The sequence below is a fragment of the Periplaneta americana genome, chromosome 8 (genome assembly GCF_040183065.1).
Source record: "Periplaneta americana isolate PAMFEO1 chromosome 8, P.americana_PAMFEO1_priV1, whole genome shotgun sequence".
In the NCBI taxonomy this organism is placed as follows: Eukaryota; Metazoa; Arthropoda; class Insecta; order Blattodea; family Blattidae; genus Periplaneta; species Periplaneta americana.
Window position 1 is genome coordinate 88,186,469 of NC_091124.1, and position 205,202 is coordinate 88,391,670.

The window sequence follows — 205,202 nt, forward strand, 5'->3', positions numbered from 1 at the left end:
ATTAATATTTATTGGTTTCATAGTTAATTATCGCTATAATCTTGAATGAGTGAAGCGATTATAGTAAATTTCAGTTCATTTTGCACAAATAAAAATAATATTAACCTACTTCTTGCAGGTATCTTCCAGTTTATGGTGGAATTTAATATACTTCATTAAAATAATAATTTAACTTTATGCATTTAATATTTCAATAATGGAAGGAAGGTGTTAATATTTCCAAAAGAACACAACGAAAGTGTAACATATTTTGTCGTCTACTAGAAGAGAGATCTGCAATGATGAGGCGATAGTAGCGATCCTAGTGGTGGGCAACTACCTATGTTTGTATTTTTACTACATATTGAGCTTCGTGATTGTATATAGTAGACTGTGGATACACGATAAAAGCGATGAAAAAGAAAAGTACCATTTTCTTCGCTCTTGTCGTTTATATGATCTCTGATTAACATGATATTAATCTGTATAATTACCGGTGGTTGTCGATATATCCGAATATTAATCGATTTATTATTATTTCGGCATATTAAATTAATTATTGTAGATATTGGCAAATTGATCAGTTGTGTATTTATTGGTTATATGTTATGTGATCGCAACAACCAATCACAACAGAACCGAATTTATACTATCTTTGGGATGAGAAACTGGTTTAATATTGTACGTATTTAACTTATATTATCCTTGAACTTAGCAGCTGATATTTCCTATAATTCTTCTTTCATTAAGTGAAAGCATAGAATATCTTCTACTGATAAATAAAAATGTTCGCTTCTCGCGTCCTCGTTACTCCGATATGAACACTTGATTCTTTGATAATACCAAAGCGTCGCTAGATCGTTTCTTTTACCGTTTATCGTTTACGTACCCTTGTGGCCGTGTGCACCATTCTCGATCATCTAGCCCGTTTATCAGCAATCACGGAAACATGGTTAAAGCCTGGTTCAGACGGTGCGTGTTTCTGTGATGGATTCCAAGGTCGCTAGCAGGTTGGGTGCCGTGGTAGCTACGGTGCTGGGCAACGAGCACAGAATGCATTCGTTGGTGCTGGGTTCCGTGGTGGCTGCGATGATGGTTTTCGTTTGAAGTATTACAAACTCTCTGGCTGGATCCCAGTTTGGAAGTTTCAAAATCTGAAATTTCCAGTTTCGGTTAATTTTGAGATATAAACTCAGAACTTTAATGAATCAGTACTGAGATGGAAAACGAAGGTCAGTAGGCCTAATAGAATCATACAATTTCATCAAAGTTACAATTAACTCCGTCTAATGGAGCTCATTGCTTATCCTATAAAAATATAGCTAGAGCTAGTGAAAAATTAGATATGAGAATAAATTTCTAGCTTGAGTGTCAGGAAAAAAGAAGAGAGTCGTTCGAAAAGTAAGAGCTCGTAGATGATAAGGTAAAGGTAAAAATAGCCCCTTACCCGCCATGAAGTTTCTTGTGGGGCAAGGAGGTAGAATTCTATATTTTTTTTATCTCTACACTAGAATGAAGTTATGATCGGACCACTCTCCGTCCATCTTTTTACCACGGGAAAACCCGGTACTAAATTTTATAGGAGGCTAAGTGAACCTCGGGGCCGTTCTAACAGTTTCGGCAACGAGATAATTCCCTCACCAACTGGAATTGAACCCAGGACCTTCCAGTTCGGTAAGACAGAAACAAAAAGTAAAAATATAATGTATTACATCTAAGTGTTACAGACATTAACGAAAAAAAAAAACAGTTATTATCAGTGTCTATATTTGACAATTGTAATACAAGAAACTTTAGGCTTACTCAGTTATAATTCACAAAGTAGTGGTTTGTAAAGCATAACTTATTTATATGATTTTTATACAGTATTTGAAGAAAAAAATTGCAGTAATTTCGAAACAACAAGAAACGAAGAAGCATTTCATTTTACATAGTAAATACTAATCACTTTAAAGTGATAGACCCTACTCTTTCATTGTTCGTCAAGCATTATTATTTACTGTGTCCATTAATGCACAAATGTTGAAGAAAATAGCCTATTATACTCCAAATCAATTACATGCAGTAGGACATTGTGAAGTTTTTACACTGAAATTATTTCTTTGTGTATGTCAATATAAATTAATATTCATATTAATATTAATAAATATAAATTAAGCTTAGAATTTAAATTCACATATAGTTTATTTGAAAACGTTGAGAGCAAGTATCGAAAAGTTGGGAGCGTTACTAAAAAAAATTAAAAGAGTGGTTCACAAGCTATGAAGCGACTATATTCTCTTCATGTCAGATTTAAAGATTTATTAATATAAGTATATTGAATTAATATTGTGACGTGAGATGGAAAATTTGCCATTATATATTTTTACAGAAAATTTTTCCACCTTGCAAATAGTTGTTTTCTTCTCTCCTTACAACCTCAAGAGCCTCACATGTATTCCTTACTATATTCCTGTGTATTCAGCGTAATGCTCTGTAATGTCGCTTCTATATACGACTACTAATTGAACATTAACATTTTCTCCGACAGAACATCGAATAAATTCCTCTTCTCATTCTGTACGAAACGTTCTTTCCTGTTCGTAGAGAGACAGAGGGTTTGTAGAGCGACATGGTACCGACACTGATACCTTCAGTACGTGAGCGAGACAGAGAGCAATGTACAGGAAATTCCCCTTACCAGTATGAATGACTTTGATTACACGATGCAATCACGATACCCAGTTTGTTCACTGCTGATCTACATGAAACAATAACTGCGGTCTCTATGGAGACGATGCATGACAACAATAGCAATGCCGTTGCTATGTTACATACGTTCTGAATACTAAGAAAAATGTTCCGTTCGTTCAGAAGAGCGGTAAAATATTTTTCGCATAACAGAAGACTACTTGATATCGGAGCAACATCAATCGGAGTAGGGTCCCTGATAGGCACAGGATACGGAATATATAAAATCATCACCGGCGAGAAACGCATTAGTCCTCAGGGGCCCTATCCCAAAGACATCCTATTCAAGGATAGGCATAGGCGCCCGAAACTGCGAGAGGAGGACCTGAATTCACCATCTGAGCAAGAAATCAAGGTCACCGACTACTCTAAATATCTACCTCGACAACCAGAGGAAGGACAAGAGCCAGGCCAGAGTGGTCAGGGCGGGCAGTTGGCAGGAGAAGAAACCCCACCGCCAATCTTTATTCCTCATAGCAAGAGAAACACCGGCCACTTTGTTGTTGTGGAGGGGGGTGAATTGAAAAGGGTATACTCGGAAGAACTAGCTCCAGAAATTCCCGAAGAACAGGGCCGAGATGCAAAGAAGGGGAACGATGACCCGTCCTCGCCCCCTCCCTCAGCCCCTCAACAATAAGGTATGATTTTACACTTTCAACTTACAGTATAACTTATATATATATATATATATATATATATATATATATATATATATATATATATATATATATATATATATATATATATACATATGGCATGTATGGCAATAATCGCTGAAATTATGGAACTCAAAGAAAACTATTCCCACGCTGCAAATACTCAGAATCTCCCTGTCCTCGAGACTAACAAAATGAACTCTTATGAAATCTGATAGAACGCCGTGGCAGTTAATGGCAATTCTCTCATTAACATAAATTCAGATCGTGGAGTTACCATACTAACCTGCAAATTACTCCTTTCTTTAAAGAGTACCTTTAAAAATGTACTTTTACTGCAGATGTTGTTTTTATTCGGTGCTTTAGTAAAATGAAAACATCAAGATAATGCGTTGAAGAAAACTGTACCACACCGCAAATCTTCACGATCTTTCTGCTGAAAAGTAAACTGCCCCAACTAGGATTGGTGCACGGGAAGGCCAGGTGCCAGGGTGCCAGATTTGACGTTCGCGTATGTTCTCTGTACAGGTTATCGTCTCCCGCCTTGTCGCTCTGGGTGCCGTGTCCTATGCCGCCGCTCCCGCCGTCTTAGCCGTCCCCATTGGTGTGGCCACCTCCGTGTCCAGCCAGTACCACGCCCAGGACACACTGAGACAGTACAGCTACGGCTACTCCGCCGGCCCATCTGCCAAGACCGAGACCCGCACCGCTGACGGCATCACTCGCGGAGGCTACTCCTACATCGATGGACACGGCCTCGTGCTACGTCTCCTATCCCGTCAACGGCTTCCGAGTGGCTGCCACAAACCTTCCCGTCGGTCCTTCCGCTCCTGCTGCCCCCGTCGCTCCCGTCATCCACGGCGCCCCCGCCGTCGTGGCCGCTCCAGTTCACTACGCCGCCGCCTACGCCATCCCCGCTGTTCACGCTGGAGTGCCCCTCGACACCACCACGAAGTAGCTGCCGTCAAGACCGCCCACTTCGCCGCCACCGCCGTCGTGGCCGCTCCAGCTCACTACGCCGCCGCCTACGCCATCCCCGCTGTTCACGCTGGAGTGCCGCTCGACACCCCCGAAGTAGCTGCCGCCAAGACCGCCCACTTCGCCGCCCACGCCGAGGCTCCTGCTCTGCAGGGCCGCAAGAAGCGTAGAGTTGCCGCTTATGCCGCCCCTGCCGCCGTTGCCACTTATGCCGCTCCCGCTGCCTTCGCCGCCCCCGTCGCCGTTGCCGCTCCCAGCTTCGGCTACCCCAACGTCTCTGCCCACGCTCTCCCGTTGCCGTCGCCGTCGTTGAGCCCGTGAGGAGCTTCGGATACTCAACCGTCTCCGTCCACGCCGACCCCGTCGTCGTTGCCGCCCCCCCTCCCGTCGTCACTGTTACCCACGCAGCTTCTTTCTCGTTGAGTGTGTACATATAGTTATAATAAAATTTATTCTTATTTTGCAGCATTATGTATTACAAAGAAACAAAAATGTAAAAAAAAAGGTATGGAATATACATGCAATAAAATTGTTGTGCTATAAGAGAAAAAGGTTGTACCTTAATTATTATCTCTACCTTCCCATTGTTGGCTTCAAAACTGCATATGCATACATACATACATTCAGTACATGCATATATACATACAGTACATATATATATACAGTACATACATACGTACAGTACATACATACATACATACATACATACATACATACATACATACATACAGTGCATACACATATACATACAGTACATACATACTTACAGTACATAAATACAGTACATACATATATACATACAGTACATACATACAATACATAGGCCTACATACATACATGCATACATATACATACAGTACATACATACATACATACATACATACATACATACATACATACATGCATACACACATACTAGGTGGCATTGGCGGAGGGAGAAGCTGCACACCTGCAACAGAGCACGGGCTGGAGAGAAGATGTACGTGTGCAGGCGAAGGACCACTTAAGTGCAATAGTCACATACACACACACATGGCGGATGAGTGAGTTCGTTATACTGGTGACAGACTACAGTTACAGTCGCGCAACTTCAACCTTTTTTTGCCAACATTGACGACACTAGCGCTCAAGCTGCAGGCAAGGCACTGGTCATAGTGTTGATACAGCCAGCACGTGCTTTAAATGTATGCGAGACGTTATAATAACGTTTTAATCATGAGTCGGAATAAAGGCAATGTGTGCAATGACGAAAATTGCAGTAACAAGTTTAAATCTCCGAATTTGTCGTTCTTCAGATTCCCTAAAGACCAAGAGAAAATCATAACTCAGTCATAACCTATAATCCATGCTGTAGGTAGCCTACGTATTGTGTTCTATAAAACATTTATTAGTTATCAGATACCTATTTGTATGACAGGAAGGAGAGTTTAAACAATAACAAAGCAAATACCTGTTACAGTATATTATTGTTTTCCAGAGATCATGTGTAAATGTGTAACCATTCCGATTTTGGATAATGTATCTACAGTTTTTAATGCAAGTAATTCCATAATTTTTGTAGGCCTATTCGTTTTTTTTTTATATTTTTCAAAAGTTGAATGTTATATTGCATTCAAGTAGGGATTATGGTGTTAATTTTTCAAGAATTCAAGGCGTATTACAATTCTTTTACAAATTATTCATTTCTTGCATAAATCCAGACTATGTCGATAAATTTCTGATGTGTTGGTGTAGATTCATGTGGCAGACGTATTAAGTTCCCAAGAAATAAAAGAGCCTTTTTTAAATCAATGTAAAAAGTATCTTTTCTGTAATAACTTGCATGACTCTTATTGGTGTTTATTTTACATTTCCAGTGATTATTTGAACCGTTCAGAGCAGAAGTGGTGTAAGTCAAAATTAGGTAATGCGGTTTAAAGTAAAAATTCTGTAAAATACAGCGCAAAGTAGCAATTAATATAACCTTCATGCTATTCACTGACTAATAATAGTTTAAATAAACTCAATATTAACTGCTACTTTGCGCTGTAATTTACATAATCATTACTCTTTTTTGACTTACACCACTTCTGCTCTGAAAATAAAATTAGGCCTACATTCTCTGACTTAATTGAAGTTACAATTTTTTCAACAAAATTGTGTGTTCATTTATTTGTTCTCACCTACGTCATATTAACAGTAAGTGCATGTAATTTACGTATTATAGAGTAGGATAAGTTGAAATTAAACTTATGTGTGAAAACTGGAAATGTAATGTAAATTGCGGTAAAATTGCCATAAAAATTTAAACCACAATATGAGCCCTGTTTGTGACTCAAAATAATAAAGGAAATATCGGTTCTTAAGAAATCGAAAAATAATGAACTTCATAAATCAATGTCTGCCATATTGAGGTTCAAATCCTTCCTTTTTTATTTGAAGTTTACTTCAGTGGCCGAGTTTACCCCAATATGCGGTATGAAAAATAGTTAATTTCTCAGGGAAAAGGGAGAGTTCACCATGCGATGTACCCTACAATTTTGAAGCTACTAATTTTGACTCTTCTCACAGGAGATATAGAGTTCCAATGATTCATAAATATATTTAGGAATCAATTGAATTAACCGTCCACGTACGAACAATTATATTATTTCAAACCATGATACATGATCAGGGCCAGGATTCAGTTATAAGGAGCAGAAAGAATTACGTTTATTCCCAGCTTCTGAAACTTGTAGATTAACTGTGTGTGAAATTCTTCAAGGATTCTAAGATAAAATTAATACACTTACTGTAGAGCATAAAAATATAAAATAAATTACGCAAAACCCTTTTTCTAATGTGTTATCATATGTCGTGTGCATACTTTTAACTTGCCTGCCGCTAGAGGGCTACTGTCGCGCCAGCTGTCAAAAAAAAAAAACAATGAACAAACATCAAAAGAAAGTATGAACTTAGGTGTTGTCCAGGATGGAAACAAACATATTCGTGTGTACATAGAGAAAATTCTTTCCTCTATGGTAATTTTGCTGTTGACCAGACGGGATGTAGTGGATCATCCAACGAGTACAGAATGCATTCTGTGCTCGTTGGGGTCACCACACCACATTTTCCGACCGCGATTACTACTGTAGTCTGTCACCAGTATAAGGATTGTGAAACGGGCCCCTGGCATTAGAAAACAACAACAACATATTTCAACTGTCTATGTACGCATAAGTAGTAAGTTTGAGCTTCGTGACTGTATATACTAGACTGTGGTCTGCCTTAAGACTGTATTAGATCACGATTACTGTGGCGCACAGTCTGTTGTTACTAGTAATCAGAGCGCTCAAAGTGGCTAGCAACTACCGCGAGAATTGCAAAAAAGAATGCCTAGCTTCGTGACTGTACTCTGTGTCTTTGTTGTTTGTTATACTCTGTGACTTTTTTTAAATTTGTATTTCCGGTGTTTTGTGTGGCGGACAAATTTGTAACTTGTGTTCGTATGGGACTAACGGTTTTTGCGGTTCATGTCAATTTTATTATGAAGTATTTTATAGTTTTGTAAAATAGTAGTGAATATTTTTATTTGTGAAATTTGAGGTAGTTTGAATAAATATGCTTCATGCCTAAATATGCTGCAGTGTGTGTCGCAGAAGTACGGAATTACTGAATAGTTTTCAGAGTGAAGCACTGAAGGCATAACTATAGCCTATGCCTATTTATTAATGACGGTAAGATAAATTCGCGATGTGTGTTGTTAATGCTATTATTGTTTATTTCGATGTTTAATTGCTAAATATATTTTATACTGTATTTTTTCGTTCAAATATGTGTTCCGTTATGTACATAATTTGCAAAAGATCTTTTGTACTGTTAGCTATTTTTGTTTTTCTTAGCAAGGGATTAATTTTCAATGTTGATTTCGATCTAATTTTAAGGATTACGGGTACTTATTTGTTTTGTAATGTTAATTTGCAATATTGTGGCTTGCGAAGGGCTATACTAACGTCTATAACATTGAATATAATTTTTCACTTGAAAATAATAAATGCCATTGAAACTTTACTAGTTTAAACCTAGTAAATTCCAACCTTGTGCACAGAAAATAAATTATTGGCACTGAAAAGTGCCTATTCGTAAATATAATGATGCGCATTCGACAAACGCAGACAAATCTGCTCTTTTTAGTATTTTAAGACATAATTTGGTAGGTGCAATCCATGTTCTAAAATTTTCCCTTATTTTTAAAAATAATACCTAGTAGGCCTATTATCACATTAAACATGTTGACATTCAAATATGTAAAGTAAAATTGGACTAAGTTAGGCTATACAAAAAAAAATTATTTTATACCACATTTCATTAGTCCTTCAGTACAAAGTTAACGTATAAGTAAAATGGCAATTTTCTGGCATTACAAACTTTCATAATGTTTAAATCGCATTATTAATTCGATAAGAACATATTATATTCATTGCAGTTTTATTTAAGCTGTTATTCGTGATAGTGGATATTTCTCATCATTGTTAGAATCATCTCTTATTGTTATAATACTTCACATCAGTATCACTTTAGCTCTCTCTTTTGTTTCTTTACAAAAATGCAGTTAAGGTACATTTTACATGCACTAACAATGTTGCTTTTTAACTTCCAACTGTATATTTTACAGCCCTTGAAGAGAACCAAATATGGAACATTAATAAATAACATAACTTAAAATTGAATTTTGACGTAGATAGTGTAGGCTACTTTTTTTTTGTTTGTCAACACAGCATTTAATTATATTAATATTATTTAACGTATTTAATGTACCTTCCATTCACAGCAGATTGGGTAAATTTTTACACTAGCTTTACCAAAGGAAGGCGGACAGCAAGAAAGGGCACATTCTTAGACAAATGTGAATATAGGCCTATGGAAGACACATATGAAAAGCCTAAACTAACCTAATCTACTGGTTGTTCAGTTCAAAGTGTGTCATGGCTCGCTGTATGCCATCATGTGGCTAGTCAATGAGCCTAGAGAATTCAATCTTCCTACACTTTCGCAAAGGTGTATTACTTATCTGCCAGAGAGATTGCCTAGCAAGTACGGCGTTCATTCTGAAGAATACTTGCCGATACGTATGGTAACGCCGGTAGTGGCAGGAATGTGAACTGTTTCGAAACATGTACTGAGGTGAGTCTTTTCTTACTGTCGGGATTTGGGGAGAGGGTTAAGACGATTACTTACGTATTTGTTGAAATTAACTTCGACGGTCAACATGGACACGGAGCATTTGATTTGTATTGTGGAATGTTGCCGTAAGCAACTGATGATAAACATCCTGCGTACGACTTGGTCGCGCAAAACACAGTTCGAAAGAGGTTATGGTAGCACACAGACTGTACAGACCGCCATCTGTTTCTACGACATTCAAGTTATACCATACACGTTTTCAAGTTCAGATTGAATGCCTTGATTAATAGGCAACTTCTCTGACACAAAAGCTGAAACTTGCTTCAAATCGCTGACTCATCAACAGTGATGTCATGACACACTTTGAAATGAACACTCAGTATAACTGATGAGTAGGCCTATATGCAAGGCGTATCAAAAGCCTAAACTAACCAAACCTAACCTGTCAGATTCCTGCACCTCTGTTGGCCTCCACGTTCATAGCAACTTTCGATAATTTTTTTTTATAAAATTAGCATCTACACTAAATTCCTTTTTGTTCGTGATATATGTGACTCAACTAAGCTACATTTGTACCTTAATATGGTAATACAATAGTAGAGAAAAACCTCAGATTATGTATATGTTACTTGTTTGTACTACTGAGTTGACAATAGAATATTAATCATGAACAGTACAAGCTTGCATGATATATGATGACAACCTATGTAAAGCAAGGTCAAGAATTTACTGAGTTTGAGCATAGCCGTGTGTGCATGCACAGGTTTGATGGCACGTTTTCTCGACAAAATTTATTCAGAACTCCTTGTTTTGACTTGGGTAATACGCACAAACTAGTAAAATTGAGTGGAAAGCAATAAGTTTCATTTTATCTAGTTAGTACTTAACGACTTCAAGGTACAGTATGTCTTGGGTAAATTTCAATGTACAGTATAGTTGACAGGAGGTGACTGAGGTTGGCGTGTTTGTTTTAATGTTCCTTGTATAGAAGCGTAGTGATATATTAGCAAGTTGGTTTGTCATTTTATCTTGTTCTTTCAGGAAGGCAGGTACATTAGTGTTAGTGTCTGATCATGGTGATTGTGTTTCACTGTTTTACTCTACTGATGTATATTTATGTAAATATTGCGAGTTAAATGTTGTTAGGTTAGGTTAGATTAGAAGATAGCTAAGTGACGTGAGGCCGACGAATATTACAAGGTTAGAGTAGATAGTTAAGTGCTGAAAGACTGAGGTCTGTGACAAGGCTAGGGTCGGTTAGGTGACGGATACCAAAGTGACAGGTAATCGAGGACTGTGACGAGGTTAGGGTGGGTTAGGTGAGGGGGTAGGTACCAAAGTGACAGGTGACCGAGGACTGTGACAAGGTTAAGATGGCTTAGGTTGTAGGATGCTAAAGTGATAGGTGACTGAGGACTGTGACAAAGTTAGGTTGGGTTAGGTGGGGGGATACCAAAGTCACAGGTGACCGAGTATTGTGACAAAGTTAGGGTGGGTTAGATGAGAGGATACCAAAGTGATAGGTGACCGAGGACTGTAACAAAGTTAGAGCGGGTTAGGTGAGGGGATACCAAAGTGACAGGTGATCGAGGACAGTGACAAAGTTAGGGTGGGTTAGGTGAGAGGGGATATTAAAGTGACAGGTGACCGAGGATTGTGACAAGGTTAGAGCGGATAGGTAAGTGCTGGGAGACGAAGGCCTGTGACAAGGCTAGGTTGGGTTAGGTGAGGGGATACCAAAGTGGCAAGTGACCGAGGACTGTGACAAGGTTAGGGTGGGTTAGGTGAGGGGATACCAAAGTGACAGGTGACCGAGGATTGTGACAAGGTTAGAGCGGATAGGTAAGTGCTGGGAGACTAAGGCCTGTGACAAGGCTAGGTTGGGTTAGGTGAGGGGATACCAAAGTGACAAGTGACCGAGGACTGTGACAAGGTTATGGTGGGTTAGATGAGGGGATACCAAAATGACAGGTGACTGAGGACTGTGACAAGCTTAGGGTGGGTTAGACAAAAGAATACCAAAGTGATAGGTGACCGAGGACTGTGACAAGGTTAGGGTGGGTTAGGTGAGGGGATACCAAAGTGACAGGTGACTGAGGATTGTGACAAGCTTAGGGTGGGTTAGACGAGAGAATACCAAAGTGATAGGTGACCGAGGATTGTGATAAAGTTAGGGCTGGTTAGTGAGGGGATACAAAAGTGATAGGTGACCGAGGACTGTGACAAGGTTAGGTGAGAGGGGATACTAAAGTGACAGGTGACCGAGTACTGTGACAAGGTTAGGGTGGGTTAGATGAGAGGGGATACTAAAGTGACAGGTGACCGAGGACTGTGACAAGGTTAGAGTGGATAGGTAAGTGCTGGGAGGCTAAGGTCTGTGACAAGGCTAGGTTGGATTAGGTGAAGGGATACCAAAATGACAAGTGACCGAGGACTTTGACAAGGTTATGGTGGGTTAGATGAGGGGATACCAAAATGACAGGTGACTGAGGACTGTGACAAGCTTAGGGTGGGTTAGACAAAAGAATACCAAAGTGATAGGTGACCGAGGACTGTGATAAAGTTAGGGTGGGTTAGGTGAGGGGATACCAAAGTGACAGGTGACCGAGGACTGTGACAAGGTTAGGGTGGATTAGGTGAGAGGGGATATTAAAGTGACAGGTGACCGAGAACTCTGACAAGGTTAGGGTGGGTTAGGTGATAGGGGATACTAAAGTGACAGGTGATCGAGAACTGTGACAAGGTTAGAGTGGATAGGTAAGTGCTGGGAGACCAAGGTCTGTGGCAAGATTAGGGTGAGTTAGGTGATGGGATATCAAAGTGACAGGTGACCTAGGATTGTGACAATGTTAGAGTGGATTAGATGGAGGTAATGCTAAGTGACATGAAGCCAGGGACTGTGACAAGGTCGGAGTGGGTTAGGTAATGTGTTAGCTATGTGACAGGCGACTGAGAACTCTGACAAGTTTATAGTTATTTATTATTGCTTTCCACTCAGTTTTAGTATTTTGTACATATTCTCCAAGTCAAATCAGGGAGTTCTGAATAATTTTGTTGAGTTTTTAATATTCAACTCTGAAATTGGAAAATTGTTTCAATAGTACTTGTTTATAACCTGTGGGGAAAAAATACTCAGTCTCAATCTTCAAATGATTATGAATAGACTAGGTTTCCTGCACATCAGCCTAAAAGGCTTATTGTGCGTCGCTATTGGAATGGACACTAGCATTGTCTTCCAAAATCTGTTCCTTTGACCAGCAACAGGTACTTGCAAAAATAATTGGAATGTTAAACAAACTGCCCTCTCCTTCAAAAATTGTCTGAAAATGTTTTCAGTGATTGTGGTAAGAAACTTTGAACTTAAAATTTATTACGAAGAAATAATGTTTAGGATAGCCTACTATACACAAATAAAATTTTAACTAGGCTATAACAGTTTTTGTCCATTGTCCTAGAAATTACCAAAGTCGAAATATGAAGTTACTGCTAACACTTAGGCTACAAATCGGGAAAATGCAGTGCCAGAATGTAAACCTGTTCCCATTTTGAACCAGTGATAAAAATAAGATAATTGTGAATAATTTCGAGGGAAAAATTGTTCCGGGGCCGGGTATCGAACCCGGGACCTTTGGTTAAACGTACCAACGCTCTTCCAACTGAGCTACCCGGGAACTCTACCAGACACCGATCCAATTTTTTCCTCTATATCCACAGACCTCAAAGTGGGCTGACAACCGTCAAGCAACCGACATTGAGTGCACACTGACTCTGTGTGACTTAAATTGTGGTTTTCTGTTAACGAACAGTGACGTGTATTATGCAAATCCAGCTTTCAGGTATAACTCCCTATGAAGTTGATTTGAATAATTTCGAGGGAAAAATTGTTCCAGGGCCGGGTATCGAACCCGGGACCTTTGGTTAAACGTACCAACGCTCTTCCAACTGAGCTACCCGGGAACTCTACCAGACACCGATCCAATTTTTCCCTCTTTATCCACAGACCTCAAAGTGGGCTGACAACCGTCAAACAACCAACATTGAGTGCACACTAACTCTGACTTAAATTGTGGTTTTCTGTTAACGAACAGTGTCTGGTAGAGTTCCCGGGTAGCTCAGTTGGAAGAGCGTTGGTACGTTTAACCAAAGGTCCCGGGTTCGATACCCGCCCCTGGAACAATTTTTCCCTCGAAATTATTCAAATCAACTTTACAGGGAGTTATACCTGAAAGCTTGATTTGCAAGATAATTGTGATTCTGAACTGGCAAAATTTATGTTAGGTTAGGTTCAGTTCCGGGGGTCTTTAAGGAGTTTTGAAGGCCTCCTGCACGTCAGCCTAAAAGGCTTATTGTGCGTCCCCATTGGAATGGACACTAGCATTGTCTTCCAAAATCTGTTCCTTTGACTAGCAACAGTATTTCGGCTCCAACATTAGTGTCCATTCCTAAATCTTCCCTTGTTATGGAAAGGGAAAATCTTTTCCTTTCTAGGAATGGACAGTCAAACAGGATATGTGAGGCAGTCTCTTTCTCCTGTTTAGACATTCGACAGATGGGTTCCTCTTTATATAGTCCCACTGTGTGTAGGTGTTTCCTGAAGTGACCATGACCAGTAATTAATGCAACTACGCTTCTCATTCCTCTTCTGTCCAATTTGAGCAGAGCTGAGAAGAGAGAGTTGTTTGGACCTAAGACCAGTTTCTTGGCCAGTTTTTGTCGAGGGTAGGATTGCCACCTAATTTGGTGTCTTCCCTTAATCCATGTCTTAACCAAGGTTTTGGCAGTGGGTAAACTGATTCCAACCACGGGTTCAGGTCCAACAAAGAGTATCTCTCTAAAAACCTATATTTTACAACATATAACAATACATGGTATTCTGTCAGTAAATACAGAATCACAACTGAATTGAACAGATTACAATATCTGTTTGTTCACTTCTAGATAAATAAGATGTAAGTAGCAGTTGCCCTTGCATTCTGGGAAGCTTTCTTGGGGAAGAATGCAGTTGTGTTGACATTATATTCATAACACTTTCCCTTTACTAAGTGTAAATGATAGGGTACGATCTATGGTTGATCTATTCCATCGAAACCCATACTGATATTCTAGTTCTCTTTCTGCAAAATTTTGCAGTCTTCTAGCCAATACTTTAGAGAAGATCTTATATGCTACATTTAACAGGGATATTTCACAGTAATTGCTGCAGACCAGCTTGTCATTCTTTTTGTAAATGGAGCATATCACTGCCACATTTCATTTTTCCAGTATCTCTTCTCTTTCCCATATATCTCGAATCAGATATTTATATGACTACTCAACTCCTCTCCATCATATTTAAAAAGTTCTGTTGGAATTCCATCCTCACCCTGTGCCCTGTTATTCTTCATTAGCTGGATTGCTTGCTCCACCTCCTCCAGAGTCACTTTTGGCACTCTCATCTTTCTCCTCGCCTTCCATTAGGTTATCTCTTTCCTCCATCTGTTCTGGTGTTTCTTCTTCAGTGGCGTTCAGGAGGTCTTCAAAATACTCCACCCATCTTTCCATTATACCACATTCATCTCCTATCTTGTGACCATTTTTATCTTTAGAATATGTTGTTCTCAGTTGGAGCTCTTTCATGATTTCCCTGGTTCCTTGGAACATGGCCCTTGTCTCCATTTTACTCTGCACTTCTCCTTTTTGTTCTAATTTCGCTTTCTCCCGCTGCCTCTTCTTATTTATTACTTTCTTGACCTTTTTTCTTTATTGTTGAAAATTCTTTATGCTCGCTCTTGTAACTTTTTGCTGCAACATCTCCCTTGCCCTATTTCGTCTAGTAACAGCTGCATGACACTCATTGTACCACTCTGTTCTTTTTTCATCTTGTTTAAAGCCCATTGTATCTGTCATTGCCGATTCCAAGGTTTTCTTCAGCATCTTCCACCTCTGTGTTACAGACACATTATCTAATTCTTTCTCCTGCCCTCTAAGAATATCACTGTTTTCCTATATCTTTCCTTCATCTCATTATCACTACTCAGTGCCTGTACATCCAATTTCTTCAAAATCACAGGTCTGCAAATCACACCCCATCACTACAAGTCTATATTAGATTTGAAATTAGAATGAACTTTTGAATTGATGTTATTGGCTGAAGTTTCAACTTTCAACCATAATAAGCTGCTGTTTGGCAATGTTATCCAATTGAATTGGTTAGAGTCAGATAAAATGTTTTCTAACTGGAGTTCCATATATAAAAATACTAGTACTGCAGAACTATAAAATATCACCTTTGAACTTATTTTCATCACGCTGACCCATGATAATGTTAATAAGCTTACTCATTAATGATTTAGCTTTTACAGGAATGTAGCATTGCAGTTTCCTTTCCTCCAATTTTTCTTTCAGTTCATTTGCACAGATAGTTCCTTCAGTTTTTAATACCGTCTTATGGAACAACTGCACTGTTACATACAGAAACCACATGTACACTGGTGCAGTAGTGTCTTTAAAGAAGTTTTTCATAACTGTAGGAGATTGTTCTTGTAATATGAAGTAAGGACATTATTCTTGTGACATGAAGTAAGATTTGAGTCCATCAAAAACATTTTGAACTCTTTCCAATGCTGGTTGCATACACAAGAATTTGGTTTTACTGTGAGAAAGCACTTTCTTGCACTATACAGCAGTGAATTCACAAAATTCTTTCAATTGTGTAACTCTTACCGTGGAAGTACTTAAATAACTTCATTAAAATTAACTCAAAATCAATAGGGTAACTTATCTGATTACCGGTATGTCTATAAGCAGTTGTTTGCAATGTGAGCTCCACAATCAACTCCAGCAAGTTCCCTATTTGATTCTGATTGCAGTTTTGTATGTATATTATTCTTTCCTCCTCTACAAACACCGCCTAAGTTGGAATTTACATTGTCTGCACCACAGTAACACACAATCTTACTTGATAGGTTTTTTTTAATTACATCCATTAGGTATTTACTACCATGTTTTGTGGGTCCCTATCACCACGGCATGGCGCGTCCTCAGGTTGCGGATAGAGGAGACGGCCTCCATATATGGAGGGTAGCTGCGAATATATTGAATAAGCAGTCGTGGACAGCCAATAAGGGGTGGTCCTCCAGCTTGGGGGTTGGGCGAAGGGCTAACAACCCATCACCGTAAAAAGCAGCTTGTTACGAAACCAAACAATAAGCCTTGAAATGGGACTGATTCTCTGGCACAACCACAGCAAAGGAATAAGGTTATGAATCTTGCTCAGGATAGGGACCGGGCGTATATGAGGGCGGCAATGAACCTCCGGGTTCCTTAAAAGCCATAAGTAAGGTATTTACTAAGGAGTTCCTATGTTCCACCAGTCACTTCACCAAATTCAATTGATTTCATGTGAACCACAGTCTGGTCTGAAACATCTTATTGTTATTGGAACAAGTTTTAATAATTCATTCCTTTTAGAACAATTCATAGAAACAGATACAAATTGAGTGTCGGAAACTTGTTTATTTATCAACTGAGTTGTGAAGGTTTCAGTAACATTGATAATCAATGCTTCCATTTTCATTCTAGCAACATAAACTTAGGATCATACATTTTAAAATAATTTTGAAGTACAATTGGAAGTCTTGAAACTTAGAGCATGTATAGCAGTGTGATATGCGGACGTTAATTCCTTAACAGATAATTTGTCATTAGTTACAGTTCACTTTTTTTTTAATGCATTTAAAGCTTCAGATTCACTGATGTTTCTCTCAGCTGTCTTATTTATTTTTTTTAATTCAAATGATCTTGAATATTTCCACGTCCTTTATGTTGCATTGAAAATTCTCCTTGGCATTTTTTACACCTCACTTTATCTGTTCCATTCACAGTAACCAAATATGGAAATTCTTCCTTCAAATCTTTATTAAACAAATCCTTTTTTTTTTTTTTCTTTCGACTTTTCGACTGTTACCATTACACATAAACCGAATAATGACACAGGTACATAGCATGAACTGACCTCGACCTCGAACATCAAAATGGTACATCAGTACAGGTATAGTGAGTACATTTACTTGTACCAGTGTGCAGTGGTGAAATAAAAATGTGGGGATGTAACATGCACGGTGCACATGAGAATGATGCAATCAGTGATTCATACTATGCTTCAAAGGCTCTATGCATCTGACAAGGGATGTCCAAACATTTCACTTATAAGGACTCTCAGTTTTCAAAGAGAATTGAGGACAAATTGATACTTTAATCTGCCCCTGAACCCCTGGACATGATGCAAAATCATCTTAACAGTCTGGGATGAACGAGAACTTATGGTAGCCCTATGTATACATGAAGTTTTACTGTAATTACTTCACATTTAGCACATTTCTGTTCATACATGAACAAGATTAAGTTTCCTTTTTTTATTGTGAGATGGCCTGTCACCAGGATTCATAATTCAAAATTATAAATTTCACTAAATAAAGTTTAATGTTGCTCGACATCTCTTTACTAAATCTATTTGGTTCCATTACTTTGTATTTATATATAACTCTCAGAAAGAAGGTCTGGATTATGTGATCAGAATTTATTTCTCAAGATAGCAGCCAAGATATTTCATTATGCCCTACAAGATAAAAATTATAATAAATTTAATTTCATATGTCTAGCAGCATGCTTTTTGTTCAGCAAATGTAATGACGTGATGACATAGAAAATGTTCGAAACAGAAGTGTACTGACAGCTGATTGTTGAATGTTGAATGAACAAATGAACCAAGCCACCTTGCAATTGCAATATACCAGTATGGAAAACAATGGACATGTGTATAAGAAACTGGATAATTTCCTACTTTCTACATCTTCCTTGTTAAATCTTCTTTTATTACTAAAGTAGAATGTAAAGAGCAAATACCTACAAGAATTGTTTCTTAAAGACATTTATATATATATATTTAAATTTTGTTGTGATTTTACGTTAATTACGCGAGTTTTTTGTGTCGTGTAGAAAACATTTTTTTACATGTAAAGTTCCAACCCTGTGTATAACCAAAGCATGTAGATACAGTATGCAGAATTGTCAGCTTCTGAGGGACTATAATGGGATTGGTGGAAAGGAACTGACAGATACATGGAAAAAACGAACAATGTCATAATCAAGAGTGATGTCATTATCTAATTAAATATATTACAAACTTCAGGGTTGTTTTTATTAAAACTGGTAAAGGAGTATTATCACCACGGATACAGGCATCCTTTCCTTCATTTTCAGTTGGAACAGCAATAAATTTTGCAGTAATATACTCAATTAGATCATTATCTCACCCTTAACAGAAATGTGACATTGATTTTTTTCTCTTGTATCCTTAAACTGTGAAAAGTTGCATCTGCGTAAATGAAGTAGATGTCAAACTTGTCTCTCCCAACATAAATATGAAGATGCACTTGGTAGCATTAAGCATGTCATTGATAAAGATTTGCTTTGTGTAGTGTGGTTGTTTGGGATGAAGGTACAAGTCAATTCAGTCCACTGGATTACAAACTTAAGTGTACTCACTCACAAGATCAATGGCCAAGAACTTTTGTTGTGACAATAACACTGTGGCATGTTTGATTTTCTTTTTTGGTTTTATAATTATTTTACGTTTATAATATACTCTAAATTGAATATTAATAGAGAAAAATTCTACTATACTAAAATGCAAACCTCTCGCATATGAGAATCAATAGCAGATTGCTGTGAGAAAGTAATATCAATTGCTATCCTATCCAAGTGAGAGAGACAGAGAGGGAGAGCAAAATTCATTTCCTATTGTGTTGTCACATGAACAGTGCACTACAATCTGTATCTTTAAAATAATTGTACACAGGGAACAGTTTGAGCTGAATTTATTATTTTTTTGGAGGAGGAGGTCATACTTAGAAATTAATTCTCTTCATATCTGGCAAGCTAATGAATTTCAGAATAAAATAAGTCCAAGGCCCAATTGTTTCTCTTGGTAGATATACTCCTTGCCTAGACAATTCTGTTTCGCGGAAGATATGAAGTCATTGAAGATCATATGCAAGAATTTTGTCACAAAGTATAGTCCTTTTTAAACTACAGAAGTAGTTCAAAGAGTCTGTACACTTATGACAACCTTCCATAAATCTTAATAATTTCTCAGTCAAATTCATTCCATAGAAGAGCAAAGGAAGTATATAAAGGCACTCAGAATTAGGCTATTGGATATTCCACCATGTTCTGGAACTTGAAACTCATATAAAGGTAAATTTGTACACTACTAGAGGGAGAGGAGAAAGAGCTAATGGAAATTGCTAGGAAAGAAGCATATTATGAATATTTCTAGCAGAATGAAAAGAATTGCGAACATTCAAGAGGTCTTATTTATCTAATGCATTTTGTTCCAAATAAAGTGAAATGTTCAATGTATGAACCATACAAATTGCAACTATGTTGTTGTTTAATTAACTGTATGAAGCTCACAAGTGATACCAAAAGCACCACTTATGAAGCAACTAGGTAAGGAGATAATGGGGTAGGTTGACCAGTTCCTTCCCCCCTCCATTGCATACATCACTGATTAGGTACATGTTACACTAATCAGACTCAGATGCATACAAACAATTGTTCTTCCTCTGACACATATTGTCAAGTGAGATGTAATGCCTGGTAATAGAGTTACATATCAGCCAGAAACTCTGAGGATCATTGCAACTATAATAGACGGAAATAATTTTTTTCACCATTGGCAGCAGGAATATCACGAATTGGCTGGATTAAATTTGTGTTCTTTTAGTTCACTAAAATGAAGTTTAAATGAGATGCTGTTCGTGAATAGTGACACTGTTTTATCAGTTGAGAGATTGACTTTTGTATTTTTTTATTATTTTATTTGTATAATGTTTAACATAATTTTCTCGATTTCTCCTCCCATAAGAATCTTAGTGGTGATGGTTAACACAACTTTTTTTTTTTAAATTGCTTTTGTACACAGTTTAATTGGAGTTTTATGGGCGTGTAATAAATCAGAAGTAGAAGCGTCTCTATATAACATACATATACGATGGTTTCAGAATTAATTATATTTCATTCAATCTTTAATTCATTCTCATCTCACTGTCACTCATTACCAATAAACATTTTGTTATTGTCTTTTCTTTGTTCTATTAAGTGGGTTTGGAAAGATCTGTCAGATAGCTGCAGTTTTAAATAATACCATCACTTATTCTGAGCAAACTAAGGTTGGTATGCTATATTTTTCAGATGTCAGAGAGTGCTGTTACAGTACAGGTTGCTCTTCGCATCCGTCCTCTTGTTGAGACAGAAATAGCCAGAGGCTGTCAACAATGCCTTGATACAGTTCCTAATGAGCCCCAAGTTCAGGTGCGAGGCACTGATCGGGCTTTCACCTATAATTTTGTGTTTGGTCCAAAAGACGACCAGTTGTGTATATATAATTCTGCTGTGAAGGATTTAGTCTCTAGGTTATTTAAAGGTAAGTGTAAGTTCGTCTTCAATTGTTAGTTATCCTTTGTATATTAGTGCTTCTACATATTATTTGGCTTCCTGGCAAGTATTAAACCTTCAGCATGCATTAGATTCCCGCTTGGGCTGATTACCTGCTTTGGTTTTTTTGAGGTTTTCTCCAACCCATAAGGCGAATATGAGATAATCTATGGTGAATACTTGACCACATCTCACCAAATACCATCTCGCTATCACCAATCCCATCGATGCTAAATAACCCACTAGTTGATACAATATCGTTAAATAACCAATGGAAAAAACTTTTTGTGTTAAGTACTTTGTTTTCAGTAATGTTTACTATACTAGAATTAACGAATGTTTGTACTGTACTTCTGGCAGTTAACATTATGAGTGAGGTGAGGGCACGTTGCCATAGCAATGCGCAATCAGTCCGTTCCCCTCTCACCCTGCTGCCACCAACCTTCTACAAGTATGCGAAGCGTTGCCAGTTCAACAAAATGTATGCGTGTGTTTTATGAATTGGTTGGTTAGTTATTTTATGTGTGTGTGTGTGTTTTTATCGTATCATCATATCCTCATAGAAATCGAGAATTGCTGTGTGAATGTTGTCTGGTAGTTGGTTTTTCGACTTATGTTCCTCTGTTTTCTTCATTATTAAGCCTTCCTTCCGTGCTAAATTAACAATGAGTTCTTTTCGTTTGGTTGGAAAATTGGGCAGTGTTTCAACTCGTTTTCTGCATTTTCTATAATCCTGTCTGCTTTTAAATCCATTTTTAGGCATCGCGATGTCAGTTCTTCTCAATTTGTCTCTCATCCTCTGATCTCATTTATGCTTTTTGTTCTTTGCTTTAAATTGTTCTCTTCCACTTTTAGTTTTTCTGAATGCAGCTCTTTTCTTCCTAATTCTGACTTTCTCTTCTTCTGTCCATTCTTCATATCAGTCCTACTCTATATATTGCCTAAATTGACATTGTCTTTGTGCTGATGATTTTGCCATACCAGAAACAAATCTTGTTTAATACACTGATATAGACTTAGCCTTAACAGCAACTACACGCATTCACCTTCACCAGTGTCTCGCTTATTACTGACCAAGCAGGAGAATCAAAGGAAAACGTGTCGTTATGTACTGACATTTTTGTCATGGCATTTGTACACAGAAAAACTTACTTTAGAGAAAAATGGTAAATATTTTTTTGTTTGTATTACAATGTAGATTTTGAATCTGAAAGGAATTTTTATTCCATTTCTTATTATGCTGTTTACGAAAGTATTTACATGTTGGGCGTTATGTACTGACCAGACTTGCAGAGAATAATTACATGCCATTATAGATGACTTAACCGTATCTAAAAATTACACTGCATCATCCTTTTTGTTGAGGAAGTACCAAAGTGTGACATGGAAAAAATTAATTGTATAAAATGAAATATTTACTCAGTGAAATCTCTCTTTGAAAAGTGCCGGTTCCACTACAATTTCAATACGATATTTAATTCTGCAGCTTTTGATTTATGATATGTACGTTCATGACGTTCTTTTCCAAATTTTCTTATAGAATAAGACACTTGAGACTTTAAGAACACATTTAATAAATTAATAACAAACAATCCCACTATAGTTTCAATTTTTATCACTTAAGTTGACATATTCATGGAACCACTCAGATATCTACAGTATGGCTACTTAGTCATTGTATTCAATGAGGACGGCAAATATATGAATATATATGTATATGTCAAATGTTAACCATTTTCATAAACTGCTGTCGAAAATGGGCATAAAGTCATTTAAATATGTGCTCCTGCATATATGACTTGTATGTCTTAAAATGCAGGTAGTAGCTATTGATGATATGAAGGAGAAGAGTTATGGCTGGCATCGTAGATCATGTCCCAGTATAGCTCAGATGGAAAGAGCATGCAGAACTGAGAGGTCCCGGGTTCAATTCCTGGTGCCAGGACGAATTTTTCTCAAATTAATAGATATCTACAGTATGGCTACTTATAGTCATTGTATTCAATGAGGATGGCGATACTTCATGTATGAATATACAGGGTGTATCAAAAATACGTGTACAAACTTCAGGCATGGGTTCCTTACACCAAAAGAAGGAAAAAAGTTCATATGAACATATGTCCCATAATCCTTTGTTTCCCCGTTAGGAACTGTTCAACACATTGGTACACTCACAATGTGCCAACACACAAAACTCATAACCAATGCTCGAAATGTCCTCCTCTTGCTTCTAGACATGCATGCACTCGTCGAATCATGGACTGTCGCACCCTTTCAAATACTCCGGGATGATGTCGAATGATTTCGCAGGCTTCCATGACACGTCGATGAAGAGTTTCTTGATCCAGGATGTCTGCTCCATAAACCAATTGTTTAAGGTGCCCCCAAAGATAAAAATCCAAAGGATTGAGGTCGGGAGAACGTGCTGGCCATTGAACTGGTTCTCCTCTGCCTATCCATCTGTCATGGTAGACACCAGTCAGTGTATCTCGAACAAGGCGACTAAAATGTGCTGGAGCCCCATCATGCATGAACCACATGTTTTGTCTTATGTTCAGAGGCACATCTTCGTGCAGTAATTCTGGAAGAGTGTTTTGGATAAAGTCCCTGTAGATAGCACCCGTAAGACGTGCTGGTAGAACATATGGACCTACCAGACAGTCACCTACAATTCCAGCCCACTCATTAATCCTAAATTGTTGGTGATGTCTAGCCTGAAATACAGCACGAGGATTACGGTCTGCCAATACGTGTTCATTGTGGAAATTGGTAATTCCATCTCTCCCAAACGTTGCCTCGTCTGTAAACAAAATGATGAGACAAACAATGGATTGGCTATTTGTGCTAGAAACCATCGGCAGAAATTCTCCCGTGGTGGATAGTCGGCAGGCGAAAGGCCCTGCACACGTTGCATATGATACGGATACAAGAGCTGCTCCATGCTGTACCAGTTGCCACAGCCAATTGTCTTGTACTGATACCTGGATCGTCTTCGACACAGTGTAAAATGTCTTCTTCGAGGTTCGGCTTACGAAGAACTCTTGGTCTTCCTCGATCACCAGTCTGTGGTGCAACAGTTCCTGTCTCAGGAATTGCTACGATACACAGCAACAAAGGTTTGATGATTCGGTTGTCTTCGGTCTGGAAACGCCATCTGATACAGCCGTACAGCCTCGCGTCCATTACCATTCGCGCGACCATACATAAAAATGATGTCAGCCTGCTCACGAAATGACTATCGTCCTGCCATGGTTGAACGAAACACGTTAACTCACTCCACGTTCACAATTGCAACGTTGAAGACAGACTAATGACAAATGACACATGTAAACAAGTATCCATGGCAACACTTCGCCATCTGCAGTCCATTTCTGATACGAGTCACAGCCTTCTATGAATGAGTGCATAAAGAAATGAAGTTTTGAGGTTGGACCTCGAAGGCCGTTGAACGCAAACTTTTAGTAATAAATGAATAACGGGAAAACAAAGGATTATGGGACATATGTTCATATGAACTTTTTTCCTTCTTTTGGTGTAAGGAACCCATGCCTGAAGTTTGTACACGTATTTTTGATACACCCTGTATATGTATATTACTCCATATGTGTTTGATGGGATTTAAATCAAGGCTCCACTCTGGCCACTCTATTTTGGCAATTCCCACTTCCTCGAGATAAGCAGTTAGGTTAGCCTTAACGCAGTGTGTGGACAAGCGTTGTGCATCAATTGAAATTAATCTCCAATAAAGGTGCGTATGGCATGATATGCTCAAAAAGGATCTCTTCAATGTAGCAGTCAGCATTTAGACTTCCATTCCTCTCAAAAGCCAACTCTGTTCGACCTTCCCTGAAAATACTGGCTCATACCATTATGGAGCCTCCATTGAATGTTGTTCTCTTGGAGAAAGCGCACACTGCATAACACTCTCTATTTCGCCCCTAGTCTCTCTATGCCGTCTGATGATCTCAGGGAGAATCTGGACTTGTCGGGGAACAGTACTCTCCCCCATTCCCTCATTGTCCATTCTGCATGTTCTCGGGTAAATTGAAGCCAGACTGCTCGATGATCTGGGGTCATTGCTGGAGCTATTGTAGGTCGTCATGACTTTAGAGTTACTTCCTGAAGACTTCTGCGATCTACACACTTATGTTGACCCCTGTTGCGTTCTGAACTCGATTTCGGACTTGCACCGTCATTGTATGATGATTTCGCAAAATCTGCAGCACTATAAATCGATTGTCACAGGCAGTAGTTTTGCGTTTTCGGCCAGATTCAGGCTTTCTCTACAGTAATTTTGTGTTTCTCTGAACCTTTTTATGTCATCCCTAACTGTTGAGTATGGCGCACCTATGGTAGCAGCAGCTTATCTCAAACTGCGACCATCGTTAATTAGTGCAATAGCTTTTACAACATCTTCAGCTCTCAGCAGCATTCTGGCAAATGAATTCAATGTCGAATTTACAAAATAAATATTCGTCAACAACGTTCCTCACAGAAAAACATAAGAGAAGTGATAAAACAATGAAAACATATTGATATATGGCAAAGATTACGATCAAGAAAGTGAACAGCTTTTTAGGCTCCTTAGATGAATTGTAACTAATCCATGTATATTTCCTCTAAAACAACTTCAAAAGTTCTAATTCATGTGCCAAAATATCCTTAAATGTAATGTTATTACACTACAACAATGCTCTTTTTACTGTAATGTAGCAATTCAACCTCAAATGTTATTTTTTTACAATATTTACAAGTGAGCGTTTCTTTCTTCTTCTTCTTCTTCTTCTTCTTCTTCTTCTTTTTTTTGCACCTCAGTGTAGTTTAGCATCTGCAATTGTAGGCATTTGAGCAGGTACCTTGTCATGATGAAAGAACACTTTCATCTTGGCCATACACGACTTTTTTTCTCGAATTTTCTCTTGTCCCCTTTGCTAGATAGGCAATCATGATATCCACTTAGTAACCCAGATCACGGACACCATGACTTTTCCAGCTGATTGAACAACTTTTGATTTATTTGGAGGTGGAGAATTACTTTGCTTCCATTGTTTCGACTGTTGTTTTGACTGTCAAATGTAGCAGTGGATGCAGACTTCATCAGTGATCACAAACTGCCTAAAAAATTGAACATATTTTTCTCGATTCAAGCCAGACAATCCCTCGAAATTTTACTTTGTATGTGCTGTTGTTCCGATGTTAACAAATGCGGAACCCTTCTTGTGGAGACCTTGGACATGTCCAAGCCATTGACTACCTAAGGTATGGTGCACACATTCAGTTGAGATACACATAACCTCTCTAATTCCCTGCATTTTCAGTCAGCGGTCATTCAACACCACATCATGGATTTTCTCTATGATTTCTTTACTTGTTCGTGTTACTGGATGTCCACTGCAGGTGTCATCTTCCACACTCTCTCTCGATCATGTTTAAATAGTGCTGCTCATTTTTTCACAGTTGAAAACACTGAAGCAGATTCCCCAGTGTAGCATCCATGTCCACTTTAATTTCTGTTAGACACGTTCTCTTTTTTACGAAATATTTAATGACAACGCAAAGCTCGATATTTTCCACTTTTGCCAATCTGTTTGGCGTACTAACTTCAATATTAAAGTATACAAAAATGCAGTCAACAGAGAATTATTATTTTTCGTGCTTGAATTAATGTAAAATTGTCACTAACAATGGTGGCATTGTTGACACCTTTTCAATGCCATCTACTATATATGTCAGACCATGAACTTTTCAAACACACCTCGTACTGAGTGTCTTGAAAGATGTTTTGGAGTTTGATTTAATGTGACTAATCGATATTTTGCTTTGTTTGTTATGAAAGGCAAGTCAAACGTAAGGAACTGGGAACTGGCACTCATTCTGTCTCTTGGCACTAGTCTGGCAAATAGTTGTCAGCTCTAGTGTGCATAATGTTTTTGCATATCATGACACCAGTGGGTGACAAGTGATTTTTTGCATAACCAGTTATTTATTTAAGGAAATGGAGAGAATTTTACCTGAATTTCAGGGAATTTGCTCGAAATATTCTCCATTACACTCTATACACATTGTGCAGCGAAGTATGAAGTTCTGGGACACTTGCTGGAGCTCATCCTCACTAATATTGTGTATTAACCTTTATAACTTTTTAATACAGTAAAAAGTAAAACCTGCCTACAAGGAACACATTGCTCTGGTAATTATTTTCCTTTTTCATAGGTTTCTAGTAATGTTGTACTAAGAATAATACTGTATAATACTCGTCATAGGAACATAATGAAGGAATAATTTGCAATCAAAATCTATACATAAATTGGTTAATTTAATTTTCGTATTTCATTTACATGAGTGCAGTCTTTCTCCTAATTCCTTTGTCTCCACATTTCTTTTAAAGTGCACTGTCGCAACTTTTCACTAGGTAGCTCTCTGTGATCTCCTTTGGGTCTTGCATCAGTTTCATGAGTTCCAGAACATTCCTGAAAATCACTTGTAGATGATAGCACTTCTGTATAGCTGTATATGTTTAACTCCCTTTTATCGCCTTTATTGCCATCTGTTTCGTCCATAACTTGATTTACTGTGCTATTTTCACTAGCAATATAGGATGCACTTTGTCTTCCTTCATGACGAGTTTATAATCAAAATTCACATCTTCGGCATCAGTTGACAGTTTTCCTTGTCCACAGAGTTAGGAAATTTCCTTTAAATTTTTCCCTGTAATATCTTGGGGTCTTTGTTGACACTTGTGCAGTGAAACCAGCTTTAACGAATTTTCTTTTTAGTCTGATGGATTGAGTTAACAGCTTAATAATCTCAGAAATGCTGGAATAGGTACTAACTTTAGCAATAAGTGATTGTAGAATGAAAAAGATTTCATTGTGTAAATCACTTCTTGGTTCGTCAGTTGCATAATTGAAATTGTGTTAAGAGGGAAATAGGCTAGATTTATGCTAGACAAATCAACCCTTGAGTGACAAGTAGGTTTATCCAAGAACAGTATCACCTTACCACCTTGATTTTTCATTCTTGCGTTCTGGCGAGAACAGAACAGACGAGAGAGAGTATTTTAATTGTTTGTATGTAATTCAGAGATCAAGTTGATAAATTGTGCATATTCTATTGAAAATAAAGCTCATAATTTATTAAACTGCAGAAAAATAAAGAAACGGGTGTATCTGTAAACACTAGACAAATCTAAACTGTCTTTTAATCTTCATACTAGATCATACACATCTCTATAAAATGTGAGAAACTTCAGAAAAAGAAAATTAAAATGCACATTAAATGAAGTTAGATGTGCACACTTGTGCATAAGATGTGTGCACTTTATTATATGCTGCTTTAAAAAATTAGCCAACAAATTTTTGTATTTTTACAGGTATTTTGTGATATTACCATATGCAATAACATCATGTCTATTTAGAAAACAACATTTTGTTTACATCTTTATTACAGTCTAAGGAAACCAGACAGTAATCTATCCATGTCTAAAACCAATATCATTTAATTTGATTTTCTTCGTGCAACAACATATTTGAGGCTATGTTCATTGTTGTGGTTTTATTGAGGTGTTATAAAGGAATCACAAAATGGTTGATATTAGTGAAGTTGAAGAGCTGTCTCTCTTATTCAACAGGGATGGTCTTGTCATCAGATTGCTGATGACCAGAGACCGGAACTTTGACAGAATGCCTTTTTAAATGTGTTAAATCTATCTTCATTTTGAAAGTAAATCTATATGAATCTACCTTTGTGATTGAAACGTCACAGTTTTATGTTGCCCTTTTCTGCCTTTTTATAATATAAATGCCTAATTTACAAAATAAATGCGTTTTTTGCCTTTATTTGATCATTTATCTAATATTTAATAATTTATTATTAAAAATTGCCTACAGGTATATTTTAATTTATTTCTATAACCGCTACAATGAAAGTGACTTCACCGAATGTATATTATTGTCTTTCAGTCAGTTCATATTCTCTTTGCAACAATGAGTGCTGCCGTGCAAAAATGTATAACAGTAAGCTTTTTAATTATCGCTTGTTTATTTGACAAGGCAGCAATGAGAGTGAGTCTAACATTATTTTTAACGATTATTTTTCTTTCAGTTTTCATTGCAACGTTGTTGTAGCTAGCAGCAAGATGCCGAAATTCAGTGTTCCTTTACGCAGTAAATTGCAAAGTTACGTTAATACTTTTGGATCTGACGTATTTTGTACTTACATGCAAAATATGTGAGCAGTCAGTGAACTACGAAAAGAAATATTTCATATTGCAACATTTCAGTACAACCAAACACAAAAATGCACTTTCCCAGCTGTCAGCCACCATCCTCAGGCATTCTGTGGCGATCTCATTCTTCCATCTATTCCTTTGTCTTCTCTGAGATTTTTTCTTTTGAAAGTGTTTGAATATATCTTGTTTTACACTTCCTGATGTTTGAAGGTGATAATGTAATGTGAGACCATTTTATTCTGACTCACGTTAGGAAATTCTTCAGGACCAAATTGGGATTAGATTTGGATCAGGGAACATTATTCTTTCTCCCTCTACATCTTCCCTACCTCTTCCCCTCCACCTCTCCCCCTCCCCTCCCTCCTTTCCAACATATAGAAATGTTTTGGCTGTGGACTCTGGTCCTTGGTTATTAAAGTGTAGAGTTACCTAATTCTAAAAATTTATTCTTCAGATTTTGCAAAAATAATGAGTTCTTACAAGGAAAGTGTCACACCCTTCATGCCGAAACTTGCCTTAATTGTGACATAACTGGTGTGGTACGAGAAGACCACGTGAAAAATATTAGCTGCCTGTTTCTACTGCAATGCCCTGAAATAAACCTCAGAATTATGCATATAAGCAATAGGGAAGTGGATACTAGTCACGACAGGTTGGAATGGACAGCCCATTCTGTGTGCAAGCCAATGGAGCTGTGCCAACTAGCAGTGAACAGAAGCACGTGAGTCAAGGTCAGTAATACAAGCGGACGACTACAGGGTTAATGTATCCTGTACAAAGTTGAGGGTGGTATAAGAAAGTAGAACTGTCACAATGAGTTCCACGGAACAAGACATAAACTTGAGTTTGTCATGAGTTATTTCCGTAATAATGGTGTTTCATCTTCAGGAAACATAAATGCGAAATAAAAGAAATGACCCAGTTCATTATTGAACTGATTCAAAATAGTTGTACAATTGTGGACCCATATGAGGAAACAATTCGCGATGTATGTGGAGGAAGTGATACCGATAGCAAGACTCTTGCTCCTGCCACAGGTAATGTTGCAGGCCTGAGTTCGATATTCGAGTCAAACAGTGAATCCCCATAAGCCAGTGATACAAATAGCTAGTCCCCATGCAAATAGTCCAGTTCAAGTTATGTCGCAAGGCCTGTAAAAAATGTAAATGTAGGTGTCAGCTGTGCAATTGTGTCTGAATGAAGGTGATAAAAAAAACGCCATTCAGTATCATACATTCGCAGGAACTTTTGTCTCATTACATCAGGGCGACAACTGTATTTATGGAAGAAACAGGTGGAAAATATATCGACACATTCCATAGAACATAAGAAACTTACGTATGAAAAATTATTTGCATGTTTTAAACATGCTAGAAGAGGAAAGCAAAATCTCAATGACGAAAACCTGCAACTGTGGGCCTTGGAAATTTCCCAAGGGCTTGTCATCAAAAATAAGGATTTCTGTGCATCTCACTCTTGGATAAGTCGTTTTAAGATAAGGTATAAGATTAGGAGCAGGAAAGTAACAAAATTCATATCCCGTTCCCATATTCACGATGACACAAACGAGAATAAGGCTGCAGAGGCATTTCTGGAGATTGCCAGAGCACGTTTTATGTACTACACAACCTCCTCTATCTACAACACAGGCCAAAGTGGATTTGAACGCGAATTGCGATCTAAACGGACTCTGTCATTTGTTGGGAAGAGATACACAATAGCTCAATCAGTCAGTGCACTGACATATTCATACACTGTCATGTCCACAATAATTATGGATGGCTCTTTGTTGCCGAAATTATTTATCATACTACAGGCGCAACAGGAACGTTTGGTCCAATAGTGTCCAAAAGGATGTTTCAAGCTGATAACATCATTGTCACTGCCAAGAAATCAGGTAAAATGGGAAAGAAAGAGTTGAAGCAATGGTGTGAAGTCTTCTTGCCATTCCCTGACGAAAACTGTATTCTGCTGTTTGACTCATGGACCACGTACAGTGACACAACTCGTATTGAAGTTACTCCTCCTGGCAAGACCATTGAACTGCTCCAGATTTCTCCTGGTACTACGGGAAAAATCCAGCCACTTGATAAGTTCTTCTTCTGGCAATGGAAAGCCCTTTACAGCCGCTTACCTGAAAAAATAGTGACTCGTGAAGATATTCACGCCGAAGTTTTATTTGCATGGTGCCGAAAACAATTGTTTTCAACATTCAATCGATACCAGTCACTTCAGTTTCTTGTTTATACTTCTTTGATAAGATAGGACGCGAGAGAATTTACTCCATTTCACACATGCACTCCACTCCGCTCGCCAGTGAGACAGGAATGTCCAGCTGCACTATGTTATCGTCTGACCACAGAAGGATTCCAGCTTCGATTTCGGGTCTTTGCAGTGAAAACAGGCAGCTAATGTTTTGCACGTGGCCTTCTCATAGTACATCTGTTATGTCACCAAAGTTTCCAGGTAAGTTTCGGCATGCAGGGTGTGATACTTCCCTTGTTAGTATTCTTATACTGAAAGGTTAAAAATTTCTACTTGTGAGAAAATCTCTTTCTACTTACTTACAAATGGCTTTTAAGGAACCCAAAGGTTCATTCCCGCCCTCACATAAGCCCACCATTGGTCCCTATCCTGTGTAAGACCAATCCAGTCTCCATCATATCCAATTTTGTTCATGCAGTAATTGAATTGAAATATGTGAGCAAATTTTCAGAACTGTTTAATAAAATGTCATTTTAACTAAAAATGCTTTATAGTTTTTATTAACTACTGGTTAATACATACATTTTACAGTTTAATATGTTTATTTTTATATTTATAATTTTAATAATTTTAGGATACAATGTGACAGTTCTGGCTTATGGACAAACTGGATCAGGAAAAACTTACTCTATGGGAACTACTTTTACTGGAGATGAAAATATGGGTGTTATACCACGCTCAATAAGTGATATATTTGAAAAAGTGAAAGAAATGGAAAATTGGGAATTCAAGATTACAGTATCTTTCATGGAGGTATGTATACATTAACAATTCTCCAAAGAGGTGGCTGGGACCTGGAAATGCGATATTTTAATGAAACCCAAATTAGTTTTAAAAGATATTTGGATTGTACATTGAACTTCACAATGTTAGATCTACCTCTGTCATGAAAAAAAAAGAGGAGAATGAAGATGCTATTCATTGGGATTGCTAAATGTGATCAAATACATATGCAGTGTATAAACATTTTATGATTTAAAAAAGGCTAAATCTTTCTTTACCTCCTCTTGTCCTTAGTCACCCCTATCTGAAAACTAAGAAGTTCAACTTTCGAAACATTTAGTTGTGTATGAACCTCAGTCTATACCTCATCTTAATAATCCATCATGCATTCACCATCATTTAGAATACACATAAGTTGGTAGGTTTGATGAATAGACTCAATCAAATTTAGGAGCATAAGCATAATCATGTGTATAAAAAAAGTTTCCTTTTATGTACATATATCTATATTGAAGAGTCATTATGCCTAAAATAGTATATTACATACCATTCCAAGAAATGTGAGACTTCCCTGGTCGAGAATGCAGTTTGGGTAACAGAGGCCCAGAGTCTCAGTTTCCAAACATTCGAGATAAGTCCGTTACAGTTTGCAGTTAGTGAATAACTTTTTTTAATACTTGAAAAAACGTAAAAAGTAATAATAAATCAAAATTGCTTTTTTAAATTTTGCCATAGATTCATTAATTCAAGTAATACATGACTTAGTTGCTATGTTACTTGTTTATGTGTCGGAATTTAATGTTTGAATGTTTAATGGTTATGAAGCAGTAACATTTGACTAAAATATTGTAAAAATGAGTGAGCTTGGTATTGAAGAAGATGCAAATATAGCTTGTCCATCACTTTTACTGGAAAAATCAAAGGAAAGGTGTGAAGTAGCTTACAATGTTTTTCGAAAGCGATGTTTAGATAAAAACGTTAATATTCATACTAGTGAGATTATGTTATTGGCAAATTTTCTTGAGAAATCTAAAAACATATATTTCCAGCAAGCTTATGGTGCTATTATTCAATGTTACTATCAACTATCTCTTTAAATTGAATCGGTTCTTAATGTTAACATGTCAAATTGCACATTTTACTTTACAATCAATAAGTAATCAATGCATTTGTAGATTTTGCTAAAAATCCATGAATAATTCAAGGTTTGGTTGTTAGATTACTATTCTCCTGGGTGCTATGTCATTTTCAACTCATACTGGAAGTATTTCAGATCTGTCAAACTAGTAGGTACTGTAAGTCAGTGGTTCCCAAACTTTTTAAAATTTAATTAAATTAATTTAATCATTAGATTAATATAGATATAAATTTAATATGCCTTAATTATTTATATTCTGTACATATTTAACACTGACATTATGTCTACAACCATACATTAATTACCATGCATAGCCATGAGTTCATAAACATGCAGTAGTATTTATAAACTGCGTGTATATTTTCAGTAATTACATGCATAATTACAAAAAAAACTTCAAATTGCTAATGTGAAGAATGGTGTTGTATCCTCGTCTCACAAATTTCATTCAAGTTGGGGGAGATGGAAGAAAGTTGAATTCTCATATCTGATGTGGCATCTAGGCGATGATGGAATTTTGATTTTGTTGCTGCATATTGTGAAAATCCCACTTTGCAGAGATATGTTGTTGGAAATGGGACGAGTTTCACCACTGCACATTTATAAATTTCCGAATATTCCTGAAGTAGGCTACACCAGAATTTGGTGACAGGAAGTTCACTAAATATCTGTTTCATCATATTTTTGTTTTTTTTTTTTTTTTTTTGGTTGATTCACCCATTTCTAAATTAGCAGCACTGGGGTGTGATAGATGACAATGTGACTGACTGGTTTCTGAATTTGTAGAACTGTCATTTTGATTGTCTTTTATTAGCCACCAATTCATTGAGATAACACTGTGTAGTATGAAAATTATTTGTAATGTTAAATTAAAATTATTATGTTCGGAATCAAAAGCATATGGTTCTTAACACACAGTTTAACACGAACACCACATAGGATGCTCATACTGAACTAATAAAAACTGACTTCACAATAAAAGTAGCAGAAGCAGAACGCTTGCACAACAATGGAAGAAATTCGTTTCTTTTAAAAATACGTGTCAAAATTTATTGCTGACTAAATCATATTGTCAATCAAATTTATTTTACAATTAAGATATTAAGTCTTCGAGCACTTACAAAAACTTATTCTTACACTGTTGGTCTCGAGAGAAAAAACTGCAAACATTCACACTCATTAATAACTCGCCACTCTCGCCAAGCAGACAAAAATTTTCAATAGAATTGACTACCTTAAGTGAAAAAGGGAAGTCGTGTTTTTACAGCTCGAAGATCGGCTTTTGCAAGGGTGAGATCTAGTCATCTACCTTTGGCGAGTCCACACCTGTGGAGTAACGGTCAGCGCATCTGGCTGCGAAACCAGGTGGCCCGGCTTCGAATCCCGGTCGGGGCAAGTTACCTGGTTGAGGTTTTTTCCGGGGTTTTCCCTCAACCCAATACGAGCAAATGCTGGGTAACTTTCGGTGCTGGACCCCGGACTCATTTCACCGGCATTATCACCTTCATATCATTCAGACGCTAAATAACCTAGATGTTGATACAGCATCGTAAAATAACCCAATAAAATAAACCTTTGGCGATATACTAACTTTCACAAGAACAGTCATGTACAGTACTATACAATTGTATCGAGAAAAACAGTAGTATTATAGGCTATGTTATTTATTTCAAATTGCCAACCGCAGATCCCCTTATAAGTGTTGGCAGATCCCTAGGGATCCATGGAGCCTTTGGGAACTGCTGCTGTAAGTATTTCAGACCTGTTCAAGAATTGTTGCCATGGCAATTAAGAAATGAATTGTAAATTTTACTTTCACTGCCAAATACAATGTTAAAAATAATTAACTTACATGTCAAGCTTCAGTTGATGTACTATCAGGAAACCTGACAACACAACCGTTTTAAAAATTCCTCTTCGTTTTTTGTGTGTGTGTGTGTGTGCGTGCGTGCGTGCGTGCGCGTGTGCGCGTACATGCATGCTCTGCATTGTGCTATTCCTAGACAGCATACATGCAAAGTGTGTGGTATTTCTAGCCTTTAAACAAGGTGCATTAGTGACAAAGAATCTTTTTCAAGCATGTGCCTGCATGTATGTAGGAAGGTCTCTAGACTCCTTGTCAAAGGATACAATATACCTCTGCATGACATCTCTGCTATACAGTACACTGTATTTGTCACTGTCCAGTCTTTCTACAAGAAAGTTACAGTGAATGCTGTGTGCATGTTATAATGTTAAAAAAAATGCTTTTAAGATAATGAGTCGACTGTAGACTATAAGATTACACTACAAATGACAGTACTGACGAAAGGCAGCACTGCTACTTACAGACCTGTTACTAAATCTACGTATTACTCTGTGAAAAGATTTATTAAATCTTCATACTTAGACTTCAACAAAATTTGATAACACAATCTCAAGGGAAAAAATGGAACTCTCCGCATCATAATCCACGCAAATCGTCTGTAGCTGCCCAAGCACCTGCATATAATTGGAATATATCAGTCTCCTAACTGCTCATTGTGCAATTCAAATCAAGAAATGGATTCGGAACACCTCAAAATGTGTGCTTCATTGGCCGACCATGATAATATCTTTGAAAATATTGGAGTGGAAGAGGTCAAATGACTTTATTATCAAATGCCTGGCATTAGAAAACAACAACAAATGGCAGTTATTTTTGTCAACTGCAATAAACAAATTGTGTGTGAGAAAAAGTTTAGTCATGATAAAATTCAACACCAATCAACATCTTGCAGCTAAATAGAAACAAAGCTCCTCAAAGCAAACATTATTGCCACAACAAACTCCCTTTTCTTTTGAAAAAAATGTATTTTTCAGTGCTCGCTGCTACACATTAATTGCAGAAACTATACCATGGAATATACTTAGCAATCAACTCATTCCGGAATTTCCTAGATAAATGTTGCAGTTGTCATCCCAGATGAATCAACTCTGAGGAAAAACTATCTGGAGGACTCTTACAGTTCAGCTGTAGAATTATATAAATCCAAGATAATTTGAAATGCTTCACTTGTGGAGTGTGGTAGATGAAACAGTGAAGGGGAGATCCTGATGCACGTAATTAAATATTTATTACATAAATAATGTTCGAGATGTGAAGATTAATATTACCATAGTAAAATACAGTATTACTGTATTGCCATAAAAAAATATGTTGGCATTTATAGCTTGAAAATTCTTTACATTCATCAGATGTCCCCTTCAATATAATTTAATTTGTACAGTGCTGTCGCATCACACACTATTCGAAGAACATGAAAAGATCCCAACCGCTGATTGCTTCATGCTTCTTCAAGGCTGCGATGTCTGAGATGTTAGTAATAGAAGACATGTGTGCTTGTGTACTTCTTTTAAATACGTTTGAAGTGCGTGTTTAGACAATTGAAATGCCGGCTGAAAAGTTTACTCCGCAACAGTGAATATTATGTACGAAACTTATATCAAAACACATTCATACTGACAAGTGTGTAGGCAATTTGAAGAGAAATTCCTCGATATTCGACCTCCAAATAGAGATACAGTTCGAAACCTTGTTATTAGATTAAGAGAAACGAGATTGCTGAACTCTTAAAATTTATAGGCCAAAACAAAAGGTTTTAACAGAAGCAAAACTTGATGATATTGGTTCATCACTTGAACCTTCTCCTAATAAGTCTTTGTCTTGTTGCACAAGGAGTATGTGTATCAAAAACATCAGCCCATATGGCTACTAAACTTTTAAAATTGAAACCTTATAGAGTTACTGTAGTCCAAGACTTACGACTGCATGACAATGAAAGTAGAGTGAATTTCTGTAATTGGGTTTTACAAAACATTGTTGACAGTATTGCTGATCCACATTTAATCAGTTTCTCTGATGGAGGCATGGTTTCATTTACGTGTTTTGTATGTTCACAGAACAATAGATTCTGGAGCACTGAAAATCCGCTATTAATTCACTAAGTTCCCCTGCATGATGAAAAGATTGGTGTGTGGTGTGCTGTAACAGCAAATTGAGTAATAATACTGATATTTTTTTAAGATATTTTCGCCCATGTTCTTGTCCGCATGGTGAGACATTATGCAATGTCAGGCATCACAAAATCAGGTCCGCAATCATTCAAGCTCTTCACAACAAGGGATATACCACCTATGAAGAAATCCATGGTCTATCGGAAACAGCAAGCTGTCAGCGTGTTGATATATTAGCCTTTAACAACACAACAGACTATATAATAGATCCTACTATCCGCTTTGAATTGAATACAACTCAACTGGAAGATGTCAACAATGAGATTGATCAAATTTATGGTCCAATTGTTCGTTATTATTTAAATATCTATAAGTTAAAAACTATTGAAATTACTGGATTATTAGTGGGTGCTAGAGGCACAATTACAAAAAAATGTATTCATTTCTGCAAAGAGTTCAATCTTGAATCCTCTTTGGCCAAAACTGTTTCTTTGACAGCTCTAAAATATTCAATCTATCTTCTCAGAAATCACATATGTAAAGTAAATTAATAACACAACAATAATAATAATATTTTTCACGGAAAAATTATAAAATTGTATGTTTTTACTAATACTTCTATATTTAATATACTTGTCCTTCAGAGCAACCCCTATTTTAGGGGATGTTTGTTTAAATAAATAAAAGCATAGTTATCGTATGGGAAATACTTGCACAGTTTTTTAACAATTATCTGATAATGAGAGACAACATACATATTTTCAACAAGATTCTGCCACAGTCCATACTTCAAATGCTTCTTTGAATGCTATAATCTAATTGACAACCAATATCACTCATTCCGAAAAGTTCTAAAGCTTGTTGGAACAAGGACCTGGGAGTTCAGAATCAATTCTAAACCGTGTTGAAACAAACCTTATATAAGAATAGAAATTAGAAGGATAACAAAAGAACTTTTGTGTGGGAATTCAAATTTCATGAAAAGATGTCAGTAATGTCTGAATGCTAATGGATACCACTTTCAGCAACTACTGTAACACAGGTTAGTGAAATAAAATGAGGATTGTATGCATGTCATTAATTAATTGAAGTATATGAGTGCAATATGCCGATGGATCTAAAATGCCACGTTTTACCTGACGCTTTACAGGCTTGCTCCTGCCCGCATTCTTTAGATCAAGTGTGATGCGGCCGCACTGTATTTGCTGTATTGCATATTATAGCAACAACAGTTAAAATCTTATTGGATATGAAAATGTTAAGTCAGCCACTCTGTATAACATTATAGAATGTTTTACTTTAGCTATATGATCACAATAATTGTATTAATATCAAATTAGTAATAGTATGATTCTTTCCTCTATTTATTTATTTGTTTGTTTTTCTATTCATTTATTTATTTAAAGTATATATGGCTTTTGACGAAATTTTATAGATACCTTATTTATGTTTATCATTAATACTAATTAGAAGTTTGGAAGAATACCTTCTGGAATGCTTTTAAAAGATGATAAATGCACATGCATTCCATTAATAAAGTATAGCTCGATTCAGAGTTAATGGCCCCTGTCCTTGTTGTTTGGCTAGTGAGCGAGCTGTGTGCTGCGTCATAAGAAGAAAATTTAATCATACATGTGCATAAGAGGGGAAGAGGAAACAGGAAGAATGAAAATAATATCTATGCTCGAAGCTGAGGGACACTCATGTCAAGAAAATATGTCATCATGACATTGTTTAGTCAAAAAACTTAGTGGTTCGTAACGGGACGTGTGGAAGAATATTGTGTTTTAAAACGGAGTGTACCGCTGCATGATAAGAAGGAAGTGTTAGGTTTTATGACTGCGCTGCCTGACCTGTGTGACGCAGCCCGCCAGTAGTGATGAGTAACTTGCTCTTAGTCTATCTGCTTTTTGCAGGGGCCAAAATCCCTAAATCAAGCTGTAAGTGTTGGTAGCTGAAAGATTACTTGCATTGATTTGAAGACTTATATTTGAAAATAATCTGGTGATTTTCGTTTGTAGTGATCCTTAAATTTGGTATCTAAAATATAGAATATTGCTATGTTTGTTTTTATATATCAATTTAATGAACCTATACAAGTAAGGTACATTATACTTCAAGGACAATATTTTCAATTTTGTAGCTTTATCAAGAACAACTCTTTGATCTTCTGGCAACCAACAAATGTGTAGTTGACATTCGAGAAGATGGCAAGGGAATACGGATTCCTGGCCTGACAGAAGTTCCTGTGACTTGTCCAGAAGATACTACAAGATGTCTTTTACAGGTAGAATGTTTGTTTTTGTCACTCTATGAATAAGAAATGTTTTTGGTGTTTCAAGTCTGCTTTGAGATTTTGTTAGAAATAACTTGCTCTCAGTAGAGTGATTTCTGGCATGGTCTCTCTTCATGTCTTTGTGTAGAGAGAAACTCCAAAATGTTGAGTAGCTGCCCCTTTTTAAACGGTAACCATTAAAAGGTTCAGCCTACTGATATGTCAATAAAAAAATTCAATTTCTTAATTAAAGAGTTTTTTGTTTTTCTGAATATTAATTTTTATTATTTATAATTTATATATTTGTTCAAAGTGGTTATAAATTACAAGAGCAGCTATCTCTAATGGGGTAATTTTTTATTATTCATTTATATGATTGTACAAATGATAATTTACTATATGTAATGAATCTCTCAAAACACTGTATTATTTCTTCCAAAGATGAAATATTTAACACGTTGACTGCCACTTGACGTATATATACGTGCTGTGAGACGTATATACGCTTCAAGCGGCAGTCAACGTGTTAAACCTAAGCGCAAGAATGTAGTAATACAAAATGTTGTAGTAGCTACTACCACATGCTCCAATTAATATCCCAGTTACTTCCCAATTTTGAATGTCTTACTTTTCACAAAAATAGGGAATAAATGACTCATAATGTCTTTGCTTTTCCTTTTTTACTTCTGTTTTATTGGTATCCTTCTCGAATCTCACAGTTGGGTCCAAAATGTATCCAAACATCTCCTTTCTATAGATCGCAACAATATCTGCTCATTTTATGGAACTGTCCGATGATATGCAATGCACCTCTTCAAATACTTCAAAGCTGTTTAATTTCCTGAGCGATTCAGCAATATTGTTTCTCACTTTATGATAATTATTTCGCAGCAAATCATTTTTCTTGCAGAAATCAAGAACAATGGGTAAGGATCATAATATTCATGTTCTCTCATAACTTTTTTTATCATAACATAAAATGTTCCGTATGAGATTCGAAACAAGACATATTGATTAAAGTCGCTCTTACTAGTGACAAAAAATATATAAGTAAAATAAAAAAACTCGAAGTACTATCAAGAAGAATATATGAATATATCAGGTCATTGCCCATTGTGCAACTCAAACCAAGAAATGGATTCGGAACACCTCAAAATCTGTGCTTCATTGGCTGGTCATGATAATATCTTTGAAAAATATTGGAGTGCAAGAGGTCAAATGACTTTATTGTCAAACGCCTGGCATTAGAAAACAACAACATATATAAAGTCATTTTTTTATAGATCAGCTATGGTTCTATATAATACCACTTGCAATGCATCAGGTGTTGGATATTTTATCTATGTTACTGGGAAAAAAAAAAGTTTCATTTCATTCAATTCCAAGTAAAACAAGTTCTAAACTGTCAGTATGCCACTGTTTATCATTAACTGAATAAAAAAATCTATATTTACTTACTGTCAAGCCTGCATTATTTCTTCTACCTTGTTAATCTCCTGAGTATTATTTTGGAAGGTTATAGTTATTTATAATATTAAAATAGCTCTCATAACAAAGAAGATTGCTGGTAATTGAATTTCAATGAATTTCTAGCTCTTCATTAAAATAGCTAACGAAGTAGTAGAGGAATTAACCTATCACTAAACCATGCTCCAGTCATCACAGCAAGCAGTATCTTTAGAAGAATATTACAGTAGCTGTCATACTTTCACAAGAAAATTAATTATACAAGGTGAATTTCTAGCTGTTCATTAAAAATAGGCATAATATTAGAGGAATTACAAACACTGAACTATGATTTAGCCATCACAGCTAGCAATTAATGTCTTTAGAAGAATGCGCATTGGTGATATAAATATTTTAAAATTGGGAAGTGAGATTCCAAAATTAAAGATTTTGGCAACACACCAACTGTACTCACATTGAATATATATTATTGTATAATACTTGTATGTATGTACCCTATATAATGCTCACTATTTGACAATGAAATCATTTTCCTTCTTGCATTCCAATTATTTATTTGGAAACAATATCTGTGTGATATTCAAAGCTGCTCAGGATTTTAGATGTTCCAAATCCTTATTCTCTCCCCCTCCCTATAGTGGGGACAGCTTGGCAATGATGACAATCCAATTTTATGCAAGTAACTACTCAAACAGTCGTGGCCAATGATAAGGCAATATGTAGCAACTGCTACTTTTCGTGATAGTTCTGGAATTGTGTTAGGGTTGTGAATTTTATTTATCCCTTTGAGATCCTTGTACTTTACTTTTTATGGGCGTGATTTGTTTGAACTTTTCTTTTATGATGCATTTTATTGATTCGTATGGAAACTTCTATATTTTTTTAGTTGGTTTGAATAGTTTCCCCCCCTGCCCCAAATATCACCTTTCTCATTCCTTTCCACTCCAATATGTTATGATATTTACTGCAATGTAACATTTTTATCCAGTTTATTAATTTGTTGGATTATTTTGTGAATTTCGTTAATTTTTTTGTTTTTGAGTTCCATGCTATTGCTTGAATTGTTGCATTATAATCAGATAGCATTATGATGTTTTTACAATTGTGTAGCCAAGGCAATATGTTTTGTATAGCTGTGTAAATAGCATCTCTCTCTCCATTGAAGTTTGTGATGTACTGTAAACAGAAATAATATATAAATCGATAAAATATTATTTGGTCATTGTAAAAAAGTACAAAAAATATTTTAAAATGTTTACAGTGCCTGTTTTTACTCCACACCATAGGTTCAGTCAACTATGATTAATATCGAAATTGTTTGTATCATTATTTCATTTCCGAACAGCCTGTTAGATATTACTGAACAGACCCAATTATTTCACTGTCAAAGAGAGGGTAATATTGTAGTACAGAATGCGCATTCATGAATGAATTAATAGAAAACCTCTTTGTTTGAGCAAGGATGTTGTTGTTTTCTAATGCCAGGCGTTTGACAATAAAGTCATTTGACCTCTTGCACTCCAATATTTTTCAAAGATATTATCATGGCCAGGCACTGAAGCACAGATTTTGAGTTGAGCAAGGATGTAAATATAGGTTATAAGGTAAGTAAAACAAAATTTGAATATTTAGAAATAATTTATATTAATTTGTAATTTAATGTAAATAATGCATATCCTAATGAAGAATTAAGAAGAATTACTACATTTTTATGCATTTTCTGTACAAAAAAAAATCTTTCTCTTACAAGTTTAATTTCCAAAATCTTCCAAATGGACTGCCTTTCCTGGAAGAATATTAGCACTTTTCAGTCTTTTTGCGCTTTGAGGCAACTAAGCCAGGAGATAATGGGGTAGGGTGGCCAGTTCCTTTCCCCCTACTTAGAGGGTGTATTTGTATATTTGAGGTTGTTCTAATAGACTGCATTAGAAACATTTGACTGTGCCCGGTGTAAATAACTTAATATGTACTGTATATATCCATAAAAACAAAATAATTTATATTCCTGATTAGCTTTTTATAACATGGTTGCTTTGTGAATCTATGATCTTGGTTCTTGACTCATATTGCTTCATTCTTCTTCAGGGTTCAGCATGTAGAGCTACAGGAGCAACTGCCATGAATGCACAGTCAAGTCGCAGTCATGCAATTTTTACAATTACAATACATCAACAAAAGCGTAACATGGAGGAGTGAGTTTATCTACATTATTGATACACATTCAACTTAGGATAGGTTCCAGTCCATAGCCATTTCTCTACCAACTGAACTATCTGTCATCTGATTAGTAATGAAACAATAAGAATAGAAATCATAATTCGACATTCACTAAAGCTCAACTGTAAATATAAATGTATAGCAATTGAAGACTCCACTGCAAGAATGATGGATGTCATTTGGAATACATTTTGCAGGAGATGCAATTGAAAGTTTGAAATGCTTAGTGCTCAAAGCTTAACTGTGATTTTTCGATCATTACTGGACAATGACTATCAGTGTTAATGTCATATAACTCTCTATGTACATTCTATATGTCTTAAGCTATGCATTGACAGTCTTGGTTCATTTTCGACAAGAAAGTGACATCCATCATTCTTGCAATGGACTCTTCAATTATTATTATTTACTATTATTATTATTATTACTATTAATTATTAGTATTGTTACTATTAATTATTACTAGTATTTATTATTATTAGAATTATTATTAATTGTATTTTTTATTGTGTTTATTATTACTTGTCATTATTGAGTGTAATTAGTTACCATTGGCACCGGGTATTTACACATTTGCAGTGTGAATAAATGCATACAATAATGATAGCATACATTTTAGTCTATGCTGTTCTGAATTTATTTCCATCATTGGAATAGGACACTCTTGGATTCCTTTTCGAAGTCTAGAAATCAGGCCAGCACAAAAATAAAGAAAGAAGGAAAGCAAAAAGTTGCTGTGTTGGACCAGATAGTCGGACTGCTGCTTGACGAAAGCAGAGAGATATGGAACTGTCTTGTCCAACACTGAAGAAGCACTGGTGAAAAACTTAGCTTTTTCATCGTTAATTTGAGAGATTTCTTCTCTTTCCTCAGAAAGTGTTTCCCAGTCTCTTCCCCACATCTAGTGACACTTTTAAGAAAGAAATGGCTTCTTTCTTCAGCTGCCCTTCCAGTCATGAAAATATCAGTGCAGAGATGTGACTTGCTGCTATGGTTACCTTTCTATCTTCCATGATTGGGCCAAATCTTTTTCCTGCAACCCCTTCATTAAGGCTTTTGCCAGAGGCCAGCATTATGACAAGGAACTTTCATTGGCTTTGTTGGAAAGTTTCTGCAGCAAACATTTGATGTTAAGGAAGCTAATATCCTTCATACATATTTCTTTCAGCCTACAATACGTTCAGTGCCATTGCAACAGATTTCATGGCCTGAAATTAAAATTTATAGACATCATAAATGTATAACTTGGAAAATTGATTGGTCTGAAAGATGTTTGTCTATATTTTATAAAAGCATGAATGGAATGGAGTGTAAGGGAGGGGAGCACTATGGCCTAGCACTGCTGTTATTATCTATTGCGCTAACCCTCAAGTTAGGCGCATTCCCACACCAGCTGACCGCACTAAGTTTTGCTGTGTACCCAGATTTCGAGCAGACAACCCTCCTCAACAACCCTAGGTCATCCCCCTCTGTGTGTCACAAGCCGGTGATCAGGGAATGCTATGGAATGATGATGAAATGAAGAAATGGTGATGGAATGATGTGGATTCCTAATATGGGGAAAAATGGGAAACGAGAAAAAAACCCAACTGCCCCACAAGTGTCATGCATTTTTCATTTTTTTCAATGAAAAATCCCAGACCTGACCAGGATTCGAACCCAGGCCATCTGCGAGATGGGCTGGGGTCTGACCACTCAGCCATCGCAGGGATTCATATAAGCATTGAAATACATTTAAATCTTACCGTAATATACTTTTGTCGCAGAATAACTTGAACTTCCTGAGTGGGGCAGAGGGAAAGAAGTGCGTCAGGGGTGGAGTCAACGGAGCAGTATGCACATGCTCCGTGTCATAATGCCTTGTCAAAAAATATAGAGCTCTGTATTTTCTTCACTGCATACCCATAGCTTTATAACATTGAAGATAGAGCAGCAACCACAGTGTACTGATTATGATGAAATTACACCACCATGTAGAAAAAGTAACCCTGTTATCCACAATGAAGAAAGGAAAATTATTGCATAATTAAGTGTTGTGAGGAGGAAATTTAAATAAATGTTTGCATGTATTTCCACTATAAGGCATAAAACATATTTTTGTTAATACGAGTATTTAAGAATTCAAAATTAAATAGGAAGCAAACATGAAAGCATTCATAAGACCTAATTCAACCACTGCACTACTCAGGTCTCTATAGCGTAGTGGTAAAGTAAAAAGGCCATGGTGGAATTGGACCCAGGTTCGAACCTAGATCAACTAGTTCTTTTCTTTTAATCTATTTGATAATTAATTTACATTATTTTAGATGCGTTATTTTATTTTAACCCGAAATAAAGGGGATCTTACTACATAAAATATTTAATAATATATCCGAATTCGTACTAGTCTAGATATTGATTAGTCTACGATTTTTTATTATTATTATTATATCATCATTCTAAATTATTCTGTTGTACCATTTTTTTCTAATATGTACCAGTATTTTATTTATGCTGTTTCAAACAGAGTTAACATAAAATTCAATGTTTATCATAAACAGCTGACTGTCTGGGTGTGTGCATTTCAGAGTGTTATAGCTGTCATGAACGTCGATCATAATACTCAAACTCTGAACGTTCGATAGAAATTCAACGTAAGGACAGAAGCAACATAACATAACAAATTAATGTTGATCGTAATCCCAGCCTTATAGTTCTGTGAATTCGGTCAACATGTCATTCGGGATACAATCGAAAAATTCTATTTGGTTAAGGAAGTAGTAGTACCAATGATTAGGTAGATGATTCCAGTTTTGGAGTAGAGAATTAAGTGATGAGTTATTCAACTCATGGGAGTTGTGTTAAAGAGGTGCCAAGGATAGAGGAAGTTCCTCATTGAAAGACTGACATTGTGAACTGGTGCACAAGATACATTGTTTGTATGAAACAGTTTAAGACAGCAGAACAAAACTATATTTTATATGGTGAAACATGGATTGACAGCAATATTACGTTTCATAAATGCTGACAGAATGAAGATGATGTAGAAGGTGTAACAGCATGGAGAAGTGCATAGAGCAGACTGATTTTGTACAGTTGTCAGAAAAAAAAAGTGGCCGCACTCGTGAACAGCAAATATTTTCTGAGTCCACTTTGGATAACGGTGATGTTACATGATGCAAGCGCGTATAGAAGCAGTTTCAGATCTGTGATGTTTAAGCAGGAGTCATTCACATCTGTCTCGTAGAGCAGCAGTAGTGTGTTCTCTTAATGATTCGAAGGTTGTGAGTTCGAGCCTTGTTCATGTTATTTTATTTTTTTATTCTTTAGCGATATAAATAATATTCAAGTTATCATTTATATTCTGTTACCGTTCTTTAGTGATATAAATAATAATCAACTTATTTATATTCTGTTATTGTTCTTTAGCGTTATAAATAATATTCAAGTTATAATTTAATTTTATTATCGTTCTTTAGCGATATAAATAATATTCAAGTTATCATTTATATTCTGTTATTGTTCTTTAGTGATATAAATAATATTAAAGTTATCAGTTATACTCTGTTATCATTCTTAGGGTCGGTTTCACCAACCTTCAGTAAATCAGTTCAAATGAAACATTAACTACTGAACATTAAAATATTGAATGATTCACTAAAATGTGGTCCACACCTGGAGTAATGGTCAGCGCGTCTGGCCGTGAAACCAGGTGGCCCAGGTTCGATTCCTGGTTGGGGCAAGTTACCTGGTTGAGGTTTTTTCCAGGGTTTTCCCTCAACCCAAGCTGAGCAAATGCTGGGTAACTTTCGGTGCTGGATCCTGGACTCATTTCACCTGCATTATCACCTTCATCTCATTCAGACGCTAAATAACCTAAGCTGTTGATAAAGCGTTGTAAGCTAACCTACTAAAATAAAAAAAAAAAAACTAAAATGCGAGCTTCTCACCAACCAAATTTTCTTAACATTTAATGAACAGTAAGCTCATTATGGATAAATAAGTGTGATCTATGAATTTTTCATAACTATATCAGAACATCTTTCTATGAAACCACAGTCTACTATATCGCAAATCGTGTACAATATTAGAAAAAAGTTTTGTTGTGTCTCTTGTTAGTGGAAATGTTGAAATTTTGACTGTGATTTACAAGAGTGCGTTTATATGTGCGCTGTCTCTGTAGACTTCAAACCGAGCAACTATATACAGGGTGATTCAGACCACCCGTAACAGTCATTTATTTCGGAAACTAGTGCATGAAAATTTTCAAGACAAAAATATTTATAACTAAACCACATGTGAACTTTCACTTAAGCTTGATTTCATCAATCAGCTCTAACAGGAAGTAGGGTCAGTGGCGTATCACTTTAAAATTTCAAATGGGAGTCGGGGTCAAATAAGGTATCATTTGATAGAGCTCTTCAAAACAAACAACTTTCATAGGAAATGTTTTTATTAATTCCTACTCTTTCAATGAGAAAACATTCGAAAAGACAATGGGTGATTCGGACCACCCGTAAGTCATTTATTTCGGAAACTAGTGCATGAAAATTTTCGAGATAAAAATATTTATAACTAAACCACATGTGAACTTTCACTAAAACTTGATTTCATCAATCAGCTCTAACAGGAAGTAGGGTCAGTGGCGTATCACTTTAAAATTTCGAATGGGTGTCGGGTCAAATAGGGTACCATTTGATAGAGTTTCTCAAAACAAACAGCTTTCGTAGGAAACGTTTTTATTAATTCCTACTCTGCCAGTCACTTGACCACGCCGAAGCATTAGGAGTCACTGACAGTGTTAGAAGAAGAGTACAGATGTGTGCTGCTCAGAACGGCAGACAGTTTAAAAATTTATAAAAAAATAATGGATTTGTCAAGCCTTTCAGTAACATGTCAACATTAATTGTCTTGTTTACATTTTCGTCTTGTAACATTTCTCAATATTGATGACATTGTCTTTTTGTATGTTTTCTCATTCAAAGAGTAGGAATTGATAAAAACGTTTCCTATGAAAGTTGTTTGTTTTGAAGAGCTCTATCAAATGGTACCTTATTTGACCCAGACTCCCATTTGAAATTTTAAAGTAATACGCCACTGTCCCTACTTCCTGTTAGAGCTGATTGATGAAATCAAGCTCGTGAAAGTTCACATGTGGTTTTGTTATAAATATTTTTGTCTCGAAAATTTTCATGCACTAGTTTCTGAAATAAATGACTGTTACGGGTGGTCTGAATCACCGTGTATGTTTCATTGCGCTGAGCTAAAATCTGAAAATCGATAAATATGTCACATACTCTTGGTTTCACAAGTAAAGAATCTTTGTTGCAGGGTTGGGTTCAGGAAGCCATAAATCTGACTGACACGCTCCTCCAATTAGTGAAACCATGGACAAAGATACCGCCAGGAGACTGCCGAGAATGCTGTGTTGTGAATTTTCCATTTTTGAAAGAATATCCCTGCCACTGCATTACGGTTTCAGTTGTGTCTTAGCGCGTTGTGGTTCTCAGTGAATTTACAATGTTTAATTTATTTCGACTGTGGATAAACTATAATAGTGAAGTGCCTCCACAGCCACAACCAGGGCCTTCTTCTGAAGTGACGCCGTCTAAACGTAAGAGGTGTAATAAATCGCCAATAGGAAAGGGGACGAAGTTACGAAAACAAAGTATACTTATAGTACAAAATTTTAAGAAATTTATTAGAAGAATAATTCAAAATGGTGGAGTTTTTAAAAGGAGGAATATTAATCACTTGGTGAAAGAGGCTACAGGTCTTAGTTTAAGCAGTATAAAGAGAATATCATATATTGAAGATCCATCTACGTATCACATTCTGGAAAAAAAAGTAAGAAAGGGAAACTGTCCTTTTGAAAAAAATCGATGATTTTACACATGATCTTGTGCGACGAACAGTGTACGAGTGCTACAAGAGCGGAATGTCACCGACAGTAGAGTCTGTAACGCATACTATGTGGGAGAAAACTAGTGGCACTGACTACGAATTTCCTTATGGGGAAAAGTACTGTTCGTAGATTACTCCGAAGTATGAGGTTTTTACATAAGACAGTGCAAAGAAAACCAACTAGAGATGAAGCCAGTAACATCATTGCCTGGAGGTACTCGTATCTCGAACAGATAAGAGTTGCATTTACAAGGCTACAATGATATATATCTAGATGAAACCTGGTACGACAGTCACAATATGTTGCGTGAAAAACTGAACAGACTACTCCGAAAAGTGTGTACTACCGATATCAGGTGCAAAGGATGACAGAATTGTTATTGTGCACTGTGGGGGACGTTTCGGTTTCATAGATGGTGCTCTAGCTGTTACTCACAAGAAAATGGCAGATTCGCCTGCAGATTATCATGGCACAAAAAAACTTTACAGTTTTCAAAGAGTGGTTCGAAAATAGTGTCCTGAAAATGCTACAGGAGCCCTCTGTAATAGTATGTGACAATGCATCTTATCACAATTTTCAGTGTGTGTAGCAAATAACTTAAGTTATAATAGAATTAGAATCTAATCTTGTTTACTAAATTAGTTAGGCTTAGCCTACAGCATATAAAGTAGACTGAATATAAATATTTCAATCCACGATGGCACAACAGATATTGTTTACTTTTCTTAATCTAATGACAGACATGCTAACCACTCGATGATCGGTGATGACCTGTTGTTATAGTAGTAGTAACAACAATAATAATAATAGTATTATTATTATTATTATTATTATTATTATTATTATTATTATTATTATTATGCAACTGATTTAATTTGTTCGTAAATACATTGTACATTGAAAGAATCCAACCAGTTGCAAAAGAAAATACATTTAAAGAGTCCAGCCAAGAGCAAACGTGGCAACAGCTGAAAGTTTTAGCAAGACAACTTCTCCTAACTGGCCTGTCAATCACTGTCATCTGTGTAGAAGTGGTGTGAGGCCAGGATTCTTTACTTGTGGACCCGAGAGTAGAAGTTATTGCCGGAACAACCATGATGGCTGTAATGAAATAAAAACAAATGACTCCGTCTATTTAAGGCGGCCTTGACGTTTATCAATATTAATATACAGAGAATGTTTGTGTGTTTGTATGAAGTAATCTCAGAAGGTAATTAACCGATTTGGATAATTCCTTCACTATTTGAAATTTGTAGTTTCTCTAGATGGCTGTAATGCTACATATGAGGACTGAGGTAAGATGAAAATAGATCTTTACGCACAAAAACTTGATATTCTGTCGAAATATTGTATAACTTGATTATTGCAACTTTATTTGGTCCACATAAAATACTCTAATTTTATACACTTAAGTTTATTTTTGTCCACAGAACATAATAGTATTTTTAAGAGTTTTGTCGTAAAGATGAGTATTTTTACTGAACCAAAAATACTGCACATAATAAATAAGCATTTTACCTTGAGCTCACTGGAGCTGAAAAAGTGTCACGAAATGACGTTCCTGCGCTCATAATTTACCCATATTCGTTTCCTGTGTTTCTTAAAATAATATTTATGTCACATTCATTTTCATTTTCTATATCTACATAAGCAATGATGCACAACCAAGCGAGTTGGCTCAGGCAGTAGAATTTGAGACTCGCATTCTGGAGGTCACGGGTTCAAACTCTGTGGCCGACCAATCTGACTGGAGTTTTTCATGGTTTCCCTTAGTCATAAAGGCAAATGTCAGATTGGAAATTTACATACCTTGATTCATCGCCTGAATTACAGATACGATAAAATTAATATCTATAATCAGTTACGTGAACACAAACCATCTACAACACACTACAGAAACAGGAACTCACCAAGAGTAAAAATGGCCTGGTATATCCACACATTCTAAACACGCGATAGGACCACATATGTTATAGCGTGTATAAATAAACTTAAAAAAAAAAATGCAGAGTGAGGTTAACATAAAAATTATCTTCGTACACAATTCACTCCATATTGACATTAATTTGGAGTGATTTATTAAAGGATGCATTCAAGATTAATTTAAAAAAAGGTTAAACGAATTATCCTTGCACTAGAAACGGATTTCTCTGTACCAAATGATCATATTTTAATTATTTGCAAGTAATAACAATTAAGAAACATGTTAAAGGAATTATTCTTGCAGGAAATGAGTGCTCTCTAGACCAAAATGATCGTATTTTAATTATTTAAATACAATTTCAATTAAGTAACATATTAAATGATTTATCCTTCTATCAAACACGGATGTTCCCTGGACCAAATGTTCTATTTTAATTACATTATTATTTCTGACAATTGCAGCGAAGCACATGGGTATGGCTAGTTAATATATGTTGTTGTTGTTGTTTTCTAATGCCAGGCGTTTGACAAATTCATTTGACCTCTTGCACTCCAATATTTTTCAAAGATATTATCATGGCCCAGATGAAGCACAGATTTTGAGGTGTTCCGAATCCATTTCTTGGTTTGAGTTGCACAATGGGCAGTTAGGGGACTGATATATTCCAATTCTATGCAGGTGTTTGGCCAAACAATCATGGCCAGTTGCCAGTCTAAATGCAGCTACAGACGATTTTCGTGGTAAATCGGGAATTAACTGTGGATTTTGATGCAGAGAGTTCCATTTTTTCCCTTGAGATTGTGTTATCAAATTTCGTTTGTTGAAGTGCTAGTTAATATATAAAATGTATTCATTGGCATCCTAGTAGATACACCACCACATTTAATCAAAGAAAATAATGCCATAAATATACAAGAAGAAAAAGAAATCAAATAGAAATAGATACTGTAAATAAATAACAAAATAACCACATATGACTAAAATAAAAATATTTACAGAAGGCTATAATTGGTACAGCTGGGACTTAGGCCTGCAATTACAAAGAGTAGAGTAAATTCAGCCCTTTTTCCTCACTTTCTGTCAGAACAAATGAAAATGTCTGTAGAACTGGGTTCTACTAGTGAAGTACATTTTTTTTTAATTGGGTATTTTATGACACTTTATCAACTGCTGTGGTTATATAGCATCTGAGTGAGATGAAGGTGATAATACCAGCGAGATAAGTCCAGAGTTCAGTGCCGGAAGTTACCCAGCATTTGCTCTTAATGGGTTGAGGAAAAGCCCCAGAAAAAAACTCAGTCAGATAACTGTCCCAACCAGAATTTGAAACTGGGCCCGCTCGTTTCACGGTCAGACATACTAACTGTTACTCCACAACAGTGGACTCTGTAGATGTTATTAAGAGTTTGGTATTTTAACTAGACATATATTTGTTGCTAATAGTGTATGCCCACCATTCAGAGTTGCTTTTTGGAGTTATTCCATTTCGTCTGTGGATTTAATATTGCATCCAGATAAGTGAGTTCATTACCAAAGCAGTACTGCTTAGGAACCATTTTCTTCCTTCTTTAGTTTTATGCCTTTTTTAAATACAGTGACCTTTGTTTTCTTTACATTTATTCTTAATGTCCATTGTTACAATATTCTTCAATAGCATTTAGTGATTTCTGCAATTCCATTACTGTTATTGCACCATACATAAAATCATCAGCATACTATAATTCCGGTATACTTATGTTACAAATTAATTGTACGTTCAAGTTACTTTTATTAATGTGTGTTGTGATTCTGTGTTAACTGAATCCTTCACTTCGAATTGTAATTTATTAATTCTTCTCTCTTTTTCTTTATTTCCAGGAATACATCTATGACAGCAAAGTTTCATCTTGTGGATCTTGCTGGGTCTGAGAGATCAAAGAAAACTAAAGCTACAGGGGAGAGATTTAGAGAAGGTGTTAATATTAATAGAGGACTCTTAGCTTTAGGAAATGTAATTTCTGCATTGGGCGATGAAGGTCATCAGAAGAGTTATATCTCTTATCGAGATAGCAAACTTACAAGATTACTTCAAGGTAAACAGTTTAGAATTTCATCTCTGTTTAGGAGTTAAAATTATATTCGTTTCGTTATTAAACATATTATTTTATTACCATCTTCGGGAGGGGGGAGGGGGTGCGGTCTTTTTGGGGGGGGGGAAGTATAAGTATCAGGTATTTTTATTTTTATTTGCAGGGAGAAATTAATTTTATATATATTTTTTCATAGAATGTGAAATGTGAATGTAGTTATACTCAGGCTCTTGTGCATTACCTGTTGATCTGTTAATTAGAATGTAATAATAGGTTTCATTATATGCAGTATATGATGGCCTAACTATTTGTATTTATACATGGTGTATTTATCTGGAGATGGACACAGAATAGGACTCGTGTGTTAATTCTGGATTACTAACTGTAAACAAGCAGTCTCTTTTTTTTGTTACTGTTACTGAAAATCCAAGTGAACATGAACTTTTTAAAACTCTCTCTTTGTATGATACCACACTCTAGTATATTCAGTCACGATGCTCAATACTTACTAAATATGCATCTATAGATAGTTGCTAACCACCAGGATCGCTACTATCGCCTTGTCACAGACCCTTACCCTAGCAGACGATAAAATGTATTGTACTTTCGATATCGTGTTCTTTTGAATCAATTAACACCTTCCTTCCACTATTGAAATATGAAATACATAAGGTTTATATACTATTTTCATAAAGTATATATTATATTTTATAAACTCACCTTCCTGGAGTTCACACCTGTGGAGTAACAGTCAGCGCATCTGGCCGCGAAACCAGGTGGCCCGGGTTCGAATCCCGGTCGGGGCAAGTTATGTGGTTGAGGTTTTTTCCAGGGTTTTCCCTCAACCCAGTACGAGCAAATGCTGGGTAACTTTCGGTGCTGGACCCCGGACTCATTTCACCAGCATTATCACCTTCATTTCATTCAGACGCTAAATAACCTAGATGTTGATACAGTGTCGTAAAATAACCCTTCCTGGATCTTTCCGAAGAAGGATAACTCTGACCTCTTTTTCTTAAAATTTATAGTGCTACAAACGTCTCCTTGTCCCATATTATTATTATTATTATTATTATTATTATTATTATTATTATTATTATTATTATTGTATTTTATCCATTTACAGTTATTACAACGGATAACGAACATTTCACACTTTACACAACTTTTCACAACAATGCGAAATATGGCACAGTCAATACCTTTTCGATCTAGACCAGGCCGTAATGTATGTTTGGGTTTTCTATTCCAGTTTATGGAGCTCAGCGAAATATTATATTATAATTTTATTGCGTATCATTGCTAATTTTTATTTAGTGTAATGTGTCCATAAGTTCAGTTTACTTCTTGTTGCATAATATGTTGCAGAAATAATTACAAAACTGTGTTATTTTAATGTGAAGAGAATTTTACATGTTCACATAATCTGTTCGCATAAACCATTTTAAGTTTAAATAGAAGCTATTTTGAGGTTTAATAAAAAATAATTTATATTGTGATTTTCATTTAGCACATCTATCTTCCTTAATTGTAGACAGAAAATTTACCATACCACTTCTATGAAATTGGTGTACGTACGATTGTGTTACTTCGTCTCTTAGATAGTAGATAAATACAATAATTCAGTACTCAATTGTAATATTTAAATACAGACAAACTGAATGAGCGGGGTATCATACATGACATTATGTTTAATTGTAATTTATAATTGCGAATATAGGAATATAAGTTAAATATAGTAAACATAACCAAAATTTCCATATGACATAACATGCATATGTAATGGCATGGCCTTGGAGACCATTAAAATTGGACAGAAAGGGACAACTGGTACAGTGAACATAACCTATAATTTCAACATATCTAAATATCTGTGCGGTGCAACTGAAAATTATTGAATCGTATATAAATGAATGTACAAGAATTTCGCAATATTTAATCGAAATAAAGGCAGGTATTACACATATGAACAATGTAATTTTCACACCAAAAATAATATTACACCTTAACTCGCAAGTGAATTATGTCTGAAGTGTCTCATAATTATTGTTTTAAATTTTATTAATGCAATTACACTACGTTTTAGAAAAATATATGTTCCTCTTGGAACCTTACTCTTTATGCTTTCCAATAATTTATATGGTTGAAACGCCGCCCTTCGTGATCGGGTTAATTGAGTCACATGGTCTGCTTCACAACCTGTCTTAGATCACAATGGCAGTGGCACAGCCTATTGTTCCTAGTACTCACAGCGCTCCAAGCGGCTAGCAATTATCGCGAGAAATGAAAAAAAATCATCCCAAGCTTCGTGACTGTATATTCTAGACTGATGATACTTTGAGAAATGAGCATTGTGGAGAAGATATCACAGAAAATTTCATAGAAAATATTTGACTTGCATAATACCAAGTAATATGTGATATACTTGGCACTTAGCAGCTGCGTTCTGAAAGTTTCTTCTTGAAGTATATTTCTTATTGTGTCATCTTGATTTCTGGATTTTAAGTGTTTGCAGTGTTGATGTGTTTAATATCTGATTTTTTCTCACAACACTCACTGAGAGTCACACAACTTTGATTAATGTTCTATATTCACATTCATTTCTGAAATCTGCAATAATTTTGGTCTTATGTGCATCTGTTCTAGATCCATTTATAATGTATTCAGAAAGAATACCATATTGGTAAGTTGCAAATTCCTCTTCAAGTCTGTCATGTTCACCATCATTAACCAAATTTGGCAATCTTTGAATGATATATCCAAGATATGAACATGGATAAATATATAATAGGATGCGAAACTGCAGTCAGCACCATCTGGATTTGGGGGTTTGAAATAAGGTGATCAGCGCCCAACGTCGTAGGTGGTGAATATTAGAACTACGTGTCGGGTACATTACCGAGAGTTCTCTATTTATCCGTTCAAGATATTGCTGTACGGGAGAGTCGAAGATGAAGATGGCTGACTGAAACTTGTTAATAAGTGAACATAAAGTGATACGTGTGTGTATAAGCAGTGTATGTTAAACAGTGATGTTTATGGACGTTGTAAAAATAGTGTTGTTGAATGTATTGTAAAGTAATAGTAATATAATAAATTGAACTATCTAAGTAGTTCTTGCAGACTTTTCCATACCCAAAGAATACAGTCCCAATTATCTAACCTTTTGCTTTATTTTTTGTCTCTGTCTGGTTATATTTTAATTGGGTAGTGTAAAATATATCGTCTCTTTTATCTTCCTGTTGGCTCCGGTAAGAATTTTCAGTAGAAGATGGTGTGAGGAATAAAAATGTAAATGTTTTATTTTAAATTGGGTTAGTTTTGAATACCGATGAGGGTGGGAGGGAATACTTTCTGCACAGTTTAACGTTTTCGTCACCAGGTGCGCTGCTAAATGCATGGAGTAATTACTCTTTTCGCTACTTGGTGCGCTGCTAGATGTAATAACGTCCCTCCCAGAAATAGATGGCAGCAAGATCAATTTCTACAACAGCGCCTCTAGTATGTGTTACGGGAAACTCATTAAGTTTCGCATCCTATTATATATTTATCCATGATATGAATATGAACATATATATATATATATATATATATAATTAACAGAACTATAACTACAGTATATATTCTTCCTTTCATCTTCAAGATATTATTCATTTTTGAGTGATAGCTGGTGGAAACCATAGAAATTGAAGTGTGTCCAAATGTTCTCTACTTTCTTGGCAACTGCAGATGAGACTTGACTCTTTTTCGGCCCTTTGCTTTCTTCTCTTTTAAAAGTATTGTGACTTTTAATTCACACAACAATGTTACTTTATTGACAACAATAATGGCTTTCTGTTTCTGAATTTAAACACTCCCGTCAACAATGGGTATTTCACTCCACACAGCAACACAGTATTCGTTATTGCACTCCACAGACGACAATGACAATTCACTTGGATTATTGAGAACAACAATGCACTGCTAATCTCAACTAATGTTCACAAAGCACTATTTACAAAACGAAACTGTCGGTTCTCAGTTCACAGTTCGTTTGACTTGGCTAGTTCTTCTGGCTCATTCACTCAAGTTCACAGTATATTGAATTCAAGACTTCCAGAGACAGTCCACTGAACTTCGAACTCAAGGCTTCCAACTGCGTTGCTTCCGCCTGGATGCTCACTGTTGCTTCACAAACTCAAGTCGAACCCCGATCTCGAAGGCTGCTTCACAAAAACTGACTGGTTTGCTGTCCAAACTATACTGGCTCCACTCTGTTGTGCCACTCTTCTATTTATTGCTACGTTATACATTCTCGACGTTTCTGTTCTGGACGATTCGTTTTCGGGAATAATCTGTCATGCTGCTTCTTCTCCACCTTCACCTCGTGCCGCAGTTAGTTTTCTCCTTCCCTCCGAACCCTGCACAGCGCTCCGTGGAGCTCGTCTCCCGCGTGCCCTCCCTTCTGCCAGACGCGCGCTCGAATCCCGAGACAAAGAGAAGTTTCTAGCAGGGTTGCCACAGTATTATGCACGAAGAAATAATGATGCATTACATCCTTATATCTTAGGATAGTTCTAAAGTTGAGATTTTCTGCTGGTCCGAAGATTTCTTCATATCTTGTACTTGTTTTAAGTCTTGCCTGTACACTCAACTCAGCCATTTATTATGTTGTCTCACTTTCGATACTTATAAAAACACCTCTGTAATTCAGCCCACAGTAAATTAAAGTTAAGGCAATGAAATGTGGCACGAGTTCCATCTGTTACCAATTGTAATGCCCTCACCCCTTAACCTTGAATTAACTTTGTGTCTCGTGACAAGGAAGGAGAATCTGAAAACTCTTCCATTATGTGGTAAGTTAAAAATAAATAAAACTCGTAACTATACTTCAAGTTTTAAAGTGATTGCGTTTCGGTGAAAAAAAATATATATATATATATATATATATATATATATATATATATACATACATACATACATGATAATTCTTCATCTTTAACATCTATTTTGTGTGTGTGTGTGTGTGTGTGTGTGTGTGTGTGTGTGTGTGTGCATTTTTTTTCTGCCGAAAAGCTTGTGTGAAACATTGAGATTAATTTATTAACATTTCTAGCATTTGCTGTAAAACTGTAATGCATATCTCTTTGAGAATAACACCATTTCGCAATTATTTGTAAACAGTTTATATTTTGACTTTTTACAGATTCTCTTGGTGGAAACTCAATTACATTGATGATAGCCTGTGTCAGCCCAGCTGATTATAATTTAGAAGAAACATTAAGTACATTACGTTATGCTGATCGAGCAAGAAGGATAAGGAACAAACCTATTGTAAATCAAGATCCTAGGCTGGCAGAGATTGCTAAACTAAAGCAGCAAAATCAGGAACTGCGCTTGGAGCTGTTAGCTAGAGGTGGTAGTGGTGATTGTCCAGCAGAACACAAGCGTCTTGAAGATGATGTTGCAAATCTTGTTACCAAGAATCGCAAACTTACTGAAGAATTAAATAATGCTTTAAGTGCAAGTACAAACTTGTTTGAGCGCGCTCTCTTGGCAGAAGTTGCTAGAGATCGTATGAAAGTTAAGCTTTGTGAATTGCAAGCTGAATATGGGCAAGCAATGGACAGTTTAAGTCAAACAGTAGATCAAGAAAATTGTCCAGCAACATTCTTAGAGCAGTTGAAAAATCTTCGAGACCTGCAGTTGAAAATACAAGAGCTACAGGTAAAGGGGGCTCTGTGGAACCTACTTACAAAAATATGTTAAATATCGTCGTCATTCCTGCAATAACTCCTATGTGCAAAATATAAAATATTTCAGTAAGAAGAAGAAAACACATTTATTCATTCTATGGTAGGGGTACATAGGAGATTGTGAATTCTTACATTTTCGAAAGAAAGAAATATAATTACATATAGGAGATTTTATTATTTGCTGTATCTCTATTTAAGTTATCAATCTTCTTAATGTATCCAGCTGTTTGCTGCCAACATAAAGTCCACTGTAGTCTATTCAGTTGACTATTTAAATTATTTAATAGAGCAAAAATCTGAAAATCGATAACTATGTCACATAGGAGTTATTGGATAAATTCACACTTGCATGCAAAACCACACAGAAATAATTGCATAAATGCTAGTACTTCTTCAGTAACCATTTTACACAAATGAATCCTGGTCTCTTAGTAAACAAGATGAGGGAGTAAGTTCCTGGGTAGCTCAGTTGGAAGAGCATTGGTACATTTAGCCAAACATTCTGGGTTTGATACCTGGGTCCGAAACAATTTTTCTCTTGAAATTATTCAAATCAGCTTCACAGAGAGCTATACCTGAAAGCTTGATTTGCATAATACACGTCACTGTTCATTAACAGAAACCCACATTTTAAGTCACACAGAGTTTGTGTGCACTCACTGTTGGATGCTTGATAGTTTGTCAGCTCACTTTGAGGTATGTGGAGATAAAGAGGAAAAATTGAGTTGGTGTTGGGTTGAGTTCCTGGGTAGCTCAGTCGGGAGAGCATTGGTGCGTTTAACCAAAGGTTCTGGGTTCGATACCCGGCCTGGAACAATTTTTCCCATGAAATTATTCAAATCACATTCACAGGGAGCTATATCTGAAAGCTAGATTTGCAAGATGAGAAAAGGATGTAGTCTGAAGTGGTTACACTGCACCAATTAAGGTCATGGGACAAGTGGTATTTTCATATTTTCTCTTAATGCAAAATGAAAGGTAATAAAAGAAATTAGAGAAATCATGTTTGCAGATTAAACGATGACAGTCTGACAAAACATACCTTAACCCATAACTGCATAAAGTTATTAATGACTTCAAAAATGCGTTTCTGAGTTAAGCTTTCTAGTTGGTGACTTAAGAATGCTTTATTAGCAGTTTTAACTTTATTTATTTTCTGGGATAAAAATTAAGGACCATCCCATAAATAGGACACTATGCATAATGGTCAGTGATACAGAAGTTGATTAGAATAACTCCTTTTTGTAGTTCAAAAAGTATTTATTATGCAGCAGATACATATACATTGTAGAATCAGTAGTTTAACTGTCCCTCTCACACAAGCCTTTGCATTGTATAACACTATTTTGTGTGGTAAGAGTAGAAACATTAAGGGGAGTCCAATTTGACACTTCCTGCAGATGAGCTTTGCTTTCCCTGTACAATTAGCACACCTTCACTGAGTTTAATTTTCAACTAGCCAGTGGTGTTGGCCATCAAATCTTATGTCTCCTGATGGACTGGGAGCAATTTTTCCTTGGTGGGAACTCATCCCATGCCTTTTCAGTACTGTAAGAGCCAGGACATGGCGAAAATTGAGGAGTGGTTCTGGAGAGTTTTGAGGCTTCATTTTTCTGTACAGAAGCCAAGCATTTAATAATAATAATAATAATAATTTATTTTAATAATAATAACGATAATAATAATTTATTTTAATAAATGACACTCGGGAGGAAATTAAACGCAGAATAAATATGGGAAATGCGTGTTATTATTCGGTTGAGAAGCTCTTATCATCCAGTCTGCTGTCCAAAAATCTGAAAGTTAGAATTTATAAAACAGTTATATTACCGGTTCTTCTGTATGGTTGTGAAACTTGGACTCTCACTCTGAGAGAGGAACATAGGTTCAGGGTGTTTGAGAATAAGGTGCTTAGGAAAATATTTGGGGCTAAGCGGGATGAAGTTACAGGAGAATGGAGAAAGTTACACAACACAGAACTGCACGCATTGTATTCTTCACCTGACATAATTAGGAACATTAAATCCAGACGTTTGAGATGGGCAGGGCATGTAGCACGTATGGGCGAATCCAGAAATGCATATAGAGTGTTAGTTGGGAGACCGGAGGGAAAAAGACCTTTAGGGAGGCCGAGACGTAGATGGGAGGATAATATTAAAATGGATTTGAGGGAGGTGGGGTATGATGATAGAGACTGGATTAATCTTGCTCAGGATAGAGACCGCTGGCGGGCTTATGTGAGGGCGGCAATGAACCTTCGGGTTCCTTAAAAGCCATTTGTAAGTAAGTAAGTAAATAATAATAATAATTATTATGACTTATTTACTATTTACTATGGCAACATCAAGAAAATAAGCGAAGATGGACCACCAGTCTGTTGTTGTCGCTGCCGCTGTTGCTAACATTGGTACTGCCAATGCTGATGCTGCTGTTTCTGCTGCTAGCGCTGGTGCTGCTATTGCTGCTGCTAGAGCTGGTGCTGATGGTGGTGGTAGTAGTAGTACTTGTAGTTCTAGTAGTACAGTGGACTTCTAGCCTGGAATTACATTCGCTGTCTTGGATATATATATATATATATATATACACACACACATACATAATTTGAACTGGTAATGGAAATTACGGGAAAACTTCTGAATGGATTTTAATGACTGACCTGTCATTTTGAATCTTGGCATCCATGGATTTTCAGAAAAAATAGTAACTTTCAGTGAAGTGTTAGTTTTCCTACTTAATTTTCCTATTTTCCAAAATCCATCTGTCAGTTTTGTGAACTAATTGCATTTCAACTTAAAACACACACTACAATAGGCTATTACCTGCAGGATTGCTGACATATTTAGAGCTCAAATTCAAGACTTACTAAAAATAATTTACAGGTCTTATTCTGCGGTGTGTAATTTTCTGAGTACAGCTGTGTATTGGATATTAAAATCTACAAATTTGAGATGGTTTGATGACATTACCATTAGAAATGAAATATTATTATAGTTAATGCCATGATGTGACTATTTTTCATTAATTATGCATATCAATGCTATATTGATATGAAAGTGAAACTTTTGGTGTTATGTAAGTAGATGTAGAGAATATCTTAAATTAGTTCTTCATTTCTATAATTTACTGAGTGGCGGCTATATACAGGGTGTTTCCGGGCTGGTGTTACAAACTTTCACGGATGATGGGGAAGGGCACACGTATCAATTTGAGATAAGGAACCCTGGTCTAGAAATGACTGAGTCGAAAGTTATAAGCAAAAATAGTTGTGTGGAAATGGAATTGCAATTTCGCACCACTTGCCCTCCATCCCTTAACCTTTGGAACAGTTGTGGAAAGATTGTATGGGCCGGATGTCTATGTGGGTACTTGGCCCGATACAATCTGTTAGCTTGTCTACTGTTCCCATTGGCTCATCCGTATTCGAAAATCAGGTCTGCATATTCCGCTCTCGTGTACTCCTCCATTTCACTATTACTGATCGACTGGACACTGCAATTTGTACACATACACTCCTGTCTACAGATGTGCATATCAGGACTGACCATGTCCATTACACATTACACTATCTGCATTGCTTTAGTGTAATTTCCTGTCCCCACTCCTCAGACAGCACACTGAATGGAATACTGTAAGTAGACAACATAAACGTCAGATGAATACAGTATGTGTAAGATGTACAGATAAATACACATGAAGAAGGTGTTCAGAGGAATAAAATTATTTCATTTCCACACTACTATTTTTGCTTGTAACTTTTCACTCAGTCATTTCCGGATGAGGGTTCCTTATCTCAAATTGATACATGTGCCCTTCCCCATCATCCCTGAAAGTTTGTAACACTAGCCCAGAAACACCCTGTGTGTGTGTGTATATATATGTATATATATATATATATATATATATATATATATATATGTATATATAATGTAACTACAAAACTTACGTTAGAAAATAATATTGTTATTAAAAATCAAATACTGTATTCTTACAGTTATTAATCAAGTGGGGTTGGTCTTTTTCATATACTTAATGTCGGTATGGTGTAGGTATTTATATTCGTCATTCTCTTCAGTATTGGCTTGAGAGAGTGCAAAAATTACAGTTCCTAAGGAGACCAAAAAGTATTACTTACTGATAAAATAAGAAGCCTACAAAATTATGTAGTCTCCCGATCATTTCAGCGAGATCTCTTAGCAGGATAAAATGATTTTACCCTCTACATGCAGCAGCTATACCAAGATGCTATGTCTATTGTTCGAAAGCATAGCAAACCTGATATTTTTTTTAACTTTCACCTACAATCCACAATGACCTGAAATAGCTATTGCTTTACTCCCATATGAAAAATCCACTGATCGTCCTAACATTGTTACTTGCGTTTTCGCGTTGAAGGTGGATAGGTTCAAGAAAAAGTATTTGGCATTAAAAAAAACCATTCAGAAGGAGTATGTTTCATTATTACGGAAGAAATAACTTTCAAAATGTGTGGTACATTAAAATAAATCTGAAAAATTTTTATTTGAACGTCTAATGAACTTAGTTTGCAGCATTTGCTGCACAAGCCACTAGTTTTCATATATTAACTTCCTTCTCTTCGGACAACAATAACTTGTGCGAGAAACCCCAGCTTCATTTTTGTGTAATGTGCTTCCAAAATCATTTGTTGCAGCTTTTATATTAGAAGACTTTGACATACTTTCATCAACAATGTCGTCTTAATTATCATTACATATTTTTTGCAGTTAACGTCTTTAGCCATTAATAACAGACACATTTTGGTGCCAATTGTTCTGTAAAAGAAAAGTCAGTTTGTAACGATATGCTTGGCCTACAGATATGGCAGAGTACTCAGGCTGTAAGATGGTGTCTCAGTCAGAGGGAGTCTTGCAGTGGAATTCGAAACAGTAATATGAAACAGACATTAATGACACAATGTATACTTACCTGCATGCCAACTTTAATTAATGATGCTTTTAATTTCTTAAGATTTTCAACATTGAATTTTTTGCGTTTCCTTCAATAATGTCTTGACTTCCTCTGTGAACAGTTTTTGTGTGTTGAAAGTGAGGGTCCAGAAACAGTTAATTTCTTTACAGATATCATAAGAATTGTTACCCACTCAATAGATGGAAAAACCTTACTTCCAAGTAGATAAACTTATGTAGTTTGGGGGAAGATAACAGATAATTATTGTGTATGTGATTAATTACTGCAAAATGCTTTCTCACTGCTCTTTTTGAACTCACTCTTACTTCCCCAATATTTGTCCTACAAGCAAACTGGGAAAAGATTGACAAAGTTTCACCACAGCAAAAGTTTATGTACACTAGGGACAGTCTACGTTAAATTCCCTATGTTGACTTGCTGACTAGCAGAAACCCGGTAATGCTAGTGACTCCAAACAGCAAGTGACTGATTCTAATACTTTTCCCCAAATAATGTATGTAAACGTATTATTGTAATATTCGTGACATTAAGATTGCATGTTGTTTCATGCACTAGAAGTGGTTACTCGGAAATAAATACATCCCAGGGTCGTTTCATAAGTCATGGCAACTGTGTTATATTAGCTGATAAAGCTGCAGCAATAAAAATCCACTATTTGCATTTGAGGGTCACTGGAATGTGGTTCCCAAAGCTAGCATCAAATGGGGCCCAGACACAAGAGCCAACGGGGTAGGAGGCAATTGAAAGATGTGTAAATAGAAATCATTGTTTTATTATATACAAAAGGAAACTAAGTAAATAACACACAGCTAACACCCTTCAAAATAGTCTCCCAGGGCTTCCACACATTTTGCTAATGATGAGGGAGGCATTGAATGCCATCAGCTCTGTGTGATTCATCATTGTGTACTACGTGTAACTGAAACACTGTTAAGATATCCTCGTTATTTGCAGAGTATTTTCCACGCAGCAGTGTCTTCAGTTGCGGAATGAGATCAAAGGTGCATGGATTGAGATTGGGCGAGTAGGGAGGATGTTCTAAGATGTCGGCCTTGTTAGCGCAGTTGGTATAGCGCCTGCCTTCTATGCCTGAGGTTGTGGGTTCGATCCCGGCCAGGTCGATGGTATTTAAATGTGCTTAAATGCAACCGGTTCATATCAGTAGATTTACTGGCATGTAAAAGAACTCCTGCGAGACAAAATTCCGGCACAACAACGACGCTGATATAACCTTAGCAGTTGCGAGCGTAGTTAAATAAAACATAGCATTTTTTTTTTCTAAGACCTCCATCCCCCCACCACTGTGAAAGGTCTTTGACACGAGCTGCAGTGTGGACTGTAGCATTATCATGGAGGATTATGGCGTTTCCAGCAGTACTAGATGTTTCCTCTGAATAGTATGACGCAGATAGTACAGCAGCTCTGTAATACTGGGCATTGACAGTGTGGCCCTTACGAACTGAATGACACTCCAGAACACCTTGGTTGTCATATACCAAAATGATCATGACCTTCGTGAGTGACAGATTCTGGCAAAACTTGTCTCTTAGTGGTGAAGCAGGATGATGCCATTCATTTGCTTCAGTTCACATTTGTACTCTTGTGCCTACTTCTGCAACTCTGTTAACTAATATGCACACATCTGCGACTCCTCACGTAAAATGCGTAACACTGTCGGCATAGAAATACTTGTATGTGTGGATAATTCCTGCATAGTCCAATTCCTGTCCTTTGTTAAGACTCGTCTCCACTAATAAACATTTAACAACAACATGTTAAATGTTAAACTGCTTACTGTTAACACCCCAACATGTTGATTAAACATGTTAATGCTAATTTCATGTAACACTTTGTCCACACTGTTAAACATGTTAAACTTCACTTTCCTTGCACAGTCCACCATAAACAGTCTATGATATTTTAATGTAGGTAGTGTCTTGTTTTCAAACCTTGGACAATGGACTCAGATGAAGATGGTTTGGCTTTTGTAATTGCCTTTGTTGCTTGTTACAAGGCCTTGAAAAGGAAGACATGAGAATGTGGATGCGGCAATATCTCAGTAAAAGATACAATGCAGAAGACATTCTAAACGAGCTTAAAGTTGAAGATCGATTTGGATTCAAAAACTTTCTGAGAATGTCAGAACATGATTTTAAATAATGTAATGCTGCAAAAATTATTTTCTGTCATATCAAAGGAAGACACACAATTAAGAGCAGCCATTTCACCTCATTTAAAAAAATTACAGCGCTATTTATTGACTGTCATAGGAGGTATGACATGATAAATGTTAAAGGAGCGACTAATATGTGATTCTTTCCGAAGTTTTACGAATGTTAGTGGCATAGCCAGACTAATTATTTTGGGTGAGCCAGATATGCAAGGTTTAGAAAGTACCTGACTGATCTCCTGACAATGCCACTGCCATCAACTCTCTTGAAACTCATTCTCGGAAGTCTTATATAATAACATGCAAAATTATGATAAACAATCATGCAAGGCATATCTATACAAACTCTTCATAAGTTGAACTTGAGCTGTCAAGATTTCCTAGAAACGAATCTGTCGATCGCTGATGATAGGTCCTTCAACAAATCCCAACTTTTCTCCCTCTCAATGAATAGAATTGCTAGATTACAAAGCCTTGTGTTTGACATGATTGTCGAATTTTTCTTCGTTTCAGATCTTTGAAAATTTTTATATCATTGCTTTAATGAAGGACGAACATTTACTAATATCCATTTTTGGATACTGAGGTGCTTCTGACAATGAATTTGCAAGAGCAAGAATATCGTCTAAACATATCAAATAAAATAAGGTGTCAAATTTTTCTAGCTGATGTAACAATTCAGTAACCTCCACAGCTTCCTCCTTTTTATCGCTGTCAGACAATTTTTTAGGCTCAACCCAACACAGTTAAATTGGCTCTTGAAGAAATGAACGCATTTTTTACTTCTTACCTTAATGCTATCGACTGTAACTATTGCTCTGGATCGATGGTTTAGTTTTAATGTTGAGTATTTTCCATAAAAAAACGCAAATATTCGCATATTTTTTGGGTGGGCCTGGGCCCACCCGCTGGCTACACTACTGAATGTTAACATACATCACCAAATACAACCATTACTGACATCAACATAGCATTAACGTTTAGCGTACCACGAGGAAGCGAAAACTCTATTGTATTCTCGAGAACAGTTAAATAATAATAATTTTGTCCACACCTGTGGAGTAACGGCTAGTGCGTCTGGCTGCAAAACCAGGTGGCCCGGGTTCGATTCCCGGTCGGGACAAGTCATCTGGTTAAGGTTTTTTTCTGGGGTTTTCCCCTAACCCAATATGAGGAAATGCTGGGTAACTTTCGGTGTTGGACCCCGGACTCATTTCACTGGCATTATCACCTTCATCCCATTCAGACGCTAAATAACCAAAGATGTTGATAAAGTGTCTTAAAATAACCTACTAAAAAAAATAAAATAATAATTTCAGGTCCACACCTGTGGAGTAACAGTCAGCGCGTCTGGCCGCGAAACCAGGTGGCCCGGGTTCGAATCCCGGTCGGGGCAAGTTACCTGGTTGAGGTTTTTTTCCGGGGTTTTCCCTCAACCCAATATGAGCAAAATGCTGGGTAACTTTCGGTGCTGGACCCCGGACTCATTTCACCGGCATTATCACCTTCATATCATTCAGACGCTAAATAACCTAGATATTGATAAAGCGTCGTAAAATAACCCAATAAAATAAAAAATAAAAAAATAATAATTTCAGTTCTCTAAAACAATCGGCTTTCTTTGGTTTGTCTCTGTATTATTTTGCAGCCACATCCCACAAACAAGCCTTTTCAATCAGTGCATTAATCAATTTTATTTTAACGGTATTTTCTTTTGTCCACTCCACTACTTCGAACAACTTACAGCCAACACCAAGGATCATATAAAAATTATCAAGAGGTGCTCCTAATTACGCACCACAAAATCGAAAGTTAGTTGCTATAGAAACTGTACAAACCTTGCCGAATTTTACCGACATTGCATGAGCAAGTGAATTGACTTGACATGTTTTCCATTGCTGCTGGAAAACACGCCAACATGTTAAAAGTTTTAAATTCAACGTACTCAGTTAACATGTTAAGTCAATTGAGACTTGAAATGTCCATATACTGTACATGTTAAATTCAGCATGTTATATTTAACATGTTGTTGTTAAATGTTTAATAGTGGAGACGATGCTTTAAGCTCTGTTCAATTGCAGTTACTCGCACCACTATTTGAGCAGACACAGGATGTTCACTGCACGGAAAGTTAACAATTACTATGGATCCACGTTTTAAGGCTTCCACGCAATATGTAACACTTCGATATGGCAATGCACTGTCACCCAATGCTTCACTGACGAGCATTTTTGTCACAAAGAACTACAATTTTCACGTGTGACCGCTGCTCAACTTTACTTAACATCCATCTTGGAGCACGATTGCCAGAATACTAACGTTTGCGTGTGCGATAACTAGCCACCAATGCACCATATGCTATCTGGCAGTGGCATTCTGTAGAGTGTAACACAAATTTTCAAACATATATACCGGACTAACCATGTTGCCACCTGTTTTGAAGATATAACATAGTTGCCATGACTTTTGAAATGACCGTCGTGTATAGATATTAGTATTTTAGAGGCGGCTAATGAGAGGATAGATTTTATCAAAATTAATTTGCTTACCTTGCATCCACTACTAGCAGGGTGCGAAGTGATGGGGAGGATGCCAGGAATCGTCCTCCCTCCCTGGAGAATCTCATGCCCCCTGCTGAAAAGGTATAGTTTGGCAACAAACATTTCAAAGTGCGCATAAATCAAGTGCTCCTACCAGTCATATTGGAATTAAGTCATTTGTCATTAAACTCTTGAGTAAAGTTCTGCTCCTGTGAAGTACACTTTACTCTATATAGTGTAATATAGCATTGTTGTCTTCATATTGTATTAGCATATTTCAGGTCAATCTTAAAGTGTAAAATAGCCTATCTCTCTGTCACGTCTCTCATTATTGGACAGTGGTTGTGAAAGTATGATATGCTCTAAGCTCTAATGGAAGCGCTGTGGTTAGTCTGTTGTCACCCTATATTAATTTGTCTGTATCAGGAACGATATTTATCCCCTTCAACTGCATAATTTATAGTTTCTGTATTATATATGTTATTAATGCAGTACATAACTATTCTCATTTCTTCAAGTCGAGCGTGACCACGTTATGAGTCAGCCAACATTGCAAGTCATGAACAGTATTTTTATCAGTAATTAAAATATATAAAAAGAATTTGATTCACACTTTGACTACCAGATTGATTTTCTTCACTCCATCTACACCAGTCTACACTTTCATTTAAATGTGATAACATATGTTGAAAGAGAATATTTAGAGTTAGACGAATGACTATGATTTTATTATTCAGTAAGGAATGTCGGTATGGAACAAAAACTACAATATACTGCAAATTTTCAGTCTCCTGTATTGCAGTGTTGATTAGTATCTGCAGTTACCAGATGGTCTTTTTACCCCAACATCAGTGGCGTATGCAGGGTAGGCTCACAAGGCTGAAGCCTCCCCCTATTTTTTTTTTTTTTTTCTTTTCAAGAAATATTTTTAAATTATGTTTAAAGCATGAGGAAAGAATTGACCATTGGCATTGCAAGACGATACTGAAAGAAAAATATAGTTTATCTGTTTCTACTGGTAATGGCCAATGTTTAGAATAAGAAAATTTTTATATTTCTGCTGAAAGATTTGTCATAATATAATAATACATTATGCAACGAGCCTATAATGGTAGTAATTAAGACGCGAGTATGTTTGTTTATGAAACGAGTGCGAGTTTCATAATTTTCATACGAGCGTCTTAATTACCATTATAGGCAAGTTTCATACAACTTTTTATGCTCGACCATATTTCTAACTTGAAATTATTCAGAAGTATTCATGTTATTGTTATGTAAGTGAGGAGTGGAACTGACCTGAATTGTGAGATGTGCGCAGACGCGAAAGTATTGATTTTTTCCAAAACACGAATGTCATTGACCTTGATATAATCTAGAGAATAACATGAAGATTAGGCTTGATATAACCTGGAAATTGATTTAGAATTGAAAAACGAGATGACAAATTGAATTTATTTGAATATTATTTACAATTAACGCTAATTATTATAGTAACAGAACATAACCTTCTGCAACAGTATTGGATTTCCAGCCTCCGTGATTTTTCGCTAATTGTCTTTCGAGTGCATATCCGAGAATAATTGATACTTGCGGTTCTATAATGGTACAATCAGTACATAGGCGATTTTTTATTGGCTAAACAACTGAATTATAATAAATAGGTGTACTTTAATGAGGTGCATTAAAGGGCTACTACCAGGTGTATAATTACAGGCATCGGATTCTAGGGCAAATGCCTATTTTGTTTCTTTAGGAGAAAAGTAAAAATAATTATTAATATTTGTGTTTCATGGAAATTGAAAGGTATTCAAAGAGTTTTATAGTGCCCTAAAATGCCCTAAAACGGTTATTAGAGCCTAATTTGTTAATATTCGCCTAAAAATGCCTAACTCACTAAAGTTTCGCATTTTACTCTTACTTTTTATAATTTATACATGCATTCACTGCGAAATTTAAGGCATTTAAAAAGTGGAAAGTTTGCTTCACACCGGCCATGAAACCAATGATAAAGGAAACAAAATGTTTTGAATCTCACGACACTCGCAATAGATTTCACCGAATTTAACATGTTTGGAGGCATAAATGCCGACAAAGAACCAACCTTAGTTTTGAAGCAGGCAACAATCACAACATGTGCTGCTACCGATTCAGAGATATACTATACTATAAAAATGACTGTTTTCGGTCTGAAACCGATTAGCTGTACTGCCCTTCAGAGTGTCATAAAATCACATTTTTTGGAGAAAGAGTGTTTTTTGAAATATTTATGAAAAGTCGTAAAACTGCGAATTAGTAGGGTAAACCGTTACAAAATATTTAAAAGAATGGCCCTCCTAGTGTTAACACTACCAGGAAATGCAACAATAAGTGGAACTTTGAATTTTTGTCCAATTGAATCTCAATAACAACGGTTCATTTGAATGCTCGTTAACAGTTGCTCTTTCCCTCACCTTATTTGTGTTGAGAAGTTTTGAGCGGTAGGACGTTTTCCAGTGAAGTTTAACGCGATAATGCCGAAAAATATAAGTGCAAAATCTACATTGATCCGGGCAATGGCTAACAGAATATTCAGAATTCACTTATGATGGAAAAATAATATTCTGCAAGATTTCTAGCAAACAGGTATGTAACAATAGTTGAAATATATAAATTCTATTAATTTTAATGAGTAGGCCTATAATATTTATACATTGACTGAGCTATCCTGAGGTATAATTCTTTTTAAGACCACTACACTTTAACCTTTTAAATTCTGATAGTTAAAGTATTTGCAGGTCATTAAAATTTTGATTGTTCGAACCCACTAACTTTGTGATAGAAATACGGCAATACAACAATTAGGATTTTATTTTAATTCAGTTTACTTTACATTTTTAGATTTCGCAAGAAAAGAAGTGCCACCTAAAGCAGCATGTGCAAGGAGCGGCTCATAAGGCTAAAGCTCAGCAGAAAAATCAACTGCAACAAACTTTACTAACACAGCCTACTTCATCCAATCTCAGCAGCAATTTCTATGCTGATTTAAGCAGAGCGTTTGTTGCTGCTAACATTCCCTGGAATGCAATTGAAAATCCGGTTTTAAGACAGTTTTTACAAAAATACTGCAAACAAAATATCCCATCTGAGTCGACCCTAAGAAAAAATTACTTAGACAGAATATACAATGAAACTTTAGCTTCCATTCGGGAGGATATAGGTGATTCTTACATATGGGTCTCTGTGGATGAAACCTCAGATCCTATGAATAGGTATATAGCAAATATGGTAGTAGGAAAACTTAGTCCTGATGGACCTTCGATTCCACACCTCGTATGTGTTAAGGAACTTTCGAAAGTGAATAGCCAAGCCATTGCTTATTTTGTAAATAAAGGCCTACAGTCTTTATACTCAGGTAATATAGACGATTCTAAAGTTCTGTTGTTTTGTACTGATGCTGCCTCATACATGGTTGCTGCAGCTCCACTTCTTAAAACATTTTATCCTAACCTCATGCATGTAACCTGTCTAGCACATGGCCTTCACAGGGTTTCTGAAACAATCCGGAATGAATTTCCTCTTGTCAACTCGTTTATTTCTAACAAAAAAAAAAAGTTTTTGTAAAGCCCCATCCAGGATTTCAATATTCAGAGAGAACTTTCCAGATATCCCACTCCCACCTCAGCCGGTTGTTACACGATGGGGAACCTGGATTCAGTCAGTGGTGTATTATTCTAAGTATTTTAAAGAAGTGGTCACAGTTATTGATAAATTACCTGAAACTGATAGTGCAGCGTGTGTGAAAGCAGTGAAAGATTGTCTGAATGACTCACGAGTGAAAAACGATATTGCCTACATAACATCAAACTTTTCTTTCATACCTGCAAGCATTGAACAATTAGAACGTGAAAAACAATCTCTTTGTAGCCAAATAGCAATAGTAATGGAAGCTCAAGTGAACATACTGTGAATTTTATTAGTAACAACAATGTAATTTATTCGCCACAACAATAATTCCTTTCTACAATTCGCCTTAAACGCTCTCGTCAACAATTGGATTTTCACTTAACACAGTATTCGTTATAGCACTCCACCGACGACAATGACAATTTACTTGGACTAGTACGAACAACAATGAACTGTTAATCTTAACTGATATTTACAAGGCACTATTTACAAATCAGAACTATCAGTTCTCAGTTCACAGTTCTTCTAGCTCAGTCACTCGAGTTCACAGTATCTCGAACCACAGACCTCCAGAGACAGTTCACTGTACTCGAACTCAGGTCCCTCCAACTGCGGTCCACTGCACTCGAACTCAGGCCTTCGGATGCTGACGCAGATGCGGACGCACACTCGAGTCGAACTCCGGTACACAAGACTGGCTCGCTTGCTCTGGCTTTCTCACTGACTGGCTGACTAATCAACTGAAAACGCTGCTGTCGTTCCTTCGCGTCCTTAATTTATAACTACAGCGACGTAGCCTCGAAAGTTCCACGCGTCTCTAGAGATGGCACTCCAGAAAAATCCAGAGCCCTCTCCTCTCTACCAGCACCAGATGCGCGCGCACTCTCTCGCCGCGTTGGCCCTTTCCCCTCTTCGCCGCGCGCCATCCCAAAGTGCTCCGCGCGATCTTCTCTCTTGCGGGACGCTGGTCGTGAGTTAGAATCTCACGTCGCTGTCACATTGCTCCCTCCTTAGGACTGCTCGTCTCGGGCAGTCCCTTGGTAGGCTGCTAATCGGTCCAACGTTTGGGGTCCTCCGGCTGCTCCCTCCTTATGGTGGCGCCACCCCATCCTTGGCTTGGCTGGGCAGTGATACTTGTACTGCGTGGGCGCCGTCTTGCTTTTCCACTTGGCCCTCCAAGGAGAGCTCGCCGGCCACGGGTTGGTCTTCGGCGTCCATCAGGAACACTTCATCCCGACCAAGACGGAGTATACGGCGCCGGACGTCCACCGTCGCATCGAGTAACCGCATGGCGTCGAGTCCCAGGACGACGTCCTCGGTGATGTTGGCGACGAACACCCACATCTCCAGTTTCCTCTTCCCGGTCCAGGAAGACCTCTCTCTGGATGGGCAAGCTCTCGCCTGAAGCAGTCCGTAGCTCGTATTGGCGCAGCGGCGTCCTCCCAGGTAGGCCACGCACGACGTCTGGTCTGGCGATAGTGAGCATCGCCCCGGTGTCCACCAGTACTCTGCATGGACGGCCTCTTATCCGTCCTTCAGCAATCAGCCCATCGTCGCACCTTCTGTCGACCGGTTTCAGGACGAGTCGAGGGGACGGTGATGATGGCGCCGACGTGCTCCTCTTAGCATCGGCCCCCTCTCTCTCTCGACTGTTGCCAGGTCGGTCGCAACTCCTCCGCAGGTGCCCAGGTTCACCGCAGGACCAGCAGGTGGGCACCCGTCGTCTCCGTTGCTCATGCGACTGTTGGTTTCTCTCGGTGTCAGCCACCTCTCTCTCCTGCCAGTGGCCGGAGCGGTCGCAGTCCCTCCTTAGGTGTCCCGGTCTCCCGCAGGACCAGCAGGTGGGCGCCCGTCGTCTCCGCCGCTCCGTTGACTGCCGCTCGGGTGGCTTCGGTTGGCGCCCCCCAGCATCCGTCGCCTTGACGCTCCTGATCCAGTGCTGTGCTGAGACTCCTGCCGCCGACTTGGCTGCCTCCATCCTGAGGGCCGCCGCCAGAGCTGCATTGATGGTACGATGCTCTGCCAGGAGTAGCTGTTGTTTGATTTCGGGGTCTCGAACTCCGCTGCCGAAGGTGTAGGCCGCCTCTCCAGCGATGAAGTTAGGTGGTAGGCCCCTGAGGGCCTTATGGGCAAGTTGTTCCACCGCCATCGCGAATTCTTGCAGGGACTCGCCTGACTGTTGGACCCTCGTTTTCAGTTGGGTCCTGAATGCTGCCGCAAGTTGATGGTCACCATAATGTCCCTCCAGGGCCGCCATTATCTCAGCGGCTGTCCCATCTTCTGGAACGCTGTGAAGAATCTCCGATGCCTGTCCCTGAAGCACGGCCAGCAGCTGAGTAGTTTTCTCTGCCGGCGTCCACCCATTGTGCTCTGCGATGGCCTCGAACTGGCGACGGAATATCGCCCAAGACGTCGTACCGTCGAACTTCGGCGTCTTGACGTTCTAATGTCTGGCTAAAGGCGATGGTTCCCCAGGTCCACTATATGGAGTCCTCAACTCTGTGGCCGCTTCTTGCATGGCACGTCGAACCTCCTCGGCAACTATCTGTTTATGTTCTCTAGCCTGGCGATCCACCAACGCGACGATGTGCTTGTTTTCTACAGCATGTTGGTCCATCAGCACACACGTTTCCTCTTGACGACGTTCGAGATCGCGGATTTTGCCGTCGAAATGGTCTACCTCCTGTCTCAACTCGGCTACTGTCTCATTTATAGTTGTAAAATTCTGGTTTAGTTTATCCAAATCTGCCTTAAGTTCGTCTTTCACGATGGCGACAATTCCATCTACGTGGGCCGAAACGCTTTCAATTTGCGTAGTGACGTCATCTTTCACTCCGCTTATGTCGCCTTTCACTCCGCTTATGTCGCCTTTCACTTCACTTATGTCGCCTTTCACTTCACTTATGTCACTTTTCATCTCCGTTTTCACTTCACTTATATCGTTCTTAACCTCAGTGATATCGTTCTTCATTTCTGCTTTTACGTCGCTTATGTCCTTTTTCATTTCTGCTTTCATTTCCGAGATGGCTTGCAGGCTCTGCTGTAGGTTCTCCATTGTCGATAATGTCCCGATTCTGACACCAATGTGAATTTTATTAGTAACAACAATGTAATTTATTCGCCACAACAATAATTCCTTTCTACAATTCACCTTAAACGCTCTCGTCAACAATTGGATTTTCACTTAACACAGTATTCGTTATAGCACTCCACCGACGACAATGACAATTTACTTGGACTAGTACGAACAACAATGAACTGCTAATCTTAACTAATATTTACAAAGCACTATTTACAAATCAGAACTATCAGTTCTCAGTTCACAGTTCTTCTAGCTCAGTCACTCGAGTTCACAGTATCTCGAACCACAGACCTCCAGAGACAGTTCACTGCACTCGAACTCAGGCCTTCGGATGCTGACGCAGATGCGGACGCGCACTCTCTCTCCACTCTCTCGCCGCGTTGGCCCTTTCCCCTCTTCACCGCGCGCCATCCCAAAGTGCTCCGCGCGATCTTCTCTTTTGCAGGACGTGGGTCGTGAGTTCGAATCTCACGTCGCTGTCACAATACATTCGGCTTTGGGCGAAACTGGGAAAAAAAGTTAAAAATAAGTGGGACAACGTATTAAATAAGAATGTAGGATTTTCATTGTTGGAAAAAGTATCAAGAGTGATATCGGGGGAAAGTGTAAATGTTCCAGTAAGTATTGATGTTTCTATTGTACCTAATTAAAAACTTGCGCCTCTCACATCAGTTTCGGTTGTAAGAAGTTTTTCTGCTTTCAAAATGATTCTCAGTGACAAAAGGCAAAGGTTAACTGTGGAGAATTTAGAAAAAAATTCTGGTGGTGTACTGTGCAGATAATTATAATAAAGTCTGAGCATGGAACTGAATTTCAATAACTTAAAATGAGTAATCTTGATATCAATAATCATTATTTCATTAGTTTCAATATATTAAATTTGTGCAGCTCTGTTTATAAATATAATATAGTATTCTTTTTTAATGTTTAAACATACTTTTTTGTGCGTATTTTAGTGTATAACTAAAAATTTCAGTGAAAGAAATAAGTATGATACCTTGATGTGCCTAAAATGCCTATTTTCATTAAAATAGAGCCTAATTTTACAAATTTTGAGCTTATTTTAGGCGCCTAAAACTGCAATTTTTAGTGCCTAAAAATCCGATGTCTAATAATTACTATATTTCAGCATGGTTGAGCATAAAATTCTTTCAGCTAAGCTTACCTTATAACTCTCCATCCTCAGGCATGATCTCCAAAGCTAGCAGCTCACAGACCCATTGCCAGCTTGCAAACCGTACTGTGCCTTAACCATGATTAACCAACAGCTGACAGGATAGTAGGTCCAAAACAAAGTATTGTAATTTATAATAAACGGCGGTGTGTGTAGCGTAGTTGGTATAGTGCTGGCCTATGTATTTAAATGCGACAGGCTAATGTCAGTAGATTTACTGGCATATAAAATAACTCTTGTGTGACAAAATTCTGGCACACCGGCGATGCTTATATAACCTCTGCAGTTGCGAGCGTCATTAAATAAATCTTTTATTTAATTTTTTTTTTTTTTTTTTTTTCATAATAAACATACATTTGGTCACATGTTAATGAATCTAATGACATGAGAAGACACAAAATGTTCTCGTTATAAGAGTCATTTGGTAACTATTAGAATCCTAATTATGAAAGCTTCTGTAGAAACGAAATCAGACATATCTCATAAAGTATTTCATGCTTGCCTATCTAGTTCACTTGGAAATATAAAGAAACTTAATTCGAGATTGCATTCCTTGTTGTTAGAACAATTCACTTCAGAACCAGATGGTTCTTTTGCCACCCTCATACTTAAAATAGCCATATTTATTTTAAAGTTTGCAGATTATAACACCGTCCAAGCTGTAGTTACCTGCTACTAAGTTTGCTAAATGTTTGCTTACACATATCCAATATGAAGAAAACCCCCCAGAGTGTCCCTACTGTTTACATATGTATATTGTGGTTTTACTCCCAGCAGTGACAGACTTTTTTGAAGCATCATGTCATTCCGAAAGCATATTATTAGGAAATATAATTATATTTGTGTTGTTGACCTTGACATTAAGATTTTCTTTTACGTTTCACTTTTTGGTAAACAAAAACGACCATATTCTAGGACTTGAAAAGACTATTTTGAGAGTAACCTAAAAAAAATCATAATTGATTACAGTAGAACCTCGATAAATCCGAACTGATTGGAACCAGGGGTAGTTCAGATTATCAACTCTACTCAGACTTGGAAAACACATTGTACAGATGAGAAGGCGAGACCTGGCATGTGAGCTGTGCTAGAGGGGAAACAATGAGCTATCAGAAAGAGAGTTTGTTTCATGATGTTCATATTATACGAATCTATTAACACGGAAGTTCATCTCAGACTGAAATCTATTTTCTCCCTTCATACCCATTGGTGATATAGCCACAGCACATAATAAATGTCGCAGGACAGTCTTGACTCCTCTTCTGTACACTACTATAAATATAAAAAGATGGTAGAAATCATTGTCTTTCTTATTCTGCGTAACATCCTCTTTTATTTATACACCCCTGTGGGTAGAGAAGAGAGCTTCATTGAATCTTCTTTTCCAGTATTCTCTCGTTTCCTTTGCTTTTCAGTTTAATATGTATATTCGGTAGTTCAATCAGATTATTGAGGTTCTACTGTATTTGAAACTTTTAAGATACAAATTCTTAATTTCATTGTGTTTGTTCATCTGTCCAGTTACTCATTCATATGTTCATTTATTTATTTATGACGAGAGTTAATTACAACACTCGAGTAATAAGCGACCTATATAGCCCTGATTTGAATGGAACTTTTGGTCTGAGGTTGCTCTTGGGCGTGGGTTTGAATCCACTTAACTCAATTATCTGATTCTGTTTTCTCCAAGGTTTTCCCAACAATACGGCGAATGTCTGGTAATCCTACTAAAAATTCTCAGACTCATTTTGCCAAATGCTATTTTACTGTCACCAGTCTTACCAATGTTAGATAACGCCTTAGTTGATACAGCATTGTTAAATAACGGATTTGAAAAACAATCGGGTAATAAGTCCTTTAAGTGAGGAGATATTCCTTTATGGATCACAAAATGACGTTTTCCTATTTATTATCTTTTTGTTTATATAGAATGCACTTTCTTCTTTAGTTATCTCTAATAATGTTCTTCAACTTCAGCATACTGTATGTTACTTCACTGTTCCATCTCATTTACTCTTTGTCACTCGTTTTCTGAAACTTAAAAAAAATATATATAGTAGAACCTCTATTATCCATTCTAAGGAAGAGGATGAACTGAACGGTTAATCGAAAAAATCTGATAATCCGTACCATGAAATATTTTGTAATTTCCTCCATGATCTTGTATTTAACTTGCTATGTAGTGGATCAGAAGTTCACTAAATTAAGTCTGGTTGTCAACGGCGGGTTTTTAAGAGGCAAGGAAGCCCTTTGTAATGACTGTCTCAGGAAAGATAGGAATAAAGGAGGTCTCATGTTGTAGATTTACATACATTTTTACACTTTATCCTTGTTTTTTTATTAATTCGTGTAGTTGTAACTCCAATCTCGTACTCTGATGCGAGATGAGCCACAGTTTCTCTTTCTCAAACCATTCAATTATTTCCATTTTTTTGATACTTAGCACAACACGTTTTCTGTTAACACCTGTGGAAGACATTTTATATACAAGTTATATTATAGAAGGGCAAATTCGAACAGTAAGACAATGCTGTGTAACGATAAGGGCTTGTAATTACACTCTTTAGCAAAAACATATGCAGAATCCCAATAATATGATGTACAAAACAGTACTTCTTATGTTATTTATTTCTGAAGGAAAAAAAGAGCGAGAAATAGACAGTCGGATAATCTGCCAATCAGTTAATAGGGTGACGGATAATCGAGGTTCTACTGTATATATATTTGTAACATAAGAATCATTAAAAAAGTATTGATTTCAGGAAAATACCAGAGAAATGCATAATGATTGCACAATTTTCATCCCAAATTTTGGAAATAAATTACTATTAACTGAACATACGTCTTCAAAAATGTTTAAAAATGAGATTAAACAGAAGGAATATATTGCAGATTTTGAGGAATTTTTCACTGTGACTTAAAGATACTGAGATATCGTATCCTCAGAACTATACTGTCGTAACTCCCAAAACACTGTTTTGAGAAAATCAAGTTTAAAGATTTGAAACACACTTCAAAATTCAGAGTTTTAAGATAAACATCAGATTTTTTGTACACAGATATATATGTCAATGGGGCATCTAAAGGTGGAAATGTTAAGCTTTAATGTAAATAAATAAGCATGCAATAAACAATTAACTATAGTTACGACAGTTTATCTGTTGGTATGTTCTGGAAATGAATTACTTCAGTCATTCAATACTGTAGCAAATGCACAGAACCAAGTGGAGACACATTAGGGTTATAAGGAAGTGTTATTATAGTGACACTAGTTACAATTTAGATATTTTAAGCTTGAATATAGTAATAAACAATATCAAATAAAACGAATTAATAGTATTGGTATCATGAAAGATTCATTGACTGTGCCGTATCAAAAAAGAACTTAGATCAACGAATAGAATACAAAGAAATTGGTACACTTAATTATAATTACGTTGAACAAGAGCCTACTTAATGATACCTCTGATTGAGATTCTGGCTGATATGTTACATTTATTATCAGGCAGTACATGTATGTGTCAGAGGAAGAACAATTGTATACATCTGAAGCTAGCATCTACGTAGCTAGTCGGCGATGTATGCAATGAGGGGAAAGGAACTGGCTATACTACTCCATTATTTCCTGGCTTAGTTGACTCATGAGTGATGCCTTATTAGTATGACTTACGAGGTTCAAACCACTCTTCAGATTGCTGACTAAAGAACAAAGAAACAAAATGTAGCTACATTTTTCATCAAAGCTCACACTGCTCGTCCTCAACTGAATAACTTTTCTCATTGGAAATGTTACATCCTTTACTCAAGCTTTGCAGTGGTTTATAAAAATCATGGTACATTCTATCTGTATTACATTTCCATTACATAATTATGTAAGGTCTTTCTTCTTTTCAACCCATATACTCGTACAGGGTTTGATTGTGTAGGCAGCAGTAAATGTGAGGGTTCCAGTTGACGTTCTTCCCCTTTGATGGCACCTAATACCAATGAACTGAATTCCTCAGGTAATTTCATTCCATGTGACTGATTCACCCTTATCATTCACTGTATAGTTGCTACTCATTTTCTCTAATTTTCTGAAATCATGAAATTCATTGTAGTTCATCTCTCTCACCAGATACAGTGTTCCTGTTTACTTGGCACATTGTATGATTCCACTCCACTGTGTAGATACATACACTAGACCACTCTTTAAAGCTCTCTTTTGTTCTTCTATACAGGAATGCATAGAATAATCAACATCTTGTGTAGATCCTACAATTTGTTAAATATGCTTGTGTGATGAATTGTAGATTCTGATTGGTATCTACTACATAAAGATACATTATTGCCAGGAATTTGTTCTTGTTCTGTGCCAAACAATATCACTGTAAAATACAATATCCTGAAGTATGTGGGAACTTCTGTGAGTTGGATCAATTTCTTTTATGGTATTTATAAGCAGTGTGCACTGTGTTGAGCTGTATCATCCAGTTCCCAAAGGTTCTTTGTGATGGCAAGTTTTCTATATCAATATTCATCCAATGCTGGTTTGAGTTAAAGGTTGAAACATTCCATTCTTCCGCCTTTTCTGTTATACTAATGCAACATTAACTGGAAGAAATGTGTAGTATTAACGATCCCCTGCTTAGAAATACACGTTTATAATCTCGACTGACATTGCTCTATCTATTTCACTGAATTCACAATCGTAAACAAACACAAACAACTTTTTGGTGAGCAAATGAATACAAGAGTGAAATCGGATAGCTGTAAGTCAACTGTACCTATAGTGAATATGTTTTTAATGCTAACAGAAAAACTGTCGTATCTCAAGTTACTACAGTCAACGTTATAAATGTTCAACAGGAAGACTGTCATAATGGAGTTACAACAGTTTATCAGTATGTATCTTACAAATTCACGAAAACTAAAAACTGTTGTTTGTGTCATAACAGTGACATAGCATGGATTACTGTTATGACACTTCGTCTGTTCGATAGAAGATGAAATGGTAGTTTTTAATATACACTTATCTCAAAATTCAATTTTCGGGAGTTACGACTGTATAGTTCTGAGTGTACAATATGATGGTTTTAAGTACACATAATTTATACAGTAGGAGTGGTGTATCTTCTTCATTAACCAAATTTAATGGTTAAAAATCTTTAAAAATATTACATGACACTTAATTCACAGCAATCTCTCCTCCCGTTAAAGATTTGTTTGTAGATGTAATACTCTAACATATTATTTTTAACAAACTGCAATCCTTTCTTTCTCTAAAACAAATTTAAAAATCCTGCGTGGTATTTTAAACACTTATAAAATTATAAATATTTCGAAATAATTTAATGTAACCCAAAATCTGGTCACTCTTCATAAGGTTCAGTATGATCAAACTTTGTGTTTAAGAAAAATATATTGTTCTCAATTAAATTAGGAAGCTTAAATGTCTTGTTACCATCTCCACAGTGGAGAATATTGACCAGTAAAAGCCAGTAAGTTTGAATAACAAATAAAATTGAGAAGTTCACACATTTATGTGGAGAGTTAATTGAACGTAATGTGCCAATTATATGAATCACTAACGATGTTGGATTTAACATGTTTAAACATGTGAATGACTTGTAAACTTTCAGGCTGAGCAGAAACGCAGTAGTGATGAAATTTTAAACCATGAGCTGTCGAGTGCTGTTGCACCACAGCAGGAAGAAATGGAGAACAATGATGATTCATATGAAAATGTTCCTCCAGCTCATGAAGATATTGATGAACATCACCAAACACACACTTTACGCCAAGTCGAACGTACTAAAGAACTTCAGGTATTTGATAGTGTAGAATGATTAATTCACTTACAACCATCTATTTTGTTTTCTTTCTGCCTTCTTATCTCCTTTCCCCCTTCTCTCACTTTTATGTTGTCTGACTATTGATAGCCAATTTGACTTATGAATTGGATGATTTTCATTTAATATTTTTTATCTTTGAGGGCAGATTCTAATTCATTCTTTCCTATTTTCTGCCTTCCTCTTAGTCTTCACATATGATCCATATATCTTATCGTTTATAATCTGATTTCTTCTGCCTCAAACTCTTCTCCCATCTCCTGTTTTCTTTTTGTGTTCAGACTTACAGTTTTTCTAATCGAAGAATTTGCAGAGCTTCATTTGTTAAATAGACACTTATCAATAATAAATATTCTTTAGGAATTAAATCAGAAGTTGGCATTGAAAGAGGAGCTGGCATCTAAACTGATGGCCAACATAAATCATATGTCTTCCATTCGTGGTGATCATGAAGGTAATTTGAAAGAACTGCAAGAGCAAATTTTAGTTCTACAGAAAGAAAAGGATGAATTAATGCAAGCACTTCAGACTGCACAAAACCACAACACAACCAAGTAAGTTTTATTCACAATTAGTATAGATGCAGATTCTAAATCTTTTGCATCTTACCTGTTAAATTGAATAATTGTGTTCATTCTGCCATTACTTAACTTTGTTTAAAGAGGAACACAACACATAATTCTTTAGCAAATGAATGTACTCGTCCTTCAAAGCAACATTGCAGTTGTTTTGACTTGCCACCATTTTTCCAGGAGAACGATTCTTAGAAATAGTATGACATTACTTAGCCAAGTAGTTGCATCTGTAGCTACAGCAGTAGACCACATGTCACAGTCAGTTTCTTCCTCATTCCGTGCAATTCAGTCATTAACTAAATGTCTCAATGTTCGTTTTATGAATGTTCCAACACTTCTGGATATACAGGCAAGGACAGAAAGGAGAGAAAATTCTACCCATTTCTTAAAAGAAACTGCTCATTTGAAGCAGCAGTTGGCATGGGTGTAGTTTTGTAAGAGAAAACACTTCATCCTTACATCTAATGCTGTTACCTGCTCTAACAATTTTTTAATTCCTGATTACGATGAATCTGAGGTTATGAAGTATAAATTTATGCCCAATAACAGAAAAGGACCTACCCTTAAATCTGCATTAATACCAACCGTAAGAGATGTGAATATATTGAAAGTACAAGATAAGAAACCACGAAATTTACGATATGAAACAAAAGAGAGGAAGATTATTGTTTCCATACTTCTTCAAACCCCATGTATTCTTACTAGTGACGTGATAATTAATGATGAAATTTCATCCCAAGATCCGTGCCCTTTAAAGAATCATTTAATGTGGTTAAAAAAATTCAGTGCGAAATGGGAACTGAAATATTTAGAAAATTATGTATTGACGAAACTACTGATAATAATAGTGATCGAAGTTATGACCCAAGTGAAAGTTTCAATAGTGACTTTGAGGAAAACAATAGTGAAGACAGAAACAATGAAACTTATATATGGTTTCTAATTTTATGGCGTTGTTTGGAGAAACTATTTAAATTTTGTTTGCGTTGTGCATCGTCTGTCGTAAGAGTGATTCATTACACTAAAGGAGCAATATTGTGTGTTACAGCTGTTTGTGAAGAGGGTCATAATGTACAGTGGCATTCACAGGAAATGTAAGGCCAACATCCAAGAGTTAATGTGTTAATTAGATCGGCATTAATGTTATTTGGAATGCAGTTCAGTGTATTTTGTGAGTTTTGTAATATTCTGAAACTCTATATTTTCTAGGTCTATTTTCGATGGTAATATTAAATAGTTCTTCACTCTGCTTATTAATGAAGTGTGGCTAGAACAATGACAGACTTTTATAAACTCCATTCTAGCGAGAATATTTGGGTTTGTGGTGATGGACAGTTTGACTCACCAGGTTTCAACATAAAGTATGTAACTTATACGATAATGGATTTGAGTACAGGAATTATAATAGAATTAATGTTCTTTAAAAAGGGTGTGGTGAAAGAAGAACTGGAAAAAACAAGCTTGCCAAATGCTGCTGCACAATTTACTAAAAACTTAAGATTTGCCCATAAAATTATTTCTTGCTGATAAAATCTGGGTTTTCGAAGCCTTATGGAAACTGAGTATCCAAATATAGACCATGAATTTAATGTGTGGCATTTATCGAAGTCTTGCTAAACAACTTAAAGGGTTACAGTTCAAATACCCACAAGCATTTGAATGGAAATAGAGTATAATTAATCATTTATGGAGATCAGCAGACACGTGTCAAGAACAGTGAAGTTTTAATAAAGAAATTCACTTCAATTTTGTACCATGTAACAAATGTCCACAAATGAAGTGATTGAAACGAAATAATGAATTGCGCACGTGAAAAGCTTTCTGAAAGTGAAATAAGAAAAATGATTCTGAGTCACTGGAAAAAGTAATAACTAATCCTAGATTTTTAAAGGATCTTGAACATGCAAGTCATTATGTCCATACTGGGAAACTTGAGTCTGTGCCTGTAATACGCATCTAAAAGGATCACTTTTCCATATAAATGCATGGTTCTATGATCAACACTCGCAGTTATGGACCATAATGTTAATATTAGGAAGAACATAATTGGTGAGGTTTGGCAATTTTCCAAATTATTGGGTGCAAAAAAAAAATAATAATAAATATAGTGCCTCTACCATAACATTGAAACTTAATGTGGTGGGCAAAGTAATGATTAAATTATCTAGAAGGGCAAGTCAATCGGTCTGTGATAAGAATGCTTCTATCCGGGATTCATTTTTTTTTTTTTTTGGAGCCTGTAGACCTCTCTATTCCCTGAAACATCCATCACTTCAGTACCTAAGCCATCTGCAGGGGAACTGAGTCATAGAAAGTTCACCCGATTTCCAACACAACACTGATAAGAGGTAGGTCTCTTTATATATTTTAAAATAATTTAATATCAGACGCAGATCCAAAAGTTGGTGGCAGAATTTTATTTATTAGTATTGGTTTAGAGAAAAAAAATAGTCTTCATTAAAAAAAAAACCTTCATATTATTACAACAAAATTATGTTTGCATGTAAAGTTTAGACTACTGTACTGATTTAATTAATTGTATTGACATTGTTGTGAACATGTTCTTAACAATGGTCCCTGGTGCCAGAGCGAATTTTTCTCCTCTAATAACAATTGTTACCATAACAGATAAATTCTGTAGGACCAAATATTAATCTTTACATAGATTCTTTGTCCAACAGTGCATATATTGTGGAATCCCAGCCACCAAGTCACCAGTTGAATGTGCTCCTTTTGTATAATGGCAGTTGACTTAATATAATATGTCAACATATATGTCAAACATGGAGTAAGATTACAAAGGGAAAAAACACTAGAGGAGAGGGATTTGTTCTGGTGCTGTGGATTGAACTTCGGTGTAGCTCAGTGTTAGAGCACTTGAATCCAGGACCCAGGTTTGATTCCCGGCACCAGAGTGAATTTTTCTCTTCTAATAACAATTTATTGTAGCTGTTTTGAAATGAGCATCAGTTTTATGTTTTGGCAGCTACTTCACTCATTCACAACTCCCAATATGATTGGAGGGCTGCACCTACCATTGGTCTGTGGGTCGTTTCGACCTAGCTGGGAAGATTGAGTAGTTTCCACTGACCATTCTTGCCAATGAAAAGATACATGCCATAGTAGGTCAGCATGTAATCTTTAAATGGCATTTCTCCCAATTACCAAATATTCTCCTTAGTTCATCAAATATCAATGGCTTCACTTCTATTGAATAATGAACCCATTACACAAACACAAGCTTATAAATATTTAGGTGTAACTTTTTATAGCAAATTAACCTGGAAACATTATAGCTACAATAATGGAGAAGGCAAGTAGAAGGATTTCCATCTTGAAAAGAATAACTGGAAGTAAATGGGGATGGCCTAGACAAGTCTTATATACAACATATAAAACACAGATTAAACAACTTCTCTAGTATAGTTGTGAAACAATTATTACAGCAAAAAAATCAAATTTAGATAAAATTGGAAAGTCCAAAATCAAGCTTTATGCATTATTACAGGTGCTGTTTCATCCACACATATATCAGTTTTGCAAGGTTTTACAGATAACACTCCATTACAATCAGACAGAAATCAACATAGCTTAATTTTATATGAAAAACTGAAAGGTATACCTAACGTAGACTATTGGAGAACCTACGCAGATACCTCTAGGACCTCAGAGACCCAACAAGGTTTTAATACAGAAAGTTAAATATCTACAAAATCAATATAGCCTACCTTTAGACAAAAATAGTATGAAAAAGTTACATCTTCTATCTTGATCTGAATGAAGGGGGAGGGGGGAGAGCAACTGTGAATAATTCAATGGTTGAGTTGTTTGGACTTTTTCCATTGCTAATTTAAAAAAATTGTAGTGCAGCATTTCGAAGAGTGGATTTCTCTTCGTCGTCAGGTGAAAACCTACTGTTTGTAATGATTCCCACAGTAGGTTTTCACCTGATGACGAAGTTAGATCCACTCTTCAAAACGTAGTGCTACAATTTTTTTAAATTAGCAATGGAGAAAGTCCAAACAACTCAACCATTGGTCTTCTGTCTTATCCCATCAATTGATTAAAAATCCATTATAATATAAATTTGATAGAATAAATTTAAAAACAGCATGAAAACCCTATTTGTTTGAAGCAAATTCCACTAGAAACTATCAACATACGATTTCCATAAACTGAGTGGGTACACATCTACACCGATGGCTCTAAAATTGGTAATAACTTTAATAATATGACTGGTCCTGAAATATACAGTAAATTATTTTGTTCTTATATCTCTCTGTCAAAATTCATCTCACTTTGATAGAGAACTTGAGGCAGTCAATTCTGCATTAAAACGTTCCTGTCACATTAACCTCTTTAATAAAGCTGTTATATTTAGTGATTCTAAATCAGCTATACAAGCCATTAATGCAAACACCTATACAACAACAACAACAAGAATTGCCATATTCACCAAACTATCAAACACTCACAATCTCTTCGCAAAACAATAGTTTTGCAATGGATTTCTTCACACTTTGAAATTCTTGGTAATAAGATAGCAGATTCCTTAGCAAGAAAGATCTCAATGTACCAACAAATTAAAAATCCATGTTTATCGTTTCAGTCCTTAAAACTAATAATTAAGAAAATCATTCAACAAGAAATATATGAAAACTTCATACATGAGAGTGTAAATAAGCAATAGAATATTTTATTAATAATCTGTGGTGCCGCAGCTCTTGAAGGAATATTTTATTAAAGAATAAAAACTTAATTCCAGAATATCCACAAATGAAATCTGTGGCTCTTTTTCGATTATATATGGAACATGATTTTTTGGCTGCCTATCTGTATAAAATAAATATTTTTATTTTGTAAAGAAGATAATACTGTAATGGATATGACACACCTCAAGAACTGTAAAAAATTTAAGAGCCACAGATCTGTTATTACGATACTGGGAAACACGAAGGCAAATAGAAGAGCTCGAATATGTCGAGCATTAGCAACCAACCAACCAACCATGTTTAACACATCCGTATCTAAAATTAATTTATAAAACACTGGATTCTGTGCAACAGTAATTGTTTTTCACTTTGCACACAGTTTCACTCTCAACACAACACAAGACACTTGCAATCAAATTGCATTATATTACATTTTCCACATTTACACCAATTAAGTGTATTTTTCTTCCCTTAAAATTAATATCCTGTGTTGGTTCAGTAACACATGTATCTTCAATCTCTTCATGTCCAGGTTCGAACTGATAAGGTTTGGTGTGTGAAGCCATTGAACTGGTGTGTTAATTAACATGACTCAAGCAGACTGTGCAGTCAGCACTTGGCTAACTGATGTTATGTGGAAGTTTAAATAGTCAATAACTCAAGTTCCAATTGTCACTGAGAGATTAAAGTTGCACCATTCGATTTAAAATAAGCTAATTTCAGCTATCCAACACTCAACTAACATTCGATATCTGTGTTGTGTTCCTCTTTTAGCCAGTGTACAACCTAAACTTTAGCAAGTGAGTCTGTTTTCAATTCCTATATAATTGCAGATCTGAGCTGCATCATCACTCAACCAGAAAAGAGCATTACCTTATCAAGTCCAAGACAGACCAGATACAAACAGTGGTTTGAATGCATGGCTATTTCTGTGTTCAATAAATTGCCATTGCATGCAAAGAATGTAGATTATAAAGTTTTTAAGAACCTGTACTTAGTTGGCTTGTTATTTTTTTTAACTGGTTTATTTTATGATGCTTTATCAAATGCGATGATTATCTAGCATCTGAATGAAATGAAGATGATAATGCCAGTGAATGAGTCCAGGGTATAGTGCCGAAAGTTACCCAGCATTTGCTCATAATGGGTTGAGGGAAAACCTCAAGCAGGTAACTTGTCCCAACCAGGATTTGAACCCAGGCCCACAGTTTTGCAGTCTAGCACTGTTGGCTTGTTAATAATTCAGGGTATACTTTGATTGTGTTAACTTTTTAATAAATTGTTTTCTCTCTCTTTCCCCCAATCTCCCTCTCCTCTTTCCCCACTCCACCTGCCTCTTCTCTCCTGTGCGTGTGGGAGGGGGAGGCGCGAGAGGTTTTCGTATATGTGTAGTAAAATGTTGTTAATGTAATCTGTTTTATTTAGGCTATCTGAACAGAGACGGAAACGACTTCAGGAATTGGAACAAAAGATATCTGTACTCAGCAAAAAAATAACTGAACAGGAAAAAATAATTAAAATGAAAGAGAGAAACGACGAAAAAATAAATCAGCTCAACAGTGAAATTCAGGTATGTTTGAGAAATTTAATAAAATGCGAGTAATTTTAAATTTTCTTTTGAACTAACACTTTTTTAGAATTTATTAAAAATATAATAAGGAAGCATTGGACAGTCAAGCTTGCTTGCATTGGACATGTTTCTTAACATTTTCAGGGTGTTTCTAGATCTTTACTTAAGTATAAACATGGATCTTCTAATATCAAATTATATTTTTTTGCAGATATTAAGAGCTTTCAAAAGACGGTTATATTTCGAAATCTTCAGTATTTAAGCTTCTTCTAAATCACCACCACCACCACCACCACCACCATACAGTGCATGTTTTAGGCCTACTGGCCTGTTCTGACTTCACAAAATACTTAAAGCTGCTCTCTCCAGCACTACTTCTGTGTACCTACATTGTTCTTTCCTGTTGGTGTATATCGATAAGCTTGAAGTGCAATACAGTAGTTTTCTATTCTCTGTAAGTGTTTGTGCCACTTGGATCTGTAATGTCTGTTTGTTGTACTTATTTCTTTTAAGGAACCCGGAGGTTCATTGCCGCCCTCACATAAGCCCACCATCGGTCTCTATCTTGAGCAATATTAATCCAGCCTCTATCATCGTATCCCACCTCCCTCAAATCCATTTTAATATCCTCCCATCTACATCTTGGCCTCCCCAAAGGTCTTATTTTGAGGTTTCGTTTATACAGTGATGAGTTGTTGTATTGTACTAAATTTGTGAAGTTCAGGTTTTTTACGTATTTCTTCATGTTTTTGGTGGTCAAATATGCCTAGTTGGAGATCAGTATTTTCTTTGATTTATAGTTGTTTTCTAGTATAACACAATACAGTAAACTCTCGTTAATACAAACTCAGTTACGACGAACTCTTTAATACAAACAATTTTCCCAGTTTCGGCTCTAATTCAGTGGTTTTAATGGATTTTTATTTGGTTAATACGAACTTTTCTGTTTATACGAATATCGAACAAATTTCCCAGATTTTTGTCCTCTCCTTTAATACGAACAAAAGACAACTTTTATATACACCCTTTACAGTTTATTGCATGGGAATTCTCTTTGCTCGCTCTCGTAGTAAAGGCTTCAAATGTCCTTCAAGATATCGATTAGCACACACATAATATGTATTGCTGTATTATTTCTTACTGGGACCAGAGTAGTATCGTAAGTCTTCTGTGTGTCCTATCTTGAGAGCTGTCATTGAGCACTACAGTGATTTAACTATTAGTTACTTACTGCCGGTGTTCAGGTTAACACCTCAATACGAGCAACAATATGAGTGGAAGAAGGAAAAAATTAAAACTAAAGTTAAAATTTTGAATGAAGTGTCTCATGGTACTATGACAAAAACTCAAATTGTAAAACATTTTCAAATTTCAAAGTGTACTCCTCCGACTATAATAAAAAACAAAGATAAAATTGACACTGCTACAGCTTCCGGTTCTTCATCAGGAAAAATTAAGCGAATTCGTGCAGAAAAATATGAGCAAGTGGAATGTGAGGTTTTTTGAATGTTTTAACAATATGGGGGCAATATAAGCGAGTTAGAAGTGTTCGAAATTAAAATAATTGTGGTAATAAAAGTAATAATTTTTATAAACTGGATAATCCCTATATCTGGAAGAGGAACTTGGACCAACCAAGGGAAAGATGAAAAGAGGCCAGATACTACTAATTCCACAATACTACCTGAAAGCCGGATTTGCATAATATATACATTACTGTAGGTACGTTAACAGAAAGCCACAATTTAAGTCACACAGAGTTGTGTGCACTCAAAGTTGGGTTTCTGGCGTCTTGTCAGCCCATTTGAGTTGTGTGGATATAAAGGGGAAAATTGTGACGGTTTCGTGTATAGTTCCTGGGTAGCTCAGTCGGTGGAGCATTTGTGCACTAAGCGAAGGGTCCCGGGATCGATACCCGGCCCTGGAACAATTTTTCCCTTGAAATTATTCAAGCATAGCATTGTTCTTCACTCGTTTTTGCATATCTGTGATAACAAAAGATATTTTTTTTATGTTACTATAAATGGAGGCTGATTTTTTCCTTAATTTTAGGTTTTATTCGATAAAATATTTTATATAGGGTGATTCACGAAGTTCTCCCTGGTTTATGGAGGTGATTCCTGAGGTTATTGGAACAAAACATGTAAATAAATTAATGGGAGTTACAATACATTTTCAAAACGCGTCATAGTGAATGGAGTGCTAGTCATGTTTGTTGCCATAACTACGTGCACATTATGATAGTCGCTATTTATTATGCTGTTAATTCTGAAGTTACATCACGATGCCTTACAAGTTTTCTTCTGAGAAGTATGCTGATATAGTGTTTATTTTGGGCATGTGCGATGGTAATGCAAAAGCTGCTGCTGTCGAATATCACCGACATCGTGATTGTAGGATTCTGAGTTCCAAAACCTTTAGTGGAACATATCAAACTTTGCGACAAACTAGTACTCTTCCCAGTGTTCATATTTAATACGAAAGAACTCGTGACGTGCGAGAAGATGAAAGCATTTTTGATGCAGTAGAGCACAGTCCATGTACTAGTCCAAGATGCCTAACTAGCCGGTTTAATGTTTCACAGTCCAAGGCATGGAAACTCTTTATGAGAACAGACTGTATCCTTTTCAATTGCAATAAGTACAGCATTTAGAACCAGAATAGTGTCCAGCATTTGCAGTTCTGTAACTGTTAAATGGGAATCGGCAGCAGTACTGCTTCATAATGTTCAGTGATGAGGCACAGTTTATGTGGGACGGAATCAACAATAAGCATAACTTGCATGTTTGGGGACATGATAATTCCTGTGTCATGTTAGAATCTAATTTTCAATGCCGATTCAGTCTCAGTATGTGGTGTGGTATTCTGGATGACCACCTGCTGGGGCTGTTCATTTTCCCTGGACACTTAACTGATGAGATGTACCTTCACTCTTTACAAAAGCAGTTACCACAGCTTCTTGAAGATGTTCCTCTGGCAAGAAGATGCCTGCCAATGTACTTCCAACATTTCCAATGTACTCCTCACTTCTATGCACAGTAAAAGCTTACTTGGATCAGCAATTCCCATAGTGATGGGTTGGTCGCAGGGGCCCTATCACTTGGCCTCCCAGATCGTGTATCAGGTTAAGGTACAAACACATGAAGAGTTGCTTCAACACATTCTAGATGTCATAGCGACAATTAGGAACGAACGTGTGAAGCTGCAAAATGCTACACATGCGGTTCACACCCTTATGGACCGTTCCACTCTAAATGAAAAAGACTGATACGTAAACAACCAATTGCATATTTTTTTTTTTTTTTTTTTTTTTGTTAGTTTAATCCTGAAATAAAAATTTTTTTCTGCTGCTTTCAAATTACCGTAACTCTGTAATTATGAATGCAATCCCATTAATTTATTTAGATTTTACATTCTAAATAACCTCAGATATCACCTCCATAAACTGGGGGAGAACTTCGTGATTCACCCTGTATAGTGTAATATACTAAAATCCTACCTTTTATCACATTCTTTGTCAAAGATCTTTGATGATATAATACTATCCTTAGTAAATGTTCCATTGTTTGATAATACTGTGCGTACTGAATTCCCTGTAATATGGAATCTGTGATAGTAGCTCTTCATTTTGCCATTTCTAAGTTCGGCTTTATTGGGATTTTATGTATTTGTGTGAGTGTATGTTCCTGTTTTTTTTTTTTCTTTTTTTTTTTTCTTTTTTTTTTTTTACACTGAGCATTGAAAATTGTGTTTTCACCTTTCAGGGAATGAAACAGGCAAAAGTTAAAATGATACGTCAAATGCGATCAGAAAATGAGCGATTCCGAACATGGAAACAACAACGAGAGAAAGAGTTGATAAAATTACGAGTGCAAGATCGACGTCGTCAAAATGAGTTAGCTCGTATGGAAAGACTGCACACTAAACAGCAGAATGTCCTGAAGAGAAAGGTAGAAGAAGCAGTGGCTGTAAATAAACGTCTTAAGGTATGAACAATGTTGATACTTTTTCTTCCTGGGCAGGGAACGGATGGACTTCTACAAATGAAAATTGACTATAGGTTCAAAAATTGCGATTTTCAATTTTTTTTTGTGTCCCTAGATCTGTTGAATTCTACATGTACCTCCATTGCTCTGTGTCAAAAAGAGTTTAGCAATTAAACTCCCCCTCCTCCCACCTGTCAGCTGATTCCTGATCAATCATCATGATTAATCGCTGCCTAGTAGAATCAGTCTGCCTGTGAACTACTTAACAGTGCTCTGTACAGAGACCCTGATTAAACAGCTATGCGTTTAAGGAGCACTTTTGGATCATTGGTCATTAGATTCTGGGTCCTAAATGCCACCTTAAATGGTTTGGAAAGGTCTTTAGCCTCCACCACCTTAAGGACAAAATTGTCCCTGATTTGAACTCCATTTAGATGTCTCTGGAGCTAGTTGCAGGACTCCTGATTCTCACAATGGTAGATCAGGACCCCATCTTGAAGTGAAAACGTCGTGAGGAGTGGTAGAGATTCACCAGATTGTGCCTCATCCCTCTCAGGATCGCCGCCTGAGTATGCTTGACTACAAGTTTGTCATCAGGATAGGATACCCTAATGATGGCCATCTTGTTTGAAGGCAAGGCTTTCCTATAGGAGACTCCAGGTTCCGTACCCCAGTGTCTCTTAACAGGTTTAGTCTTTGCCAAAAGTGGTGTGTCTATACTGGTTCTAGTTCTTTTAGAAGTTCCTGGGTCAGCTTGGCTCCCACTACCGCTAGGTTTAGGAGAGAGACCCGATTGTGTAGTGCTCCCAGTTCCTTTCTTCTTGGCCCTAGCCCTTTGCAATTTCCTTCTAACTTAACTTTTACTGATAACTTTTTAGTGCTCAGGTGCAGCCGATTTATAGAAGAGGCAGTGATACCCATTTCCTTGTTAGGTGATAGGTTTCCCTCAATTGGAGAGTTCCTGTCACACCTCTTTGTTTTTTATTTTTGTATTCTTTCATAGAAGTTCCACAAGTACTGGGGAAATAAAGGTCACACAACACAGAGCCCTGATTGTATTGGGAAGGCTAAATACTGCAGGGTTTCGCCTGATGACGTGCAGAGATCGGTAGTGACACTGTTATTTTACTACTCTAGTGCCATACAGCCCTTGGCACGATGCGTTTACACCTTGACTTGAGTAGACCAGAACCCATATGTGGTAGCGGTGATCCAGCTGGGAGACCTGCTGAGGTCCTCCAACTGGGAGTCCCTTTGGGTTGGATTTTAGATGGAAGCTGCTTCTTTGTCTGGTACCTCCTCCGTGACCTCTCTGGTATGAGTGAAGGCCCATTCATAATGAAAATTAAACACAACGTAAGCATTAACTTAAGAATGTAAACATTACCATAAAATAAAAAATTCGTACCATCATTCACGATTGGAACATAAACATAACCCCAAAGATACTTCGTAACCATGGAAAATAACGACGTCATTTCGTCATATTCTATTATATACTTCAGCGCTCTACGATTGTATATTGTTTCCAAATCACGTAAGCATAAACATGAAAGTTTGTAGTTTGCAAACTTCCATGTTAACATCTAACGGTAATGATACTGTAATGTCAATGTTTATGTGAATCATTGTGAATGATCTACTTGGTAACCTAACTGCAAACTTCTGTGTTTATGTTACGTTTGCATTTAATTTTCATTGTGAATGGGCCTTTACTTTGCCAGTACAGCTCTCGGTTTCATTGGATACACCCCCCCCCCCCACCACCACCAACTTCAAGGTCAAGCGGCTTGTAGGTGGGACTACTTGGTTATAGTGAAATTGATATTTTGCAAAATGAAGTAACAAACTCAGCATGACTTTCACCAAAAATTTGTCAAGCATGTGCATATGAATTCCTATTTTTCATACCAGAAATAAATTGATTGAGAAGGTTGATCTGCTGTCTAGAGTAATTACAGCTGAGGACATGGAGGAGTATGTTGATGGTTCGCACTGTGAATTTCAAATTAAAATTATTCTTATGTTATACACTGCTCAAAATTGAAAAGCAGTAATTTTGTAACTGCAGAGCATTTTTATAATTTCATAAAATGTATGCATTCATAAACCGAAAAATGATGTATAACTCTTCTCTCTGCAAAACTGAAATGAGAAAGCAATGAAAAATTTAACATAGTATTCTTCTTGTAAACAGTGCCTAATATGGAGTATTGCCCCTTCTGGCTTGGATGACTTCTGTACAATGATGATTAATGCTACTAATGAGGTGCTGGATTCTCTCTTGAGGTAAAAGTCTCCACTTCTGCAAAAGTGCTTCTTCCAAAGTTTGAAGGGCTTTTGGAGGCTGTTCACTCTTCCATACACGTTGTTGGAATTGATCTCAAACTGTTTGTAAAAGCTAGGCTTCTTTCACTTTGGTTCCGTGCTGACATCTAGCTATGGTAGGAACTATGTGTCAACCAGATGAGAGCTGATGCCTATTCACTCCCTCAGATAAATAATATGAGGGGAGAAAAAGACACCAGCCACCCACATTACTTGGCACTTAAATTTTGAAGTGAGAATGAAACCAGTGACTGTAAATACAAGTGATTACCGCACAGAGTACAAAAAAATATATATATTGTGACACCGATATGAGATTCGAACTCACGACCAGCAGAAGGAAGTGCAAAGTCAGCCGTGTTTTGGGCGGGTTGCGCGCGCATCTGCCTCCTGGGGCATGGCTACGCGCAGTGAAGGAGGGGAGCAGCAGTGTGCGAGATTATTCGAGAATGCCATCCTGACATCCCTGGAAATCTTCTAGGCATCTATCGATTATTCGAGATCGCGAACTATCCAGAACTCGTACTTTCTCGCAACGATAGTTTGGTTATAAAAGAGAAGACGCAAGTGAACGCGAGACAGTCATTCAGTCAGCCAGTAAGCCAGTCTTGTGTAGCAGTGAAGCCAGCTTCGAGACCAGAGCGCGACTTGAGTTGTGTCCGTAACTGTGGAGCCTGAAGCCCGGAGTTCGAGTGCAGTGGACCGCAGTTGGGGGACCTGAGTTCGAAGTTCAGCGGATCGTCTCTGAAGGTCTGTGGTTCGAGATTCTGTGAACGCGAGTGACTGAGCTAGAAGAACTAGCCAAGACATACGAGCTGTGAACTGAGAACTGACCGTTCTGTGTTGTAAATAGTGCTTTGTAAATATTAGTTAGGATTAACAGTTCATTGTTGTTCGTAATAGTCCAAGTAAATTGTCGCTGTCGTCTGTGGAGTGCACTAACGAACTCTGTGTTGCTGTGCGAAGAGCAAATCCCATTGTTGACGAGAGCGTTTAAGGTGAATTGTAGAAAGGAATTATTGTTGCTTTAAATAAAAGTTACATTGTTTTTGAATTTAAAATTTACAATAGATATATATATGTACATATACAAGTGAGAGATATAGGAATTTGAACTGCAGCTGAATGTCGGGTAAAACAACTTGGTACACCCTGATTTACAGGCAGTTCCAGCTGGCTATTCAAGTTCTGCAAATGCCACAACATGGGAACAGAAAGATGTGCAGAGAGAGCCTAAGTGTCGATGCATCTGCTGTTTGACTTTTTGGGAACAAATTTCAAGCTCTCATAAAAGACGAGGAGTTAAGTTGCCTGTACACAATTAAATTTTTCTTCCAGTTCAGTACTTTAAAGGAAAACTTGTTATATATTGATCAATATTGAAAAAGATTTATCAAAGTCTAAAGATTTGACAAGATTTTTAAAGCATGTGCGTGAAGTTCATTGTTTGGTTTACTTACCAAATATTACAATATAAATACGTAATTCCTTTGGAGAATAACTAGACTATATAAAACAATATTTGCATTACTTAACTTTACTGCCCCTAAAATAAAGAATATTACGACTGCACATTGTTTTAAAACAAAATATTTACGATTAGTACATAGTCTAGTATATAGTCACGAAGCTTGAGTTTATGAGGGTACTAGGAACAATAGACTGAGCCAGTACTATTTCGCATTGTCTATAATGAGGTGATAGTAGCGATCCTAGTGGTTAGCAACTATCTTTGGATGCATATTTACTACGTATTGAGCTTTGCTAGACTGTGATTAGTATTTGACTAGGTTTAGGTTATAATCTTAAAAATACATGTATTGGTATTTATTCGAGATATCTGCCTTGCAATTCCCTCATACCCATTATTTTTCTTAACTTTATTATGGCATTCCACAAAACCCACTGCATACAAACGTGGGTTTAATTCATATAATAATAATTGAATGAACTTGCAAACAACTTCTTTCAGCAAGGACCTTATGTTTTTCTTTGGCTCCTGATGCATAATGTTTTCGAATCTCATCGGTTAATTCCTTCAAAGAATTGTTAAATCTTTGTGATTGACTGGCGCATGTTATTATTTACTTTCAAGATATTCAAAGACTTTTAAAGTATTATAAGGAACTGACAATAAAACTAGTATTTTAAGTGAATTGACAACACAATTTTGAAAGTCTTGTGACGCGTTGAATTTAACGAAAATTTGATCGTATATAAGCAACTCTAGATTTAAAAGTCAGGTTATAGTGCTAATGAGAAAATTCTGGTAGAATTAAGATATATATTTCTGGATGTCCAATGAATCAAATAACTCTCAAGAAAGATTATGCTGTTATCCCTAAGGTAATTTAATCTTATAGTCAATATTTGTTTTGCATGACTTGTCTGAGAATATCCAAGCTACAGAGTCCTTAAAAAACATGCCTGGTCGAATAATCAGCAAAAAACGAGTTCTTGCGTTGTGTGATAATGCAGAGTAGCTATTATATGTTAAAGCCTATTATTGTTGAAAATAATAAATTGCAAAAGACTTAAAAACGTTCATTATTACATTTCTAGAAATGCATAATTTACAGGAGACATAACTTTCTATATGTTTCACAAATGCTCTGTGCCAACAATAAGAAGTCATCAAATGTAACCCAAAGTGAAGTAAAAGCCATCATCTTACTGGATAATGCACCTGCTTATCCAAAGAAGAAATGTTGTGTTGTGTTCCTGCTGCATATCATAGCTTCCATAATTGAACCAATCTCCTGGGTAAAAGTAAAGTTAAATTTTATCGTGTTTGCTGGTAAATGAATAAATAAACACATGGAAATCATTATGTGGTTTATGAGTGTGAAATAAAAGTAATTGTGATGGTGCATTATTAGTTGTAGAATCAACTGCAGTTGTTGTTAACATTGCTCACAGGATGCTTTAGCTGTACAGAAAAGTGTCCAAGATAGACGATTACAACAGCATGGCACTGCTGCTAAAGTGCAATTGTGGATTGATCAAGAATTAGAAGTGCTAATAAGCACAGTAGCTGCTGAAAGAACATTGGAACAATTGCTGGAAGACAGAGCTACACTGCATGAGCAATTAGAACTACTCAAGGTAAAGATCTATATTGCGTTTTAATATGATTATCTTTATTGAGTAAAACCTAACTTTGTAATCAATATTTCTTTTTATAATTGCATAACATTCATGTAGCAATGTCCAGTTTATTGTCTCATAGTGTGCATTCTCATTAATTTCTATGAATAGTCATTATCTCATAACATCATTTAGTGCACTTCATAGACAATACATAAACATAAAAAATTGATGCATAAATTCTATGATAAATGGTGTTTCATACTTTCTAGTTTTTTCACTCAGCATGTCTGGTGAAGACTATTCCCTTGTTTAGCAGAATAGGCTATATTGTACATGTTAAAAGTGTACTACTGTGTTATATATAGTTAATACCCGGTATTTTTACTTTTCGTATGAAGTATAAAACATTGTGATACTACAAAAAAAAATCTATTTTGTTTGAGATTGTAGCGAAAATACACATTCTCTGCATTCCTAATACTGGAAGAATGGTTTGGGCATGCTGTGTCTGTTTTCAGCAATTTTTTTCAAAACTACTGGCCTTGTGTTCATATTTAGAATCTCTGAGGTAATTTATTCCATGAAATGCGCATTAAATGCATTTTTTTAATTAATGGATATTGAAATAAAGAAAAAACACGAGTTTTCTTATTACATGAAATGAACTGAAAATAAACCTAAGCCACCTTTTCACGAAACCCAAGGTATATCTTATGAATCTAGACTGTGATACAATTAGTAATGGGAGAAACAAAATTTGTCTTTATTTTTTCGGAAAATTTTCTGCCTGATCAAGTCGTTGCTTTCTGCACTCTTTTCCTTACAGCCTCGAAAGCTGCACGTATCCTCATTATTATTAGCCAACAGTATGTCAAACATAAGTCATGGTTGTGTTGTTACTGATACTAAAACTGCCGCTGATGAATATAATGTTCTGAGAAGTGAGAATTTTGCTGATCTAATCTAAATTGTCACAACACAATATGCTCCATGTTGAGCTGATGTATCCCTATCATTGTAATATGCTTAGTTATAATTGTCTGAAGAAATCGTTAATATGATGTGTGGTTCGTAATTTCATGCCTTCACTGTATCTGTGAACTGTCTTTCACAACTCAGCCATTACCAATCACCTATAGCAAGTGCGAAGTTCTACGGTGTATTTTTATAGTGTATAGTGTATGCTTGTTTCAGAAAATTATTTTATATAGGCCCAATTTATTTTCAAATCCTGATCCATTTTGAATTGCTCATGTACAGTTTTGATGTAATTGAGTAATAAAATAAAAGCGTGTGTTTTGATTAGCAAGTAGTTCATTAGTAAAGATAAGAGGTGAATAATAATTGCAGTATATACAGTAAGTGCAATTACAAAACTTGACAGCAAAATCAATAAGCATAATAACAAAAAAAATCTAATATGGGAAAAAAAATTTGTATTTAAAATTTTCATCAGTACTCCTTAACTTAAAGTTTGAATCATCATGCCTCCCAGGTTTTCGAATTTATTTGAAAGGGGGAGAATTAAATTTCAGAATTAGCACTACAGATATTTGGAGCTACATAATTTGTGGAAAAACATTATATAAACCATCACTGGCAAAGTGATTTACGAGTTGCTGTGTGTCAGTGATTCTGCTGAGGATGTCTCGCCTAGTTACATTCACGATATACTCTTAATAAAAATGTGTGATTTTTTTCGTATGTTACTATAATTTCTATCCTAATTGTAAAGACCATCGAATTTAAAAATATTAAATAGCAAAAATGGTTAATAGAAACAATGTTAGTGAATTGTAACGGTTTTATGATTATGGTTACTTTTTGCGACCTTGTGTTTAAGCTGGTCACTTACGAGGTTTACTGACTTCTATTCATAATAATTTGTTCCTTTCTGTTGATTTCTTCTCCAGTTTTTTATACATTGTGCATAATAACATTCTATAATATTACTAACTAGAAAAATTTGATGAATAAGCCTTCTGTATATATTATTATAACATTCATTCATTCATAATGTTCTGCCCAAGGGTAGATCCTTGCAAACCCAGCATTCTCCAGTCTTTCCTATTTTCTGCCTTCCTCTTAGTCTCTGCATATGATTCATATATCTTAACGTCCTCTGATATCTTTTTCTGTCCCGAACTTTTCTCCCATTCACCATTCCTTTCAGTACATCCTTCAGAAAGCAGTTTCTTCTTAACCAGTGACCCAGCCAATTCCTTTTTCTCTTCCTGATCAGTTCCAGCATTATTCTTTCTTCACCCACTCTTTCCAACACAGCTTCGTCTTTTATTCTGTCACTTTCACACACTCCATCCTTCTCCATATCCACATTTCAAATGCTTCTAGTCACTCTCTTCACTTCGTCGTAATATCCATGTTTCTGCCCTCCCTACAATGCTACACTCTACACAAAGCACTTCACTAGTCTGTTCCTTAGTTCTTTTTCCAGAAGTCTGCAGAAGATGCTCCTTTTTCTATTAAAAGCTTCCTTTGCCACTGCTAATCTCCTTTTGACTTCTTGGCAGCAGCTCATGTTACTGCTACTCCCCAAGTATTTTTTTTCACTTGCTCTACTGCCTCATTTAGAATGTACAAGTTTACCTTTTATACTTTTCTTAATATGACCATAGTCTTCGTTTTGTTGGCATTTATCTTCGTCCCCTACTGCTCACAGCTGTCATTTAGCTCCAGTAGCATATCCCTTAGTATCGTCTCCCCTTCTGCTAGCAATGGCATATCATAAGCAAATTTTATGCACTTCATTCTTCTTCCTCCTATCACTTCTCCCCTGTATTGAAAACAGTTCTTCACTAAATCCTCCAAGTAAATGTTGAACAGAGTAGGTGATAAAAGACATCCTTGATGCACTCCTGTTCCTATTTGACTTAGACATTTCTTCCCCTACCCTGGCTTTGTCTCGTTTCATATAAAGGTTACTGAACAGTCTCCTCTCTTTCCATTCCACACCAATTTTGTTTAGGATTCCCATCAGTTTATTCCAACCTTTTTCTAAATCCACAGATACTGTAGACACTTCTTTATTCTTTTCTAGGTATCTTTCGCCGATTGTTCATAGCAGTCGAATAGGATCTCTCGTATCTTTTTCCTTCCTGAAGCCAAACTGCTCTTCTTCCAACTGTTGTTCCATTTTAGAATATAAACATCAATTCAGTATTCACAGGAGAATTTTTGCCAACCGTGATATCAGGCTGTTAGTCATGAACTCATTACATTTTTTGGCATTATTTTTCTTCGATATTGGAAGCAACACTGTCTCTGTAAAATCTTCAGGCCATTCGCCTTTCTCATATATTTCATTGCATAATGACAAAATTTCCTTCTTGTTTTCACACAGGCATTTCACGTATTCAATGGGGATTCCATCAACTCCTATTGCTTTCTCATTCTTAATTTCCCTAAGTGCTATTTCAACTTCTTTTCTTAAAATTCAAAATCCTTTTTTGTCTTCTAATACAACTGCTTCATCTTCTGTAGCCAAGTCATCTGGGTGATTGCCTGTCTCATAGAACTCTTCTACATATTTCGTCCATCTGTTCAGTATTCCTGGTTTGCCTTTTATTTCATTTCCGATTTCGTCTTCTATCAACCACATGAATTTCCTATTCTAATTTGTGAAGTCCAAACATTTTACTTCGCAGTACATTAAATCATATCTTCCTTCTGTCTCTAGATCCTTCGTCTTTACATTTCTCTTTCATCCAGTCTTTCTTCACCTTATCAGTTTCTCTTCTTGGTTCGTTGTTAAGTGTCCTATAACTTCTTCTACCTTTTTCTGTGTTGATGTTTTTCAATTTTCTCCTTTCCTCTACCTTCTCCAACATTTTTCCTGTGATCCAAGGTTTCTTAATTCTTACACCTTCTCTCTATCCTATTGTTTCTTATGCTATTGTCTTTATACAGCTCTTTAGATTAGTGCAGTACTCTTTACTATTCTCAGGTGTGGATTTTAATGTAGCAGTTTTCTCTTGAAAATTTGCTTCAAATTTTCTTCTTTCCTCTTCATTCTTCAGTTTTTCCATGTTCAATTTCTTTGTCTTATCTTCAGAAGAATATCAGCAGGACATGATCTGAGTTAATATCTGCTCCTGGTAAAGACTTTGCACTTTTAAGCAATTTCGTAATTGTTCCTGTACCAGTATGTAGTCTATCTGGTATCTGCTTTCATCCCTTGAGCATGTCCATGTGTATCGTCTTCGTTTGTGTTGTTGGAATAATGTATTTCCAACAATCATTGCATTTCATTTACAGAAATTCACCAAAGATTCTTCTCTGTCATTTCTTCTTCCCAATCCATATTTTTCAACTGTTCTTTTCTCTTGTCCTTTTCCTACAACTGCGTTCCAGTCACCCATTAGGATTATGTTTGCTCCTTTCTTCTCCTCATCTGTATCTTCTATCTTGTCATAGCTTTTTTCCACTTCCTCGTCTGCTAATCCACTATGTGACATATAAACTTGCACTAGCATTAAGTTCATTTTCTTCCCATGTTATATAATGAAATATCATTACAAATAATTTATCAGCATATCAATAACAACCTCATAAAATTACTTACAAAAACACTCCCAAAAATAATATACACTTATGAAAAAATAAATAAATAAATAAAAAATTATTGGATTAACAATATTTTCACCGTTACAATTACACTAAATATAAACATTTACATAGAAATAAAAAAAAATTTACAGGAGAAAAAGTTCGTCCAAAGGGCTGGACTCTGGAAGAGTACCCAAAACGCTCATTGCATTTCCGCGTTGAATAGCAATACTTAAGCGTTGACGCAAATAAGTAGTGCAATGGCGATCACCAGTAATGGAGATCAAAATTTGGCCGATTTGAGATACCAAAACTTTAGCGTCATGACTCCAAGGACCGAAGGTCTCCACGGGGACAAAGATATAATTGTCTAAAAGATGAGCATATTTATTGACTTTCTTCTTCACGGCTAATTCAGCAGCAGATGCTGCGTGTCTGGAAGTATTCAGCAAGTGAGATGGAGCTAGAGTGTCAACGCAAGTGGAGTCCCAAATTAAAGATCTTCCTCTAGACCATGGAATTAAGGTAAGACCATCGGGTCGTTTACCATCTGCGCGACTAATATCTGGTGGTTCCAAAAGAGACAGGATGCCACAAGAAGCCAGAGATCTTTTAATGATATCATTAAGTGATGTATGTCTGGGAATGCGACCCTTGCTCCTCGCACAGCTAAGTGCATGATAACCATAAATATCAGCAATTCCCCCGCAAATACATTGGTGTGGCTGGCAGAGTTTACAACCAAGGCGTAAAGCTACTGCGATTTTAAAGGATGTACTACCTATTAGGGTGCCGATGTGAGGAGAAGGTAAGGTAATTTCTTCCCTATTAGGCTCATCATTATCATCCAGTCATCTGCATAATGCACTGATATCACTTTATCTCACGTGGTCCCAGTAATACACCAACAAATGACTTCCTTTGCGCTCATTCAACCTAAATTCATCACTCACCAACTCACCACTATTTTCTCACCTCACTTCTGATATTCCCATCACATCCACTCTGTTTCTTCTCATTTCTTCCTTCAAGTTTTTCAACTTACCTGCTTGCAGAAGAATCCTCACATTCCACATTCTAATTCTCAATTTTCTTTTCTTCTCTCTGTTGGGTTGCTTATAATGTGTCCTTCCCCAGCATCCTCCTCCCGGACATCTGATTGGGGGGATAGTTTATGTCCAGAATCTTGTACCATGGAAAGACTCATCATGCCATGTTTGCAGTTTTTATTGGGAAAGGTAAATGCTGTAGCTTTCCATTGATTTCTACACACACACACTCTTTCTCTCTTTCGCATCTTAAAAGGTCCCAGGATGCCCCAGCGTGGAGGTGAGGAGAGTGAAATAATAGAAGAAGAATACAGTATAACATCTAATTAACGTTTTTCTGGGGACATGGAATAATTAATCTTAAATGGAGATTGATGCAAAATAGGGGTTTGAATACTTTTGCAAAAGTCTGCCGAGGTAGCTCTGTGGTAGCGTGTCTGCCTCCAGACTAGCTGGCCCGGTTCAATTCCTGGCAGGGTCAGAAATTTTCATGTAAAATTTCTACCTTGGGACTAGGAGAGATGGTGGTGCACAACTTCTAATCACTAGATTGTACACCAATATGCCTGGGTTAAATCCAAAATCTCCGCAGTGCATATGCAAAGAAGGCATGTGTCACTGTTGATAGTGATTCATCCGTCAGATGGGAACGTTAAGCCTGGCGGCCCCCTTGGTGCTATTCGACAGGAGTAGGCTACATGCTGGCACAGGGTTTCCCCTTCTCCCTTCCTCATCTTCATCATCATCACTCATTCCAGACACTACACTTACACATACACTCATCTTAGTACACAACATAACTCTCCACAGATACACATCATGTACAGTGTGACCTGCTGAAGTGCTGTACAACTAGAAAATGGGTCACAGTTCTGCCATCTATCCGCAATATGCGGAACCCGAATTACGCAAGTGAAGTAGGTGGGCATTAGATACACACACTCACACACATACTTTTGCAAAAAAGCTACAAAGATAAATTACGAACACTGCACAAAAAATGGAAAACGTAAAGGGAAGCTAGGTGCCAATCAAGTCGTCTTCTCGCCATCTCGGATAACTGAACATTTGGATTTTTTTTCCATTTTGCGAATTAAACTAATTTTTTCCATGAGAGAAAACATTTTCCTTTTCACGGCCATTGTTTTCTAGTGATATGTACAGTAATGGTGAAAAATTCCATCTCTTCACTGTACCCAGGTAGAAGCACTGACACCACACTCCTCAGCTAGCACAACAAAGACAAGAAGTGATTGTCATGGATGACTCCTATATCCATCATTGAATGTGACTGATTCTCGCAAAGGGTGGGAATTTGCAGACTGTTTGTGTCCTGTTCTGCTATGTGTTATTCTGCTTTGATTCTCGCAAAGGGCAGGAATTAGCAGACAAATAGGAATGCAGCTTCATGTATACGTGATCAGGGAGGATCATGTGGAGGCAAGGCAGCAGTGTTTTCAAGTTGATTCTTAAAAAAAAATTGTATTTTACACGTTGATTTGAAATGCATGAATTTTTGCACTATTCGAGATCTAAAATAAATAATTTAAAAATCATTTTTAACGTAAACAGCAAGGAGAGTAACATTAAATCTAATATAAAAATATATTAATCGTATGTAATAATTATTGAGACCGTGAAATTCCAATATTAAATGTGGAAAAACGTTCAATGAAGGTCGCCTAAAATTGGGGTTCTACTGTACTTACAAATGGCTTTTAAAGAACTTGGAGGTTCATTGCCACCCTCACATAAACCTGCCATCGGTCCCATCCTGAGCAAAATGAATCCAGTCCCTAGCATCCATATTTCACCTCCCTCAAATCCATTTTAATATTATTCTCCCATCTAAGTCTCAGCCTCCTCAAAGATCTTCTTCCCTCAGGTCTTCCAACTATTGCGTTTTAATATGATTATCTTTATTGATTATGTGACCAATGTTGCTTTTTATGATGGTATAATAGCAATGTCTAGTTTAATATTGTGTCATAGTGTGCATTCTTAATAATTCCTATGAGTTGTCATTACAGCATTATCTCATAATATTCATTTAGTCATTTAGTGCACTTCATACACAATACATAAACATAAAAATATGTTACATAAATTCTGTGACAGTGTACCATACTTGGAATGTCAAGATTCTTTATAGAACAGGAGGGGTAACTTACGAGGGGGCATCCAAAAATAACCGGATTTTTTTTTATATTTTTTATTTATTTTTTTTTTTATTATTATTATTATTATTATTGAATTCTACATTCACAGTACTTTAGTCCCCTATTGTCCATGTGTATTAATGCACTTGTCCCAATGCTTTTGCCACTGCTGAAAACAGTGGCAGGATACTGTTCAAAGCCGTTAGCATGTTTTCTTTGACGTCATCCACATCACTGAATCACTTTCCTTTCAGATATTTCTTCATCTGTGGAAACAAAAAAAAAGTCTGACGGAGCCAGATTGGGTGAATAGGGTGGATGAGGCACAAGCACCATGTTGATGTTTGTCAAAAACTGTTGGACCGTCAGGCTGTGTGGGCTGGAGCATTGTCGTGGGGAAGTAACCAGTTCCCATTTCTCCACATTTTGGGCCTTTTTCGTCGCACGCTATCTCGTAATCTTCGTAACACATCCAAATAGAAATGTTGGTTCACTGTTTGTCCTGGCAGAACGAACTCTTTGTGAACAATGCCATTCACATCAAAAAAACAAATCAACATTGTTTTCACATTGGATCGCACTTGCTTTCTTTGGTCGTGGTGAATTTGGAGTTTTCCACTGGCTCGATGTTTGCTTTGATTCTGGATCGTACCCATAGCACCAAGACTCATCCCCAGTCACAATTCTTTTAAGAAAATTTGGATCATTCTGCACTTCACTCTTCAAGTCGCGGCAAACTCTCATGTGCAAATCTTCAGTTAAAATTCGCTGGACCGTGCTCCATGACAGGTTCGTTTGCTCAGAAACTTCGTCAATGGTCTTTCGACGATCTTCATCAATTGCACATTTGATTTGGCAATGTTTTCGTCATTTCTTCCTGTCGAAGGATGCCCGGGGCATGGCATGTCTTCAGTTGACATGTTGCCAGATTTTAAATGGGAAAACCACTCATAGACCTGTGATTTCCCCAAAGCATCATCATTAAAGGCTTGCTGAAGCATCCCAATGGTCTCGGCTGCAGTTTTCCCTAACAGAAAACAAAATTTCACACACATTCTTTGTTCCTTGTGGTCGGCCATCTCACTAATCGCCGAACGGTTGAAACAGGAACACAGACAAACCACTTAACTCAGACTGATGCCAGCTCACTAATGGTCGCGGGAGACCCCAAACTAACACCACCTAACAGCACAACTCGTAAGTACAAAGCATGCGTGCGCAATAGTTCGGTTCCGGTTACTTTTGGGTCCACCCTCATAGTAGCATAATAATAAATAATAATAATAATCTCAGGCACGACTGGAACAGGATGATGGCAGTCCTACAGACAGACTCACAATGGACCAGGATATCAAACAGCTGAATGAAGATTTGGAATTGAGGAATGCTCAGATTGCTGATTTGCAGCAAAAGATTCTCGATTCAGATCAAGGTAAGATAATATTTTTGCACAACTTACTGTAAATTAAAGATGCTGATTTTTGGAGTAATGGTAAATGCAAAATAGTGTCAAAGTATGTCTGCTTATATATTTTCATTTTTATTGTGTCTCTGTTTTTTATTAGTTTTGAATCTACTAAAATATCGCGAAATCAACTAGGAAGATGAAATTGGTACATTACTTCGGTATAAAAATAAATTCAGTTGAAGACCAAGAATGGAAAATGCTTCATGTCCACTCTTGCTGGAAAAAAAAAAAAAGCTGATGCTGGCATCTAGTGACTTAGCATGAACACTGTCACATGTCTAAAGCATGAAACAGAAAATACGAAAAGTCTCGATACCACAGACATGCGACATGAAACGTTCTTCCACTTTGTCTTCAATTGTTTTGTAATTTAAATCAGAAATTGCAATTATATTCATTTCCTTTTAAAATGAAACCATTTTTCTGTTGTGTGAACATGCATTATTTTGTTGAATATAATATTTTGAGATTTTCTATTGCCATGTTGTTTCCAAAATTCAGAAAAATAAAGGTGTAAAGTGTTTCATAGGTTTTGATAGTACTACAAAGTGACTAAGTAGCCTTCAAATGTATTTGGACTCAAAAGTAGAAGTTGAATGGTTTTTCTGTAAATATCACTTAATACTTACAGAAGAGGAACAAGACTGATAGCCGGTTTCACCAACCTTCGTTATCATTATAACGTCTCGTTAAATAATTTAATGACACATTAGTCAGTTTTTGTGTTTCACCAAGTATCATTATTGCTAACGCATCTTTAAATTCATCTTTAATTTATTAGGACCTATTCGTCGCGTTAAAACAGTAACGATGCGTTAAGAAGTAACAACATGGCGGACGTAATTATTCGATGATGAAGTTCTTTATTTAGAACTTCAACATAACGACGAACTTATATGTTGTAATAACACTCGGAATAATCATTTTGAAGATTTAAGTGATAAAGAATTCCACGAAAGCTACACATTAAGGAAATAAGTAGTAAGAATGATTCTAGAAGAAACTGAATACCGGTATACTGTATAGGTTAGAATACGACAGATAGAAATCACCCACTTAACGCCTCTTCAACAGATTCTTCTCGTTTTAAAATAATGTTGCGGGAAGTTTTGAAATAGTAATTGATGATATGAACGGGGTATCAAAAGCTGTATTGTCTAGATATGTGAATAAATTATCAGACGTACTATCAACATTACAATAGTCATTATTTCTATAGGCCTAATAAGCTTATAGCTAAATTTTATGTTGTCATAGACAACATAGATTGTGTATATGTTCCAATCGTGTATCCTGGCAGTAATATAGCCAAAAGATTCTGCAATAGAAGATCCTATTTTACCTTCAATATTCAAACAATTTCATAGGCCTATGTAAAGCTCCGCATAGAAAAATTGTGGCTAAACTAGCGCTGAGGTAGTTTCCTTCGTACTCTGCTTATACACCTTGCACATACGAATCTGTGACAGGTTACGTTTGATTAGTTTAGGTTTTTGTTATGCCTTGCATATACGATCAACTGCATTACCACAAAAAAAAATCCCTTATAAGTTCAAGATTTTCACTTCTACCTCAGAACTACCTCAGTGCTAGTTTATTGAAATTGTAATAGGTTAGAATACGACAGATAGGAATCACCCACTTAACGCCTCTCCAACAGATTCTTCTCGGTTTAAGATAATGTTACGGTCTACACGGATAGCACAACATTCCAAAGGAGGATGCCTTTTAAATGAAAAGGGTGCAAAGAGATTTTCTTTTAGGAGACAATGGATACCCCTTAAAATCCAATTTAATGACGCCTCTCCTGAATCCTGCCACACAAGCATGGCAAAATTGTTACAGGGTACTAATAAATCTGCATGAAATACAGTGGAAAAGTAGTATGCAATTTATGGAAGAGGCGATTTCCCGTCCTAAATTTAGGCCTAATATAACTGCTTAGAATGCTTTGTATAGAATTAATGTTTCATCAATTTTTAAGCTGTCGACCTTGTAGTCCTCTAAATTTTCTCAGATTTCCTTTAGAAGCTACAATTTAACTGCTCTACATTCCTATTATTTACATTTGGAAGCAGCTGCCTTTTTTTTTTTTTTTAATTGTGGTATGACAACATACTGTATTTAGGAAGATATTCTTAAAATTACTGCCTCTTACCTGTTTGCCTATGATTGTTTCCTCATGCCAAACAAAGTCAGCCATGATCATATGTAACCAATGAAATTCGCGATTTCGAAGCCATGGTCGTATGAAAAACAAAACATGCAAGATACAAGTACAAAATCCCCTTGTTAGTAAACGCCTGTTAATTTTAAAGATACGAGGCTTGGTGAAACAGTCAACTTTTAAAGATTCCGTTAAAATTAAATGATCCATTTGCTGACAAGTCGTTTGTGCTGATTTAAAGAAGCTTGGTGAAACCGGCCATGACAGAAAAAAAAAAACATAACAAATTTATTCAATACTGTCATTTAGTGGTATCTGACAGTTTTCAAGGCACATTTAGTTGTTTTAATAAATTTTAGTACTGTATAGTATTTAGTAGCACGAGCTTTTGTTTGTAACTATTAATAACCAAAACATATTATTGTCATTCATTCACCCCATTCCCACTTTTATTTGGGATGATTGCATTATAAGTGAATCTGAATTTCTCTTACGTTGTGTACATCTGTTGTCTCTCTAGTGTAGGTTGTTTGTGTATGGCAACTAAAGTTGACTAATGAAGTAACTTCATAAATGTTATTATAGTTATGTGCGTTTTTATGATAGACAACATTAAGATACATGGATTATATGCAGAGACTTGACGTGCGTACACACGAACAAATGACAAACAAATGTATTTGCCAATTGAAATCGGAACGTGTGGACGATGCAGCTAAGGCAAACCGATTGTTTGATTTGCCTTCGGTAGTGATATGTTACTTGTCGGTACATCAAAGGAAGTTGGTATTCGTTGTGGATGGGATTTTTCACTTGTTTGCAGTTCATAGCAGAATGCAGAGGTTAGTTTAATTTCATCAACAGGATGTTAAGTGGACTGAAGAAGCTGTCATCAAACTTAATCAATTGCGACTTCCGTAAAGTGGTGTCTGCCACCATCGTGTTTAGTTTTTTAACTTTCTTTTAGTTAAACTGCCTATAATAATAACTACAGCTACACTTGCTGTAATTATATCTTCGTCTGCTATTACTGCGGATAATCGGCGAACACAAAATGTTCCCTGACCATTTGCTGATGATTTGTTCGTTGTTCGTTTGCTACGTGTTTATGCACCTTAACAGGAAAGTAGAAAATAAAGATTGGAGAATGCTGGGTTTACAGTGAAGGATCTGCCTGTGGGAAGAACGTATGAATGAATATCCTTCTAGTCTTTCACTGTGAATGTATTCAGAAATAGACTTTTGGGTACCCCACTGTACCCTGGAAGTTAACTTTTCCGAAGATAAGTTCCAGGACACAGTAGAATACCAAAAAAATCTATTTCTGATTTATTATAGTTATGAGCAATTCCAGAGGTAACAGATTGACAGGTCAGAGCACTAGTAAGATTTATTTTATGTATAATTGTTGTTACAAAAGATAAAAGAATAACAATTATAATTTACAATTATTACTTACAAAATAACAGAATTTTATTCATGTCCTTATTTTATATAAATACTTATAATAATTTGTTTTCCTTTTAACAAAAGATTGTGGTAACAGACTGACAGTGATGTTAACCCAAAACTGCATAGCTAGAACAACATAGACAAAATTCTCTGAAGTTATTTTGAATACAAACTCTTTCAACATACAAGGCTTTCATATCAAAACTTTCCAGTCTAAATAACTAATTATTTAAATTGAATTCAATTTAAACAAAAAAAAAAAAAAAACCCGTCAATTTAGATATTGAGGGGGAAGTCTGAAACCAGGGTTAATTGCATTTTAGATTTCACTCCCCATTCTCAACCACGCCCACTTTGAAATTTCAAATGGCACCCCTACATTTTTATACTTAAATATGAAATAGCATTCAATTGTTTATATACATCATTCATTTATTTCACATCTTTTACCTGGCAGCCTGACAAGAAACAGTTTATTTTGCATTAAATCAAGTGTTCAAAATGTGCTCCATTGTTGGTTAAACAGTAATAAGACTATTTTGGAACTCCTCGCGAACGTTTTGGTGTGTTTCCTTACTAATCCAATTACATTCTTGGGTTATTCTATTTTTCAGTTCTTGAATATTCTCAGGTGGAGGAGTATAAACAACTGATTTCAAGTGACCCCATAGGAAGAAGTCAAGCGGCGTCAGGTCTGGAGATCTTGCCGGCATTCTACAGCACCTCTCTTACCAATCCATTTTCGAGGAAATCTTCTGTCCAGCCATTGTCGCACAGGTATTGCATAGTGTTGGGATGTTCGATCTTGTTGAAAATGCAAATTTTATTCGTCTAACATCAGGTTTCCTTCATTGACTTGGTTCTCTAGCGACAATGTGATAAGTGGATCAATTACATTTCCTAATATGTTCAGATACAATTCTCCAGCCAGGTTTTCTTCAATGAAAATGGTCCAACAATATCCCAAAAAATTCCAGCCCACATATTGATCCTCTGAGGAAAGTGGGTATTATCTTCACGAAACACATGAAGATTTTCAGTGTCCTAGTACCTACAATTGTGTTTGTTGACAAACCCATTTAAGAAAAAAGTCGCTTCATCACTAAAGCAAATATTTTGTGTCAAATTTGAATCATCTTCAATTCTCCAAGACATCTGTTCACAAAATTCTGCTCTTCTATCAAAATCGTCTTCGCTGAGCTGTTGTGACTTTGAATTTTGTAGGGGGAAAATTTCTTCATTTTCAGCACTTTATGTATGGAATCAACCAAAATGTTTGTTCAGCTGCTACTTTTGGAATGGAGGTGGTGGGTTCATTAATGAAATGACCTAGTATTTCAATCTGCGAAGTTTCATCGAGTTTTCTAGATTGGCCATTTGCTTTATTGCACACAGAACCAGTTTCTTCAAATTTCAATATTAGATCAATGACATATCAGTGACACGTTTTTCTCAGGATGCCTCTCGTTAAAAGCTCTAGCAGTTCTACAAGCACAACGGTTTTCAGCTCCATAAATAAATATGAGTTCTATTCTCTCTTAAAGGGTATACACTATTTTACTACAATTTAACACACGAACACAACTATTACAAGAAAACGTTTGAGAGGAGTTCCAAAATAGACTGTATTACCAACAAACATTTTAAACACTTGATTTAGTGCAAAATAAACTGTTTTCTTGTCAGGTTGCCAGGCAAAAGATGTGAAATAAATGAATGAGGTGTATAAACAATTGAATGCTCTTTCATATTTAAGTATAAAATTATGGGGGTACCATTTGAAATTTCAAAGTGGGGGTGGTTGGGATGGGGAGTGAAATCTAAAATGCAATTAACCCTTGTTTCAGACTTCCCCCTCAATATCTAAATTGACGTGTTTTTTGTATAAATTGAATTCAATTTAAATAATTAGTTATTTATATTTAGACTGGGAAGTTTTGAAATGAAAGCCCTGTATACTAATATATACTATATGATTTATAATGATGCACATGGCTAGGAAAATCTAGTAGTATATAAAATCAGTTTTATGTGATAATATTGCTATGTATTGTAAATGAAAACTCACGTTTCACTACAGTACAACTCCCAGTATTTTAAAGAAACATTTTGTACAGTGATCTACTCCTCCTATTTTTGAAATTACGATACTCGCATTTAATATGTGCAACCATTGTAATGTAAGAGATACAAATAAGAACTGTATAACTAAAATTTAAAAATTCAAAATGTCTTCCTTGAAATATCCAAGACTAACAACTTAAATCAGGAGCAATCATGTTAATTCCACATTTCCAGAAGTCTAAATTTAGTGGCAGAATGTTGGTAAGAAATGATGTTAGTGCTCTTAGTGGAGGCTGCTTAGAGTTAAAAGCGATGAACAGAAAAAAGATTGGATTGAACCCCTCTCTCCTATTATAGCCCTCTTGATCTAAACCTAGACCTAAACTGTGATGTCTGTCATTATTATTATTATTATTATTATTATTATTATTATTATTATTATTATTATTATTATCATCATTATTATTATTATTATTATTATTATTATTATTATTATTATTATTATTATTATTGACATTTGAGGATGCATTGTGAGAACTAGTTTTAATAAGTTTGATATGGGTACGGAAAAAGTTCAATAAACCTCAACTATGATGCTTGTGATTATTATTATTATTATTATTATTATTATTATTATTATCATCATTCATGAACATTTGTAAAAGGAACTGTCGCCTGTAATTTATAAAGTAAAGTGAACTTGTTGAATCTAATGTTTCCATTTTCTCTGTGATTGATATTGCATTGCTACTTTCGGAAGTCTAACTCTTTCTATCCTGATAACGTTCTTTCCAGTTCCTTTGATAGTTTAAGATTTCATCTTTTAAGTTATTAACATTTTTTTTCTAATATCTCAATTTCTTTTGCAATCCAGTCTCGTGAGTCCCAGAAGTGGTTTCAGGAATCTCATATGTGCTGCCTCGAGCTTCTTATCTCGCTGATTTAATACCCATACTTCACTACCATATTTAAGTGTGGGTTTGGATCTGTCTAATTTGATATGTAGAGCCTTCTTATTTTCTGGTATCAAATTTCCAAGATAGTTGAAATCAGATACCTGTTGTATTATTATATGTCCCCTTATTTAAATTTTGAGCCTTTGTATATATTTATCCTGCATACCTATGGCTTTCGTTTTTGAAGTAGATAATTTCTGTCCAGTTTTATTTACATAATTGATAGGTTGCCTTGTGTAAATCATCTTCTGTTGTTAATATTACCAAATCATCTGCATATAGAAGTGACTGAAACATTTTATTTCTTGACAGCCTGATACCAGAGTTTATAGACTGTTTCCATTCTTTCAATATTCTGTCCATTCATTCATTCATTCATAGTGTTCTGTCCAAGGGCAGATCTTTCATTGCAAACCCAGCATTCTCCAGTCTTTCCTATTTTCTGCCTCCCTCTTTGTCTCCTCGTATGATCCATATATCTTAATATCGTCTATCACCTAATATCTTCTTCTGCCTCGAACTTTTCTCCCATTCACCATTTCTTCCTGTGCATCCTTCAGAAGGCAGTTTCTTCCCAACCAGTGACCCAGCCAATTCCTTTTCCTCTTTCTGATCAGTTTCAGCATCATTCTTTCTTCATCCTTGTTTCTTATTCTGTCTGTCCATTTCACACACTCCATCCTTCTCCATATCTACATTTCAAATGCTTCTAGTCGCTTCTCTTCACTTCGTTGTAATGTTCATGGTTCTGCCCCTATACAATGCTACAGTCCACACAAAGCATTTCACTAGTCTCTTCCTTAGTTCTTTCTCCAGAAGTCCACAGAAGATGCTTCCTTTCTTTTTAAAAGCTTCCTTTGCCATTGCTGTTCTCCTTTTGACTTGTTGGAAGCAGCTCGTGTTACTTCTTATAATACACCCCAAGTATTTGAAGCTAACCATTTGATCTACTACCTCATTTAGAATTCGCAAGTTTACCTTCTTTACTTTTCTTGCTATGACCATGGTCTTCGTCTTGTTGGCATTTATCTTCATTCCATACTTCTTACAGCTATCACTTAGCTCCAGTAGCGTATCCCTTAGTATAGTCTCCTCTTCTGCTAACAATGTCATATCAGCAGCAAATCTTATACACTTTATTCTTCTTCCTCCCATTATCACTCCTCTCATGTTCTGAAAACTGTTCTTTACTAAATCTTCCAAGTAGATGTTGAACAGGGTAGGTGATAAAGGCATCCTTGTTGTACTCCTCTCCCTTTTTATCTTCCTTCAGACATTTCTTCTCCTATCCTGACTTGACTCATTGTTTCATATAAAGATTACTGAACAGCCTTCTCTCTTTCCAATCCACACCAATTTTCTGTAGGATTCTCATTAATTTATTCCAATCCACTCTGTCAAACACCTTTTCTAAGTCCACAAATACTACCTACACTTCTTTTTCTCTAGGTATCTTTCGCTGAATGTTCTTAGCAGTCTAGTTGCATCTATCGTACCTTTTCTCTTCGTGAAACCAAACTGCTCTTCTTCCAACTGTTCTTCTATCCTATAGATATTAAAAAGTAGAGGAGAAAGGCCACAGTCTTGTCTTATTCCCCTATTTGTAAGAGTATGTTTTGAAATTTTACCATTTTGATATTTAATGCACACTTTTGACTTGTGATATGAACTCTGTATGGCTTCTGTAAGTTGTTGAGGGATGCTTGCTTCATGAAGAATATTCCATAGCTGTAATCTATTTAGTTGGTCATAAGCTTTCTCAAAATCTACACATAACACTAAGGTTGGAAGATTGAATTTTAGTCTCTTTTCAATAACTGTTGCAATGTAATAGGTCTGATGGTGGGAGCACGAGGTACCATACCTTCCTTCTTTGCCAACAAATGAAAAAACCTAGGCATTGTGAAGGAAATAGCCATTAGTACCCTCAAAGGATCGATTCAGATATTGAAAAATCACTTGTATGGGAGTGATAACAGAAATTTCAAGTTATCTTAACCGATGGCTATTGATTGGTTTAAATATCATTGTCAGTTATCTATAGCCATTATTATTTTTCTCGTGGTATATGGCATTCAAATTATTCAGACTTCTGATGATACTGTTATTCCTTATTTAACTGCAAATGATCATGTACACTACTTAGGTGTAAATATTTCTGACATTTTATATATTCGATTCCCTAACCGTTTCAAATGTAATCTTTTTATCTTTTTAGGTGTGTTTTCCAAATTATATATAAATACCCTTTGTGAAACCTGGCGGCCTTTTCATAAAGGAAGCTTAATTAATATTAATTAATTAATGCATCTGTTATACTCCTGTCTTTTCGAAAGCCACATTGTTCTTTTTATAAGAATGTTTCACTGTATACATTTAATTTATTCTTGAGAATATTCACATAAAGCATAGAGGCTGTTGATAGTAAAGTAATCCTCTTGAAATTTATTATTATTACTATTACTATTATTATTGGTGCGAGGATATATTGAGAGTACCAGTTTAGTAACTTTGCTGTGGATACAGAAACAGATCAGTAGGCCTGAAGTGTGATGATGATGATTATTATTATTATTATTATTATTATTATTATTATTATTATTATTATTATTGCGAGTTGTTGGACATCTGAGGATGCATTGTGAGGACCAGTAATAATAAGTTTGCTATGGATACGGAAACAGGTCGGTAGACCTAAAGTGTGATGCTTGTGATGATGATGATTATTATCAGGGAAAGGATTTATATGTAAATACATATTTACTTATAAAGCTAATATAATTTATATTTTGCATTATCTTTATGTTTCACAATGTGTAGGGTTGAAAAATCCTACTTTTATTATCCATATTTTTCCATATTTTAGAGTTTAGTACATATTTTCGTTAATTTCCATATATTTTCCATATTTCATATAAAACAGTCCATATTATATTAGGTTTAACAATAAAACAAAACAAAATTCCATTAACTTTTAAAAATACATTTCAACAATAGAGATTTAAACACATGTTCAGTAATCCCTTTAACATCAGAGTTATTTGAAAATTAGCAGTCCTATCAACAATGGGAAAGTAAGTTACAAAACTGTATTAATTTAATTTAAAATTTTTAACAGACTTCAGTTGTGCAGCTCAACAGTTAAATGCCAGTCAGAGTACACATAGGTTCAGTTTTGTAAATCATACTATAAAGACGGTAAATATGCCAAAAGTACGTCATTCAGTCAATTTAAAATCAAAACTAACAAGTTACATTTCAGAATTTAAAGAAGATGGTTTATCAACTGACAATAAAATATTATTTTGTAATTTGTGTCAGTGTGCAGTATCATCTACACAAAAGTTCCTGGTGCAACAACACATTACAACTAGTAAACATCAGGCCAACAAACAACTAAATTCCAAGCAGAGACAATTGTTTTTAACACAACCAACAACATCGAATGTAAGATCTGAGTTTAACATCGACCTGTGCCGTTCTCTCATCTCTGCTGATATTCCTCTCTACAAACTAAAGAATAAGGTCTTCAGGGAATTCCTTGAAAAATATACTCAACATACAATCCCGGATGAGTCAACACTTAGGAAGACGTATGCTCCATCCATCTACGATGAGACAATACAGAAGATAAGAGATGAAATTAAAGATAGTTCAATTTGGGTTTCCATTGATGAGACTCCCGACAAAGAAGGTAGACTTGTTGGTAATGTAGTTATCGGTTTGTTAAGTGAACAATATTCTGAACGAATTCTTTTACATTGTGATGTTCTAGAAAAGTGCAATAACAAAACTATAGTTAAACTGTTCAACGAAGCTATGGGTATCCTGTGGCCAAAGGGTATTATGTACGATAATGTGTTATTCTTTATTAGCGATGCTGCCCCTTATATGGTCAAAGCTGGACAAGCATTATCTGTTGTATATCCTAAATTGACTCATTTTACTTGTGTGGCGCATGCATTTCATCGTGTGGCAGAAGTGGTCAGAGACAATTTCCCTAAAGTAGATTTGTTGATTTCATCAGTGAAAAAAGTATTTCTCAAAGCTCCCAGTAGAGTTAACGTGTTGAAAGAAATGTACCCTGAAATTCCATTGCCACCAAAGCCAATTTTAACTAGATGGGGTACATGGCTAGAAGCAGTTGAATATTATGCCGAACATATAGACTCTATTAACAATGTTCTCCTTGCATTGGACTCTGAAGATGCAGTCTCAATTGATACTGCGAAAACAGTTACCTGTGACATAAGTGTGAAGAATGACTTAGCTCACATTCAGCATACATTTTCATGCATCATAAAAACGCTCAAAAGTCTCCAAAATAGGCACCTTTCACTATCTGAAAGTTTTGAAATTATAAATAGTACTGTGGAACAACTGAATCGTGGTAGAGGTAAAGTTGCAGATGCAGTAAGAGCTAAGGTGGACACTGTACTTTCAAAAAACCCTGGATATGAAGAACTACAAAAGGTTGTTGCTGTGATGAGTGGTGAATCAACAGTGAAGATTAACTTGGACTTATCCCCAGCAGACATTGTGAAATTGAATTATGTACCAGTTACTTCTTGTGATGTCGAACGCTCTTTTAGTCAGTATAAATCTATCCTCAGAGACAATAGAAGAAGATTCACTTTTCAGCACTTGAAAGAAATGTTTGTAACCTATTGTTATGGTAACAGACAATAAAAATTGTGTTTTGTTGAAACTACATTGGAAGATAAGGTACGTCCATTATATTTTTTGTTTAGTTTGATTAAAATGTACCAATATTTAACGTACATAGTCATTTTTTTATAATTTTAAGTCCATATTTAATTCCATATTTTGGTAAAAATCCATATTTAATTCCATATTTTGGTAAAAATAACTACATATATATTTACATATTTAATATATTTTTAGTCCATATAAATCCGTTCCCTGATTATTATTATTATTATTATTATTATTATTATTATTATTATTATTATTATTATGAGATGTTGGACATGCTTGTGATTAATGTATTTTTATGTTTGTTTCTGCAACCTTAATTTTCTCGGTTTTAGTGAATGTGATGTTGGTGACTTCTTTGAGATAATATGGAAGGGAGAATTATATCACAAAAGGCTTTTAAAGAACCTGGAGGTTCATTGCCACCTTCGCATAAGTCCACCATCGGTCCCTATCCTGAACAAGATCAATCCAGTCTCTATCATCATATCCCAGCTCCCTCAGATCCATTTTAATATTATCCTCCCCAAAAGTCTCTTTCCCTCCGGCCTCCCAACTAGCACTCTATATGCATTTCTGGATTCGCCCATGCATGCTACATGTCCTGCTCACCTCAGATGTCTGGATTTAATATTCCTAATTATGTCAGGTGAAGAATACAATGCATGCAGTTCTACGTTATGTAACTTTCTCCATTTTCCTGTAACTTCATCTTAACTCCAAAAACTTTCCTAACCACCTTATTCTCGAACACCCTTAACCTCTGTTCCTCTCTTAAAGTGAGAATCCAAGTTTCACAACCATACAGAAGAACTGGTAATATAACAGTTTCATAAATCCTAACCTTCAGGTTTTTTGAGAGCAGACTGAATGACAAAAGCTTCTGAACTGAATAATAACAGACATTTCCAATATGTATTCTGCGTTTTAATTTCCTGCGAAGTGTCATTTAAATTTATTATTGTTGCTTGTTACGAAACCACAACATAAGCCTCGGAATGGGACTGATTCTTTGGCGCGTCCACAGCAAAGAATTATCTCACACTAGAAAATAATTTGCTTGCCAATTTTGAATAAGTTTAATGAGTAATCTTTAAATGTAATTTCTGTGTCCATTTCATGAAAAGGCAATGGAAATAAATTCGTTGCTTTTTTTCTACTCTCTTCCAATCATTTGTAGTTATAGTGTTAGCACTTATTGGTTTTCTGATTTATTTAAATGTTTCACTATTTTATTTTACTTTTATGTGATAGTATTAATGTATTTTCTCCCTTCAGAAAATAAATCAAAAACACGATGGGACACTGTACAGTCTATGGCAGATGCAAAATGTGCCCTTAAGCATCTTTTTGATTTGACTGCTGAATTGAAACGGGAAGTTTCAAATAAAGAATCAAAATATGAAGACCTTGAGGTAAGATATGTTATAGAAAGGGAATGTGAAGTGAAAGGGGAAAATTTAAATAGATAAAATTGACAGAGAATACAGGTGTATTCTATTACAGGGTAGGCCACAAAGATGTTACCGCTTATATGGATATGTCGAGGTTACAGTTATTATATTTTTAGGTATTTATTTTCACTGTGTTTTCTCAAGGATGCAGTTCAGTCAATAAACACCTTCAATCTGGATGCCACAGTTCAGATTCACACATGCATCATCGAATTGTGCTCTTCATGACTCAGTGACACATACAGATGGGCACAGACTGAATTGTGTTGGTGGTTTGTTGTCACCAGGTTGTGCAGGTCTCTTGGTTTCACAGCATAAACACTGCCCTTCATCATTCCCCATAACCAAAAGTCATACGGCATGATGTTGGCTGATCATGCTGGCCATAGCCAATTCATAGTTTACCAAATGTGTCATCCAGGTACTGGAGCAGAAGAGTGTAGTGAGCAGGTGCACCATCCTGTTGGAAATAACCTGACTGCGAAACGTTGTTTTCCACGGAAGTGCGCAGCATGGTGAGGTATCCTTCACTAATGATACCTTCATAAAAAAGGAACGGGTCCACAATGCTCAGTTTATAGATACCACACCAGATGTTTACTTTTGGTGAACTGCATGCATTTTCCTGAAATTCATGCAGATGTTCTGTGGTACATATGACACAGTTATGCTTGTTAATGTTGCCAGAGATGTGAAACATACCTTCATTCGAAACAAAGAAGAGAACATCGGGATCACAATGTGCCATTTTAACCAAAAGCTGGAATGCTTCCACACGAGCTATCTTATCCTTTGTGGACAATGCTTGCACCATTTGTTGGTGGTACAGCTTCATTCCCAGATTGGAATGAAAGATTCGTCGGGTATTGGTGCATGAAATGCCCACCTCCAGTGACAGACGTCTGGTTGACTCTTGGACACACATAATGTTTTTTCAACACACATAGTTCTCCTCCATCCACAGCTTCCTCTACAATCATCTGCAACAGAATTGGCATACACCCACTTGACGTAGATCCGATAGATGTGATGGAGCATTCTTCTCAAACCAGTCCTGAAACTTCCTACGCACCACACTGACATCCATATACTTCCATCCAAGTCACCATCTTCATTCTTTCAGATTCAACCATGTTTGCCATAACTCAAACCTACAACCTACACAAACCTGCAATGACAGCAAAACAAATAACATAATATCAATTATGTCACATTATATATAACATGTCTCTATATAAAACATATAACTCAACTCCATATAAGCGATAAAATCTTTGTGGTCCCACCCCCACCCATATGGTTACTTAAAAGCCCAACATTGTGTGTGTGTGTGTGTGTGTGTGTGTGTGTGTGTGTGTGTGTGTGTGTGTGTGTGTGTGTGTGTGTGTGTGTGTGTGTGTGTGTGTGTGTGTGTGTGTGTGTGTGTGTGTGTGTGTGTGTGTGTGTGTGTGTGTGTGTGTGTGTGTGTGTGTGTGTGTGTGTGTGTGTGTGTGTGTGTGTGTGTGTGTGTGTGTGTGTGTGTGTGTGTGTGTGTGTGTGTGTGTGTGTGTGTGTGTGTGTGTGTGTGTGTGTGTGTGTGTGTGTGTGTGTGTGTGTGTGTGTGTGTGTGTGTGTGTGTGTGTGTGTGTGTGTGTGTGTGTGTGTGTGTGTGTGTGTGTGTGTGTGTGTGTGTGTGTGTGTGTGTGTGTGTGTGTGTGTGTGTGTGTGTGTGTGTGTGTGTGTGTGTGTGTGTGTGTGTGTGTGTGTGTGTGTGTGTGTGTGTGTGTGTGTGTGTGTGTGTGTGTGTGTGTGTGTGTGTGTGTGTGTGTGTGTGTGTGTGTGTGTGTGTGTGTGTGTGTGTGTGTGTGTGTGTGTGTGTGTGTGTGTGTGTGTGTGTGTGTGTGTGTGTGTGTGTGTGTGTGTGTGTGTGTGTGTGTGTGTGTGTGTGTGTGTGTGTGTGTGTGTGTGTGTGTGTGTGTGTGTGTGTGTGTGTGTGTGTGTGTGTGTGTGTGTGTGTGTGTGTGTGTGTGTGTGTGTGTGTGTGTGTGTGTGTGTGTGTGTGTGTGTGTGTGTGTGTGTGTGTGTGTGTGTGTGTGTGTGTGTGTGTGTGTGTGTGTGTGTGTGTGTGTGTGTGTGTGTGTGTGTGTGTGTGTGTGTGTGTGTGTGTGTGTGTGTGTGTGTGTGTGTGTGTGTGTGTGTGTGTGTGTGTGTGTGTGTGTGTGTGTGTGTGTGTGTGTGTGTGTGTGTGTGTGTGTGTGTGTGTGTGTGTGTGTGTGTGTGTGTGTGTGTGTGTGTGTGTGTGTGTGTGTGTGTGTGTGTGTGTGTGTGTGTGTGTGTGTGTGTGTGTGTGTGTGTGTGTGTGTGTGTGTGTGTGTGTGTGTGTGTGTGTGTGTGTGTGTGTGTGTGTGTGTGTGTGTGTGTGTGTGTGTGTGTGTGTGTGTGTGTGTGTGTGTGTGTGTGTGTGTGTGTGTGTGTGTGTGTGTGTGTGTGTGTGTGTGTGTGTGTGTGTGTGTGTGTGTGTGTGTGTGTGTGTGTGTGTGTGTGTGTGTGTGTGTACTGAAATTACATAGTGTATCGAAGTAGTGAATAAAAACAAGTTTTTTTAGATACTTCTTGATTTGATGAATCTGCCTTTAATATTACAGTGTTATTGTTACTTTTATGAGAAACGGAATAGTGTGTGAGCTGTCCACTAATTGAAAAGTATTCATATAAAATATATATATACATACACAGGGCTTCTATTATAATATGGCTACATATACAGGGTGTCTATTATATGTACTGACCGCTGGTGCAGTGCTTTGCTTCTCGGCAGCTGGGCATGTTGTAGCCAACCGTACTCGTACGTTAACTCTGCTACTTAAAACGTGTATAAAATCATACCTTAAAGAAGATTCTAGAAATGTGATCCTCCCTTGGCTAAACAGGTGTTGTATTGGGAAAACACATTCTGATTGACATGATTAAGTTTGACTGCTGTAATGTTTCTAATGTCATTTGTTCTACCGGTATATACGATATTTAACCTCACAATAATTAAAATGCTCAAGTTCAGAGCAATGAAGAGTAGACAAAGTGTGTTGTACTCGTAAAAAATATCGGACCAATTATGTCTTGCGCTAACACCACACCAAATTCCAACTTTCCTATTATGAAGTGGGATTTTTTTGTACACATTGTGGATTTTCAGAACACTAATAGCGAGTGTTTTGATTGTTTACACGACCAGTGTTTACACGACCAGTCAGGTGGAACCATGCCTCGTCTGAAAAGAACACGAGGTGTGGGTCAATTAAATCTTCAGTCACTGATGATAAAAACATTCACAATAACGAATTTATGCTACTGTATTGCCTTGTTGTAAACAATAGACACATACATGTACATGTACATTTGTCAGGCTTTAGTTTTAACAATTTTGTTGCTTTATGTGTAGAAGACACTGAAACCCTACCTGTGATAATTTCGAGAGTGATTTTGTGCAAATTTGATCTAATTTGTCCTCTGTTAGAACTTAATGTTTTCGCGTGTGTTTTTTTGTTTTGCACTGAATGAATAGATTCAAATCTGTTCTATATCATGAATTGCAGTTCTGGAAGGAGATAATTGACCAGGGAACGTCTGAATAAATTTCACATGAACACGATGACCTGATTGGTATTTATAAGAAACTTTACACACAAAACTGAATTGCTCTAGAGCATACCTGCACTAACAGCGCTCAACGAGCGTGCACGCTCTTTCCGAGCGGGAGAGCTGTGTTTACCTCTCGCCGAATCAGAGAGGAAGATACGCCAGAATGACATAGACCTGCTATAGATAGAGGAGAGGGAAACGACCTCTCAGCTATCTAGTGGAGTGCAGTGCATATTCTCAGAAACCGTTTCACCTTGCTTACCTACTGCTACAGTATGGTATGGAGGAATCTAAAAGACGGAAAAGTAATGATCAGGCAAATTCTTTCAATGTTGCATGGGAAAATGCTTATTTTTTCATAGCTGCTGGAGTAAATACTCAGTGCTTTATCTGCCACAGCATTTTGAAAGATAGAAAGAAACATAACATAATGCGTCATTACGAGTCCAGACATAAAGATACTAAAGATATTAATCTTCAACAATTTTAATATCTCTCTTCAGGGATATTGATATGTTGAATAAATTACGGGATTTCAGTCGTAAACTTACACTTTTCGTAAGTCAGTTTTGGGAAGGAAATATGGCTTACTTTCGAACGATAGAAACTGCTCATGATGAAGCCATGTTAAACAATTATGTGCAAATATTAATTGAAATTCAAAATGAATTTAATTCTAGGTTCCAAGATCTTGTCTTAAGGTCCACACCTGTGGAGTAACGGTTAGAGCGTCTAGCCGCGAAACCAGGTGGCCCGGGTTCGATTCCCGGATCAAGTTACCTGGTTGGGGTTTTTCCGGGGTTTTCCCTCAACTCAGTATGAGCAAACGCTGAGTAACTTTCAGTGTTGGACCCCGAACTCATTTCACCGGCATTATCGCCTTCTTCTCATTCAGACGCTAAATAACATAAGCTGTTGATAAAACATCATAAAATAACCTACTAAAAATCTTGTCTTAATTGGAAAGAAGTTTAAAGTTATCATAATAAATTCTTCAACACCAGTTGAAACAATGCCATATAAGTTACAGGTGGGCCTGGTTGGCGCAGTTGGTATAGCACTGGCCTTCTATGCCCGAGGTTGCGGGTTCGATTCCGGGCCAGGTCGATTGCATTTAAGTGTGCTCATATAACCTCGGCAGTTGCGAGCGTCGTTAAATAAAACATAACATTTAACGATTTACAGCTAGGACTTACTGATCTTCAATGTGGCCTAAGGGCTAAAGATCGTTTGAATAATACTACTAGCTTGGTTGAGTTTTACAAGACTAATAAACATTAGCAATAATATCCACGACTACACAGACTGGCTGTGAAAATGATTGCTATGTTTGGCTCAACATTTATATTTGTGAGCAACTGTTTTCTATAATCAACTTTAATAAAGGCAGGCATCAAACATCTGTAACAATCATTACGACCAGTAGGCTACTGTTCCTTTCAGCTGCCAACAGCATAAAACCTCGTTTTCATGTACTGATAAATAAAAATATAAGAAAATGATATTGTGCATTTAAGTAGGTATAAAATTTCTATTATTTCTGTAAAATAAATATTTCTGTATTAATTAATAAGTCCAAGATAGTTTTGCAAACACTGAACGGGAATTCATTTCATAAACACTCGTACTAGTACTTCCCTTTTGTGTATATTTTGTACGAGATCACCCCTTCTTCCAGTCCACCCTATACTGAGCGCAGCTAATATCTGCATTCTGCTCATGAGCTGTGAGCCGGCTCACAGAGCGCAAACCTTGTTCAGGCCTGCTCTAGAGTCAGCTGTCTAACCATCTTCGCAAACAAATGTACATTGTCCCAAAAGAAAATGCATATTTATACTGGGGAAGTGGGACTTGCCACAGCTGAGAAGCGAAACAATGTGCCAACATAATATAATAGAATATAATATATTTAGGCTACAATTTGCATTTTTCGTTTCCTTATTTCTAGTTAATTTGATTTCTCATAATTTCATCTCAAGAATTCCCCTGTGCTACTCTGAAATTGTAGAATACTTTTCTGTCTTTAATATTGCTTCAAACATTGTCTTGTTGTACCACAAACTTCATTTGGACTTGACGGAATTTGAATGCGAATCTGAGGCATGGAAAGTCGACATTGAAGCCAATTGACTAATAGTGTGTCCATTAGCTTATGTTTATTTGTTTTTATTTCATCCTATTTCTTATAATTGCTTTTGGGTTATAGTTGAAGATGGAGCAATTTATCCATACAGTTGAGTAGAAATTACAGTAGCGTGCAAATTAATCCGAACAACGTAATTACTTATGCAAAAACACTCAAACGGGATAAAAAAAGGATCTAAGACATACCTCAGTAATCTATGTGGCCTCCCTTGTTCCTAGTAACAGCTCTGAGATGATTTGGCATGGATTCCACTAATTTCCCACAAATATTCTTCATTTCTTCATCGCGAAACCATACACCAATGAGGGCAGAAATCATCTTCTCCTTTGTAGAACAATCCATTTTTTGCATTCTTTTGCAAATTGACCACAAGTTCTCAATGGGGTTGATATCGGGTGAGTTGCCTGGCCACGGGAGTACCTGAATATTCTTCTTGTTGAAGAATTCTGTAGTTTTTCGAGACGTATGGCATGGTGCCAGGTCTTGTTGGAACACACCTCTGCCATCCGGAAATGATTTTTGCAGCTGGGGTATGATTCTGGTTTCCAATATGTGAATATATTTGTCAGAATTCATCATTCCCTTGATAGGTATTAATGCTCCAGGCCCTTCATGTGTAAAACAACCCCAAAACATTACTTTAGGAGGGTATTTGGGTGCTTGTTGGAGATGAGCTGCTGTTACTTTTTCGGATCCTTTCCGTACATAAGAAACACGGTGGCCGTGGACTTCGAAATGAGACACATTGGAAAAAAGTACATTCTTCCAGTCATTCACTGTCCAGTGTTGATGTAATTTTGCCCACATTAAGGGTTTTTTGCACATAACAGGGGTTAGCAGTTGCTTCTTAATAGGCTTACGAGCCCTTCGTCCAGCTTCCAAAAGCCTACGCCGCACTGTTGTGATGTGAATATTCGCCCCAGTGATAGCCATTAACTCGCGGGTTAAGTCGACAGCAATTAGTCTAGGATTTAATTTACTTTTCCTGACAAACGATCATCTGCAGGTGAAGTCTTCCTTTTCCGGCCACAGTTTCCTTTTTTTGTGGGGTGTGATGGATCCAGTCTCCCTGTATCGTTTTATGATCGAATTAACAGTAGCCAAACCGATGTGACATTCTGCAGCAATTTGCCTCTGTGTCATAGAAGAATGCTCTGCTAATGTTATAATTTTAGACCGTTTTCGTGGAGTTGTATCCATTTGTGAAGACGACAGAATGTACACAGGATTGCAGTATTAAGTCTTCAACACAACTGAAATGCTTATAAGTACAAAACGACAGGCAAAATGTCACATATTATAAAAAAAATAATGACGACAGACCTTCAACAATGGAATTACATGTACTACAGATGTCAATTAAAGCGGTATGAGCAGCTGTGAGGCCAACAATGACAGAAAATGTAAAAATATGTCGTGTTCGGATTAATTTGCACGCCACTGTATATGTTTCTACAAATAATATACAGCTTAGAAATGCATATTCATTCCTTGAAAGAAAAAATATATATTGTTGTTGTTGTTTTCTAATGCCAGGCATTTGACAATAATTTAATTTACAATTCATTTTAATATATCAATATGCCTGGTAAATTATTAATAAGTATTTAATGAATTTCAATCTTAAGGCATATAAACTTGCAAATGTTTATTTGCTATTTAATAACAATATATGAACGTTTTCGCCGTTTAGGGCATCTTCAGATATAACAAAACATATTATCTGGACCTATAATAGTATATTATGCAAATAACAAGGAAAATAGAGAACAATATATGTGATACATGAAATTCATGAGCTTTATGTAGATATAACATGATACAGGATGAATATTGAGATAATCTTTGAATTTGAACTTAGACTGGACGAATGTCTTATTTTATACATGTAGCTCATGTTACAATTAATATACAATGTTTAAAGTTTGTCAATGATGTTAATTTTAAAATTTACAATGATGATAATAAAATATTTAAAGTAATCATGGCTGAAAGTTGTCGTAAGTTACAAGATAGTATGCGTAGTTAATGTTTGTGTGTTTTGTAATTATTTCACTTAGAGAGGCCGTTGGCATTTGAATGAATGTTGTTTGACGTTGATGACTACTTTACAATTGATATACAGTGATTAAATTAGTCAATGTTAAAATTTAAATTTTATAATGAAGATAATAAAATATTTAGAGTAATCATGGCTGAGAATTGTCGTAAGTTCAAAATAGTTTTCGTAGTTGATGTTGTGTGTTTTGTAATTGTTTCACCTGAAAAATAGAGATTAAGAGATAATAATAAATGCAAAATATAGACAAGTTATTATATAGAAACGCAGATAATTATTACTGCTGCCGTAAAATCATTTACATATATTTGGTATTATAGCTCATCTAATTATTACTAATTATTACGAATTATAATATTGATCTTTCTATTAATTTTCAATGAATGATTAAAAGTCATACTTAACTCATAATTTATCTATTACGAAATTTATCGTACATTCCACTACATTCACAATCAACGAGCATTTATTCAATATCTCAACTGATTATACCCAACAACACAAACAACATTTTTAACAAGTAATCTTATAATAATAATTATCTGCGTCTCTATATAATAACTTGCCTATATTTTGCATTTATTATTATCTCTTAATCTCTATTTTCAGGTGAAACAATTACAAAACACACAACATCAACTACGAAAACTATTTTGAACTTACGACAATTCTCAGCCATGATTACTCTAAATATTTTATTATCTTCATTATAAAATTTAAATTTTAACATTGACTAATTTAATCACTGTATATCAATTGTAAAGTAGTCATCAACGTCAAACAACATTCATTCAAATGCCAACGGCCTCTCTAAGTGAAATAATTACAAAACACACAAACATTAACTACGCATACTATCTTGTAACTTACGACAACTTTCAGCCATGATTACTTTAAATATTTTATTATCATCATTGTAAATTTTAAAATTAACATCATTGACAAATTTTAAACATTGTATATTAATTGTAACATGAGCTATATGTATAAAATAAAACATTCGTCCAGTCTAAGTTCAAATTCAAAGATTATCTCAATATTCATCCTGTATCATGTTATATCTACATAAAGCTCATGAATTTCATGTATCACATATATTGTTCTCTATTTTCCTTGTTATTTGCATAATATACTATTATAGGTCCAGATAATATGTTTTGTTATATCTGAAGATGCCCTAAATGGCGAAAACGTTCATATATTGTTATTAAATAGCAAATAAACATTTGCAAGTTTATATGCCTTAAGATTGAAATTCATTAAATACTTATTAATAGTTTGACAATAAAGTCATTTGACCTCTTGTACTCCAATATTTTTCAAAGATATTATCATGACCAGCCAATGAAGCACAGATTTTGAGGTGTTCCGAATCCATTTCTTTGAATCCATTTCTTTGTTTGAGTTGCACAATGGGCAGTTAGGAGACTGATATATTCCAATTCTATACAGGTGTTAGCCAAACAATCATGGCCTGTTGCCAATCTAAATGCAGCTACAGACGATTTTCGTGGTAAATCGGGAATTAACTGTGGATTTTGATAGAGTTCCATTTTTTCCCTTGGGATTGTGTTATCAAATTTTGTTTGTTGAAGTCTAAGTATGTAGATTTAATAAATCTCTTCACAGAGTAATACGTAGATTTAGTAACAGGTCTGTAAGTAGCAGTGCTGCCCTTCTTTGCTAAAGCATCCACATTCTCGTTTCCCAGGATTCCACAATGGGATGGTATCCATTGGAATACAATTCTTTTATTGAGTGATATTAATTGAGAGAGCATTTTAGTTATTTCTGCTGTTTGAGATGAAGGTGTGTGTTTAGAGACTATTGATAGAATAGCTGCTTTGGAGTCTGACAATATAACTGCATTGCTAAATTTATTGATGTGGCATATAAGATTCCTGAGACATTCACTTATTGCAATGATTTCACCATCAAAACTTGTTGTTCCATATCCAAGTGATCTATAAAGTGAGAAGAGACAGCATGTAACACCTGCACTGGGATCTTGTTCTCTGGAGATCAAGGATCTGTCGGTGTATAAATGAAGCCAGTTTTGTGGAGGGTACCTAATATTGTCTCTAAAGACAATTGTTTCAGTATTTCAGTGTTTACTTCTGATTTCAGTATTTCTTCTGTTAAATTTAGATTATATTCTATATTTAATAGAGTTAAAGGGTTTGGTTTAATTTGTAAGTTTTCTTTTAAATTCGGGATAAGAAAAATAAGAAAAAAATATACAATGGCATGTTCGTAAGCTAATTTCAAAGTGATGCAGTATTCAGAAATAAAATTCATACCATTTATTCTGTTTTTCTTAAGTATAATTATTTTACTTTACTTTATATGCACTTTATTGCACTAAATCATGGGCAATGACACTGTCAAGCCCCACTGCAGTTGAATAAATAAATATTACATTATGGTAAATCTCGTCACAACAGTGAAATGTATCTTTCCTGCTTAGTAGAAACCGTGTTATTTGCATAATTACACAATCTTCAGAAGAGAGTTGTACAAAGCATAACATTTCAATGATTATATATATATATATATATATATATATATTTTTTTTTTTTTTTTTTATTTATATATCCAGTGCCACCAGGTTGTCTTTTCGACATTGATTTTAAATATTGTTGTTTATATTTTGTGATTTATTACAGGCTGCATACCAGAAAGCTGTTAGTAAGCTTGCTCTGTGTGAACAACAACTGAAAGAACATGCTCAAATGCATCAACAACAATTGCTTAGCATTGAAAAGGAACACGAGGAAAAGGTATTGGCTATGTGGTTTGATTTGGTGGCTTAAAGAGAGGACTACATGCATGGGTTTTCACAAAAATTTGTTTGGTGGAGTTTCCATTTTGAAAGGGAGGGATGGGATAATTATTTCAAATTTCTTTATTTAAAAAGTACTGTGGAAATTGTAGAAAAATTCCATATACACTGGAATTTTTAACTGCTGTGTTAAGAAAATTATAATAAAACCATTTTACAATAAATTTAAAATTAATATACACTCAAAAATGTAATTTGTTTATTTTATAATACTATTAATTTGAGACTATTTATATTTTTCCCAACTTGTGAGGTTGCCATATGACAAAGAATTATAAAAATAAGATTACAATCAATTTACAAAACAGAAATAAATCAGGAATTAGAATAACAATATGTAGTCATCAATATAAAAATTAACTTGATGATAGTCTTAAAAAAAAAAAAAAAAAAAGTGATACTAGAAAGGTACTTGAGGGCATGGCTAAAGATGATGTCTTAGCATGTAAAATTGATAGCTTCAGTGACTCAGTAGCTACTTCTTTTATGATGATAGTTGGTATTTGAAAACATTTACAGAAGAAAGGAGATGAGTGGTGATGGTTCCTCTTGCACCAGTAAACAGACCAATAGCTTCTATATCGCTGAGATTGTAAGCATTTTATAATATGGAATGGTCGGCTCATAGATGGATTTTTTTTCCCTCATCCACCCCCTCAGGTTGGCTTCTGTGAGGCTCAAACCTGATAGCTGGATCTACTAGACAGCCTTTCGTAGTACCAGGTTTAATGACAATAATATCGATTTGACATACACTGCTGTTTTCAGCTAATGTGTATAGTGCTTTAGCAAGTTTTGATCAGACGGTGTGATGTCTATAGTTGCGAAGAGTGTTTCCAAAAGGACAGGATCCCAAGACATGAGCAAATGTTTCAATCTCACTGTGGCATCATCTGCAGCAGATAGTCTTGGATTCTGCATGGTATGGTGCCCAAGGGTGCTACATTAGCTGTCATCTTGATAGGGTCTCTCCAGTCAGAGGTTGAGAGACCTTTGTGATAGCTAACCCAGCTATTGGCTGGGATGTAATCTTCATATAGACCCCTGTTAATATATGCATGCATATGCACTGCTTGAAAATTTTTTAACTTCATAATTTTGGATTGGTGCATAAGTTCGTAGCGTTTTTCTGTACTTTCATTTATTTAATAGTAAGTACTATAGTAACACAATGTCATTAACACCAATATTGTACTCACAATCCTCACTCAGTTGGTAATGTACCAGTACTCGCCTTCAGTGTCAATGACTTTCTGCCAATGTTCAGATAGGAGTTTGATGCCACGCCTGTAGAACTGCTGTGGTTTTGAGTTGAAGAAATCAGTGAGCCAAGTATCAAGAGTGTCTTCATCAGGAAAGACTTGTCCCTGGATGTGATTAGAGAGAGTGGAAAAGGTGAAAATCTGAATGGCAAGGTTGGGAGAATAGGAAGGATGCAGAACAGTTTCCCAGCCGAGTTCTTATATAACTGCTCTGGTCAATCTTGCCGAATTTAGATGTGCATTATCATGCAGTAACAACACTGAACATCCAGGTTGGATGGTCTCCTTAGTTGTTTGCTATGCACAGCAGCAATGATTGTTTGGTTCCTTGGTAACAATTCATGATGACGGATACCATTTTTGTTCCATCAGACGCACATGATTTTGTTTGGATGTGCACTGTCCTTTGCACGAGGGTTTGCTTTTTTTTGTTGGGCTTAGCCACACTTTCCTTTTCCTGATGTTGGCATACAGACACCATTTTTCTTCTCCAGTAATAATATTCTCAAGGAACGATTGGCTGACCTGTGACGGGCAAGCAATGACACATATATTGTTACACACTGATTCTTGTAATCCTCACTTAACACTCATGGTACCCAGCAACCCAACTTTTGCACCTTACCCATTTTATGCAAATGACGCACTATGGTTGAATGGTCACAATTCATGGCTTCTGTCTATCCCCGCGTTGATTGAGGGGGACTCATGAATAGGTTAATTTAAGTGTTCCTTGTCAAAAACTGACGGTTGTCCTGTCTGTGAATCATCTGATAAGTTAAATCTGTTTTCACAGAAACAAGAAAACCATTTCCTTGCCGTACTTTCAGCAATAGCATTAGGACCATACACAGCACCAATTGTTTTGGCCACTGCTGTTGCATTTGATCCTCGGTTCAACTTGAAGAGTAGAATGTGACGGAAATGTTCAACTTTCTTCACTTGACACTCCATCTTGTTTCGACTTCAAATATCTAGCTTGTGTCCAGAATACTGGACCACAAAACAGGTAGCTGTCCACACCTGTGGAGTAACAGCTAGCGCGTCTAGCCATGAAACCAGTGGCTAGAGTTCGATTCCCGGTTGGGGCAAGTTACCTGGTTGAGGTTTTTTCCAAGGTTTTCCCTCAACCCAATATAAGCAAATGCTGGGTAACTTTCAGTGTTGGACCCCGGACTCATTTCACTTGCATTACCACCTTCATCTCATTCAGACGATAAATAACCTAAGCTGTTGATAAAGCATCGTAAAATAACCTACTAAAAAAACAGGTAACTAATCAACAACAACAATGGAATAATGGACAGTAATGAACTTGCATTTCTACCAACTCGTAAAACAACAAATGATAACGAACTTATGCACCAGTCCAATAAATTGTATCTAATAAATTATAATATTTTCCCACGAAATGGTCTCCTTTTGTGATAGACATTTTGAAATTGCGGTTGGAATTATTTTGATTTAAAAAAAATGTATTCGAACTTCGTTTCTTTTATTTAAAATATTTTTTTCGCATAATTATAGGTAGCTTAGTCTGTTAAAGAAACTTTTATTTTTGTATTATCTATCTTTTGTTTCTCTCAGCAATTACCGGAAGAAAACCGACATGATAATCATAATTTTGTTGCACAATGAATTATCAAGTTTTTCAGTGCACAAGGAACCAGTGATGTTGAATAAATAGAAGATTTACAGCACAATTTCAGGAAAACTGTTTGCTTGTTCATTTGTCTTCAACAAGTGCAGATCATTTAAATTTAAAAATGGGCACACTAGGTTACTAACATGTCACATACTGCATGTCTTGCAACTTGTGTCATAAAAAAAAAAAAAAAAAAGATTGAGTTCAATGGAGAACTTATTTGGGAAAACCGATGAATAAATTTCTGTGAGTTGTACAAGAAAGTAAATGTGAACATTATTATTACCAAGCAAATTATTTACAATCATCTAAAGTTTTCAGAAGGGTGTGCATTAGTAAACTGACAATTGCTGTAATGTTTTGCAATGCTGTACTTTTGAAGGATTTTTATATAAGATTAAATAGGTTGAGACAGTATAGTTGTAGTAAGACATATTGTGCCATCAAGTTAAAATCTACTCTTGAGAAGATTGGCATTACAGGAACTTGCTGAAACTTTCTAGCAGGTAAAGGAACAAATCATGGGAGGAAAAGACTGAGTACAATGTACTGTTCACATTGCAGCTCTTTGTCTCAACAGAGTGAAATATGGAGAAAAGAGTGCAGAAGAGATATAGTATAATTAAGAATATCATATCTTGCACCTATTGCAGTAAGGTAGATGAATGTATATTTAATATTTTTAATAGATTAATTACCACTTCATCTGTGCTTCCTTCCTACTGATGTAGCATGTAACTTGCATTGCTGCCAGGTTTCATAGCTCGGATTTGGATGGTGTGTTAAGATCTCAACCCAAGAATAAGTACAGTGTTAAAAATACAATCCTTTATTGTAGTGGTGGGGTGTGCTTTGAAGACCTGTAATTTTGTCGCTAGTTCCGACTGTGACTGTGGTTCGAAAATCATAGCTCTGAGAAATCGCCATTTTCGCCCGATTTATGACTGATAGTGATATTGGCGACTGATGTATATGACAGCTTCAGACAACTGCAGGTCAGAAGATTCACACGAACTTGAAGAACAAGATAACTAGGATCCAATTAATTTTCGTCCCAATCTAAAGGTTAACATCAGCAACTCGATACTCAAGCTATAAAAAATACATCATAGAATACACTCCCTATATTCGTCCACAGATGATTTAATTAATCATTCATAAACATTCCTGGGAAAATATATGCACCTACACATCGCGATAACATGGCGTGTTTCTTACTTGCCCAGTAATCAGTATTGTTAATATGTATAATATTTATGGCATCAATATGTCAATTCACAACAGAGCGATAAACATAAACGTATGTCGTCTTTCGGCTTGTGATGGGGAAACATTGAAATGTTTGATTAAATATAGTGCTAATTTATAGTCCATATTGCTAAAGATTATTAATTTTAAAAATTTAACCCTCATTACTGATTTATATATCTCAAATAATTTAATGTTATACAATATGTGAAAGAGATGATTAAACGCATCACTGATTACCAGTTAAAGTAATGGTTTGGGTCTCAAAACAAAGATTTGTGTTGAGTACATTACAGATTGTATTACTCCTTTTAATTTTAATGTTCGGATTCAGTTTGGTTTCTTCCCATGTACATACTCCTGGTAAAGAACAGTTACATTCGTTACTTTTGTAAAATGGCCACGAATTGAAGACTTTAAGAATAGACAAGCTATAGCAACATGAAACTTCTACATTATGACTAATGATGACATTACCCTTGGAATGTAGCATGTATTGCCATCATCTTAATTGAATGACTCTGTGAATTCCAGGGCATTAGAACATTCGCAATCGCCAAGAATCGTCTGAAAACAAAAATCACACTGTGACAAAATCACTATTATATGTCACAGCGACATTCCTGGAGCTGTGATGGTAAAATGTTGTCACATCCCACATCTACTTTAGTGTATAATATGTTGTTGTTGTTGTTTCAATGCCTTGCATCTAGCAATGAAGCCATTAGCATTTGTGCTCTCCAATACTTCTGGGCTACAGTGTCTTCTGCAGATAGTGCATTGCAGGTGTTCAAGTGGCTCTCATTCATCTCCTCTTGACTGTTGCACAGGGGACACACTGGTGAATTTAGAATTTGTGGTTTATGTAAGTGGCTTGCCAAGCAATCATGTCCTGTAAGTGGCAACTGCTGTTTTCCGTGGTGCTTATGGGATTACTTCTGGGTTCAAGATTAGGGTGTTCCATTTTTTGTTTTCGGTATGTTTTTTTGTTTCCTCATTATGAAGGTGTGAGAATTTAGAATTGATTAGGCGCTTTACTGGAGTCATTGGCAAATTTGTCGTCCACACCTGTGGAGTAACGGTCAGCGCGTCTGGCTGCGAAACCAGGTGGCCCGGGTTCGAATCCCAGTCAGGACAAGTTACCTGGTTGAGGTTTTTTCCGGGGTTTTCCCTCAACCCAATACGAGCATATGCTGGGTAACTTTCGGTGCTGGACCACGGACTCATTTCACAGGCATTGTCACCTTCATATCATTCAGACGCTAAATAACCTAGATGTTGATAAAGCGTCGTAAAATAACCCAATAAAATAAAAAAAAAATTGGCAAATTTGTCGATTTCATTTGCTGTATTGTTGTGCCTTTTTTGGCAAGTGTATCTGCCAGTTCGTTGCCTTCGATCCCACCATATGTGAATTGTTTTGTTAAGATTTTGGAGTTGAACTAATATGTATCAATCCTTTATTTTCTCTAATTTTTTTTGTGGTGTTTGAGCATATTGCTTGAATTGCAGCTTTGGAATCAGAGGATTACTGCTTTATCGTACTTGTTAATTGAAAGATTCATTAATTGCTATAGAGCTATGTGCATTGCCATTATTTCTCCGTCATAATTTGTGGTGTTAAGGCCTGTTGCTTGATAAAATGAGAATAGTGAACATGAGACTCCAGCTCCAGTTCGGTGGTCTTTAGAAGATCCTTCTGTAAAAATATGTAACTATTCTTTTGGGGGATATTTTGTGTTGCTTGTTTCGAGGGCTAGAGCTTTCATTACATCTGTGGGTGTTTCTGATTTAATTACTACTTCTGTTAGTTGTAAAATGTACTTGAGCTGTATTGTATAATATGAAGAATGTTTATTCCATTGGTGTAGCATGGAGTTGGCGAGTTAGACTTGTAATCTGAGACTGCACGGGTATGGGTTTGAATCTTTCTTAGTCTGATTATCTGGTTAGAATTTTTTCCGAGGTTTTCCCAACTGTAAGACGAATGTCAATGAATCCCACAGCGAATCCTCACTTCATGTCATGTCAGGCCGTAACCAGTATTACACTGATGCTAGATGATCTCACTGTTGAAGTAACATTAAATAACTGATTAAAGAGTTTTATATTATTATTATTTAGGTATTTTATTGTCACCTTGCTTACTCAGTGGCTCACCTTCTGACAATTCTCTGTCCTCATCTTCACTGCTCTCATTACAAATTATTCAGCTCATTGTCACATTAGTTCAGGTCCCCCAGCATCGTCATCACCAGCTCAACAGCCCTGTGTGGGCCCTGGCCTTTCTTAAAATCTTCTGCTATTTCTCCCTGTTCATTGCCACTCTTCTCCAGTTCTTAATTCCCATCGTTCTGTTATCCTTTTGAACACATTCTTTCCAAATCTAGCTTTCAGCTAAAGCTTTCTGTGAAGCAGATTTGAATAATTTCAAGGGGAAAATTGTTGCAGGGCCAGGCATCGATCCCGGAACAATTTTTACCTTGAAATTATACATTCTTTCCATCTTAACTTGGGTCTGCCAACTTTCCTGATTCCTTGTGGCAAAATATTAAATATTTTCTTCATTGTTCTTTGATCACTGGCACATAGGACATGTCCAGCTCACTCGAGTCACTTGATTTCAATGAGTTTAACAATATCTGGTTCATTAAATAAATTGCAGAGTTCGAAGTTGTATCTTCTTCTCCATTCTCAATTTTCTTCTACCGGACCAGAAATATATCTTAGAATTTTTGTCACAAATGTACATAGCTGTCGCTCATCAAGCTTCGACAGTGGCCAGTTTCAGAGGCATACATTAGTACTGGCTGAGCTAGGACTTTATACATCATTACTGTAGTTTTCGTGTACAGCAGTCAGGATCTCAGATGTTTCCTTAGACTACAAGAGTTTTGTGAATTTGCTGGTGTTGAATATGCTAGACTTTTAAAACATGGTAATATTAACAATTAATATTTGAGGAGAAAAATTCGCTCTGGCGCCAGGGATCAAACCCGGGTCCTTGGTTCTACGTACCAAGCGCTCTGACCACTGAGCTACTCCGAATTCAAGCCACAGCACCGGACTGAACCCTCCTCCTTGAATGTTCCCCTTTTGGCCTGACTCCAAGTTAGGCATATATGTTGACATTTTATGTCCAAGTCAATTGCCATTATACAAGGGACGCACTCAGCTGAGTGACTTATTTGGCTGGGATTCTGCAGTTAAGTGCACAGTAATCTGTACAGAAATATGCACTGCTAGCTATGAGAATATTAAAGATATTTTTATTAATTTGTCCTACAGAATAATATCTGTATTATTGACAATTAATATTTGAGGAGAAAAATTCGCTCCTCAAATATTAATTGTCAATATTACAGATATTATTCTGCAGGACAAATTAATAAAAATATCTTTAATATGATAATATTAGTTTATCACTAAGACCAGATTTGCTGGATTGCAGTCCTATTTTATGTCACAGGAAAAGGCACCAACGTTCATGAAGAAACTTTTCAGTGACCCCCTTTTTTTTTTAATTGTATTTAATGTTTGTAAGTAATCAAGCGCATATGTTTGAAGAAACAGTAACTATTATTGAACAGGATGACATGACAACCACAAAAGTTTTAGTGCACATTTCCTCATTAAAAGAAAAGTAAGAGGAGAAGTTCCTTACTACTAAAGTGGAAAATTGCTTGTTAGATTTGGAAAAGTCTGGCAACATTAAAAAAAAAGAATTCCTATCTATGGCTGACACATTTTATAATGTATGTCTAGAATACTTTCAAAAATGGGAAAATTGTTATGGTGGGGTGGAAAATTTTCAGTGAATTCTTTTTCTAAGCACACCAACATGGTCAGATATTCGAAGTAGAATTGCTATGATTCCAGAGGAATTACTAAAGGCTCTCATCATATCTTATTCTGACCAAGAAGCAAACCTTTCAATCAGTGGCAGTGTGCAAAAAAAAAAAAAAAAAAATACTTTCTCAAGAAGGATGGAAAATAAAAGTTCCAGTGGCAGAGAAATGGATGCAGGTCTTTAGAAATAAGGAAGAAGGACAAATTCTCTACGATACTCTTCAGAAAGTAGTAGAAATGATGTTATGCATGCCAACCACATCTAATCCAGTAGAACGTGTATTTTCAATAATGAATAGTGTTTGGACAGAAGAAAAATTTCGTCTGTTAGTTTCAACATATTTTGTTGGTGATGGTGAATTTCTCTCATAGTTGTTCAGAGTTTTATGACATTATATAGAAAAACAAGGCTGTTTTTCGAAAAATTGGCACAGAGAAAAATACTTATGGCATTCTTCTACTTCAAATCGTCAACCAGAAGGCTCAACTACCAAGCAGTGAGAAGAGAGTTACAGTTATGACTGTGGCTAACGAGAAAGAAAGGCAGTGTGCAATGTCACATTCTTATTCATAACATGGCCAACAGTGAACAAGTTTATATATAAATGCACGTTTAACAGGAGTTTAATATAGCAATTCCTTTGTTTTTTAGAACTTTGAACATGTATTTATATTAGGCGATTTTCATGATGGCCATGGCTAGACCGAGATAATCATGTGAATCCAATTCGCACTGTAGCCTGTCTTTCTGGTTAGCTATAGTTACGACTATATGAGGTATGCTCATCAGATTTACTTAATATACTCGTAGTTACCTCATTAGTGGTGCCATGTTGGTATCACTTGTGAGGTTCAGACCTGTCTTGGACAGTTGACTAAACAAACTGTATACTAATATAGTACTCTACTGAAACCTGTTTAGTTGTGAAAACTGAACTAACATTATGGAGATTGGAGGTCGTAGCATTTTTATCTGTTGAAACCTTATTTTTAAATAATATAATGTATAATAAGTTTTAATTAAACCATCTATGCTTATCTTATGTTACAATAGTGAATTTTTAAATGTTATAAAGTTGTTCTTGTTTTATCATTGGCTTTATAAATAGAATGATTAACAATTCACATGGTATTTTAGTATAATTTGATAGCTCACTGTACAATACACTTTTTGCCCTCTGCATAAAAATATGTAGTTATGGCCAATTTTTGTATGGTTAATTCAAATATGACTTCAGTTTTTCTCCACCACGTACCGTTTTCTCAGGATTTCAATTCTATTTTTTGTTATTGAAATAAATTACCATTCATATGCAATAGGCAAAATTTTTGCTCTATTGATATTTCTGATCTCTGTGTTCGTCCATCTAGCTTCACTTATCATAAACATATCTTTTCAATTCTGTCTCCTGCTGTCATCTGGTGAGTTTCCATGCATTTTCAAATGAAGTATGTTGAATCAGGTGATATATTGTAATGATGGTTGCTACTATACTGTGTTTTGTGTTTGTGTGAATTTTGTGATGTTCTGTCAGAAACTTGTGTGGAAAAGTCTCGAAAATATGTAAATATCCCCAATATGTTGTGTTACATATGTGGGGAATATATAGTGAAAAGCCAAAGGCATAGTCTTACTCCTTTAGCTAAAAATGCCAATGAATTGTATTTTGGCAGCAGAGTAGGGGACCAGCAAGAATAGTAACTATTGAACCATCCAGGACAACTATTTTAGAATGTCCATTATTCCTAAGTTTTAAAACCCACTTACAATAGTGCATTGAATTTTTTATCTTGGCCTTGTTTGTACACAAATGACAGCTCTCTGCTGCATAACAAATTTCATAATTTGTGCACGTGTAAAAATATTAAATTGTTGTTTATCTTATCGAAGATTCACTGAAATGAATATAATATTGGTACCAAAGAGAAACTGCTTTTGAGTAATGATTCTTCATAATTGAGTTTAGGTGTTATACATTTGTGAATTGTAAAATGTATGCAAAGTGGGACTATTTGACATAAGATTCATTAGCTGTTTATAGAGAAAAGTACTAAATGATTATTCTAATCTATTACTTGATAATGTTGGTATCAAGGTTAGGTGATGAAATTTCAAAATGGAAGCCTTAGAGAAGATTCGAATGATGAAATGTAAGTTAAGTAGAAAAGTTACTGACTAGAACTCTACAGAATCATTGTGCCTAATGAAAGCACAACATTGAAGAATTTGGTGTCATGAAAAATACCGAATTTTATGTATTCTTTATCATGTTAACAATTATATTATTTTATTTTATTCAACATTCACTCAGAGGACATATGTAGGTAAATGAAATTGTTTACTGATTACTCAAAACAACTTTTGCTATCTGCGCAGCATGCAAACTCATTTTTATAGCCCAGAAAGGTAATTTTTATATTTTGTTCTTTAAGTGGATGTATGTAATTAATAATTTAGGCATCGAAGCAAAAAGAGCATTACTAACATACTTCAGTAAAATATGGACCATTGTAACAATACCATCTTCGTGGAAAAGAGCAACAATCATCTCATTACTGAAGAAGAACAAAGATCCTGCCAATCTCAGGAATTACAGACCTATTTCGCTACCCAGCATTATGACAAAGACTACAGAAAAGATGATCAATATTAGACTTATCTAGTAATGGAAAACAATATGATTATTATAAATGAAGAGGCGGGCTTCAGACGAAATAACTAGCCACCAGGTAACCAAACTTAGTCAATATATCAATGATGCATTAGATGACAAGAAAACTCTCACAGCTGTATTTGCAGACTTCCACAAGCTTACGACTCAGTTTAGAAAGCAAATCAGATCCAGAAATAGGTATAAGAAACAAAATGCTGAGATGGTTCAGTGCATTTATTGAAGAAAGGACTTGCAATGTAACATGGAGATTCATTTTAATATTCCAAACACTACGAAACGGCATCCCACAGGCTGCTATGTCAAGTTCTACACTCTTCAGTATATATTAAATCATTTAATTGATCTAAATTCAGTGCCAGGAATAAGATGCCTCCTGTATGCAAATGATTAGTCTTCTGAACAGAGACGCCAAAAAAAAAGGGAGTTAAAACCAATACTGAAATAACACTGAACAAAGCACTCCAACAATTGGAAGTCTGCTGTGACAAGAATAACATAGATGTAAACATGAACAGGACTGAATTCCAATCCTTTTCATTGGCACATGGGCCTGTTCATCCCATTGTAAGATACGAAAGGGAAAAGATATCACAGATGCTTTTAATTACTTTAGTGTAACCTTTGATAATAATAAGTTCTCATGGAAACACCAAGTGGAGAAAATCAGCGATCAAACCTTAAAGCAAGTGTAAGTGGGAATTTTTTAATGGAAAATTGCTCTCCACGTTAGCTACTAATCAAATTTTATATCCTCCCTGAACTGTTGTACTACTTTGAACGCATTATCACTGCAACAGACAGTATACTAGGAAAACTTGAAAAGGTCCGAATTCAGGCTTCAAGACTTATTACTTGAGCTGTAAAGACTACTCTTCTGGATACAATGCTGCCTCGCCAGGAATTAACCCTGTACAGAAACTAATAGAAGAAAGATCAATCCTAATGCATGAGAAAATCATTAGAAGAGCAGATGATCATTTTTGGTGCACGTGTACTAATGGGAACAGACATCTAAAATCACAAGATGGATTCGTTCAAAGAATACAAACACTGAAGTCAAAATTTCAGTAGTTTGTAATGAACTATAACTCCTGATACAGGGACAGAACTTGTTCGAAATAGGATTCCAATACACCTGCACAGAATTAAAAATATGGATTCTGTAAGATAGAAACTGTTAGAATCATCTAAACACAGAAGCAGGGATATGTAGTCGCATATTTTCTTTTTATAAATCCATCGGCTATCATAGACCAGTTTTAAATGATAAAGTTTAAGTCATTTGTACAGCCCTAAATCAGCTTCACTTACATGTTGATAAGTTCAAAAAATTGTCATTCTTACTGACTCGAAATCAGCCATTGAATCATTATAGCCTCTGCAGAGATCTGTAACTGTCACAGTGCAGTTTATAAACTTAAAAAGTTCCACAAGAAAGTTGTTTTGCAGTGGATCCCCGGTCATTGTGGAATTTAAAAAAAAAATAAAGTAGCCAGTGCTCTAGCTAAGAAAGCTGCCATGCTTCCCTTAATCCAAAAAAAGATTCATCATATTTAACTGCCAAAATCTACACTAAAAAGCTTCTGAGAGAAAAATATGCCATAGAATTAGAAAATAATGTGCAAACCCTGGACGACATCTCTGGCCAAGAAAGGAAGCTGTCTCACTGTTCTGTTTACATATGGGACATGTTAACTTTGCAAACATCTTTGTCATAATATTTCATATAATAGCTTGCATGCTACACACTCTTCAAGAAGATGGCAACTGTCCCAAATCCAAGAGGTGTTGGGAAGCCAGATGATTGATGGATCAGTTTGGTGAATGATATTATGTTCAATATGCCTTTGCCATTATTAATAAATAAATAATTTGTGCATAATAACATGAAATAGGAACTTTTATATTGAAATCTCTTGCTGGACTCATAATTCTATGGATTTCGGTTCGATCTTTGGTATACCCCCAATGTATGACTTGTGTTCGGCAAACGCGTAGTCTGGGTAACACCTGGCTTTTCTCTAGAAGCTTCGGTTTCCCTGTTTTTTTTTATAGCCCGAAAAGGTAATTTATATATTATACTCTTTAAGTAAATGTTTCTAATTAATAACTTTTGCACAAAATCATGAAATAGGAATTATTGTATTAGAATTTATCGCTGCACTCACAATCCTGTGGATCCGAGTTCGATCCACAGTGTATCCTTGATTTATGGCTTCTGTCGTGCAAGATGTGTGGGTTTTCTCCAGAAGCTTCTGTTCCACTGTGGCATCCCAACAAATCTCCATCATCTCATATTGCAAGTGTAGTATAGACCAGCCTTCTATGGTGCATCCTGGGCAAAGACTCTGGGTAATTTGGTCTACACAACTGACTTCATATAGGCGAATGACGAACAGTGACATACCCACCATTAGACTATATATATATATATATACACACACACACACACACACACACATACACACATACACACACATAGGGTGGTTCACAAAGATCGTGCAATATTCTAGGAGCTAATTTCTGATCATTTTTAGAAAAAGTTCATATATATGCATGTGTCCGATTCTGTATAGTTTTTCATTATAATCACGGTTCTTACTTCCATAACACAGAATCTTGTGAACTTTGCTCGAGCATTTAGATTTACTTACTATAAGTTAATGTAAATGACCCACACTGCTTGGAACAGTGGATAGAGGTTTCCATAAAAATTCACAACGAACTGTGAATTGGAACCTTTGTTTTCAAATTTGTTTGATTTATTGCTAGTATACATAACTGACGTGCACAGTTCACTCTCGAGTGACTATATTTATTGCTGTAGAAGGTGGGAGCTTTCATAACCAGCCTTAAAACAATTTTTTTTTGGTGATTAATAATGTGAATGTACTTTAATTAATTTATAATACATCCAGTACCATTTTCCTAAATATTTAAATGCTTGTACGTTCATAACTTCCACGTTCATGTTCAACTTTAAGGAGGCTGTAACTTAGTTCAAAATTATGACATGTTTATATGAACTTTTTTCAACACAATTTACCAAAGATTACATGAGCAACTAATATACATAGTTATAAAATATCAATGTCAAAATTACATGGATTAAAATAGGCTACATATAAAATAAGTTAAAATACTGTGGACTCTGGTTAAAATAATGATACCTGTATAATTTGTAAATAAAATTAATTTTACTCTTTGCATTTTATATTAATGTGAATGGTTTCACTGAATGTGTTGTCTATTGCATTAACATGTCTTTAATTTTTGGCATGAGTATATTGACTTCAATTTATAAAATTACGAATTAAGACATGATGTGCATTGACAATTGTAATCAATATACATATATATTGATGTTACAAGATATGTGGGCTATTCCATATGAAATCGATCAGTAAAAAACCTCGCATTTTTTTTATACTCTTAATTTTTTCCCTACTTATACAAGGTGCTGAGAGGAGTGCATTTTCAAAAATATACTGTCGAAAGTCAAACGGTTTTCGTATTATTGAGCGACAAATTTAGCGTATTTTATAAAAACAAGCCTCTTTCAGCGCTCAGAACTCTGGAACCATTTACTGCAGAACATTGAACGAGAGCTTATTTGAAGGTTATGTTATGAAGTAATCCTTATTTTTATTGTACAGAGACAGATAATCTGATTTGACTTGCTTTTAGGCTTTTTGGCCATTTGTAAAAATGTAAAAAAATATTGAGAAAGAAACCTTGCATTATTAAGAGGGATTCGGCATTGTTTGCTTAGTGGCTCGGCAATAAGTTTCGAGGGTATTAAATAAATTATTTTCACACACCTAGACTTGAACGGCGCAGTACTGCACGCACTGGCCGAGAGCTGAAGATAAGCGAGAATTGGGCATCATTTTATTCCTGTGTTTATGAAAACTTGCGATAAAGCTAGCCCAGCCATGACTGCTAGACGACACATCATGTGTTTGTCTCCTGGCCTTGCCTGTCTTGACTATCTCCCATCTCACAGTCAGCTGGTTAGTTCACGCGCGTACTATTTATTTTCTTTATTTGATATTTTCAATACTTTCTTATCAACGGTGCACCAGTAAAAAATGTGTGTTTATTTGTACTTTCAATGCGGAATCTAACCATATATTTTAAAAATATTTTTTCGTGGGCAAAGGCATCTTAATGAAGAAAAATCTAAATTTCTCCATTTCCATAAAAAGTAAGAAAATCTGTTTACATGTCAATATAAACTTTAACTTCTCAGGATCAAAATAAACCATGATTTTGATCATTGGGTGAAAGGCTTTCGGAGCTACACAGTTTAAAGTTGCTAATTTTATGAAAATACGATAAATTTAAATATTATTAATTTAAACATTAAGTTCTGATGCCTCAAACTTTACACAAAGCATTATATTACAGTTGTCTACGGACAGAAAAAGTTTCATTGTATTTAAAAATTGCAAGGTCAATTTTCTCTATATTTCGGTCGATTTGAGATGGAATGGCCCATATGATATCTAAATTCGTTTCATTTTTCTGAAGATGCCTAACTTAAGGTGAAAACGTTCACAACAAATGTATGTAATGTAAACTATGTTATAGATTACATTAAATTGATAAGTCGCATGACTGAATCACAACATTTTTAGTAATAATATTAGAATTGACTTATCTGAGCTTTCAAAATGAATTGTAAAAAATATATTTGCTTTTCCTCAAAGCTCATGTTGAAAAGATTTTAAATTTTCTAACATCTCACTGACACACCTCATTACAGTCACCCATTTTCATATTAAATAAAACAAAATATTATTTTGACTTCTCGCTGATCTGAACGAAACTTGAGCACTTCACGTGTCAAGCTAAATTGTCAAAAGTACAGATCTTTTAAAGGTGAATAAACAGTGTCAATTTGAACGAAAGTTGATGAATAAACAAGGTCGATGTGATGTTGTGCTGAAAAATATCACTGTCTTAATAACCATAAAAATAAACAGTCAATCTGGCAGAAAACTGCGTCAGTCCACCGCTGTCATACAAATGCAGAGTAACACTCTGTTTTCTTGGCACCCAAACTGACTGGTACAGTATTTTATCTAACACTCCCTTTCTCTGCCCGGCATTTTCTGAGTTCTGTGAACAGTAATACACCCCGAGGCTTCAAAAGGCATTTTTGTCGAATGCTGCATACAGAACATACAATTGCATGCAGTCTAACCTGGTTAGATTTAAACTTAATTCAGCACTATTTAACATTTGCGCAGAAAATGAAACGAGAAAAATAACTACAAATAAAATACATGCATAGCATGCTCTGAATATTCGCCACTGATTAAATGAAATATTTGAAATAGTAAAAGGTTTAAAGATTTAAAACTACAGATTCAACTGGATACAGCACATAGAATGGATAATGGCACAGCTTCTATGCTACAAACCTAATGGAAGGAGAAGTTTGAGACAACTTAATAAATGACTGACAGAACATAATGGGTCACAAAGTCATTAAGTGTTGGCGAGGAGGAGAAAGAGGAGTATGGATAGATTAAATTCTTTTATTCTTTACTTGGCAAATATATACCAGTGGCCTATATTATAAAATGAAATTACTGTATTTACTCGTATAATTCTCCCCCTCACCCCAGATTTTTCATATATAATTAAAGAAAAAAATTCGCGCAATTTTCCCCTCAGTGTGGATACAGTGTGGATTACCTAGACCTACAATTTTTCTGATATAACTTTGGACACCCATATGAAGATTTCAAGTACAGCACAACGGAATTCGTGGAAAACCTGAGGTCGAATCCATCCTCTTCTACAAAGAACTAATGGTACCTGCAATCTCCATCACCCGCACATCTGTTGATTTTTGGTCAGTCAGTCAGAATATGGTTAGGTATCATTGTGCGTAGGCTACAATATCAGTCTGTCACAGCGGCAGTGTCATTAAACTCAACTATGGTGAGAAAGTTAGCAGGGATGAGTCCAAAGTCAGTCACAAGATCTCGGCAATGTAACCAAGACACAGCATACAGGACGAAAAAAATCGCAATACTTTAATAATTCGCTTAATTAATTACCAAAATCGTTATTGATTATAGTTATTTAGTACTAAAATTATTTAAGCTTATTGCATTAGGTTTTCAATAGTACACTATTTTTTTAATGTTATTTATGACCAGTTCACCCCTAATATTTTTATAGTATTTGCATAATTTCTCCCCCCCCCCCTCGAATTTCTCTCCTAAATCTTGAAAAAAAATGAGGCAAATTACGCGAGTAAATATGGTAACTGTCTTCATCTTATCTCCTCTCCTCTCTCCTCTGCATTATGGATAATGACCCTTGCGTGACATAGTATCCTAATATCTGTTTTAAATAATCTGTAGTGTCCTATCTGACTTCTAAATATTGGTTATGAAAAATAAATACAGGTTCTAAAAGTATACACTAAAGTCTCGAGAAAAGTAAAGTTTTTACTGTCCCCACCCTCGTAAGTATGTTTATTACTTTTTATAGAGTAAGTCTTGTGAAATCATTTAACAGTAAAATAATGTTATGAAGGAGTTTCGAATTGGAGGCATAATTTTGTAGTTTATTTATTTATTTCAAATTAATAAAATACTCCTCTTTGCTGTTCCATAATTACTAGGGTTACACTGATTCTGCAAAGCAGTTTATATAGATATCTTTAAGCACTAAATTTCTTTTGTTTGAAGCTTTCAATCGAGGTATAAGTTTGTAAATAATTTCTCTAATACACGTGGGTTTGGAGACATTTATCTGTATCCTTTCATTTACCACTTTATCTTATGTAAGAAACAAAATAAATAAAAATCCATGAAATCAATTTCGAGTAAGTCACAATTTTTCAGTCTAAATAAAGGTACATCAGTATTTTTTAGTAAAAGGATTATGTCATCCCCACTTCAGTTGACCTGGAAATACTAAATTTGGACAAAATGATATCTGTTCAGTGGTTTATGAAAAATCTCTGTACACAGAACGTCAAAAACTACTTTTATGACTGGGGATACTGGAAATGTATGTTTCCGTGAAAATCTAAAAATATATGTATGTATGTATATATATATATATATATATATATATATATATATATATATATATATATATTTTTTTTTTTTTTTTTTACGATACTTTCCCTGGGGGAATGGAGACGGGACACTATATAGTTCATACAATGAGACAATCAAAGTATTCTGATCTAAAATGATGAGAGAACTGCTATGGTATATGTAAAATGTTTCTAGTAGGAAAATATCTGATGTAACACTATTACAGTTTCTTTTCTATACAATATATAAGTAGCATAACACATTTCAGTTTGAAAGTGTGTTAATGTAGACAAAGAATAATATCATTTTATTGATACTGAAAATTTTAAAAAATACAAAATTCTTTTAATGTACAATAATTTACATCACATTGTTGGAAACATGAATACTTCTGCTTCTGGAGTCAAATATTATGTAAAATAAATTATTAGGGTAAGGATTTGGTTTGCAAGGTACTGAGACAAGTGTTGTAGCAATTTTTATTCATGTTTCTTGCAGGCTTGCATTTTATCATTGAATTATAGTACTTGTTTTAAACTAAACTAAAATGAAACCTTACATAGATTGCTTTGTACATACACAGACAAACCTAAATATTGTTTTTTGCTGTACTGCTGAATTTAAGTCATTATTAATCTATTGTCCCATCGTTTTTCTCATGTCATTTAAATATGATTACTTTTTCATATCTTAACAGTTAAAAATAATGTTCATGTTTCTTCAGAAATTGCAACACTTCATTTGGAGATCTAGACAACTTAAGTTATATATTTTATAGAAATCTCACAAAACAGATATGATTTAGAACTCATACATACGTAATTATATAATTTGATGAACAATAATAAAAGAGAAAGTGGGTTTTTCATTACATTAATGTTACACTTTGCTTATTTTGCACAATAATCAGCATTTAAGGTAATTTGTGTCTTCTATGTTTGCAGGTTTTTGTACTTTTACGTCAACTTCAGGGATCTGAAAATCGTGAGACAGATGATTCTCAGTTAGAAGAAAGACTGCAAATTCAGAGCCAAGAACTAGAAAAAATGGATTTTCTAAGAAGAGAACTTGAAGAAAAAACTTCTGAATTAGAAAAATATAAATCTCGTCTAGCACCAAAACAAAAGAATAGAAAAAATGAGGTTTGTGGGTAACATTTTTTAAAGAGAAATTAATACAGTAGAAAATATGGCTAGCATAATTTATTTGAAATAATAATAAATATGCGCAAATGATCTCTATAGTTATAAGACTGTTTTATTTTGTACATAATTCATCAGATTTCATATTTTATTTTGATCATTGCTGTACTATTGTTCAGATAATGAGTTTCATTTTCCTTTTTAAAGCGAGAAAAGGGTGTTACTCATATACTGTCTTATTGATATTGTAATTTTATTTCAGACACTATTTTAATTTTCGTATTATTTATTTTAAAAAAATACCAGGCACTCAGGTTGTCACATTACTATGAGTAATGTATATGTTAAACTATTTCAGACAATCATTATCTCATCACCTTCTAAGATGCTAGAGAAAGAAAAACCATTTTACTATGAATATGATGCACATTACAGTTCGTCAGAGGATGATATAGATGACGTAAATGTGGATCCTGATTGGAGAAAAACACCCATATTTAAAAAACTTCAGCGATTAAAGGTAATAATTCTGGGAAAAGTAATGAATGTTAACTCTTTAGATGTTATGAATTTTAAAACAAATCTTATTATTGCATGCTTCTATCACAGTGCCAAAGCAAACTTTCTATGTGTAACTTATAGTTTATATTTGAGAATTATAAATTGAATATAGAAATAAGAATACAGACATGCTTGTTTCATCCTTTCATATATTCAGGATCATAAAATTAAATTTTAATGCAAATAAAATTCAATTTATTCTCATGTATACTTCATGCAACAGCACCACTACAAATTTTATTTCATCCTGAATCGGAAGAAATAAAACAAAGCAGAGGGTAAATTACTTGCTCCTGTCTTGGTTGCAATAAATTACTGAACATTTTTCCAGGTTGACTATAACGAAATGGTTTCTCTTATCACTTTGAATGTATTGTACATAGAAAAAGTTTGTTCTTTCCACCTCACATGAAGTCATGGGCGCATATTTCATTACCGTAATTGTTGCAGATGCCCAAGGTAACTAAATATAGAAACTTTCTCTCTAGAACTGAACACACACGTCTTTTCATCTCTGAAAATACAGGGTTCTTTTGAAGAACCTGTTACAGCTTAGGTGCTACAGCTTTTCCCACAGGGCCTTGTGCTTTCTTTGTAAGTGAGTTCAAGATTCCAGTGACCTCTTTTAGCATTGAAGATGAAAATTCCAAGTACTCAATTATATTTAGAAACATGTTGAAAAAGGCTAGGACACCACAGACATTCTAGCTGCGAAGGACAGATTTTGTCTTTAGGATTGAGGCAGTTTCATTCTCATCTAAGGTATGAACCATGTCTCTGATTTCACTGAAATGGTAAGAGTGATATCCCAGATCACAGATTGCTCTGCCTTATAGGCTTTGATGGCAACAACTTTTATCATTTTCACTATGCTGCCATTTAGCTACTGCATAAGAAGTCATGTTATAAGTCTCATTTGAGTTGCATGGAGCAACTGTACTTCCATCTAGTAGTAGTTCCCAATTGATGGTAGCGATCTTGACGGTTCTCTTCCACATGTTACCGTTTTTAACATGGAAAGGGGTGATATACAGCAGTATACATAATCACGTCACTTAGTGCGTGAGGATTGGTTCTTGTAGAAGTGTACATCTGGGAGCAATTCTTTGAATTTTTTAACTTAGTACAGTGCTTTAAGGACTGTAATTTTTTTTTTTTCTTTTCAATAAAATGCCAACATCATCAAGTGTCATATGTAATAATCACCAATATCTCCCCTTATTTCTTCTATTTTATTTATATATATATATATATATATATATATATATATATATTAATCCTACTTGTTTGTGGTGTAATAATCATGATGAAGATCTGGAACACATTCTTCTATACTGTCCATCCATAAACCACAAAAGAAGTAAATTAAAATCATCAGTATCAGTTGCAGAAGACACAGCCCTGCAGTATATTGACTACACCCCAACTCTGGCTACTAGCAACAGGCATCTATAATGAACACCGATCAAAATACCCCTCATTTCTCGTGAAAAACAACAACTGAATAGACTACAGTGGACTTTATGTTGTCAGCAAACAGCTGGATACATTAAGAAGATTGATTGATCCAAATAATTTTTTTCTAATAGTTTATTCATTTGGCAACTTTCTGCTGCTACATCCTCCAAAAATGATTTCAAAATTTTTTTTTTTTTAAAGAATATTCAGGTTGTCTGCAGCTAACGAATGTAACGAAAATAATAATTAATTTAAGCAATTGGTAACGAATTTAAAGATACTAATAATTGTGCGTAATGAAATTATGCATAACATTCTGTTTCACGTACTTAATCTTGGTGCCGCTGCCTGAACTGTGGTGTTCTGTAGTCAGCAATTGCGTATTATGTGAGCTGAAAACTGTCCAGAAGGCTGGGAAAGAAGTTGGCTGAGTATCTATTGAAATGAATATCAGAGAACTTAAGAAACAAGTGTGCAGTCTGTTTTTGTTCTGTATTGTTTTCAAATTTCCTGTTTGTAAGTGATTGAAGCTGTAAAATAACAATAGTTTGATATGTTTCTGTTGTAGAATTGTTCCTTTCTTCGCCAGTTTGTCTGCTATTTCATTTCTTAGGAGGTGTACATGAGATAGTATTCACTGTAATGCTATCTTCTTTCCTGTTTTTATAAGTTGTCTGATAACCTTATGTATTTTCAATATTTTTATTTTTTGCTGTTTTGTTTCTTGCTGTTCCTGCAATAATAGATTTTGAGTCCACCAGTAAAACTGCTGTTTGAAATTAATTGTTTTAAACATAAGATATTTCAATATAAATTCTATAGCTTCTATTTCAGCGTCAAACTTTGTAGTATTTTGGCCAACTGGTAGATAGTGAGAGAAAATTTTACAATATACAGGGTGTTTCAAAAATACGGGGCATAATTTCAGATATGTATTTCCCACATGTAGACAATCAAAATAGTTCATTACAACATGTGTCTGGAAATGCTTTATTTCCGAGTTATGGCCTTCACAACATTGAAATTCACCGGAACGTTTTTCTTTCCGCAGGTCGTTGCCGTCAGAGGAGACATTAAGAGGGCACTCTGACAGTTCATTCCGAGGCGAAGGTTACATTCAGTGTTGTGTAGGCGTTAGACTGTGCGATATGTATTCAAATCAAGAGCTGGCAGAGATACACTTCATGTACGGTAAGGCGGACGGCAATGCTGCGCTGGCTCGTTGTTTGTACCAGGAGAGAGAGGTACCCACAGCGACAATGTCCAGATCGGAAGACATTTGTATGTCTCCATTACCATCTGTGCGAGTGTGGAAAATTTAACTCTCCTGGTTTGGGAAGGAGACGACCAAGATCTACAACTCCAGAAGTACAGGAGGAGATTCTGGAGCTGTGAACATGACTCCTTCTATCAGCACATGAAGGGTAGCGCTGCAAGTCATACGACTGTCTGGAGACTGTTGAAAGAGTATCAATTGTATCCTTATCATTTGCAACGTGTACAGGCCCTGTCACCAGCAGATTACCCTGCACGAGTTAGGTTCTGTCAGTGGTTCTTGCAGCAGTGTGGTGTAAATCCGAACTTTCCTGTCTTAGTATTATTTACAGATGAAGCACAGTTCACACGAGATGGCATAATAAATTTCCACAATCAGCATGTATGGGCGTATGAAAACCCACGTGCAACTGTTCCATCTCATCACCAGGTGCGGTTCTCCCTCAACATGTGGGCCGGTATCATTGGTGATCGATTAGTTGGACCCCATGTACTTGTAAACAGACTTACGGGGCAGGCGTACACAAACTTCCTGGAAAACACCATACCTCATGTTTTAGAAGACACTCCACTGATCAATCGTCAACACATTCACTTCTTGCATGATGGCGCTCCTGCACACTTGAGTTGTACGACTCGCCGGTACTTGGATCGATGGATAGATAGAGGTGACCCAATTGCTTGGCCTTCACGCTCACCTGATCTGAACCCTTTCGATTTCTACTTGTGGGGCCATTTAAAATCATTGGTTTATTCGTCTCCGGTGCCTGATTTGGAATCCCTTCGGAATCAAATTGTGGCATGTTCTGAGGACATACGCAATACTCCTGGAGTTTGGGATCGTGTTCGCAGGTCAATGAGACATCGATGTGAGGTCTGTATTCAAGCAGGAGGTGGACATTTTGAACATCTTCTGTAATGACAACGACCTGCGGAAAGAAAAACGTTCCGGTGAATTTCAATGTTGTGAAGGCCATAACTCGGAAATGAAGCATTTCCGGACACATGTTGTAATGAACTATTTTAATTGTCTACATGTGGGAAATACATACCTGAAATTATGCCCCGTATTTTTTAAACACCCTGTATACCAGCTCGTGCTCCTTCAGATTGGTTTATTTTAGAACTGTATGTAAAACTATGCAGCCAGGAAGCTTCTGGTATGAATTGTTTCTATGCTTAATAATCTGAGTATTTCTGGTGAAGTATCTTGTTTCCTTACTTTTTCTAACACATAAAAGTAAGACTCATATTCCATATACGCAAGCGGATTTGTAGGTTTAATTACAGTTTAATTTCGAAGTTCAGTTGTATATCACGTGATAATGTGTTTTCTGTACTGGAGCCACTTGTGTTTTCAGTAGCCACACTTTTCAAGAGCATTTATTACTATGCAAACCCCATAGGAAACAACTGTTACCTATAAAACTCAATTAAAATTAAAATCACAATAAACTAAAAACTAAAAATAGTGGGAAAATGTTTTGATAATATTCATCCTCAATGTCATATTTACCACTCAATGAGATTCTGGCTGATATGTAGGCCTATGTCTATTATCAGGCAATGCATCTCACTTGGCACTGTGTCAGAGGAAGAACAATAATTGTTTGTATACATCTGAGATCTGATTAGTGTAATATGTTACTGTTTTCCACGACAAATCTCCTGCTTATGATCTTCAGCAGCTTCACAGATCCTGCGAATCACAGGAGTGCAGCATTGCCTAATAAAGGGATATTGCTATCAAAGGGGATGTTGGCAGTTGGGCATTTATTTAATTCTGAAATTCATTAGCTTGCTAGATATAAAGAGAATACATTTATAAGTGCATCCGAAAAAAAAAAAAACTTCATTTTAGGTCAAACCGTTCCCTCTGTACAGTTATTACAAGGATATGAGTTATAGTGCAGTGTTCGATCTTAATGTATTCTGGAAGACTAGCACTATTGTTTAGAATGCCTGCATCACTCAAGACACGTAGATACAAGAAAAAAAAAAACAAACACACACAGTCAAGCTGACACATTCATCATTCTTCTGTACTTGTATTTGCTCAAAAATCAGGTCATTTCTCGTTCATATGAAAGAATATTTCTGTTACACGTCATTCAGTAAAGCAAGTGGTAGTTATAAAAGAGAGACGAAAGGTTGTGTTTTACATAGATCACGCACAATTGATATTTAGGGTTTACTATTTTTTTTTAACAGACAAAAGACTGATTTCCATTATTTCTCAAAATTTCTCTCATTTTAACCCCCCATCTAACGTGAAAAACAAAAAAGTTTGCCATTTACCAACTTTTGAAGGTGTAAATGTCTATTTTGAACAGATCACTTCGAAGATACTATTTTTTTCTCTGTTTCCAAAAAAGATTTGATTTCGAATTTTTTTATGCTTTCCTCAAACATTCAGCTTTCAATCATAAAAATTACAGCATGATTTATTGTCTTAGGAGGTACAATGTGATAAATATTTAATGCGACAGGAAATTGATTTTTCCCTCCCTCTGGTTCCGGTATTGCCATCTCTCACTCACACGAGACTTCACTCTCTTGCATAAGCCATCTATATTACAACATCGCAGCGATCTACGATTGGTTCTCCTCATAATGCAGGAGATTTGCCGTGGAGAATAGTCAGTGATATATGCAATGGAGGAGCAAAGGAACTGGTCACCCTAACTCATTACCTCCTGACTTAGTTGCCTCATGAGTGATGCCCTATTAGTGTCACTTATGAAGTTCAAACCTGTCTTCTGACAGTTAACTAAACAACAATCTCATATTTTGATAATGCCAAGAAACTCTGCTCTAGGTCCACGGAAACAAAAAAGTGACCATCAGTGTTTTTCTGTTAATTGACTGCCAAATGGTACAGTTATGAGCATAAATTCAACCTGCATATAAGAACATGCATTTTATATATATATATATATATATATATATATATATATATATATATATATATATATATATTTGGATCTGTTACATTTTATTACATCTTTGCAATTTTATCGTGTGTTATTCAGGATTATTGTATGTTCCTTGAATACATTTTGGGAAAAATATGTAGCCCCTAAAAAGCGCTATTTTTGGGCGTCCTTCACAATACACACCAATAACCTCTCTTGTCACCGACTTTTTGTAATCAAGTGGGAAGGTATACACTAATTGTTAAGACTTGCAGAACCATATTATAATATTGAAACAGATATATAGACCAGAACAATAATTTATAATTGCCATCTATATACACCATGTTCCTAAAGTCTGTGACTCGTTAATCATATCCACAGCAAATTCATACCTTTTGTGATTATCATCTGGATAAAGTGCATGTAACAGTTTAAGTTTATAAGGAGTCAGATGAAAACGTTTCTTCAAAGCTCTATGAACTGTTTTTGAAAGTCCTCATTGTTGGGCACATTTACGAACTGATTTCTTTTGCTCTTTGAATGGCTTCTACCGTTTCATCATTTGTCGATGGTTTTCTGGTACGCTTTTTCTCCAATAGGCTTCCACTGTGTTTTAACTATCTATCCCAATGACTAATGTGTTATCTCGCGAGGTGGTTCTTCGTTAAATATGCGACGAAATTCACGTCGTACATAAGTCACAGATTCAAATTTTGCCAGCCACAAAATACGTTGCACTTCTCTTTGTGGACATCCATCTTCTAATGGAAAATTTTTGCATTTGTTCAATTGTTACCATCAGTGCCTCAAACTTACAGACGAGAAACTTTGAGAATTTCTATCTCTGTTCGTTCAAAAAATATAATCCTCTGAAACCCCACCATGACTAACGTTATCAAATCACTGTGTATTTCACTCTACTGTATAATGAATGAAGGATGGGAATATGGACAAAATATGTAAAACATTTGATATAAATAAAATAACCTGGCCTTGGCATTGAATAGAGAGAGATAGATGAACTTGTAGATTATGTTACAAATGTTCCTTTATTTTGTTAATATAGTTTCTCTGAACCACAGAACTGTTTTATGTGATATTACAATGGTGGTACAAAATTGTTAAAAATTGAAAATAAATGATACATTACCTTCTGTTCTGCATTTCATTTCTTGTTACATCGGGCGTAGAAGTGATGATAAAGATAGCAAGCGTTCTGGTATTATGTCATGCTTTTATCGGCATGCATGTTATAATAAGCCAATTACGCACGATTTTCTATGTAGTAACAACCTGTTTATAATGCTAGGATAGCATAAATAATAATGTACAGAGTCTAGTTAACATTTGCGTTTCTTGAAATGAAACTCTTCATCTTTTTCGTATTTAACACAACTGGCGTTATTACATAATGTTAATATTATAAAAACATTAATGATGGAATTAAAAAAAATAAGAATAAAATGTGTCTATTAAAGGGTTAAGTAAATGTAATTACTGGATTTTTTAAATAATTTTTGTAACTTTATGAACAAAAGACAAAATATATCTTATTAACATGTTTCATGTTTGTGTTTTAATGTTGGAAACGTGTATCATAGCCACTAAAGCATGAAATGCAGACAGAATCATTCAGTAAGGAAAACCCTAAAGCTATTAGTTAAAGTAAAATTGGAATTGTCACTTCCAAGTAATAAGACACAATATGAGCAAATATGATGGCAGTGATAGTGGAATAAAACTAATATCACGTGAAAATATAAATTAAAAAAAAAAATCAATGAATAAGCAAGGACTGAACACGATAACTTCAGTTTGGTAGTAAAGCATTTTACTGCACACTTTGGCAATAACTCTTTATCAATGTCCTTTCCATGTGCAAATTGCGAGCACCGGAAAACTTATTTATTGTTAAATTCGTGTATTTGAACGTTTCCTGAGTTTTATCATTATCTAAATTAGAGACAGATAATTGCAGATTCGTTCTAAAGACGTGGGAGGAAAAACGGTGAGTAGAATCATAAGATAGTATGATGTAAAATTTCTGTACATGTACTGCATGGCCTCTATGATGTTCTCAGCCAGCTAGTTTTTCTTTCCATGAATATAGACACCGTGCAAGGGTCTGGAAATCACACTGGTGGCGCCGCACAGTGTCTCAATTCCTAATTAACTACAGACTAGCATTCATTCACTAGTTCTGTGTGATATAGAAATTACATGCGGCTTTCTGCCGATAAAAAGTTGTAATGATAGTACGAATAGGTTCGTTCGTTCATAGTGTTCTGATCAAGGACAGATCTTTCACTACAAACCCAGCATTCTCCAGTCTTTAAGTATTTAATAGACGCAGTGGAAAGTTCAGTACTTTTAGAGGAGTGTAAAAATTTAACTAACTTACAGTGTTCCTGAAATATCAGTGTAGTTGTTTGGCATTTAAATCAGATTTCAGATCATTGAATGAGGCGGAATAGTCATATTACAAAAACATTGATACAGTATACTTATGATGTCATGACGTGTGTAATATTTATATGTGTATAATGTCTCTATAAATTACGTATTTTAATGTGATTTAATTCTAAAAGTAGTCTTTTTATGTTATGTTTTATTTAACGAGTAGTTTCTACTTCTTCAGCTGTTAATCTGTTATCATGCAGACACGGTAAAGTAACAACAATGATCCCTTTATCGGAGAGGTTTGTTTTTATTCCGGGAAAACCTGACTTCATCACCACCTTCTAATAGAGTAAATAATCCGCAATCAGCTGTTATGAATGTGTCACTCGATCTGCCACCGTAGCATTTAGATTTGAAGGCCATCATTTGATCCACGTTACGTGGCGTTTCACTTTAACTTCAGTACAATCAGTTGTCACTCTGCATTTTGAGTAGTGTACTTTCTTTGCAATATTGCGGGCATTGTTTCCTGAATACTTTATCTGCTAGGCCAAAACACAAAACTACAGTAACCAACAGCAATAAAGTGGTGGTAAAAATACATCATAATTATAGTTGTCCGATGAACTCCGAACATCACCCTCATAGCAGAATACAATAATTCAGTTTTCAATTTAATTTGAAAATATATGTAGACGATTTTCTTCACTAATCTTACTGTATGATTGTGTTTCAATTGGCAGCAATTTTAACAATATAGTCAAAACCACAAAATGTCACTCCCATTAAGTCTGATAGTTCTGTCTCATCTCTTTTTGAAGAATAATCTTGGAAACCTTGCATTTCATTAAACATATCATCTGTTCCTGAACTCTTGCCGTAACATTTCTTATGTGACTTCAGTTCGGGACGTAATGGAATAGACACTTGAGTAGACAATTCTCACAATTCAATTGTGAAAGAAAAACCAAAATCACTAAGAATGGTTTCATTTATTTCTGCCTGTATGGCTGGTTATTTCATTTTTCGAAATAACACTTGTTGAACATTCACCTTCCATAATACTTTAATTTTCATCTTTTCTTCTCCTTTCTGCGTCCTTTCATAACTTTTCTAAGCTAGTTGAGATGAGGCAACCTTTTTCTTTAATCTTTTGGAAAAATACTGGGAACGGTATGTTAGTTTTGGGAGTGTCCTGCTCTGTCCCAATAAAATGAATACTGCAAATTCTTATTGCGAGTGTTGGTTCCCAAGGTGAACCATTAGCACTTGAAGTAAAGAATTAAATATCAATATGAATACGTTTAAAAATAAATATATATTATTGTTTCTAATATTATACATTTTATATATATATATATATATATATATATGTAAAGAACTCGGCAATTATGTACTACGGGTTTTTTATTTTATTTTTTTTTAATATAATAGCATATACAACATTAGAATTGAAATTATAAATTCCCGTCGTTGTTAATTTAATGATTATTTATAAACATAATATAACATATACATTCTATTTTTTACATTAATATGTAATACTATGATTATTTACAAGCAGTGTAGGCCTACTTACTTTCGTCTGCGCTTGGATCCACAATTAACGTCGTTCCGCTTCAGTTTTCTGTTTTGGGAATGAATATTCCTATAAGCATTACTGCACCCAAGAACACAGTAATTTGTGTTACCTTTCCGCTTTTTAGGATTATCCATATTTCTAATCATTTAACCTGAGATGTTAAAGTACATTCATACGCTTCAAGCATAACTCTATCGGTGCTGTCCTGCAGTTAGTAACAACAGTCGCCACCAGAGGAGCTTGCACGGTGCCTATACAATGTGTAATGAGACAAGACAAAGCCTTAACAAAGACTATCTCCTAACTTGAAAAAGGAAAATAGATAGTAAGAAGCAGCTAAGCCATGAAATAATATATCTTTGTTGGGAGGCAAGAGAAAAAATATCGCAAGCTAATAAGTCTCATCACCATCAGATGACAACAATATCATAGAAGGGGAACTTTAATCGTACCTGTTACAGGTGTTATTTTTATTGCTGATCTCATTATGTTATGTTTAGACATTAAAAGTTATGCCCACTGAGAAGTTAGAAGGATGTTATTTTGTTTTGTACATATCGGTCTCTCTCCCTCTCCCCTCCTCCCCCGAATAAAATCTCCTAACTCTTGTTTTGGTGGTATTCAGACTAAGAATGATCTTCGTGAAGTCTAAGTTGATAAAATCAAATACACTTAATTCAGTTGAAAGACGTTGTAATAGGTTGTATAGCTCAGTAGTGTTGAAAGCAGAGCTGCAATTTTATAGAAAACATGTCAGATGTTCTTCAGTATATTTACCTTAAATATTTTGTTTTTCTTATGATGTTATAAAAAAGTTATTACGCGAATATTTACATTTCCCTCTCTTGCTTTTTATTCTGAGTAGGTATTCAGTCTGTGACTTAATTTTTATGAATTGTTCTCACATTCTTATTACTGTAGTAATAGAAATTGTGATATGCCGCAAATCACTTTGATATTACGAAATTTCTTTGTATAGTATATCAATCCCATGTGTTAATAATCATTATTTATATCTTTCTTTTAGAGCGACAGATTTTCTGTACGTCCTGAACAAGAACGTGCAGTAAAGAGAAATTCAGATGGTCATGCAAAGTGTTCATGTAAAGGCACATGTAAAACCAAGCAGTGTGGATGTCGAAAAATTGGCTCCACATGCTCCAAAGAATGCAAATGCGATCATAATTCTTGTCAGAATCAAGATGAGGTAGGTTTGTATTTTATTTTTTGTGACCTTTTCTTCCCTTGTCTTCATTTTTGCATGTCCTTCACGCTAGATTTAAATTGTTTCCAGTACTGTTTTTTCTGGAATTACTGCATATGTTATTACTCGTTATTGTTAATATATTCTACTTGATTACAATTTTACAAAGTACCTTCTTTTACTGTGTTACATAAAATTTTACATTATAAATGGACAAATAAATAAAGCATATAGGAAGGCTTAAAGCAATGGAAATGGATATCTTGAAAGCTGTCACAGGTTACAGAAGAATAATCCACAAGCTGCCATAGAAGTAAAAGAAATTTTCGAACATTTTGACATTTGTATATTGAGTTGAAGCAGGATGTTGTTACAAGACAGTATTGGTGATTTTTAGTCAAACATGGAAATAATTATTGTATTGGAAAACAAATATCTGCTTATTCAACATAATCGACTTTCAACTACCCTATATACACCTAATGCAAAAGTAATAAATAAAATTGTTTGTGTCTGCAAAACCACTGCTCCACAATGATTGTTAATGCTTACATTCAATGATTCCCCCCCCCCCCCCGGAAATAGATGATAATCTGAGGAGGTTAAATGTGGGAGATATGGGGCATGGTAAATCAATTCGAAGCCAATATTAATTTCTTGCAATCAGAGTGAGTTTTGGGCTTTGGGAAAAGAAAGAAGTCTGAGGGTGTGAGATCTGGTGAGTAGGGGGATACGGCAACAACTTGGACTGTAGTTTGTGTAGTTTAGCAACCACAATTGCAGATGCATTGTAGTGATGAAACAACACTTTCTTCTTGAACATACTCGGCCTCTTTTCACAGACTTTTCCTTTTAGTTGCAGGAGATTTGAATAATATTCTCTGGTTATTGTTTTCCCTTTGCTAGATAGTCAATCATGATTGTCCCCTTAGCATCCTAGAACACGGATGCCATGAATTTCCCAGCTGATTTGCTTTCTTTGGAGGCGGAGAACACTGTGCTTCCATTGTTTTGACTGCTGTTCTATCTCTAGTATGTAGTAGTGGATCCAGATTTCATCATTGGTCACAAATCGCCTAAAAAAATCGAGCATATTTTCCCTCGAAATTTGACATGAGACATGCTTTTGTTCCAGTGTTAAACACGAAATCCACCTTGCTGAGACCTTGGACGTGCCCAAGATATTGACTAAGATGTGGCACACCCATTCAATTGAGATATGCATATCCTCGCTAATTTCAACACCATATCATAGATTTTTTCAATGATTTTTTTCACTTGCTACTGTTACTGGATATCCATTGTGGGTGTCGTCTTCCACACACTGTACACTCTTGTCCTTGTTTAAATAGTGCCACCCATTTTTTCACAGTCGAAAATGCTGGGACGTATTCCCCAATTGTAGCAGCCATGTCTGCTTTAATTTCTGTTGGACTCTTTTTTTTTGTATGAAAAATTTAATGACAGCACGAAGCTCAATCAGTATTTTCCATTTTTGCCAATCTGTTCAGCTCACAACTTCAAAATTAAACTACACAAAATGCAATTAACAGAAAATTGTCATTCTTCGTGTTTGAACTAATGTAAAATAGCAGCATTGTTGACATGTTTTCAATGCCATCTATTTGTCAGGCCATGAACTTTTCAAATGCACCTCGTCTGTCAACATAGATCAATATTTCGTTTGAGATGCTTTCCCTTTACTAAATGCTTTATTTTTTCGTCTTCTTTTTTTTTCTTTCTTTTTTTCTTTCTTTCTTTCATAAAGTCGAGACGTAAATTACAATTTAAATCAATTGATGAAGTTATACAATTGCATCCATAGCTTGATTATATCTCAATGATTTTTTCAGACCTCAAGAACTTTATTTGCTGACAGTAGCAGTGAAAGTGTAAGTGATGAAAATAGAGATCCAAATGAGGAAAATTTTAAAAGACCACGGTAAGTAAGGTGTCAAATACTATATAATTTCACAAATTTTTAAGCTATTTTAAATGCTACGTATGAGCATGTAAAATGAAATAAAGTTGTTGTTGTTACCTAATGCGAGACGTAAGGATTCAGTCCACGAGTCTTCTGGCATTCCAGTACAGTTTTGAGGAGTTCTTCGTCTTCTGGAGATTAGGATCTAGTTTTCGGCATTGAAGTAGATGTTTTCCATTCATTTTAGTGCTTTGGTCCTTGGAGACGGTACAATGTTCAGAGTTATAAATTTTCATGTGATATAGATGTGATCCTAGACAGTCATGCTCAGTGTTTAGTCAGAAGGTTGTTATTGCTTCTTTTCTAGGTTTGGTTTTGTTCACCTGCCACGTTTCTTTAATAAAAAAGTAAAATGTAAAACGTATCCCCGTAACATGCCATGAAGGCACTTGGGGGGGCATGGAGGTAGAGCCCCATGCTTTCCATGACCTCGGCACTAGAATGAGGTGGTGTGGTCGGCACCATGCTCTGACCGTCTTTTACCCCCGGGAAAGACCTGGTACTCAGTTTTATAGGAGGCTGAGTGAACCTCGGGGTCGTCCTGAAAGTTTGGCAACGAGAAAAAAATCCTGTCACCACCTGGGATCGAACCCCGGACCTTCCAGTCCATAGCCAGCTGCTCTACCAACTGAGCTACCTGCCATGTTTCTTTAATATTTCTCCAAATTTTGTCCTAGGATAATTTCGATGCTTCTGCGTGAAATATATTATGGGTTCGATTCGTTACTAGACTGCTCACTGTTTTTGTGTCCAGTGAGGTTGAAGTAGGATTAAATGTTGCTCCCTTCTTAGCAAGTAGATTTGCAGTTTCATTTCTGGAAATCTCAACATGTGATGGGGATCCATTGAAAGATATTGATTTTCCTTGTCTATGAAGGAGTTTTAGAATTTCTCTTGCTTCTTGAAGTAATGGATTGGATTGCCGCTTGTGAGTCAACAAGAAGAACTACTTTTGGAAAGCTTTAGGTCTGAGCAGAAGTTGCTGTAGTGCTATGTTGATTGCCTTTGTTTCTCCATCGAAGCTTATTTTGTTTTTCCCTACAGAAATATGAGGAAAGAACTCACAGTGTATAATATTCCTGCTCCTGCTCCAAGATCTTTGCTGGATAGTGAACCATCTGTACATACTCGTTTGATGGATATCCTTCTTCTATGGTTGCCAGTGCTAGCTGTTTTAATTCCTGTTGATGAACATCATCTTTTCTCACATCGTAGGGCAGAGATAGGTTAATATTGAATGTTTGGTAATCTAGAGCAGACCATTCCAATACAGCGTTTGAGGACTAGGGCACCCTGGCCCTGCACTGTGTATGCCTAGGGCGGACTCCACTCTATTGCTGCGGCTGTGTTGGTGTACGAATGCATACGGTTATCAACTCTTCTCGTCTGTTCGATGATATTCTCCAGGCATTGCTGGATTATGTGTTCTATCAGTCATTCATCCATCCATATGGTGTACTATCATTTGTGCTGAACTGTTTGGGAGGGCTTGTCTAATCTGACGACAACAATGTTTAATATGTCATATCAATGTACAGATAAAAACGTACAACATTAAGCGTCACTTTGAAGTTAAACATTCTGATACCCATACTCATATTATTATCGGCGAAGAGAGGAAGGCATTAATAATGAAACTAAAGATCGAAATGCAGTCTTATGTTGAGGTAAATATCATTTCAACTAATGAAGTACTCTAAGGGCAATATAATTAAATTAATGGTTAGGTTATAGTAAGTTTATTTGAACAGTTGTCAACAATGTGTGGAAATTATTATAAAAACCTTTGTTAAACTGTTAAAGGATTTTCTGTCCGTTTAACTATGTATGTATTTTTTGTATAGTGACAATGTCGTTAAAAATTCATTTTTCCTTTCTTTCGCAGCACATTGAGCCAAGTTCCAAAAAAAGCTGTCTATGCAAGCTATAGTGTTGCCCTAAATTTCGCCAGTCTTTTACGGAAGGAATGTTTGTAAAGGAGTGCATGATTTCAACTTCCTTCCCTAGTAACGTTACTTGAGTCAATTAGTCTCTCTCCACAAACAATCTGTCGCCATGTGCAGGAACTTTGTGAACATTTTTTACGGCGCCCTTTTCTGTAAATGTTGAGCAGGCTCCAGTTAAATTCCAAAGAGAGTTGATAAGGCTTCAGTGCCACACAATTTTGAAAGATAGATATTACAATATTCCAGGCAGCCTCGTTGCGTTTTATAAGAACTTGAAACAAAAAGAGTTTCTGTTTATCCATGCATTGACATGCAAGTTAATTATTATGTTTGCCTGTATATACCTTTGCGAACACATATTCCTCAGTTATGAACCTGAATAAGAGTAAAACTAGGTCATGTTTGTCCGATGTTTCGTTGGAAGAGTGTTACACATTCATTCTGCTCAAACAATTTTCCCTGATATAGCTAAGTTAGTGAAATCAAAGAAATGTCAATTGTCTTCCTAACTACAGAAAAAAAGGACAATTTTATTTTGTTTATTATTTTGTAGTGGCCAATTATTTAATTCTTGAATTCTTTCTATGTGTCCTAAAATGTGCCATCCATATACCTCACTGGCTCATTCCACCCCTTGCAAGCATGCAACCCTCTCAGCGATCGGTATTCCATCTCTTTCCCACTCACTCACTGTCTCTCTCTGGGGCTCGGCACTGCTCATGTGAGCCAAGGGCAGCCACGCGGCATCATGGGGGCTGCCCACTTGGAATGGGCTGATCTAGAGGGTTTACAAGTGGGCAGTATGGTTCAATGTTTTGTGAAATGTTAAGGAGGTGTTGGTAATTTTTTGCTACTGTGATTGGTAGTGATTGAGTTTTGAGGTGTCGTTTTGGATTTTTTGGATTCAAGTGGTATTAGGCAAGGCTTTCACTTTGGAGAAAGAGATGGTAGCCTAGTGTTGAATTTCTAATGTGATTGGAAGATTGCTTGTATATAGTTGTAAGCATAAGGTTTGGGTCGTTTTTACTGCCCCACATACCAATCTGAGTGCATTATTTTGTGCTGCTTCAAGTGTTTGTAGGGTTGACTTATTTCCTGTGACTAGTAGTACTTCACTACCATATTTTAATATTGGTTTTATGTAAGTCTTATATGTGGTATTCAGTGTATCTTGTGCACTTCCCCATGTAGCTCCAGCTAGTCATTTTAGAAGACTTGTTCTTTTTCTAGCTTCGCTAACCATTGTGGACATTTGATTCTTCCAGTTTTATCTGTATATACTCCTATCATTTGTATTTTCACTTTTTGGGAGCTGGCTGTTATTGATTTTGAAGTTGTTGTTATTGTTATGTCACATTGAAAAGAACTGGTACATTGTTTTTGTGAAGTTAATTTCCATGTTATTCTCAACAGACCATTTATAAAAGTTTTGCAGCACTCTGTTCATTGTGATCATTAATGTATCATGTTTTTTTTTTTTTTTTTTTTTTTTTTTTTTTTTTTTGCTGAAGTCCATATGACATCATCATCAGCAAAACGTGCCTATATTGATGTTTGTCTCATATTTTATGGTTCTTGGGAGGTCATTTATGTATATGTTAAATAAGGAGCGGCTGGAGACTGCTTCTTGGGGATAGTTCTACTTTAGTTTGTTTATATTTTGACTCTGTTTTTCGCTAGTTAATCTTTGTCATCTGTTGATTTGTGAATTTTATTAACCATGCTAGCATATTTTCTTCTATTTTCATGTTTTTTAGTTTTTGTAGTAATTGAGCAAAGGCAAATGAAAGAAAGTTTTATACAAGTTTTTACAGACATGTACAGTTGACTAGCTCATTCTCAGCGTACTCTTTCATTTCTCCTTAATTCATTATCACTTGCAAAAAAGACAAGAGAAGGAATCAATGGAAAAGATTTCCACTGTATGATGTATTCATAAATCTGATAGTTGGTGACAGACATATTAATTATGCAAAAAATTGTTACTCTCTGAATTGATACATTGAAACTAAGTGGGAGAAGAATGAACAAGGTTTTACTCTCTCTGCTATTACAGTTGTTGCAGACACCTCATTTTTTAACTTAAAAATAAAAAAACTCTTAATCTTATGGAATATAAAACTGCATATAATGTAGGAAGTAAGTAATGTAATTGGGTTACTTCATTTGCTTCATGATTTAGTATGATTGCTAGCTAAAGAAGCATTTACCTTGAATATAACAGCATTGTATCATATTCCAATTTGACTGTGTATTCATTACTGCTGTCCTTATTCAATAGAGCTCTGGAAATTCTAATACAACATTACATCCCTGAAGAAGCTTTAAGCTGCATGGTCACTCGTATTTGGTGCACTTTTATGATTTTCATCACTCGGTTGATATATTTTGATAAAAAATAGATGCCAGGTAACTTACCATTTCTTTGCTTCTAAGTGAATTACAAGTTTATAATATTATTTATAATAATCAAGAATAGTGAAGCTGCATTAGAATTGCCATCATTCATGTTATTTTAATTTTAGCTGCTTTTTATTTGTTAGAAGTCGTGCATTAATGCCTGTAAAATTAGAAAAAACCTTGTTGGAGTACATTGTGATGCTGTGGCTGCTTCTATCCTTAGGCTTTCTACTCAACCCAGAAGTTCCCAAACTTTCTCTGTTCATAGCAACAATGTTGTTTTTGAAAACAAAATTTTTGTTTACGCATAAGTCAACATAAATACCTAACAGTTCCATCAGAGCGTTTAGAATAGAAAGTGTAGTAACTCGGCAAGGGTCTAATGGGACTTTTAAACCCCCTAGTGTCGCCGCGGCAACTGAGCGAAACATTGGCGTGGCGATCGTTCTAAGATTGCAGTTTTCCTCTTAATACTGTGGACAGAGCAAGTAGAACTCGTTTTGCTATTGAATTAAGAAGATATTTCTTGTGGTGTTCAGGTGATTTTTATTGTGCCGTTTATGTGAGCGAGTACTAATAAGCCTAATTGTTTTGTTCTTGATGTAAATCCAATTATACTGTATAATCTGTAAGGAAGAGACTTTCTTTTATCCATCCATAGACTAGACTATTTTTCAGAAGTGGTGTGGAGCAATTCCACGAACACAGAAAACTATATGCTCGTTCTTATATCTGTGATATCCATTTTTCTGCGGTTTTGATTGGGATTTTTTAAAATTATGATTTATTTAACAACACTCGAAACTGCAGAGGTTATATCAGCTTCGCCAGTGTGTCGGAATTTTGTCCCACAGGAGTTTTTTTACATGCCAGTAAATCTACTGACATGAGCCTGACGCATTTAAACACACTTAAATGCCATCGATCTCGGCCGGGATCGAACCCGCAACCTCGAGCATTGAAAGCCAGCCTATATCAACTGTGATACCGAGGGCAACTTTTGATTGTAAGAGCCGATAAATTTATTATTGCCAGTAAAGAGGTAGGACTTCCACGCAAGAACTGGCGACCAAAACCGTATGCAATAACACATATTTTCCCAAACTTGCCTCGATATCTTAAAAAAAGAAAAGAAGAGAAAATATCCAACGAAGAGGACATCAATCCTTTCTCATAACAATGTATCCTTACCAAGTACTATCTGGCTATGACCAATTCCATTGACGCTAAATAACCCAGCAGTTGATACAGCATCGTTAAATATTCGAGTAAAAAATAATTGGATGTGACACCCGAAAATCAGAAGAACACCTTAGCTAATCATGCGCTTGTATGCATTTATGTTCCATTACTCCACACCTGAATGCCCAAAATTATGTCTAGTTACATTGACCGTAATTCCTTCCAGTGAATGAACTCCAGACCAGCATTTCAGCTGTTTAGTGTGAGTTTTTCAAAATCGATACATTTTTAGAGTCATAAACTGTGATGGGTTCGAGGAAAGTGAAAATACAAAAGAATTCAAAGGTGAATGAACGACCATGCAGATACTTTGAACTCAAAGACTCCCTCGTCTGCCCCATACAAAGGATTCTAGCATTACACGATTTTAGAAAATATATGACACGTAATTGACAATATAAAGAACACATTTGCCTAAGAAAGAACCCTTGAATTATTTAGAGTGACAATTCAGAGCACTAGCGAAATATATTAATTCTTGTGGGATAGCAGATTTAAATATATTCAGACAGAAAAAAATTAACTAGGATCCTCTAGAGCGATATTTTGGAATTAGAAAATGATTATCTTGTGATGATTACCATAGACTTTCTACATGTGAAGATTTTTCAATCTATGTGCCGGTTAAAAAATGTGCTGTATTAAAGTGCTAATTGTGAACTCCTACTTGAATCCAAGTACCTAGCTTCTACTTCATTAAATATACATGTTTAATTATTAATTATTTTATTTTTAATAATAGCACTTTAGTCGTAATTAACGTAAAAGTTATTTCGGTAACAAAAGTACAGTATAATTATACTTTGCATCTAGGCTAGAACTTAATCTGGTTTACAATTTTATTACATTTATTTAGCCTATTACGTTTCCACATCATAAGAGATTTCTAATCGAGCATATGAGAAAGTAATAGACCTCATGGAAAAGTCGTTAATTTAATATTCTCCAATAAGTAGCATACAACTACTTAACACAGTGCTACCAAATTGTTTTAATTTTACAAACACAAAATAACCTAGGTAGTTCAAAAGATCAGAACTTACATTAGCATAGATATAATATCGAAGCTTAATTTATGAGTCTAAGTTGCACGTAATATTTTTTGTTCCCCTGAATTACGTATAAACCAGATACAACTGAAACTAATGACTAAATAGTGGATAAAAACTATTGGTGAAAATAAAGTGTCTCCTTTATTATATTACATGCTTTCTTGTGTATAAAAACTATAATTTCATGTCAATGAGTACTTCATAATGCCCTAAAAATTTTCAGTTTTGCGATGCTGTACTTTTTTTTTTGCGTATTTCTGGCTGAAGCCGGCACAATGTTCCATTTTTTGGTTAATTATTATATTTACTATTCAGGGTTGTGTTATATAACTCACAATTTGTTAATATAGTAATATTACATTTTTAAAGAAGTAAAATATTGTAACTAAGTACTTTACAATACATTCTTATCTAATGGGTTATTTTTAAAAACTTTTGCATTCACTTGAATAGCGATCCTGAAACTGAGCAGTGGCAGTAGCCACTCGGCTACGATCCACTGAACTAGAGGAAGTAACGTCTCCTACCCGCTCTGGCAGTAGTAAAAAAGTATTGGTGAAAATATAATGTCCCATTTGATATATTATATTATACTTTCTTGTACATCGGAAACTATAATTTTGTGTCAAAATGTACTTACAACAACACAAAAATGTTCACTTTTGTGAAGCTGTACTTTTTTTTGCGTTCTTCTCTCTGAAGCTGACAGAATGTACCAGTTTACTGTTGATTATTATACTCGTATTTATGATTCAGGAGTGTATGATATAACTCAAGAGTAGTTAATGTAGTAGTATTACATTTTTTAAATAAGTAAAATATTGTGATAAGCTATAATATACTTTTATCTAGTGGGTATTTTAAAAACATCTGCATTGACTTGAATAGCGCTCCTGAAACTGAGAACAGAAAGCAGAGCGAGCGCCGCTCTGTGACGAACCGCTGGACTAGTGGAAGTATCGTCACTTTCTCTTCTACCCGCTCTGGTTCCATGTTAAATCTTAACAACTGAAATATTTACGTCCAGTAGCCATATGCATGAATTTTTAAATACCAGTAATCACAGTTACTATGGATATATGTAAGTCTTCTCGCTGGTATGATTCAGTTCTAGTGCTCAGTTAAACAACTTACTTAACACTTCTGCTAACAGAGGACGTTTAAATTTATCTTTGATATAATGTCAGAAAACATTTAAACACATAGCATGAGAAATGATCATAATTCATGCATCACTCAATATACATCTCCTTCAACCCCACATTTTTGCAATGTTCTATTCTAATCTACTAAATAATTTATCTCCATTTTATGACTATATATATATATATATATATATATATATATATATATATATATATATATATATATGTATGTAGTTCCATCTCTCCTGCAGTATGCATCCTAATCATCCACTTTGCACTGAGGTCAGAAACCACCCCCTCCCATACAGTCGTTATCTGCTACCTAGTTCCTAACAACAACAGAAGTTAGTTACATTGCAGAAAAGTGACGAAACTGCACCTTTTTACCTTGATCAAAACTACTTCCGACTTGACAGCTTACAGAGAGGGGGAGCAGTGTTGTCATGTTGCCCATCTTTCGTGTAAGCGAGCGCGCTGCCGATAGAGTGCAGTAATGAAAGGCTGACATAAACATATACATTTCTAACCAATTTGTTGAACACTAGGCACTAAAATTTGTGTACATTATTATTATTATTATTATTATTATTATTATTATTATTATTAGTAGTAGTAGTAGTAGTAGTAGTAGTAGTACCAGTATTCTTCAATGTAAAGGACTGTAAACTGTAAAAACAGGTTTAAATTTAATACAAAGGCTTTACTTTTATGAATGCCGGTATTCTTCAATGTAATATTGTTAGAAAGGCGTTGAAAAAAGTGTAAACTGTAAAAATATTTATGATTAAAAATCTACACTGCCTTTTTCTTTTCCAGTATCGATAACAGTGCTCTTATTAATTTTAACACAAGCAGCAGTACTCATTACGACTTGTGCCAAAGGTAAAAGAGGCCCACCATTATCTTTTTCCCCTCTCAAAATCAGTGGCGTATACTGGTTGAAGGGTTTGGGCTACCACTGACCCTATTATTACACAAAATATATTTTAAAATCCCTATAATAAAATTCCTTACATATTTATGTGAATTCCAGACGTCTTGATTGGGACGAAAATACATTGATGACTTCGTCCTTGAAATTACAGAAGGGCCACTTGCAAAGTTTCTGTAGAAATGACTTTTCAATGGATATTAGTGCCAAGCCGGATAAACGTTCTTGTGTATGAGTTGATCTACAGTAGGATTTTATTCTCTTCAATGCAGAAAATGTTCTTTCTACCGATGCTGACGTAGCTGGTATTGTCACAATTAATGTTGCCAATTTAAGGACTTCAGGAATGACTTGGTTCAGCTGGTTTTCATATATGGCAGATAATATTTCATGGATAGGTTTGTTCGAAAAATCAAAGACTTCTGCTGAATATATTACACTTAATTCATTTTTCAAACGTACTTGATCAAAGTGACTGTTATAGGACTGAAATAATTTGTTTAGTGCCTCATTCGGGAAGTTTTCTCTATAAGCAGAAAATTTTTGAGATTCTAGAAGATGTGTGAACTGAAGCTTTCCATAATCAGAAAATCTGTCAGTAATTTCCATGTGCATACGATCTAGTATGCTGTAATACAGCTGCCTGTATTTCAATTCATCATCTCCTTTTCTTCGCTTTGTATTGGCTGAGGAATTTTCATTTTCCATATTACTCCATATGGACGGAAACCCACTACGTCTGAACTCGGATATAGTATTTTTTTTTTAACTTTGATACCTCTTGCAAGTAGTATGCTATGTCTAGACTTTTTGTCTGAAGAATATTGTAGAGCACATCTGTATGTGCGAATACTCTAGCATAGACTTCAAGAAGAAATATATTCTGAAACTGTGTGAAAAAATTCAAATATCCTTGAGCCTGCACATTTACAGCATCATCCCAGTTTTCTTCAGAGTCATTACAAATGATATTTTTAAAGAAAGCAGTCCGTTTTTCTCTATATTCCTTTACTGTATTTACAAGCCGAGATGTAAAATTCAATCTAGTTGGTGCTACTTTTGGGAGTTTCTTGTTCATAAATTCCTTGAGTTTTCTGATCTTTTAGGAGATGATGAGAAAAATGCAGCTAAACCCGACAGTGTTTTGAAAAAAATGCGGCATTCTGGAATGGATGAAGTAGTTTGTTGCAAAACTAAATTGAGAACATGGCTGTAACAATGGACAAATAGTGCTTGAGGATACTTTTCTTTAACTTTTGTTTTTAAGCCATTAATATTTCCCGCCATAACTGAAGCACCATCGTATATCTGTGCAATTAACTTATTGCCTACATTGTATTCTGCTATAACACCTTCCACATGCTGAAACAAAGCAGCAGCAGTTTTGTCCGAACTGACATTTGTGAATCCTATAAACCGTTCTTGAACATTGGCAGTACTGTCGACGTATCTTAAAACAGTGGACAATTGACTCTGATTAGAGCAGTAACTTGTTTCATCAACAACAATGGCCACAAAAGGTTTTATGTTTTTTATCATAACCCCACTTATAGCAAATATTAAGTCATTCTGAATTGCGAGAGAAGTACCACGAAATACTGTTGAACTCTCAAGATGATTGGCCAGTAAATGGTCAAATTCACTTAAGGAACTTAAATATTCAATATAATTTCCTATATTGTCTGATTCCACACTCTCGTTATGACCCCGAAAAGCCAATTCTTGTTTTCCTAGAAAGCAGACTGCATTAATAAGATGCAGTAAAATCTCCCGATTTTTTTTTCACAAGAGCATTGTGTTGGTTGATGTGTAGAGCTTTTTGCTTATCTAGCTGTAAATCAATTCTTGTCTTCCCAAAGTTTGCAAAGTTCATGCTACTACAAATATGAGCTTTTGATTTGTCATATTCTAGGACTGCCGTTCGAAGGGAGTTCATATTAGAAAACCCCTCTTTTGACCACACATTAGTTTCGCGGCTAAATAACAAACATGGCCAGCAAAATAGTTTAGACAGTTTAGAAGTACCACACAACCAATTCCACTTACCTTATGATGAAGTGAAATGGCGTGTGTACTCTCGCTGTTTTTCTTTTACGTCCATGGACAAATTTAACTCAGGAGTTGGTCTTTCCATTTTCACAATTTCAACTTTCTCGTTGTTATGTACGACGGTTAAAAGGCACTTTTAATAAACCTTCTATTACACAGTCATTTTCAACACAAACCTCTCCAGAAACTTGTTCTGCCATATTTTTCACAATTAATATAACTGTTAGACACTCGAACAAATCACAGATTTAAAATAATGCACTGCAAGAACACAATCACATTCAATTGCTAGCGTACTAAGCGTATTGCTGTTTCGCGCCTGCGAAGAAACCGATCACGAGAGCGGTAACTCGCCCGGCCTACAGTGCACAATGGAAACAGGAGAGAGCGGGGGGAACAGGCAGTTGTGCGAAGGACAGCGTGAGCGAAACGGTCACAGGCTATACCTCACATAGCAAGCGGTTTCTCCAGCGATGCCGCCTTGACAACTTGTTTCTTTTCGAGAGCAGAGAGCGCATATAAATCTAACAATTACTTTAATTTTAATTACTATGGTAAAACTAATAATACAAAATTATTACATTATGTTATATTATAAACTTTTTCTTTTGTAATTTCCTTGGGCTACCGCCGGTAGCCCCGGTAGTCCGCAAAATATGCCCCTGCTCAAAATACTTGCTTACATAACACACCATCTCTCGTGCTTGATTCTTTAACGGAGCACCTTGTACAATATTCTTTGTTCTCCTCCTGCCTTTTCTTCCTTCTGGCATTGCACAAGTCACCTGTTTCTAAAATCTCGAAGAAACTAGAAAACACACATTCCACCAATGACAACGAAGATAATATGTCTAATATAATTTAAACACAATAATTATTGATACACTAAAACAATAATATACAACTAAATAATATTTTAATTGACACAAAGCACGTGCTAACCAGCCAACTCAAAGTCATTCTGGGCATTGTATTTACCACTAGGTCGTGGTATTCACGTGCAACTTGTAAACATAGACACAGCAACACTGTCCCGTTACCATGGTTACACGTCTCTCGTGATTGGTTGATTTGAATGGTTGCCATGGTATCATGCTAAAGGTGCCATTTGTCAGGTCGGAAGTAGTTTTGGACAGACCATAGTCTACTGTACTTTCTACTGTTGTCATATTGTGTGGAATAATGGGCAAGAAATCAATTTCTGTTATGTGAAGTGACAAATTGTGGAACTTTACAAAGATATAAAAAATCAGAGTGAGATTGTGAAATTATTGAATGTAAGTAGGTGTTGTGTTCAAAACAATATATAAAATACACATCTGAATGTGTGGCAACTCGGGTGCAGAAAGGTGGGGGTGCTTGAGTGCCAAGGATCTGGGTGAGCTTTGCTTTGTGGAAAACGTGGTAAACTCTGCAAAATATATGGGTATTATGGAACATTACATGCTCCCATCAAAAAAACAAATTGTTTGGGAGACGAAACACCTGGATGTTCTAGCAAGACAATGATGCACCATGCCACAAATCCAGTCACAGTACGGTATGGATCATGAACACAGAGTCCCCCTATTGCCCTTGGGGTCACCTTGAAAAAATTAGTAGGCAAGAAGAAGATTGGATCACTACAGACCCTAAAAACGGAGTTATCAGCATCTTGGCTGAAGCTTGCTGAAGATGACTATTGTTGACTCCATGCCAGCAAGGATGAAGGAATGCTATCTTGCAAAAAGTGCTCCATCCAAATACTGAAGAAAAAAATGTTCTCTTCTAAATGTAGCTAAATATTACGTATTTTCAATTTTTATAGGTCTGATTAAAATGCCAATAAATTGTTGAAATTTGTCTTCCACTTGCATGATAGTGGTATAAACGTAAAATAATATTTTTATTATCGGTTACTGATATCTCAGTCACATTTTCAAGCATGAAGAAGGAAGAAATTGTCAGAAATTATGGTATATTTTATGTAAAATGCAACATTTTTAAAAACATAAAACTTATATCTCAGAATGCGTGTGCAGTTACATAGTTGTATCACCCTCAAAATACTTGAATCCATCCCCCCCCCCCTCCCCAGACCTTTACTTGGGAAACCCAAGTTTAAAAAAATTAATACATTTAATATTCACAAAAATATTGTTTTTAAGAGGGATGCCTTAAACTTTTGAGAAGCACAGTATGTTCGAAAGAAATATACAGCTCCAACAATAGCAGTAATAGACTTACAAGACGAGGATCCTCTTAGTCCTATTCTTTTCAACACGTGTATGTTTCTTCATTAAGTAAACTGAATTACATGAAATCAAAAGTCTTATTGTTTGCCGATGATTTTGTGATATATGCAAAATATGCATCACAGCATTTTTTAAGAAAAAAATCACCATTTGAACGACATACAATATTAATTTTCATGGAATGAAATGACTTGAGATTACCAATTAACCTTAATAAATGTCAACACATTATCTTCAGATTCCAAGAAGTGTCTACTAACAGGAGGACTGAGTATGCATAGGACGTAAGATTATTCTGACTCAGCTTCAAGCAAAATTCTTACGTATCATTTTGGATTATAAACTCAACAGTGCAGTTCATTTCAACTATATTGCACAAGAAAATATGCTAAAGCAGCAAACTTCAAGCATTTAACTGGTAAAAATTGGGAATATCACTCTAAGGCCTTATTTGTGCTATATAATAATATGATTTAATCCATCCTTGGGCGTGGCATTTTGGCTTTCTTTAATCTGATATCTGGAATTAAATCATCTTGTTAATTGTGAATCTTTTGAAGAGATCCTGTTCGTTGATGATGGTCTAATTTCACACTTTTCATTCTCAATTGTCTCGTAAATCTCGAATGAAGCACCCACGATCAGTGTTACCTAATTATATTCACAGCACCTCTACTTCATATGCTAGCACCGCAAAAACTATCAATCAAGTTTGCTTTGTATTATTGCCGTCACTATTCCCTTTAACTATCATTTTTATCACAGAACAAGGGCTTACTTTAATTTACTTTTAGTTCATTAATTTTAAGAATGCTTCCTCTCATTCATAAATTAATATTATGTGTTTGTAAGTACATTTTATTACTTAGGCTGTATTGAACTCATTATTTCACATGTACTGACACTACTTCTTTGGGAACTAGTACCAACAGTTTTGCCCTTCAGGCTTCAAACTAACTTCACAATAATTAACAAGTAAGGAGCGGTTCTGGAAAACTTAAATACAGCTTACAACCCTTTTCATACATTTACATGAGAAAAATTCTTACTGTCAGGAGGTATACTCTCGCTGAGATTAAAATATATTTATTGACCATTTCCAATACATACTTTCTTTTACAGATAAGTTTTGTAATCAACTAATTTCTGTATGCGAAGTTGTACCTCCTAATCCTAAAATTGTATCATGCATTTCTTTGCCAGGATTTGCAATTACTAGAATGTCTCCAAGTGTGCACTTCCAGAAACGAAAACTGACGAAACAAATCACTGGACTTGCAGTATAGTTGATACAAAAGATTGATCAATTTTCTATCATTATGTCCTGTAATGTCTCTGCACATTAAAAACTAACTAGGTATAATGTGCCACTATATAATTTCTTTAAAGACTTTTAAATAAGCTAGATACAAATGTTTATTCTGAAAAATACTTCTTGAAGTAAAAAATTTACCAGACAGATTTCCACACCTATAAGAACACAAAGATAATAGCTTTCCTAGTCCATCACTGTGGAATAATTGTTAGCATGTCTGACTGTGAAACAAACAAGCCTAGATTCAGATCCTCGGAACAAGTTACGTGGTTGAGGTTTTTTTCCGGGGTTTTCCCCTCAACCCATTACAAGCAAATGCTGAGTAACTTCCAGCACTGGACCTTGGACTCATTTCATTGACATTCTCATCTTCATCTCACTCAGACATTAGATAAGCATCACAGTTGATAAAGTGTCGTAAAATAAACAAAAAAAAATAGCTTTCGTGTTCTCTTATAGCTTCATCATTTCGTGATAGGATAATACACAACGTGGTTACATATCCAATTTCAATTGCTTCCTTTACCAAAAACATTTATTTAAGTAATTAAAAATTTGTTTATTTATTTACATTCCAAATTAGGATAAGAAAGGTGCCGTGGTTTGTTTCTGTACATGTAACAATAATAATAATAATAATATAACAACACCTTCAATTAAAGATGCAACCCAGGCCACTGGCAAATGGGCCAGACACTCAAGCGGCGTTGTGCAGTCATTGAAGCTGTAACCAGCCTGGCATAAATTTAGTGTTAGTTTCTCTTCTGTGCAATGTGGATATGTTTGGTGAACTGTGCTCTGTTTAAGTTTAAATTTATCATGGTATAAGTTTTCATTTAACGTGTTTAGTGAACTGTCCTCTGTTTAAGTTTAACTTTATACAGTAATGGTGTTTACCACTGAACAGAGTATGTTTTTACTTTTGACGTATGCAAAGAAGAAATCCTACAAAAGTTGTCGTAAATTTTGTTATCAAATCCCTGATGCAACTGTCCCAAATATGTCCACGATTTCAAGACTGTTCAGGAAATTTTGTTCAGTTTTAGATAGGAAGAAAAACAGGAGCTGTACTGTACTGACAGAGGAAAAGCTTGATATTATCGTAGCACTCTTAGAGGTGAGTCCAAAAATTCTATCTCGCATTTAGCAGCACAGTCAGGTGTGTCTGTAGGATTGGCCCATAAAGTTACAAAATTGTTACATTTAAAGCCTTATAAAATTAGAAAAACTCACAAACTCAACATATCTGATCATAATGTTAGAATTAATTTCTGTAACTGGCTTTCAAATTCCATACAAGATGACATAATCAATCCCGAACTACTGATGAAGCATGGTTGCATTTAAGTAGATATGTAAATTCACAGAATAATGGCTATTGGTGTGGCAACAATCCCGATGTGCTTCATGAAACATTAATTTTATGCATGATGATAAGGTTAGTATGTGATGTGCGATCACTTCCAGGAAAATAATAATCAGACCAGTCTTTCATTATAACATAGTAGATTCTCATCATTACATCAGCGTTCCACTACCTGTTCTTATTTATTGAGGTATTCCAAATTCACAAAGCTATGAACTAAGTCGTATGATTAAAGAGTATTATGTTGAGAATTTCCCACAGAAATAATATTCAGATACTGTACAGTTCCTAGGTACAACACATGGTTGTACTTAGGAACTAATTTCGTACTTTATTTTATTCATACCTAGATCCACAAAGGTTACAGATTATGAACTGGAAAAAATATGCAACTACAGTTTAAATTATGCTTGTTCAGAAGATCCAGTGCCTAACTTTTTTTAAATACTGGGGAGCAGTGAAAATTGTTTTTGTAAAAACTGTTCCTAGGTAGAGCACCTTCCTACATACTATCAGATTGAATAAAAATTACAGTAAAATGTTTAAATAGTAATAAATTAATAAACCAATAAAATAAAATAAAATTTTAACAAACTATGTTGTCTATAAAAATATAAATAAAAAGTATGTTAGTCTTTATCCTCTAGTTGAACAGAATAAATATTTAACTTAGCCTACAATATTTTGTAACAGTGTTGTATTCGTAATGGCACAGAATAAAAGTAAATACATTAAAGAAAACCAAGGAGGAAATTCTAGTTAAGAATAAACAAAAATTATTACTTTTAAAACCAAATGGCGATTTTTCCATTGATTCTTTTATTTTTGGAATAACTTTAGTACGAATTTTGTTTGCTCCATCCTTGTTATTTCGTGATATGGTCATTGAATGTGGAATAATAGAATCTGGATCCACTTTACCATAAGTAACTCCAATGTCAATCATTGTCTGCGATTATACATCTCTTAATATATATTATTGTAAAAATGTGAAGCAAAGTGAACATGTTCTGATTAGTATGTAGCTAGTCGGCGATGTATGCAGTGAAGGGGCAAAGGAACTGCCACCCTACTCCATTATCTCCTGGCCTAGCTGCCTCATAAGTAGTGCCTTATTGGTATCACTTGTGGGGTTCCGACTTCTCTTCAGACAATTGACTAAACAAACAAAAAAAAAAAAAGTGGACATGTAGATTTGGTTTATTTTTATTAAATACTGTGACTGAAATAGATTGTCTGCTTTTGAAGACACTTGAGACTCATTACAAATCTCTGTTCTTTTTATGCAATCACTTATTTACTAAGCTACATTACACATTTTCATTACCTACTAGAGTCGACAGCAATTCGGAAGGCAGTAGTCTGCTAGCATTTGCGTCGAGAGAGACAGATAGAGAGAGCAAGGCAGCGTACAATATTGCCACATCGTACTTCAAGAGCACGTGCAATACAAATAGCGCAGGAGAGAATTTAAATTATCAAAAGGCAATAATGCTCTTAGCTGTTGATTACTGTAAGCATGACACCAAACAAAAACTTTTCCTTCACTAACAATATTCTTTGCACAGTTCTCAATCCCACACCACATGCTTCTTCAGTCATTTCTTGCACGTTGGCAACGTTGCAGCCAGCATCAAGATGGCCGGCAGCATTCTGCTCGGCTAAAATAATTATACACCTTAAACACTATTTTTCGCGCCTGCCTGTGCAATACTTGTCTTTTTACAGTCTCTTCTTCCATTTATTTATCTTACACACACACAGTAAATGTTAGTTTTACTTATTCAATGTATTGAAACACTCACACATGAACAAACGAACTCGGGAAGTACTTGTTACAGACTGATTCCGATTGGTTCTACTGTACAAGCTTGTGACATCACATACCAGAAATGCTACGGCGCATATAGCAGCCGACCGCCTTCCGAACTGCCATCTAGTCTAATATAATGAGTTCGACAAGATGGATACTGAATAACTTCACTGATAATATGAAACATTATTTTATTTATATAATTGTGTTATTTAAAAATTATGTTTTCTTGTTTAAATATTCAAATACTTCCTGCTTTTCGTGCTGTCTGAAATAAAAACAAATGGTAAACTTCTTACGTAGGTTGTTTTGGGTATCAGGCATTAAAAGGAAAATCTAATTGTAGTACACAACCTCGAGAACTCGCGACCAACCAAGCAAACATTTCAACTGATCGGCTATAAATTCTCGAGCGCATCATTTCCCAGCTGCCTTCTTCACAACCGAAGACTGAACGGCGAACACAGTTGGCCATTTTAAAGAGAATGCAGAGGTCTAGTATACACATTGAGAACCTGCAACATTTATAATTTCATAATTAAATGGCATCATTCACATTCAGAATCTTATCTGAGCTGTTAATTCATCAATATATTTTTAATTGGTTATTTTACGACGCTTTTTCAACTGCTATGGTTATCTAGCATCTGAGTGAGATGAAGGTGATAATGCCAGCGAAATGAGTCCAGGGTCCAGCGCCAAAAGTTACTCAGCATTTGCTCATAATGGGTTGAGGGAAAACCCCAGAAAAAACCTCAGTCAGGTAACTTACCCCAACCAGGATTTGAACCCTGGCCCGCTTGTTTCATGGTCATACATGCTAACTGTTAATCCATAGCGATGAACAATATGTGTTTTACTTAGCAATGTGCAAAGAGGGCAGTGATCTGATTCAATTACAAAGAACAGACGTATCAACATATTACTGAATTTTTCACAAGTCCAAGTAACAACAAGACTCTCCCTCTCAATATTTGAATACCTCTGTTCAGTATCTGTAACAGATCGTGAAGCATACATTACAGGACACCAGAGGAAGTATGTGTATATATATATATATATATATATATATACACACACAGTATTTTCAAGTTCAAGTGCTACCATTATTTTAAAAATCACGTCTAAGCCTATTAGGAGACAGAAATCTATTATGTTCATTGATTTTTAAATTAATGTAGTACTTACTACAGCATCTCTCACTAAACGAGCAGTTATTGTAGAATTGTTAGTAGCCTTTGAGGCTCTCGTCAGAATCAAATGTGGTTTACCCAAATGTTACAATCTAGTTTTCCAGTGATAACATTGGCAATATTCCGTGAACAACAATCTGTCATTTCATCGACAGACAGCTAAAACTGTGTAATGCCAATATCCTGTGATTAGCTAAAAAATGAATTCTATCATAAATACTAAAAATCTACACCAGACCCCAGATTTACTTGTGCCATCATTAATTCATTCCACTCATGATCTCAAAAGGGATTGCAGTTGATGGGACTTTAAATGCTTCAAGAAAGAAGAGAAAGAACAGAAACCAATATGTGTCTTAAACCACTTACCATTGCATATTTTGCAATGAGGTAGTATTTTCCCAGAGTTATAATGCTTTTCACGTGACTTAGTTCATATGTCATCATTTTCGTGGCTTTTTGTCTGGGCACATGTAATTTAACTTACCATAACTGACAGCAATTGAGTCTTAACATTACAATTAAGCAATGTTGCTTAAAAGTGAATGGCTACTATATTTCTGGGCAGCTAAAAAGCTGCAACCTCCATGAACTAAGTAACATGAAAAAACAAAGAATATTGTTCTTGAATTTTATGTCTAGCATATTTCACTGAGATTTCCTTGAATTTTGTGTTTCCCAAATGGAATATTTGCAGCATTAGAGCATTGCATAGATAACTATTGAATTCTTTCTGGTCTTCATCATCAATATCTGCAACAATAATAACAATATTGCTTATCATTTTATTGTGTATTGTTAATATTGTATATACCACTGCCACCGGGTGCTTGCCCACTTGCAGTGTAAATAAATAAATAAATAAATACATACATACATACATACAATAAAAAGTGATGGTGATGTTTGTGTGTTTTAATTTTAATTCAGGTGTGAACAACACCTGTACAATACAGTAAAGGTAAGTGAAGAGTCCACTCCAAGAATGATGGATGCCATTTGGAATACATTTTGCAGGAGAAGCAATTGAAAGTTTGAAATGCTTAGCGCTCAAGGCTTAACTGTGTTTTCTGATCATTACTGGACAATGACTCAGTGTTAATGCCATATAACTCTCTATGTACATTCTATATGCCTTAAGCTATGCATTGACAGTCTTGGTTCATTTTCGACAAGAAAGTGACATCCATCATTCTTACAGTGGAGTCTTCAAGTGCAAAAAATTATAATTGCAAGATAGCATTGCATTTTTTAATTTATTTTTTTTTTTTTATTTTTACATTTTTCGCCATACACGAGAATCATATAAATTTTTTTCAGAATTGGTAGATATTACCCTATACCATCTTTAATAAATGTCGACCACACTTTACTTAAATAATAGTAAAACGACTAGTAAACAAATGAACATGAAGAATATCATCACTTTCTATGGTTATTGTTATTGCACCAAACAAAATAACATCATCTCTTTCTGTTTTTCTTGTATCATGTAGGATTTCATCTAAGGATAAAGTTTAATATCGATATTTTGTTAGAAACATGCAGTAAATGCCAATATTATTGTAATTTTTTTTAGTTCAATTTCTGCTACACTTATGGCATTGTTACATTAAAAAAATTAAACTTGTGTTGAAAATACTCATTTTCTGACTACTGTTCATTCTTTATAGGCTAGTTTTGTGAGCTATGTGCCTTAAATGTAATGATAACAGTAATAGTACAGGATATATTTAAGGTGGTAGTTTTAAGTACCTCACACTGTATAATAACAACACAATCCATGATTCTGTCGCCCATAGAGGATCACGTTCAACCAGTCAAATTGTTGGCCTCACATTCACATGCCTCAGCAGAGGTGCAAAATAATCCATCCACTATGGATGTCATGGAAATCCTAACCATTATAAATCAAAATGTTAATGTTATAATCGTTCAGTGGTAAAATGTTATGCGAAAACGTCATATTAACACATTTTCTTAAGGCTTAAAATATGATTTTCAAGATTGTCCTGATAAGGGACAGATACACACAAGCTAGTGTTCCATATCTTTGTTGTATGCAATTTTCATTCATAACATATTATTTTTGTATCTTTTCAGAGCAATGTCTGCTATAGAAGAAGAAGGGTTGAGCAGGACATCTCGAATAGTGAAGAAGACTGGAAAATACTTTGCTTAAACTACATTTTAAAGATTGTCTTTATTTTTGTGAACGTGAATAAATTTTGTTTTTTCGTTCTGTGAATATTTGTGTGGTTGTGTATTTTGTGAGACAGACTATATGTTCATGAATATTGAAATGGAGTTTAAACACCGTGACAATATTATGTAGAAGAGTTAAAAAAAAATTAAATAATGAATGATTGCGAGAAATATTTATTAATTCTTGATTGTTTTGTGTTATTATGCTTCTCAGTAGTGAAAACAATTGGTCTGCATGTAGGTTGTAGTGCGTTGATAATTTAATCAATGGTCCCAGTATGTTTAATATTAATAATAATTGTTACCAAATTATAGTTTCAACAATTAAATATCATTGCAGGGTGAAAACATAAATTTGCACCACACTATTGTGTATATATATTGTATATGTGCGTGTGTATTGTTTTGATCTCTTACTGAAATGACATGGATACAGTTTATAAAAGGTTCAGAGCTAAGAGGGTAGTTCATAAATTTTAGTGTTTTATATAGCTTATTAAAATTATTTTATTTCCATCCTTGTTTCCTTTATTTTTTTATTATTTTTACATCTTCACAGTGTGATCAAAAGTCTTTCTACAGTTCTTGTGTAGCCCATGGTAAGAAGAGAATTCAAGTGGCAGCACTGGCCGCTAAGCATATGATGGATGTGATGTTGTCATACCGGAATTAATGAGAAAATGTCAACTGTCTACAGGATTACTATAACTAATGGAGCTGCGGAGGGATTTTTCGATTGCACTGTAGTATTAGAACATCATATTACAGTATTTGATTGTGAACGTCAACCATCATTAGTTCTCGATGGTCTAGTGGTTACCATGCTTCCAATTGGATCTAAGATTCACAGGTTCAAATCCAGCTGAGAACAGTGGACTTTTAGGATTAATAAGCATTCTCATTTTGCTTCCCTTGGAAAGGAAGTAAGTCCAAGATTTATGACATGGGTCATTCTGTGTCAACTTAACCAAAGGTTGTTGCATCAACACCACCAAATTGGCTCCTTTTTTCTTTCTGTCTCTCTATCTCTCAAAAAGCTTGTTAACATTAAAGGGCTTGTAAACCGCAGAGGAAAAGCATTCAATGCAATTAGTTTACTAAAACCCATATTTTTCGACAGTTATTTTGCCAATAAATTATGCTGTACGAGTTTTTCCATAATGGACAAGTAGTGGCAATGGCAATACAGAGTGAACCATAAGTAATGTCATTAATTTCAGGTAGCTATTCTTTGAGATATTTCAAACAAAAAAAGTTCAATACAAATTGCCTTGATTCAAACTGCACTTTATCTAAAAATATGATTTGTCAGAAAAGGCGAAAAATTAGTGCAGTTAGACTCCAAATGGTGATTTTACTATTAAAATGAAGGCAAAAAAATTCCAGTTTAGTTCAAAAAGTACAGTTTATCACATTCCCTGCAAAATTCTGCACTGAAACATACCTTATTCCCATATTTCATAATTTGCAGAAAGTGCAGTTTGATTGTAGGTGACTCAATTTTGCTCGTTTTTGCTTCATTTTCGAGATAAAAATTGTTTTATATGAAACATTTCATAGCATGTTTTGGAAAAACCATTGATTGAATTCCCAATATGCTCGGTCAATTTAAGAGAGCAGTGTCTTATGACAATGAATGATTGAAAGAATTTTAGTTTTGCAAAGGAATTTTTTAATGTTACATTTGTTCGGATCAAATTTCTGCACATTTAAACGACAAAACTAAAATTCTTTCATTTATTTATTTATCATAATACATTGATTTCTTAAATTGACTAAGCATATTGGGAATTCAATTAATGGCTTTCCCAAAACACGATATGAAATGCTTCATATAAAACAATTGTTATCTCGAAAAAGAAGCAAAACTTTATTAAACTTTTTTTTTTTGAAATATCACAAAAAATAACCCCTTGAAATTAATGACATTACCTACGGTTCATCCTCTATATGAAGAGAATATGATAGTTGTATTTTGGAATAGTGATGGTCTGGTCATCTAGACATAGCCAAATTATACTGTTACTCTGTAAGGGTGCTGGATGCATAAAAAAGGGTAACCTCAATGGTGAAAATATTGTGAACAGGAAAGAAATGACAACTCTAATAGTGACTCTGAATTTCACTTCTGGTTTTTTTTTTTTTTTTTTTTTTTTTTTTTTTTCCAAAAAAAATCTTGGGACTCCTACATGCAGTTGATATTGTTTTGCAGAACCGAAAAACTGGTTTAGAATGTTTAGAGAATGCTATAAAACTTGTACAGTTTGTTAAGTGGCCATTGTATTCTGCGAGAAAAGATTCAGAATTTGAATCAATCCTGAACCAAAGTCAAGAATTTCTGGTTCTTCCAAAAAAATTTGATGGTGGTTAGTCAAGAAGAAGGCAAATCAAAAATGTGGAAATATAGACCTTCTTATATCAAAGCGATTGGGAACTCACAGTGAAATGTGCAGTTTCAGTACTCAGCAATTAAAGAATGTGTCTTGTGAAAATTTAGATGTCGCCATATGCCAGGTGAATGAAAGATTTTTGGGTAGCAAAAAACTGATGAAAACAATATTGAGTATGGAGTAATTGACAAAAAACATTACACTGTTTAGAAGTAACTTGAAAATTTGATGTGATGTCATATAAACTATTAACTTAATTATATCAGCACATAAAAGTCACTTTTCACGTAACCAAGAAATTTGAGTCTTCAAGACACGAAGAGGATAAACGGAGTTCTCTTTGTACCCAGTATATAGTGATGTTTTTAAGGAAACACATGAAAACATTTGGATGCAGCAATGCAACATGTGAATCAACATTTTCCACGCTTACTTTAATTAAGTGTCTGCAGAGACTTTAAATCTTAAACGGACTGTAGACCTACTGTTTCTAGCATTTGAAATACACGACACAAAATCTTTGTGAGTAGGCAAAGTTTTAAAGGCATTTTGCGAAGAAAAGATAGGAAGTTAACAGTTATACTGGAGTGTGCAGATTGTAGAATGTTAAACGTTTCCTTTTATGTATTTTGTAAGTATTTTTACACAATAAATAATTATGCTTAATGCAAAGCATAAAATAAGAAAGATCAATAATAATATTATGCTTGTTTTATGGGGGAGCGCAGTAGCATCGCAGTTAAGGCATAATGCTGCAAGCTGGAAGATCGCTGGTTTGATTCCCAGTGGAGTCATGGATTTTTCCATTGATCTAATCCTACCAGCTGCACTATAGCCCTGGAGTCTAATCAGCCTCTAATAGAAATAAGTACCAGGGAAAATGCCGATTTTCTGTAATGGTGGGAGCCGTAACCTCTTGTCACCCCTTGATATTTAATAAAAATTGGTTTCCAGTGTGCTCTGAACAGTGATTTGGATATTATTCTAATAACTTTTTATTTTGCAACAACAAAACATCACTAATACTGCTACTATTGCCCCATAGCATAAGGCCATAATTAGTAATTTTCTAAAGGAACAAGTTTTCCAGGCATTTATATTACAAATCTACATTACTTGTATGGATTTTTATGGGTCTTTTGTTCGACCTGGGGACTCATGGGTTGGTAATCGCTGCTGTAACAGAATAAACACCTGAAGATAAGTGTGAGGTCGGAGTTGAGCCAAAAAGAAAAGTACCCATTGCCTCAAGAATGGAACATATTGGAACGTCCTATGATACTTATCAGGCTAGCAGTTTTTGAAAGAAAGATTTTAAGGAAGATTTTGGGAGCAGTTCATGACGGTGAGAATTGGCGAAGAAGATATGAGTTGATGGATATTATATCCTCCATTAGATTAAGCAGACTTAGATGAATCGGACACATGGGCAGAATGTCGAATGATAGGAAAGTGCATCAAGTATGTTTCACGCAAACAGAAGGACGAGGGTAAGACTAGGAATTGATGGTGGGACTCTGTGCAGGATGACATTAGAAAGTGTGGAATTAAAAGATGGACGTTGCTGGTGAAAGAGGAGAATGGATGAGGACACTACAGGAGGCGAAGATCCACTTTGGCTGTAGAGCTGTGCAAGAAGAAGATGATACTTATTTAAATGGCTTTCAAAGAATCCAGAGGTTCATTGCCTCCCTCACATAGCCCCGCCATCAGTCCCTAGCATCATATCCCACCTCCCTCAAATCCATTTTAATATCCTCCCATCTAGTCTCGACCTCCTCAAAGGTCTTTTTCCTGTCAGATCTTCAAACTAACACTCTATATCAGCGATACTCATTACGTGGCCTGAGTACCGTATGCTGCTCTCAAAGACATTTATTGCAGCTCTTGAACTAATGTAACTATTACTATTCTTTTTCTGAGAATTATTTTTTAAATTTCTATAATAATGTGTAACTGAAGAAAACTTTGGTTACCCTGCATCATTACTGCCAGTGAAGCTGTTCAACAATGATATATATTTGTTTTCTCTAAAAAAAAGGAGGGGGGAGGGTAGTGTCATGTCTCATGTGCTTATTAGGCCTGTGTTTTGTAATAAGGGGTTATAAACGTTTTCAGTTTAATATACATTACAATAGCGTACATTCAAATTTTGTTAAGTAACCAAAACATTCTCAATCAAGGATAGGAAAACTGAAAATGTTAACAATACTGTAATATCTGAACAGAAAGTAGTGTATTCCACTGCATATAAAAAAAAATTGGCAACAAAAACATCGTACCACATAGCAGAAATAGTCATAGATGCGGAGGTTGCTAAGGAGTCCCTTCTAGCTAAATGTAACACTTCATTTTCTGAATATCCTAATTCAAAACAGGTTACAAGTGAAATAAAATTGATATGATTTTGCAGAAGAGTAGCAGAGTCCGCCCTTCAACTTCAAAATACCAGTAATATGCAAGTGTTACTTCCGTTACTTTATATTGAAATAATAATAGTAATAATAGACCAAATAATTAAAAATCCGCGCATTTTCTTAAGCTTCAATACTGTGAAATGCATTGTGGCTCTTGGCAAATTACTGTTTCCCACTTTTGGCTCTTCTCTACTTTCTGGTGAGTATTACTGCTCTACATGCATTTCTGGATTCAACCATACTTGCTACATCCCCAGCTCATCTCAAATGTCTGGATTTAATGTTCCTAAATATGTTAGGTGAATAATAGACCTACAATGAGTGCAGTTCTGCATTGTGTAACTTTCTCCATTCTCCTGTGACTTCTCTCTTAGTCTCAAATATTTTCTTAAGCACCTTATTCTCGAACACCCTTAACTTCTGTTCCTCTCTCAAAGTGAGAGTCCAAGTTTCACAACTATAAAGAACAACCAGTAATATAACTGTTTTATAAATTCTTTTACTTTTTTTGAAAGCAGACTGGATAATAAAAGCTTCTCATCCAAATAATAATAGGCATTTCCCATATTTATTCTGAATTTAATTTCCTTGTTTGTGTAATTTAATTTATATTTGTTGTTTCGAGGTACTTGAATTTTTCTACCTTTTCAAAGCATAATTTTCCTGTTATAAAATAGGACATTTCATACTATATTCTAGTCACGAGACATAATCATATATGTAGTTTTTTTTTTCGGGATTTACTTCCAAACCCATCTCATTACTTGCTTCAAGTAAAATTTCCGTGTTTTCCCTAATAGTTCGTGGATTTTCTCCTAACATATTCACATCATCTGCATAAACAAGCAGCTGATGTAACCCTTCAATTCCAAACTCTCTCTGTTTTAAGAAGTTTGAAATTTCTTAAGTTTCAACTCTCTAAAGTGTCAATAGTTGAAAAATTGAATCCAGGTGATCCAGTAGTATGCACAAATCAAACCACGAAATTGTTGATCCAGTGCTTTTTCAATGACAACGCTTGGTTGCACCTAAATGGCTGTATGAATGCCCAGAATACTCGGTATTGGGATACCGAAAATTCACATTATTCTAATGAACTCCCACTACGTGATCACAAAGTGGAAGTATGGTGTGCGGTTAATGCACTAAAAATAGCTGGGTCCATATTATTTTACGAAACAATTCAGAATGTTATGTGAACAACATTTTATGACTGTTTTCATAACTTCTCATGGAAAAGAATTAAGCATTTTTTAAGCAAGATGGTGAATTCAATGGAAGTCCGTGAAAATGTTTACAACAGAGTAATAAGTAGTGGACTGTAACCTGATAAGGCATCATTTTTTTAGTTGGTTTTTTAACAACTCTGTATCAACTACTAGGTTATTTAGCGTCGATAAGATTTGTGATAGTGAGATGGTATTTGGCGAGATGAAGCTGAGGATTCGCCATAGATTACCTCGCATTCACCTTATGGTTGGGAAAAACCTGGAAAAAACCCACACGGGGATCGAAACTGCGCCCAAGCACAACTTCAGACTGGCAGGCAAGCGCCTTCACCAACTGAGCCACGCCGGTGACTGATAAGGCATCATATCACAAACACATTCATGTCTGAGTATTTCTCACAAAGTAAATATTATTGCCAGATGAGAATGATACCAGGCTCGGAGATTTCATATTATATTACAGGTTTCTTTTGTTTGAGCTTAGCATGACATCGCGTACTGGTGCTACAATTAATGCTTGAGTGCATAATATGTTGTGAAACATACATACCGGCATTTGCTTGCCGGACGTATTTGTTTTCCAAATGGGTACTGGAAACACACTGAAAGAAATGACGACACTTTCTTGCAGAATGGTACACTGCTCTGCCAATTTAGTAGAATGCGTTTGAGTCTAAAGGAAGCAGCAAAACAGTACAATGTGGTCTGGTGTTGTGATGAGAATCCAAGGCTCAGCATACCTGTAAGGCATCATGTCACAAACACTTTCATATCTGAGTATTCCTCACAAAGTAAATATTGAATAATTTCGAGGGAAAAATTGTTCCGGAGCCGGGTATCGAACCCGGGACCTTTGGTTTAACGTACCAACGCTCTACCATTGAGCTACTCGGGAACTCTAACCGACATCGACACAATTTTTCCCTCTATATCCACAGACCTCAAAGTGGGCTGACAACCGTCAAGCAACCAACTTCGAGTGCACACTAACTCCGTGTGACTTAAATTGTGGTTTTCTGTTCACGAACAGTGACGTGTATTATGCAAATCAAGATTTCAGGTATAACTCCCTGTAAAGTTGATTTGAATAATTTCGAGGGAAAAATTGTTCCGGAGCCGGGTATCGAACCCGGGACCTTTGGTTTAACGTACCAACGCTCTACCATTGAGCTACTCGGGAACTCTAACCGACACCGACACAATTTTTCCCTCTATATCCACAGACCTCAAAGTGGGCTGACAACCGTCAAGCAACCAACTTCGAGTGCACACTAACTCCGTGTGACTTAAATTGTGGTTTTCTGTTCACGAACAGTGACGTGTATTATGCAAATCAAGATTTCAGGTATAACTCCCTGTAAAGTTGATTTGAATAATTTCGAGGGAAAAATTGTTCCGGAGCCGGGTATCGAACCCGGGACCTTTGGTTTAACGTAGAGCGTTGGTACGTTAAACCAAAGGTCCCGGGTTCTATACCCGGCTCCGGAACAATTTTTCCCTCGAAATTATTCAAATCAACTTTACAGGGAGTTATACCTGAAATCTTGATTTGCATAATACACGTCACTGTTCGTGAACAGAAAACCACAATTTAAGTCACACGGAGTTAGTGTGCACTCGAAGTTGGTTGCTTGACGGTTGTCAGCCCACTTTGAGGTCTGTGGATATAGAGGGAAAAATTGTGTCAGTGTCGGTTAGAGTTCCCGAGTAGCTCAATGGTAGAGCGTTGGTACGTTAAACCAAAGGTCCCGGGTTCGATACCCGGCTCCGGAACAATTTTTCCCTCGAAATTATTCAAATCAACTTTACAGGGAGTTATACCTGAAATCTTGATTTGCATAATACACGTCACTGTCCGTGAACAGAAAACCACAATTTAAGTCACACGGAGTTAGTGTGCACTCGAAGTTGGTTGCTTGACGGTTGTCAGCCCACTTTGAGGTCTGTGGATATAGAGGGAAAAATTGTGTCGATGTCGGTTAGAGTTCCCGAGTAGCTCAATGGTAGAGCGTTGGTACGTTAAACCAAAGGTCCCGGGTTCGATACCCGGCTCCGGAACAATTTTTCCCTCGAAATTATTCAAATCAACTTTACAGGGAGTTATACCTGAAATCTTGATTTGCATAATACACGTCACTGTTCGTGAACAGAAAACCACAATTTAAGTCACACGGAGTTAGTGTGCACTCGAAGTTGGTTGCTTGACGGTTGTCAGCCCACTTTGAGGTCTGTGGATATAGAGGGAAAAATTGTGTCGGTGTCGGTTAGAGTTCCCGAGTAGCTCAATGGTAGAGCGTTGGTACGTTAAACCAAAGGTCCCGGGTTCGATACCCGGCTCCGGAACAATTTTTCCCTCGAAATTATTCAAATCAACTTTACAGGGAGTTATACCTGAAATCTTGATTTGCAAAGTAAATATTATTCAACATCTTGAAAACGGCGCAGATTTTAAAGATATTGCAAGAGAGTTTAAAGTAATATTTATTTAATTCTTCATCCATTCATTTATACATTCCATATCTTTGCATCTTCATTTACTCATTCATTCATTTACTTACATATTTACTTAGTTACTTTCTTTTCTTCTTACTTTCTTATATATTTATTATTGTATTTTATAGATTTATTCTACGAAATGAAATTAATTTATATTAACGTATCAGAGCCACCGGCGTGGCTCAGTCGGTTAAGGCGCTTGCCTGCCGGTCTGAAGTTGCGCTCGGGCGCGGGTTCGATCCCTGGTTGGGTTTTTTGCGAGGTTTTCCCCAATCGTAAGGTGAATCCCAGGTAATCTATGGCGAATCCTCGGCCTCATCTCTCCAAATATCTCGCTATCACCAATCTCATCGACGCTAAATAACCTCGTAGTTGATACAGCGTCGTTAAATAACCAACTTAAAAAAAACGTATCAGATTCACTTTTTTTTTTGGTGAATTAACTCTTAATTTTAATCCCATTCCCATATGATCGATTTTTTTAATGTCCATATTATTCTTTGACTTTGGTGTTCTACCTAAATGTGATGCTTGCTGATTGCAGGGGACTTGCTCCAAATGTTATAATAATATATCTTACAAGCAAATATTCTGATGGGGGCAGATAAAAAAATTATTTTTTTTCTTCCACCATATTAATAAAGTCAAAAGAAGTGCTTATACAAATTTTGGCCACTCGACCGCAATTATGAGGGCTGTAAACAAAATAACTTCGCCAGGGGGCGTTAACAGATCACTGGAAAAATTTATTGGGACAGATACAGCAATTGTTGAGCTATTTTTCAACATATTCCCCACCAGAACTGAGACATGTTATATCATAGGATCAACAGAGAGGTGCAGACGGCTGTCAAACACTGGTTCCGATCCCTGGCGGCTGACTTCTAAGACACAATGATACAAAAATTGATCCCATGGTATGACAAATGTCTCAATTCTAGTGGGGATATATTGACAAATAGCGTAACAATTGCTGCATCTATTTCATTAATCTTTCATGTAATTGTGCTTTTTTCTGTAAACGGCCCCAGGGAAAATCACTTTCTGGACGGCCTCGCAATTGCGTTCGAGTGGCCAAAATTTGTATAAACACTTCTTTCGACATTAACATGGTGGAAGAAAAAATTTAACTTTTTTATCTGCCCCCATCAGAATGTTTGCTTGTAAGTAGGTAAACATTGGCTTTCTCTCATATCGACGGAGCAGTGCAATATTCGGCAATATGGTCAGATATCACCGTCCTTCTCAAGTCTTTCGCGATTCCAACTCAAAGAACGTAGAACTTTACACTCTTTGTCTTTACTCTTTCGATTTCTGCACGCTTCATCATCAAATTATCTTTCGTCTCGTTTCTATTTTCTAACCACGATGTAAATAATAGAGCACTTACCTGTGGCACGCTTAGTATACCCCTTCATAGAACATCTTGTTAGTCATCTTTTACAGTTTCCACCTCGCGACAACGGAATTCCTTGTCACAAATTTTTAAAAATACCTTAAAGAATAACCTTCTTAGCAATTCATTCTAATTATACTGACTACCATGTAGTCAGTGACCATTAATTTCGGTTTTTAGACGTGCATCCTGATGACGCTGTATTTTCACAATTATTGTTATCATTATAATTTTTTCCTATTATCTAGCATTATTTGAAATATATTAACATCCTATGTACCATTAGTTTAGTTTTCTACACAGTTTGTATTTCATTGTTTAATTAATAACAATAGCGGCCCGCGGTTAGAAAAGTTGGCAGTTCTGCATGAAAAATGGATATATTTAGCAAACGCATGCAGCTTATTGCATCTAACTCGGACAACGCGTGTAATCACAGCGCCTTCTCGAAGTTGACTGTGCACCCTAAATTGTACTCTAGCTATCCTCGCGCCCTGCTCACCCTGTGCGTGACATCTCTCCCGCCCGGCACAACTAGTTGCGTAGTAGGGGATATCACACAGTTAATTATTTTAGATAGAACACAATCTATTCTTAGAAACATTTTCATCTAGTTTCTGAATGTTAGTCCAATACTCAGAATCAAGTTGTTTGAATACCCGGCTAATAAGCAGTTTTATAAATACGCGATTTACACATAGTTTCTTCAAGAGCGTCTTGTCGAGGTTTTACAATAATAATAATAATGTGTGTATTCATCCAGTGTCTACCCATTTTACTTGCGTGATTCGGGTTCCGCATATTGCGGAATCGTAAGCTAATCATAATAAATTTTTAGCGAAGCGCCCGTAACAATATTTTTATGACTACTTACACCCCTACTTAGATAATTGAAAATAACTTCAAAATTGTAACACACCACTCTAAAGACACGATGTGATCACTGAAAAAGCTATAAACCACCCAACCCGCTCCAAATACTTTCGTTTCTTATATAGTCTACTACCCGATCGATTATTTTCTCAGACATTTTCACACGGAATCATCACTTACCCATTGGTATCATCATTGTTGCACTACACAGGAAAGCACTCCTTTCTTCCGCCTAGAGTAATCTATTCGTGTAACTATCTACCGAAAAGTGTATACAGGGTGATTTACCTACCGTCCCTTACGGAGTTTATTTCCAAAGACATTCTGAGCAAAAAATGTCATATAACTTAAACATTATTTGTCCTAATCTCAGTATTTTCAGAGTTATACTAATTTGAAATTATTTGTAAAATACCATTATTCTTGAGTTTTAAGAGTAAAAGAACATTACAGATAAAGAATGAACTATTCAGGAATATCATTTCTTTAATTAGCTAATATTTTTAAGTTAAACATTTGTTGTGAATTACATAGTTGCTTCGTATAGAATTTTTTTTTCGATTTTTAACTACAAAATTACATTTTCTTACGCATTTATCACAATAATTGTTACAAATCACGCCATCTTGTAAATTCTTCAAGACTGTACATTGGGATGCATAATTAAACTGTAAAGAATCAAGTTCCTAAAGTCATATGGTTTGTAACAATTTTTTGTGATAACTGGGTAAAAATGATGTCATTTTCAGTTAAAAATTTAAAAACAAAATCTGTACAAAGCAACTGACAACACATTTTTAGCTTCAGAACACTAACCAATTAAAGAAATGATGCTTCTGAATAGTTCATTCTCTATTTATAATATTCTTTTACCCTTAAAACTAAAGAAAAAGAGTACTTTACAAACAACTTCAAATTAGTGTAACTATGAAAATATTGAGATTGGGACAAATGTTTATATGACACTTCTTGCTCAGAATGTCTTCGGAAATAAGTTCCGTAAATGACGGTAAATCTTCGTGAATCACCCTGTATAAAAACCTGAACGAACCAAACCTAACCTGTCACTAATTCTCGATCTTTATTTTTTCAGGTATACAAGTATGTACGGTATAATTGAGGAATTTGGGGGAAAAACCAGGCAGCTCCAATTTTTTTTTTACCTATTTATGCACAGAGGAAGAAAAATACTCTCTATCGTTTGGTCGAAGAACCAGGTCTCGAAAAGTACTGAATTGGAACTGCCTGGTTTTTCCCCCATACCCCTCAATTGTAAAATTATAGCACCTCTCAGTTTCATTTCATCATGAAATAAGGCAACACAAATCAGACGTCGGTCCTGTGTGTGATGCGTAGCGAAGATACATTGATTATTATATCGTAATTGTAGAGAAGAGATACCGATACCTCTTTACAAATAATGTGAAGTCCAAGAATGAAAAAGAATGGACGCATAGTAGTTACCGGTATACAATAGCCACATGAAAAGTTATTTACTTTCATTTTAAGTAGATACCAAATGGACGTTCGCACAGCTTCGCTCAGTATGGAGATCGACGCAAATGAGCAGAAGAGTGAAGTTGATCTTCAACTCAACGTCAAATCCGTTCTCCTATACGGGTGTAAGACGTGGAAAGAGACGAAAGTGACCACAATAAAATTATAGATGTTCATAAGTCAATGTCTTCTGCAGATAATGGGTTTGTATTGGCCAAACATCTGGAGTAATTGTAGACTGTGGGAAGAGACGGGTCAGAAAAAGGTAAAGACTAAAATCAAAGAACGTAAGTGGATGTGGATTGGACACACTCTAAAAGTGCATCTATACGTTCAATTTTCCATGCGCGCAGTGCTGTAGTTGGAAACAAATCTTGCGATGTACTATTGTAATCTCCTTAGTCAGATTAGACTCCATACGGACTCGTACCGGTACTTCTTTTCCAAGGTTACTTCTTTGTCATGCAGTCTCCTCTGCAGACTTCCTTCAAGATCGCAGCCACAATTACACATAAGGGAAGAAATTAAACGCTGACATTGGTGGCCCAACACTTTTTAGGAACAAAAGCCTAAGAACTCTTTTACTATATTATGAGCATTCCTTTTCTTAGTGCAAATATCGTTCATTACAGTAATGTTCATTCACATTTTAATTGAAATTCCAATAGAATCTATATGTAAATGGACTCAAGATCCATGAATGCACGAAAAGTAACAATATTTCCCTCCTCTAGCAAACTGCTAGCATTATCTCTGAGCGAGTTTTAAAATTATCGAATCAGTGCAGAAAAATTCTTGAGGCACCACATCATAAAATTAGTGTTTTGCGAAGGCATCTACGCAAGTTTTGAAATTAGAAAATTAGTGTAGCAGATTTCTTGAGGCGCCACTTCATAAAATTAGTGTTTTGCGAAGGCATCTACGCAAGTTTTGAAATTAGCAAATTAGTGTAACAGATTTCTTGAGGTGCCATGTCATGAAGTTAGTGTTAATTACTTATATACATAAATACGACGGCGGTATGCAAAGCATTAAATTTACAAATCACAACTACTGAAGTGCCAAACCATGGTTTTCGATAAAACCACGAATGGACAAGCGCTTAAGCGAAGGATATGATATGCCAGCCGCTACTTTTATGCCATATATTAAAATCAATATGTTTTTCAAATAGCTAACACCCTGCATTTAAAAATCTATTAAAGATTATTTAAACATAATTAATATATTTTCGAGTCTCTATTTTTTTTTGCCGGTACGTTAACACCGAGTTTTTATTTTAGACGGTATTGCGTACCGGCCCAATTACAGCACTGCATGCGCGTACGCATGCAATCTGGAGAGAATATTGATAGCATTAAGTTGAAAACGCACGTTCAATTAAAATCATGCAGATTTCGTGTCTACATGGTGTGCCGTGTTGAACGTCATCTTACACACGCACACAGAAACAGAGAGAGTCGTAATTGTGTATTATAAAGTAGTGCACAGTATTCTATACTAAAAATGAAATATATTTTTTCATATAAATTTATGGTCGTACCCCTCTTCATTATGGAGAAACTACATTGCAAGTTCACAGAAGATGCTCGAAATGTCCACCATTCACTTCACAACACAATTTCCGTCCTCCTCCTCCTCCTCCTCCTCCTACTCCTCCATGAATGTCTTGCTCTTGAACAATGCCCCGAACTGTATTTCCTGCAGTCACAATTGCATTCAACACTTTCAACAGATGCTCTTTCATGGCGTGTCGTTGAGAGTAAACTAGTCCCTCCATGTGATCCCACAACCAGAAGTCGCAGGGACTGAGTTTAGGTGATCGCATCGACCATGCATCGACCGGCCCGTTGCGTCCACTCCATCTGGATATCATTCATTCAAATGACGAACTGCACGACAGTAATGCGCAGATGCTTCATCTTGAAATAGCCAAGTGTTAAACCGTGTTGACAAAGGTTTGTTCTGATAGTTCAGTCTGCAGAAAGAGCAAATACGCAGCACCTGTTGACTGATTTAGCGTTTCTCTCTCTTCAGTAACAATAATAATGTGTAGGCCTACTGTAGAGTGTTACCTGAGCGACTGATGTATGACTAGCTTCGACGTAACGCCAACTCGAGCGCCCCACAGTGATGCCATATCTCGATAACAAAACCTTCACGGTTATATATTTATTTGACAAAATCTGTTTATATTGGAATATAGAATACTCTACAATACTTTATAGTACACAAGACGACTCAATATATATATATATATATATATATATATATATATATATATATATATATAAGGTATCCCCGTAACATGCCATGAAGGCACTTGGGGGGGGGGGCATGGAGGTAGAGCCCCATGCTTTCCATGACCTCGGCACTAGAATGAGGTGGTGTGGTGTGGTCGGCACCACGCTCTGACCGCCTTTTACCCCCGGGAAAGACCCGGTACTCAATTTTATAGGAGGCTGAGTGAACCTCGGGGCAGTTCTGAAAATTTGGCAACGAGAAAAAATCCTGTCATCACCTGGGGCCTGTTTCTCAAAAATACTAGTTTAGTAGTTCACCAGTTACTAGTTACCAGAGTATATTTCACCAGCTCTAGTAGATTCTGTTTCTCAAACTATTTTACCAGTCTAGTAACTTGTGACAATTTTTCACTAGTTACATGATCTGTTTCACTAGTCAGCTGATTGAGTTCATTTGTTTATAGTCATTGGTAGGTATTGTTATTTGAGGTTAGAAGGCTAAGTTGTTTGTATTGTGGTTTCGATTTCTCTTTTCGGTTGAAATTCCATCAGTTGAAAGCAAATTAACTATACTCAATATGATTAATGAATCAAAGGATTATTATTCGGTGCTTTTTCAAGCATGTTAACAAAAAATGATGAAATAAACGAATGGACAAAAAATGTTGTAATGTGTGAGGCTATGGAACTGATACCTCAGAACAAAGATTATGCATACGTTAGGGACACTTACTGGCCCAACATTAAGAAAGCAATTTTGATAAGTACCAATTCAAGTTCACAGTATCGTAATTTGAACATATGATGTAGCTAGTGGGTCTACTGCCGACATGAATGCCACTTATGACTTGATGAAAAATTCGCTAATTTTTTTTTGTTTTACATTTTATCTATTCATAAATTATTGTCGTTATATATTTAATTTGTAGGTTAAAGTTGACAATGTCAGAAGAACTGGCAGTGGAGGAGGAACGCTAGTAAAAATTAGTTGATGAATTGATATTAGATTATTAGGAAACAATTCTGCAAGTGTTGCTGGTCTAGGACAGAAAGACTAGATGGCATTGGAAACTAATCAACATCCCGATTTGTAGAGCAATTTGTATTTGAAGCTTTGCTGATAATGCAAGACTTCTATTTTTTTGTCTTGTTATGGCAGGTCCCACTATATTTAACAACTTTTCAAGCTTTTCAGTACTTTACCTAAACCGTTCATTATATTTAAACAATGCTCCCGTAAAGGAATAATAATTGTTCTTTCTCGATACAGTTTTAGCTCTTCTCACAACTTCTTCATGACTTCATTCGGAATCACCAAACCAGATATTAAAAGAAAATAACTACAATATTTTATTGTATCTGAGAAAGGTTGTCACTGGTAACTGATAATACAGAAATCACCAATCTTTAGAGTCTTGTAGGAATATTCCTGTTGAATACTAGTGTAATCAACTAGATTAGCATTTTGAGAAACAGAATCACTTATGAACTGGTGAAATCGACCAATATTACTAGTCTGTGAACTGGTAACTATTACTTTACCCTTGTAGTTTCTAGAAACACAGACTTGTAAAATAAACTAATATTACTACTGTACAGACTAGTATTACTAGTCCATGAGTTTTGAGAAACAGGCCCCTGGGATCGAACCCCGGACGTTTCAGTCCGTAGCCAGCTGCTCTACCAACTGAGCTACCCGGCCGCCCATATATATATATATATATATATATATATATATATATATATATATATATCCTATTAAATATCAATCCAATACTTGTGGTTAAACACTCCATAGGCACTTGTATTTGCGAAAATCTTCAATAAAACTAATCGTACTTGCCGCCATTTTCAGCTTAAAAGGTCCACCATCACCAATCAAAACAATTTTCAGTTTATTCACGGGCACCTAAAACAATGAGCTGCTTGCTACATGCTACTGTTGAATGAAAAACGCACAAAATACCCAGCGGCGATAGGTAGCTTTCAATTGCCGCATGCGCTATCATTTTTTAGTGGAAAAAGGCATGCACAATTGAATACGCTTCGTTCACGATTGTATATTGTGACTGAAATTGAAACAAAAGTTGAATCGTGTAGAAGTATAGATGCACCTAGAAAGAATGACGGAAAGGAACCCTTGATTGGAACCCGCAAGGCAGTAGGAGGAGAGGAAAACCAAGAATGACTTGGAAGAGAAGGGTGGAGCGAGAAGTGGAAGAGGAGGGGAAAGCGCTACCGTCAACAGGGTGAGCTGGAGGAAATTCGTTGCTGCCCTATGCTCCACTGAGGAGTAAGAGGTAATAAGACGAAAAAGAAGAACAATTTTAAGTAGATATAGAGAAACTTTGAGCTACCTGAATTTTTCAAGTTCCAGTTATAACCAGGGGCGTATTTAGGCCTAGGCAGACTAGGCAGCTGCCTAGAACGGCAGGATTTTAAGCTACCGTATTATTGTCAATTTTTTTATTATTTTTTAAATTTTATTCATAACTCTTTAAAAGGGTACATGAACTTCAACGCACAATGAAAAGGATGTGAATAACATTGGCAACATTGAGTTCAAATTTAATCAACACCCTGCCAACGGAAAAAAAAAAAAAACAGTTGTTTGATAATAATGTCACAATGCGATCACAGCACTTTTTTCAATGTTATGCCCTCTCACGTGGTAAACTTAAAGAACTTACTGCTATTATAATATATTACGATACGTTAGGAAGGTAAATCTCGTTGTTAGCAATCGTAAGCTTTGTGATGAGAAGACGCTGCTAACTCTGTCATAAGAGCAGCATCAACACTGAATAATGCTCATTCAGATTTCAATTCAAAGAAAAAACCGCCAGCCATTGTAGCAGCTGGACGCTTGGCAGTTCAGTTTAATTTGAAACAGGTAAAGGGTTTTGTTTTGTACCTAGGTGATTTATATTTTAATATCTTCTACAGTCAATTGTTCACTATTAGTGTCTGTTGTATTCAAGATCGACTTTCACGAGGCCGTGGAAGAAAGAGCACGAAAGCATTGTTGATACTTATGAAGGCCAAAATTTAGACAGTCCAGGACCGTAGTATGAGCTTCTCGATAGAGTTGTAGATAGTGAGCTGGCTGTATTTTATCCAACTAAATTGAATTCTTTGAAACCACATAATTTAATACTTAATTTTGAATCACCAATAGTACCGGAACTATTGGCGAAATACTGACGCACCAAAATTATGCAATGGAACAAGAATTGGTGTGAGAAAAAAAAAGGTAATATAAGTGACAATAAGAACTGGTAAAACAAAAGGAGAAAATGTTTTATCTCACATACTTCTATGATACCTACTAACTTGCCTTTCGATTTTAAGAAACTGCAATTTTATTTCAGTGGGACTAGCATTTGTAATGGCCATAAAGCTTAGGGACAGTCGCTCAAAGTTGCAATATTAACTTAGAAAGTCCGTGTTTTTCACATTCTCAACTATGCAGCTTGCTCTCGAGTGGGCACACCTAAACATATTTTACATACATAAATTTATGCAAAGGAGGGGAAAACAAAGCATTTTACACACATCGAAAAGCAATTCAATGATATTTTTGTTATGTTGGTAATGTTAGTATGTGAATGTACGTAAGCCCAGTGAAAATAACATTGTATTAATTCTAAATTATACGTCTCTCAAAATATTGTTGTTCATGTCCGAAAATGTGTTACTGCGAGATTCTATCCGTATAATCACGTTGCCAATCAGTTAAGCATTGTGGGAAGAACAATGTCTTAATTTCTAAAATATATGTATTCCACAATATTATTATTTACGCTAAAAAGTGACTTACTGCGAATTTATATATTGTATCTTTATTTTGTATACAAAATAAGATATAATATAACTAATATGTTCTTAATTTCTGAAATACAATTTCCCAAGTCATATTAAAAAAACTGGGTATGATATAAACTGGCGTACAGCGGTCAAGGAGCAAAAAATATTCGAATATAAATTAAATTATGGCGTACATATTGATTCTTTGGTATGACCGATAGAGAGATACATTTTTGTTGACGATGACACCCCAACGGGTTAAGACTGTTAACAATGGAATTCTCTATTTACCGTCAGCTCTTTCTGAAGTTCAGATGAAAGCACACATAGTCATGAAATTACGTGAAATGTATGTCAGGACAGCTTCACATCATGTACAGATCTTATATCATTTTATCTCTGCCTCTGTGTAACGTCACATTTGCGGTGGGGAAGAAAAGAGATGGCAGAAAGGTTGTAATGCGTTTTAATACTCTAACGCTCACGAATAATATAAGGCACTTGAAATTTAATAGTCATTGACCACCAGAGATGAAATATAAGATCTGTAGAACATTCGGTCAACGCAATGTGGGTGTATAGGGACCAAGGGGTGTTTTTGTTTTGCTGAACTTCAAGACAATGCTGACTCATTTAAAGTTCGAGTGACTTTAGCCTGTATATATTTTCGTTGATTTTACTTTGTTTGTAGTTCGATTTTTCTACTATTTTATTTTATTTATGGTGATGTAGAGGAGATGGTCTAGTGGCCTTAACTACTCCAGATTAAATAAATAAACAAAAAGAGAAAAATATATATAATTCAATTTAAAAAAATTTAAACACAAGGCTCACGATGCAATGTTTTCTTCTCGGTGCCTGATCTACAGCTGTTTTAAATAGAGTTAACCCTGGTAGGCATTAATTATTTCATGTAAGTGACGCTATGTAAAGATTCATTTTTATGAACGAGGTTGTCTATAGTTCAATTTCCGAGATTTCCGAAAAGTCTAACAACCAGTTTAATTAAATATAGAAGCAAAAATGAAAACCCGGGCAATGCCGGGTGTTCCCAGTTAGTTCCTTATAATGAGTGACAGTTGGAAAAAAGCTAAGTCGCTCTCAATACCGGCAACACCTCTGATTGAGGTTCTCTATTATCTGGTAGTACATCTCACTTGACGATATGTGTCAGAGGAAGAACAGTTGTTTGTATACATCTGAAGTCTGACTAGTGTAATATGTAGCTAGTCAGCGATGTATGCAATGGAGGGGGAAAGGAACTGGCCACCCTACCCCATTATCTCTTGGCCTAATTGCCTCATGAGTGATGGTGTCACTTGTGGGTCCAGACCTGTCTTCGGACAATTGACTAACAATACCGGAAACTCGCGAAAGACAAGGCAATAAAAAAGAGGAAATTGTGAGAAAAAGTGCAAAAATAGATGTGCTATTTAAAAAACAAACAGAGCCAGCTTGTTCCAGTTCGAGTCCAGATACATCAGAGTGTAAGAATGTGACGAAGAGTACTGAGAATAGTGAAGTCTGTGGTTTATCTGAGGCAGGCTTTTCTAATATTAGAAACAGTAATAATGACGCGGAATCAATTATTTCAGTTGATCCAAATGTAGCATATAGGCCTAGGACGAAATAAGGGACGGAAATATTTTTCTCTGCCTAGAGGCGCCAAGTAGCTAGATTAGCCCCTGGTTATAACATACTGTGTATGCCCTAATTGAGCATGCGCAGTACGTTATAATTGGAACTGGAAAATTCAGGTGGCCCAAATTTTGTTTTTGGGCCTGTACGCTGAAATTATAATTTATTCTAATGTATTTTTAAGATATGGATTTAGTGCGAATAATATAGGCCGGTGTCGTGTATAGTTCCTGGGGTAGCTCAGTCAGCAGAACATTCGCGCGCTAAGAGAAGGATCTCGGGATCGATACCCGGCCCCGGAACAATTTTTCCTTGAAATTATTCAAACCTGCTTCACAGGGAGCTGCTACCTGAAAGCCAGATTTGCATAATATAGGCCTATTTATGAAACGACATGTTTGACAATTTTTGTAATGAAATGTGTGTGCGGTTCCTTCTTTATATTATTTTTTCACACAGAAATTATGGGCGAGCTTCCGAACAGAGGCAGTGACATTTCCTCTAAGGTTAGAGGCCAGTTTAGGTGTGTGTGTATTAATCGAAAAAAAAAGTCATATAAACATGTGTCCTATTCTCAATATTTTCTAGCCCCTAATTTTCGTTTAATAGGCCACACACACACCTAAACTGGGCTCTAACCTTTAGGAAATGCCACTGCCCCTGTTCGGAAGCGCGCCCGAACTTATAATTATCCAAATGACTTGACACAGGCTATTAAGGTCCGGACCCCGTTGTATTCTGTTTTACTTTTAACCACCGGATTTCTTTGAAGAATTACATATTAAAAGTCTGATTGCGGTACC

The 205,202-nt window shown here is 35.9% G+C and overlaps 1 protein-coding gene across 4 annotated transcripts; it reads left to right on the forward strand.

Annotated features, from left to right (window-relative positions):
* Positions 1-7,526: 7,526 nt before the first annotated feature.
* On the forward strand, positions 7,527-184,929 carry Klp3A (kinesin-like protein 3A). Of its 4 annotated transcripts, none has more exons than XM_069833219.1 (20): positions 7,527-7,544; positions 20,721-20,952; positions 32,033-32,211; positions 39,438-39,581; positions 43,122-43,228; positions 52,919-53,133; positions 58,316-58,836; positions 82,063-82,248; positions 82,633-82,826; positions 88,985-89,129; positions 92,894-93,115; positions 98,363-98,548; positions 107,601-107,739; positions 120,409-120,545; positions 131,074-131,187; positions 149,943-150,140; positions 150,499-150,660; positions 161,362-161,541; positions 163,392-163,480; positions 184,312-184,929. In XM_069833219.1, exons 2-20 carry the CDS (start codon positions 20,721-20,723, stop codon positions 184,388-184,390), a joined length of 3,429 nt encoding a protein of 1,142 aa, XP_069689320.1. In that variant the 5' UTR covers positions 7,527-7,544; the 3' UTR covers positions 184,391-184,929. The 4 variants fall into 4 exon arrangements, with proteins under 4 accessions (XP_069689320.1, XP_069689321.1, XP_069689319.1 ...); XM_069833220.1 differs by lacking the exon at positions 7,527-7,544 and adding an exon at positions 7,771-8,038 and having other exon boundaries at positions 107,616-107,739; XM_069833218.1 differs by lacking the exon at positions 7,527-7,544 and adding an exon at positions 7,772-8,038.
* Positions 184,930-205,202: the final 20,273 nt, after the last annotated feature.

Bases quoted from the DNA above. Each gene is read 5' to 3' on its own strand.
- Klp3A (XM_069833218.1), top strand. The intron at 32,212-39,437 runs GTATGTATACAT...TCAATTTTGTAG, and splicing joins TTACAGTATCTTTCATGGAG to CTTTATCAAGAACAACTCTT. The intron at 93,116-98,362 runs GTATGAACAATG...CATTGCTCACAG, and splicing joins CTGTAAATAAACGTCTTAAG to GATGCTTTAGCTGTACAGAA.